The sequence below is a fragment of the Rhopilema esculentum genome, chromosome 21, assembly GCF_057945365.1.
Source record: "Rhopilema esculentum isolate cy_ngs chromosome 21, ASM5794536v1, whole genome shotgun sequence".
NCBI lineage: Eukaryota > Metazoa > Cnidaria > Scyphozoa > Rhizostomeae > Rhizostomatidae > Rhopilema > Rhopilema esculentum.
In genome coordinates this window covers 6,433,031-6,637,581 of record NC_142835.1, presented here as the reverse complement: position 1 = coordinate 6,637,581, position 204,551 = coordinate 6,433,031, and the positions used below count along the sequence as shown (strand labels likewise).

The 204,551-nt window shown below is 36.2% G+C and overlaps 15 protein-coding genes and 1 long non-coding RNA gene across 24 annotated transcripts; 7 read left to right on the top strand and 9 right to left on the bottom strand.

The window, feature by feature from the left end:
- The first annotated feature begins 3,737 nt into the window (after positions 1-3,737).
- LOC148957646 (uncharacterized) lies at positions 3,738-6,267 on the top strand. The gene is made up of 2 exons (XM_089115044.1): positions 3,738-3,787; positions 4,508-6,267. The coding sequence occupies exon 2, from the start codon at positions 4,516-4,518 to the stop codon at positions 5,104-5,106; it is 591 nt and encodes a 196-aa protein (XP_088971170.1). The 5' UTR covers positions 3,738-3,787; positions 4,508-4,515; the 3' UTR covers positions 5,107-6,267.
- A 10,231-nt stretch (positions 6,268-16,498) lies between these two features.
- LOC148957645 (acyl-CoA dehydrogenase family member 11-like) lies at positions 16,499-24,093 on the bottom strand. The gene is made up of 2 exons (XM_089114799.1): positions 23,981-24,093; positions 16,499-21,070 (listed from the first exon to the last, which is right to left on the bottom strand). The coding sequence occupies exon 2, from the start codon at positions 21,020-21,022 to the stop codon at positions 19,154-19,156; it is 1,869 nt and encodes a 622-aa protein (XP_088970925.1). The 5' UTR covers positions 21,023-21,070; positions 23,981-24,093; the 3' UTR covers positions 16,499-19,153.
- A 2,907-nt stretch (positions 24,094-27,000) lies between these two features.
- On the bottom strand, positions 27,001-31,476 carry LOC135684621 (putative sodium/potassium-transporting ATPase subunit beta-3). Its single transcript, XM_065200255.2, has 6 exons — positions 31,224-31,476; positions 30,964-31,110; positions 29,813-29,905; positions 28,686-28,837; positions 28,101-28,148; positions 27,001-27,599 (listed from the first exon to the last, which is right to left on the bottom strand). The coding sequence occupies exons 1-6, from the start codon at positions 31,351-31,353 to the stop codon at positions 27,381-27,383; spliced, it is 789 nt and encodes a 262-aa protein (XP_065056327.1). The 5' UTR covers positions 31,354-31,476; the 3' UTR covers positions 27,001-27,380.
- A 2,313-nt stretch (positions 31,477-33,789) lies between these two features.
- On the bottom strand, positions 33,790-48,105 carry LOC148957644 (activating signal cointegrator 1 complex subunit 1-like). Of its 2 annotated transcripts, none has more exons than XM_089114800.1 (8): positions 47,912-48,105; positions 46,391-46,600; positions 42,887-43,065; positions 40,737-40,826; positions 38,846-38,892; positions 38,139-38,258; positions 37,362-37,569; positions 33,790-35,070 (listed from the first exon to the last, which is right to left on the bottom strand). In XM_089114800.1, the coding sequence occupies exons 1-8, from the start codon at positions 48,027-48,029 to the stop codon at positions 34,957-34,959; spliced, it is 1,086 nt and encodes a 361-aa protein (XP_088970926.1). In that variant the 5' UTR covers positions 48,030-48,105; the 3' UTR covers positions 33,790-34,956. The 2 variants fall into 2 exon arrangements, with proteins under 2 accessions (XP_088970926.1, XP_088970927.1); XM_089114801.1 differs by having other exon boundaries at positions 47,908-48,094.
- A 3,043-nt stretch (positions 48,106-51,148) lies between these two features.
- On the top strand, positions 51,149-58,727 carry LOC148957643 (uncharacterized). The gene is made up of 5 exons (XM_089114802.1): positions 51,149-51,204; positions 51,346-51,407; positions 51,665-52,060; positions 56,949-57,269; positions 58,042-58,727. The coding sequence occupies exons 2-5, from the start codon at positions 51,365-51,367 to the stop codon at positions 58,197-58,199; spliced, it is 918 nt and encodes a 305-aa protein (XP_088970928.1). The 5' UTR covers positions 51,149-51,204; positions 51,346-51,364; the 3' UTR covers positions 58,200-58,727.
- A 1,138-nt stretch (positions 58,728-59,865) lies between these two features.
- LOC148957642 (uncharacterized) lies at positions 59,866-61,403 on the bottom strand. The gene is made up of 2 exons (XR_016145160.1): positions 61,092-61,403; positions 59,866-60,702 (listed from the first exon to the last, which is right to left on the bottom strand). It is a non-coding gene; the product is annotated as an uncharacterized LOC148957642 (long non-coding RNA).
- Positions 61,404-62,409: 1,006 nt separating this feature from the next.
- Positions 62,410-65,144, top strand: LOC135684614 (uncharacterized). Its single transcript, XM_065200248.2, has 4 exons — positions 62,410-62,483; positions 63,086-63,177; positions 63,689-63,871; positions 64,145-65,144. The coding sequence occupies exons 1-4, from the start codon at positions 62,425-62,427 to the stop codon at positions 64,426-64,428; spliced, it is 618 nt and encodes a 205-aa protein (XP_065056320.2). The 5' UTR covers positions 62,410-62,424; the 3' UTR covers positions 64,429-65,144.
- A 757-nt stretch (positions 65,145-65,901) lies between these two features.
- LOC148957641 (uncharacterized) lies at positions 65,902-92,440 on the top strand. The gene is made up of 37 exons (XM_089114815.1): positions 65,902-66,311; positions 66,949-66,991; positions 67,399-67,458; positions 67,871-67,934; positions 69,748-69,858; positions 72,969-73,100; positions 73,462-73,490; positions 74,566-74,659; positions 75,153-75,191; positions 75,962-75,987; positions 76,371-76,439; positions 77,029-77,110; positions 77,360-77,449; positions 77,596-77,681; positions 78,481-78,521; positions 79,001-79,080; positions 79,807-79,865; positions 80,736-80,781; positions 81,288-81,378; positions 81,833-81,874; positions 82,416-82,492; positions 82,868-82,917; positions 83,231-83,327; positions 83,755-83,850; positions 84,149-84,259; positions 84,808-84,907; positions 85,404-85,524; positions 86,376-86,439; positions 86,691-86,780; positions 87,482-87,601; positions 88,242-88,391; positions 88,860-88,921; positions 89,229-89,309; positions 90,126-90,203; positions 90,564-90,727; positions 91,310-91,426; positions 91,934-92,440. The coding sequence occupies exons 1-37, from the start codon at positions 66,179-66,181 to the stop codon at positions 92,083-92,085; spliced, it is 3,147 nt and encodes a 1,048-aa protein (XP_088970941.1). The 5' UTR covers positions 65,902-66,178; the 3' UTR covers positions 92,086-92,440.
- A 114-nt stretch (positions 92,441-92,554) lies between these two features.
- LOC148957640 (retinoblastoma-binding protein 5 homolog) lies at positions 92,555-116,027 on the top strand. Of its 2 annotated transcripts, XR_016145162.1 has the most exons (18): positions 92,555-93,061; positions 93,657-93,682; positions 93,810-93,982; positions 95,819-95,959; positions 96,215-96,302; positions 97,486-97,557; positions 98,648-98,677; positions 99,601-99,683; positions 99,959-100,078; positions 100,525-100,577; positions 105,496-105,596; positions 105,995-106,066; positions 106,294-106,377; positions 106,792-106,889; positions 108,299-108,365; positions 109,136-109,328; positions 112,029-112,330; positions 115,505-116,027. XR_016145162.1 is itself a non-coding variant. In XM_089114823.1 (17 exons), the coding sequence occupies exons 1-17, from the start codon at positions 93,040-93,042 to the stop codon at positions 112,271-112,273; spliced, it is 1,668 nt and encodes a 555-aa protein (XP_088970949.1). In that variant the 5' UTR covers positions 92,556-93,039; the 3' UTR covers positions 112,274-115,484. The 2 variants fall into 2 exon arrangements, 1 of the variants encoding a protein (XP_088970949.1); XM_089114823.1 differs by lacking the exon at positions 115,505-116,027 and having other exon boundaries at positions 92,556-93,061; positions 112,029-115,484.
- Positions 116,028-118,379: 2,352 nt separating this feature from the next.
- On the top strand, positions 118,380-136,429 carry LOC135684609 (neurexin-3b). 6 transcript variants are annotated; one of them, XM_089114818.1, is made up of 9 exons: positions 118,380-121,435; positions 129,085-129,670; positions 129,958-130,169; positions 131,168-131,368; positions 132,097-132,193; positions 132,748-132,895; positions 133,280-133,400; positions 134,045-134,154; positions 134,913-136,429. In XM_089114818.1, exons 2-9 carry the CDS (start codon positions 129,117-129,119, stop codon positions 135,192-135,194), a joined length of 1,725 nt encoding a protein of 574 aa, XP_088970944.1. In that variant the 5' UTR covers positions 118,380-121,435; positions 129,085-129,116; the 3' UTR covers positions 135,195-136,429. The 6 variants fall into 6 exon arrangements, with proteins under 6 accessions (XP_088970944.1, XP_088970947.1, XP_088970943.1 ...); XM_089114821.1 differs by lacking the exon at positions 118,380-121,435 and adding an exon at positions 121,846-122,581; XM_089114817.1 differs by lacking the exon at positions 118,380-121,435 and adding an exon at positions 126,886-128,336.
- A 1,890-nt stretch (positions 136,430-138,319) lies between these two features.
- On the bottom strand, positions 138,320-154,438 carry LOC135684296 (filamin-A). The gene is made up of 6 exons (XM_065199804.2): positions 153,768-154,438; positions 146,896-148,497; positions 145,784-146,635; positions 144,068-144,328; positions 142,592-142,912; positions 138,320-139,533 (listed from the first exon to the last, which is right to left on the bottom strand). The coding sequence occupies exons 1-6, from the start codon at positions 154,066-154,068 to the stop codon at positions 139,199-139,201; spliced, it is 3,672 nt and encodes a 1,223-aa protein (XP_065055876.2). The 5' UTR covers positions 154,069-154,438; the 3' UTR covers positions 138,320-139,198.
- A 3,096-nt stretch (positions 154,439-157,534) lies between these two features.
- Positions 157,535-174,084, bottom strand: LOC135684306 (F-box-like/WD repeat-containing protein TBL1X). The gene is made up of 13 exons (XM_065199825.2): positions 173,629-174,084; positions 172,722-172,867; positions 170,622-170,884; positions 169,328-169,463; positions 168,894-168,957; positions 168,225-168,322; positions 167,523-167,583; positions 166,764-166,885; positions 165,926-166,000; positions 165,093-165,199; positions 162,905-163,070; positions 159,010-159,111; positions 157,535-158,036 (listed from the first exon to the last, which is right to left on the bottom strand). Exons 1-13 carry the CDS (start codon positions 173,684-173,686, stop codon positions 157,995-157,997), a joined length of 1,440 nt encoding a protein of 479 aa, XP_065055897.2. The 5' UTR covers positions 173,687-174,084; the 3' UTR covers positions 157,535-157,994.
- Positions 174,085-174,173: 89 nt separating this feature from the next.
- Positions 174,174-176,411, top strand: LOC135684318 (large ribosomal subunit protein uL2). Its single transcript, XM_065199843.2, has 4 exons — positions 174,174-174,291; positions 174,728-175,017; positions 175,150-175,484; positions 176,192-176,411. The coding sequence occupies exons 2-4, from the start codon at positions 174,738-174,740 to the stop codon at positions 176,354-176,356; spliced, it is 780 nt and encodes a 259-aa protein (XP_065055915.1). The 5' UTR covers positions 174,174-174,291; positions 174,728-174,737; the 3' UTR covers positions 176,357-176,411.
- Positions 176,412-177,968: 1,557 nt separating this feature from the next.
- Positions 177,969-180,605, bottom strand: LOC135694270 (52 kDa repressor of the inhibitor of the protein kinase-like). The gene has a single exon (XM_065212951.2). It carries the CDS (start codon positions 180,603-180,605, stop codon positions 177,969-177,971), a length of 2,637 nt encoding a protein of 878 aa, XP_065069023.2.
- A 1,100-nt stretch (positions 180,606-181,705) lies between these two features.
- On the bottom strand, positions 181,706-191,502 carry LOC148957639 (uncharacterized). 2 transcript variants are annotated; one of them, XM_089114844.1, is made up of 8 exons: positions 190,946-190,966; positions 190,410-190,528; positions 189,136-189,448; positions 188,509-188,758; positions 187,937-187,986; positions 187,033-187,115; positions 186,819-186,918; positions 181,706-185,752 (listed from the first exon to the last, which is right to left on the bottom strand). In XM_089114844.1, exons 3-8 carry the CDS (start codon positions 189,395-189,397, stop codon positions 182,901-182,903), a joined length of 3,597 nt encoding a protein of 1,198 aa, XP_088970970.1. In that variant the 5' UTR covers positions 189,398-189,448; positions 190,410-190,528; positions 190,946-190,966; the 3' UTR covers positions 181,706-182,900. The 2 variants fall into 2 exon arrangements, with proteins under 2 accessions (XP_088970970.1, XP_088970969.1); XM_089114843.1 differs by lacking the exon at positions 190,410-190,528 and having other exon boundaries at positions 190,946-191,502.
- Positions 191,503-192,473: 971 nt separating this feature from the next.
- On the bottom strand, positions 192,474-203,114 carry LOC135684309 (ankyrin repeat domain-containing protein 16). Its single transcript, XM_065199828.2, has 4 exons — positions 202,018-203,114; positions 199,455-199,810; positions 194,966-195,370; positions 192,474-194,102 (listed from the first exon to the last, which is right to left on the bottom strand). Exons 1-4 carry the CDS (start codon positions 202,227-202,229, stop codon positions 193,924-193,926), a joined length of 1,152 nt encoding a protein of 383 aa, XP_065055900.2. The 5' UTR covers positions 202,230-203,114; the 3' UTR covers positions 192,474-193,923.
- Positions 203,115-204,551: the final 1,437 nt, after the last annotated feature.

Sequence of the window (204,551 nt, the reverse complement as noted above, 5' to 3'; positions counted from 1 at the left end):
ATTTCGTAAGAAATATTGCAAAGCAGAAATGTAACAAGAGCATCTTTGTCCCATCGGGAAATGTTTTGAAGGAGGGAATTCTGCACCAGTAGCCGGTAAAATCTCACAGTGCTAATAACCTACAAAGAGAACTTGCTTAAGGTAGCAGAGAGACTTCAAAAGTTTGTTTACGAACACCAGACATGCATTCATTTACATAAGAAACTTTTGCTTTGAAACTAAAAATATTGTAAGCATGCTGGATAGGATATATAACATTTTCTCGCTTTTTTCTCCTCTTTTCATATTGTGCTTTTGCTCGGTTTCTAAACGCTTTATACTTAATGATAATAACTATTCTTAATGGCATTCGATGTTTTCAGATGAGTGTGTAAAATTCAAGTGTAGGTACCCGTATTGAATATTTGCACTGAGCTGTCCTTGCATTGTCTTTCCTTATAAACCTAGTTTTTAAAATAATTGATAACATAGCACTCTTGCTTTGCAATATTTTTCATAGAATGCTGTTATGAAAAAATGGCAAAAAGCAACATTCCACTGCAGCAAAGACCGCAATACAACTTTTTGTTTCAGCCCTGATAAATAAGTGTAACAACAGCCATATTTTACAAATTAAAAGTATTCCACTTTATGTGCTACCTAAAGCTTTTGGGGGCTATGGACCCCCTGCCCGCCCTCCCCCTCCCCACGGTATCTCGGTCCTTGCACTGCAGCATAAGTTTCCCATGCTAATGCTCGTGTGTACAACGGGGAGCAAGCCCTTACTGAGGTTTCAAAATGTTGCCTTTTTGGCAAAATCCTGTTCAGCAGAAGTTTGCTTTTCTCTAAAAACAAAACAAATTTATTACATCCTCGTTTGTAGTGAAAAATTATGACAAGCTACTGCACAACAAACTCTTCAGCCTCACCCTCAGACTTGAACAGAGCCTAGTGCACAAACATATACTAGCCAAAGTTCGATTCTTTCCTACCCATGGTCGAAGTGACGTGCAAGAAATCAATAATCTTATTAAAGCGCTAAAAAAGTATTTTAATGAGCAGGCCTATCTTATAGGGATTACAAACCTGTCTCCGAGGTACAAATTTTGTTTCATGAAGATTTCATATCGTTAGTGATGTGGCCATAATAATATAAAACAGTTGCAGACAGATCTAAGTAGTGCCTTGTTATTTGAGTTTTTATTAGCTATAATCTTAATAGAAAGAGGTCCACAAGGTCTCCTTCGGCGAAGAGCCAGATGTGGGCGTGCAAACTTTGCCAGCCTCTTTACAGACCAGCGTGATTTCCCATTAAGCTGCAGACACTGGGTTTTCTGATGAAATTCGTCGTTTTCTACAACCATGTGTCATTTGATTGTTTCTTTTGTCTTTTGGCAAGTTTTATCACTGATAGATGCAGGTGGACGTACCAGTGAAGCAGTAAGATTCTCCTTTATATCAAACTACAAGTTTATTAATGGAATCGATACATAATCGCTAAAGACGAATCCTTTTCCGGTCTAGTTATTCAATGCAGGCTTTATTAATGTGCTATTTCTTATCTTTTTTTCAAATAGCAAAATCAGTTTATGTCTCTGAAAAATTTTACCACATCTTTTGAGAATTGTGACAAAAACATGTTTCTTCTCTTTTAAAAAAGGCTTTTTTGATTGCAGCACTGAATAGTTGAACGTGCTAAACATGTTATGTAAGGCTTAATTTTATTTTGAATTTCATACCTTATAAATCGTATATATTTCCAATATCTGTACCTCAGAAGGAACTGTACATTGCCTAAGAACATAAATACTCACGCAATGAAACAATAACAAGCTCAGATTATCTAGTATTTGACTTTTCCTTTGGAATAGCCAACGAGCAGAGTTATTGAAATAAAAGTTCATGGAGTCACGGTTCTGTAGTACAAAACTGGCTGTGATATAAAAGAAAAGAGGCAAAATCAATGAAAATTGATCCATACCAATGAGTTTATTGAATTTTACAGAATGCCACAAAAAATAGTCACAAAATTCTGTTTCATGATTTTTTCAAATATCAAGTCATCAATATACAATCTGATTCTTAAATTTGACTCACGCATATCAATGGTTTGAACTTGTTACATTATCAATCATAGTGCACTTTACGCTTCAATTATTTTTAAGTAATTTTCATTTTATCATTTTGATCTTTTCTGCCACTTTGATGAAACGAATCAGAAAAGAGAAAAAAGGTATCTGGAAGAGGTGATAATGACTAGAGAGATTCTTGCATCCATGAAACTGTTGAAACATATTCAAATACGGTTCTCCTGAGATAAAAGTAGATTTTAGATTTCATAAACAATAGAGGTGGCTTTCATGTCCTTATCTAGAACTTATAAGAACAAAATCTTTTGTTAACATTACTATCGGAGTCGATTGCCAGCTAAATCAAAACTTTTATGTGACATTGTTAGAATGGAAATGTTACTAGCAACACAACACATTGCTTGAATATTTGTGTCTTTTTTGAATGTTTACAAGAAGAAAAAGACTGTAGAAGAAATGTGACAAGAAACTATTGAATATTCAGCCAACGTTAAGAAGACGTCTCAATGGAACTGGATAGGTGAGATCTTGGCCCTGGCAAATATATTCCTTATATGCATCAAATGCAAGCCTTATTGCACCTTAAAATATTTGCTTTTAGTCATCATCATTACCTGTCTAGTGAAAGTCTTTAAGAAAGCACTGTATAAGAAAAGTCACATTCTTTGATTGCGAAGTAAATAATTCTTTCAACACTTGATGAGCCAATTAAAAGGAAGAAACACTATGATACAACTTATAAGAATCAGCACATTGATACCGAACAATGAGCCTAGAGTCAATTTGTTCAACACAGTATTCCTTCAAACTCAAAAATAGACTTCCTCATATCAGGTAATGCAGTGATAAATGTGAAAGAAAAGCATGCAGAGATATTTCTGCCTTTGAAAATGAGTGAACGCATGGAAAGCAACTTTGAGGAAGAAGATTATGTTTGCGTAGAGAATTTGAGCAGAATATTACGACATATGTTAAGAAATCGAGATATTGCGGAATTTACGCAAGAGGATTATTTCTTAAACCCTAAAGCATGGCAATGTCCAGATTGGAAACATATGCAGCCTTTTTCGTACCCAAAGCCCGATTTTTCTCAGAATTATGAATACATTAGACTCTCCTCCAGCCTTGTGCAAACCATCTGGTATTATCCTTACAAAATAGACAATGCTTGATTGGCTAGAATTACTGAGCGATTTAAGTGTCGTTTAATTGTATCTTAAAGGTAGTCATCAACAGATCATAGGTCTGTTTGGAAATAGAGCAACGTAATATCTTCATTTATCAATGCTAAGTTCTACTTGACGTGAAAAGCTTATGAGTATCTCGCACTCGTGTAAAATGAAAAATTCCTACACTAAAGATAGATGCTGTCTTGCTTTTGATCTCAAGCATTGTAAGCAAATTTTCGCTTCTATTCTAATTAATAGGTCTTTTGTTTTCTCTTTGTGAAAGCAATCAGTTAAAAGCACCATCGATCAACTGGTCGTGAACTAACAAAAGGGATTTGCATTCCTTTGTTTAGCAGTGTACATTGCATATGATCGTCACCTTTTCAAGAGGTGAGCATTTGTACGAAAAAATGAACAATCTTTTGTTACAGGCGATTTACTCGTTTGAATTTTCTCAGCTTTGCTGCCTATAAAAGGCTGCGCAGAGAGAGGGCTGGCAAAAGACGAGAGGCACTGCTCGAGAGTAGATAAGAGAAGAAAGTAATCAAGGTATGTCAGTCCGATCTAAATGCAATGATAAACAGCAACATTTGAATTAACACTATCTCTTTCATTTTTCTACTTTAATTGCTATTGTTGTTTTCAATTATAAATTTTGAATGATGAACCTGCTTTTGATACAGTTAAGATGTTTAATTGAATGTTGATTAGAAGATAACATTGTTTGTTTTTACAATGACGACTGCAATGAACAAGTTGCTAAGAGGAGCGAAACTGCATACAAGAAACTTTTGTTTCTGAAATATAGAATGATAATCAATTAACATATGTTTATTGTGTCTGGTAAATTCAGCAAAACATTTACTGTTAACCTTGTCAGTTAGAAGAAAGAGACAAAAAGTAACGCTATAGAAAAGGTCAAACACACAATTGTTTCTTCAACTTTGCTTTAACCTCCTTAGTTAGATACATGCCAGAAATTCACCGCCGCATTGATGTAATCGGACTTTAGGAGACATGATAGTTGAAAAATTTAAAGCTTTTTTCTTCATCTAAAACGCACCAAAGCATTTTGCTAAACCCTTGTGCATTTTAAATGTAGTGTTATGCCATTAACATTTCTTCTTTAAAGAAACAATAAGCTAGGAAAAATCACTCAAGAAGGAAGAAAAATTTTTGCTTAAATAGTTGTTTGCTGCATCAATGTTTCTTGGCAAATAAACTTACTTGATTTAACCTTGGATTTACCTAGAAATAATTCTTTTTCAGAGTTCAAGATGATGAACATGACCTATCAGAATACCTGGCTGCTAGACAACCAACACCAATCTGAACCAGTACAAGCGAGCTTTAACAATTTCGAGTTTTATCCAGCTCAAAGTAACTTCTTCTTAGATCCGAACCAGCACCAAACAAATCAGCTGCAATACCAAACCCAGTTTAATCTTCATCTTCAAGGATACAGTCAGCAGACATCCCAGGCTGGATTCTTTTCAGATTTTCCGCGACAAGTCCAGTTAACTACGTCAACTTCACGCAAAGGAAGATCAGCTGCATCAGAATCTTTAAAACGCCAGCGGCAGCTAAGAAGAAATGAGCGCGAGAGAGAGCGCCAAGCACGCCTCAATAGTGCTTTTGATGTACTGCGAAACTCTATTCCTTCTTTTCTAGCCCCTTATAAAGAAGAACAGAAGTTGACGCAAATCGAGACACTTCGACTCGCAAAGTATTACATAGGCTCTTTAAAAGATATGCTAGATAAATGTGAAGATGAGTACGAAGAAGATGCTGAAGATGATTGCGAGGTAATAAAAGGAAAGAAGGCCAGAACAGACTCTTCATCGAGTACAGATGGAAGCTTATGTTGATGTTTCCAAACACAGAGGCTACATCATTTCGGCACAGAAGCCATAAAGAGCAGTTGTTTGGATTTTTGATCCACAAATCAACTTGTCTAGGATCAAGAGACGCGCCCGTGAACCGTTTTGAAACAACATTGCATTCATGAAAAAGTCAAAGACATCTGAAGATCAAAAAAGCAATGATGATGCTATCATCTAAATGGCTTACAACAAACCAATGAAGCATGTCACCGAAACGAAGAATTGAGAGAAAGATAAAGAGCAAACCTACCCCCAGAATATTCATTGTCAATCAATATCTCAGAAAGAACAATCAAGGTCAAGAACAAATTGTATATATGTAAATAAACATTATCTAATTAAGAACCATTCAATTAGAGAGTATCATATATTTATTCAGAATAAAATCAAGAACAAATTTTATCTGAAAATAGTTCGCTGTAATTTTGCATATTTTATACTTTGTCTACTCATAGAGCGTGAAGGACATTGAGCAAAATTCAAGCAGAAACTAAATAAAAAATGCCACTCTTGAAGCAATAAAGATGAGATAATTTAATTCATGTGCAAAAAAGCAACGTAACCCATTTATACCATATTGAATGATGATAAGTTCGGAACGTAGTATCGAGATTTGGCAAAGATTCACAGTTTTATGACGCACGTTTCTAGACTGTTTGCTTCATCAAACTTAAAATTCTTTGATCAATGTGAAAGTATCTACATTCACACAGGCTCGTTTTTAGCCTTCAAACCAAACCAGTTCTCTAGCTGATTTTGTGTTCCTGAGATCTCATCCTTCATTCAAATGCAATAAACAAAAGAAAAATAGCGAGAAAAGGTCTTTTTTGCCATTAGTTCCATAGAGCACTGCAACTGTCTTTTATGATGTACAGAACTGCGTTACAAAAACGTTTATAACATTTTGAAAAGCAACAAAAATTTGTTTGCTAAACATTTCTCAGCAATTGCATCCAGAAAATGTAAATGCGCATTAAAATGTTTTATTGAAACATGAAGGTACTAAATCTGATAAAAAATTCCAAGAAAAAATATCAAAACACTATGTTAAGGGACTGTGCTCAGGAAAAGCATATTGATAACTAATAAATATTCCAAAACAATGCATTTTATGACATTTTTCATTCAAAGTTCATTGGAACGTAACATGCCGAATGTTTTATGTTATGTCAAAAAAACCTTATATAATACTGTTTTACAAGTTTATTTAATGCTTATAAGAAACATTTTCAATGGTTGCTACGAAAACAAGAGACTCCAGAATATGAATTAATTCACGTTTTTTATAATGTTCTCGTTCTGATGAAATATCAAATATAAAGATACCTTACTGAATAATGCAATTCTCAAAAAAAAATTTTCGAACTGCTAAAACTGAGATGTAGAAACTAAAACCTTTAAACCTAGATAAGTTGATAATTATCATTTTAATGAAAGAATTATACAAGGAGATATTTTTTACTGTCAAAGTATATTCTGAAATTAGCTTTAATTTATCACCTATTTTTTAACTATTTGCAAAAAATCATTAAAAAGCAGATTTTTAAATTAACTTTTAACTTTTCGAATAATTAAAAACATTTTTGATTTATGATTATCTCCTTATAAGATTCTTTTTTAAATTCTGTCATGAATAGCTCTTTTGCAAAGAATTCTGAGCAGGCTTCTTCAATTTATAACTAACTCGAATCCAACATCACACCTTCCAGTTTCTAATAGATATCATTAGCTGTGATTTTTCAAAGATAAATGACAAATGCCTCCAAGAAAGAACTCTTTTTTATGTACTGTTAAGATTCTGTTGGCCATATACCCGCCGGACTATAGTAAAATTAGCCAGAATGATGTGTGTTGAAAGAGGTATTAATCATAAAGCCTAAAACTTGGTCTACAAATAATATTGATTAAATCTCTAGTTTTCTGCGATTGAGATCCTGAGAGATCTTTAGAAAATATCCACAATGTTTGCCAACATTGTGGGTTAATTGCTGAAAAGTGAGAGTTTAACCCATATCCATAAGCTTCTAACCTCCTGACTGCATCTCTCTTTTTCGCTTTTTTGTACCCTGGGTGCCAGAGCCTCCATTATTTAGTCTCGCCACCGCAGCCGTCTACAATACTTTACACCAGATTCACGTGGGTCTGGTACCCAGGGTAGCTTTTGTGTAGACTTCTGCATGGGCTTTGGGATGTGATGGAATTCGGTTGACCTGCTTCATCGACCCCTTTTTTCTGTAAGCCCCTTTTGTTTTGATCACGGCCGCTGCTGTCATGCATAAACTATTTCTTGCAAATGAATATTAATGACACATTGATTCGCGATTAATCACTTAAAAGTTAAAACTTATTTTATAATTGAATACGAGAAGCTTCAACACAATCAGATAAGCAAATGAGTAAGCAGTGATTTGTTCGGATAACTGGGGTTAAAAGACCATGTTTTCTTTATGGAGGGCACCTGTGCCTCTTTAATTCCTCCATTAGGTTCGACATTCTCAGAGCACTTTCGTTTTCTCGTCCGAGAAAGACTTGCATTCCCTGAAAGCTGTTTTTAAGTAAAGGAGATAATTGCTACATGTCTCAGAATATGCCTCGAAATATTTTAGCGACATAATTTTGTTTTTGCATTGTGTATTCCTCGATAATAGGATATACAGTCGAACTTCATGGCTTATTGTTCTAAAAGAGGAAAGATCACGAGCGATTAATGGCATACAATTCTATTTAATGAGATGAGTTAGTTTAACTTTGGGAATAATTCAGACGAAAATTAATTTTACTGCTAATCTAGACTGTGGGAATTTCTGCTAAGGGGATTAAACTTTTCATGCCGTTCAGAAAACACACGGTTAGCCTGGGAAACACAAATCACAGAGGGCTTTCACACCCCTTGTCATTCTAGGCATTCACCAAATTAAGATGTTGAATTGATGGTAAGAGTTTTAGACATGCTACACTGAAAAGCGAAAAATGGCACATGCTCTTATTTTCAACGAGTTAAGTGCTCTGAGAAAATCTCGTTATTGGAAAGGGAAAAGTCCCAATGAATGCAAAAGGGAAACTCGAAGTGAAACTTAGTCGTGCATCCTACGTGTGTTTCAGAGTTCAGTGGCCTGAAATTACTTTTGATCCTCTAAAGCAAAGAGCCCACAAATCCTATTTTGTTGTAGGACTGTGCCCAAAAATTTATATTTCCTCGGCACAGTTCTCTCTTGACAATGGAGAGAACAACTACTACATCTGCAGGAGAGCGAGGAAGACTAGTCATAGGTGATAAGATCGTGGCGCAAATATTGTATTTTTCATATCTTTATCCTTCCAAATCAGCCAGATAACTGGGACTTTAGGCCCCGAACCCATTATTGATTTTAGTCTCTCATTCTAAAATATTTAGGTTTATGTGAAGTGAATGTTTTGTGTCGCGGGAGCCCTTAGGGTCAGACCCCATGTAGTTACAATTAAAGTCTCAACAAAACCATCGTCTTCCAGAAAAAACTTGAGGCAAGTAGAAATTTAAAGATTTCAGACGCTGTACTGATATATTTACAATTCAATATTTTCCTTAAAAGAGCTCAATTTTGACCAGATTAGTCTCAGCTTCCTTTGGAAGTCTACTTCGCTATGGAAGTGCTTCCCGGGCTATGCAACCCGTGATTATCTAATTTGGAACTGCAATATTGAATGGAAAGAGCCTTGAATTTGAATGGGAGTACCTCAAGGTTCTGTGCTAGCTCCTTTTTCCTTCTGGAGTAAATCAGCGTTTTTGTTGAAGATATAGTAAGATTGGCTTGATTGTTAGAAAAGCATGTACTGAATAGAGACTTGTAAAAAGTAAAGCAGTTAAATTGACTTAAAAAATGAATAAGAAAAAATATACTTTTCTATTATAGAGGTAGTGTTCAAGAGGTCATCAAGAAGTCTAAACATACAATCCAAATAGAACATACAATCTTAGGATAGTATTGAGCTTGGTGAATTATGCATATCGAATTCTGTTATACAAGATCAAGTCTTTCAATTCGATAACGTAGTCCAAGTATGTTTATTGTAAAGAGGAACTCGTAAGGGGCGCTGTATTTGTTGTCTAAATCTTGACAACATCTCTTATCGTCAAGCCCTTGCGGCACTGCATCAGTGAGAATCTGTCACCGCTCCCTTCCTTTCCCCATTCTCCGGAATCGGCAGGATGCAGGCTTTCCTTTGTAAGTTTACATGAACTAAAGATATTACATAATAACAAAATTTTAATGAAATAGCGCATATCTAAGAGGCCATTGTTAAAAGTGGGATCAGTTGAATACCTCATCAACATCAACATAACTGAAGGTTGGAAAAGACCCGGAGTACAGCAGCATAGTCGGTGACTAGTGCAATTATTGATCTCTTTTCTGGTACAGTACATCCTCGATTATTCGAACAGGTTGAACTCAATTTTTGCAGAGCTGTTCGGATACGCCAAAAATTCGGATAACCGAGGACGAAAATTTTAGCTACTAATCTTGCTATGAAGTTTATTGTTATCACTACGAATAGTCACGGGATGCTTAAACGGAATGCAAATTTAAAAGCTTTGGCAGAGGGAAAAACCGACGAAAAAACTAAAACTGTTTTTGATCATAAATGGCAATGGACAAATGTTAATGAACAAAATAGCAACGGAAAAATATTTTTTTCTGAAAAAATGAATCAATTTTGGTTTGCTTTCCGTTATTTTTTGCTTTTGAGCAGCAAGTTCGCGCAGCTGCAAAAGCATAGTTGTGTTAACAGCTGTTGCTTCTGACTGAAATCGGAGCCATGCATCCATGGCCATTTTATTAGTTACAGGACACTCTGTTTCATCCATTTCAATTCCATCAACATCTTTGTCCCTCTTTTCTGCATCATCTGGCCTAGAGACGTATCCAATGATGCTTTCATCGTTGAGATGCTAATATCCAGGGCCGTCATTCTCAAACCATGGACGTCCTTTTGTGAAGAGTCAACATTGAGCTCAATCAGAAGTTCTATTAGTTCTTCTGACGCATCAAGCACCCCTTCATTGACATCAGGGACAGGAAGAGGGATCAATATGCCCCAAGACTGGTGGTGTCTGATGCAACCTGGTCCCACGCAATGGAAATACGATTGATGACATCCAACATATTAATTTTTTTAAGGAATGGTATCATTTCGTTTGACTTTTTTGAAATAAGGTCACGAAGGAGGTTTTTGCGATACACTCGCTTCTTGCTCTCCAGAACACCTTGATCCATTGCCTGGATCAAAGCCGTTATATTTCCGAGAAAAAGGCGTGCTGTGAAATTCCCATCATTTGAAATAAAAACTTCGGCTTCTGGGTGGGCTGAGCAGTTGTCCAGAAATAAAATAGCTTTTTCTTCCAGTCCAATGTCTGCTCAATCGCCAAAGCCTTCCTTTTTTAATTTCTCTTCGAAAAGAAGCCATGTTTAGGCGTAATTACATTGACGAAATTTGAGACTAAAATGATCACATTCTCTCAAAATGCTAACTCAAAAACAGGGCGATCACAATTATAATAGTCAACACTCATGGATTTTGAAATTCCTGTTCGATTTCCAGTTTTGGTAATTGTAACCACGAATGTGAAAACTGATCTGTTATTTTGATGTTTCCGTTGGTTTTGACTTTAATATAGAGCAAAAATTTAAACAGACAACGATATTTTATCTGGTTAATCGAGAAGATATTGTAAAAACTTTCGGCGTTCGGATAATCGAGGTTCGGATAATCGAGGTTCGGATAATCAATGATGTACTGTTCTATCTGTCCAATCTTATCTGTGCATATCTAAACTTACGTTCAAAAAGTATTGGGACCAGGGCCGTAAATCTGTCATGTGAATTGGGGGGGGGGGGGGGGTCAGCAGAGCGAATGAATATAAAGTATACAGTGGGTCATGGCGCCACAAGGGATTTATGGTATGTGTTATGGAAACAGTTGAGGGGCAAATTACTTTAAAAGCAAAAGTCAATATTTTTGGATTTCTCAAGAATCAAGTTTACTGTCGTAGGAGGACCCACCATGGTTGGGTCCGACGCGGAAGAAAATTTTTGAAATTTTACCTTCTAGAAAGGCTAAAAAGCATCCTCCAGACTAAATTTAATAAAATACTAGAATCGCTCAGGATAGAAAGTTCGGCGTTTTTCAGAAGAACACAAATTATTGTTTATTGGGTGAAATTTTTGGAGGGGAAGAGTCATGCTTAAATCTTAGTGACAGACTCTAGGGAAATATGGGACGCTGTTGTATTGATTGGTAGAAATTTACTTTCTGAACAGAAATGTGCGTCTTCCTTATTTTGACTGATTTCAGTAGGCCATGTTTACATATAAAAAATGAATACATTTTAATGATACAAAAAGTGATTTACTAAATAAAAGCAAATAATAGACAAATAATAGAAATGTACGTAAATAAGTTAGTAAATAGGTCAAATAAAATGACAAATTGCTCTCTTTTTATTTCATACTCTGTTTTCAAAAATAAACTGTAGAAAACAGTAGAAAACGGTAAAAAACGGTAGAAAACGGTAAGTATTTATCTTGTAAAAATCATAAAAACCACTCTGCTTACAAAAATAACCTTAGTGGCTGAGGTTTGTTGCAATAACATAGAAAACGTAGTTTGGTTCTAACCCGGCTACCAGGGATTTCTTTCTTTCAAGGAAAATGATGGTAATTTCTCCAAAAAAATCGTTTTGCTCCAGATTTTTCAGCTCCAGTCCCCACCGCCCCCCCCCGGGATTTACGGCCCTGATTGGGACACACTTCGAAATTTCGAAGACATTTCATGCAACAAATTTGGATAGACTCTTTTAAAAGCTTTCTCATTAAATAAGTACAGCAGCTATTTCCATGAAACTTTCACAAGACATTGTTGATGTTTCGAAGCATTTTACGTACGCCAAAGAATTAAAAAAACGTCGACCATAAAATTTCTATAGGCCTTGAGACGAAAACATGGAGGCTCTTGAAATTCAAGAACTGAGTTAAGAGAAGCGCTTGCAAATTGCTTTCTACTAAAATAAAGGAAATGGATTTTATGAAATTGCATTTTATCAAATTGTCGGCTGCTCAATGAGTGCAGCTTTTCTGGTCTGTAAAAAGATTTTCCGTACAAAATCAGTAAAAAATTTACCAAGGGATGGCAGACCGAAGAAGTTTACGACGCCGTGGGACGAAAAGTCATTTCTGAGGAACTGCGAAGTAATAGGTTTGAATCCTTACTAGAAATTATTTTGTCATGTAAAAAGAAGCTAAATGTTGGAACATAAGTAGTTCTATATAGTATTAGCCAAATGTATTTAAAGTCATAAGGCCTTACGCTCCACACAGTGTGAACAACTTTGTATGCAAATAGAATATGTAGCATGTAAGTAGTAGCAAGAGGTACTTAAAGCTAATTTATTTACTTACAGTTTCGTATTTCTCCAAATGATTAAAAGATGCTTCCAGTCTTTCTCCTTCTAACTTTCCACAAGAAACAAATGCCAGTGCAGAATACGAAGCAACAATTATAATCCCTAGGGGTGCAAATGTACAATAAAAAAGCATGGCTTACTTTGCTGTATTGTCGCGGAGCTCGTAGGGGAATAGGCAAGACATGAAAAACTCTGTTTGCAATCTTCTCATCCAATTTTAGCTAGCTGGTTTAGTGATTGTAAGAAATGCCAAGCTCTTTGTTTTTAAACATGTTTTTGTTGACAATACAAAGGATAAGAAAAGGTTCAGTGCCTAATTCAAGGGACTTTTACAATACCACTAATTATGCCTAAAAATGTTTAGGCCCCTCTAGGGGGGCCCAGAAAATTTTTAAACTGAATGCCCTAGATTGGCTAAAAATATATTTCTGAGACATAAAAAGATTAGAATATGATGTGAAAAAACACCTCATGGAGAAATTAAATTTACATTTACTTTTAAGATTTTTAATAAACATAACGCTTAGCGAGACAATCCTCCCACTAATTCCTGATTTCAAGACCACAATTTGGATTTTCAAAACCACTATTAGTGTACAAGACCACACTAAATTAGGCACTGAAAAGGTAAGTTGCACCATTGAGTAGTTCATCAAGAATACATACGGAGAGTTAATCACGAATCTTGCTGCCCAAAGGTAGCTTGATGCATTTCCCAGTCTTGATTTTAGAAGCTTATATACAAGTATGCGTAATTTAGGAGCTTATATGAATCGTTTTTAATGGTTTTGTAGCCATTTTTCACATTAGGAGATTTTTCAAATTTCAAAGTTGGGGGCAATAAAAGAGCTGTAGGTTGGGGTGGTGTGCCAAATAAAATTCTAACTAAGACCAAAAATTCATTACAGTATTTTATCAAAATGTCCGATCCATAGCCTTTACACACCACAATTAGTGTAAGCTTTTAAAATATTGAACGTTTGAGTTAATGAAAAATTTTTGAAATGCAGTGCCAGTTTTTACTGTTCTTCACAAAAAACAACGAAAATGTTTATCAAAAGTTTTAAGTGTTTAAAATCGAATAAAAGGTCACTTATTTATATCATATATATTTATATCATATATATTTATACTATATATATTATATCATATATATTATAAATATACTAAAGATTGATAATGGGCTATGCTCGAAACGTCGTTTATTAATTTAATCAATTTTTTTTCCTGGTACAATCTAATTACATTCATCGTTATTATATTATATTAAATCTTGAAAAGCGGATAATCTAGTTGATAAATCTTCAGTTGTTTGATTCAGTTGTCAATAGGGGGTAATATTTTAAATATAGCTTTTCAAGCCCCGCCAAGAACTTAATGGTACAATACTGGTATGGAAACATAAGCTTCAAACCTATCAATGAGCGTAGATCTCATTTTAAACCAAAATGAAATTTGACTGTGAAGTTGTACAGGAAAGACACTTCTCTTGAATGTGACAAAACAATTATTCCAGTAGAATTGAAATAGGTACTGCTAAATATGTTAATACCGCAGAGCCACAACTACATAGCTAGTTTTATACACTTGAAAGGAATATTCAGTAAAATTAGTGGTTTAATAAGCAGACGAATGTCGTCTCTAACAAAGTCGTAGCCAAGGCTTAAAAATAAAGGGGAGGAGGGGGTGTGCCCAATAAAATACTACGGATTTTGCTTAATATGCTTGCTGTATAGAGCTGTACGAATGAGCCTGAAATGTGATAAATTTTGCCTGATTAGGATGGCTTCAGTGCTCTCAGTCCCTATGTCTCCTATGACTATGGTCTTTGCTACAAAATTATTCAACATTCAATTATTGAAGACATTAAAATTTTCGTCATTAAGAAAGTTAGAAATAGCATAAAATAGGTCTTAGGAAAACAGTAGTGGGTTCTAACGCAGGTTTGTGTTCAAAAGTGTAAAATGAGATGGGAAATTCGGAATCCAAAGAACCAGAGTATCACGTGATCTTTAGAATAGGATTCGCATGCTTCCCAAACAGTTTAGAAAAAGGAAGTCGTTTTTTCGTATTATCGAACAGTCATATTTTAAATCAACAGGTGTATTAGCTAGAAAGGCTAAACAGAACGTCACATTTGCAACAAGAAATGGAAATATTGATAAAATATCTTATTACTCAGTCTGAAATCATACGTAGGCGTCTGAGAAAGGTGGCAACACTGGAAACAAGAAATGTGCTGGAAAGCACTAGATGGAAGCGTGCGTTATATTTGGCTAGCTTCTATTGCCCTTGAGCAATGACATGAAATCGTTTAAAGACGTAGGGTAAAAATGACATTGGCTGCAGGCTCAGGTGCTCCAGATGTCTGAGGTGAACTCAGCCGTTTAATCGCGCCTTCACGTGGTCTTGATTTGACTGCCCTTCAACGCCTTTCCATCATTACCATTGGCTCCAGACTTTCTGCACGATCAAGACTTGCTACTTGCTAAACTTAACGTTGTTTCAAAATACTTAAAAAAAGGCGCAAGTTTTCCGTTCATACTAGTCCTACTGATGCTAATATCATTTATTCTCTTTTGTCATCATTTCACTTACATAGCAGTTATTAGTGCAAAAGCATATTGATAAACATAGATTTTCTGTTTGTTTATGTTCGACATTCAGTTTACGATAAAGAAATAAAAAACCTAAAGAAAAAAAGAGACATGCTACCTTCGACTGCGACGTAATGATCTTTGAGACATCTCTTATAGTGGACCTGATAGTAAACCTATAAAGTTTATCATTAGGTCCTAGCCAAAATGGCACTGTTTCGACATATGCGCAGATCCAAAATTGGCGCAAATCTGAAAATGGGACATTTCTGAAATTGACACAGCTCAAAATTTAGCGGAGACCGGAAACTGGCACAATCACGGAATAGGTGCCATTCTGAAAATGGTACAATTGAGAAATCGAGGTAGATAATGCGCTTTTCAAAAATCTAACGCGGTTTGATCAGAAATAGTTAGGCATGTTTATCTGGGACATGGTTGCGTATCTCAGATTGTTACCAGAGGTAGATAATTTCTTAATTGAACATAACATGAATACACATTCATCGTTCGATTTGATGATATAAAGTATTTATTAAAATATTGTCAAAATCGAGCCCTAGACAACGCCACAGCCTGTACCTCTAAGTTAAACAGAGGAGCAACGTTTGTCGCTACACGGCCTACGTAAGAATAAAAACTTGTACAGGACGAGCCTGTCTCCACGGCGCTGTTTCCAGATAAAGGCGACATCGAATCTTGTGACCATGGGATAACATTTTCTACTTAAATGCTTTGCAGTGTTTCAGGCGTAACAAAAAACGAAAGCTGTCATACATTATCTCGACCGTCCTCATCTGATGTAACTAATCTAAAACCTAGAAATTGTCAGATTTTGATTGGTCATCTGTCATTTCGAGGATTAGCTATCTCCAACAAAATTCGGCTTCCTCGAGGTTTGGGATAGCGGATGTCAACTGCATATCGAAAAAGAAACAATTAAATTCAATATAATTCATTCAATCAAACAACACGTGCTAGTAAGGTAACTGGATCTAAAGGTACGTTACAAATACAATTATTACAGATTGACACGGAGAAAAAGTTTGAAGCCGAAACTTGAAATCGTGGAAATCAGGTTTGGCAAAAAGGAATCAGGCCCCGTCCCAACGTATATCATGTCTCTAAATGTGTAAATTTATTTATTTGTAGACATGTATTCCCATTTAAGAGCGAGAATCTTCATTTCGCTCTCCAGAATAGAAACTTTTCAATATCCTACAAATCTGATAACGCGTTGCCGCTCGGATCCAGATATTATCTGATGACGTAACACTCACTTACGTCCTCGGTATGCAGGGGGTGCACCTAAGACAAAAATATTACAGAAAAATAAGAAAGATTTTACAGCAAAATTCGATGTCAATTATATATAGCAAATTGCATAAATTTACACGAAAATACCCAAATGTATTAAGATTTCAATATTCCACTATCTTATGTATTTTATCGTCCTACTTTAAATTCAATTTCGATTAAATATTCATTGATTAATATTTGGAATAGCAGTCAACCCTATATCTCAATTACCTTCTGTTTCAAACTTGTTTCTTTCTCGAAATGACATTCTTGTCGGTTGGACATTTACTGTGACCGCAACTTAATTTTTTCTCCGTATTCTTGAAGAAAGAAGAAAGCGGCCTTTGCGGCCAATACAACAGCAGCAGGAAGACATGCAAATTCTTAAATTGGAGAGGTTAAGCCATTATCACAGAATGAGCGAGCTCTTTAACACTAGCAGAGATGAAACTTTTTTTCAACTGTCTGAGCTGCTGGTTGTAACCATAACTAAAACCTGTTGTCATTAATCAACCATTTTTGCTGCAGGCCTGATTCGAGATAGTTAAGCTTTGACAGGCCCCGGTGCAAACTATACTGCATCTAACATTAGATATGTATACCTCCAACAATTGAAATAAATATTTCTAAAACACTAATTAGCCAACTCTTATTAGAGTGCCTTTCTAATTACTCGCCTCATGTTATTTTAAATTTGAGTGCAATACGGATTTTTCCGTTACCACCGGTAACATTAATCGCACTTACAAATACTTCAGATGAACAGTCAAAACAAAACATTAATACGGGTTTGCTGACTTCAGGATAAAAAGTTCATTGTCTTCAAAAAAAGTTCATCATAGCCCATGACGGCAGCGTCATCGCCAACTTCGAACTCTTTGGCAGCGACCACGCAAACGAGACGTCCAGTTGTTGCATAGCCTCGATATTTCTTCCTTTACACAGGATATTCTCAGACAATAAAGGACAGGGTTAAAACAGCTGCTTAGAAAAAATATTACCTCTGCCCATTTTAGAGCGACGTATGATACCTTCGAGTCATTATAAACGACAAATGCATCAAGCATAATCATTATCTTTGGAGAATAGCTAGCAACAAGCAAAAAAACTATTATTATAACTATTTTGGATTTGCGACTTTCCTTTACCACTGATGCTCTAGTGCTCAAGTTCAACTTGCGACGAAGTCCCTCCGAAGAGAATTTTAGCCCCGTGCATTTCTTCTTTGCTCCACTGTTATTTTCGTAACAAATAAATTTCAGAGAGTGTATTCTTCTTTCGTGATCTTTTGCTATCTTGTAAATCTTTACGTAACATAAAGAAGATATTATAGTTAACGATACCAGAAAAAAAGCGAATAACTGGTAGAAAATCTTTGGTGGAAAAGTCTCAGCTAAGCGAAGGCTAGTTAAAACAATTGAAACCATATAAGCAACCAAGACCATAATAATGCAGTTCCTGTAAGTGAATCTAGACTCGTATTTGAAAGGTACAGAAACCGCGTACCACCGTTCGATACTTATAAAGCACAGGGTAATAAACGAAATTCCACTAAAGAGATAGCCGAAGAACAGCCCGGCCTGTTTTACAGAGCACTTGTCAGTGTCATAGAGCTCAAGAAGCCGTGCCGAGAGAAATAAAGGTTCTGAAATGCAGCCAGTGAGAAAGTCTGCAATGCACATGTTAACGATAAGGATACTGGAAGGCGTCTGCAACTGCTTTAAGCGATAAAAGACGAATAGAACCAGGGCATTTAGTGTGACGGTGAAGATTGAAGCAAATAATGCAATTACAGCCACAGCAGTAGCTGTACTTCGCATTATGTCATTGTTCTCAACGAAAACAGGAGTTACACCAATGCAGTTCGACGAGTTGTATTGAAAGACTTTCATGCCTGTGACACTTCTGCTAAACGCTCTTCAAGGAGAAGTTTGAAAACAACTAGACTTCATGATTCTACCAGACAGCCCATACTCCACAAAAGTCTCTCTGCTCTACTTGAAAGTTTTATTGAAGCAATCTTTTCCTTCAAGTTATAAACATGTGCCTGATGTCCAATAAATGTGGCTTTGGAATATCTCTCATGTGTCCCAATGTCTCTCAGTGCAAATTTGAGACAACGTTTCATAAAGAAAGCTGTCTTGACAGCAAAGAACTCGGTCACATCAGCCACAGTCAACCTGTCACAAAGCTCCAGAAGCGAAAGCTTTGCTTTTATGCTACAAAGTATGTCAATATTTTCTTAATATTCTACAGCAATGGAGATTATTAGCCGCGCCCCGCAGATAAAATGATTAGCTTTGCAAGCGAGATATGTGACCAGGCTGACAGTTTTGCAAAACAGTTGTAAACTGGAGCTGTTATAGAGAAAATCCCTTGAAACGCAAACATTGATCAAAGAAAACTGCTGAAAAGTCATAGTCTACATCAACTTCAACTTAAATATTGAATATTGAGGTTCAATTTTTTTAATTGCGCAGATAAAAAGGCGACAGATTGTCATTAAGCAAGTTAGCATTTTATTTCTTGTGTAAATACGCACCATCAATCTCCATAACTTTAATTTATATTGTTATTTATTCTCGATTTCAGAAAATTTGGTAATTTAGAAGTAAACCACACCAAACAGAGAACGTGACGAAACAACAAAAATTGCAATAGAAATAGTTTGCAAAGCAAGAGAGATTGTTAATCCTTATCATCTTATAAATGTTGAAGCGATCAAATTTTCTTCATCATAGCCTTCATATACGAAAGCTTTCTGGGCGGAAATATCGACGTCATAGGACCCTTGTCTATTTTGAGTAACAACAGGAACAATGTCTCTCTGCATCCAACTCCTAACAGTAAAAACATCTATCTCGTCTCCACTTTTACAAGCATGTTCTACAAGCAGTGATGCAATATAAATATGTGCCAAACTATAGGCAAAATCTCGTGCTGCGATTTGTACCTTACTAGGTTCGCGTGCAACAAAGTCAAACAGACTGTGCGAGAAACTCTCTAATTGTGTGCAGCTGTCTCTCAATTTTGTATTTTGAGAAGCATTTTTAGTAACACGTGACACATAGCTTTGCAAGGCAACCAGCGCCTCACCATTTGTTTTATGAATGGCCCTTAGAACGTCTAGAGACATCACAGACGAAGTACCTTCCCATATAGGGAGAACTTGTGCATCTCTCAAAAACCCCGGAAGACCTGTATCCTCGATGTACCCTTGTCCACCAAAACACTCAAGACCCTCTGAAACCAATTCGACAGATCGTTTGGCGGTGTACATTTTTGCGACAGGCATCATCAAACGTAGTAAAAGTGCATCTTCATCTGGAATAGACCTACAGTCCTCAAGACCTAGCTTAAGTGCAAGATCTAGCATAAGAGCAGTACAGCCACGTGTCTCTGCCTCCATTTTCGCCAATGTCTTCAAATGCAAAGGATGGTTAGCTATGACCTGTCCAAAGGCTTCACGTCTTCGAGCATAATCGCGAGCAAGATTTATCAGTTTTCTCGGCCCCGCAACGCTCGATATTACATTATGCAGCCTGGTAATTTTCAGCATACTAGAGATGCAAGAAATGCCACGACCTGGGTCTGAAATTTTCTCAGCTAACGCCCCATCTATAAGCAACTCACCTGTGGGAAGTTGCCTTGTTCCAAGTTTATTCTTAAGCTTCATTACCTCAATACCATTTAGCTTCCCGTCGTCATTTCTCGTTTTTATCAGGAACATCGTGATGCCATCTGTGCCTGGTACTACGCTTCCCTTACTGTCAGCAACACGCCCCAACGTTAAGGCAATATCTGAATCTGTTGCCGACGAAAACCACTTGTAACCATATAAACTATACAAATTCTTGTCTCCAGAGACTGGAATAGCTATGGTCTCAGTCCCTTTAGCAACGTCAGATCCACCGCGTTTTTCTGTCATCCATTGCCCTGAAGTCCAAAATTTTTCAGGGTCCCTGGTAGTCAAGTGAGAGAACACATTCTGATATGACGGCAGTAAATCATTCGCTTCAAAAGTCTTCGCCGCTCCATCTGTCATTGCAAGGGGGCATGAATACAACCCAGAAGATGGCGAGTACATAAACAATTTTATCACCTGATAAAGCCGGCTAAATTCAAGGAACTCTCTCTCATAAGCAATAGCCACTAGCCCTTCTTCGGCTGAAATTCGTTTTTGCTGTTTCCATGCATTACAGGTAACAATTTCGTCAACCTTCTTTCCCCATGCCGATGTTTTATGTAAATATGGCTCATTTACAGCACACTCTTGTCCCAACTTCCATATGTCTGAGCTTACACGATTACCAAACCTAACCAAATCACTTTTTATGGCAGTGAAAATCTCAGTCGGCATCATACGTTGCATATTCCGTATAAGAAACTGGTCTGATAAAAATGCATTCTCGTGATGAGGACTGTCCTGTGTGAAGTCGCCAACCTTACTTTGCGAAAATTTTGATGTAGCTGTATAATTTGCTTTAGAGTAGTTTCTAAAGTTCCCAAATCGTAGGTTGCGACGCAAGCAGGTTAATGAAGAGGTTCTCAGTCTATAAAAATTCATTTCTGACAGTCGTTGGTTTGCAAAATCGTCTCAACTTTTATGTAAGTCCTGAAAAATAATCAACTTTTTAGCAGAAGGACTTTTGCAAGCGACTTTGGCTATTAAAGAAATAAACGTTTTGCAGAACTTGATAAATATTTCTTTTAATTGAATTGATTTAATTGAAATTAAATAGAAATATTGCAACAACAACTTTATCTTTGTACTATTAGACACCATTATTTCATGGTATCATATACACATATCATATAAAGATACCATATAAAAGTACTGTTTTCACCTAATTTAAGGGTATTTAAACTGGATCCTAGCAAATTAAATATCTTAGCCAAAATTGCCTTTGGCTGTCACAAAAGTGCATTTGGTCAGAGGCTATTAAGAGACTTGAAATGTTAATGAGCTTTGGAAATCAGTGGATCATACTCAAGAATTATAGCAACATGCTAAAATGTTCTGGGAAATTTGTGACCACCAACCAGTTCTCTGATACATAAAAACAAAAATAGGCCCTTCTTGCAGATTTTTGTATGAAAAGCACTGGGATGACCAACTAAATAACATTCAATTCAATTACAAAAAGTTGATAAGAAAGAGAGGTACAAAATTAGCTACATACGCTTGCATATCAAAATTAGGGTTGGTCATCAAAGGAAATGACTAGTATGCATTCACAAAAGGTGCTAAACTTTTTAAAGAAAAAAATATTAAGGTAATGATAATTTAGGGTAAAAATAATAGGGGTGTGGTGTGGCAAGAGAATCACCAGATAAATAATTGGTGACAGGTTTGAGATTTTGTCTGTGTAAAAAGAAAGAAGTCAGTTAAAAGGGGATGTTCCTTTGTGTTGTAGCAAATTTGCTTTTAGTTTTTCCAAAATTTTTAAAATGTGGGAAATTTAACATATTTCTGAAAAGGACACAACTTTTTTCTCCAAAGTATCATGAATTCTCTTTGTTCCTAACTTTTCAATTTTGATTCCAAAACAAAACTTTAGCTGACATAAATTTATTTTACATTGGAAGATTATTAGCAATTAGACAAGAGAAAATAATTAGTTTTATCAATTTCTCATTGCAAGTATCATCCTATGGTCACATGCAGTTGTACCATCCTACACCCAGTTACCTTATGAGATGCATACTTCATTCTCTAAGCTTCGTTAAAGTGAAAACCATAGAAAAGCTGCCCTTGCACATAGGCCACACACTTGATATGAGGAATGCAAAACTGAGAAAACACAACTAAACAAGAAATAATCAGAGCTTATTCTAAGGAAAATTTCCAGCTCCACAAATCTTAATATTATTAAATACTTCTTGGGGCTATTTAAAGCCAGGTTTCTATCAAAGCAAAAGCAACCCAATCCACTAAATATTTTATGACAGGTGTTGGTAGGGCTGCTAAGAAGTTTTGGAGGCAGCAGTACAAAAGGAAGCCCCTGTGAGTGAAGCAAGCAGAAATTTTTTGGAACCATGCCCTTTCAATTAGCTGGAAATCTATTCAGGATATTTCTTGCAGTCATGTTATTGTATTTGCTTAAAACTTTTTACCATTTTTGGGTATATTCATGTTACGTTTGATTACTTTATTCATTACTTTATGAGGTCCTTAGGATCTCAGGGCCCTGATGCAATTTGCCCCTCTGCCCCTCTCTACGGCCCTGGGTGTTGGTTAAACTTCTGTTGTAATCTGTCATATCCTAGATGTATTGCCTTTGTCCACCTTTGGCAAACCCCAGACACCTTTTTCGCATCAGTATAGTCAAAATTTCTTATTCCAACAAATGTTAAAAGGAAAATAATTAAAAAACAAAGCATTTCTATATTGTTTTGTTTAATATCCCAACTCCATTTAGAAACCTTCCAAATAAAAGCAGACAAGCGACATGGATTCCATAAGAAAAATATTAGTGTACCTCCCATATGTTGATGTTTGTAAAAAGTTGTCAAGAATCTGTCAATTCCAGAAGAAAGATGAACATTATATTATTTGACCTTCTAAGGCTTCTTGCAGTAAATTATTGCTAAAACTTTGTAGTTATGGTATTTGGGGAGAAATTATCCTGTGGATTTAAAGTTTTCTATAAGACCTAAAGAGATATAATAGATAGAGAAAAATCATATCCTTGTAATGTGCTCTCAGGTGTTCCTAGAGGATCTGCCCTTAGCCCTGCTCATAAAATGACATTTCCAATGACTATTAAATACATTTCTCCCCCATTTTCTACAAGCCCCCCCCCCCCCTCCACCACTTTATTGCAAAACAATAGAGCTCTTTTAAAATTATTTTATGAGTGATCAATTTTCCCTAATAAGGTTTTCATTTTTTGTTCAATCATTCCAGCCTGCCAGACAATTTGTGACACAGATAAATTTGAATTCTTTTTATAGTAAAAGTCGAAATAACCTCAGTAAATTTTGATGTTGTAGCTGACATTGCAGACATTGGTATCGATCCAAAAGGATTGTTAAATGTTTATTTCATGATAATGGTGATTATGATGATGACTGTACAGACATAACACTACATTAAGATTGTTCTTTGGTGAGTCAGAACTTTAAACTTCCAACTGCAGCCATAAAAAGGTGTACATGTTTAAGTTTTGATGTAATGCATCGAATTGAAACTAGCTTCACCAAAGAAATTATTGACAGGTATTGAATATCCAGTAAGCCCTTAGGTGAACTTTGATCAGGAAAGGAAATAAGAAAGTGTTATAAATGAGAATGTCATGACCCTGTGCAAAGGCTAAGTGATGTTGGGGCCGGGGTTCAATCTGAGGTTATATTGGGCACGGCCACACCACGGTCCAATCCTAGGGTTATATATTAGCACGTACCAAGTTCATCAAAAGATCGGTTTTAACACGACGCAATAGATAACGAGAAGCCATTTTATCGTGCTACTGTAGGTTTTGTAATGATAAAAAGAAACAATAGTGGCAAATAGACTACTTACTGTTTGATGCTTCCCTATCGACACAAAATTTATCATCAATGTTTTGCCCTTTGACTTTGAGAATTTGCTCATTGAGTTGCATTGTGTACAGTGCGATCAGTGAGTGCAACCCTAACGGAAATGGCGGGAAGTACCACTTTGGGGCGGGGAAATTTTGATTACCATTTTCGAATTCTTTATCAACTGGTGATACTGAATTGTGATGGTAAACGGGGATCTGCCGCTGTTTTGGGGGTAAAATGGGGGTTAAATCAAGAGAAGTTCCTGCTTATCCTCTGCGGAGGAAAAATGTCAGTTTTCGAAAAACCATGTCAGTCGGGCAAATTTTCAAAAATTATCCGCAAATAGTCGGGCAGAAATGACTTCAAATAACCCAAAGACTGAAAGCTACGAGTCAATATCGTTGCATTATCAAATCGACCAAAAGTGCCTTAAAAAATGACAAGATGGTTTTTGAAAATTACAAGAAGCAAAGCGCTTCTGAATCGTATGGTGAAAATGCAGCAATCAAGTACTGCCATTCCTGTATGAAACAACATCATTGCCAGCAACGATTCCAGCAACATCTTGCTCAGCTGAAAGATGACAACATCTTGCTCAGCAGAGTGGCCTTCGACGGCTGAAAACATATCTCAGATCAACCATGGACCAAGAACTGCTGAGAGATTCATATTGGCACTACTTAGCATCGAGAGGAAATTTTCAAACGAAGTTTTGAAAAGTGACATGAATGCGATGATTGATACATTTGGACATAGAAAGGGTCGGGACTCACCTTTTTTTACTGTAGTCGAATTCAAGAGTTAATAGTAGTATTTTAAGTGATATTACATAAAATATTGGAAAATATTATACATTGCTGCCCTTATCTATGAGAAAATTACATCAAACAGTAGACATTATAAAAGAATCGATAAGGATAGCATGTCCACCAAACATGTCTCGGATTGGTTTGCTCAACTAACTGTTTTTACTTTAGATATTTCGGTGAAAAAGAACTCGTAATGTAAATATTTTTCATGTCAAGCTCCTTATCACCAACAGGCTCATAAATATATGTATGCCTCTGTACTCGGGCAAAAATCCTACCGCCCCCCCTGTAAAAATTCCGCCGTACGCTTATGCTTACACAACAAGCAAGCCAGGTTGTTTGGTTTTGACATCATATCAGGGGAATCCATGCATTGTAGAAAATGTAAGAAGATTCTCGCAAGATGTACTGCTGTTTTCATCTTGTAATATTCAAATTGGAAATCTTTAGGGCCGTGGAGGTCTTACCTCACAACGATCCATTTCCACGAGGGCATGTGAAGAGGACTTAAATATCACAACAAAAATGTGAAAAGCTCATCACCTTTCTGCTTCATCCTAGAACGAAATGATCGTAGTTGTGCAGAATGAGATCGCAGTTGTGTCATGAATGAAATGATACTATGCATTCATAGTTGATGGAACACCCGAATCAGGTCACGTTGAGCAGTTGAGCAAACTACATCCATTATGGTGAAGGCTTCACCACCCAGTACTTGATAATGGAGCTGTGGTGGAAAGCTGTGAGGCTGCATATGGCTAGCGACCAATTTACAAGCAAGTTATTATTGTTCTTGTTAATTTTTTCCTTAAACGGCTGCTACTGATGTTGCCAAAACGTGAAGTAATAGTCGGGGAAATATTAGATTATACACCAAGGGGATTATGACAGAATTAACTACACCGAGTTGTTTTGGCTGTTGTGCATCTTAGTTGTTTCGCATCGTTAGTTACCTTTAGAGTGGAGATTAGTTGATAACATTGATAACATGAAATGTTTGAGTTAAATTCAGACTCCAAGGATCTTATGGTGATTGGTAAGATATTTAGAGTCAGCGCACAGGCTACGAAATGTTTGGGCATGAAATTCCCAACAGGAGCTTCAATAAACCATTGCTCAACATATGTTTTGAGTTTTAAAAAAATAACAAAAGATATCTCCGAGTTCATTCTTTATCAGCCGAATCGCAGGTTCATTTAATTATAGGGGACCTCAGATGTAATTATCTTCTGCATTTAAAATGAAATTAGAACAAAGTGTCAAATGTTTTTCCTTGACTTTTAAATACTGTTTGGTAATTATTCGATTCAACCTTTCAAACTTGTTACTGAGTTGAAATATCGATTAATCTACAACTGAATAACTTCATAGCTCTGCAAAGATATTAAACATCGTTGTTGTTAGATAAATTTCTGTTTTCGCGTTGAAGTTGCCAAAGAAGTTTAGGTGTCGTATCATGCGCGTGGCAGACTGGCCGATTCACTTACATATGGACTAAGACTGGCTGAGAGACGATGCAAAAAAGCTAAACCTTGGTGCCATCATTGATTCTTTTGCTGGGAAAAGAGCCCACGGGGCCATATTATTGCCTGCGGATATACACAATTTCTATAAGATTTTGTAATGATTTTAAAATTTGTGAAACTTAAGAATCAGCTAATAATAAGAGCCCGGCTAGGATTTCATTAACAGTTTAATTTTTGTTGATGCTTGTTTAGCAAACAAGAGAAACAAGAGTTATATATAAAGGTGCACTCATCCAAATTTTGTTTTGCAAGTTTGCTTCTTTATTTTTATTTGTCTAGACACTCACCAAACTTGCAGGTTTTGGTAATTGTGACATAATAAAAATTTTTTTTAAGAATACCAAGGCTCAGCAATTCTCTAAAGTAATTAAAGTATTCCTCTAAAAAGTTTGTTCCTAGTACTAGCTGGAAATGACAGGATTAACAGAGCTTCCCACCTTCTGATTGGGTGGTCTAGAAATTCCCCTTGACACCCTCCCCCTGCTTAGTAATAGAAAAGAAAATGCCAATCAAACAACTGGCCAAGCACTTTCAACCGATGATGAAACTTTCTTGAAATTACATCTTACGAAGTCTTTGAGAAAAAGATATTCTAAGGGCAGGAAATCGATTGACAAAATCTGCATTATAAGAAATTGTATGTGACAAAAACATGCAGTAGTATGCAGTAAAACGACTAAAAGTATGTTTGAAAAAGCAAGAGCATGCTAAAATACAAAGAAACATTTCACACCAATCTTTGAAAAAATGATAAAACAACACTGTAGTGATAAGAAAAACACTGTTAATGCTAGATAGTACTTGAACATATTAACAAAAATTGATGTATCATAGAAATCTTGTCAACAACAGTTACAACAAGAGTGACTATCAATCTCTCTGTCCTAATGCATCACTGAAACTGTATTACAACTGCTTGTTGCAAATCAAATATAAACAAAATTTCTTAATATCAGATCAAAACCATTCTCAACCATGGCGTGGCAGTTGCAGTGAAATTAGTTATAGCAAACTAGCCACACCTAAAGATAGCTAAAATGTGTCACTAACTGTTCCCTCAAAATCAAGGTACAATAGCAAATTCAATTTTGCCAAATGCTCTGTGGGCAATATAAACATCAGAAGTTTTGAATCCCTCTCCACGAATTTCACACTTGACAGTCAGTTTATTACCACTGCTCAAGTCCAGTTGAATTGCAACTGCTGGAGTTTGATAATCTTTTTGCCCTTCAAATGGAAATGCCTTGGCAAGGTATCCTGTTGTTGGTAAAACTTTTGCACCCTTTAATTAAAAAGAGAAAAAACACCAGGATTAGGAAACCATGAAATATCAGAAGGTAGCAGTCATCTAAACATTTTGAGGTACAAAAAACTTTATTTCAAAATAACTTTGTTATTCATTCCTTCTATAAAAGAAATTGACATACTTTAACATTATATATATATATATATATACAGGCCAGGCCATTTAAGGCGAGCCATAGCTCTTGCTCCTCTCCAGGCTCTCCTCAAATGCTGGAGGAGAGCTACAGATTGCTTTCCTAGATTGCTCTTAAAAGAAAATTGCTCTCCTTGAAATCAATTTTTCCTTTGTTTATATTCTTATGTGTCTAGAAATAGCTCACCTGAAAATTACTAGGAGAGCTGTCTACCGCTCCCCTGCTTAAAGTCTTATGGCCAGACCTGTATACATAAATCATAAAATAATGAAACTGAAAACATATGACAGGCATCCATACATGCATCTTATACAAGTAAAAAAAAATAATTTCACCATACATACCGAGTCACAACTTAATTTGATATTGCCTGATGGTTTCCAGCCATAAACCTAACAAAGCAAACAAATACTTATGCTTTAGGCATTTAAAATAATCCTTAGGTTTTATATTGAGTAGCCATTTGAAGCACAGTAAAATCATTTTTCAAATTTTAAAACTACTTTGGCATTTTGATTATTTCAGTTATATATATATATATATATTTATGTGGAAACATTGTAGTTTTTTAGACCATTCAAAACAATGAAAATCAAACTTTGCACACTTCTGCAGAGGTTTTTAATTAACACTTAAATGTATTATAGACATCTTGCTAATCTGGGGAGAAACGTGTTCACGGGTCTATTTCTTTAAGCAAAGAAAATATTATGCACTGAAAAGTTTAAAAGAACATCATTGATTATCACTGATAACAACCAGGTATTATACTTTGGTTTCAAGAAATGAAGGGCAATGATCCTGATGTCAAATTCCTCTAGTTTGAATAAAGAGAAAAAACAACATTTGGCAAAATATTATGTTAAAACTGGTCAATAACCATCAAGAAACCAACTGCTGTTAGAAGGATTGTATGGTTGCATGCACACCTTGTTTATCTTCATGAAGACACATGGGTAATTGCCATCATAGCCATAAGAACCAGTCGAGCAATTTCCAAGCTGGTTGATGTCAAATTTGCAAGGGGATTTAGAGCTTGGGTCGCTGCAGTTTCCGCCATTAACATCAGCCTTTGCAAAACCTATAAGGTAAATTTAGAAAATATATGTGCACAACATACAGCAATTATCAACACTTCCAAAAGAGGAAACTTTTTGAAAATGTGTTCCAATATGGATTTTTCAAAAACACTGTTAACACACTTACATGTCCAGTCCTGGTAACATAAGATTTGTTGGCATGCTGATAATTGCACGCCTTGAAAAGTTAATGCATGCAAAGGCATGCAATCCATAATGGAACACATTAAGATTTTTTCCTGATAGCCTTTGGATAGACATTTTTATACCAACTAATTTCATATTGACATTTGAGGATAAACAATGCAGACCAAATTAAAATTGCATTGACTGAGTCTCTGATATCCTGTTTCATTTCAATTGTGCAATTTAAATTATGTTTTGTTCTGTCAATGAGGTTGTTTAATTGATAAGATGTAAGGACATCTCTGGGAAAAAGGACATCCAGGGGTGGACATCTCTGGTCAAAAGTTGTCCCCCAGGTTGGAGACCAGCAGCTCTTTTATAGGTCTCCTGCATATAGCCAGTGGTCTCCCAAACAAACTCTGGCTACAGGGGTGGACATTTCAAGTAAAAGTTTGTTCGCCCAACAGTTACCCCACATAACAATAAGCAGTCTTCTGCAGATAAAAAAATGGTTGTTCCGGGTGCTGATTTTTTTCAATAGTCTTAACAAAGACACAACATTTTACCTCAATGCTAGGGGTGAGGCCAGATCAGGTGCTAGGTGGGACAATTTTGTATCAGTTTACAGTGTTTTAAAAAGTAGATGAGTGAGCAAGCTTTTTAGAATGAACTTAAGTATAAAAAATATTTGGAAAAAGTAAATGGGGACATGAAAAACAACAGAAAAGACAAATTTATGACACTAATGAGTGGAACATGAAACCACTTTATATTGTTCTGTTGCATTCATTCTCTGATTTGCAAAAAGCTATAATTTATCCCTGTAGCTCAATGAACAAACCACCACCTACCTTCCAAGTAATCCCTGATTGCATTGGTATTACGGGTCCTGTGTTTAGTTTTGTATCCTTCTAAGAAATTGATTGATGGCACTGTGTTTAACCCTAAAGGATAAAGTAAAATTTAACAATTAATACAAAAGGAATATGGATGAATTAGACACCATAGGTTATAACACACTAACAAAATGGCAAACATAATTTGACAAATTGCTGGTACAGGCCTGGCCATGGGATTTTAGACAAGGGAGTAGAAATAGCTTCCTCTTGTGAAGTTAAGATAAGCTATCTGTATCATTTTGGAAAGCTGAGAAAAGCCACTAATAGCTCCCCTCTAAACAAAGACTGTTGATTTTCATCAACATACTTTCTATTCATACTTGATGAACTGCATCAAACAACCTGACTGCATCAGGGACATATTTTGCTTCTCTGTAAACCAAACTGTTTATCACATGTCAATTCAAAGATCAAGTAGGTTGCCAAGCAAGAACTTCATATCTTGAGGGTCACCACAGAAACCGTACTGTTCATATATATCAAATTTCAACATTCATCATTCAATAATCAGAATACTGATAAAGAAATATCATAAACGTTCGACAATGTTCTATTAAAAGATTAATGTTGGCTAAATAACTATATATATATATATATATTCTTGCAAATTATTCTGTCGATGGTGAAGTGTACCAACGTTAGAAGAGTCCAACTCAATAAAAAGTACATATATTTTTCAACAATAAACGTTCTGATGCCTAAAATAATGGCGTTTCTATTTGTTTTTATTTTTTAGGTAGTTTATCCTTTTTTCGTTTCTGGTACTATTTGTCGGTAGGCCTAAAGTAGTGAGTATTTGAATCTAGTTTATTCTCTTACTTTTCAACATAAAAGTTGTTTTCCAATTGCAGCATAACTTTAGAAATGAAGTAACATAGTCACGAACAGAAAATATACCAAGACACGACATTTAAATGGGGAGGTGGTTTCTGCTTGCGGTAAAACAATGCCCTGATGCAGCAGTCGTTCAACAAAAATGTTTATGGGCAGATGGTGTACGACGCTCGAGGTTTGATTGAATTATGGCAAAATGACTGGTATATTCCCAACTTTTAAAGATCATGTCTGCGTCAACTGTAACATAAAATGTAAAGGACAGTTACCTGGAGCTGAATCGTCTCTTAAAAACTGTGTTGTTTTCGGGCCACCTTTGCCGGGTTCGTTTAGTGTCGAGAGAAACACTGCAAGGCAGGCCGAGAAGAAAGCCGCTAGAAAGCCGTAGTAGGCGAAGTAGAACAAACCAATCTTTGCTAAAAGATGGATAAGAAAAATAATCAAGGCCAGAACATTTTAAAGAACACTAAATTTACAAAAACACGGCATTACAAAGAATTCAATAACTTTATGGCGGCCTCTCACTAACCCCAGCTTTTGCCACTCCTTCCCATAACCTCCTTGGTTTGCTTATTGTACGCAAAGTTAGCAAAACTGCGACATTGCCTCTCTAATCGGCCACAAAAACCTAGCTTTTCCTTTCCCTTGCTCGAAGACATCTTGAAACCGTGTTTAAACAAATGGCTGCTTTGAGGCAATACACTAACAACGAAGCAACCCTTCAAAACTATCGCGTCCTCCACAAGGTGTCCGAAAGGTCGAAGAGAGCACACACTTTTTGAAATGCGCTTACACGCAACTAGGAGAAATGGGCACGAGAGATTACTGCTACTTCAATTCAATTCAATTCAATTCAACATTTTACTTCAAATCGCTGCAGGCAAAACGACTTGCCATTCAACTTGTGTTCAGGGTTGCCAACTGGCCCACTGGGAGGCCAAATTTGAGAAATCTGGCCTTTGTTAAGAATGTTTGGCTACGAAATTTTACCTTTGGCCTCCTGCCTCATTTGGGCTATTTTTTGGCCTTCTAAGAGAATGTTCGAAAAAGAGATTAAACCCCATAAAATCATAAAATGGTTAATCATGCATCATATGTCCATGAACCAGACAGACACTTGAGGTGGCATTGATTTAATCCAAATGGGTCAGATTGATTCAATCCAAATGGATCAGTCTCTGAATTTCTCATGTAACGACGTGAAGTCATTGCTTTTGCTTATTTTTTCAACATTTGATTGATTTACTTTTCGAGTATTTCCTTTGATAACTGGGCTTCCGACGAATGGGGGGCCGAGTGGCCATGCCCCCACTCTCCTCCAAAACAATAGATTTTTTTCAAAATCTTCTGTCATGGCTGTTAAAGTTTCCCTTAGCTCCCCCTCCTCCCCTTTTTCAACCTGTGTCGGTGCCCATGAATAATTTAGTTAAATAGAATTTGCAAACAATCTTTTGGTGGTACAAAATCGACCTATGTATGTTCTAACGTTTTATACTCTGAAGAGTGCTTGACTAGAAGCTTTAGTTTACTCAAAATGTTTGCTTTTTTCAAACCCATAGAATTGGCAATTTTTCAGCAATCAATAACACGCATAATCACAGAGATTGATCCACACAATTGTAAGAAGTTTCAATAAATAGTGAATAATGCTTTATTTTTCTCGAGTTTCTAATCTATACCGACCAAGGTAGATATTACAGTGCAAGGAAGTAAAAGAAGTCTTAGGAAGTGCAATATGTTTGGCTTACAGAGTCTGCTGATGGAAAGGGCAACGGATATTCTGCAAACTAAGCTTGTTTTTTTCTGCGCCTGCTCATTATGACGTCATTGTGTTATGGGTAAATTTGGCCTATTTTGACGTGATTTTGCCTACTTGCATAAACGGTTTGGCTACTTTGTACCCATACTACCTAGCAACCCTGCTTGTGTTTAGCGAGTGTGGCAAAACGTGACTAAATTTTTCACTAAACTTCACTGGATCTATACTCTTTATCTATAAGAGCGATTTTTATAAGAACACGAGCCTCAAAATTGGTCAAAAGTTAAAAACAAATTAAGGACAAGCTGAGGCTGAGCTACTTTGAAACAACGTTCTAATCTCAAAAATGAGGGTGTTTAGCTATGTGTGGGTCCTTTTTCAGTGAATATTCAAACTTGTCGGCAAATGAAGGTTGTCTCACTCAGTCTGCTGGCAAATGAGGCCTGAACACCTCCCTAAAACAAAAAAACCTAGTAATCGCACTGCTTACACCCTATCAATTTAAGAAAAAATTAAGAAGAATCCAGCCTCAGATTTTCGAAAAAATTAATTAAGAACAGTCTTATAAAAAAAAGTATGTAGGACACTCCGAGGGTGCAGGGAAACCAGGCGAAGAATTTCATCACTGTTTGTTTTGCATGTCTCCATGGCTGACGTGGATGTCTCACAAAGACGTTTCTAGAGATTTTGAAACATACAAAGACTGAAACGTTCTGATTTCCACAGCTACAGAGCAAGCACCAGCACAAGAAATGTTTAGTTGGTTGCAAAATGACTCTCATCAAAACATCAAACAGGAATAAACAGCTCTAAGTACGGTGTCAGAAAGTCTAAACCTTCTAATAAACATTCATTGAACAAAAGTTGAGTGAAATGTTTAGTGAAATGTTCAGTCGTTTTACCAGGGCTTAAATTTGAGACATGATGCAATGCGTGAATTTATTTCAGTCTAGTCTCGTCACTTCGGATCCCAAATAAAGCAGGCTGTAATATTTGAAAATTGAGGAAAACGTCGTGGAAAAATTTGCAGACAGAAAGCATCAACTTTAAAAAGGGTGGACAGGTACGCCTTTTTTAATAGTGGGCCTACAAATCTGATATTCAAGTGTTCTAGCCAGGAAGTGTGCTTGATCGTCGGTTTGTCATGCTATACAGTGGCAGCGTCAGCCGCCAGTGTGGGAGAAGTCGCTAAAAGTTGCTAAAAACATAGTTACAGCCCCTTATTCTTGTTCAAGGAAGGGTAATCTTTTAGTTCAGATCTTCCCCTTTAATCTTTCAGATCCTTCAAACCTTTTCTTCACGCAGACAAAGGATATCAGAAAAAACGATGACGATCTTCTTGCATAGACTAATCTGTGTATCGGCAAAACAATGAATGGTAGTAATTAAACTGGCTGTTTTAACTGTTCTGAAAAGAACTGACATAAAATATTTATCACTTTATGCATTAATACGAAACTATGCAGAGGAATAGGTCGATGTTGTACAATGGAATCTCTTATAAATCACTAGTAGTGTATTTCTGCAATGTTCTGTCAGGTGGAAATTCTCTTCCACAGCATTGCTTAACCCTGCCTTGATCCAACTGACGACGTTCTGAGGACATTTGACATTTGAAAGAGTAGCTAACCCATATTCAGCTCCTCTGTTCACGTACAGCTGGTAGAAGTAGAGCAAATAGACTTGTATGGGAAACTTTTTAAGATTATAATTGTTTTGCATATCTGTAGGACCGACTTGCAATGAAGGGTAAATGGAAATCGCTCCAATCTTCTCTAAACGGATTAGCAAATTACAGAAAATTCGTTTGATGCCCCCTGAAATAGCCGATCCCCCGTTAGGTAAACAATTTCGCTTCGGTTAGGATACTTCTTGCAATTTTGGTAGCTACTGGGTAAATGTATTCCTTTGCAAACTTGAAGTTACAAGTTTGACTGAAAAGTATTTTGGTTTTTATTAATCGGAAAATGGGAAATTTGCGGCATAAACTTTCGCGAAATTCGGACACAAATGCGTAAACACTGAAGTTCTCGCCAAAGGGTTCCTTCCCGAAAGTATTCATATAACTGATGATAACGTATTTAGTAAATTGTTCGTTTTGGATCATGTAAACAAGCAGCTTTTCCCTTAATTGCAGCCTTTTCATGCCACATTTGATGCCTCTGTCATCATTAATATATTTCAATTAAAGTACTTAAACATTTGTACAAAAACAAGTAATTAATGGCACAACTGGCCACTAGGGTGTGCTCAACAAAGTGATGAAATTGCGAGATCGATATGGCGATGCCAGTTAAGTATTTAAAGCAATTTTTGCACCTATTTTGCAAATTAAAGCTCTACAGTCTAGCCTTACAATAGCAGCCACATATCATCACAGAACGATAGAGCAACAACAAAGTGGAGTTTTGGTGGCCAATTCGTTCTAATTCGCATACTTCAAGCTTCCAACTGCACCAAGGACGACTCTGTACATACTTTATATCAATTCCAGTTAAAAGTTTTATATCTCAATTTGTGCTTCAGAGTGGTAAAACCCATCAGGTCCATACTGTCCTCGTTTTGACAAATGAAGGGACGTGACATCGACCATGCCAAAGTTGAAGTTGTCGCAAATCTGAAAAAGAAAATAATGAGGAAATTATAATGGATTATAAGGCGAAAAAACTAAACGGAATTGGGAACCTGTGATTTGTATGTTTTTTGCGCAGCTTGACAATCACCTTTAGACCAGCCTAAAATATTCGAGTTTTCCCGACAATGGGCTCGTAACTCTATGCGAGTATGGTCACTCACCTTCTGGTGAAGGCTGTGGCCAACGGGAATTAACTACACTCGCCAGAAACGATCGGATAACCAAATTGAAAACCTGCTTGTAAAGATGAGCAGAGGACAGAAATTCATGGCTGAGCAGGCTTGTGATTTTTACCAGTAAAAGTCTGTATTCTATCTTCCTGCAATAAGTCACATTAGCCGCCCAAGCTTCATCAACTTGACGAAGAGACAATTTATTTTATAGGAGCATGGGTCGTATATTGAACTTGTACGGTCTATTCATTGACCGTTGGCAAACCAATTTTGAAGTTCTTTTAATCAACAGTTTTTGAAAGATTGCCTTGATTTGAAGACAGTAACTGGAACATAACAAATTCATAACATCGTGGTAGTGAAACGAATCAACATTCAAAATCACTGGGAAATGTTTTTGCAGAAAACCACTATTTCTTGCATATCATTAGAATGCCTCATTTAAACTATTTGCCCGCGTCCATAAAAAACATTCATATAAATACATTTCTGACTATTTGCCTATTTGAGTATTGAATAAGATATGGACTGCACGAATAATAACTAGCCTATGATACTTGTTAGGGGAGGGCAGCAGTCCCACGGGTTCCAAGCGAACCTTTAAGACTAAAGGCTCTGACAAGGGAAGGAACACGTTTGAGTAATTTAGTCAGTAAATTATTATCGAAATACTCCTTTTTGAGGCCTAGTGATGTCTTTACGTCATTTGCAATACATGCAAGTAACAGCTTAGACAATCTGCATGACTGCTCAACCTCTGAGACTTTGCGGTGAAGAAGCACGAAAACATGACGTCATCATAAACTTCCATAAATCCGCGACATTTCGATAGGGAACAATTCGAATGTGAATTTCAAAATGCCTATCAAATGAAGTCAGACGGTTTTATAAAGAATAATGCATTATCAAAATTTATAAATGTTATCATGTCACTTTTAGAAATATCAAGTTGACAATCTGTGACGGTCAAAAAAGGTGGCCAGTGCAAAGCAAAATGTTCCTAGATTCGTTTGAATTTGATTCCTTTTAATTTAATTGATTCATTTGAATTGTTCTTTAATAAAAGAAAAATGATTATTATAAATAAAGCGTAACTTTCAGAGGCTTACACTTTATCTGGGTTTTACATAATCCAGGAACTCGATATGTTAAGTAAGCATATATTGCTGGTTAACCGATGTGACACTGTTAAGGAAGTATGCACCTCGAAAAGGCGCCTAATTCGTCATCTGGAAATTAGGATAAAGTGTAACATAAGCAGATTGGATTGATTTTCTTTGCCTGGCTTGATAGGATAGGATATCAATGCGCTTGCGGCGTACTGAGCGAAGCATACGTAACGTGTTGATCTTAGTGAGGCGTCGGGTTAACATTGCGTCAGGGTTGTAACAAGATACATTACTAATTTCATGTCTAATGAAAACATCAGCTATAAAACTTAATAGTGAAATGTATTTAAGTGGAGGTTACACAGGCTTGATGTCGTACCGTTTTAAACCCTGTTTTTCCTGAATAATTACCTCCATCCTACCCCTATTACTGTTGAAAAGTAGCATTGAGAACGGCAACAAGCGAAAATATATTGAGATAAGAATGGCACAACGTGCGTAACGGTTTCATTTGTAACTTCTCTGGTCCGTTTTCCAGCGATGAGATGTATGAGAAAGATGAGGTAACTTGAGAACGAATAAGAAAACGTCGAACGCAGTGAAGCAAAAGTGAAAAATCGCCCTGATTCCTGCACATTTTACGCCGGATGAAAACGCACAAATTCCAAGACGTAACCTAACCTGACATCGACAGTAACGGAAGAAAATCTTAACTGCACGTTGCTTTGAGAGTTAGCTGGGCTTACGAATCATAGGTAAATTTAACTACTCACTTAACTTACATTCCAACTCTCGGTGCTTCGTGAATCAAGGGTTAACCTCACATGCAAAATTAAAAAACCTCCCAATAAACATCCATCGGAAAAGGCCTGGCTTTTCAAGGCTGAGAGATTGAGCATGGCTATAATTAAGTAAACTTATGCATCCCAAATATAAACGTCTACTGGAATAAGCCATTGACAAAGTCGGCAACAAGATGTTAATTTCCAACCTGAAAAAGTTTTCTTGCATCGAAAAATTGAACCTTTCTTCTAGTTTTGCTCTGAGAACCATCAGTTTTGATATCATTAGTCTCCTTCTCAGCAGAAATGAAATTAGTGTTGATGACCGTCGCATGAAGTTTGACTTTATCGTACTCTTTTCGCATTAACCCAGCTGATGAGAAACGATCCACAATAAAGTCTGCTAATCTTTGCAACCTAACGAACAAATAGATAAAAAGACGAATTACAATACAATTGAAATTGTATAGTAATTTGTAATAATAATATTTACAAGTATGGCTGCGATGAGAATGTTGTAACAAATTTGGTGTTGGCGATGTAAACTTGTTTCTCTAAACCATTTCATTTTGTCAAATCAACGAACTTAACATTAAAATCATATGCGTTTGAAACTTGATTATCTGCTCTGATTGAACTGGTATCAACGTCAACACGTCTGCAGAAATTCTCAAATTTTTGAACATTTCGATTTGATTATTGAAAGAAAAAAAAGAATAGCAAGGAAACTTTTTAGTTCTTTGACTGTCAAATATTGCTTGAAGAAGAATAAGCTGCTACAGCAAAGTAGTCAAACCTGAGGGTTATAATTCCCCTGCTGTGTTTCCTGAACTAATGTTTCCAAAGAAATCTTGAGTCACCCCCGGAAAATCACAAAACAGCATTTATGTTAAGTACAACGATTTTTACTCACAATCAAAAGCAATTAAGGCGAACAAAAGTTTTTATAATGTAAATGTATTCACTGCAATTTCATATGCTTTTACCTGTCTGTCCCATCGTCTAATTTGACTTTGGCATATAACACGACCACTTGGGAAGGGTCGTCATTCATGCATTCTATTCCGTTAAGAACCACTCGCAGGGGTCTGCCATTGACAAATTCTCTGTTTTAAGATAAAATAAGGCAGTAAGTTAGTGGAAAGAGCTGTCATCTATAAATAAATTATTTCATAAAAAGAAGAAAAACATTACAGAGCAGTTTGATTTACAGATAATCATATATATATATATATATATATATATATATATATATATATATATATATATACATAGATAATTAAATAATAATAATTAAATCAAAATAATGATTTACAGATATTATTTTTACATTAATAGTGTTTAAGGATGTGATGGGCAAATGATTAATAACATGCCATCTTCTATACGATCTTAACTAGGAAAAAAATGAAATTCAAATACTCAAGTTAGTACCAACGAACTAGCATCATTAAAATTTGCTACCAGGCTAGGCAAGCTAGCTTCTTAAACTGACCCCTTTTATACTGACAAGCATGGCAAATTGACAACATAAAAATCTAGTGAATGAGGGAAAGTTTCTAATGCGTAAGTGAATGTTTTAAAATTTCATAAATCTGTTATTATATCTTTGAGGCTGTAATAAGATTCGGGAAAATATTTTATTCTGAATAAAAAAACAACCATCAAATGTCTTTTGAAGAAAAGTTCATACTTTTGAATGTCATCCTGAAGATCTTTTAATAAAACAGCTGCCTTACCCTAAAAAGAATAAGAATAAAGTGGATGTCCAAAAATCATATACCAAAAAGTCAATCTCTGGAATTCCATCCACAATAGCCTTATGTGCTTTATCGTACAGAGGAAGAAAATAAGCGGCAAAATTTGATTTGCTTGGCACAAAATTTAGCGCAAGGTCTACCTTTCAAATTTGCATACGGAAAGAATTTATATTTCTACAAAAGGTTGAAGGGAATGGCTGTAGATCGTCTATGATACCATAGTGTTGAGGTAATTACAGTGAAGAATATCAAATATTATGTTTTATGATAACAATTGGTTAACAATGTTTACATAAGAACTGTACAGACATTGTTGGACGTAGTGTTATACAGTGAGATAGCATACTACTTGTATTTCAAGCAAATAATAACCGTTCATTACACAAAATTGACTGTCTCCTTTTATACAATAGATGTTTACAGTTCATCTAGTTCCTTGGGGAGTTTCCCGTGTCGTATCTAAACTACTTGCGCAAGAAGGAACGCAAATTAATTAACAGAACACTTCCTTTTCTAACATGTTATGTTACAGAGCACCTCACTTGCTGTCCAAATTTGTCACGAGCTTTGTGATAAAGTTTTGATAAAACCTTCTTTGGTCGGCTCACAATGCTTACAGGTGGTACAACTCGTTTTTGAGAACTGCCACAGGACTCTCAGTTATTGATTGGGAGCCGAGGCAGCACTTGTCTGAAGGTCCGATAGCTTTTCAAATTTGACTAAGTGAATACTGAAAGTGTCATTAAACTTTGTTGTTTTCTAGCAACTTTCTTCTGTAGAACGAAATTCAGTCCGTTCTGACAAGGCGTTTTGTCTTATTTCAACTACAACTCTATCTCGAATTCCTACATCATGTAGTCTACTGGAATAGCAAAAATCAGCAAGTGTTTACAAATCAGTTTTTAAGTTATCAACAGACTTACCTTCCGTTTTCACACGCACATTGAAGCGAGCCAGCTTAAAAATACCATCTCATTTTACTATTATGAAGGACCTCTTTAACTCATTTTAACTTCACTATAACTATTTTGGTCAGCCTAAGTTATTCCAAATGATAGCAAAATTTCAGCCTGCTTCGTTTCTCATAGACACTTGACTCTCTTTATCACTCTTGAAGCTTTCAAATCTTTTGATTTACTTCGATCATTATTCGGGCTTGAATAAGAACCTCTCCTGGAGGTGATATCTGAAATGTTGTCAGGTTCGTTTTTCCTCATATTCAGGGCATTTCTGAGCCTTTGACCGTAGACTTACGACTGCTCTTTCCTCAATTTAGCTTTCCAAGTTAAAGAAATGCCGCACTCTGGACTCTGATACACCCAAGTTCAAGTTCAATTGAAAGTGCAATAAACAATCAAATAAGGTTTAAGGAGGGTTCATTTTCCGAACACCATAGACAGTGCACCCATTCTATCAATGACCAAAAACCGAAAACATTCATGTTTTCTATTTGTGAGAAACTGGTTTATGAGAAACTAGTACTGGGATGGCCAAAAATTTAAGAAACTTTAGTACTAGGCTAAAGAAAAACCAAAACACTGTAAAGTTTCCATTTTTAGAAAAGGATGCCAAAAGTTTTTCTTGTTTAGATTTGTTTTAAAAAGTTTTGACTTCCCTTTGGAAAAGATAGCAGCATTTGGATTTCGATCAACATGGGTTTCTATCGTGACGATCTGCGTTTATATCTTACCAAAAATGCTCAACTTCAAAACAATAAGGCAAGTTTAGTTCCCGAAAAAGATGGATGCCAAATTAAGAAACTTTTAGTATTTAGCCCTGATCTAAGTTTCTTATAAATTAAAAAAAGTGTATTTGGTTACTTACAATTTCCTGCTCACTCATAAGAGCCATCACACCCATAGTAATGTGAAGCTTCTCTGGAACCTGAATGATTTCTTCACTAAATCCTTTGCACTAGAGAAATAGCGATTTAAAAAGGATTTATAACATGCAACCTTGTAAAGACTAATCAACACATAATTAAGAAAAACATCAACTAAAATAACAAACAATATTTGAATAACAATGATATTTATTTTGATGAAAAAATGACTATTGTCCTTCCAAATGACAAATTCTGTTAACCACCGAGGTCACATTTATGACAAGATTGAAAAATATGAGATGCTCAATAAAACATCGCAAAATTATCTAGTCACATAAAATTGTACTCAAAATTACACTTTGAGTTAACCATTTCAATTAATAAGATGAAAATATACTTAAAAAGAGTTTTTCAACAGTAGCCTTCTTCCCTTAGTTCTCTATTTATGCAAATAAAAGATGAGTTGACTTATCACAATTGCGAATTTGATGGAAAAATTATTGTGGAATTTACACAGAAGATCAGAAATGGTGCAAAATTGAAAGTGTGAAGAAAACAATTTAATTGGTGTGACCAGGGAAAAATATATTTTTCCTAGGGCAAATTTGGCTCTCTCCCCCAAATCTTTCCATTTATTACATACAGGAAGTCACTCAATGCATGGAAGGCATTTCTGAAAAAGAACCGTTTAATTTAAAATACATTAGAACTTGTGCGTTTCCATTATGTGGGTGCAGACGATATATAAAATTAATATGTTTAAACTCTTATACATTAAGAGTCAGAAAGTGGCCTTACACCTTTCATTCTATACGACACCAATTTGCAGCTGCTTTGAAAAGAAAAAGCGATTGGTTTCTGTTCATCAGAACATGTAACACCTGGTACCATTTTGTTTGGCCTCTGCAAACTAATGAAGCTTTTTAAAGAGCTACTTCACTAAATTTCAGAATTTGTCAATGTTCAGACTTGGTGTTATTTCCTTGCATCAATTTCATTGTTCTGGGCCTAGGTGACCACAAGAGAAAAACCAAAGGGTTTGCATTGTGAAGCCAGATGGTTCTTGAAATTTCCCCCCAAAAATTGTTGCCAGTTACACTATAAAGGATTGCTATGAGAGCTGAGTGACTTTCATATCAGAAAGGGTTTGAGTTTTCTAACGCCACACCAATCTGTTGCACAAAGCTTTGATCAGCACAGTGAAAATTACTGAAATGAGGTAATACAAAAATCGCTCCAGAGTCACTTTGCAGCAGAGCACCATAGTGTAATCGCACAAATCTGATATACTTTGCTTTTAAAAAACAAATTCGCATTCTGTGAAAACAGCAGAAAATTCTGCTCTGAAGAAATCTCGACATTCATTTGCATTTGATAATTAGTGAACAATGGAAATTTTCTGAGATTTTTGGCTGGCTGCTGGATAATGCCCAATGAAAATTTTCCTAACAATGTTAGTAATATTTCATTATTTTGAGTTCACGCCCACCAAAACCATTCCATTGAAGCAATACTTGGACAGAGACTGTCAGCACAAAATTTTCAGGGTTGTTTTCTGCCATTTTATGTAGTACTAATTGACAACGAGTTAATAAATTAGCACACAGCTCAACCAGATAATCAAATAATTGAAGATGGTGCACTTTAAAATAATATTGCAAATGGCTGCTGCATTGTGGACTAGTAATTCAAAGAAATCCAGGCATGTGAGCAATCAGAGTGTCCTATTGTAACTGATACCCCAAATCTCTGGATTAAAAGTTATTCTGCTCTGTGCCATTCTGATAACAATCTGGTAAAGTGTAGCTCTAGCTAAAGGCTCAATCAGAATGCAAACAGGTCTGTAGTTTTGTAATCACCATAAACTTGCTAATGCCTTATTACTTAACTTTGAAAAATCTATCAAGTATGCGGAACTTTTGATTTGCAGAGGTTGAAAGCAGATGCTCAAAATTGCTCTTTTAAAAACATTTTTTCAAAGTTATCTTCCTAAAACTCCCCAAAAGGCCCTTGTGGTGATCCTGGTTTGGGTGCTTCTTTTGTGGTGATCCTTGTCTGGGTGTTTCTTTTGTCTAGACATTTCATATCAGATGAATTGAGCACATGACTTGGATGCTGACTTATGGAAATCTACAAATGAAAAACTAACATCTCTGCAGTCCTGGAGCACGGTTCTTTTGAAATCTTCAAAATTCTCTTTTGTAGCAGCACATGCAAGTGGTATTGAGATAAAATGGGTAGGTTTGGCCCTGCCTCTTGCAGATTCAACAATAAGGTTGACTCTTGATCTTGCTGACAAAACACCACTTCTCTCTGGACCAGTGATAACTACGAGAAAGAAAACAAATTTAAGAATGGAACATCAATTAAATAACCAAACTTCTGCTCAAACAACTTTGTGAATATCTGCCTAATTTTCTAATTTTAAATGCAAATAAATTACAATTAGAACTTTGAAAGGCTTCGAATACCTCAAAGTCATTCAAACACCAGGGGTTTTCCTTGAATATTTCTTGTTTCAAAGGGTGTATGAGTCCTAGGTGGCATTAAAAAGAAAGGCATTCTTTCATATTGATCAAGAAAAAATACAAATAACATAGATAAATTCTGCAATTGACTTTGGTTTATATTCTTAATGATATAGAAGAAAACCCTATATAGATGTGTAAAAATTCATTGAATATCAACTTCATTATCATATTTCACATTATCATTAAGAGTATGGGGCTGCTTCTTCTATAACTTACTCAGGTCAGATTTTTTGTTATAATAAGAAGAGGAGCAATAAGTTCTGAAGTCACATTCTAGCTTACTGTGACTTCTTTCCTTCTTTGAAACATAGAACTACCTTATATTCTGAGCCATTGACAGCAATCCAAAAGCGTCTTTTTAAGGTTATCAATTCAAGATTTTATACATTAATCTCTATCAGACTGCATTGTGGTATTATTATCTTCTATCAGACTGCATTGATAACAGAAATAATGTGTTATTTTGAAGTAGAATAAGGGTATATACAGTAAAAGGCTGGTTTGGGAAAATGCCCATATTTGGCAAACGCAGCAGGTACTCGCGGTTTACCAAAAATTTTCTCATTACCAGAGGGTAAGGGTAGCTAGATATCATTTCAGAAAAATAATATATTTTTGTGCTTTGTAAGACATCTCTGCATTGAACATTCAACTGTTTGCATTATATTTCATGCATCTCATCCTAGTGATAAATATACATGTGATGTTCTGCAGATCATCTTTTCATCCCTTTTTAAGAACTTTGCATCCTTTTTGTTGAAAATGGTATCCACTAAGTGATCTTTTTTGTTTATTTTATTTCTTCCATTCTGGAGACATTGCTTGCCCATTCACCACTTATGTTTGTCTGAGTGTTCTTGAATGGCAAACCATTTGGTTTGTGATCTTCAACTTCCATTTGCTCACTTGTTAAGGTATATGATATTAAACATTGTTTTTTCCATGCTTTTCTGAGACTCTGCCAATTGATGCCTGTGACCAGTTTTCACACCATATTATGTTATTGCTAGCAGTATGACTCCATCCATTACTCTTTTCTTCATATATAAAGCATTGATTTTTTTTCATGAATCGTCATATTGCCCAAATCTTTGCCCTCCTGCAGCTTTTCATCTGTCAAATTTCTTATTTGTTTCCTTTTCAGGTATTAGTAGATGACCTAAGTAACCATATTCATTGCTTCTCCTATGATCCTTCTCTCCATTTTGACCAATGAACAATATTCCTCCTGTGATACTCTATACAATCATGAACAAAAGGATCTTCAAACTACAGATACCAAATTTGTCAAAAATGCAATTGTGATATCTTCATGTGTCTTTAATCACTTTTACTCAAGCCTTGGTTGAGACAAGTATTGAAAGCCTAACCAATTTATTTGCTATATTGTTTAATCAAAAAATTGGCTATTTGTACTTAAATCTATTATAATCAGGCTTTCTTTGGAAAGGCGTGTGAAAGTGAAACGCACACGCACACCCTGACGCACGCCTACTGCTTTCAAGGAGTGCATGATATCAGATGCCTTCTTTTATTCTGAGAGCAAAATTCTCTATCAATGATTGGTTTTGTTGATTTTTGAGACGGTCTAAATGTAAATCTTTCCTTGGTACTATTGCTTCATGCCATTTCAAAAAGGCTTAACACCTTGTCAGGATTGCGGATTAAGTATAAGAATTTGAAATAATCATCGGACAAATTAACAGTGGAATCCTGATAATATGGCTATAACTAATTTTCTGGTATAACAAAAATATGTCTGGCCCTATGGAATCTGCCAAACCTCATACAAATACCCTCGGTATAATGAATCCTGTATATAACAAACTCTGATTTTTTTGAATCGAATTGTATGACAATTCATCAAGTTTTTCCTTGAAATGACAAACTTGTCTAAAAATTTTCACCGTTATTTTGGACTATTTTTCCCTGGTGTATATTTATCACTATTTCTCGAGGGACTAATTATTTTTCATCGGCAAAACAGAAATTGGCAAACATGCACTTTTTATGATGCAAAAAATGGAGAAGAGATTTGTGCAAAAGTTTACACCTTTTCAAGGCTTTATGGCATTTCAGTGAACAAATCAAGACACAGAAGACTATAGCAGACTTTTGCCTCCAAGTTTTATATGGAACATTAAGTGTTGTGAATAAGATTTTCATTTTCGATCACTAATTTAGCAAAAGTAGCAGATTTGCCAATTATGCGATAGAAATTTAGCAGATTTGCGGATTTTGCTACCCCCATATAGCCCCCTCTTCAGACTCTGCTTTGCTGTAAATACAGACGTTGGTGACATTTACATTAATGTAAATAGGCCCATCATTATCTTTTATGTATTATCTTTATGGATTATCGAGATCTGGCCAGTGAGGTACATAGAATAGCTGTCATGCTTGATAACCAAGGGCCCTCGAGGCACAGATTTACACGCAAAAACGGTCATTACAACCAGATGAACACCAAGCCCCCACTGACTCTGCTAAGGATATACTATCAAAGCTGATGAAAACTATGTTTAAACTTGCTCAAGTCTCCAGAAATCACATATTTTTTGTTAAGATGTAAGTAGTGATGCTAAGGATTCAGCAAAATAAATTTCATCAAAATTATTGGTGTCAGCATTTTCGTGTTGGCAATTTCTGCGTAGATCTATTATGATAACCATAAATTTTTCCGAGAAAATGTCACATGCCACCACACCCCAACACACCTCAACACAGGTCACCACATCCCAACACAGGTCACCACAGGTCACCACATGCCACCACATGCCACCACATGCCACCACACGCCACCGCACGCCACCACATGCCAACAAACGCCTGGATGTTTTCAGACGTGCCGTGGTTAGCACGCCTGCTATATTTTTCCCATGAAAGCCTGTATAATAATACTGATATTAATGAAAAATAATGCTACTGTTTGCTTGGGTAGGTACTTTAAACGATGCAGCTCAGATATTTTAGGAAGCGTAACAGCATGCCGTGTTAACCCTCAACTACGCCACTGTATATGCCTGGTCTATTGCTAGAAGAGTGCATGCATCCTTCACATAATCTTTTTATTGTTCCTTATAAGGGCCCAGCAACTTTAGGTGGGGTAAAGGAATACATACCTACATCTCCTTCTCTACCTGGCCGTGGAATGCTAACATGTGTTTTTGTCTCTTTTTCTATTCTGCTCTTGCTTTCATTCTTCCTGCCGCAGATGAACTTAAAATAATAGCTTGGGATATCAGTGCAATAGGCAATATAACCATCAGCAGTTTTTCGCACAGAAAGAAATTCTTCATCATCACATTGCTCATCTTCCCATTGAGCTTGCGCTATCCGTAAGGGAAATGAGAAGATAAGGTTTTATTACAGGGAATTGTATAATGCATTAGACAATTTAAAGGTCTGTAGTTTATAGGGAAAGAGCAAGAAAAAACCAGGTTGAAACAAAGCTGATCTGATTCTGCAAGTCAAGCTGCAAACATAGCCATATATGAATACCAGGAGTGGATTTTGTGCCACATCCTTTATATGACTGGAAACACATGAAAACGCCCATTTCTAAAACTCTCAGATCAAGAAGATAACAAGATAAATAAATCCTACTTTTTACTTCATTTTGTGGGACTATTGCAGTTTTGCACCTCTCAGCATGTAGTTCCATACATAAGGATAGGGTTTGGGTAAGGATCAGTGTCCAAGAGGTGCGAAACTACATTAGCGCCCATTTGGTTACTACTGACTAGTGAAAAATGCATCCTTACCGAATCAAAGCAAAATTTAGTGAAGAACACAAAAATAGGTGGGTTGGGGCAACCCCCACACCCACTGGTAAATCTGCTCCAGATGAATGCCCCTTTCTAAAAATGATTTTGGAAAAGAATCTTTTCACCATGGTTGGAGCTCGCGGTAGAATCATGGTGGTTATAATGTTGTAAATGCCTTTGGCTTATATTTTACATTTTACAGTTTGCTGCTATTAAAAAAATAACACTGTGAGGGTTCAAGGAAATCATTTATCAAGTCAAGGATCAATTTACAATTTAGAATCAATGCGATTGTCTGACAAAAAAGCAAATATTTTACAGTATACGGAAAGCTTTTTTGGCTTTCACTCGTCAACAAACTCAAGCTTGCAACACCACAAATCGGTAATAAAATCACGTTAGAATAATTGCAAGGTTGTGTCGATCTTGAGGAACTTAATTTTTCATTTGCCTTAAGCAAATACCTAGGACAAACCCAAGTCACGCCCAGATCTCAAAATGCCACACCCATTACCAGGTGTGCATGGACATTTAAGAAAAAATAATCTAGTGTGTGCACTTGCCCATACTCTGCAGTCTGCTGGTTCAGTTTCAAAAACTACACCCTTAGCAAAAAATGCTGAGACACTCGCAGAAAATTGAGCTAGTTTCAAATCATCCAGCCCCCGTCCCCCCAATTCAATGTTGTGATGAGAGTAATTCTGCTCGCGGTCATGCCCAGTTATACCGCAATCATAAAACCCAACATTGACATCGGGGGGAAGGGGGTGTGGGCTACCAGAGCATGTTATATAATAAAAAGACATGTGACTTCACTTTTTGAAAAAAAGTCTCAGCTATTTTTTGCCAAGATTGTAGTTGTCATTCAAAACTTACCACAAATTTCATTTAAAGGATTTTTAGAATAATTGGTACTGTTGTCATCGGTGGCAACGTACAGTTTTCTGTATCTTCTTCCTCCAACAGCAACGATCAGAGGGTTAACAATATCCATTTTCTCTCCTTCGTGGAACTTTTACCAATATTTCTTCAGTCGTCCATCTTCATTAAAAAAGTTGGTGCTGTTGCTGTTGTGTCCAGCCCAGCCCCCTCGCAGTGCTGAAGGGCCAAGAGTGCGGGAGGGGCAGTGGGGAGGGGTAGTTCTGGTCGACTTACAATAGGTTAGCCTGTGTTCCACACCCCTAACCTGAAAGTAGAGGGTCTTGGCACATGCTAACAGGAGGGATGCTCATAGTACTTTTTTTATTAAGAATGTGGAGAAGTGCTCTAGTTTCAGTCTAATATTTTCAATAGCTTTGAAAAAAGCAAACATTTAGTAAACTAAAGCTTTTCGTCTGACACTCTTCAGAGTTTAAAACGTCAGAACATAGATCGAAAACTCTACGCTAAGAAATATATATACCCAGTTGTGGATCGAAATAGGCCAATCAGAAACACGAGCACATGACTGTAAAGGTTGACCAATCAGTGCCGCTTGCCTATTAGAATGTTACCAATGGAGTCCTAAGGTGAAAACGAACTCCTTTTGTCTACACAGTAGCGGTTTTTTCGTGCTTATGTAGATAGATTCTAAAACTGCTAGGTGGAACGACGATCAGGCTTTACCAATAATCCGAAACATGTCGCCATTATAGTTTTTTGCACAAACTGGGTTTTCTAGCAAATGCTGCCCGATAGCAGAATCGCAGGTCTTATTAGTAATTTTGGATTTGCAAGACCGAGGTGGCTGTTTTCTTTGGGGATGTGTTTTGTTTCTAATATTAGATGGAACGTGTTGTTTTATCCTATCCTCCAATCTTTGGGTGGTGCGTCCTACGTAGCCAGAATCACACTGGCAGGGAATGGTGGGCTATTAAGCTCGCTCCGGTACAAAGCGTCGGCACATATTTTGATGGTCTCATTCAAAGGGACATTAGTGAAAAGACTGCTAATGTATACATATACTATTTTCAAAACAGAGGCTGAGTGTGATATTTTCCTAAAACGCCTTAATGGTCTTCACACAGCCCTACATTTTACATTTGAAAAGGAAGAAAATAACTCCTTGCCATTTCTTGATGTTTTGGTTGAAAAATCTGACACTGGATTTCTCACCAGTGTATACCGTAAACCCACATCTTCGGGGTTATACACTCGATGGAGTTCGTTTTGCCCAAAACAAAGAAAAATCAGCCTCATCAAAACGCTCACACATAGGGCACTGATGATTTGTTCCAAGTCTAAACTCGACTCGGAACTTGAAAAACTTACTAAGATTTTTCTGGAGAACGGCTATCCAGAACATGTTATTTCAGTTTACATTAAGGAGAAGATAGGAAATTTCTCGGCTGACGTAAAATTTGGTCCTCAAAAGTGCCCGGTCTATCTAAAACTACCTTGGATCGGTAACAGCTCCCTACGTTTTGAAAGCCAAATAAAACAGGCCATAACAAATTGTTTCTTCGCGGTTAACCCACGTGTTGTTTACAGTACAAAAAAGGCCCTTCCGTCCATTCAAAAGGACTGCGTTCCTGCCACAAAAAAAAGTTCTGTTGTGTATGAATTCACGTGCCAGTGTGATTCTGGCTACGTAGGACGCACCACCCAAAGATTGGAGGATAGGATAAAACAACACGTTCCATCTAATATTAGAAACAAAACACATCCCCAAAGAGAACAGCCACCTCGGTCTTGCAAATCCAAAATTACTAATAAGACCTGCGATTCTGCTATCGGGCAGCATTTGCTAGAAAACCCAGTTTGTGCAAAAAACTATAATGGCGACATGTTTCGGATTATTGGTAAAGCCCGATCGTCGTTCCACCTAGCAGTTTTAGAATCTATCTACATAAGCACGAAAAAACCGCTACTGTGTAGACAAAAGGAGTTCGTTTTCACCTTAGGACTCCATTGGTAACATTCTAATAGGCAAGCGGCACTGATTGGTCAACCTTTACAGTCATGTGCTCGTGTTTCTGATTGGCCTATTTCGATCCACAACTGGGTATATATATTTCTTAGCGTAGAGTTTTCGATCTATGTTCTGACATTTTAAACTCTGAAGAGTGTCAGACGAAAAGCTTTAGTTTACTAAATGTTTGCTTTTTTCAAAGCTATTTACAAGTTTTGTACCACCAAAAGATTGTTTGCATATCTAATATTTTCATCAGTAATCGGTCAATCCTAAATACAATTCCATACAATTAAGGCTGACTGTGAAGACCGTGGAAGCGGGGGGAAGGGGGCTGAGGAGACTCTAGACCCCCAAAAAAAATAAAAATATTTTTAGCCCCCCCCCCCTCACTCGAAAAGAAAATTGGACCCCTCAGTCCGTAATATGCTGCGCGGTCATTTTTGCGCATAAGAGAAGACTGAAAAATCTTTTCAAGACTGGCATTTGCCAGAGTACCTGCCTTCTTGATGTTTCTGTGGTTGTTCGCATTTCCAACTTGAATTCCACCAACTGTGTTTCCATAAATTCACTATGCATCTCTCCAAGGATGCTATTTATTTGTTCATTTAACAGAGTTTTCATCCGTGTAGGGTTATCTCAGGCTTCCCAATTCGGCATGCAAGCTCAGGACAGCGTTTCTTTCCAGAATAAAGTGGTATACATAAACATGAGTTGTACATAGCCCACTTTATGATGGTTTAGATTTTACCGGAGACGGAGATGATGCACCAAGAAATATGAATCCTATTCTGTATCTATATGTAAAGATCTATAATGTGAGGAAATAAATGCTAATTCAATTTATTCTTTTCCAAACAATCTAAATTACTATGACTGATACTTTCTTGTGTGCTCAGCAACAAGATTTTGCATTTTGATATTTTTGGGTCTTTTAGATTTTATTTGACTTTGTATAATTGCAGATTGTATATAAAAAAATCAAGTGACCCCTCTAGGCCTTCCATTGCTTTGTTTTTCTCATTGCGGTTTTCCTACCCAAACTCTGCTTCCAAGAAAACACTTTTATTAGATGACATCATCTCATATTTATATGCTGGACCAATCAAAACCGAACACATGTCAAGAGGGGGAATTCCCAGTTCTTGGTATAAATAGTAGTTTATTCTGGATACAGTAAGAGTTGCTTGGTGGACGCTACATGTAAGTACGAGTGTAAATCATTTATCAGTGAAAGTAGAGGTATTTTAGCTCTATTCAAATTAGTTGCATATAAACAGTAAGTTCAATTGTATTGTAAGACATAAAGACCAAGTGCTTCGAGAAATCGGGCCCTGTGCAATATCACTTTCTTAACTCCTTGCATCTATTTTACATGATGTATGCTCTTTTGTCTGATATTTTCTAACTTATATTGCAGGTTGGTAAAATCGGATACGATGGACTTAATGTGGGTCCTGTTCATAGTTCTTTCACCTTTTGGTACGTTTTAATCAAATATTTTGTTTGCCTTTAGCTGAATTGGTATCAAATTTTAGTCCTTCACTCCATAAATTGTTGTTTGATGGATCTAAACATCAGTATGTAATAAACCTTGAAGCTTAGAAGTTCTCCTTCAAAAAATCTTGATGGTTCTTAAATGTTATATTGTGAAAACCCAGCTTAAAATATCGGATCTTGATCTTCTATAACCTAGAAGGCAAACGCAAAGTTTATTGAGTTTTCAACTGTTTCTATAGGTGTCAATTTAGCATGTTGTGGGTCGGTGGAGGTGAAGTTGCAGCCACATTCGGTACGAGAAGGATCTAATATTACAATAACGGTGGTCAAATTTTCGCCAGACAGCAACAGTTCAGCCTTCGATCGCTTGGACTGTGGCTACAAAGAAAATGGTTCTGATTGGATGACGATCTTGGCGCAGTATGATAAACACACGAATACATTCCGAAAACCATCAGCTGGATTTTCACCAGACTTTGACAAGCGAATACACTACACAAGAAATGTTTCATTTGTTATAAAAGATGTCAAGGTACCAGATGAAAATTTGGGGTTTTTGTGCAAAGTCGACTACGAATATCAAGGCCGAACACATCACATTGAAAGCTCAAAACATTGGATAAGAACTGTTTACAGTGAGTTTTAACTCTTATGTTGTACCGTATTTCCTCTAATGAACATCCCTCTCTGATAAACGCCGCTCTCCTTTAAACGCCGCGCTCTCAGCCAACCATTCGTAACAAACGCCGCCCTTTTATTATTATTATTATTATTATTATTATTATTATTATAATTATAATTATAATTATTATATTATTATTATATTATTTCAGGGACCTTAGAGCATACTGCCATGATGGCTCAGGTCATAAACAAAGCTCGTATCAAGCAACGTTCACTAGTTGTCACTCTTCTCGATCTTAAAAATGCATTTGGAGAAGTACATCATAATTTGATACCCACTGTACTATCTTACCATCATATTCCTGACAACATACAACTTCTTATCTCTAGCCTTTACACCGATTTTAAAACCTCTATCATCACAAGCCACTATAATACTCCTGCTATTCCAGTCCGTCGCGGTGTTCTTCAAGGCGACTGCCTCAGTCCTCTACTATTTAATCTATGCTTCAACACATTCATACAGTACATAAAAGCTGAAAAATACAAACAGTTAGGTTTCTCCCCACATGATCAGAACGACCGTATGTTTCAACCAGTCCATTGGTTTCAATTCGCAGACGATGCTGCCGTTATCACCAGCAATGAGAAAGAAAACCAACTTCTACTGAATTGTTTCACTCGCTGGTGCCAATGGGCTAACATGATCATACGTGTCGATAAATGCATCACTTTTGGAATAAAGAAATTTTCCACACGTTCTCTTCAGTATCAACCTAATCTTTTCATAAACAACGAATCTATCCCACCTGTCTCGAATGGAAATTCTTTTAAGTACCTCGGTCGTCATTTTGACTTTGAAATGACAAACCAAGAACATAAATCTGATCTTTTATCATCACTGTCCAACATGCTCAAACAAATTGATTCCCAGCCTTTACATGCAAAAAATAAGTTGCTTCTTTATCACAACTTTGTTCTTTCTAAAATCTCTTGGAACCTTACTGTAGCAGATCTTTCAAAGACGTGGGTTGTCGAGAATCTTGACAACCTTGTATCCAAATACATCCGCCAGTGGCTCGACCTCCCAATAAGTGCTACCTTGAGTAGCATTATTCTTTCTAAAAACCAGTTTGGACTCAGCCTAACTTTACCATCCGCCAAATTCCTACAGTGTCAAACTATTTTACGCAACGCATTGAAATCTTCACCAAACGATAACATTCGCTCTTTATGGAAAAATACCAGCAGTAGCACAAATATACAATATGATATATATAGGAACACGAAAGAAGCATTAAAGGCTGTCCAGCAAGAGCATAAAGATCGTCTGCAAAACATTCTAACTTCCCAAGGATCTTTATTGTCACATCTTTTTAACCAGGATCTTCCACAAATAAACAAACTTTGGTCCAAGGTGCAAAGTAGCATGCCTCAGAATATTTTCAATTTCACCATAAGGTACCTGAACAATACCCTTGCTACACAGAAAAACTTGAAAAAGTGGAACTTGAGCCAGACTTCTGATTGTTCTTTCTGTTTTCTGCCAGAAACCCTCCTTCACGTTGTTGCTGGCTGCAAAACATACTTGGAACAAGGCCGATACACCTGGCGTCATAACTCTATCTTAAACTTTCTAGCTACGTCTCTTAAAGCTGTTAATGAATCTACCATCTACGCTGATATACCTGGCTATCTTTCACCATCAATCATAACTGGAGAAAACCTTCGCCCAGATCTTCTCTTGAAGACTAACAACAATTACCTATACATCTTAGAGCTTACTGTTGGTTTTGAATCCAATCTTGACACAAATGCAACAAGAAAACACAGCAAGTATGCTCCTCTCCTATCTGACTTACAGCGAAAGTTCAAATGTGTCTCTTTTGTGAATCTTTCTATGAGCTCTCTTGGCATCTTTGGCAATTCCTGCATCTCTTTCTTCAAAATGTGTGACTCTCTCTCCATCGATCAACAACAAAAACGGTATATCATCTCTAAACTTTCCAACATTGCCATTCGTACTACGTACTACATATTTTGTTGCAAAAATAAACCATGGACAAATCCGGAATTATATCCGTTTTAATTTTGGTTGTTTTATTTTTCTCAGTTTTTCCTTTTACCTTACGATTGTTATAGTTTTTTCTTGTAAAACCAGGCTAGCCAATTGCAAATTACCTTGTAATAGTGAGATTTGTAATTGTAGTTTAAGTTGAATTGAAAATGAAATGTTTCCATTATTATTATTATTATTATTGTGTACCTTGACCAAGGACGCTATACTTGGCGTCATAATTCTGCATTAAACTTTCTAGCCACTTCCTTCCAAGCAATAAATGGGTCTTCTCTCTACGCAGATTTACCAGGCTTTCTTTCCCCTTCTATCATAACTGGAGATCAACTATGCCCTGACTTACTTCTCAAAACTAAGGAAAACTGTCTGTACGTTTAAGAGCTAACCATAGGCTTTGAAACAAATCTCAACTGCAATGCTGTCAGAAAGTCAGGGAAATATGCCACCCTCGTATCTGACTTAAAACGTCAGTTTAAGTCAGTCTCGTTTGTCAATCTTTCCATCAGTTCACTTGGTATTTTTGGCGACTCCTGCAGCTCATTCATCGACATGTGTGACTCTTTGTCCATTGATCATCAACAGAAACGCTACCTCATCTCCAAACTTACAAGCATCTCCATTCGCACCACATACTATATATTCTGCTGTAGAAACAAAACTTGGACTAATCCAGAGCTACACCCCTTTTAACAATTCTTTTTTCTCATTACTACGATGTAATAGTTTTTATTTTGTAAACACAGGCTAGCCAGTTACAAATTACCTTGTAATAGTGAGATTTGTAATTGCAGTTTTAATAGGAATTCAAAATGAAAAGTTTCCATGACTCTCTCTCCATCGATCAGCAACAAAAACGGTATCTCATTTCTAAACTTTCCAACATTGCCATCCGTACTACGTACTACATATTTTTTTGCAAAAATAAGCCATGGACAAATCCGGAATTACATCCTTTTTAACTTAAGTTGTTTTATTTTTTTTTCTCAGTTTTTCCTTTTACCTTACGATTGTTATAGTTTTTTCTTGTAAAACCAGGCTAGCCAATTGCAAATTACCTTGTAATAGTGAGATTTGTAGTTGTAGTTTAAGTTGAATTGAAAATGAAATGTTTCCATTATTATTATTACTATTATTATTATTATTATTATTATTATTATATTATTATTTTTATTATCATTATTATTATTATTATATTATTATTATTATATTATTTACAGTAGGCGAAGCAAATTTTTTAGCTAATATAACAGCTAATGAAAGCCTACTATTTATACTAAATTTACAAATCTTAAATTAATTACAATGAATGGATAAAATAATATAGGGAATGTACAAAATTAAAAGGGAGGCCTCATTAGATAAAAATATACAATTATTCGATGACTATTTCAAGAATCCAATCTGCGCAACGTAAGGTTTGCATAGTCTGCAGTTGCATTTTGTATCTTTCCAAGTTTTAATCTTTTTCTTAAAACTCCTCTTTCAAACGCTGCATCGCCCTCTTTCAAACGCTGCATCTTGAAAAGCAGTGTTCTTTAGAAAACAGACCAAACAAGAAATAACGAATAGTTTATACGTTTACTATTCGAAAGCAATGAAAGTTTTCATGTCACAGACGAGAACTCTGACGAAGGCAGTGACTTTGGGAGCACTCAGGGGGAGGGGGAGTGGACCAAAAATCGTACGCTTGCGTACAAGGGGGAGGGATGTAATGGGTATTTAGTACGTACGCTTAAGAAATTTCTAAACGTGAAATTTGAGCCTTGCAAGCTTGCTCATTCATTGTTCATATGGCAGAGATTTTAATGGGAAGTTTGTTGCATATTTTCATCCAACCTAAAATCTGCTCTGTTTGATGAACTTCCGATAAAAACTATGTGAAAGGCTTTGCCTTTTAGAAAGCTAAATACAATAAGTTCAATGTTAAAGAATCTGCTTCGATGTGCTTCACATGGTTGCATAAATTAGACAACTGCATTAACATGTATTATAACAAGGAATGGTCAATATGGACAAATCCCTGAATTTCCCTGGAAACTCTCAATTATTTGCACTATACCTTGAAATGGGGGGGGGGGGGGGTTAAAAGATATAAGCATACGCAGTGTACGCAAAAGGGGGGGGGTACACGAAAAGCGTACATGTGCGTACAAGGGGGAGGAAGGGGTCAAAAAGTTGCTCTCAAACTGTGTACGTACTTTGTGGATGACCCCTTGGGGATCAATAATGGGCCCTTTACATGAGACCTGAGTATCCTGAGCACGAGCACATGGCATGAGTTTCATTTCGAATCTCATGTAAACGGCCTCTTATTGATTCCCAAACAGTGATGCTTGCTGATTATACAATAATCCTGTCACATGGGCCCTCTTACTGGGATAATTGTACCGCTACTTGGAAACAAATCCTAAATTTTCAATTCAGCTTAACTAAGTCTTAGGTTAGTCTCAACCTGTCCATTATTCTTAGCTATTATAAAAAAGTCACTTCGAAGTTCACATATCTTTATGGCAATCTACGAATCATACACAAGTAAAAGGTCAAAAGGGGCTTGTTAGGACTCAACGGCCCTCTTACCTATGAGGGGCAAATCCGTATAGGAAAAATGGTTTGAATTTTCCACCAAAACAAAAGGATTTCTACAGATTTTCATATAAAGCCATAGGATTTCAACTAGAGGTGTACGAGATTTACATAACATAGAGTGATTTGCCCCACGCCTACCTACTGTCCTGTTTTGCCAGTAGATTTAACAAGATTTAAAAGTAAAGTTTTAAAATCTTAAGGAACAGCTATCTATTTTTTCATATTTTACCTTATAGAACCTGTTTCGTTTGTGCCTGAATTAACGACGACAGAAACAGTTTTTCATATTAAATCTGGGGAAAGTGTCACAATTCTGTGTGCGGTCCAAAGCCGACCCGCTTCTGACGTGATATTTGACGTGAGCAGACAAGAAGTCAAATCACTCATTTCAAAGAGGAGCATAACACAAAATGTTTCATCTAAATCTGAAACAATCGTTTCAAGAACAATAATGTTGATTAATCTACAAAGAAGACAGAATCCAACGACAGTAATTTGCAGAGGAAAACCGAAACAAGGAAGAGAAGTGAAGAAAGTGTACACTGTCTATATTAGCGGTGGGTACTAATTCCTTTCTATTCTATATATGTATAAGGTAAACAATTTGATTGATTGATTGAATAACTTCAGTGCAAGATTTTGTTATTCAGCCTTTGAAACATTGTAAAAAGCCCCCATAAATATGATCTTAATTTCGAAAATGGCTTTGAAAAAAATTTACATTTTACAACATATTGGCTAAAAGCTTTTTCGCCTGACACTCCTCAGAGCATAAAACGTCAGAATAAGGGTCTGAAAGAACATGATGAAAACTATATACCCAGTTGTGGATCGAAATAGACCAATCAGAAAAACGCAAGCACAAAACCGGCATAAGTTGACCAATCAGTGCTGCGTGCCTAAAGAAGAATTAACACTGGAGTCCAAGCGAGAAAATGAACTCCTTCTGTCTACACAATGGCGGCTTTTAGATCGATTCCGAAACTGCTAGATGGAAAGACGACCCGGCTCTGCCAATTATCTGAAACATGTCGTCATTACAGAGTTTAGCAATGTGCTCTAAAGCAATCAATATTTTGTTACTGTTTCGGTGTTCTGCTGTGCGATTTGAGTTTGTAGTGCGATTTTTTTGGTCAGGTCTGTAGCATGCTGTAACTAGGCAAGCATTTTGCAAACGATTTTACCTTGCTTAGGCACTTCTCTATAAGTATACTTGAAAGGAAATCAGGGAATTTGAACATAAAGAAGAAAAAATAAGGAAAATTATCATTGGAAAGTGAAAGCATTGCATATTAATAGTGATAGTGTTTTTGCTTTCTTAATTTCTAGATCGGAAAGTTAAAGAGAATGATGTCAAGGATTGGAAGAGCATTGCGATCGGCCTTGCAGTTGGTCTCGGAATCCTCGGAGTCATAAATATTATTGTCATTGCCATAGCAGGAGTCCGCTTTGTTAGAAAAAAAAAGAAAAACGGTTGGGGTTTTTAAAATAGTAATACTAACAATAGCAATTGCAATTGTGATAGTAAAAGTTTTGTTAAGTACGGTTTTTATAAAGAGTGCTGTGTCCCTTGCTCCGACTCGAATGAAGTTTGAGTTTGCTGTTGGGTTTGCTGGTTTGACATTTTTTTAATTTCAAGAACGTCAGTATTTTGTTGATCATTATCGTAGGGTTATAATGTCACAAGTGTAATGATAATCATTAGTCACAATAGATTAAAAAACTGCATTTAATGCCTATTTTAAGCTTGCATATACCTTTGTTTAGAGCAAATCGATTATTTAATCATAGATTTTTGCTATTTCTAGGTTAAGAGGTGTTTATGTAAGTAGTAAAAGACACATTTTTACACATATAAAAACCAAACTCTTATTCATGAGAGTTCCAAAGGCACTGAGCAAGTTTTTTACTCTTGTTTCTCTTATTGTTTTATTATTATAGTATTGCAGTTAAGAATTTTTAAAACTTGTACTTATTGTAACTCATCTATCTTGATTTAGATCTATAGACTATTACCAACGTGTATTCTTTATTGAATTTCTCTGTTCAAGTTGATTTTTGTTTAAACCTGTCATGAAAATAAAAATCTTTAAAAATTTATTTCATGATAGGGAAAGACGGATATCCCTGTCCATATGGTCAGCTCTGCCCAATCAATCAATCAATCAATAATCAATCAATCAATCAATCAATCAATCAATCAACAATCAATCAATCAATCAATCAATCAATCAATCAATCAATCAATCAATCAATCAATCAATCAATCAATCAATCAAAAACTTTATTAATGTGTCAAAAAATATTTAGCTTACAAGCTGATTGGGAACACAGTCAGCGCAGTGGCAGACTGGCTTGCCGGGAACCAGGAGATTTCCCGGTGGGCCCCAATCAAAAGATGACTCTGTTGTGATCTTCTATCGAGTGGAAAAACGAGCAAACATCTACTATTTAAATTTTTATTTAAAAGCCAAGACAGAAATAATTAGCTTTGCTACAAATAAGGCTAAAGTTTTAAAATCATCATTAAAACATTGCAAAAATTTCTGAAACCCTTGGGTGAAATGTATTCAAAATTAAGGTACCCAATGGTGGTAGCAAGTAGCAGGTAGCACGAGGAATCTTTACTATAATAAAGGGTTGCCAACACAGAATTCGCCTAGTCCAACCTCGCCTGTTAGGCCCGCCCAAAATCTCTCTGAATTTTAACGAGGGGGCTGAGCCCTCCTGAGGTCCCCTCCACGGTACCACTGTGTGGTACCCAGTTGCAGGGTAAATGAAACGAGTTTCAGATTCTTACTATTATTATTATCATAATGGTCAAAGTTGCGGTCAGCATTTTATTGCTTTATTAATTATTTCAAAAAATAATCTTATCTTGTTGAAACAGCTTATGAAAGCTAAGTGGCAAGAAATCATCTAAAGTATTACCATGTGTGGACTTTTCAGATATTTTCAAAAAAATCATTCCCTTGTGGAATCGTATTCAAAAAACTCATTTATACTGACGGAACCTTAATATTATAAGGTTCTGTCCTTTCCTTTTTGAATTCTCGGCATTACCATTATGTAACATTATTCTCTAACGTAAATAGGTATTGGAAGGACGACGCAGAATGTCTGATTAATCTCAAATTTCACCACGCAACTACATTAAACATAATACATTTTCATTACTATATTTCATAACCAGATTACAGCATTAACTACAACTACAAACTCTGGAAAGAAGAGTTACTGAAGTTAGGAGAGGTAAATTCTGAAAAATAATTCACGAAACTCTCTGATAATTCGACTTTCTGCAGCTGTATTTCTTCAAATCTACGTTTCCTGGAAATCCTACACTCCTCAGATTAACTCAAATGCTTCACAGCCACAAAATAGAAGCAAGTTTTTCAATATTTCCAGTCTATGGGCGTGGTTGAATTTAACCAGGGTGAGGTCATCGTGTCCCTTTCAGCTTTTAGAGATTTTCTTATGTCGTAGCAACGAGAAACAATACCTTGCCAATAACCTTTGGAGCTGGAGCAAAGGGGATTCCAATTCGAGAAAGAATTCTGTTTTTGATCCCACATGATCTCTATTTAGATTTAGTTCATGAAAATCCTTTTGATTTCCTCCAATTCCCGCTCATGGCCGACGTTATCAATGAGGCTGACTTCCTTTGGATGGTTCAATGTTATGAACATGGCAACAGCTGAGCTGTACTGGCCAGTCCATAAACATTCCCGTATCCAAATCATCTCTTGCGAGAAATCACCTTGCCCAACCTTTCTCTTGTTGGCAAATAAATCAGGCTGTAAAAGGGGTCTGTTTTTAATGATTAGATACTTTATATAATTTTCAAGAACCTTCCAAAACCGCTCTTTCTCGCTGCTAGTCCAGAGCTGATCCCTAACGGATCTTAGACTGCTTCTTGTCTTTTTCCTTTTACAGTATTTCTCGATGTCGCTTTTATCGCTTTGACAGTCCCAACAGCAGCTCATTATTCTGGTACAGGAAGAGAAGCTTTAAGTTAGTTCACGGTAGAAGGTATCTAGTTGCATTTAGCAACTGCTGTATTTTCAAAGATTTCCTTTTCCCAACCTTCCATAGTCTAGCAGTGTTGGTATTGTCAAAAAGCAGGTAGTAAAAGGCTGTTTCAACAGAAGGATAACTGTATACAAGAATAACTTGTTTGGGGTGGTTATGAATTCTGCCGCTACCGCAACCAAGGCAGTACTTCGCGCCGTTCATTGGTTTATCTAAACAAAGAACAAAATTTCACACTGCCTTCAAGGACAATGTAATATTAACAATTAAGTAGACAATATACCAGAAAATGAGAAAAATTTAAAATGCCTAGTATTGCTCACGCTCCAACAATGTGTCTAACTTACATGCAATCCTTGCAATTTATTTTCCAGTGTTCCAAATGAATTTTGATACTTTATATAAACAGACGCTTATAAACATAGGGCCTACTAAATTATAGCTTCTTCAGTCAACGTGTCGTTTGGTAAACTGCGCGGTCACCTGCTTTTGTGTTTGTTGCTTTGTATTTTTTGTCATTGTTGTAACATCGCAAGCGAGACAAGTGACGACCACATTCTGAATATCGCCAAAAAGCGAGTGTTTATAGAATAGAAAGATTTTGTGGACAAAGCATTAAACCAGAGGCGTCTTTTAACTATCATCTTTACAAATTGTTATAATACAGTATTCTCTCCAATTAGCGGACACCGTCGAAGCCAGAGCAGGGTGTCCGCTAATTGGAAGTGTCCGCCTTTTGCAAAGTTGTGCACTATAAGTCCCAAAGTTGAAAATAGACTCTAGTTTTATATTTAAAAGGTGTAATCAGTGGTGGCGCACAGGGAGGGCTAGGGCGCTACAGCACCTCCGTCGGAAGCACCTAGCCCCCCCCCCCATCGGAGGAAATTTTAGGTTATTGTTGGAGCAAATTTGACATAATAACGTACGAAAACTGCATATTTTAGTCATTTTAGCCCCCCTGTCGGAAGCTCCAACCCCTCTGTCGGAAGATTTATGACGCCACCTCTGGGTGTAGTCTAGGTAATTAGAGGCTATCGGGTTGAACTTAGACACTTAGAAAAAGAAAGAAAAACCAAATTGAGCGTACCACAACACTTTCATGGACAAAAAAGTTAGTAAACTGGGTTGTAAAGAAGCTCGAAGCTGTAAAAAACCAACTAGATTGTCAAGTTTCAAAGTGTTTGAAATAAATATTTGTCTCATTCGTCTCATTTTTTTATTCGCTGGCTCCTAAATTTTTTGTACTGTCCACTAATTGGAAAGAGAAAAAAAGCCAAATTGACTATTTTGTGCAAAAAATATTTTCCGTTAATTAGAGTGTCCGCTCTTTTTAGAAAGTTTTTTATGAGACTTTGACCAGAAAACGATCGGGGAAAAAAATTTGTCCGCTAATCAGAGGTGTCCGTAGGATGTCTCTCTCTTTACACTGTAATATTGAGTTTAGAATCCTCATCGTATACATAATTCTGGATTGAGAGTAACTTGTTTATAATTTTACAAGCAAGTGCTGAATGCCAATAGGATGAATGCACTCTGTAATTCCGAGGCAGCCACCACCTTTTGTCATTCAGTTTGTATTGTAGTCCACTTGATATTTACTAATTGTGGGGTGGTTTTAGATAAGGAGTAGCGTGATGGGCCAGAGGAGGGCTTGCCAGGAAACTGCCATACAAATAGATCATGTTCATTCACTTTTTCAAGCACACTGCAAAAACGAAGCATTCTGCCAATCCATGTTGGTAACAAAAACATTGTTTCTTTCGTCTAATATATTATGTTGAATATTTGATTGATCATGGCTTAAATGATTATTGGAAAACATCTTCACAATTATTTATTTTTGAATAAAATTTCAATTAGTCGAATTTTTAATAAACTTTAAATCAATCAATTAAAGCTGACTTCTTCAGATGATAAACAATTTTGTCTTGCTACAACAAAGAAATTCAAAGATAATTTTGCGAACAGGAATTTAGGCCAAAATAAAATAAAATGAAATGATTTTGGCATAATTTCATTATCTTCACGAGTAATGTGCAAATTTTACTGTATTTGTGTTTACCTGAAGATTAATTATGGCAATAAACAATATCATCCTTGCACTGTGGCAGCAAAAAGGGTATGTTGTGCAATTAATGCGAAATTTTGATCATTTCCTATTCTTAATTTCATATCAGAACAAATAGAGCCAGGATAGTTAACGCCGTAAGGACTGATGAAGGCAGCTGGCCGCAGACCAGACACAGTTACACCCAAAGTAATTCAACAATAATTTTGATTTAATCTAAAACATGATTGACTTTTAATGCTATAAAAGAACACCATTCCCTCTGAGCCATAGTTGCTTGTTGGGTTGCTTTGAAGTGTCACAAGATTACATTGGAAATATGAAGACTGTCGTGGTACTCACAATCCTCATCATTGGCTGCAAAGGTTTGTGACCCTACACAAAATTTGTTCAAGGATCCAATAATTATTTCACTTAGCCTACGTTTTTAATAGAATCTTGCATGTAACGTGTAAGTATGTAAGATGGCATTATCAGTAATAGTTTATTTTTTGCATAGCATTAGAGCACAGTATGCAATTTTGGTTTCTTATAGAGGTCCTTAATCTATGCAAGGTAACAAAAACCAAATCTGATTTCGTATAATCATAGTCACTACGGCCTAGCAAGTTCTTCTATAAACGGACATAAACGAATTTGGTAAGGGTAGGTGGTTGTATTTTATAAATAGCAAATCTAGAATGTTTGTTCTCTAAACAATTTGAAAAGTGCACGTTTCTGCAGTATTAGAAGGTCCTGCATTCTATTGAATTTCTGCCTAACGCCACACTTATCAACCCCCACTCAACGGCAGTTGGTGTAGCCGGGGGGGGGGGTGTGACATTATAAAATGACACCTACAAATCCTTTCTGCAAGCAAGCTTCTTTTACTTGAAGGTCTGTCAGAGGCTTACCATTCAGAAGAAGAAGACGATGATTTAGCAAATTATCCATCAGATGCGTACCAACAAGGCAGTTCTTTCCACAAACCATCATACGGTTCACAAAGTGTCAGTGGGTCACAGGGACCACCAGGACCGCCAGGACCACCAGGACCCCCTGGAAGGCCAGGAACGGATGGTAAGTTTGTATATTCAAAGTTCAAGGCTGTTGAAAAACAAAGAAAGTAAAACGATTTCAAGGCTGTTGAAAAACAAAGAAAGTAAACAACAACGAATGCTAAACCTCTACACTTGAAATCATCCTGTTACCAAAGAATAGAAACATCATTTGGACCAAATTCATCTTAAACATTTTCTGCCCTTAAACATTTGTCTCTTGTGCCCCAGGTGTAGAATTTGTCTAGATTATTCGAAAAATCTAATTGTTTTTCGCTCCTTCTGCTCCACCCAGGAAAACCAGGACATCAAGGAAGACCGGGTAGTCCAGGAAGGCAGGGAGGCCCTGGTCGCCCAGGGAGAGATGGAAAACCGGGGCATCCAGGAAAGCAAGGAAGACCAGGTCACCCAGGCAAGCCAGGACGACCAGGTCCGGATGGTAGACCGGGTAGACCAGGAGAGCAAGGCAGACCAGGAGCACAAGGCAGACCAGGTGAACCGGGCAGACCAGGAGCCCCAGGATCTCCAGGCCAACAAGGTGGTTCAGGGCAACAAGGTTATTACAAACCAGCATACTAGTGGATGCCACTAAATGGACCAACAAACAAGCCTTTGATAGGCCTTTTGTACTTTTTAGTAGATTTATTGACAAGAATATAACAAAATAACATCTACATCAATCAACGTTTTGTTATGCTGCAAATCCTACTGACCTGACAAGGAGGGGCGGCGCTAGAAATATTTTTAGGGGGTGTCTAGTGCCAGGTTGCCGAATAGGGTTTTTCTAGTTCACATCAAATAAAAACACTCTCCGAGTTCACAACTGAAGGACCCCTCTCCTCGGTTAATTAATTTTTGAAAATCTGCCTTCGTTTCAATGAACGTCATTCAAGGTTCAATATTATTGTATTTGTGGTTCTTGGAAAAATTTGCGAATATTAGTGTGAATTACTGAAACCTCCATCCCAACTATATAATGTCGTATATTGTCTTGCGATTTTGTGGTACTAGCAGCAGTCTAAAGTGACTTCATTATAAACAAATTAGACATTAAGTTATATACTTTCGTTTGACATCATCATGAGCTCAGTAATGATAAAGTAAGGGTGTAGAGGAATGCAAGACCGTATGCAGAAAATCTCCAGAATGAAGCAATCGTCAAAATCGTCTTTAGAGGTAGGCTTTCCTTAAGATGCTGCCTCTGATAAAGCGCCCCTTAGACAAGAGCATCACAAATCTTTCCTCGTTTCATCATTAAAGAGAAAAGGTACCATATTCACTGAGATAGCATTAACCTTTGTAAAGGGCGCAGGTTTTTTCGACAGGAGCAAAAAACAAGCACACGCACACAGTATAGTTATTACCATGGTTTTAGAAGAGGGGAGCTCAGGGGGACTAGGCCCCTTTCTACTTTTCGAAGGGGGGCTGTGCCTCTCCTCTTTTTTATGGGTAATTCTAAAGTATCACGGCTAATTTCTGCCAGAATCAAATCTTTGATTGAACCGATATTAACCGATAAAACAAAGGGTCTTAATAATTTTTGGGGGAGCATGAGCTCACCCAAGTACAACAGTAACTACCGTCCTGACCAAGTTAAATCTCGTACGGACACACTGCCTCTATGGCTGAAAGACTATTAGTTCAATTAATTTGAAATTTTAGTTGAGCATCGTCAGCGGTTACACTGCAGGGAGAACAGAAAAGCTGCCTGTTCTTTTCTACCGCTGCAAATAGCAAATCCTTAAAGTAGTTGTTAAGGATCATCTGATGGATAATTTTCAAAATTTTGCTCGGGGCCCCCTAAATCCAAGATATTTCGGGGGCCCCTGGGCCCGGGCCATGGGTAATAAATGCGTAACTGATCAAACCTCTGTATTTTGGTCTCTGTTCATAACTTCATATGAACAGAGCCAAAATAGCAACGATTCGTTAACTCCAAATTTTTCATTGGCCATATCTCAATCGATTTTAGCATATTTGGCTAATTTTGCATATTTGAAAGTATTTCATGGTGGTTAAAATTAAAAAATTTCCACATCCACCTTAATATGCAGAGTCGCCTTAGAATTTGTTGGTGTTGTTGCTAGGCCAGAGTGATGAAAAGATCAAACGGACGAAATATAAAATGGAAAGACAATTATATATCTTAATTTATGGAAATTTTTAACCTGATGAGCACCAAAATCTGAAAAAAATAATTTTCACTTATTTCTTGGAAAGTTAATGAAGTTATTCTGTTGCATAATTTGAAGGAAACTCATCACTGGCGATTCTCGAAGCTCTCTCTCCAAGGCCTTGTTGTTTATATCTTGTTATTCTATTAAAGACAATGTCTTTAAGCACTAGAATAAATGGTTTTACAGCATGGATGAATCTTAGACTCAGTCATTCAACGGGACATCTTATGGAAAATGTTTTGGTTGATTTGCTCAAGGGATATAATATGAAGATGCTGCTTGAAAGTAAGCCATTGCATTTTCTTGTGCCTGGACTCTCGTTTTCGTCTTTATCCGCAAAGCAATGATATAAACGCTTCTTGTTTTCTTTAGGATGTTTGATGTCCAATAGATCTAGCTTTTGCCCCTCACTTTGGAGTTATTACTATTTACTAAACAATGAAGTACCAAGATTTGTTATTCTTTAATTCAAGGCTACGTGATGCTTCAAGAATGACGCATGAATTAAGATATCTAGCTTATAATTGAAAATGCAGGGACACCGGAAGGGGCAAGGGGGGCGGGCTTGAGTAAAAGGGTATTTGAAAAAATAATTTCCAGGTACAAACAATTCTTTCGTAACTGTCATTTTGTTTCGATCTTCTGCCAGTATCTCAAAAATCGGCTAAATTTTGGCATAAGAAATTCCTTCTCAAGTTTTAAGAAATGTCGTCATAAATTAGGCACTTCAGTCAGGATTTCATATGAATCTCATGGATTTTGTACAAAAAGCCAGCATAAAGAGCACTTCTATAAAAAGGGCACTTTAGCCCCCTTTGCCCCTCTTATCAAAAGCAGCAGGGGCAATTGACCCCCTGTGCCCCCTTCTCCGGCGCCCGTGGATTAATGTAATATTTTCAATGACACTAATTTTCACACATAGGCCTGACTGGAAAGCCTTTCAAAAAGATAAGAAGTTTTGATGGGTATGTCATTTAAATGTTTTCTCTTTGTATTTTTGGCATTTACTGTAATGTCATGTGAATTGTGATAAAATAGAAAATTATGAAGTGTAGGAACCAAAGTCATTCACCAGCATTTATTTGTACTTGCAGATGACCTGTTAGTCAGCAGAAAAGATCTCTAGTATCAACTGCCCCCAACTGTCATCTTCCATTCATGGTTTCTGTATCCTGGCTGTATCAGCCGTATCCTGCATCAACTTAACAGCAATTTGTTCCTTTTTCATTTTAATGTTACCCTTTTCAAGTAATTTAAACATGTTTACTTGGACTAACATGTTATTGTAAATTTGAATTACGCTATTTGGAATTTTTGAGAAATGAATTAAGATATTTAGTTTCTTTTGTAACAAAATAAATTTTTTCTATAGCCTGTCTTTGGTGCAGAAAGAAACAAGAGTAGAATGGATGGTTCAAGAACTCAAACACCAGTATATATAATTCTTACTTGCCAATTTGGATTTTAACCCTAAGTCCTGTAGTTGAATTTATCAAAATAGCCTTGCATGAGATGGAACTGATGCTGATAAAACTTGGGAATTACTGGGCAGATTAAAAAATTGACTTTAAATAATAGAAAACCAACTCTTCATCTGTCATTCCTCAAATTTTGATAATCTTTTGTTTGCCCCTACTTTCTTTATATGCAAGCCAACATTACTATTTCTGAACACACTCCTGTGTAAATGCTTAAAAATTGACATCTTTAAAGAATGAAATATATATATCCAAGAGGTGCTACTCTTTTTACTGTTAATAATGCAAGCAATATTGAAGAAAAAACTCATTTAATAAGCACTCTAAATCTTTTGTCAAATAATGATATGAGTTGTTTTTTTATAGTGAAATAATACCACAGAATTTCAAAATAGATGCAAGAATGTTTGCAATGAAAGACACTGATCAAGTAAGGTGTTATTTCTAAAGTCTGATGTAGTCCCGCTTAAGTTGTTCTAAAGAATATTATTGTATATCTTGCTTATGGTAAACAAGTCACTATATACAAATTAAAATGAAGTGTCAATGAAATTTGACAACCCTACTTGCTTTGACATTGAATTGGAAGGATGTAGAGAAAAAGCCAAATTAATGTTAAGAAATGATTTTAAAATTTATTTTTAATATTTTGTACCAAAAACTTATTGGTAACATTTTCAATTGGCAACAACACTGATTGGGCAGCCTCAACCAGGCCTTTTCGTTTTGCAAATGATTGCTCGCATCAGCTTTTGCGCAAACCCAACCACATGAGCGTTTGATCACTGGCGCAAAATGGTAAATTTTTAGGAATAAAAGTCTCATCAGTTAACACATTTCTAGTCATCGTTTGTGACCCAAGCAAGTGACATAGACAATAAAAAACTGATCTAACAAAACACAGGAAGTATAAATAAGCTGACATAACCACATTTCCACAAGAAAATGCATTTGAAAATCAATTCCACCGCGAATGTTTAGGAATACTATTGGCACTTTGAACTACAATAGCACTTTGAAAATTTTCTGGGCAGTAAAAGCGTTTTTAAAAAAGAAGAACAATTGTGCAATCATCCCGCAATAACATCTATATGAACCTTGTGATGTACATAAAGTTTATAAACAAAGCACATTTGTATTGGGTATTTAATCTTTTTTGGAATGCATTAAAGGTCATCGTAACAGTTCGTTTTCATTTGATATTACCTTTAACAAAAGGATCATACGATTTTTATAAACATGATGGACGCTTTTAGCATTGTTGAATATTATCATTTTTAGAGCGAACGCTTGTGCAATAGGAATCACGCAAGCGCTGGGCCACTCGTGTGGGCTATTTCTTACAGAAAGTCCTGCTCAACAGTCATGTGCTTGCTCCTCTAATTGGCATATTTTGATGCACAACTGGGTATATACATATTCCCTAGCTCAGTGTTTTGATCTATGTTCTGAATTTTTATACTCTGAAGAGTGTCAGACGAAAAGCTTTAGTGTCACTCAATATGTTTGCTTTTTTCAAAGCCAACTTCAAGAACTAATTTCTTACCAAAAAGCTTTTTACAATCAATAGTCTGCCCAAAAAAGTGTATATAAAAATAAATTTTGTGATGAAAGGCTTTCAAAATTTGCTGATAAATCCTGTTCTTCAGGGTAAGGAGAGGCTGCTGTGATTAAACCCCAATCCCCAATCCTGGAGCTTATTAATTTGAGATGTTTCTGGATGGGGTTTTGAAAAGTGCGTAAGTAAGGGATGCTTGGAAAAATTGTTTACAAGTTGCCTTAATAGCTCATTTTTAAGATCATTTTTAAGTCTGCTGAAAATAAAAGCACTCTGTAAATAATGGAAACAGACAAATATTTGATTTATTCTGGTATTAAAACAAGTGTAGGGGTTGGGGCTAATTCAAGATGGCCTTAAATGAAGAGGCCAAATTTAGGATTTTTAATGGACAGGAGGCCTTAGATTATCTCAGTTTGGTGTTAGAAGTTGTGACATATTGCTGCAACTGTTCTCTCAAGGCACACTCACCATCTTTTGGCAACTATAGGGTTTTCATACAGAAATTATATGTTGCTATTAAATTCAAATGTTGGATGACTGTTTAGCTACTTGTTTAATTATATTTATTGCCTTTCTGAAAGGTTTCAGAAGATTTGTATTATACATAAAGCTCATCAACAGGTTCATTGATTTAGATTGAATATTTAGATATTATGTTTTTGCTGAACTTCTGTTTTTATAGGTGTTCAACCTGTTGTGGTCCCTAGTATGCAATGATATTTGGTTTGTATGGGAAAGATCTGACTTCCTGCAACAGAAAGATGAGAACACGTTGTTATCCAAGCAGTTTACGGTGAGATAATATTTATATCATACGTCAGATGTTTTTTTCTAATTAACGATTTCATATTAACTTTTTTTGAATGCTTCTGGTTAGTTTCATTTGGCTTGCAAATAAGGTAAGGTGTCATGCACATTTTCTTTTTTTTGCAGGCCTAATGATTCAGAGATAAATTTATCTTGAAATCATTAGATTTCTTAACACAGGGAATGGTATATTATCTCTATATTTATCTTTGCAGCCTGGTTAATGCTTAATCTCTATTTGCTAAAGTCTTTTTCAGGAATATCCCCGTAAAGTAACTCACTTACTCCATGGCTAACGACAGTTCATTTATGCAACTGTGTTTTATCATTCGATCATCTACTTGTTGGCAGTTGGAAAACATCCTTTTGATCGACGCTTAGCTCTTTTCACTACTGTTAATTGTGTTATCGTGTTATTTTCTTCATATCGTTTCTGTGAATAAGAAGTTTCTTTTTTCTAAACCAATCTTAATTGATTGCCTATCACATTAGGCTATTATTCCAACGTCTCTTCTTTACAAGATTTTAATTTTTATCTTTGATGTCTTTCTTAACGGTTCATACGTTACAATATATTCGTGATGCACTATAAGTAGCTATGATTATTTCATCAAAGAATAATGAAAAAAATAATAAACACTTCTAAACGAATGTTTTTCGGTTATATAGATAATCTCTTTTGTGACATGTGAAAGTAATATTAATAAAAAACCTATTTGCTTGAATTTATTGTGAAAACTTGTCCCCTTTGTTATTACACTTCTACGTAAGCTCTTTTACTGTTCACTAACATTGTTTATTGATTCTGAAGCCACTTGCTAAAATCATACGCTCCATCTTTCAGTTTTTCTTCGGCCTTTTGAAGAAGAGTTTCTAAGCCCGGGCGCCCTTGCATTTGCACATGTAAGCATGATGTTAAAATCTTCTGAAGGTCTTTAGAGTATTCACTGTCCAGTGTTTCTGGCATTTTGCCCTCAACAATTTCATTAAGGGATGCAAATATATCAGTTCCGGTAACAGAGTATGCTGGCTTTTGCATTGCAACTTCATAGAGGACACATCCAACAATCCATATATCTGATTTAATGGTTGGTTGTTCACCTGAAATCACTTCTGGCGGGGTGTATATTGCTGAGGATCCGCTTTCAGATATTGCAAATGGGTCGTTGTTTGGATTTTCACTAATATACCGGATTGGATTGTACATGCAAACATCTCCAGTGCTTGTTATACATATTTTGCTCATGTCAAGTTCTTGGTACTGCAGTTTCTTCTCTTGGAGACCTTGAAGTATTTCTGTGACTCTTTTCATCAAATACCATATAGAAATCTCGTCCGGTCGCATATCTTTTCCTTTCATTATTCCAATGATATCTTTTATACCATGAAGCCCTCCTTCTAAAATAAAGATTTCTTTCTGTCCTTCTTGAAATGATACAAGGCAACGTTGTATTCCTTTAAGATCCTTTTTTCTCCAGGCTTGGATTTTTTCTCGGTTTTCCTCGGAGAGTATTCGATTAGGGATGCATTTTAGAAGAACATTCCTTTTGTCGAGCATGCATGTTGCTTTGTAGGTTTCTGTTGAAATGTCTTCGGCCGTTACATCTTCTTTGTTGATAAAGAAATCATCAGAACCAAACTGTTTTGTTAGAAAGTCGATCAGCGGTCCTGGTAAATTCAACTTTTTACGGAGATCTGCACTGTTCTCAATGCCGCTTGCGTCTAATATTACCGCGCGACATTTATCTTGTAGTGTTGGATTGGTCGCTTCTTTGTCTCCTGTCAGTCTATGAACGTCAAACCCTTCTGCCATGTCTAAAATTGTAGTGTATCCTCTTCCAGTTCTAGATGCTCTTTCTTTGAGATTGTTTGTGGATTTGTCACAAGATGCCGTGACATTGCCATAATAGCTATATCATCTGACGTCAGATGCAGTTTTGCCTCTTTTCCATATATTTATAATATTAAGCTTGATAATTAAATCTTGACTTGACTTCCAAAGCATTTCAAGATTGCTTGGAGCCTGTGTTTATTCTTAGACTCACTCTTGTTTTTCACCGATCATATTTAAATGTTTCTGGTATCGCACAATAGGAAATAATCATTTACTTTAGGGATTAGGATTTTCCTAGTATTTAAAGATAAGCTTCTTATCTTGATGTTATTAAAGAAATAAATTGTTTGAGCTAATGGCTCACTGAGGTTCTGTCAAGCATAGAGAAGCGACTGCCTTTTTCAAAGTAGTTTTTCCCCATAATTGCTACTAGATACCAGAACATAGTCTCCTGAACTAGGGACTAGAACACTGTATACTGCAGCTGCTCAAATATACTTTTTGATGATACTGTAACTGGTACGACTCGAGAGAAGAATTTTTATGGCTTGGGTCGTTTATTAAAAAGTATAACTGAAGTATTACAGTGATAACACCCATAAAACAAGAATTTGCAATATTTGTTTGTTGATTTTATAACAAGAACAGGCTAATTTACATATTACGTGTATGATTTTTTTCCTAAGCATTAATTTTCTGCGTGTTATGGTAAGATTTATTCCTTTTTTGCTGTTCTAGGCACTCCGTTAGAAAAGTTTTTTAAGTTTCTATTGGACGGTCTTCATTTTTATATTTGCAGCCCCTTCATTTTGACAAGCTTTTTCAGGGTGTGTAGTACCATGCCATTCTGTATGCGTGGCTATGTTTCTCTCACCACTAATAGATTTTCTTAGACATGTTTATTGAAAAGTCTTGTGAGAAGCTGGTCTTGATATAAACCTGACTCCCTACATTACCTTTTTTGTATTTGTTGAGCCATCTGTATCATGATGCCCCTGTCGGCTATCACCCCTGTGATGGAAACACGTTGCTTGAAACTAGGGAATCTCCAGTATGCCTCCCTGTGATGAACTAAAATATTATATTGTATTCTTATTTCTTTTCGTTAAGGACTTTTTCGTTGTTGCAAATGAGAGACAGTTTAATAGCCTCGATGACCAAGATCTGATCGGGTACCCCATCTTCTTTTCATTTGCCGTATATCTGCAACGTCCCGGCATTTGTTGAGAAATTTTATGTTCTCGATTTCCATGTTTTTCTAGTGGGCCCCTCCAGTGACACAGCAGAATACGCAAGCATATGAAGTTGACAAATCTTTGCTGTCCGGGTTTGGATCAAGGTCTGTTGTGCTAAAACCAACCACAGAGGAAGAAAAGAAACCATGTAAAAAGAAGGTACCTTTTCTATTTGCAAAGTAAACTTAGTATAAAATTTGACTTAGCTTATCATGTTGTTATTAATCTAGCCGGTTGTTTAGATAGATAGTTTCAACATTGCACACATCTGCGAAAAAATAGCGTTCTAACTCAGGGGACAGCAACTTTTCCCTTTACAGAGAAAATGCAGAAACAGCTTAACCTTGAAACTAAAACACAAATCTGCCTCTGTAGATCTTTTAACGTCTATTGTTGCCATTCTTTGCAAAACTCATGCCTCATGGTAGCAGTTTCTTTCAAAGTATTTTTGCTTTTTAACGTCTTAACTGTAGGATAAATTATGATTTTGAAATACCTAAATTCTCTTTTACCGTTTCAGTGGTCCTTGAAACAAGCAGTAGAAGAAAGGTATGAACAGGCATAATTTGCGTCATATGAGTTTTAATAAATAAGATTAGGCCCTCCTTACACACCTTTGGTCGGAAATTGTTTAGCCATAAATGCCAAACAGCCTAATTTACACGTTTAGGCTGCCTAATTTACATCCCAAACTCACGTTTTCTTGTTTCAAAACATAATTTCATTGTTTTCATTGAAATATTCCAGTTTTTACCCGTGATGAATAATCAAAGAATCGTTAGAGTATTTGTATGTTCAAAGTAGTGCTGCAAGAATTCCCCTGTTCATGTTCAGTAATGTTTCATTTGTTTCCTCTGACGTCACAGATTATTGCGAAGTATTCGTGACAGATTGACGACAAAAATTAGAAGTGAACACTGGAAATGGGAAGCATACTTAAAAACTCTACAAAAACCTGATCCTTGGCTCTCAAAAAGGAAAAGAAAATGAATTTAAATAAAAAATTATATCTATTCCTCAATCATCTCATTTCAAAGTTTTTTCAGTGTTCAAGCAGATTTTAGTTTTTACCAAACTGAATAATTAGGTAGCTTTATTTTAGCTATTAATTTTTGCTAGAATTTCAGAGGCTATTTCAGAGGTAATTTTTGCTAGATGAGTGATAAAAGCCAAAAGGTGTTCGGTTTCAATTGGTAGAATTTTCGAAACCTGTAGTATATCTAACCTACTTGACCTTGAAACTGGAAGTTGGCTCAATCTGGTCTGAGTTGTATGAAGGAATAAAATAAATGAAAGGAGATTTGGGACTGAAAATCAGCTCATATGAACGAATTTCAATCCCAAGTTTCGTCTCGGCTTGAGGTGAAAGACAACCCGGGTTGAAATTTGTCCTATGAAGTCGTCATTGTTATTGACGGAGTGCAGCTTGAATTCCATTACCCTTTTCTCTGGTTTGTTTTGTTCAATGATTTTAAGAGTATGTAGTATTCTAAAAGTATGTAGTGTCTAGTGACTGTGCCAAATCCCGGCTCTGTTGGTGACTTGAAGTTCATAATTTTGCTGTCTCATTTCACTACCCTAGTTGAAAATTTGTCTATCTGAAGTAGCGGGTTTCAAATTTTAGAGATGCAGAGATGATTAATCGGAAAAAAATAAAGCCAAATGACTACCCTGATCCCGACTATTGTATTTTGGATTTGATCAACGTTCATTTGAAGGTAGTTTTGTTTTATTGTTATTTTTCATAGAACTTCATGTGTAAAATCTATGTCAGCCGTTTTACCTGTCTTATTCAAATAAATTTTCTCAATTTTACTTCTTATTATCATCTGATCAAGGGATATCCTAATGTAAAATGAACTGGAAAGAGCAATTTAAAGAAAATCTAGGAACACGATCATATTTTGCAGTTATATTTAAATTATAAATATTTTTCCTTAGGTATGATAGATGTAAATGTGATTCATTTGAGTTTTATCAAGTAGTCGACTCTGATAGTGACTGAAACATCTTTGCTGTATTTAATGCGGCCAAAGTTTTTCAAACAATAGAATAGTACTGATTGACACAATGCAACATTGATAGCACGTATGGATAGCACATATGGTTGACAAATTTGCTTACATTGAAGGAATTACAATACTTAGAATTATAATTATAACACGATTATTATTCTAAAAGTTTGATATTTGATGGCTCAATCTCTCGTAGATGACGAAAGATGGCTCAAAGCTCAAAAGAGGTGTGCTGGTGAGTAAAAATTAATAACTAATGCTTATAGCTGGAAAAATATTTCGGGCTTTCAGAGTTTCGCTAGAAACATCCCAATGCCTTACAGAGAACAAGTTCAAAATAGATTCTATTACTTACTCACTCACTCCTACGCTTACTCTCTCGCTTACTCATTCACGCTTTCATTCGCTCACATGCTCACTTAGCTTTTGCACTCACGTTCAAGCTCACTCACGCACTCGCAAGATTCACTTTTTTTAAAAGAATCACCCTTTCAAAAGATCCTCCATACCAGAATAAGCAAAAGACAAAGTAGAATATTATTTGGAGATATGATATTTTTTACGAGGTTAGGAGGCTTTACTTCTTTCAGAATTGCTAAAAAATGTCTAAGGAGCACTGGATTTCTTTTATGGTACTCATAGCAAATATTTCTATACATAGAACTCATGAGCAAAAGTATCTACCTAATTGACATTACTAGATTTGGAGATGGTAAATAATAATTTCTAAAATGCAACAAGTAGTATGTCATCATTAAAAACTTTCGAATTGTTAATCCGATCTTCTTCTCCTGGAAAATTTATTTTCATTCTATTAAATATTGAAATACTTTCTGGAATGTTTATTTTTTCACGGAAAACAACTATGTAAGTTTTCTTCTAAGTTGCCAATTGATTTTGGCTACACGGTTCTTAAATAAAAATTTTTTGCCATTGAATTATCGCGATAGCCGATGTAATTGATGGAATTTGTTGTTTGAAATATGTTGCTTTTTGCAATTTTAGAGCCTGGATGATCTATCAGATAGCAGGTTTTTAGCTATTTATTACCAAGTACTTTAATTTCATCAACCACTTTTATATATATACCAGATGCTTCTTTAAAGAAAACTATGCCGTTTTCGTGACCTTTCCTGTATCTGTTAAAATCGTTCTTTTCTCTTGATATAACACTATAATTCAGATACTTATTTCAACTTTGATAACATTTTTGAATTGAACTACATTTCGTCCATCTGTGAAAAGTTTCTCCCTTATTTCTATTGATGTATTTTCTTTTCTTCAACTGATCGTTTTTCTTAAATCTCCAATCGCTAAAGTGTATACGCAAATACCGTCTCACCATAACTTTGATAACTAATAATCTAATTAAGATTAAGCATATAGAGTACATGCTTGTTTGATTCCTTTTCAGGGTTTTATCTGCATTAGTCAATTCATTTGTGCCAGAGACCTTTACAACCGAAGTACTTCTAAATGACAGGTATATTGGAAGGAAATTATCCACGTCTTACGATGCCATAAAGAAAATGCTTCGATGAGTTTTTTCAATTCAAAATCCAAACAGATTATCTAAGTCTTTTCTTAGAGGTCGACATTCCTGTTTGACTTGCATGTGAATTCGAGTACAACATTCTCTCAGGAGTTTGATTTGCAACCCCGGAAATTTTCCAATCGCGCAATTTGCTTGTTTCCCACAAAAATTAAAAACAACTTTGAATTGCAATATGTAAAGGGTCAAAATCTAAGCTATTGTCCTGGTCAGAGTTTAAAGACTACCTGTCTTCATAATTGATAATTCAATGCTAAGCTGTTAGTTGAAAAAGGATTATTATCATTCTGTGTTGTGAAACATTTATGAGACCTGCACTTAAGATATAATAAAGAATAGAATAGAAAAGCACCCCCAAATTAAACCCCGGCCAAAATGGAAAAACATAACTTCCTAAATGAAATAATACCCTTAAAAGCCCACAAAGCTAGTTAATACCTTTTATAATTATAATTATGACTCATTAAACACTTTTAATTGATTTGTTATTTTTGTACTAACTAATTCCATATTCGTAAAGGTGGACCGTGAATTTGGTTCTCTGGACAATTGCCAAAATGTTCAAGTGTTCAAATCCATTTGTTGCAGAAGATCTAGTAGAGGCTAGTATCACAAAGTCTATTTTCTTTTCCTGAGAATTTAAAAAGAATATCTTTAACAAATCTTGGCGCACAAGCTTGATTATCACTTTCTTATCAACCATTGAAAGATAATTCGTTTTATTGAGTGGTAATTTTCTAGCGTTACTATGCCTTTTATTTGCTAGGTGCACCATGTGATGGGGGTAAAGAGCAACTAAATGACCTAGAGCTGACAATGAGGCCTCATTATGCTTTCTATTGCATTTATAGGGCGACGTCATGTCAGAATGTGCCTACTTTGCATTTTTCTTCATGTGTGGCTACAGATTCAAGCAATCAAGTGCTGTTGTTGATAAAATGGTATGTTGAAAAATCTATATCTTGCCGTTTATGATGCCTAAAATATATTGCCTGATAACTCTTAAAAGTGATCAAAATTGCTTTTATGTCATCCTTCGAAGACTTTGAGCTGGAATTATAACCGACTTTGTCTGTTTCTGTTTCAGGAAAAGCTGAAGTCAAAAAACACAGCTGTGAGCGACGAGCTTCAAAAACTACAGGCCAATCTCACTACTTCTGCAAACCTAAAAAGGTGCCATTTAAGAACCGTTTTCAGTTGAAATTGTCGTGGTTAGATTTTATCCTTCAGTTATTGCTGTTCATCTCTTGATTTGTTTAAACTTGTGCAAACAGTCAGCGAGTTTCAGTTTTTGAAACCTGTGAGCAAGTCTTCTAAGCATCTGTAAATGTCTCACCCTGCATAATTAAACGCTCACTTTCTGTATTATCTTTATTAAGGTCGCGATTAAATTTCCATGTTTTGTCTTTAAAATATTGAGCAAAATTCAAATTAACGGAATTTCCGCACCTATCGCACGAGCCAAACAAACACCACACTCCCATACTATGTACTGCCTTGTTTATGTAGCTCGCACCAAAAAAACAATCTTTGTTTCAGTTCATGAAAAATTCACTTTTACTTAAATTAAGTGGCAACACATCAAGTGATGACATCACAATTTTGTTATGATTTTTAATTTTGATCACATAAAAATACAAAGCACTGGAATATTACTTAATATGAAAAATTAATTGAGTTTTTTACAGATTTCTTGAAATTTGGTAAATGAAAGACCCATGTTTTGTTAACGAATTACTATTGTATTGGCCTGATTCATAACTTTAAGAACCAATGGTTTGGTTATAGTGGTTTGATAGGTAACAAATTTTTTGAGACAGATCTGTAACAGATCAACTGATTCTGCAGTTTTCAAAAGTATTTCATCGTGTGCTTTCCGGTAATGTAGTCAAAATTAAAAGATTCTGGAAGTAGGGTTTGATGACATCATCATTACATCTCTCAATTCTATTTCTGTTTCTGATTTTTGCAGAAAAACCGAGCTGGAAAAGTCTCTTGAAGACATCGAATCAGGTTGGTTATTGCAGTATATGAATGAGTATTCTGATATGAACTTGTCAGTCTAGTGGGCTTATGGGTCAAAAAGCACACTTACCTACACACAATTTCTAGCAAAATAATTGCTTGCAGTACATTAAAATGATACCAAACTGGAGAAAAAATTCCTAAATCCCACCGTGATTTGACATGTCTATATCTCCTTTAAAGAAGTTAAATCACATTGCGTGCATTTTGAAATCAAAGTGGTGAGCCTTAAGACACCTGTTCAGAAAATTCATTCTTTTTACAGCAGAATGTTAAAATACTGTTCATTTTGCATAAAATATTTGCGGTTGCTGATCCTCAATTGCTCAGATATTTTTGAGGTAGCCCTCTTTTTCGCTACAATCCTCTTCTCCTTTTTAATTGGCTACACTCTCATTTGGTACTTTCCTCCTCTACTTGGTTTTGTTTTATATTTAACAAATAGTTTCTTAAAATACTTCTTTCAGAGACACGGGAGCTGGAGCAAACCTTCAACGTACCAGAATGCTATTCGTGGGTGAAGCATGTTTTTGATGTTCGTATTGAGGTAAAGACTTCTCTTCTCCTGATGTTTGAAATCAGTGTAATGGTAAAACTATTAGAGACACGAATGTTCTTGTCTCTATACACATGAGTGTAACATTTCAGATAGACAAAGCACAAATCTTGATTGGCAGAGAGTTTACCTTACATCACATTGCCTCTCTCGCCACTTAGCCAATCATATCCCCAAACATGTAAACAGGTTTAGACCAAGTCATGACTCATTTGCGAGAGTGGTCACATGACTTACTATAAGCTCTTGGCCAATCAATCTTTGAGCCCTATGCTGTCAGATGTTCTTTGTCCTGTTTATATATCGATGTGTAAATCATGGTTTGTTTTCCTCCAGTTAAGTAGACATATGTAAAGCCACATATAGTTGTTCCGATTTTTCTTCTAATCAAGTTTGAAAAGTAGCCAGCGTTTCGTAATTCCCGACGTGTGACGAAAGAATTTGAACATTGCCTGTTTAGTCTAGTGTAGGTTTCCGTTGTCCTAAAACATACACATGCTTGTTATCTGTTTCTATTTAGAGGATACTAAATAGAAACAGATAACAAGCATGAAAACGTGAGAACTGAATGCTTCCCTCGATCAACAGCAAAAACAATTTCTGGTTTCCTTCTCTTTTGAAGTGTTGCTCTCGTGCTTGATTTTCTAATTGTTTTTTTTAATTTTACCTGTTAAACAGTTTTCTTTTTTATGTATAGCTTTTTGTTTCTAATTGCAGATAAGATCTATAGTTGCACAGAAAATCAAGGAACGATATGAAGTTGTAATTGTGCCCAGGTTTTTGCCTTAAACTGCATTTTTCCTTAACTTGCATTTTTCTGCAATGCTTAAGTATAATATAAACAAAACATTATCACATTTTTTCATGTTTTGAGCATTTATGTGCCTTTTCGTTGAGAAAAATAACACAAAAATGGCACGGTGGTAGAAACCTGTTGCAAAAATTGAATCTTGAATCTCACAAGCTTTACTCTCCATCTCAAACGTTATTTAATTGCAATTATCTATTCCCTAATATTAATACTTGTGTTTTCTTTTTCATACTTTGTTGAGAAATGGAAGTTAAAAACTAAATAAATAAAATGTGTAGATGAAATTATAAATTCTAAAAGAAGATTAGGAAAAAGGAGAAAATGGCCTAGTCACTACCACCATGTTACAGTTTAAAATCTAGATAAGAAGTGGTTGTAGGTGTCCCTTGAAATTTGCAGAAGAAGTCAGCTGTAATAGGGCAGAAAGACATACGAGGGCATAGATAACAGCGACCCAACAACCAGAAACCCACGAGGGGCGCTATTCGGAATGTCAGTTTTTCATGAGTGTCCTTCACAATCCTTTGTCTAGGATCGCTGTTGCGAAATCATAAAAACTAAATAAAGATCACAATGATAGCAAACGTTCTATACGTACAATTAGCCTCCAAAAAGCGTACAATTAGCTTTGCATAAGATTCAAATCTTGGGCTCAACGCCTTGATAACCTTCAGAAAATGGACTCCCTATAGAAGACAGTCACTCTGGCCCTATAGGTTTTCTCCTTTCCCCCTATTTGAAATATATTTTATTCCAGCTAAGTATTCCCACCAATTCCCCTCGTTTTCTTTCTACAAAATTATATTCAGAAACCAGTTTTCATTTTCCCTTCCAGCAATTTGACAATCAATGAGCTGGTCACTAGTATGATGATCAACTTGGTATGTCTCCCACCATTGCTACGTTATCCTAAGCTTACGAAGTTCTGTTCACACTTTCTCTTCTTTTGTCAAATTGTCAATTGGAACAAAATCACGTCTGAGATTATTAGCCAATTTGCTCTGGGTTTTTGTGTTTTCTTTTTCCCAGAATATGGGAAGCTTGATATGGAAATTATCAAGAGTAGAATTTGCTGAAGAATGTTAAACCTTAACTCGTCACTGGAACTTTGACAGAAATATCACTCTATCGATGTATTCATCAAATCTGTAGCCTATCGACTGCTCAAATTGCTTGGAAACGGAAGAGAGCAGAGGGGCTGCTCTGATGTTTCAGTATGTTATCCAAGATTCTGAGCCACTTTTCCACTTCTGCCAGTTTATAATACGTCTATAAGAATTGCTAACAATCTGACTATATGATCGAAAATTGCCATTTTCACTTCAGAATATTCTCCGAGCTTAATTTTTGCCGAACTTTGCTGAACTGTCAATGGTTGTCATTTTAGAGCATCACTGGAGGAACAGGATTTTACAATGTGTCTGGGAAGGAAAGCATCACTAAAGACCGAAAAATTATTGTCAAAGATGTAGAGACGGGTGATTTTTCTATGCTTTCTTTTCTGCAATACGTAATTGGTTCCTGTCAGAAGATTGCAATTTTTTTGGGGTATTTTTATGCTAGCATCCATCTAAAGCTAATGGTGTGGTGTGACACTTGGACCATTAAAGTGGCTTAATTGCAGCATCCTATCTTCTCGTTTTTTATCATTGCACAAAATCCTTATTCTGTCTGTTTCTAAGTAAAAGTTTCAGATACTGACATATCTATTCACGCGAGCAAATAGTTGAAGATGAAAAGGCTTTTAGAAAGGCAATTTATTTACTATCTTATACAGTTATGAATGATCATTCCTTTAGAGGCCTTGTGAACTATAAATTCCTGTTAGTACAAAATTTTAGTCATCTTGATACAACTTGATAATAAAATTAGCCAGATCTTGCAATAATGCTACAACTGATGGGCCATTTTGATACAAAAATAATTTTGTAGGTGAATATTTTGACGATTTAAAGACAGATGATAAAAACAAAGGTACTTCTGGTCATAATTTATTCTTCTGTTAACAGTATTGGATACTTGTATATCTTACTTGTCGTCAGTGTTTATTTCGAAAAATGCTTAATATGGTCATAAATAAGATTTCAATGAAACGTAATATAGAGACATGCCTATGTAACATAGATTTTAAGGTTTCAAGCGTTTTTGTTAAAAATTAGTTCTGAAATTTTCTCGTTTTAAACATACAATTTTTTAATGTTTTTATTTTGTACTCTTTATCGTATATCAATAACATTTGAAGAAACGGAAAAAGACCTCTCTTTTGAAAATATTCCTTGTTTCATGCCAAGTCTAACTTTACTTAGCCTGAAAATTATCAAACTATTATTCTAAGATTCCCCCATGATGATTTGTTAGGATCGAAATTCGAGAATGGATGTCGAATTTTCCAAGATAAAAATTGTTGTAGCTTATTCATTTCTGGAAAGATATCCTTAGAACAAATTGCAAATAACCAGTGATCTTTTCCAATTCGCAATGTCTAATTCGCAAATATGACTATTGTGTTTCGTAGTTTCTGCTCGGGAAGTTCTTGGTATCAAGAAGCACGACGTTTTTGACTTACAACCGTCATCTTTCCCACAATATGAGGTAGGGTAGTGCAAATGCTTTTATAATGACGAAATTTATTAATGGGCACCCCCTTTGATTGGGCCCAATGAATGCCCCTACCCTATAAAGAGAGTACTGTGAAGATTGGTTATATTGATTAAGAAGAAATGGATGTTTTTTACGACCTTGATTAAAAAACAAACAATTTTCTTTCATTCTTAAATAAGATTAGATTGAACTGATCTTCCAACTACCTACCTTTCTTGTTGTTATTTAACGAAAAATAGCGAAAAATTGAGCACTGTCCTTTCGAATGAACGCCGGATTTAACATATAGAAAGATTAAATGATGCATGTTTATTGTATTAACTTTCTTTTTATGTTTTTATATTAAATTCAAGCAATATTTCTCAGATTTATCTTGACTGTGGGTCCAAAAACAAGGCATTGAAAAAAGGCACAAAGTAAGAAATTTTATTTTCTTGAGATATAATTTCATATCATTTTTTGCAATGATGAATTTTTTTGCATAACCTTGCTGGAAAATTTTTTATTTTCTTTTCTTACTTCTATAATTTCAGAAGTTTTTTATTTCATATCTTCCTTGTCTTAGAAGTACTCTATGTACATATCTTAGTTCTTGCTTATATATTCATTTTGTATAACAGTACAAGTGCTTCAATGCTTTTTACATCTGATAGTCGCATGAAACGTTGTAATTTCTTTTATAATTTCTTGTGAAATAGTCAATTTATACTCTATCAAACACCGTTTCAGATTTTTGTATCAAGTATTTCCTGGAAATAGCATGCAGTGCCAACGACTTCTTTATAAAGCTGCTAAGAATGGTGAACTTGAGTCTGTACAGAAATTGGTAAGACTAACTATGCAAGGACAATTTAAGGCTAACTATGTAGTCGTACTTTCATTTTCTGACTTTAACATATCTGTGTTGTGCTGCACTAGTTGTTTCCAAAAAAGATTTTAACAGCCAACTTTAAATAATATACCTTACAGAAAATCTATATCGATTTATTTTAATCTATATTATCTCGTCTAAGCAAGTTTGTCTTTTAAGTGTGCGACAAGCTTTATAGCAGTTTCCCCGTCATTTTCTCGATATATTTGCTTTAAGCAGTTTTAGTGTATGTAAGATGTTATTATTTAATTTCATCTTGTTAACTTCTTAATATTAAAAAAATACTTAGAGCTCCATGTCCAATTTTCATTCGTGTATTGATGCTCATTTTCTTCAATCATAATAGTCTTTAAACGCCTCATTTTGTTTTGCCTTCTTCTAGGTTGCATTCTTTGAGAAGAGCCACAATTTTGTTAATTCACGTGACAAAAAGTCTGGAAACACCGCAATGCATATTGCATGTAGAAATGGACAATTAGTAAGTTGTGTGATAATTCTCAGAGTGAAGATCTTTAGTCTTAAGGAGCATCGTTCTCTAGGTAATAAATCTAGAGTTTGGCATTGTCCTTACTTGAGATTTCATATAGAGCCTTCGAAATGAAGTATACTGCACTTTACAGTATTTTTACTGTTTACCTATCTCTCTCATACGTGAGAACTTCATCTCAACTGTATTCAAGGCCAAAATTCACTTGTATGAAGCTACTGCCCTAGCATATCCCTAGATCAACGGGATAATTTCTTCTCATATAAAAGCATAATATTCTTCATCTCAGGAAATTGTCGAATTTCTTCTCGAAAGTGGTGCAGACGTAGACTGTTTGAATATTTTTGGTGTAACACCATTCTTTCTGGCACTCGAAGGACTTCATAAAAGGGTTGGACAGGTACGATGCTTACACGTCCATCGAGGGCGTTGTATATTGTTTTTCTTACTAATGCAAATTTACCTAATTGTAGAAATGACAGATTTGGCTTAGAGAGTGTCAATTGTTAGCCTTTAGTGAATAAGAAAATGAACATGCTAATTGACACTCACTTGATAACGAGTGCATGCTCGAAACGTCGTGTTTTTAACAATCAAACCAAAAAATTTTAATTCTGGTACTAAATTTATTTGCCAACTATATTATCGTTATTCTGGATGAAGTACCACACGCAACGTACATATTTAAGAAAAAGAAGGATTATCAGCAATTTGGCGTAGAGTTGACCATTTTTGTTATCATTTGAGTTAGGTTTACTGGCTGAGATGGAATGAAATGATTTTTTTGGTGTTTGTATTATTGGTGTATTTTTATTATGTATTGCCTTTTTATCATTTTACGAAATAAAGATGTGAAACTCAAAAAGGGGGAAGTATGGGGTATCTATACAATGTTTTCCAATATTAATTATTACATTAATACAACTGATGATATTCTGTTGATTACAGCTTCTTATAGAATGGGGTGCTAATATTGAAAAGAAAAACAGAAGTGGCAAAACAGCTTTGGAATTACTGAGAAATTCTGAGCTGAAAGAATTCTACAAGGGTAAGTGGTTAGCTTTGGCAGTGATACTATTTTAGAAAAAAACACACATTTTTTCAAGGTTGGGCATTGAGGGACCCTAAAGCAACTGTTCTTGGGTAATTATTTTTGTTTGGCCTTGAAATATTTGTCTATTAATTTACTTAAATCTTTGTGTTACTGATATTAAAGCTATGCTTCGTTTGAAAACTTTCAGGAGGCTAGAGCAAGATGCTTACTAGTATGTGCATCAATTTTGAATGCTTGTGTCATTTGGTACTCAACTAATAGCAGCCGAGGGCTTTACGTTAAACGATCCATATTCCTTGCATAGAAGTTTTTCTTCAGTGTAGACAGCATTTGTATTTGGATCTCACCTTTATGTTTAAAGGTTTTATAGATATAATGCAACTAGATCAAATTTACCCCTCCGTAAAAGTTTATACTAGAACGATAATTCAACTCTGATGTTGTTGTAATCAGAAAGGAAAATTGTTTAACCGAAAAAGTTTTTCTTCAGCCAGAAGCAACGAATTAACCACAAAAGTACCTCTGATCATCGGTGGAGACAACAGCACTCTTTTGCACGTCCTCAAGGAACACCATCTTGGTATCAAAAAGTTTGCTAGTCTCAGAAGCAGGTTATTGTCCAGCTACACACTATCGCTTTTCTCTTTTCTTTGTAACAGGGTAACTTTAATTTCAAGATCGTTTTTCTTTTGAATCCACAGAGGAGATAAGAGGATAAGGTCGTTTTGTGTTTTCATATGCAAAGAATTCTTGCTTCACAGTTAGTTACACCCATTTGCACCATGGCCTAATTTATTATGTTACAGTATTGCTAAAGAAAATAGCTTGATACATGTATTTTTTGCACAGTTGCATTTTCTTTTCTGTGATTTTCAAGGACAAACATCTTAAGTACCCCCTGAACATTGATTTTTATATAGGTAAGATAAAAAATAGCAATGATGCTGCTTCTTGTTACATTTCTTTGGATTCGATAAAGAAATATCGATTAAATGATTGTAAAATTCTGCCATGCAAACTTAGCCTGCGTGCAGACCCAACTTTAGAGAGATAACAATTTTATTTTCTGTATTTTCTATGTTATGCTCAATATTTAGCCTGCATGCAGACCAACAACGTAGCTGTAAGTGTCGGCTAGGGAGGGCAAACTCGAGCAAGAACCATACCTGAGGGGGGCAGGCTTTAAAACAAGAAAACAGATATATAACAAACAGATATATTTGGACAAAATCAAGGTCATGGAATTCTAAATATGCCAAATTTTCAAAATATCATTTGGAAAAACTGTAGCCAGAGGGGCAAGCTGTTGTCAAAATTTTCATGTGCCCCTTTGCAGCTACGTGGCTGATGCAGACTCACCTTTAGGAAGAGTGAGGGTGCCGTGCAGATAACATTGTTATATTCAATTTTTTCCACTTTTTATGCAAGCATTAACAAGCTCAACCGCTTCTACTTCTTGTAGATGTCTAAATGGCAGTACGTTTCTTCATACAGCAGCCTATTTCGGAAATATCGGTGCTGTCAAGGCAAGTGTCTAACTGCATTTGGAGCTACCAACATCAAACGAACTTTAAGATTAAGCTTTTCATCTTTATCTAAAAAATATTTCTAAAATATATCTCCTTGAGATGGTTTTCATCGTTATGACTCATCGGAACATGATACATAGTGTATCACGATGATACTCAAATTATTATCATTTTCAAGGCAAATAATACTTTGGAAATGTATCTGATTAATGGCCGATAGCCTTTTTGAAATCTGCTCTCTTTTCTAGATTCTCTTAGCTGAGAGAGTCGATGTAAATTTGCTTGACTACAGAGGTGCGACACCTCTGCACCGTGTAAAAGACGCCATGACCATGGAGGTATTCTTCAGATACGAAGCATTATATTGTATCGTTTAATAGATCTTGTTTGTTGGCGTATTTTAAGAGCTATTTCAACTTGGCTTTGTGCATGTCTTGGTGAAATGATTCCCAAGTCAACCTACTTTTTTGGGCAGCTTGGAATAGCCAAAACCATGAGTAGGAATTATACTATAAATGAAAAGTTTCAGTGATATTTTTAGAAGCAATATGATTTCAGTTGATGAGTAGCTTGTCTTTCTTCGAGTTATTTTTTAGGAAAAGCATTGGAAAATATTAAACAAGATTCAAGCCATCAATCAATCTTATCCATTTCTGTGGAAACGTTATTCGTATAAGCTTATCGCATGCGTACAGATTGCTTGGCGCATCCCTTTTGTTACTTCATAGGTACAGTGTGCGTAGCTTATACTGACCAAAAATGTTAATTTCTTGTAAGGTCATAAGCATAACAGTCTACTTTTATTAGATATTGGATAGTTTTAGTGAACTTTTAAAGAAATATTAACTATATTTTTGGAATATTTAAACGAACAGCTTTATGTTAAAAACTATTCCAAACTTGTTTGCCTTATGTCAGAGTTATATACTCCATTTTCTAAGAAATTATTCTCTTCCTTTCTTTGTTTGTTTTTATCTGTCTATGTTATTGCTTTGGCTGTTTGTGCAAGATGCAAGATAAACTAACTGTCCTTTTTAAGCTATTGCTGGAATCTGGCGCTGACATTAATGTGTTAGATGAGGATAGAAACTCTCCATTGCATGTGAAATGTTACGGTGAAAATGGAGAATCAACTCAACTTGAGTGTATTAACAAACTGGTACGTATAAATCCAAAATAGACGTTTTTCGTTATCGTTCTAGCTCTAGGAATTATCATTTATTAGCCAAATATTAAAAAGATGCTTTTTGTTGTTGTCACATCGAAGTTGTTATCATTTTATATTAAATATCGAAGATAAATAAAGTTTCTCTCGATAAGCGGAAGTAGAAGCACAGGGAATGAGTATTGTTAAAATGCTGAAGTCAACTGCATTAGAAGAAACTGCCTAACAGAAAGCAATTTGCATGCTTTCAATTGGAGAGACTTATTTTCACTAGATCAGTTTGATGAAGTCATTACCACAGGCTTTAATGTAAACAAGACGACACCCATGTTTCAGAATTTTGTTTTCATCTTCCTATGCTGTGCCAAAGACAGTTGTTATTTTCAGCCTTTTTTGTTTCCGAATCGTCTTATATAGACCAAGTTTGTATCATATGCCATTTTTTGAAGATATCTCACCCCCTCCCCTGCTAGAATTTGAAGGGGGACCAAACGTTGCTTTTATGGTCAAGGTGTTTGTGAGTTGTATCTTTGGTTTCTTTTTCTTTCCATGAAGAAGTAAGATTGTGTGCAGCATCAAGCCGTATATAGAAGTATTGAGAATAAACCTACCATTCTTGTTCCTGGCTTTGTAGATCGAGAAACGAATTTCATTGGTAACAAGAAATCGCCGGGAATTGATGCCTATTCATTGCTGTGCAATGCAAGGAAGGATAGATGGTATTCAAGCACTGCTTGCTGCGGATTCAGATGGGGCAATCAGATTAGCACTGGAAGACGAAACGGTAACGGGAACTATTTTGATTGTCCGCACTGACCTTTAATGTACACAGGAATTTATTTTCATAATGCTTTTAGCAGGGTAGATTTTGTCACCCCAAATACCAAACATGAATTACCTAATCAGATAGATATCCAATCTTGAAATAAACTGTTTACCGGTCTGTATATACTTGCATGAGTGTACACGCTATTTGGTGTATAGAACAGGACGGTTATGAGTTGATACTCTGAGTTCCACACTTTATGTGATCATCAGACCACAGTTGCCTGTTCTTGTTTACTGATGACCTGTCAAGGCTATTTGTAGTTCTAATTGAGACTAGTACACAGGTGTATTATAATGCTTGCTAGATAACCAATAAAACAATCATCGATTTGTCATATACTAGGTACGATGTTGATCTATATGTTTTAGGCATGATATTGATTTTAGAATTTATTTTATAACTTTTGACTAACTCTATTTTTAGGAACTTCCTCCCAGTCTCGTCCATCTTGCCATTGCCAATGATCACTTGGATACAGCTTGCTGGTTTGTGAAATTCAAGTTCAATTCAATTTCAAATTGTAATGAGTTATGTTCGAAATTTTATACCAGTTGAACGTTTCAAGTTTCAAATTGATAGTCTTAAAATTAAGCATTTTTAAAAAATCAAGTCAGTTCAAAGTCAAATGGGATATGTTTAGAAATTCCTTTTTTTCCAATCGTCTTTTACATTAGTGGATTTGAATTGTCAGATTAAATAGAAGTGTAGTTCTTGTCCTGTCATTTTGCATCTAGAGAATATGGAAACTCGATGAGAAAGCTTTTTCAATTTACTCGGCTATACTTGTCGTAGGCTTCTTGGCAATTCATTCGATTTCAAAGACAGCGAACCCGACCTTTTACTCGAGAAGTTGCTCATGGACAAAATACCATGGTACGATTAAAAGTTTTATGGTACCCTTGTGAATATCTCCCTCTTTGTAATTGCTTCTTAATTTAAAATATAATTAGTCGATTTTCTGTCAATTTCTTTACCAAAGATGATTTGACAGAGAAAAAACATCTGCATTAATCAGAAAATTTCACAAAGAATAAAATTGTAATGAAGGTAGCCTATTTTCTATTGGTTTTGTTAAATGTATCAATGTATTTATGTATTTATGTATTTGCATAATACAACAACTGCAATCTAAAATATATAAATATTAATGTTTTAAAGACGAGAAAACAGGGCATATCTAGCTCGTGTCACACAAAATGGAAAATAAAACTTGTTATGAGAAGTTGAAGCTATGCTGAAAACAGTACTTATTTTGAAGAATCGCAATTTATAATTGAATGCAAGTTGGAAGGCGTAAAACTAAACACAATTTTGCAAAAGTATTGGATATTGTATAAATATATTATATGAAGCTTTTTATCCTATTCACCAATTCTTTTATGGAACCATTATGAAAATATTCCAGTTTGTGTATTTAAAAGCAATATTTTCATCTTCAGTTGTTATATTCTGAAATCACCTGAAAAATACTTCTTATTTAACAATATAGTTTGATTAAATGTTGCATTATTTTATACAAGCCCGGCTCTTAATACTTTATTATAGTAGCTAATCGAAAGGACCTCGTGATAAAACATAGAATCGATTAGTTCCTGCTTTTTGTGAATAAACTACTGGTATTTGCTTTCATTAGTATTTCGTCACTGGCATTTCTCCCTGTCTTAGATACCTTTTCTTGAAATCTTACAGCTCGAATTTTACTGCAACAATCGAACTTCTTCTTTCATCTGGTGCATCAACGTGTATTTTTTATTCGCAAGGGAATACGTAAGTCAACCATCTTATTTCGACAATCATGGACATAGTTTTTGATATTTTGCAGCCGCACCTCTTAGGTATAATGTTTATGTCTCCTACGTTACATTCACTCCTAACTTTGAACTGAGCTGGGGTTGTGGACGTACGATTGAAAGCGATCAAAGAATACACAGGTTTTTCTGTTAACAGCCAAAAGGGTTAACAAACAAGGTCTGACGGACAAGCACGTTCTTATGTTGTTATTCAATTTTCAAAAAGACTTTGTATTCATACCCAGAAATTGAAAGATTCATAACTATGCATGACTTCTTTGCACGTAACTTGATTATGTATGCAAAGTAACGGATAGAGAGAGTTTTGCTTTCACAGGCCGCTCCATCTAGCTGCATCCCAACGACATATGACTGATGTTCTGGAACTGCTCATTAATCGGGGATCCGATGTCAATGCGCTGAATGAAGATCGACACACACCACTGTTTTATGCCGCTAGAACTAATAACTTGAATGGTGCAAAGATTCTCTTGGAAAATGGTATGAGAGCTACATTTTTTGCCAATAACCTTCGACCATTTAACGGAGACGTTGAGCAAAAGTGACTTTGAGCAAAAGTCCACTTCAGCGGAATTTTAAAGAGACGTCTGATACATAAAACAAATGGTCTGTAGCACCCCCGTTCCACCCCCCCTCCCCCCATGAGGCATGGTCCATCAAACATATCTGTAATAATATAGAAAATGACTTTCAAAAAAGCAGACATTTCACAATATACTACTACAGTTCTGTACCGCCAAAAGATTGCTCAAAAAGACAGAAGTGTAACAAATTGCTTTTGTATCATAAACCCGTCTTTGAATGGTTTACCCTACTTGTTTTTAAGAATAATCTTTTTAAGAAGGATTGCTTTGTCTTTGCTCCTTTTGAACCTCTAATGTTTCTTTGAACAGCCTTTCAGATAACTTGATAGATGTTTAGAAATTCTGACACTATTTGTGACGTTATTTTGGCCTTGTTGGATTTGACCTTTGTTTCAAGTTAATGTTTTCAGGCGATGTTTGTTCATGTTAATTCGAATGATGAAAAATAATGACCTTTCTTCTCCTTGGCCTTTTGCAGGTGCTGACTTTCGTGTTCGAAATTATCAAGGACAGACAGCATTCGACTTAATACCGGACTATGATGAATGGATTGAAAGCCAGTACTTTTTAGGAGATATTTTAGCACGACTTAAAGGTGAATACGAATTTATCACAACTCCTGTTTCTCATAGCCAAAGCAAGTGCGCTATGAAAACAAGCATCATCAGATTTTACCTTTACAACTGTAGCTGATAAAACAGTTAAAGAAAATCAAATTTTTCAAAAGTACTTGAGTTTAAAGTATGTCTTCTATTTTAAAAGCTCACAAATCAGTTGCCACCTAGTCGTGTACTGCTCTATGAATATCGCAAAAGCAACCAATAGATTATTATATTGAGGATCGTCTTATTAATTATCTAAATTTGTTATAGAATATGTTAAATGTCTCATTTTTTATTATCATTAAAAATCATGGAAGCTAACTCACACGGGAAGTCAACTTAAAATATGTATTTAGGAGAATAGAAGAATAGTTTATTTTTCAAAGGGGCCTTATGAGGATCATGATTACATCAATATCTAGTTTTCTTTAGCGAGTATTGAAAGAATAGGGTTTTGTGACGCTTTCTTCGAAAAACTAATCTCGGGTTTTATTCTGTAGCCTACAGTCTGAAGCAAGCGAGAGATCTGGTTCGTGTCATATCCAAAAAGATTCAAAATGCTGAACGGCTGCCGGATGCTGGACTGTCTAGTAATCGCATGATTATGAAAACAAATAGACTACCCGCTCTTCTTCCGCCAATAAAGAAATGAAAACTCCTTTCATGCAATTTGCAGTTGATTGCGGTTAATCGTACTGGAGCTTTTCAATGGAGTAGGACTCATTGGTCGAGCTGTCATTCGAGCTAGGTCTCATGAAAACCGACCCTTCTATAATCAGATTAAGAGATGCATTACATCCCAAGTAATTTTACTATTCCTGACTGGGATTTATACGGAAATTGTCTCTCGGTGCAAGGCGGGAATCAAGCGACTTCAAGGACTGACATTTCCAAATGAAAGCCATTTATTACTGAACTGATATATAAATTTGTAAAACTTTTTCGGTGGTGTTATATTGTATATAATTCAATCTCTAGAAACGCATAATATATTGTCTATAATCAGATGATCGTCGTCATTGTTTTTTCTATGACTGATGTACCCTTGCTTAAAATGAAGTGCTCGCCAATGGTTTCGAAAGTTAATAACCGAATTGCCTATGCGCAAATAAAGGTGCAAAGAAGACTACTGTTTTGCCAAAATATCAAATATATACCCTTTCCCATAAATTAATTGGTATGTTTCACCACTGTTCATGCAGTTACAAAAGTACTAAGAAATCAAGAAAGATTTCTACTTCAATTTTTTTGCCTTAACAAATTTCCCAATATTTTTCTCGTAAAAAAGCCCTGGAATTTATTCTGCGTTTGCTAAAGCTATTCAAATTTTGGCTAGACAATAATATTGCAACAACACTGCCATTTTTCTTGTAACTCTGTCCTCTAGCTAGTTTCATACCTAGGTGTCCTATACCGAACCTGATCCATAACATAAGACATGTTTACAAGTTGGAATCCATTATGAAATGACCTCGTTATGGGAAGATGCCCGGCCAGGTGTGCAACAACTACAACAAAATCTTTAAAGGCTTAAATATAGAGTGAATTGTTTGTGTTTGGAAGGTGAATTCTGTTATTCTACTGTTAAGTTTTGAAGGTCAAGAAAATGACGGACCTTGAGCTCATACGTAAGTTATATTTGTTTTAGAAAGTAAAAGAATATTTAGCTTTTTTACAATTGGCGCCAAAATAGTAGGTATTGAGTATAAGCTGGTTGTGAGCAGTGCATATTTTTATTCCAAACTTTCAATGAAATCTCATACAAACCATACGTAAAGGTTTAGATACGAACCAGCTTCCAAGAGGTGCGAAACTGCACTATAACCTGCATTTTTCCATTTTACGATACCTTAAACTGTGGTTGTAACACTTCCATACAAAGAGTGTTGACAAATGAAGTAGGTGTGCTGGAAAATTATGTGGCCTCTAGAATGCGAACTTTTTAAAATGGAGCGTTCCATATTAGCCTGAATTCAACTACTTTTGTTTTAAAACTAGCTCAAATTAAATAAACAAAATTTAATTTCTGCTTGCCCATATGTTATCACATAAATCTGAGAGTGAATTTCATACCAGTATCACAGTTACTGGAAATGTTCTAATGTGCATAAAACAAGTTTCTTGCAGTTAAGATTATCTATGTCAGCTAAAGTAAGTGATCAAACTTCTTTATCATGTAACACATTTTTGTCGGTCTGATGGGTCTAAATTTTCATTTTGCAGAATCATTTGGTCAAAGTTATCCTGAGGTGAGTTTTTAATTAATGATATCCTTCTGTTTTTATTACCATATAAATTTCTGAATTTAGTTCTTTGTTTCTACAATTGTTTTTAATCTTCAATGAAAATGTTACCATATTGGCATCTTTATTACAGGAATTTGATGGTACCCTTGACTCAATAAGTGCTGCTTTAACTTGTGCTTTCAACAGAACTGGCTCTCTCTTGGCTGTTGGCTGCAATGATGGGCGCCTGGTTGTCTGGGACTTTTTAACTAGAGGAATTGCAAAAGTTTATAATGCACATGTGCATCCTGTATGCTCAGTGAGGTTTGTTTGTTTCTGCATTTGTTCAAGAAGTCATAAGATTTTTTAATAACAAATCTTGAATATTGTATTCAATTCCATCAGCAGCATAGATAGGAAGATTCAAAAGAAGGGGCTAGAAATTTAGATTTTCCAGCAAAAATATAATAAGCCAGTCTTTTTGTTTAGCCCGTGTGATCGCACCCACCTGCACACATGCAAATTAAATGTACTAACTGTGCTTTTCATCACACGGGCAAACAGGTGTTTTTGCAGTTTTCTGTTAACATCAATTTCCCATGGTCACATAATGGTTAATCTTTTCCCTTGTTATTTGATTAGCACTTTTGGCCACAATTTGATTTTTCCAAATTTTGGAAGTGATGTTTGGCTTTTGGCTATGTGCTTCTTTCAACTTAGCTTCTCCTCTTTCAGCTAAGTCGCCAATTAGCATATTAAGTGTAATAACTGATTTCCTGTCAAAACATAATTGTTCCCTGAAAGCAATATAATTCTGACATATTTTACAATTCTGACAATAGCTCGAGTATTTCTGACCAGGAACTGTAATCTGTTATGTATTGATTGAATTCAGTTTTGCTCTTGCACGTATTCTTGCCAGATCTGAATTTCAACAGGACATGAACGATTTCAGGTTTTCTTCCCCAATAAAGGCAGTTTTAAGTATTACTACTTTACCTTATTTTAAGGGATTGCCATTCTGATTCAAACAATGGAAGAAATCATTATATTCACCTTTAAAATTCTTTCCCACGTAGTACTTAGATGAAAAATGGTCAACCATTTATATTTTTGACAAGACCAGAAATTTTTTCTAATAAAGTACTCTTTAGCTTTACAGGGGGTGATCCCCCTTGGACCCCCTCTATCTATGTCTCAGACTGCCACCTATTAAATTCATATAAATCTTCTCACCTCCCTTAACCCTGATTTGTGCATGCATAGTTGTTTGAGGCTCCCAGCCACGCTTTTGATGCCTCTTTATGCACCAAAATTTTTTGAGTTGTGGAATTATTATTTGCTCAAACATTCTGTATCTGGGCTACCATCTGTATTTTATTTGCCAATGATTCAAAAATCAATTATTCAAGCAGTTTGACCTCAAGTATTAAGGGCTTTTAGCAATGATGCATGTGAAAGTGACAAATTAAAGAAGAGGAAGAAAATAAATATATTCAGTGTTAAGTAAAGAAAATCACAAAAACCTCAAACAGTCAGCTGTAAATTTTAGCCTAATTTATTCAGGCCTAGCAATTTGAGGAGAGCTCTGGCTCCCCCCCCCCCCCCCCTTCTATGCTTTTTTCAAATGCTACAGAGGAGGTACATATTGTTCTCCTAAATTGCTCTAAAAAACAAATTGCTCTTCTTGAAATCTATTTTTTCCTTTGTTTCTATTCATATTCACCTACAAATTGCCCTCCTGGAGATTACTAGTTGTTCCCCATGTAAAAGTCTTGTATATTACGAATGACCAGACCTGTATAATTTGAAAACAGCAGTTGAGATATATTTGCAAAAATTAAAACAAGTCCTGAAAATTTCAATAAAATGGAGTCAAATAGGAGGCATGAACTAGATGTCATAATGTGGTTTTCTGGTATTGGAAATTTTATGGAAATATGTTTAGATTATTAATTGTTTAAACTTGTATCCTTAATTAATCAAATGCTATATACTTGACATGTGATCTGTCTCCTGCTTACTATAATCAAATGAGAAAGTCTGCACATCATGTTTCTTGTGTCACCTTGTTTGATTATGCACTTGGTATTTCTATCACATTCCTTCTATGAATTTTCAATTATTTGGCTAAAAAATATGGTAAATGTTACATTGCAGTTGGAGTCGTAATGGAAAAAAATTACTGAGTGCTTCTACAGACTGGAATGTAGCTGTTTGGGATGTCCTCTCTGGTGATTGTGAACATAGATACAGATTTCCATCAGCAATCCACAAAGTTCAATTCCATCCCCGCAATAAGTAAGATTTGATTCTTCATTCTTTAACTGCAAAGTGGTACTGCAGACATTGAAGAAGCAATGTCAGTAAAGAGATGATCAATTTTTATATGTGACATAAGCAATTAATAAACTATGGTAAATTTTTAAGTTTGCATTGGGCTTAAGGGTAGCTTTGTAATTGTCTATTTTATAAAAAATTTCCTTTTTAAAAGTACCTTTTACATTTTTAACAACTTATTGGTCCACTATATCGTTTTTTCATGTTTCGTTTTAGTAAAAAATTCCTTGTTTGTCCAATGAAACATCAGCCTGTATTAGTTGAAATTGATGGAGAAAATCATGTACTTCCAGTTGGAGGAGAGGTATGTGATATGAATATGTACAACCTAATTTATAGATATAATAAGAAGCCTATATTGGTATTGGGTATTGTGTAATCAATTTGGTACTACTAATGTAACTTTATTAACTTTGTATGTAGAATTGAATTTCCTATCAAACTATTAAGTAAGCCATATCAAGGAGGTATAGTACCTTTGATGTTTTTATGTCAATGCAAACAAAACTAAATGATAAAGATTTCACTTTAAAATTATGTTCAAATAATCATTTTGGTGCTTGAAAGAATGAATGGTAGTTTTCTTTGTTGTTTGCTAGATTAATCATTTTTCTGGAAATGCTGATAACAGCAAGTTTTTCCTCAATATTCCAGAATACAAAAGTATTGTGCAGTCCCAACAAAACAAATACAGATAATATCTTTGATAACTCTTTAAAATCTTTGATAGCTAAAAACCCAATGCTAGTAATAAATTGAAATGTTTGATCAAGAACTTAGTTTTTTCATGCAAAGTGAACAGCAAAGAAGAGAATAAAAGTTGCAAAATTCTTTGCATGTGTTATTGGAAGAAAATTTGGTTAATATATTTCCAAAGCAGCAAGGAAATTTTAATTCTCACTACATGAACTCTACTGCCAAAATTATAAGTCCTGCAAGCATGGCTGAAAAGCTGCTTTACTTAGCAAGTTGAAAATCAGAAACTGAAGGTTCGAAAGTATTGTATCATACATACAATTTGTATGCATTGTGTCTGTCTAACAGTCTCAATGCATACAGAATTGTGTCATAAAAACTATCAAAAACGACTCGTTTTCTTTAAAAAGTGAGCTCAATGGTGAACCTTGTGGAACTTTAATGTTGCAAGATTGTGTGTTATCCATTTAAATGTTCATATTCTAACAAATTTTACTGCCAGAATCTTTCAGTAGGTAAATATTTATGATAATTTTACAAGTTTTCAATTTATCCGCATTTTCAATGTTGAATGCATGATTTTGAAGCAAAAATGATTTAACTACAAATCCAACATTGATTTGGGGTGAAAGTAGGGGATTCGAATTTACATGGGCAAAGTAAAGAGGAAAATTAAAAAAAATTCATTTTATCTCACCATTTTTGTCCGGGATTGTAGTTGGTCGATTGCTTAAATATTTCCATAGAAGTAAACAAACTAGATGTTGGTCTTAAACCATTTGTTTTTGCAGTGTGAACAAAACATAGTTGCTGCGTTTGACAGAAAAGGAGAGTATATATTCACAGGAAATGCAAAGGGAAAGGTTTGTTCTCTTTTGAATTTGATACTTTAGAATTGTTATTTTGGCTGTCTGCCAAATGTGATACAATATTAATTCATGAATGTGTTTCGGTATGCTTTTGAAATATTTATTTAGATTTGCTCCGTGAATTTTTAATTTTTCCCTGCACACTAATACTGTCTTGTGAAAAACCAAAAGAAATATGTTCCAGTGAAGAAATATCAATCTTCTCTACTGATTTTTGCATCTTTACCTCTGATCGCCACAAACACATTTTAAATCACGGTGGTCCCCTAAATATGGACGTTTCAATCTTTCAAATTTTTTCTACTTTGATCCAACTATACTTGTATCTGTAGTTACATTTTTTTGTGGGGAACATTTTCCTCTCAGTGGGTATTTGTTGTTTGGCAATAAAGTCTACTTTCTACTAATTACAGTGGACCCCGCCTTACGGCCACTTCGTTAATACGGCCACCTCGTTATTACGCCCACATTTGTTTAGCCCGGTAAAACGGCCACACATAGTCTCATAAAAAACCCGTTAATACGGCCTCCCGTTAATACGGCCAGCGGCCACATTTTGCGATCTCAAACAGCCGGATTCTTTATAATTCCACCCCGTTAATACGGCTATTTGTACCGTGAGGCAACATCTTGCCTTGAAGATGTATTATGTTTCCTCGAATCAAAAGGAAACAATGACACAGCAGACGCCCTTCTAGGTGTGATTGCTCGCAATAAAAATTATTGGCTGGAACGCAGACAGAACCAGTCAAAAGTCACCGATTTTTTTCCAAAATCATGAACATGATTTGTTGATTAAGGCCCAAGTACCTAGGACTTCCGTTTCGTTTTGTTTGTGGACTAGTTATTTAACATGTTTTATTATAACTTTATCTACATTTCCAGATGTAGATTTAAAAGAAAAGTTCGTTAGGATGCTATTATTAATTTCTACCCCTTAGACTCCAAAATTTAACCCTTCCTCGTTAATACGGCCACCCTGTTGATACGGCCAATTTTTGGTGGCCCGTCGGTGGCCGTATTAACGGGGTTCCGCTGTATATAGTTGGCTATTTTTAGCTTGCATGTTTTTGTTCTCTTACAGATATCAGTTGTAGATACTGCTACTCTTGAGGTATGTTGATATTAGTGACTGTGTAATCTTCAGGGGTGTGCCAAAGTTTGGGTTGCTGTTGGGTTGGGTTGGGTTGGGTTGGGTTGGGTTGGGTTGGGTTGGGTTGGGTTGGGTTGGGTTGGGTTGGGTTGGGTTGGGTTGGGTTGGGTTGGGTTGGGTTGGGTTGGGTTGGGTTGGGCTGGGACACCCTTATGCTGTGGAGAAGCCGTCGGTAGTTATTTGTTTGTCGTAAAAGTTGAATGCAAAATCTTGGTGATTGTGAAATAAGTATCTCTGCGTTAAAGTTGAATCATTAAGTACTAATAAACACCGAATTATGCAAAGGTTTCACTATAGAATCTTGTGCAATCTGTTTAAGCAATTTCCTTTACTACATGGTCCTGATAGCTGAAAAGCTAATTTCTGCCTCAAAGTTGTATCAATTTTTAATTTTATCAAGATTCTTACTTGAGATTTGACAACTAAGGATGCACGTAGCTCAAAAAGGCTTTTGAAGATGCCCAGTTTTTAGCTATATATTCCCCATTTACCAGCCCGTTCCAGAAATTACATACGCTCCCACCTTTTCTCAGAATAGTCACCGTAAGGTTCACAGAACTAGAACTAAGATTTCCTTTCAGTTTCATTGTTCGAGCAACCAGGCCTATTTTTCTTTCCGTGTGGAAATGGCGCCAAACATTAAAAATTTGTCACCAATCTGCGCTCCTTTTGCTGTTGTTGCATGCTATTGTCGCCCCAGCTAGAACCTATTGCTTTGGTGGCATCCCGGATTTTTATTGGGCTTGCTGTTCACGAATGTCTGCTTTTGATTGCTTTTAGGTTGTAGAGAATGGGAATGCTTTGTGTAACCTGTAAACTATTTGATTTCTACTTTTTTAAATGTCATTTTAAAGTTTTTAACGGCAATTGTGTGTTTATTCTAGGTAATAGCCTCATTTCGATGCAGTGCAAGTGCAACAAGTGCAAATACTGCCATTAAATCTATCGAATTTTCAAGGCGAGGAAGGTACCGTTCTATTTTCGTACATTATAGTACATAATTGTGCATTATTGTATATAATTGTTTGTACATAAGGATCTGTACTGTATAGTGCAGTGCAGTGCAGTGCAGTGCAATGCAGTGCAGTGCAGTGCAGTGCAGTGCAGTGCAGTGCAGTACAGTACAGTACAGTACAGTACAGTACAGTACAGTACAGTACATTCGAGCCTATGTTTTAGCTCAGTGTTATTTCGTTGATTTTACTTTTCCAAGATCTTTACTGCCGTTTCTGTTTATTGCAGCTCGTTTTTAGTGAATTCGCAAGACCGTGTGATACGTGTTTTCGATCGAGAGATGGTTTTGAAATGTAACGAGACAACAGAACCAGAGCCAATTCAAAAATTACAAGATTTGGTGAACAGGTCAGACAACCAAGTTATTGTTAACCTGTCGAGCCTATTCCATTATTGAGTCAATTTGACGAGTTCATTCCATTATTGAGTCAATTATGTTAATTCAGAAATGTTTTTTCACTAAATGTTTCCTGATTTCATTTTTCTCGATTGAGCAGAAAATCTTTTTTCTCGAAAAGATTTAGATATTTTGTAAAAGGAACGAATTGTATTAGTTTTGAATACTTCTCTTCTAGAAGTTCCTAGAAATTCCTTCTGTTTAGAGTCACTATGTTATAAAGTTCTAGACTTACTCTACGAGCCTCGTTTTCGTTACTGCCTCACTTTACGGGTGCTACAACTGAGCACTTCGAAACAAAGTTATTCCAAAAGCATACTTCCAACATAGCAAGATTGTGTCTCCTACGTATTTGAAATGTAACTCCATTCTTTCATTGCAATTTGTGCTTTTCCAGAACTCTTTGGAAGAAATGCTGTTTTTCTGGTGATGGTGATTATATAGTTGCAGGTAAAAGTGCATATAAATGTTCTGCTGGGGTTTTTTATAAATAACTGGCAAGCATTGGATTTTCGAGTTCATACCCCTTCTTCTGTGACTCTTAATAAAGTTAAAAAACTGAATTTGATGTTTCAAATCTTATAAATATTTTGATGGATGCATTCAAACCCGAACAATGCGACTGTCTTGTTTGTCAATTTTTTTTAAGGCTGTTATATTCTCTTAATTCCGTAGGCCAATTCATATAGAAGACACTTCGTTTACTTTCATATTCGAATCCCAAAACACAACTCTCTTAAATTCCATAACACCCTTATTAATATAACAAAGCATAACAAAACAATTGTTGCACAGGGCAACCAAAGCAAGGTTCAGCATATTACTCATAATAATAATAATAATGAAGGTTCACTTTATGACATCACTTCCCCTTTTTAAAAATCAGCGAATAAATCTTGATGGTATCGGATCACCATATCTCACCGGTTGACTCCTTACTCTTGTTGATTGACGGCGTGCGTTATTTCCAAGTCTGTGTTCGCGTTCTGCTTGATTTCCTTCTTTGTTCAACTCTTGTTCTATATCACTGTCGAACTCTTCATGCTGATCTACTCTAGCAGGGAATTTCTTGAAATGTGACACATTTCTTGTGATACGTCTTGTTTTGTTCTCTGCGGTAATCATCGTCCCTTTACGTTGGATAACTTTGTATGGGGCTTTATCAAATCTTGATGAGAACTTGTTCTTATACTGTTGTTTCACGAGTACCGTATCTCCTATTGCTATATCACTTTCTTTCGCGTGTCTCTTCTTGTCAATATACATCTTCTGATATTTCTGTGACTTCTCTTCATTTTCTCGAGCGATCTTGTGCTTGTTTATAATACTTTTCCGTTTCAGTATTGGGAACTTTCCACGAATTTGTCTGTTGAACAAAAGTTCGCACGGTGGAACTTTCGTAGTAGAGTGCGGTGTTGTGCGATATTGTAGAAGAAACCTTTGTAATTCTTGCTTCCACGGTTTTCCTTCCACGATCGCTGCTTGAATAACTTTGCCTAGCGGCTGGTTGAAACGTTCGACCTCTCCGTTTGCTTGTGGCCATTTTGGAGTACTTCGGTCATGTTTTATTCCCAATATGTGTAAATAACGCTTGAATTCATCTCCATTGAAAGGAGGGCCATTATCCGTCTGTATCTTGTCGGGAATTCCATGCACAGCAAAGATACGATCTAGTTTAGGTATAAGTGTTGAAGCTTTTGTAGAGGAAACAACTTCTACTTCTGGGAAACGCGAGTAACGATCAATAATGACTACCAGATAGTCACCTGTTGGCAGTGGTCCATAATAGTCTATGTGTAGTTTCTCCCATGGTTTTGTTGGTAATTCACTCAATTGCAATGGCTCTGGTCTGTTTTCTTTACCTGTTGCTTGACAAGCAAGGCAAGAATCAATCGTTGCTTTAACTAAGTCATCTATTTTTGGGAACCACACTTTCTCTCTGATCATAGCTTTTGTTTTGGACAGTCCCTGATGACTTTCATGCGCGATGTCAATTGCCTTTTGGCGTAAAGATAGAGGAATGACTATTCTTGAGCCTCTAAGAATAATATTCTGAGCACCGATCGAAAGTTCTTCTTTGATTGCTCGATATGACAAATCGACCGATTCCCACGCACCTGAGCGAATAGCGGCGCGAAGTTTCTGGAGTTCTTTGTCGCTATTGGTTTCTTTACCAATCTCATGCAGACTCATTGTCTTAGGAACTGCATTAGAAGTTACGAACTTTATGTATTCCTCAGTGAACTCTGTTTCTTTTGATGTTTTAGCAGATGGATGGCGAGATAGGTAGTCCGCAGCGTTCTCTTTGCCAGGTTTATATTTAATTGTAAACTGATATGGCTGCAAGCGTAAAACCCATCTTTCTATCCTGGCTGATGTCTTAGAGCTTGGCGATCCGTATATGATCTCTAGAGGCTTATGGTCTGTGACAAGTGTGAAAGGTTGACCATATAAAAACAAATGGAAATGTTCAATGCCCCATACTATGCTCAAAGCTTCCTTTTCCGTCTGGGAATAACGACTTTCCACATCTGTTAAGGACCTACTAGCATATGCAATTACTTGATGGTCCTTTTTTTCTTTTGAGCTTTGCGATAAGATGGCTGAAATGCCTACAGGACTGGCATCAACTGTCAGACTAGTAGATTTGTTTATATCAAAGTATCCCATAACTGGTGAAGAGGTAAGCGCTCGTTTTACCTGTTCAAACGCATTGTGATGTTCCTTTTTCCACGAAAAGATCGAGTTCTTCTTGATAAGATCTCTCAATGGAGCTGTAATTGTTGAATAATTTGGGATGTATTTGGAGCTATAATTAGCCATTCCCAACAAACTTCTCACTTCACTTGCATTTTTGGGAATTGAAGCGTTTTGCAAATCCTGAATTCTTTTTGGATCTGGGCGAGTCCCTTTTTCGGAGAATATCTGTCCAAAGAAGTCTAATGTGGGTTGCAAGAATTTGCATTTGTTCGCATTTAACGTGAATCCCTTTTCTTGTAGACGTCGCAAACATTTCTCAAGGGCGATGTCATGCTCTTCCTTGTTGACACCGAAAATAATTATGTCATCTGCTATGTTCTGCACACCCTTGATGCCCTGAAGATTTTGCTGAAGCGAGTGTTGGAAGATTTCAGCGCTAGCATTAATTCCATATGCTAATCTTTTGTAACGATATAAACCGCAATGTGTGGAAAATGTTGTGATATACCTCGATTCCTCTGCAAGAGGTAGTTGGTGATACGCTTGTGACAGGTCCAGCTTTGTGAAGTACTTCGAACCATTAAGCTCTAGGCTTATATCATTCACTGTGGGTATAGGATATCTAACCCTGTCTATGGCTTGGTTAGCCATCCTCATGTCCACACAAATTCGCACTGAACCATCTTTCTTCGGAACAGCAACGATGGGTGAGACCCATGGTGTTGGCTGATTTTCAGGTACTGGCTCTATGATATCCTGTCTTTGAAGCTCCTTCACAGCGTCCTGTACTTTCTGACGAATGTGAAATGGGATTCTCCTTGGGGGTTGAGCCTTTGGTATAACCTCTTGATTAATGTTGAGCTGCACTTCAGTGTCTCTGAGTTTTCCTAAACCTTTGAATACATCACGATATTTATCCAGCAAAGTTGAAAGTTTCTCATCTGTTACATCAACGGGCTTAATTGCACTTAGATTCAAGCTGATAAGTCCTAACTCCTGTGCGGTAGCCATGGATAGCAGACATCCTGAATCTTTGCTGCTCACAACGTAGAATGTTGAGACACAATATTTTTGCTTTGTTTCGACAAGAGCTTCAAATTTTCCTTTGAAACAGACGGGCTGTTTTGAACTGAAGGCAAATGCCTTGACCTTGGTTGGACGTAATTCAATTCCCTCTAATTGTTGAAAGGCTGTGTTGTCCAACACGTTGATGGAGGCGCCGGTATCAATCATTATTGATATTGGCTTTCCCGCAATAGAAATTGTTGTTGTAGGACACCCTGTGGATTTCTGTTGTATTGTGTAAACGTATTCATCGTCGCTAGACTGTGTCGAATAATTCAATGGCTTGACTGAGAAACGTTGAGGTTTGTTTGGCCTACCGGATTTCGGTCTCTTGTCCTGAGCTGCACTCCGACATACAGCTGCAAAATGATTCGATTTTGCACATTTATGGCATGTTTTGCCATACGCTGGGCATTGATCCTTTGGGTGTCGTGCACCACCACAGCTTCCACATTTCGGGGGTACAGTCAATTTTTGTTTACCTGCCTTGTTTGAAGCCGTAAACCGATGAGTGTATTGTTGCATGTCTTCTTTTGACTCAATTTCCTTCGCTTGGAATTCGCTCATTTCATCCCTTCTGCCATCAAGTAACATATCTTTTAGCGAATAGTCTGGGTCACGTAACGCTTTTCTTCTAATTTTGTTAGAAATGCCTCCAACAATTATTTGTTCCTCGATTTCGAAGTCGGTATCCGTAAAGGTACAATTGACAGAAAGATGTCGGAGCCGTGTGTGAAAATGATCTAAGGTCTCCCCTTGTTCCTGGCGAGTTTGGCGAAACTTGTACACTTCATACCGACGGTTTGTTTGAGGCTCGAAATATGCAGTGAGTTTATCACGAGCCAGTTCATAATCAGCGGCAGCGCCTGTATCAGGAATCTGGCTGAAAATTTCGCGAACTCGGGAACCTGCTTGATGAAGTAAAATGGCTCGTTTGCGTCCAAGATCTCTTATACCACTGGCAAGAATATATGTGTCGAAATCACGAAGCCATTGTCGCCATCTCGTAGAAAGACTAGCACCAACTTCAATATCTGGATCAAATTCAGGAAGTGGGTGTAGATTTAGACTGAAAGCCATCCTTCATAACATATGCTATGTTATTATGGTTTTATCCTCGTCGCCAATGTTATATTCTCTTAATTCCGTAGGCCAATTCATATAGAAGACACTTCGTTTACTTTCATATTCGAATCCCAAAACACAACTCTCTTAAATTCCATAACACCCTTATTAATATAACAAAGCATAACAAAACAATTGTTGCACAGGGCAACCAAAGCAAGGTTCAGCATATTACTCATAATAATAATAATAATGAAGGTTCACTTTATGACAAAGGCGGGCATTAAATTTTCCTTCATGATTAAACTAACTGAGGAATTTTGATAATTCAAACTTTCGACAAAAAAATTTCATGACATAAACTTATGAAAATTCGTACAAATTTAGTTTTTTTTTTACCATTTAAATTTTCAGAAACTTAAGATTTCTTTTATGTCTGGGGCATTGCTTTTTGAAGTGTAAAACTTCATCGTGGTCTTTAGAAATGTCATCAGCTCTCTTTTAATTTGGAATATTAACCAAAGATATTTTTATACAGGCTCATCTAGACAGCATTCTTTGTACATATGGGAAAGAAGCGCTGGCACGCTGGTCAAAATATTAAACGGGACGAAAGGAGAGCTGCTTTTGGATGTCGTGGTCAGTTTGGAGATTACATCTGAAGTCACTCTTGAATTTATTCATTTCATTTGTAGCTTTGTGGCCAGAGATATTATTTTTGACGCTTTTTGCTTATTTTTCTTCAGTCACACTAATGTCTCTGTTTTCACGCTGATATTTCTTCAGTTAGTTCTGGAGCCTAATTTCCCTCTTGACAGTGACCTTTCATGATGTTACGCTATTCTGCATATGATACTACGGACAAACATGTTGCTGACTAGTTGTGTTAGTTTCATCCTTCGCGGCTGCCAAAAATGAAGACTTCTTTTTATAACAAGGACACATTTTCCCTCATGATATTCCAGCCCTTTTTATCCTTTATCAAAATTTGCGTTCGCTAACCTGTAGATGCCATAATCTCTCTTTCTTTTTCACAGTGGCACCCTATACGCCCAATAATCTGCTCAGTGGCAAGTGGACTTGTATCCATTTGGTCTCAAACGCATGTGGTAAATAATTAAGATTTCATATTTTGCATCTTAGTTCTTCACTGAAATCAGAACATTTTCGTTTAAATAGAACACAGTTGGAATCATATCTTGCTTGCATGACCAATAAGTTCATTTTGCCTTAAAAATATGGTGGATTTTAGTCTTTTTCTTTTAAATACTAAAATGCCACTCAAAAATTGACGAACCAATGTGTCTTTTTATCTTGATTTTTCCTTTTTTTGTAGGAAAATTGGTCAGCTTTTGCTCCAGATTTCAAAGAGCTTGATGAAAACGTTGAATACGAAGAAAGAGAAAGTGAATTCGATATTGTAAGAGCCTCTTTGCTCTAAGTTTAAACTCGTTTACATAACAGACATTTTATTTGGAAGATTTGAATTATGGAAGGGCAAGTAGCCTTCGCATTTGAAATTTGCAACTGCTAAAATATATTAAACTAAAGAAAAATTGATGTGAAGAATACCCTCACACTCTACTCAATTTGAAATTATAATTGTATTTTTTTTACAATATAGAACTTTAAGCTTGTACTATTATTTTTAAACCAACTAAATATTGCAACGCATTTCAAGCCTTCAATTCGTTTGATTGTCCTACCATTAAGTTGATAAAATTGTAATCTGGGAGAAGTACGTTCCCTTCTTCATTTGAGCAATGCAGGCTTTTATTCTTAGTATTTGGACTATTATCAAGTTTATATGATGTTTCTTGATTGATTTTCAAAGGAAGATGAAGACAAAATCGAGAACATTACAGAAAGGCAGCTCATTGACGATGTTGATGTTGATGTTGTTACCGTTGAAAAGCCGTTTTACTGCAGCAGGTTTGACGTCATTTTCCACCTAGAATTGCATCTCTAATATAAGGGAACCTAGAAAACAATCACCTGGCAGAATTACTTTGCCCCAGAAATCCTTCTAGAAATAGCTGCAATTGGAACTTTTTCTGAAATATGACTTCTGATTCGAATTTAATTTTTTTTTCGTTGTTCTGTGCGAGTTTTTCATAGTTTAGTTACAACAACTTTTTCACAAGGCAAGATTTTTGCGCGCGATGAAGAAGCAAACATAATATTATGTGCTGCAAAAATCATCAACCACTTGCGCATGCGTCGCCTGCAGCTGTCAGCAATGATTAAAATGTGTCACATGCATCCCAAACTGTTGTGGTTGCGAGTTTGTACGCACTGTTGAAATCTGTTCGCTATTTCTAGTTCACAGCAATTAGATACTCTTACAGAAAGAATTTTCATAAATAATATTTTGCTTTAGCTTTTTGTATAGATAATATCTCTGCCAGTGTATATCAGATTAAAGAATATGTGGGCAGAAATTGAATTGAAATAAAGGCCAGGTTATGTGACACGGAAAGAGTTCTTATCTGAACGCAAAATTTACACCTAACCTAGGTTTGTTCCGTGATGTGGCTTTAGTGGAATGCCCTTGTAATGTAACTATCATGTTTTACATCTAATATAGTTCTTAACAACACATCTTGATTAAAAACTTCCTTTTGAACGCTTGTCGTGAATGAATAAAAGTTGAAGAAGGTTAGAAAAACGAAATCCATGCTGTATGCATGTACAGAACTATTGTTGCTTGCCACTTGTCGGCTATAGAATGACGCTGTGTCTGATTAGTCAGCGTTCTGTAGCCTCTTACGTCACTGAAGTCTCCATCGAAGAAAACAACTGCTTTCCGTCTTCAGATTTATCATAAATAATAATATTTCTTTAGACAAAATGCAACCTTTCAGCTACCCCAATACAATCTTAATTGAGTATGGATCCATTAGTTGAATTAAACAAAGTATAATTACAGTCTAAAATGCTGCTCTTCCAGAGGGTTGTATTTAGTATGACGAAGTTGTCAGCTCTTCAAGTACTTCTCTAGTTGTTTTTTAAAGCAATAAATAATCGGGAGTTCTTGATTTTACATAAACTGATCTCAGATCGGAATTGATCGACAGCCCTTTCTGAAGAATTCTAATGAATAATATTACCAATGTCTTGATTCTCGGTTTTTGGTCTTAACGTACCTGATTATATGTTAATTTCTCCTTGTGACAGTAGGAGAAACAGCCTAAAAATTATCGAACCTGTATGCTTAACGGATTATTGATGATTTTTTTAAATTTCAAAAGCAACGAAATTCAAAAATTGTTTTCTTCAAAAATGTGGATGTTTCTAAATCAAAAAGCCATTTCCAAATGTGGACAAAATTAACTTTTCAGCGATGAAGATGAAGAAGCGGATAACTTGTACTTTCTGCCAGTGGCACCAGAAATTGACGATCCAGAGGTAAGCACTACTTCGTTTAGGTAATATAGAAGGTTTATTTTCTTTAAGGTGAAAATCATCGCCATAAACTTAAATCAACCTAAATGGCTTTTTAATTTAAATTTTACAGATTTTAGTCAATGTTTTTTATCGGATGGCCTCTTGAAAATCAGCTGATAGTGTAGGGCAACGCTCTTTAAAAGATTCAAGTATGAAATATAAATTTTATATAAAAGATAAAAATAGCAGATAAGTTTAAACAAATCAAGAGAAATAGAGGCACTTTCTTAAAGTTGTCAGAACAGGAGGAATAATACCAGCGTTTTTATAAAAAAGTGTTAAACATGGAAATTGAATCTTCTCGATAATGTACTTTATAACAAGGTATGAACCTACAACTAGACAACGAGGAAATTATCTTTGCTGCATTCAGCAAAGTGTAACGACAAAAAGTCATTGAGTTCCCTTTGTAAATGGCACTTACAGTATTCATAACAGGCAAATATTATTACTTTAGCAAACAACAATAACTAAAAGCACAGAAAAAATGATATTGAATCAGGGCAAAATATTGAAAATTCACTACCCTGCTTAATTGCATAGAAAGTACCTGTACCATCAGAAATGCTGTCCTTAAATTTGCATTACACGTCAGAATTATCCGCAGAGAGAGGGACATTTTCTGCTCTAGATTTTTACAGATAGTGACACCTTGATTATCTCACTCCATGGACAATGCAATAAAGCATGGTTGTACTGACCCTTTTCAGGAGTTGTCAATTTTTTTACAGGGGGAGATTCCAGCGTTCGAAGCTGAACAGCAAAATTTACAAAAACCAATATCACCGAAGCAGGAAGAAGTATCCAAGGAATTAAAGAGGGAAAACAGCATGTATGAAGAAAACGGATATGAAAGCCAAGCAAGTAAACGACCTAAGGTTGTTGACGTCTGTATAAATGGTGATTCTTTCGAACAAAACTCGGGTATGAACTCTTTACTTACGTTTTTGTCATAGCAAAAAAATTTTGACCGTTTAAGTATTCTCGCTTTATGCAGATTCGATTTGACTGAGGGTGAAATGGATTGATATCAGCACACAAATATTAATTCACGAGACTCTCAACCTTCAATGACCTAACATGGAAGTCTCTCGTCACTATTTAGGAACTACTGAAGAATTATGACGAATAAGGTCATAAAAATTTTTACTCTGTAACGAGAAGTCTGCAACGAAATTATAGCATATATATATATATACCCAGTTTTGGATCGAGATAGGCCAATCAGAAACGTGAGCACATGACTATTGAGGTTGCTCAATCAATGACGCTTGCCTATTAAAATGTTACCAATGGAGTCCTAAGGTGAAAACGAACTCCTTTTGTCTACACAGTAGCGGTCTCTTCATGCTTATGTACATAGATTCCAGAACTGCTAGAATGGACGACGATCGGGCTTTACCAATAATCCGAGACATGTCGCCATTATAGTTTTTTGCACAGTCTGGGTTTTCCAGTAAATGCCACCCGATAGCAGAATCGCATGTTTTAGTTTTAGGTTTTCTATGTCAACGTCAGAAGTTGGAAGACCAAAAAATAAACAGGCTGCTCGTACTCCAAATTTCTAAGTAGAATGAAAGTGAAAGCCTAGTTTTTTAAATGCTATTTTCTTGTCAGAGAGTTGCATAGAAAAGATTATGTCTGCGGAGGGTGACTCATTGGCAATCAGAATTTATTTTGGAATGTTTGGGACATAAACTTTGACTATTTTTTTCATTTCAATGATACGCTTTGGCTTTTTACCATGATGAAGGGGATTAGGTGTGAGGCATGCTAAATTTTTTTATTTATCTCCAATGCCAAGAGACAAACGGAGGATGTCTATTTGGATTGATTGACTCCCAACCCTTATCGCATACCCACGCTTCAAATGCACGAAACCATTTCCGAAAATGTTTGTTAGTCTGTCATGAAGGGCTTGACGCCTTATAGGCCAAGCTGTATACGCTTTTGTGTATAAAACAGGACGGTTCTAAGTTGCAACTCTGCAACTTGAAGCCTTGATCTCACGCTACGTGTGATCTCCAGAAAGTATTTTAATTTTCGTACATGCTATTTACAATAAAGTTGAATGAAGCATGTATAAATAGTTGCGGGCCTATTGCCCATGCGAGCAGGCCAGCACAGATTCGATATGACTGACCAGGCCGTGCTTGATGTTCTTATGTTTTAGTCAAAACGTTCCGTAATGGCACCAAAGGATGTCTACCAGCTGATCGACTTAACGTTAAACGTGTTCATCAGCTAACAAAGAATTAAGACAAAAAGATTTCTATTGCTTTCCGATATTCATCATAAACCAGACACGTGTTTCCAAAACCCCAAATATAGACTTTTTGCCCAGGATTCAGAAGCTTAATCTTCTAGTTTCTCAAAGTAGGATTCTGCTAATCATGTTTTGTGTGAAGGATGATTGAAACTATTTGATGTTTCTATTTCTATTATGGTGATTGGTTTTTGACAATCATGAGAAACTGATCTAGGTCGACGTGTTTTCTCATGTTAGTAAACATTAGGCTTATAACTTAATCACACTGATAAATGATTCAGCAAAAGGTTATTATGAACACTACAAGTTATCTTCATTAGCCAGATTCAGATACGTCATCTTTAAGCCAATTTACAGTTCCTTATCTAGCCCTATCTCCCCGATAATTGATGTATCAAGACTCTAATAGGGGATAGATCTCTAAAGGAGCACAGGTCAGGTGAATGATACTGGATGTTTCACAACCCACCTCTGAAGGTCACGTAAATGATACTGGATGATTCACAGCGCATCTCCTAAGATCACGGATTGATACTGAATGTTTCACAACCCATCGCTAAAGGTCACATGAATGATCTCATGTGTTGTATTTAAGAGTGTCCATCTAGCATCTTAAAGCTTTCCCAATCAAATTTAATATTTCATTGATGAGCTCAAATACTTTTTGTACTTAGTTTCTTTTAATGGGAAGCTGACACAATATAGGAAATGTGTAGATTCTCTGTCTAGCCCTTTCTTTAGGGCTAATTCTCATTTGCAGATTTTGTCGTTCTATCGTGGAAAGATTTGATCCCATCCACCGCTTTCAATTTGTGTGAAATCCGCATACGGTTACAAAATTTCAAGCAATAAATGTTTGATTTATTTTTCATATTTTTAGTTTTAATATGTAGTGAGAATATTGCTTCAGAAGTTATGAGTTCCAAACAACGGTACACACAATCTGAAAAAAAAATATTCAAAAAATACTTGTTTTAAAACTTTATTTTGCCGCCAATTAGCTACATATTTCTCTCTATCATATCATTATAATTTGAAGTTTGTACTCGGTTTAACGGGGGGGAGCCTTTTTGTATTTAATTGGACTTTGATGTTTTCAGTAGAAATAACGTAGACTTCAAGGGCTCCACAAAACCGGAAAAAGCAGAGTGTCCCCCCACGTCTTTCTAAGTTTTGTATGGCGCTCTTTTAGGTTGTGTGGTCTTTAAAAATTCTAACCATACATTGTTATGATGTCATCATTTTTCCTCTTATTAGAAATACTATTCAACACTGCCTGGTGGTAGTTGTATGTGACTTCAGGTATTGCTTAATTAGGCATGCGTGATAATCATTGCCTTTCCTCTGATTCCCAGACAAATCTAACCACGAACGAAACAATAAACAAAAACGTGACAGTCAAAAACAGAAGAAGCCTGGGTCAAAGAAATCATCATCAAATCGATCGAAAAGATTTGACAACGACGACGATAACTCTCAGGAAGTCCCCGAAGCCATTCTGCGGTCAGATAGCCAATCAAAAGAAGAAGATATGAAGACCGAGGACAGATATGAAGCCAACAAAGGACAGGTTGTTCCAAACGAGGCATCTAACAGCTGATTTCGGAATACGATGTGATGGCTACAGTCAGGTTGATATAATTGCATAACTGCTTAGGTAATGGTAGCAGTGGATGCGAGTAGTCGCAGATTGTTTGTAAAATATTTTTATCGATTATGAGCTAATGTATAATATGTAATGATGCAATAGATTATTTGTGAGAGCATCAGGAAATTTTTCCTTAATTTCTCGCAACTATAGTATTTGAGTCTTGCGAAAACTTTTTTCTTATATTTTCTTGGTATTCAAAACAAAATATGATATATCTTCGGGTTGTATCATATTTTTGCAAAACTTGTTATGCAAAGTTTTTTCCAGTGAACAAACAGATGAAGGTTTGAGGTTGTGCAACTCAACTTTTCGACCAGATCTGAGAAAAACCGTCTATACTCATTCGATTGGTGTAGTCTAGAAAATCGAAATAATCGTGTTTGTGAATGGGGACGACTTCAGACACTGATGCCTTTAAAATTCGTGCGCGCTTAGATGTAGCTAAAAGATTAGGCGGTAAGTGCTTGCAAATCTTTGTAGAGTAGTTCTCTGACGTCTTCTGTGCTACTATTTCTCCCTCAAAATAACGATGGCTAAACTTTTTTCTACTAACCAAAGTGCTTTTTAAGTTAACCACGTTTCCTGAGGATACTAAGTTTCTTTAAGAATACTGCATTACTTTATGAATATTGCATTACTCTAAGGATCTTCCTTGAAGTAACCTGTTTTGAAAACAATGCCTTTCCTTTTTTAGTTTTTGCAGAAAATGTATTCTTGTTTACAGGGTGGAGCCTTGCTTAGGTAGCTAATCTAAATTTTCTAGTCCTGCGACTTGTTTTGTTGCTACTAATCTTTCATTGCATTCGTAATGAATTATAGCTCTGTTTTTTAATCTTGCATATTTTTTGCTTGAAGTTTCTTCCTGCGTGTTTGCCCAGGAGAGCTTTAAAAATGCTTATGCTTCCAATTTTTTCTATATATTGAATGCCTTTGTTGATATGGAACAAACAAAATTTCAAAATTCTGTTTACCTTGTTCGTTATTGACTCTTGAAGTTAACTATTTCAACCTTTTTTGTGAGAAAACTGATTGATAAAAATTTCCTACAAAATCATAATGAAGTTGGCGTTGAACAGTGTGTTTCTTTCCTATACGCTCAAGGCAAAACTCTATTATAATGAAATTAACTTGTAATTAAAGTAGTTTGTACTAAACAGATTCGAGATCAAATCAAAGTGTTCTAAACAAAATGTACTAAATGTACTTAGTAGTTTGTACTAAACACATCAAAATGACACGCTGTGTTACAATGGTAGAAGCACAGTTTCTAGGAGCTAGCAAAATTGGGATTTGGCTGTTGTTTTATTAGGTTTACCATAATTTCAACCAAATTTGAAGTGTTTACAAAAGTAAACTATGTAAAGAACGTTTGACCAGGTTGTTAAGAAAGTTTTCTGTACTGTGAATAAGGTTTACAGATGGAAAAGGAAGTGAAAATTTATTCTTCTGAATCTTTCCATGGTTCTTCTGAATCTGTTCCAAATTTCGGATTAGATAACAGATAAATATAAGGGGATGAAGGAGGGCTAATTGGGAAGATCACAGTAAATTGAGAACATAACATTCAATTTCCTCTCGATTTTTGCTTCTTTAGGTGCAGCTTCCTTTTACCAAACAAATCAATGCCTTCTTGCAACTGCTCTTGTGCGAAAGTCATTTTCTAAGACAGGGTGATCAAATAGTTCCTGCATCATCTAACAACATCCATCATTTTATATCAAAGTCAAACATCGCCCAGCATTGTCCAGCATCATCCAATATCAACAGAGTCCAATATGGGTGGCCAAAAGGCAACAGTTTATGTCCAACGTTGTTGGACATTGTTGGTCGAAATATTGCACTGGTTTGACGGCAAAGGTTTTTTTCGTGAAAGCTAATTGCGTATGAATATTGCATTAATACTTTTTTGGTCGGTCTGCTTACTCTAAGGATGGCATCAAATTCAAACGCTTTGAAAAAGAAAGACCCCGCTTTACACAACCTACAATTGTTTGATAACATAAAAGAACATTTCAATCAGTCAATTTGCAAAAGGCACTTTCTTAATTAATACTTAACTTCGTTTTTGGTGCATTTCACAGCCGAAAATCGAGCGTCATGCCTATGACTGATTCTATCGTCAATGCCGTTGATGTTCAGGGTGAAGTGAGTGCCATATCAGCACGGCCCGTAGTAAATTGTGACAACTCGCCAATAACCCAGGCCAGGAATACCATGGTTTATCTTTCTCTGAAAAAGTGATCAAATCTCAGCCCCTCTTCTAAATTGTGTCTATCTGGACATTTCATTGCATATTTGATTATTTGGATTTCAAAATCACTAACTAGAAACTATTTTTGCGCTAATTTTTATTCAGAAACCTGCCATCGCATGAGGTCTACGAAAATATACCTCCCTGTCTCGTGGTATCCTCATATTAACAATTTCTTGATTCTTTGCATCATTTCATACTACAGGTTATGTTTACAATTATACACCTCACCTTTTTATATTACAAGTTATGCTTACAATTATGCACCTTACCTTTTCATATTACAAGTTATGCTTACAATTATACACCTCACCTTTTTATATTACAAGTTATGCTTACAATTATACACCTCACCTTTTCATATTACAAGTTATGCTTACAATTATACACCTCACCTTTTTATATTACAAGTTATGCTTACAATTATACACCTCACCTTTTCATATCACAAGTTATGCTTACAATTATGCACCTCATTGTTATTAAGTAGCGTTCAACAGGCTTAGCTGTTAATTTACTACCTTAAACAGTAATTTTAAATCAAATTTCATGAAGCCTGGATTGGTGCATGGCTTGTTCCTTAGATACAACGTTCAAAAATGTCCTGAACGACGTTGCAAAATGTCCTAGCAAACGAGTAGCTCGTTTCCTGACCAACAGTACGTTCATTCCTTCCAAGTTGCTTCTACACATGCTTCTACATGTGTAGTAGGTTGCCAATCATTTCGGACCACATTTTTCTTTCCCTTCCAGTTCCTAGTGATTTGGGTCCAAGGAGGTAACCTTCAATAATGTTAGGTAGAAGTCTTGGTAAAAATAATGTTTTTGTAAGCGTGCCGTAATTTTAAGCCTGATTTTATTCTTTCTCCTTTCGTTTCCCTTTGGGCGCCTTAATCACCACGACAAAATCTCTGCCATTTCAATTTCAGGTGAGGCGAGTTTCAGCAGATGTCATTGATACAAGCTGATGTTACAGATAGCCGAAGACGTATTGACCAATCAGGAGGAGGCAGGTTACCAACGGTTCGTATCCAATTAGTAAATTTTAAACTATTCCTGACTGTTTTATGTTTGAAGAAGCCCAATTATCAAAGCATCATTTATGCCAATAAACAGACAAAATTGTTTGGAAAATGCATCAGTTTTCCTCCACTAATTCCTCCCTCTAAACACACAAGTCCATAATTTAGTAGTCTTTTGTTTCACATTTGGATTGAAAACGCATGATATTATAGGATTAACCAATGCGTTTAACAGCATACAGAACCACACCCAGCATATACTGTAGTCCATATATTGGTTTTTAACTCCAAAGAGGTTCCAGAGGCTTCTTACGACATATGGTGAATAACATAGAAAGAAAGAAATGAATATTAACCCGCCAATGAAGAGAAGATTCCTGTACTTTTCTGTCATCCTCCCTTGACCAAATCGTATTCCTTCTGCTTCAGTTTGTCGGCGGATGCGCCGTGCACGTAGAAGGATTTTAGAATAGCAAAATGATATGACAACTGAGCCAACAAGGCAAGTCACAAAACCTGTTCCAAATGCCACATACACATTGTCAGCGACAAAGTTTGTAGTTACAATAGCTATAGAAGCAAACCACATACAAATCACTAACTTAGCCAGCAGACGAGACGTGATGTTGGAATTGTAAAAAAACGGACTGAATACTTTGATGTGTCTCTCTATTGCTATTGCGGTTATAAGAAAGAATGATACTTGCCCGAGAGCAATAGAAGCTGTTACGGTTAATTTGGCGAAATCGCAAGGATCTTTCAAATTCGCAACATAGAGAGACTCGACGAATAGACTTGGCATTGAAAACAGCCCTGCAAGGAGATCGGTTAATGCTAAATTTGCGATCAAAATCTCGTATGGCTCCATCTCTCCGTGTAGCTTGACAACTGCCATAATAACAGAAAGGTTCATCAAAATGGTAGGAATTACCAGTGAAATATTTGAAGCAGCACAAGCATAACTGCTTGCCACGTACGATGACGCGTTTCTTACTGGCATGTTATTAAGTTTACAAGACACCATTATTCTCCTCGTGAACCTTTGCTCGCATAGAGGAACTTCTATACCACATGCAAATCTGTATTACGACGAATATATTTCATTATTCTCGGGTCGATGTTTGTAATCAGTTTAAACATTTTAACATATGAAAGACCCATGTTTACACTATCTTCTGAAAACTAATTACAGTACATAACAATTGCCTTATAAACGTAGATTTTCATATAAAATGCAAGCATTTAGTAATTTACGATATCCCCAATAACTTTTTAATGAAAAGCTTCATTTTCTTCCCTGTTTTGAAAACAAAATACCTAGAAGAACTCTCTAATAGCAAATATGCTTTCTCTGTAGGAAACTATTTGCTTTTGGAGTGATCTTTAGGTTGCAGTTTCATTTGAAATCGACATCCGTTGTTTAAGTCTGGCCATCAACAGGACTTGTTTTGATGGCAAACATGCAATTTGCAATGATAAGTGCAGAAATTAAAGTGCATAATTACAAGGTAGCGTGACAGTTGTCAGCGCGAGTTTCTACCGGATGTACCCCGTTTAATCCCTGATTAACTTATATTTTAGGCCTCATTTAGTCAAGCTAGAACAGAACTTCATTTCGCTACTATATTTTGCAAAATTTTCGCAGTCCTAGTCAAGTAATAAAGCTGCCACTGACACCTAGTAATTTGTCATAGTAATAGAAAAAATTTGTTTTGGAAAGCATTGCTTGCCCTTGATGCTCATATCAAACAAACCAAATCTGAAATCGTTAGGGGAGATAGTTTTATGGCTTCATTTTTCCAGGGTCTAAAGTTAGCCTATTGAATGAACATAATTTGATGATTTGATTTCTACTTTATATTCTTAAGCAAGTGTATTATTCGATCATCCTGTTAGATTTTGGCTGATCCAGGACTAGTCTTTTGTATGTTTACCACGTTTCGTTACTATATTTCATCATGTTTCGTTACTATATTTCAATACACTTTTAGATCATCTACTTGATCTACATAAACCAAGTACCGGCTGATACAGATCCTCGTAACCTCTAGATGTAAGGGCGAACATCTCTATTTTCTCTCTGAAGGAGAAAGCAACTTTGATGATTGAGAAACTCTGCTTATTTTCCTGCAAGACTGCACCATCTGTGACATTTTGCTTCCAGGTTTACCATCCATGTAACGATATATTGATCTCTTAAGAATTTTCCTCAAGTCGACTATCTCAGGGAAATTATCTTGTATAAGCCAGATAAAGCTCTAAGAAATATAACTTTTTGTCAGATGTACAAGAATCTAATATCTAAACTTGCGTGTAATACTTGCCTTATTAAAAACTGTCAGGTATTCTTTTATTCTATCAAACATTCATTTTGATCATGAAAGTGGGCAAATAAAGTAGCATCGGCGTCAAACGTTAGTTTTCTGTATTTTTGCTTGTCCTTAGTGGCATAATAACGGTAGAGTTTCAACGGTAGTGTAAACCAACTTTTCTTTGCTCGTATAGTTAGGAGCAAAGGAAAGCTGGTTTACGCCCAGTTGTTTTTTGCAAATTTTGTGTTGAATCTTGCTTGGCCAGCCATATGTTTTAGCATCTGCCTGCCTTTGTACGTGAATTTGCAAACGGTCTTTTAATCTGAAACATTTTTCAACAGGGACGTGCCATAATATAACATCGATTTTGTACGCAAAACTCTCAGCAATAATTCATACGAACGTCGTAAAAGTTCAGTAAAGGGTATGTAAATCAAATATATTTTCTCTGGCTTGTTAACAACATAGTAAAAATGGCTAATGATGGGTACACTCTCATTTATATAGTGTGACAACATTTTATCGTGCAACACATCTCGGTACTCAAAAGTGATCGAGTGCCCAAGGGCTGCTTTTTAAATTGATTGCTTTTTAGTTAGATCGCAGTTGCAAACTTTCGTGTATTAGCTATTTGCTTTAACGTCACCATTACGTCACAATCATAACCAATCACGCCAAACTTCCACTTTATTAAATTAAAAATTTTGCTGTGAGAACATCTGTCCGCTTAACAGTATGATTAATTTTAATAGCATTTCTATAATATAAACCTTAATTTCACGTTAAAATCAGACAACTTTCAAATTATAATAAAATAAATCAAGTGCTTTAGACCCTAGATAATTAAAATCAGGTATTTAATGAATGTTTGGTAAGAAATTGCGTATAATGAAATTCCAGTATGGTTTTGGCGGTAGGATTCTGCATTACCTCTTTCTTATGACAAGTCTATTACTTCTTTCAAAAACTCTCCTCAGCTGGCTTTGATCGCAGACCGTCATTGAACACCTCTTCTAAGATCATTAGCTCAATTCGCTTAAATTGCAAAATGGTTTCCAGTGTTCCGTTCTAAGCTTGTTTTTTAGCTAGCATCTCGTATTAGTTTGTATTAGAGACCGTAATTAGTACCGGGCAGGTCATTTCGTCTCTCTATGTTTGCTTCATCTTATTAAAAACTTAAAGTAAATCCATCTACATTTGCTAGCCCATAAACTGTTGCAATAAATAGATGTTTTCAAATCTAAAAACCTCACTCCAAAAATAGATAACCCCGATTAAAGGTAGTTTCAGCAAAATTTTTCATATCAAGATGTTATCTAGATGTTTAATCTTTGAAATCTAAGATATCTTTGACAATATATGATATGAGCTGAATGTTAGAATGTGGTTTGGTCTTTCTTGCGTCCCTGTGACACAGCTTCACTTTTATTTACCCATCGAGCTTAGCAAATGCTGTCTGTATGCATATGCACAAGCTGAGGTTACGTTAAAACCAAGCAATAATAATCTTTCAAAGTAAACATAGCATTTTTATTAACTGATAAAAATTTTGCAAGCAATTTCGATGTGCATGTTGACTGTTTCTCAGTTTTCATTTAAGTTCAGGGCTGCTACACCGCACTTGTCAGCGGAGGCTAGACTGAAGATACAAAGAGGCTAAATCTTTTAATCAATACGAGGCTGAATCGAAGTCTTTTGTAGACATATTCTTAAAAACCAATAATAGGCATTTTTTAAACATGAAATGTATTGTCCATAACAATATGTTTCAAAACATAGGCCGCACGAGGCCAAATGGCAACCCAGTTTAAATTTGCTGTCAAGTTAGCTACAAGATGAGGCCTGTTTGCATATTGATATTGTACCAACAGTGATAACAGTAATATGCATTAGCTTTTTACTTCCATATATAACAGTAAAAATCATTCTTTGTATGAAATACAGAATAGACAACTACTTGCCCTGAGAGCTCTCTGCAGTAAGCGAGTTGTCACACATTTCCATAAATAGGCCCTAAGTCTTTCATTCTCTTTTCTTTCTGTTTTCATAATCACCTTTTTAATGAATTGTCTGCAAATCTTAGCATGCTTTTCGCTTTGTTCAAATAATTCTGAAACAAATATATTCAAACCTGACAATTTGGATTGTATCAAATATATTATATGCACCCTTGCCAATGCGTTTTCATTTGTCACCATCAAAGAGATGACAAATCAGATTTGCTTCTCATTGAATGCTCTATCTCAAATTGAATGAAGTGTGAAGCATTAAGCACAAAACATAAGTGTTCTCTATGCTGCTCCAAATGTGATGAATCATCCAAAATTAATCCAGAATTGGGAAATGTCTGTGCATGAAAGCTGTCCAAGCTTCTTGATGCAAAGGTGAGTACAATGACATTGCAGTGTTTAGCATGGCTGGCAGGGTTTAGCAATAATGCGGGTGGGTGATAACGTGGGAATTGCTCAGTGGATAAGGTCACAGACCACATATCAAAGGGTCTTTGGCTCGAAACCCTGGCATGACCAGACGTTTACTTAAACTTGGTAGATTCGCCAGCTCTCTGTTACTCCAGGCGTAGGAATCAGGAGGTCTGGTCCAATCGAGCAGAAGAACCAGGACACTGCTTAATACAGGACCCTCGTTGTCAACAGCACTTGGTATAATGAAGAGGTTACCCTGTGCAAACATTATTATTATCATTATCATTAAGCATAGCTTCCCATTGTCCTAGAAACTACCCACGAATGCTAGGTAGCAACATATGCACAAACTAAATTATGAGCTCCTCCCTCCTTTTTTACGATTACCGAGAAAGTTGACAATAAAGATGAGCCCTTTTATTGCAATGTATGTATGGAAAGTACCGGTGTGGTTGAAGCAGTATGTTTACAGGCCTAGTGTTGCTGAATATGACCTTTTCTTAGTAATTCCCAGCCAAAAGAAGGTGCTTGTTAGACGATGTTTTCAATCTAAGTTTTCACAAGCAACCGAGAGCTCTAACTTCTCACTGTTGTCCATCGAGCACCTTGTCTTCAAATAAAAGTTTATAATGATTGTGGATAAATATTAAAAACATACTCCCATATTTATAAAGTGATATTATTAAGGCTATCAAACTGTAGTTTAAGCCAACAGAAGTCATGTATCTCTCCTTGAAGTGTTGCCTTGATTACGCTTTCAGTTAGTATACACACTATTAAACCTTTGGCTTAATCATCAATCTCTTTAACATTACCCTAAAACACCACAGTTTTAGATGCAAAGCACTAAGCTATGTGGTCATGCTCATCACTTGAATACCTCATCCATAATTCATCAATGTAATCGTAAACCTGGTCTTGACAAAGCCAATTTTTCTTAGCGTATATCAGCCTTTCACTCATTACCATGTGTTTTAGTTATTCATGCAGTATTGAATAAAACTGACAGTAGATTCACAAATGGATCGATCACAAAGGCCAGCAACAGAAAGAACCAGCGGAAATCGGAAACGCGATGCTTCTATGGTATTCACATCTTAAAGGTATTTGATATAACTTTTACCGATTAAATAATACATTCTAAACATTAACGAAGAGAAAGGGAGCTATCACTTTGAAACTTGAATTTAATATCTCAAATATATAAAAAGTCTCGAATCTCAATATTTAAAATCTAACAATATAATTTATGAAATAAGAATCCTTTGCAGTTATAGTTCGTTTAGGATGTGTTGTATTTACCCAAAAAACTTCCTCAAGCGTAGAGTGCCTTTACTCCTGTTAGCCTAATTATCATCAGCCACTGCTTGTCGATGTCCTCCAACTACTACCATTTGGGCTTCCTCGCCCTGCCTTATATCAAACCAGCAACATTGTTCAAGTCATCTCTTCATCTTATCTAATAGCTATTTAAAGACACAAAACACTTTTTCTAAGAATTAGCTCTCTAATGTTTTGCTCTTTGCCTTGCTATTAGAATAACCTTATATTGGAATATGTCCAGATATACAAGACGCTAATAATCACACAGATATACTTAGTCATAATAAAGAGGATCAGTTAAACCTGCCTCGTTGAAACTTCTCGGCTTCCTTTAGATTACACGGTAACTTATTTCTTGTGAAAGTGCCGTCAACATGTAAAGCTACAACTTCCTCATATCCTTCCTCATACCGACGTTTTTCAAAGCACAATGCAAATAAATAAAAACTTTTCTTGACTAAACAGAAACAGACTTTATAATCAACAACACAGGTTTCTTCTTACTTCCTTAAATCTTCATTTTCATCAAGCGAACAAGACATAAACTTCTGCTGCGAACGGAGAAATTGTGAAAAGAACAGAGTTGGCAGTGAGTTCTAGCTAAATATAAATAGAGCAATCAAGTACCTGTCTCTTTCCGATTAAAATTCATACCTAGTGCTTCAAGAAAAGATTGTTTGTAAACTTGGTTGTCTACGTCTTAGAGCATGTTTGAATATTATGCAAATCACGTGATCCACAAGGCTTTGATCAAGACAATTTGTGCTTCGGAAAAATGACTTTTAGAGAAAATTTTGGGCGAATCCATTATCTTGATGCAACGTACTTCCTGTCTTCTAAATATAGTGAAATGATGTTGAATCGCTGAGCGAGGTTTTGAGCAAAGGTTTAGTTGTTGTGTATATTGACGAGTTTCTATGGATGTTGTGAGTATCCTTGCATTATGATGCCAGCAAGGCAGTTGTTCCTCTCATTGAAGGAAAGCTCCAAATTCTGATCAAAACTAGACGAAAAAGTCTACTTGTATTCTTAGTGTAATCAGTGAATCGTTTTAAACTGGTTGCAAAATACTGTCGATGATTTTTTCTTGTCTAATTGTTTGGCAATTCCATACAGATGAAATTTATTTATCAAAAATTCTTGTTTACTGTTTATACATCAACAAATATTTAAGTTCGCAAAGAATTGGGAAGCCTCTATTCCTTTTTCGATGGAGGTTTTCAAAGCGTGACCTTAGTTGGTAAACATCTACTTAAAATAAATGAAAGAGATTATGAGTTGGCATGTCCTTAATTTACACGAAACGTTTAGCAAAACCCAATGCATGCGCTTCATGTTAATTGTGATAAACATACTGATTACAGTAGTACATTATTGTTGCATGGATAATGGTAAAAGACGATTTTCAATGGCCATGCTTACCTGGGGCTTACTGTAGAAGCCTGCAATCAACTCTTTAAGATCTCATTTGATAATAGCAAGCTAGTTAAATAAAGCCTTCTATTGGTACGTCAACACTATTATCATCTTGTTATAGTTTCTGAAACTATATCTGAATTCATCTCATAAACCTTTTGTTATCTTGTCATTTCTAACTAGACAAGATTCTTTGTCTAGAATATAAAATAATCAAGGTCATCTAGAAGCCGATCTTCTTTAAATTCATCTTGTTTGATCAATTTTAGCTCCTTGGCTTTCACATGTAAACACCATTTTCCTAAGAAGTATTTTTAGTCTACAGCTACAGATTTTCAAAGATTAAAAAGTGTGGTCATAATACTTAATGATACTGTTCGAAAAACCGGATGCCACGTGTAACACCCCTGCCCACTTTCTTGTTCCTGGTTTAAAGAGGCTTCATCCAGGCCCATCACAATAAGGGGCATGTGGAGTGACACCCCCTTGAAAAAAATTCCTCTGCAAAAAAGGAGAGTATTGTGCCATCTAGAGGTGCTTAGTCAGCAAACCTCCAAACTTGTCGGCAAATAAAGGATGTAAGTGAATATAGGAAAGGACATGATAGCAGGTTGCTCGACAAACTCCAATGGAATGCTTGCGGTAAATAATCGTTGAAATGTAGAAAATTAGAAACACTGCAACGTGCCGAGAACACAGACAAATCAATAGTAGCGAATATTTTGGCATACGGGGCTTCATCAGAGAAAAAGAAAATAAAGGATGGCTCCCCCACTTTGTCGGCAAATGGGACTTGAAATACCCCCTTGAGCTGAGCGCACTAGCTAGCGACGAGTCTGGCTTCAGCATAGCAACAAGCGATTCAATAAATCTACATAGCGAAACATGACTTATAAATTCCATGGTGAAAAAAGTAATTGCTATCTGAAATAGCATTGCCTTTGATAATAAAACCTTATTAGTGAAAACCTATCCGAATTGCAAGGTTGGAATTTTTTAGGCTTTTCAATGACTCAAATAAAAGATAGGGTGAAAAGATACATACTTAATCTACCATGTTTGCGGATTAGGTCCTCTTTTCTTGTTTCTTTGTAACAAAGACAAAGAAATACATTTGACATTTATTGAAAAGACACAATGGAGACCTTTGCGGTAGAAGGCAAAGGGGCAAAGGGACAAGGGGGCAAGGGGGCAAGGAGGCAAGGGGGCAAGGAGGCAAGGAGGCAAGGAGGCAAGGAAGCAGTTGCTTTTTGACTTGGTTTTATCGAAGGACCAGGACAAATTCTGAAAGGATCCTAGGTCAGTTTGAACTGCGATTTGAAAAGAGGAACTATATTTACTACTGTGGCATTAGCCTGTTTTCAGTCCCACACTCTTGACCTTTTCGAATTGAGGGGGTCATCTGCCATAATAAGGGGCCTGTTGTTCCTGAGCTGCCCAAGGACCCGTTGTGGCTCATAAAAAATGCCAACCCAATCTGGTCGGCAAAATTCTTCCCCAGCACCTACTCTAGAATCTTGGTTGCAAAGACCTAGACGATTATAAATGCAAAAGCTCCAATTCCTTAACTGAGAATGTAAGTTTGGTAGTTATACAGTTGACTAAAAAATTTGATCAAAACCGTTGATCGGTGATGCTTTAATCGTGTCTTGCACAATTGTTTTCTTAATCTAGTCAATCTTTGTGTAGTTATCTTTCAAAGTGCAATTCAATACAGTTCAAAATTTATAGACTAAAAACTTATAAAGTATGATTGTTGAAGCAGAAGATGATACACAAGATCTTCCTTTCTATAAATTGATGGTTTTCTGAAGAAAGTTTTAGGACCAGGCCTAAGCCTAGAATCCAGTCCTGTCAATAACACAGAATTGGAAATTTTGACTTTTGTTTATGCTTTCTATTGAACCAGCTACATGTGAAATTGACTCCCAACTGCCAAATGCTAACTTGTACAATAGTTACAAGATCCACCTGTTTTATGTTTTGTAAACACCCAAATTTTTAGGCCAAGATCTTCTTAAAATGCAGTCAAAATCGTATTTCGTTTAACAGTCTCATTGTATATTTCGCTTAAACATGTGACAGAAAATTAATATTTGATCTCCATTAATAATTTATTCAGAATTATACAATGTAACTTGAGATTGTTATGGCTTTTCGTAGGTCTTCAGCCCAATTTTTCATTTTATTCGCTTCTGTCATGCCGACAAAAAATCTGGAGAACTCTTACTGGACAGGTTCTTTGCTTTTTCATTGCAATCATTTCAAAACGTAAATGAAGTTTAGAATAATTATTCCATATGTTTAAGAAGTGGGCTTAATTCTGTGTTTAAATTTGACAGCTTTTCTGAAATCTTAAACAAACAATTTAGTTCAATTTGCTCCATGCAAGAAGATTTGAAGTCGTTTTTTCCTATGAAAAGCGCAACCCTAAGCATCGAAAAGGTGTATAATTTATCGTGATTATCTTTATAGACATGCGGCAAAATTAAGTACAGCGTAATCTCGATCTGCTCCACTATTAGAGTTAATATGTGACTCAAGCAAAGTAAGAGCATTCCTCCGCTTCTCCACTCTTATCTTCTACAGTATTTCCGCGCGCGAATTTATGTGTCTCTTACGGAGGGTATTTCTATCTAGCAAGTAGAGTCGATCACCCATTCATTTGTATCTTGGAACTGTTTAAGAAGCTTCTACTTTTATTTAATATCAAGACTTGTTTTCATGATACCTTGTCACGTTGTTACATAGGAAATGGGACACTCTTTACTTTTTATAAAAATACTGTTTATAAGAATATTCAGGCTTAGATTCGTCAAATTTTTAAGGATATAAGAAGAGTATTTTCCAGCCTCAGCTTATATTTTTGTGCCTCGCTTTTTTACAGTTGCCTGTTTCGGAATGTTCATAAAATAATCGCATGACTGACGTATCTCATTTGTTATCTCGTCGAAGTGTGGTTAAGGCTTGGTTGAAAAATAAGAGTCCTTTAAGAATATAAAACTTGCAAAAACGGTAATCTTACAAAAAAAAACTCAGTCTGAAAATTCATTTGTCACAATCCCAAATGTTCAAGTTTGCCCCAATATTCCCAAAATTGCAAATATCCGAAAACGCCAATATTTGACTGAAGTGATGGCATTTTCATCAAAATTTATTTCTATCAAAACGACAAAGTTTCACAAAGTGAATTATTTTAAGAGAAAAGTTTTATGTTCTATGGCACACCTTTTCAAACATGCTGGCTTTAATTAGTATGAGTATTTGAAGAATGATATATCCAATTCAAATGATTTTGTCTGTTTTTTAAGATTCACGTGGACGATTTTCTACCTGAGGTATGGCGGGCTATTTAACCCTCCCCCCTTTGCACTGCCAAATGTCTTATATACTTTATACACTTTGCATCTGGCTTTGCAAAAAAGATGATCGGTTGGGAAATGGGTCGTCATGCCAACAGGTATAAACTAGCAACGGCTTTAGGTCGAAGTGATTAATTGTTGATGAATATTTTAGAGCTATGAAGGGAAGCAGTGTTTTAAAGAGAACATCTGTGCGATTCCTGCTGCTTACTTGTTCCATCAAACCAGCGATCTATATAAAGATTTGCTGGCTGTACAGTATGACTTGCTTTAACATTGAATAAATTTAACACAGAGAAAAATCCTAAGTCTTTTGAGGCCCCTCGATACACTTTCATATGTTGTGATTGCTAGTGTGACACTGTATCCCATTGTCCCCTTGACTTCTCTGCCCCAGAAAAATTTTAAACAGGTATCATTAAAAATCAGTCAAATTTTTTACCACAAATGATTTGATGAAAAAACAAACGTGCCATATTTTACCATAATTAGTGTAAATTGATTAAACAGCTACTAGCCCAGAAACCCCGCTTTACAGGTACCCTACTTCCCTTGAATTGATAATAGAAACATTACCCTCGGAGAGAAAAGAATTACCTTCAATCTCAAGATGACGAGGTGCGCTCCCGGAGGGGATCATGAATTAAAAAGCATGTTTTGATCTATTTTGTTAAAATTTTTAACTCGCGCTACTGTGACTATAGCTAGTCAAGGGGTCATCCCAATGGAAAAAGAGGGTCGTGGCTTTAAGCCGAGGGAATGACGCGATGCATTTGTGCAAAGCGAATGACGCGAATGCGGCGGTGGTTGAACGGAATTCAACCGGTCGTATTCGTAGAGTCATGATTTTGGTTTGACTGCAATACGAATGGTCAAAAAATGAGGCTCCCGAAAGAAAGGCTAGGCTTCGTTAGATTAGTTCCATTCTTTTAAAGGGAATTCATTACTTTATGTGGCCCCTAGAACTGGGGGCCCGGGGGCAATTGGCTCCAGTGCCAGAGTCAAGAATGACGAAGCTGTGATTTTTATAAGAACCTTTCCTATGGCGTCTTCAACTTTGTAAAAAGCATGCGTCAAGCGGGTAGGCTTCATAACCATTACTATTTCTAGTATCCTTTCATTACCCAATTGTTGAAATTGTCAAGCTTCCTTCAAGATAACACGATGTCCTAAGATTCAGGATACGTCATACACTTCTGTTCCTACCTGGCAACCAGAAAAATTCTTCTATATTCCTCAAAACCCTTAATATGTTCGTTAACGACCGACCCTAATCATATTAGCCACGAGTTTTAAACAGGCCTCTTTTATCACCCATATCGTTTCGTTTGCACCTTCAGTGATGTCTTTCTGTCAATGATGTATTTTGCTCTCAATGACGGCCTTTTACTATAGTCGCAGCATATGAAAGACCAATGTCCAACAATTGGTCTATAGAATAAAGATTTTCTTGTGTTGGTCTGGCGATTTCGGATCAAATCGGAAACGTTTCCAGCTTTCGATGTGTTTTAAATGAAAGCGGTTAAAGAATCGTAGAAAATTCTCAATCCATTTAGTGGAAAAGACTCCTTGTCTTTTAGAAATGGTTTAAAGTCCAGAAAATCTTGTTTGTTTTGCATGCCAGCTTGTGTTAGACTGGTTCAAAGAACCTTGTAATAGAATCCGAGATATGATTCTTCAGTCTGATATATTGATTTTTGTGTATGAAACGACAATAACAGAGGGAACTGGCTACAAAGGCTCGGAGATACATGGATTTTCGATGAGTTGTATTTTGAATTGAGCCAGCGATTCTCTCCTATTGTTCTGAAGATGTTTATCTTACGCTCAGAACCGTCTATGGTGCAGCTTGCGCGTGACAAAGAATCATCAAAGAATCGCAATTCGTCTGATTTCACATAATGTGAGCTTTTAGAGACAGTGATATTCAACCAGTCGACTTATTTTCATTTCCAGGTTTCAATTTTGGCTACCTGCATAGCAAATAGCAAACATTTTTTTTAAGTATGATGTTTTTTAGGATTTTTTGGACAAATATGGGTTCATGATTCAAGTCAATGTCAACTATACATTTAAGACGCAATCTGATACAAAGAAATGGATAACCAAAAGATGAATACAAGAATTTTTATAAAACTCATACCTTACTGACCGAAATTAATTTGGCCTGGATAATATAATATAACCTTGGATTGTAGCGTTCCTGATAGTATGCTCAAACTGATAAAATGATTGAGGCACTGGATGCTCAAACGCACCAGCAACAAAAGATGACAAATTTTCAAATACGTCTTATTCTTCAATGCAATGAAACGTTTGTGTAATCTTGAAGCTAACGTAATCTTGGGGATATATGAGCCAATATTTGCTTATTTGACAAGTTTTGTTCATCAGGGTACGTCTAACATTTTCGCCTTTAAACATAATAGGCTATATGAACTCTACGCATTTTAGTAAGATATATTGTTAATAATTGGAAACTTGCCCTTTGCTTCTGTTTGATGTGCAAAAGTAGGTCCCGAACCTTCTTCATTTTGAGCTTCTTCATTCTTCTTCACAAAGCTTTTTTGCACGAGCAGACCTCACATTGACATATCTTTTGCAAAATTAAATTTATCCTTTGCATTAATGCTCTACTTTTCACAATTTAGATAACTTATCCCAAACATGATTCGTTGACACAATGAAGATATTCAATAAAATGTGGATCTGTTGGCCATTTCGATTTTTCATTGCATTCTATACAGCTTTTCAAGTAAAATATACAACTGGCATAACCCCAAGCCACTCGGTGACATTAATTGACAGAGACTACTCATATATAGAGTACGAGCATTGGAACTCAACGAGCATGGTACAGCTGTCGTTTCAATTCAAAACATACTGCTCTCCTTGTTTGCTTTTGTATATGGACAACAAGACAGGAAGGAAGGAAACTGATAATTATCTGCTACTTGCTCTGCTTGATGGACAGCTCAATGTGTATATCCACCGAAAAAGCAGCTCGAACTACTTGAAGAATACGTTTACCCTAGCCAAAGATCTTACAGATATTCACTGGCACAAAGTGGAAATCAAAATATCAGACTCGGGATCATTCATTGGTGTTGATAAGGAAAAAAGAACATTGGTTGACGATGCTCTACTGCTTTCGTCACCGATGTATTTTGGAGGAATAGAAGACGATGCGAATATATCTGGAGCCGTGGATAGAAAGAGAATCAACTACATGCAGAGGTATATATTTGTCTCCAAAACATACTTCTAATGCATTTTAGGTATTTATGGTCCGTTTCTCACGAAGGTCGATTTTAAGTTCTCTCTTTAGGCCGTATTTTTAGAAATGGTTGCAAAATTGCTTGAAATCATATCGAAGTTTTCTTCAATTTCAATATTTTGACAGTTGGAAATTGTTCTAATTGTTTGTTTAAATTCTGCATGCTTTTTCTCAAGGAAAGCGTATTTATTTGTAGATATGCACCTATTTGCTTAATTTCCATTGTTCCTTTTAAATTTGACACTAGGTTTGTCGGGTGCATTGGTTCAGTGACAATTGAGCTGAAGAACACGACACGAAAGCGAGGCTTGGCAATCAGAAGCAGCAAAACGCAGTCAGGCTGTCTCGATAAATGCAGGGAAGACTCTTGTGAAAACAATGGCAGATGCTTGAATTGGTTCACAGAGACAGCATGTGACTGCATCGGCACTGGATTTCAAGGCCCAAGATGCACAAGTGGTAAGCAGACCTTTGATGAATGTTCACAGTGGACATGTGAATATTACATGACTTGATTTACTTTCAGGAATTGGTTTACATAAATTTCACGTTTTTTTCAGGCACCACGGAGCGTCAAGTAAAGTTGGGGGTCTAAGAAAGTGGGGGGGGGGGGGCTGAAACCGAATAAAATAGGCTTTACTGGTAGTTCACTTCTTAGTATTTTAAATAATTTTCTTGAGAAAAAGCATGCAGAATTCAAAGAAACAATTAGAACAATTTCCAACTGTCAAAATATTGAAATTGAAGAAAACTTCGATATGATTTCAAGCAATTTTGCAACCACTTCTTATACGGCCTAAAGAGAGAACCTAAAATCGACCTTCGTGAGAAATTGTCTGCAAAAAGTTGGGTTGCTAAAGCCTCCCAGCCCCCCTGCTCATGGGTGCCTGATTTTAGAAAAAGAAGACTTTTCAAATTATTTTGGTCCATCCGTACGGAGAATTATTGCACTGCGAGGGAGAATCGCTCAAAATGCAAACTTTTTTGCCGTGTTAATCTAGCGAGAACAATACTTTAGGGAATGTATAGTCATAATGCTACAGCTTTTTTTGGATAGGTCCAACTTTGACATTATCAAAATCAATTACAAAAATGCTTGGAAGCACTTTTCAGCCTTTTTCGTCGTGCTATAATTTTTGACGAGGTCTCCTGGAACACGTCGATGTGTTCCAATCTGCTGGTTTTCATCATCTGTTTTTAATTCGTGAAATAATTTTCCATTACTTAATGTTTGATATCTCCTTTGCATCACCCCCCCCCCCCCCCCCATCACATCTCTTACTTTTGACTATATTCTTGCAAACAGGTTTTAGCAACATCAAAAGCTGTTTGGGAGTTATATTTCAATTATCTGTTCAGTGCATTTTTCATATAATTGCATAGCATTTGCAATTGTCGTCTATTTAGAAATTTAAACTAAATTAATTAGTTTTCTTTTCATGTTCTTCTTCCATTAGCAGCTACCGACGTTGTATTCTTAAACAAATCTGAATTCATAAATATCACTTTGAGCCAATGGCGATACCCCGTGACGTTTAGATTGAGATTTCGCACCACTCAGGCAGATGGCCTTCTTCTTGGCACAAGACAAGGCCCTGATGGCTTTCATATTTCAATCGAAGACGGCTATCTTAAGGTCCACTTACAGCCCGGACAAGGTATTTGATTTTAAAAACAGCAATTACTTTTTGCACTTCTATTGCTTTAGGGATCCTCAACTTTTAGGTTACATTGTTTCGTTACATAAATAAGCTGTGACCTAAGTCCGGCCTTGTGTTCAAGTAAAGCTTAACTTAATTTAGAGCCATGGAATATCTTGTGTCAACTTATTATCCTAAATGTAACAGTGATTTTAGCTTGTTGCTATAGAGTGAATCACTTTTTCGACATCCCCTGCAAAATGATGACAACGATTCGAGTTTTTAGAAGCAATTGCCTGTGTCTGTAAGTTAGAAGCTATTGACTGATGAAGATGTTAACAGTTATAGGATATATACAATTGAGAACAAGGCTAGAAATAATAAAAACCATGAATGGTTAGTGTTGTTAGAAAATTGAAAGTTTTTCTAACGGTCCGGCCAATTGAGACAACTTGACCATGTTGTCTGGAAAATACTAAACCAATAAGCAAAACATTGATAAGTAACTTTTCTAGAGAAATGATACATATACTTGAAAGATTGTCATCTCAGAAAATTATGTCATTGACCAACAAAGATGCAACTCACATGGCTGACGGATAAGGTATGGATTAGGGGAGGGGACCCATCTAAAAACCTTCACTTCTTACTGATCAACTTAGGTATGATTTTTTAATTTTTTTTATTATACCATATCAGCGATCATTTGACAATGTTATTATATATTATCTTATCGTTTTTTGCAGTTTTCTATCTTGGAAAAGGCCTTCTTCACGACGCCCAATGGCATTTCTTGACAATTAAGATATCAAAGGCAGTAGTTGACATCACCCTTGACAGAAGGTATGGCCGCACACAGTGGTTTTTGCCCCCGCCTTTTGCCGTAATCTTTTCTATTTTATTTTTAGTAAATTATTAAGATTTTATAGGGTAGGGCAAAGTTAGCTCATTAGCAAACAGCATGTCACATTATGTAGTTACAACTCTATGTTGATATGCTTTATTTCCCACAGTAAGAAATACAAGTAATTAGAAAATGAAGAATTGGAAGAGTACTGTGTAACTGCCTACACACTTACTCTCATAATAACACACTTCATCTTTGTACGAACAAAGAGGCTCAAGTTCTCAAAACTTAAGTACAGTATAAGCTTGAATAAAATGCAATCTGTTTTAGAAAATTTTCCTTCTTTATTCATAAAACAGAGCAGCTCATCTAATAAACTGTGTTTCTAAAAAAGCAGAACTTTTATTTAGTGGTCTTAGAAACAATTCACTGTATGTCGATAAAAAATCAATCCTTGGTAAAATTTACTTGGGTCTTACAAAAAATATTGCATTTAAATTAGATTTCTCAGTAGCTCTAGAGCTTTATCTACAAATTGTTTTTCTCAAAGATCGAGTGAGACATGGAATGGTGGCCAGCACCTGCAACTTATCAGCTTCCCCATTTACATAGGAAGCATTCCAGGGTATCAAGAACAGTCAACCTCTGCGAAAATCCATTCTTTTGTTGGATGCCTTCAAGATATCTATGTGGCTGAGGTATGAGCACAGTGACTTAAAACATCTTTTATATAATGATTAACATAACAATATAATATGATCCTTAATTCATATCTTTCAAATTTTAAAACATATTTGTAAATCATTAACCCCCACGAAACATTTCCCTTTTGTACATGCTTGCTTTGATAAAAATGTTTAAAGACAACTTATCATTATACATGTTTTTGCTAATTGAACAAATCTTGTAGCATAAGGAAAGTTTGCCTTCTTTAAGAAAGATCAAGATGATAAAAAAGACTGGACTGTAAGAAAAATGTGTGCATGTCACTTTCAAAACCATTCACATCCAATAGTGAAAAATAACAAAGCAGTTGTTTTTATTTAATTCTGTAACTGTACTTCCTCTTTTCATTTTTGTAGATAGATGTTATTTACAAAATGCTTTATACTGGAGATTCCACGTTATCTTATACAAAAGATATTCTAAAACATTGTCCAATGAAGCAAGAGAGCTTAGAAGAAGCTAGAAAGCGGATTTTTGGTAAGTTATGTTTAGTAAATTGAAAATAGAGACAATGATATGTTTTCATACACCTTTCTGAGTCCTTAAAATGTTAGCAGTTTGTTATGGAAATAGATAAACAAAATATTATCTTGAAGATTTCATTTTATAGTATTCTTGGGCTAGGAGTGGTACTTAAGAGTTACGCTGCTTTATAATGATAATATTAATATAAAAATTTATGTAATAATAGTAAATGTTTATTACGACACAACTAATTTTAAAATTTTATCAAATGATACTGAGGCTGTTTGTAAACGAGGTTGTATGAATTTTCTTGCTTTGGTTTATCATATAATAACGAGTGATGTTGTAATTTATCATTGTTATATTGGCTATCATTGAGCCTTAAAACAAGGCCGGATGATAAAACAAATAATCTAAGTAAGATAAAGCTGAAATAAAACTGAAACTAATTATCAATCCAAGACCAGTCATTTTTAAAGACAATCAAAGGTTTTAATGTAGAATCTAGCAGTTATCTGCTATGAATGATGGAGAAACAAATCAGATGTTGTATATATTTGTCAACCTTTCCTTTTAACTTCATCTTTATTTTTTCGATTTTTTTCATTAATTTTTGGCAGATTTTAGTCAAGTTATAGCTACTTGTTCCCTTTAAGCTGAGAAATTGCGAAAGCCGTCTACCAAGGCACCTTCAACGCAACATCAAAATGAAATGATAAGAAATGCGAAGCGAGCAGACGGCAAACCGACGAAGCAAGTCAGTCAGGTAATTTTAGAGCGTACAATTTGTTTTGTGCAAATTAATTTTTCCCTATGAAAATTGATTCTACCATTTGATGAGTAAAGGTAGCTCAAAAAGGGGATGAGTGGATATTTTTGTTTGGGAATTGAATTGCTATGAAGAGAGCTCATATTCAATATAATTTGAGGGTTTTACAAATGGGCTACTAAATGGCTCAATGAAGAGAAACACTGTCACTTGGTGGCACTTTGGGCTATTTTAAGTAATCGTTATCTCTTTGATAGTCCTTTTAATTGAAAGCTGAGTTGAGGTTGTGACTTATTTTCAAAAAATGAACAAGATTTCATATTTCCAAAATCAACGACAGCCAATGGGTAGCGAAGGAGATTTATGGAATTCACACAATACCGTCCAGGCTCCCTGAACAACAATGCCAGATGATTTGCATAGCCAAATATTGTAAGGACAATTGTAAGCAAAATGTGAATATCTGCTGTTTAAAGGCTTGTTTTGATATTGGCATGCTGTTATCAAATTTTTACAGAACTTTGTTGTTACTGAAAGCTATCAAATTGCATAATTTTGGGTTTATGCTATCAATTTGGGGTTCTAGTTAGAATATAATACTATTTGAGGGTAATTATTATCATCTTGGTTCAATGACAGGTGAGATTTCAAGCCGCAATGGCAGTACTCCCCTTGCACGCTTTTTTAATTACAAATATAAGATTTATTTTGGTTATATCAATTCACAAACCTTTATCTCGCAATTTTTTTAAAAGGAATCGAAAAGTCATGCAAAACTTGCAGCTGAAAATAACAAGGATCTGATCGCCTGGATTACAAGTGGGGTTGTCAGTGGTACAATCGTGCTCATGATAATGACAGCTTGTGCTATACACTACTTTAAATTCAAGTACGAAAACATTTTTGTAGCTAGAATGCATGAACAGGAAAACATGCAAGAACAACAGCAGAGTTTAAGTAGTATGCAAATGTTCCCGAAACAGCAGGCTGTCGTATTTTTACCTGAAAAGCAGGTCACTAAGGTTGTCAATCTTTGATCAAGCTCAATCTTTGATCAAGCAGTTACTGAGATTATGATGAAGCTATTAAATTGTTTGACTTGTTTCATTGATTGGTTACACTCAGAATAGCAAAACATTGAAGATATGCAATTTTGAAGTATTGAAAATTTTACCTTCATATTCGGTTTATCGTAAATTGTTGCATTTGCGAGATGAAAACTGAGTTTAATTCTCAATTAATTCGAACTGAATCTAATTCTATAAAGCCCTGAAAGACAAAATCACAAAAATGACTTTTCTAGTGTTTTGCAGATAATAAAAGCAGAATTGTTTCAAAGATAAGCTCAACGCTGTAGTTAAATGGAGTTTATATATTCAAGTTTGCTATTTCAAAAGTTTCTAAAAAAGCTTAACTTTTATCTTATTTCATGATCTCAGAGCTTATGATTGAATAAGCATGATGTTACATTTCCTGGGCCAAAAGCGTTTGATCGCTTCATTTTGTTTAGAAAAAACCTTCTGATACTTCATTTTGGGCAAAATGTACAGTTATCATCATAAAAATCTTTGAGGTTGTCAAAGTAAATTACTTCTAAATCATGAAAGAATCTGTTGTAATCGAAAATATGAGTGTAAAATATGCCAAAAAAGTGTACACAGCTTTTCTTTCTTCTAGATTATTATAATTAAATGGTCAAAAAAATATCCATGCATGTATGATGTTAATAAGATCTCTGTCTCAGGATTATATCGTTATTCTTGAACAGTTTGCAGATTTGAAATATTTCCTGACCAAAGCCCTTGATATTTCATGAAAATAATCTTCTCTAAATTCGAGTCACTTTCATGGTCTATAGCCTTTCAACTTTTCAATAAACTAGGCTCCTCAAGAAAGTCGTCATTTTCATAGCTAATAGATTTGGATATTTCAAGAACATAGTGGTCTAATTATCAAAACGTCTTGGAAGGGTCAACTTTTGATACAAAAATGTAAGGCTAAAAGATTGTAGACATCATATAATTTCTCTAAACGTTTTTTAAAAAATGGCGGTTCTAAATGATCAGAATAAACAAAATCGAGTAGAGTTCTGAGATAAAAGTCCTTGTATTTGAAAAATTAACTCTTTCTTGGAAGGATCAATTTTCGACCAAAAAAGAAAAAGCTAAAGTTCTATTAAATCAGTTAAAAATTTTACAAGAAAACTTTTTTTCAAAAGCCTTCTAAATCAGTTCTAAATGATAAAAAAAAAACAATGAGTGACTTTAGTTCATGAATAAAAGCCTTCGTTTTCGAAAAAGCAACTTCTAAGAAGGGTCGATTTTTGATAAAAAAGTAAGGCTATAGGCTTAGGAAAATTGTCGAAATTTTTCCATAAAGTTTTTCTTCATAAACAGGCCAACTCGGTTCTAAATGTTCAGAAAAAACAGTAATTTTATTTACTTCTTGAATAAAAGTCTTTGTTTTCGAAAAAGCAACTTCTAAGAAGGGTCGATTTTTGATAAAAAAGTAAGGCTATAGGCTTAGGAAATTTGGCGAAATTTTTCCATAAAATTTTTCTTCATAATTTGGCCAAATCGGCTCTAAATATTCAGAAACAACAGTAATTTTATTTATTTCTTGAATAAAAGTCTTTGTTTCCGAAAAAGCAACTTCTAAGAAGGGTCGATTTATGATAAAAAAGTAAGGCTATGGGCTTGGGAAATGGTTCCATAAAGTTTTTCTTCATAAACAGGCCAAATCGGTTCTAAATGTTCAGAAACAACAGTAATTTTATTTATTTCTTGAATAAAAGTCTTTGTTTCCGAAAAAGCAACTTCTAAGAAGGGTCGATTTATGATAAAAAAGTAAGGCTATAGGCTAAGGAAAATTGTCGAAATTTTTCCATAAAGTTTTTTTTCATAAACAGGCCAAGTCGGTCCTAAATGTTCAGAAAAAACAGTAATTTTATTTACTTCTTGATTAAAAGTCTTTGTTTTCGAAAAAGCATCTTCTAAGAAGGGTCGATTTTTGATAAAAAAGTAAGGCTATGGGCTTGGGAAATGGTTCCATAAAGTTTTTCTTCATAAACAGGCCAAATCGGTTCTAAATGTTCAGAAAAAACAGTAATTTTATTTACTTCTTGAATAAAAGTCTTTGTTTTCGAAAAAGCAACTTCTAAGAAGGGTCGATTTTTGATAAAAAAGTAAGGCTATAGGCTTGGGAAATTTGTCGAAATTTTTCCATAAAGTTTTTCTTCATAAACAGGCCAAGTCGGTCCTAAATGTTCAGAAAAAACAGTAAGTTTATTTACTTCTTGAATATTAGTCTTTGTTTTCGAAAAAGCAACTTTTAAGAGGGGTCGATTTTTGAGAAAAAAGTAAGGCTATAGGCTTAGGAAATTTGGCAAAATTTTTCCATAAAGTTTTTCTTCATAAACAGGCCAACTCGGTTCTAAATCTTCAGAAAAAACAGTAATTTTATTTACTTCTTGAATAAAATTCTTTGTTTTCGAAAAAGCAACTTCTAAGAAGGGTCGATTTATGATAAAAAAGTAAGGCTATAGGCTTAGGAAAATTGTCGAAATTTTTCCATAAAGTTTTTCTTCAAAAACAGGCCAAATCGGTGCTAAATGTTCAGAAAGAACAGTGATTTTATTTACTTCTTGAATAAAAGTCTTTGTTTTCGAAAAAGCAACTTCTAAGAAGGGTCGATTTTTGATAAAAAAGCAAGGCTATAGGCTTAGGAAATTTGTCGAAATTTTTCCATAAAGTTTTTCTTCATAGACAGGCCAAATCAGTTGTAAATGTTCAGAAAAAACAGTAATTTTATTTACTTCTTGAATAAAAGTCTTTGTTTTCGAAATAGCAACTTCTAAGAAGGGCCGATTTTTGATAAAAAATGTAAGGTTATTGGCATTGGATTTTTATAAATCTAGTCTTCTGGAAAAAATGGTCATTTTCATAGGATTTGTTGTGAAAACAGTCTCCTTCGAAAGGCCGTCATTCGGTTGTCAATAACCTTTGAATTTTCCTGAAAGTAACCTCATCGAATTACCAGAGTTTCATATCTCAGTCTACCAGAGCTCAAACTACAGGAGTTCAAACAAGCAGAGTTGAAAATGTCAAGATGTTGGCTGGATCCTGCAACAAAGTAAGACGCATAAAACATAGGAAAGAAATCATTTCAAAACAGCCACAGTCTTCATAAGCCATTTACGTCCAATATTCTTAAAAACAACAATACATGTGAAATTTTACCTTACTTATGTAATAAATTTCACTAACAATGCAGACAATGAACATAAATAAACATAGAAAGTGACCGAGAGTTAACGAAATTGTTCTTACATGATTTTCTACCAGCTGAATATAAGTTATTAAAAGTTATATTTCAAATGTGTTTATTTCCCTTTTAGTTTCAGAAACTCAGACACATTAGTATATGTTTATGTCTGAACATCTCAAAATGATTAATAAAACCAATACTGCAATATACAAACGCATGATGTTATCATAAATCAACGCAGAGGTAAACTGACTATTAAAACTTTGTGTTCTCTATTTTGCATTATTACAAATAAAATCAAAAGAAACATCAAAGAAATACTAATAATTTTGCTGGGAACCAAAGAATATGTTTCTCATTTTCTAGTAGGCAGTGGACCACTGATATGAAATCATTTAACATCACCAAATTGCCTTGCAATTTTATAATCGGTGTCAGTTGCTAAAGAACAATGTGGTCAATTGGATCTACCTTTAAATATTTCTAAATGCAAACCAAAACATAACAGATACACTTAACGATTCATCTAAAACAGGTGTAGATTTCGAGCATCCAAACTTCAAATTATTACTGAGAAGGAAAATAAAACATGAAGGCAAAACAAAACCAAAAACATTATCAAAATAGCCGAGTACTTTATTTAGCCCATAATATGTTTCAGATAGGGCATTGCTAATATGCATAACAAAGTAGTAGTTAGTTATCTAAAATATTATGTAAATCGTTTACAGTATCAAAAATTATTTTAGTGTATAATAATCGCAAAGCATTTCAATTAAACCCGTTTATCCTCGTACCCATTGACCTGTTGTCCATCTGTCCTCCCAAACAGACTAGCCCCGTTGTCATCCAGCATCTTAGCCAGCTGCTGCTTATTTTCTGCAACATAAACTTGATACGGACTTCCCTCGGCATGCTCATCCGACCACATTACATTGACCGTATACTGACCTGGTTCCGTAGGATGGTACATGACACCAATTGTACGATCTTTGGCACTTTCTCGGTACATTTGGACTTTGAATGCCCCCTTTGGTCCATGAATACGAACCTTTAGTGTGCCAGGTCCAGCTCCTCTCGTTTCGACGGTGAATTTTCCTTCGTATTCACCTGTCAAGACAATCACTATGATGCTACGAAGTCATACGCAGTTAACCCCCTGATAGCAGCTGGACAAAAGAGCTGCAGTTATGGAAGTATCTAAGTCATAATTTTGACAAAATGCGTTGTGTTACAAATACAAAAGCATCTGTATGAAATGCATAGGATAAAAAATTGAGGGAGACATTGCTGACAGGGATAGTAGTCAGGGCTGAAGAATATTCTGTGCTGAGAATATTGATATAAATTAATAGCCGGAAAAGGAGGGAATCTGGCAGGACCTTTTCAATGCATTTTCGCCCAAAAACTATCGCAAAAATTCCAATGCGGTTACAGTGTTTCGGTAAAAACCCAACAAATTATTCAAAAACATCAGTGCAAGTCTAAAAAGCTACGATGGTCTCTGGACACTCCCATAAAACAGCCAACACTATAGATGTCACGACTGCATTGAATTGACTGCACTGTCAGTTTAATTTAAAGTGCCACTGAATTGAAAAAATCAAAAAAATTTTTATTGATGTTCTAAGTCAAGTCAGTGCTCCTGAATCCGATGGTGAAGTTCATTTTTCGTAATTGTGAAGTGTTTTGAAGCTACAACGCTTCAAAGTTGCGATTTTCAAGACTTTTTGTGCGAAAATTTGTGCGCGGTCTGTGAGGAATTTCAGGAATGTGTGACGCATTAACGTTTATAAGTCGCGGAAGTGATGCGGGCTTCAGTACTGAAAGCTGTATTTCGAGTGCGATAAAAAACCCAAAAAAACGTGAAGTGGATGAAAATAGTGCGATACTTGTGCTCTAAATATCACTAGCTATCTAACTACAAGACATGTGCAAGGTATTTTCTTGCGAAAATTTCGAGCCGATACGAAATAAGCAAACTTTTTGCGTGCAGTTTTTACCAAGACTTCATCCCGATCATTTACCTTTTGTGAATAATTGAGCGTGTCGAATAAGAATGCTCTTACAAACAGCTTTACAAATTATGAATAAAAGTGAGCAAATTGATCAAGGGAAAAAGTTGTTCTATTAAAGAACCAAACAAATTGCACATTTTTCGGCGCTTTTCCCACTTTCCAACTTGCGTTGCCACTGTCAAAGCATCAGTTATCGCCAGGGCCGTCAAGATGGGATAAATTGCCCCGTGGTCAGGGGGCCTCAAAAAGTAGAGAAGTTCATTTTAAATGGAATTGATTAAAAGTAACAAAATTATGCCTTTAAAAGTAAAACTTTTTTAAACGTTTGCATGAAAAAGAATCAATTTAGGCTAATCTAGAATTCGTGGTTGCAAATATCGCCTATCCGTTTTGGCTTCCAGAATGTCTTGGCGTCCCTGGTTATAGCAGTAGTGTTAGAACACAGGGTTCCCATTCATTGCAGGACATCACATGACAATTGCATCATTGCGCTGCAATTGTCATGTGATGTCCTGCAATGAATGGGAACCCTGTGTTCTAACAGTAGCATCATTGTTAGCATCATTGTCATGGTATCGTGATCCAAAATGAAAATTATGAAAAAAACTTGCTTTATCTGGAACCTTGTTCTCCAGCCTATAAGTAGCACGGTGGGATTTTTCAGGGTCAATTCATATCCTATCTTTTTCAGCGTATCAAACTGCTTATCTCTACAAAGTTCCATGCCGATATCGCGATCTAAAAGTTAAATTATGACAATGACTGCTTAGAGGTCTAGGACCTGGTATCCCAGTCTATAAATAGCATAAGGGGTATTTTTCAGCCTCTATTCAGACCCTATCTTTTTCGGCGTATCAAACTGCCTATTACTGCCAAGTTCCTTGCTGGTATCACGATCTAATGGCTAAATTCTGTCAATTACTGCTTAGAGGTCTAGGACCTGGTACCCCAGTCTATAAATAGCACAAAGGATATTTTTCAGCGTCCATTCAGACCCTATCTTTTTCGGTGTATCAAACTGCCTATTACTACCAAGTTCCATGCTGGTATCGCGATCTAATGGCTAAATTATGTCAATTACTGCTTAGAGGTTTGGAACCTAGTACCCCACTCTATAAATAGCACAAGGGGGATTTTTTCAGGGTCAATTCATATCCTATCTTTTTCAGCGTATCAAACTGCCTATTACTACCAAGTTCCATGCTGGTATCGCGATCTAATGGCTAAATTATGTCAATTACTGCTTAGAGGTTTGGAACCTAGTACCCCACTCTATAAATAGCACAAGGGGGATTTTTCAGGGTCAATTCATATCCTATCTTTTTCAGCGTATCAAACTGCCTATTACTACCACGTTCCATGTTGGTTTCGCGATATAATGGCTAAATTATGTCAATTACTGCTTAGAGGTTTGGAACCTAGTACCCCAGTCTATAAATAGCACAAGGGTATATTTGTCAGCGTCTATTCACACCCTATCTTTTTCGGCGTATTAAACTGCCTATCTCTATCAAGTTTCATGCTTGTGTCATGTTTTACACAATTTGTATCGTTTTATCTTCTTACAGCCCTCACTATGGCTGAAATGACTATATAAATCTGAATGCGTCACTCGCCCCAGCCTCTTTTCGCACGACCTACTCGCAAAAGAACCCCAGAAACCCCTATTTGTGGGCCCCAAATTAAAAAACTAAACTTTTTTCCGAAATCAGCGATGATAGGTCTACCAGAATCAACAATAAAAAAAATTTCATTTTTTTCAGTTCAGTGGCACTTTAAGGGTGTGTCTTGGGACGTCGCTGGGTGGGGCTCGTATAATCCTCCCCAAAGTGAGCTGCATTCTCTCGCCACTTGCTGCCATCTAACGCGGATTTACAGGAGGTTGAGGAGATCCAAAACAGAGGAATTCATTTAGCTTCCAAGGAACGTTTTGACTGGATTGGCTCACTGCCCAGAGAAAGGATGAGCATTTTTCTGGATCTTGGCGATAGGGTATATGGGAATGATAAAGATGAAGTTTGATAGGAAAGGAGAAGTCTTACTTTTTGTTTGTGTAGTAATGACAACAATGTTAGCGCAACAATAATAATAATGTTGCTTGGACAATAGAAAAAGAGAACAATATTGATAAGAATTATTGAGAAACTTACTAAGAAGCCCGCTTTTCAGGCCAGGTCCATGAACTTTCACTTTGCCAACATCCGGTGCTTGCATTATTCGTACCATAAACGGACTTCCAGGCACTGGTTTGCCATCCCATTCTAAATGTACACTATGCACACCAGGCTCTTTAGCATTTAAATCGATAGTAAACGTCCCATCTTCATTGTCTGATATCAAAACGTGAGTATCTTTCCCGTTCGGAGATTTGCAGTTGCATGCAAGTTTTCCTTCGCCTGCCTTCCTGCTGTCTAGCGTAAACATTACTGGCTGGCCTGCAGTTCCTTCTTTCAGTCCAGCTCCAGAGAGAACTACGAATATATTTTCTAACTTAAGAAAAAGCGACGTCTCACGTCCTTAGCTGCATCGGATATTTTGCATATGGCAAAGAAACAAAAGAGTTCTTTCCGCATTGCAACGATTTAAAATGGGATGTACTTTGCTTATTCATGCTCTGGAAAAAGCTAACAAAGGCCGACGAATTCTGGCATTGTTACCTAAATCGTACTTAATTGGATTCACATACTTGCTGTGATATCCCCATTTAACCAAGCTTACAGAGGCCTTATCTATCAATACAAAATACAGATACAAGTAAAATCCATGCAATGTTGTTATTTAGGCCCTTTTTATGCGAAATGTATCACAAGGAAGTCACTTCCATTAAAGTGGCCTCGTTATCAATCGGTATCCAAATCGTGTTGGGTTTAGTCCTCTACATGGTATTGTTTCATTTTATATTGATTAGCATATTTATACAGGTCACGTCGAACCTGAATCGAAACGTTCATCAACACGATATGGAATGAAACAGAAGGATTTCAATGACTGAATCTGCCATGGTTTGAAAAGGAGGCCACTTAGGATACAAAAGGCAGTCTCATTTTAGATCTGCTATTTTAGATAGAAGAAAACAGTCAGCCAAGAAGGTTTAAAGTACTTTTAAAATAAGGTCAGAAACATCGGGTAGGGTTGTGAAAGATCTTCATATCGTAGTATTACGGTGGTGTTTTCACCTCAATTTTTTAAAAGTACGGATCTTACTGTTACAAAAGGATAGGTCCTAGACCCTCCCTTATATTGTCTCTAAATATTGTCTTTTAATAATATCGGCATGTTGCATTGATAAATAGACCAGTCATCGTGTTCTCTAGCCCCACCTGCCATGGGATAGTATTGTATGAAATATTTGTAAGCATATTTTATATGAAACAATTACAATACCAAGACTGTGAAGGCTTCAGAACAGCAACCTTATTTATCCACCCTTAAAGGCAATCGACAGATACTTGAGTGGCTTAAGCCATCCGTCAGTCAACAATTAACCAATGAGTGGCTAAGTTTGATTGACAGATGACTTAAGCCACTAAGTGATCAGTCTATTGCTTTTTAATCTGGTTTTAATCTGCATGTTTGTAGCTAGTTAGTTTGTAGCTATCATTAAATGAAAATGGAATACAACTTACCAACTTCTTCCGGGTGTGCTCGGTTGAATCCAGTTACCATAAAAGGACTCCCAGGAATATGTACGTCATCGTACTTAATGGCAAACTCATAGGAGCCTGTGCTCGGTACTGAGTACGTTACTTCATATGCGTTATCTCCAATGGACCTCACTGCTACAGGTGACAATACATTGGTCCCTTGACCAACAACAACAGCAGTTAGCTCGCCTTTCCCTGCTCGTGTACAATCAACAAGAACCTTTGAAATCTCGTTTACAGGAGCTAAGGAGAAAAAGAAACATTGTTGCCCATATGGAACAAATCACAAACAGAATACCTCTGCTCTAAAAGACAAATAATTCAAAATACGGGCACAGAACATTTAAAATAAGCGAAAATAAGGCCTAATGTCATATTCTAAGCTCCTCCTCTGTTTCTTTTAGAACTATATACCATGTATGGATATATAAAATTCAAAAATCGTAAGATCCAATAATTAAAAAGCGCCTTGTTTGATAAAGCTACAAGTCATCGTGAGCTATGATCAGACCCCGACATTAGAAGGAGAAAATATCTGCAAAGTTGATTGGGCAAAATATTTTTTTATTACGTGAAACAAAATAGCCACGATGCCGACGCAATGCCACATTATTCATAAAGAAGCTGTAGGCCCCGAAACTGGATTGCTAGAGAAACGGGCTGACATTTGTGGTAACACAATAGTTCAAACAAAAGTTAAAAGTTTGCTTCATATTTTAAAATAAGCCCGCAGTCAGACCTCTGTCCTTAACCTTATAACTCTTCCACTACCCGATTTTTAGCTTTCTCTCATCGTTACTTTTTAAACAACCATTGTTAATATTCGAACTATGATCCAGTCGATGTGTAAAGAAATTCTTCAACTAATCTGTGCTCCATCAACTGCGTGAAAATACAAGTTTAACTGGCTATGTAACTTTTGTACAAGACATGGCAGTGACATTTCACCACCTTCGCGACAAATGCTAGGAGACCGAGAACTCTATCGTTTGAAGAAAGTGATCTTTGAAAACATATTAAATAATTAAAAAAAGAGGTGGTTTCATTTAAGCATATAATTCAATAGAAAGAATAAAGTAACCTGCTCTGTACGATATTAAACTGGGATATTTACGAGGTAATAGTTCTCACACTGGCTGTTTACATTTCAGTTTACAACATAAAGCAGTTAACAGAAATTACCGACAAAAAGCAGCGTTCACTTGCGAACAATTCTTTTTATGACTTTTGTTTAAGCTGTTACGTCTAACTGATGAGGCGTAGATCTGAACTTTCGAAAAAACTCATTTTGTTACATTTTCATCAAGTAAGGGTCTGACATGAAATAAGAATATGCAGTTGTAAATATCAAAATGATTTTGTAATTTTAGTTTCGAAAGGACCAGTACATACTATTTCAATGGGCTTGCAATGCAAGCTTTTGCCAGATTTAGCATAATCTTGGAATTAGCATAATCTTTGAAAAATATCTCGATTTTAATAATTGTACGGTACATTCCTTTCTATTCTTTTAGAAATCTGTTCTCTTTAGCAAATAATAGCAAGGAAATAGTTCACTGCTTTTTTTACCCATTCTATATCTTTGAGAAATGACGCCTTTTAGCATTTAAGCTTGATCTAGCAATAGATGTTTTCTTAGTTAAGGTCGCTGGTTCAAAATTGAAAAGGAATGACTAGTAGATAAAATGCTTTGCCTACCTTGATGCAATCCATCTCCACTTGCAACGATTCTCGATGCATCACTGGCTTCAAGTACTTCTATCATGTATGGACATCCTTCTAGTGGGGCCCCTGCGAAGCACACATTTACCTCATGCATCCCAGGCTGCTTTGGGGTGAAATGTATTCGCTTGGCGCGTTGACCGTTGTCAATTATCATTACTGGTAGCTCTACACCACAAGGGCTTTTAACAGTGCATGCTACATCCCCATGCCCTGCTTCTTCGTCAAAGTCTATGCTCAATGAGTACTCTGAAGCTACTTTAATCGGCTTGATATCAACAGTGTGGAAACGACATTTTTTGGGATTTCCAACCTTGACTGTGAAGGGACTGCCTCGTACTGGAACTCCGTTGAAATCAAGGTAAACATCCAATGGTTCAAGGGTATCTGGATAATACTGCCCGCAATAGCTATTCTCATCTAATTTGTCTAGTTCAATGGGGATGGTCTCGTTTCCGCATTGGGCGTACCCGTGGACTTTACCTGGTCCTGCACCGATCGTGGTGACTTCAAAGCATGCGGCTTCGTTGAGTCGTGCCTGATACAATCCTTCTCCATGAGCCACGCATTTACCAGGGTCATTAACGAGCACAGTGAACGGACAACCATAGACTTTCCGGCCGTTCCACAAGATGTCCGTATGATACACGCCAACTGTAGGGGGTTCGAAAGTTATGCTAACAGAGCCATCGTCATTCTGTATAATTGTAGTTGGGGTGTCTGAATAATGAGGTCCGGACGTTGTTGCTGTGATTGTTCCTGGTCCGGAACGAGACACGTCTATCGTCATAAGCACTGGTTCATTCGGAGCGACACAAATCTCTTTCCCTGCAAATAGATTATCTTAAAAAACCTGTCCGTTTAACATCAAAACAGCCACATCAAAGAGGTTTGACCATCAGCTAGAATAAAAATGCTGTTTCTAGTACTTTTTGGGAAACCAGATACATCAATACTATATAAGGCTCTCTTTAATATGTTCCTAAAAATTAAAACGAACACGATTCCAAATATTTTGGGGCAATAAACCGAAGCTAACATGGGTTGCAAAGCAGTGTAAAAATTATCACTAATAAGTGGAAACTCACCATCCTTTTGTTGAGAAGAACTGACAACGACACTGCCAGCGTCGACAACTTTTGCCACGTAAGGACAACCAGGTAGATTTTCACCATTAATATTGATGAAAAGTCCATGAAGTCCTGTTGCTTTGGGTGTGTATCTTATCATATATATGCCTTCTCCTTGACTAATTACAGTGGCAGGAGACTCTTCCATTGTGGGAGAAACAGTATACGCATGGAGTTGAGCACTGTCAAGCCCAGTTTCAAGCTTTATCTCAGCCGGTTCATTGATAAACACTTCGCCAAGTCCGGAACCAGAAACAGTTACTCTTGTCAAATCTTGCACGATCTTTATGCTGATCGGACTACGATCGAGATGCTCTCCCTTGTATGTCAGGTCGATTGTGTACAAGCCAGGGGTGTCTAAAGGATATTTGCAGACAACAAGTCGACTGTTCATTTGTTCCTTATTCAATGGCATGATTCTGTCCTCTTCCCCCGCATTCAGACCTGGCCCAGTTACGATAACTTGAAGATCATTGTCATCAAAGTCCTCTTCACATCGGATATAAAACTCATTGTTCTCATCCATTTGGGGATCGGTAAGGCCAGTGCCAGATATTGAGAACATGTCTGCCGTCACAACTTTTTCTGGTTCTGGGGCAGTTTCAGTATCAGCTGCAGCCTCAACTCGAACCACCTCCTCAACTTGAACCATTTCCTCAACTTGAGCCACTTCTTCGACTTGAACCACTTCCTCAACTTGCACCTGTTCTTCCAAGTTTTTGAAGATATCTTCTTGATCAGGTGAGGTCTCCTCCTTAGCAATTTCTAAAATAACCATGGGTTCTTCCTCAGTCTCTTCGATTATACTCACAATGCGAGTGGTTTCCACCGGCTTTTCAACAGAAACGGCAACATCTCTGAATTGCATCAGATAGGCCATTACAGCTATCTCGGGAATTTCAGGTTTGATGAGATCTTCGGGCGTAAACAATTTCTTTACACCAAATTCTTCTTCGGCTTTACTCATTCCAAGCGTTGCATTTTCAAGGCTGTTATCTGGGTTCAGGTTTTTGTAGTTTGGTATTGTCCCTGGCTTGATACTCTCCACAAGGGTGCACAATTTGATGCCATCGTTCCAATCAGTGTTGAAATTACTGAACGTGATATCGTGTGACCATGATGCGACAAGCTCCTTCGCATACTCTTGCCCAATCGCGTCGTCCTGAATGAAATATGAAAGATATGCAATCATACTTTGTTCGTCGATGCTTGGGTCTGCCATTTGCTCTGCAGTCAATAGCATAGGTATTCCCAGCTTCTCTTTTGCCAAATTCAGCCCGAGTCCGCAATTCTCGACCTTATCCTGGGGCTGCAGACTGGGGTACTGGGGACACGTTCCAGGTTTCACTGACTCTATTAAGGCACAGAGCGCGATTCCAGTGTTCCAGTCTCTTGTGAGGTTGGTAATTGCTTGTGTGGGTATCACATTTTGTGCCCAAAGGAGAACCAGCTTCTTGACCGGAATCTTGATCGTCATAACTCCAATCTGGTAATGCAGAATCATGCGCCAAATCAAGCCAAGAATGAGCTTGAGGCTTCCATTCACGATATGTTCACTGTCTGCAAAGTTAAAGAAAAGGCTTTTTTAAAAGTTTAACACACACCGCACAATTGATAGCAAAGACCGTCTCTATACCAGGGGGTATCTGATGGTGTAACGTGGCTTACTCTGGGTAAAAGGGCCCAAATGGGTACTAAGGGGTATCTGATGGTGTAACTTGGCTTACTCTGGCTGAAAGGGGGTATCTAGTCACTCCTTAAATGTCACAAGTCAGCTTTCCTTATAAAAACTCGGATGCCTTTGATTTCATTTACTCTTCTAGCAGTAAGGAGAATGAAAGAAGAGCGAGACATGTGTTCATTTCACTCAACACTCTTTTAAAAAAGACAAAAAATGCTTGATTAAGTAAACTTTATATCTACTGACCAAAAAACGATGTTCGTAATGCACATTAAGATAACGGCAGAAACCAAAGAAACAAAGAACTTAAAAATAGCTAAGTGCTAAGGAATCTCTTTAAAAGTATCATGGCTTTGCTTCTTAAAACGAGAAGGGTGAAGCAATAGTAAACACGATGCTTTTCAAGGGCTACAAGAAGAATTAAAGATTCTCTATCTGCAGAAATTTTTGAACCTTAACAGCGGGGGTACTATACTTTTTTCCTATGATATAAAAAGCCCCACAAAGACAAGATTATATGTAAAGTTCGTTCTAAAAATTGTAACAGCTGTGAAATATTTCCTAAACGTGTGAAACCAGGCAGAGAAAATCCCCCGTGTACCTCAACATCTGCGTAGAATACAAAACATTGTATTTTCATTATGAATGGCAGAAGAAACACAACTCAAACCTAACCTGAACTAAACCCCAGTCTATCAACCTTGGAAGATGTCTGAATTTCTTGAGAGGTTATCACTTATGCAGTTATCCAGTGGCCTATGTATTCTCCTGGTGACTTCCCATCCTATTCCCACCCCCCTGTATAGTAACTTCAGATACAAATATCTTCAAACGATTGTGACGTTTCTGTCGTTGTCTTGTAGCAAGCTTGAGGTTTGTTGCATTAACAACAGTGAATAGATAGGTTGGATTTCGCATGATAACGTGAACCACAATTAACAAGTTTAAAATATCAGGTCGACCAGAGGTCTTTGTTGAATTAAAGCACTAGCACTGATTTGTTATTCATGACTCACTTTCCACAGGCAAGATTACTTCATCTTAAGGTGACTTGGAAATAGAGCGTTACCTAGATACAAACAGTGTTAGCGAAATGAGACAGGGTAATAAAAAGATAAATAAATCATATACATAGCATCGCCGAAGAAAACAGGGGGTAAATTGATTCTCAATACACTTCTATCCTTTTATCATATATTTTATATCGTGTCGTCTGCTATGTAGAAAAAATTTCAAAATTGCATCATAACTGAAAATTTGATGTTTTCTTATCGAGTAAATGTAATTTAAAGCCAAGACAAACAAATGGATGAAACACAACTCTTGGATGAATTTGAGTGACCATATTGTGACAAGGGTGGGGGAGGGGAAGAAAATTGCCCTTTTATGCCACCACTTAAACAAACTCGCTGAAAATCATTGATATGCCTTTAAAAACAACCTTGTGGCGTTTTTTTATTTCAACACTATGTCCTTATGACCAATGAAACACTTAACTTGCAACTTCAAGTAAAAGTTTAATATTTTGGTGTTAATTTTTCGAATTGATAGCAGTGGTGGCGCCAGGGGAGGGCTCGGAAGCATCTAGCCCCCCCCCCCCATCGGAGGAAATTTTAGGTTATTGTCGGAGCAAATTTTAGTCATTTTAGCCCCCCTGTCGAAAGCTCCAGCCCCTCTGTTGGAAGATTTCTGGCGCCACCTCTGATTGATAGTGGATTGCCATCATTCAAAAGCAACATAATAGAGTACTCTCCTCCACAGAAGCTATTGTGAAGCAAGAAAGGGAGTGAAAAAAGGTGGAGCTGCGGAGAATAGTACGGGGAAGACGGTCGAGAAGAGAAAAGGGAAAATCTGGCGCACTCTCCTCCTCCCTCTCCCTCGCAGCTCCTCCATTTTTCCTTTTCTTCCGCAGTTCCCTTTATCTATCATTTTTCCCTCCCCATCTCATTCTCAAATAGCCTCTATGGAGGAGAGTGATAATAGAGAAAAAGGATTGTTCACGCTTTACAAATAAAACAAAATCTAGAAACACAAAGGATATCACAGATAATTCATACTTATATCAAATTTTAACATACTTTTACTTAGAGAAAAGAGGCAAGCAGAAGTTGGCGCTTTGAATTAAACAATATGGGACATTCTGACTTATTGGTAAAATATAACAAGGTACTGCAAAAGAGCTTACGAAAAGAAAGAGAAGAAACTGCTCCTTTGAAATGTAAGAAAATTAAATTTTATAAAAACTTCTAATGGACATTAAAAAGAACATGGAAAAATTTCAAGTCTTCTCTTCAGTTACATATTCTTTCGAAATAACTCCTCTCCCCCGAAACCAGAAAAAAATTTGATAAAATGGACTTGAAATTATCTCGATTAGTGATGGTATTCTTGTCACTCAGTTGGAGATCGATTTATCTTCAATATCCTAACGGTAATGAGTCTTGCAATATTCTAAACAAAATAGTAGAGTAACAGCCTCCGTTTCATTAGAAAACGTATGCTTTTTGAGAGTTTAGTGAGGCTGTTTGACTAGAAAGCATCCCCCCCCTCCCCCTCATGATGTAATAGGACTGGAATCTAATCGCTTATTCATGCTAATTCATCATCATCAGGTACCATCTTCTATCAGAAGATTGGCTACCATGACCCTCCAACTATCCAAAAACCTGAGTTTTGGTTTGTTGTCATGGTCATAGATAAAACTAAGGGGCTAATAGTAGAGATGGGCCCCCAGAACCACCTCTACTATGCTTATCTATCATGCTAATTATGCTTATAATAACCTTCCTGTTTGTATATATTGTAATCGCTGTTGAGAATCATTAGTCAGCAGTTTTATTCAGTTCATTACATAGAAATAAACTATTGCTGTCGATATCTATCTACTCAAACCTCATTACAATGAAACATGCTTTGGAAAGGGTAAATCGATGACTGAAGATTTAACACACATGAAATAAATAATATCAAGGTTTATAAATGAAGCATAGCAATGTGGGTCTATGCATCCCTCTTTTCAATTGTATTTAATGGTACTCATTCTTCGTACATAAAAATTCTCAAAACATTTTCTGTGACGTCATAACTTAAGAACACTTTAAATGAGTCATTGAATTCGTGACAACAAACAGAACTGCTCTCCTTGGAAACAAGACAATTTACCGTGACAACCATTCATGTGGATGCCATTGGAGCCAAGGAATTCCTTTGTTTTATAATTCGATTCTGAGAAACAAAACTGTAGTGATAATAAGTCAAATTATATCCATGGAAAAGTGAGGACAACTACACAAAGAGCATTTATGCAACCTTGTGTACATTCACAGCATTTTTGTCCGTGCGTCGCCGAAAGCCGCTTTATAAATTGTATCTTTAAGTGGGCCTATTATAAGCAAGAGCGGCGTCAAAGGGAAGCTGGGGGCTTCAGCTCCCCACTTTTTTGCAAAAAAAAGATTTTTAGGAAGATTAGATGAGAATAAAGGGAAAGAAATAGAAGAAAAGAATAGCATAATAAATCCTTGTATTGCTTAATTTCAAAGGAATAATCCGAAGTCCATTGCAAGAAATTGACTGCAAGAAATTCAAATAAAATCATGGGCATAACATATCGTGAAGCATCTTAGTGCGTTTTTCAAAAATGTTTTTTAGTAAAATAATGCTATCAACTCAAGCCCCTTCCCCACTTTGAATACCCGCTTAAGCGTACCCTTATTTCTCCGGTATTCGTTAACTGTGAAAACTTGTCCCCAATATATGTAACAGCACCAATTTCGTTAATGGCTAACCGCACTATCCGCAAACTGCTCTCAAATTGACGACAAATCCGTATAACCGCGAATCTACAACGGGCCCACATTGAAGAGGGAGGTTGTGAAGTGGAGAGTTAAGGGGCGGGGGTGAAGAGGGGCGGGGTTTGGTGAAAGAGAGCAAAGAGCAACACACAGTCACAAATGGGTTAGCAGCATTTCTTTGTGTTATTCCTTCGATATAAAATAAAACCTAGTCATAACTTTGGGTTTGGATGATCTGGCTTGGGAAATGTTGGACATTGTTGCTTTTGTGTACCTTTTATACACTCGAGCAACTTTTCTAATCACGTAAATATTTGATAGTAAAGTTAGTGCTATCCTTAACAATTATTTGATGCTCAAATACTCTTTGCATCTAATCTCTTGAAACCCTTTGGGGATTTAGACCTCAAACCCCTTTGAATACAACCCTCAAACACTCGGGATCATATAACCTAACAACAACGTGGAATATAACCATAAAGCACCTCTGGGAAATATCTCTCCAACTCCCAGGCACATACCACCCATAAAGTATACCGCTAGTGCGTCACCCCCTTTGGAGATTAATAGATTAATTATATTTCCGTGAGGATTTACTTGAATCACACGAAACATCTAGCAGTAATATCTATAATCCCTCACGTAGAATTTCAGAAAGATGCCTTGTTCCTTTTACGATGCAGAGTGGTGTCAAGAAAAGTCGTCTCAAAATGCGTTCCGAGTTTTCAACTTCGCTGAAAAGATATGCTTGCAAAGAGGTCCAGTGGGAAATAAGAACTCTTCCCATAAATTTTACAAGAGGAAAAGAGTAGCCCCCGGATCCAAAACACTCCCCCATGTGCTGGAGGCAAATTTACGATGGAAAATATTTTTATAGACAGCGGAAGATAAGACCTTAGACACCAAAATTATGTCAGAGCGGAACATGGGAACAGAATGCAAGCAAGAACACACAGAAACAGGAGAAGCTAAAACCCTTAACCCTAAAAACTCGTATTTGCCTGGGTAATTGCCCCCCCCCCATGCATTATTAAGCACAGGTGTTAAAAACAAGTAAGCTTTGAGATTGGCATAAGCATTAGAGGGCCGCTGTGGCTTGAAATTAAATATTGATTTCAAAGACCTAAAGATTTTTATTACCCGGGACTAAAAGCAGTCAGAAGATGGGGATACATTCATAGATATTTTCGATGTCTTTGAGATGGGTGCGGTCATATGTCAACACCACAACTCAGTTATAAATCCGCAAAATTTATAAAGAAATGACAAATATTTACCCATGTGATTCACGAGAAGTCAGACTGCAAAACCTGTCATTAAATTAAGCAAACAGTTTACTATTAGGTAATAAAACATACCAATGCTAAGCAGATTAATGCCATCTTTTTCCATCGCCTTCAAAGCCAGTGTTACATTTTCGATCATTTGAGTCGGCAGCTTTGGTTTCTTGGTGTAACGACCGATCTGCTTCTTCGAAACAACCTCATAGAGATTGATCAATTTTATGCCGTCAGAAAACCCTGTTTCAAACTCAGCTATTTCCATGTCGCGTAGAGATAAATTTTGATTTACCCAGTTCTTGAACACAGCAGATTGCGTTTCAATCCAGTTGTTTTCATCTCCTTTCACCGAAACGTGTCTCCTCGTTGAAGCTGGCATGATTTTCGCTTTTCTGAAGAAACAAGCTCGACGTAATTCCCTCCCAAATTAGCTGTATTGCAAGAACAAACGCCGATCTTTCTCCTTTCTGAAGTTTAAAGTTCACTGTTGTTCAGGTCAGTTCCGCGTGAGCACCAAAACAAACGGGAGATCAGGACAATCTCGGAACTGCAGTTATTCCTTTCGCTGGAAAGTTCGATCTAGATCTAGTTTGCATCCAGTCGATATATTACTGTGAAATATTTCAAGCATGATTGAATGCACACGATCTTCGGGTTGCCATGTTGTTTCACGCTCCGCATTGTTTTGTCAAGAATGAAATAGTTTCCGTATTGTCCTGCATTGTCAAACCAACACGCCTCCAATTGCAAGAAATAGAGATTCAGATCAACAATCTAATCCTTAGTAATTATTCATAAGATGACGCAAGTGCCTTGGAAACGAGGTCAAATTCAGATTATTTCCTTGCAACGGAATAAGATTATTGTATTCTTAAACATTACTTACAGTCCAAGTAGAGTAGTGTATTTTATGTGGATTCTAGTTTCAGCTTCTTGGGATGATTAAAGATAGACTAGGGGTCGAAGGATAGCTAGACAGAGAAAGGAAACATAAACATGTATCACTAACAATCTATCGTAAACAAAAAAATCAGGATAAAATGTTTGCATATATTTTTTAGGGTAGATCTTGAATCAAATTTTTTAGGGTAGACTTTTCTACAGTGCACAAAGTTTCTACGTCAAGTTCTAAACTTGAGTTGGCACAACTTAATGTAATTCCTTAATTCAAGGTCGTAAAATTTATAAGAAAAGTCCCCCCTCCCCCCACTAAAAAGCAACTTGAAAACGATATCAACTCCTTTTTCATAATAATATCATCATAAAAAACCGAGGGGCACTCTAAGAAAATCTCGTACACCTTTTGTGAAAATCCTATTGTTTTATCTGAAAATCTCCAGAAATCCTTTTGTTTTAGGCAAAATCTCGTACGCTATTTGCAAGAGCGAATCGCCCCTCGCCCCTTAGAAAATTGAAAGATCGTGCCCTCGAAGTTACTTTAAGGGATGGGTTTTCTGGATAATTCGATATGAGGATAACTTCAATGCGTTTTTGACATACAGTATGAATGACATAAAGTCAATTCAGTTTGGGGAAGAAGTATTCAAAGAACATGGTTAAAAGTAAACCCCTTAATGACTATTGTGGCACATGTTAAATAAAAACACCAGCAATGAGTTTTGATTCAGTTTATTTTTGCTAACTTAGTCATGGTTTTGTTTGAAAAGGTCTAAAAAAGATAGTGCAAATCGCCATTGGCTTCATGGGAACATTGCCCGCTCTTGAATAAAAAACCATGCTTTTGTAAAACGAGAAATGTCGGTTCTGAGTGCTAAAAAATGAGACACAAATATGCGAGCTGAACCTCAGTAATATTTATATTATATTTTTTGGTGATTCTGAGGTTGAATATTCTTACGAACAACATTCTTAAAGAGTCTATAGTGTCTTAAATAGCTACTTCGTTTAAGGTTAGCCTACGACGTTAGCCTTCATTTAACAATGACAGTTTTGGCTACAAAATGAAAAGAATGTTAAACCGACAACCTCCAAAGCTGTCTTCCATATTTCATCTACAAATTCCAGCGCCATGAGTATGTGGATTGGTAAAAAGTTTCCAAGGACACCGGACGCGACAATATATTATTTGCAAAGCTTAATATCTGTAGTCTCTTGTGTTGGATTCAATTGCAGATAATCTTACCGCGAAATGGTCTTTAAAAACTTTGCGAATCTTTGATGGCATAAAAAAACCTACAATTTCAGTAAGTTACCTTAAGAAAATACCAGAACAGTTTTTATAGAAGGACCAGATAAATTTTGCTCGATGGCTCGATGTTATAATCTTTAGATCATGTGTTCTTAATGTTGCTCTTGTCTTAACATTGGTTTGTTTGCATTAACATACAATAAATTTTTCCGAGACCACGAAATAACAGATTCTCATGCCACTTTTAGAAACATGTTTGACAAGCTGATCAAATATCCTCCGATTAATAAACATGAGAAAAAATTAAAAAAGCTCCCATCCAAGGACTGCTCATAGTTCTCAACTTTTCGGTCCGCAGTGTCCTTATAAATTGTGATCTCATATAAAACAATGGAACAAGAAATGTCTTATACCGTACTCCAACAGTCTTTAAATCATTGCTGTCAAGTTGCTGTCCAAGTGTGCAATCCGGGTGCAGTGGAAGTAAAACATCTGAATTCGCAAACTAGAATCACCCAACGCATGCCTAGGTAATCAAGATATACTACGTCTGCGATTAACGATCCAAAACCCCAATAAATCCGATCTCGGACACTATCTTGTGACATTGCTAAAGACCTTTTTCCTTACGTGTAATGGCCTTAGGGTAGTTGCAGGCTTTTGCTCCCCGGGGTATCGTCTCTAGTAGTAGTGTGTAGCAGTTTATTGTAAATAGTGTATTCTGCATAATTAAGTTGTAACTTCTAGGTGAAATATGTTTATATAAGAGAAACTTAAACGGTTTTCAAATGATAGTTTGTATCCGTTATATCGACGTGATTTGAGAAATATATTGTGATAGATGACAACATAGTTTCATTGATATTTATTTATTAAAACCAAGGTTCAAAAATAGTTTACATCTTAAAATATCGTGATTATTATTCAAAAATGTAATTCAGTGCTTAAGTATTATTGTGCAGGTAAAAGTATCGAGGGAGTTGGTGTTAATCAGCCAGAAGGGTTGGTTACCCTCTGACGTCACTAGCGATCAGTCGGAAAGGGATTGGCTTAGGACGAAAATATCCACATACGTCGAGGATATCAACGTATACTTGGATGCTGAAGTAACAAATCGAAGACTTTCGCTTCATAATCACGCGGATGAATGATCACTTGAATTGAAACTACTTTGAAACCCTATGGTAGCCATGGACCGTCCTAATCTGTACTGTAGTTTAAATACAGCCACGTGCAAGCATGGCTCATATTTATTGTTTCAAAGCGTAACCCACCTTCAAATTTTGTCTTTGCCCTTTCAAAAATTTCCAAATGTTTCTACACACTTTTTACATATAAGAATACTTCATTTTTTGCTGTGTCTCGAAATTCTTAAATTTATTTTGGTTCTGAGCCAAAAATGATTCAAAATCATTCTAAATCGACAGTGTGTAAATTTGGTAAAAATCGAGAAAGAACATATCATTATTTCTTTACCATTAAAATACTTCAGAAAATTAAACCTACAAGCAGAAATAAATTCAGTGCCTCAATATTCCTATAAGATTTATTCTTAAAAACGTGTGTAATGCTTGGAAGATTTAGAAAAAATCGAGGATTACCCCCACGTTTCACATAGAATGAAAGGAGAAGAATACTGTTGAAATTCTTTTAACTACATACGACAAAAGCTTGGAAATGACAAAAAACGGACGGGTTGGTAGGAAGAATACCGGAATAAAGGAAATACGGAAGCAAATACATGACAAATACAAATAAAATTACAAAATTATAATTTGAAGCTCCAACGCAAAATTGATTTGACGAAGCAACTCAGTGATGACTGTTCTTATGTCCTAGAATAAATTTATAATAGCATACGAAAAAAATTGAAATTATAGGATCCGCCTCCGTAGCTTGCTGTTAATTCATCCCGCACAAAGATAGAGGAACATGTTCCGGCCCTGTTAGTAATCGGTCTCAGCAGCAATAGTCTATTTATTGACCAGCCGGTCATGGCAGATAAATAGGACTTTATCTCAGAGATAAAGTTTCTCACTGATTTTTAAACCGCCTGCGAACAGATCACAGCGAAATCGTCAAAATTGACCGAATGCTGGAATAAGAGCTTTCTGGTTTCTGCTATCATTGAAGCATCTGTACCCATCGTCTCTGTATCATGAAGTACCTGTCAGCTTCAAAGCGTCTAAAACCTTCACCTACAAAAAACAGAATGTCACCCAAACTAGAATTTACAGAGCTAGCTCGTTGTGTATGGGAGAGGTAGTACCCAATTGATGACGTCACAAAAATCCATTTTTAGAAATTTCAATTTGACTATATAACCAAAATGGAATTATGAAATACCTCTAAATATGCAAAATTAGTTGAATGTGTTACAAATTGGCTGAGATATGGCCACGTAAGCACACGCGTCTTCCCCATCAATGCTCTGTAATTTGGTCTTGGTTCATAACTCTATGAACCAGGCCAGAATAACAGTAATCCTTTAGCAAACTTAAAATCTTTCATTGGCCGTATCTCGCCCATTTTTGAACACATCTAACTGATTTTGCACATTGAGAGGTATTTCATGCAGTTCTTTCAGATTTTGTGGCCAAATTTAAGAAATTCTAAAAATATATTTTTGATGCCGCCACACTTCGGTACTCTACTGTTGATAGATAATTACGGCTGCGTGATTAGCGCACAATTCCTCAGAAGCAGCAGTTTTAGCATAACCACAGCTTCTATTGAATTGTCTTACCAAATATAGGTATTTGTCGTTATCTAATTGGATTGCCGATAAAGTAACGTAATGCACCTGACCAAATTGAAAATTAAAATCTTTGCAAAGACGTGTAATATCATCATCAATCATTATCAAGGTTAAAACTAGGCATTGCACGATCTTTTGGCAAATCTGTCCCCATCCAGCTTAAATCGATATAATGCAATTTTCTGCGTCGAAATTGGAATGTAAGCGACTGCCGTCATTTTTAAATGAAAATCTTAGGATTAGTACCTACTTGAAATGATTGATGTTGATCTTATTACTTGGAAGCTTCTGATTGGTCTAACAAACCATCGTTTTGAAAACGAGACTCGCAACATATGGCAACCTTAAAATTGTAGAAGACAGAGAGGTTAACAACTACTTCAAAAAATTAAACCTGGCTGAAGCGTAAATACCTGTTTGTCAGATTGCGAAACGGCAAGTTTAGTGCCATCGGGGCTCCATTTTACTTGAAACAACCCACTTGAGCTTCGATGTGTGTGCACAAAATCACCACTCTGCAACGAAAATAAAATTTTTCAACAATTGAATGAGAGCTTTTGTCTCCAGGTGGACTTCATAGAAAAAACGGTTTCTGCGTTAAAGCGTTACAAGAAGATTCTGAAGTCGGGGCATCAGTCAACAAATACAAACATGTGATGGTCTTTTATTTAAAAGTGAACAATTTCTTAGGTTATTTCTTTTCTCATATGTCATGTTTTGCCATTGGAATTCATCGAAACTTATTAGACTTTGAAGAAAACAAAAACCGTAAAGGATTTGGAACAAAGGACAGCAAAACCGAATTTTTTCCTGGGGTAAATCACCACAAAATTTCAAACGTATATTTAACAATTCATGAAAATTCAGAACGCATTAACAGGTACCGGGCTAATTTGTTTTATACGCAATTTTAAGAGTCTTGAAATCTTTTATTTGGATGCTTAATAATTAACAGCGTTACCTGTCATAGCAATTGAAAAATCTTTGCAAACCCGATAAAAATAAGCTTCATGCAGACAGCCTCGTCTCGCAATTACATAACAGAAAAGGAAACTGGTGGAAAAGCTAACTGCGTTTGTAACGCACTAAGTAGTGCTGAGAAAAACATCCACGCTTTTAAGAACAACAACAAGCGTTTCTTCACTGCTAAATACATAGCTGATGAGAAATGACGCCTTGTTAATGCGAGTGAAAACAAAGTCTTGGAAAGTCTTCTCTGACAGGGCGGTCGAGAATAAACAACAAAAGCTCAGTTTTTAGTGGATCTCTTTGTACCAAAGTAGAGAAATGACATTTTTAACTGAATAAAATTAAATCATGGTGAATATATGCTGTAAGAAAAGTACTGTATTGCAGGAGTCGAGTTTAGCTTCCCACTAGATTGAGTACTACCACAGAATGAGGAAGGGTACTGGACCCCGCATAAGAATAAGAAGAACCCGATGCTACAGTGCTACAATGCACCAAATTGAATCATGGTGAATATACGCAAAAGGTATTCACGAGAGTATGTCTCAGGGTAAAGTGCAATGTCAAATCACAGAAACAAGGCCAATTTGTAAAAGCTATTTCCTAACAGTGAGCAATAAGATATATCCTTCAAAATGAACATCAGAAATGAAATAACAAAGAGATAATGAACATGTGATCCCGTTTGAAACACTTCTACATAGCAACGTAATCGAAATTTGATAAAAAGAATCTACAGATTGAGACAGTCTTTGAAAGATGTTATCTATTCAAGTACGAGAAAGTCCTGACTCCATTTCTAAGACGATGATTGTCAAAACCCGCCTGCTTTGGGTTATCCTTCTAGCCAACTACAGGCAAAACAACTTAAAATGAGACTAAGCTAAAGATAAAAGTATTGTTTATTCTCTAAACATCTGATATCACTGTTTCAAAGGTTGAATAACAAAGAGATACAGCCAGTGTTAAGAGGTTATGACTATCATTAATTATGAAAGTTGTTTTTGAATTCACTTCTATAGATAGATTGGGGCTGCTGATCGCTCTGATTAAAGCAGCAAGTATCAAGTTTACATCTTGCCTTTTCAAATTCGTTGTCACACTTACAATACTCCAATCCACCATCATTCTATTAATACAATGCTACTATGGAAAAGAAACTTTCTGCAGAGTTGACCCCCTTTTTTAACAGTACATAAACTTTGATATCATTAATCGTTACCAACAGTTACCAAAAGTTACCCATTACGCCGAATGCCTTGTGAAAAGCCTGTGAACTAAATTAATCTGAAACGATTATCTGAAATTTGAAAACTAGTCGCCCTCCACTTATGGATTTCATCTTTTGCACCCATTCTATATTGCAGCCTGGGTTTGCATCAGGTTTGACTATCTTAATGGCGTCTGATCTTAACACACGAGTAACTTTTGTGTACATTTGAGGGTTTTCTGTCATTTGCTCTAACAAACAGAGTAAAGATACACTCTGGCATGAAGTGATAATGGCGCAAATTTCATGATAAAGTGACACTGTGTCTGGTTGTAATAATAAATTGCAGATACCAGTGAACACTGCTGGAACTGAGACAGCTTGAGAGCGTTTAAAAGAAGACAATAGCTTCTTTTGACGATGCAATTGTAAGCAGATTGTCAAAAGATTGCAAGAAGCATAGCTTATTTTCACGACATGCCATGTAATAGGTGGTCTTGTTGCATGGTAATATAGTTGCACGTAGACGAAGAAAAAGACCAAGTTGTATGAAAAGATTGGTGTTAGCGACATAGAGATGAGAGGCTAAAAAATTTTCAAGAGGTGCATGGAAGCGAACAGTAGAGCAGGATTTTTGTTTTACTTCAGTGCGCATCAGGGTGCGCATGTATATATTGCTGAAGAAAAGCATAGTAAAGAGCGTGCCAATATTGTAGCGGTTTAGGGGTGAAGAGCGTACGGAATCCCAACAGTAGTTTGCTCGAGGAAACCAGCACCGATAACTCAACTAATTGATAAACGGCAAGTGCCATTAAAACATGATAAAAGATCCTAAAAGATAAAACACAAATACCCGATGGATGTTATGTTAGTTAGCTATTTGAAGGCGAATGGTAATAAAGCTACCAAAGAAAAAGGCAAATATCAAATTAGAATCACTCCTGTGAATGACAGTTAGATACGGAAGTTGATGGAATTGGCAAAAAACCAAAAGTGCAAATGGCAGGGCAAAAAGTCTTGGGAACAGAGTGAGGAAACAACTGAAAAAAGCTTGGATTGATTGGAAAACTAAAAGATTGGAAAATAGAGCAAACTGAGCCAGATACAGGGGATTATGGCGTCCGAAGTACATTTAAAAAGCGAACAGGCAAAGAAATAAAACGGGCCCTTTCAGGAGCTCATCAGAAGAAAAATAGTGAAAAAATAGCAGAATGCTTCAACTGATGTTTTGCATATGTGTGAGAATAATTAGCAAAAAGATTGCAGAAAACAACCTAGATAATGTCTAGCATATATGAAAAGAAATTCCAATTATCAGAGCAGAAATTACTGTAGAAAATTCAAAGAAAGATTGAAGTTCGCAAATTTTACAGTTTACCTTCCTGCAGAAGTTGGCAAAAACATACATAGAATAAGAACAAAAATCCCGCCCAGGGCACAAAACTGATTATAAGATTAAAATGAAAGCACTACTGCTCCTCAACATATAGAATAGTTGATAATGAAAATATAAATAATAATCAATTTCTTACACGGGGAAAAAACATTAAATAGCTCTATCATAAGACATTGCCACACCCCTCATCCATATGGGCTATATTCCCTCATTTTAGGAAGAGACGATTGGCCGTCGATGTGTTTCGGTACAAATCGCTCCACCTAACCAATATAAACACTAAACCTTAAATATAACTTAATCAAATTACATAGCAACACAAAAATTTGCTTTGTCCCCATCCGCTGCACAGGTCTGTGAGAGGGGATGAGAAACGAGAGGTATGAGTGGGGAAGAAAAACATGAATTACTTAAAGAGCGGAGTCTATCATGAATAAAAAAACATACTGTGAAAAGAATCCTGCGATATTAAAGAGGCTTAACCTCTAAAATTTTAGTTGGACAGAAATACGATCTTTGACCCTAATTTTTTGGAGATTTCAGATTTGATAATCTCTAGCGATGACGCAACGAGGCGAGATTATTCTCACGGGGATAAGGGCCCTTGCACAATTGGAGCAAATCTTCAGAAAAATGTTTGAAGAAAGCAAAATGACGCGTTGTTTCCATGGCAATTTGGATGGTCATATTTAGGATCACTTTTTTTAAAAAAAATAGACGAAAAAAGGCTTACCTGTATGGACCAAATGTTTAATATTCCATCTAACGTTGCTGAAGCTAAATATTTACCATCTGGACTAAAAGATATCGAGTCTACTGGTTCTAGATGTCTCGTTAATGTGTGTAAACACGTGTCCTGTTCAATGTTCCATAACCGTATCGATGCATCATAGCTTGCACTAAAAATGAAAAAAAAACACGGTAATATAGAACGACACAACACTATAGTGCGGGTATGGGTGACAGAAAAGACAACGGAACATTTAACTTAATTATGTGTTTGGGAATAGAGAGAGAGAGAGAGAGATGAGAAGTAGATAAAAGTGGGTGTAGGGCAAGGTTGGAGATCATAGGAGTAAGGATAACATTAAAAATACTCCTGTCATGTGATTATTTTAAAGGATCAAAGGCTTGGAAAGGAAGGAAAACGAGTGTCGCAACAGCAAATGACAAGGCGCTTCTTAAACACAATGATTCATTTCTAACATAATTAAAATATTTCGCGGATTTGTGGGAATTTCCGTCATATTAAAAGGACTTAAACCACAAAATTTAAAACGTGGTATTGAGCATGCATGAAGATATAAGTCTTTTGTCTTGGAAGTTTCAGAATACATCATGCCTAAACGCATAACGCCTCGCGAAGTAACCAACTATTGTTCTATTGAAACAATACAATAAAAACTATCTGCAAAATCGGTTTCTCTATGAAAAGTCATTGATGAGTTGATTTCTTTACAGTTACTATTACAAACCAATGGTCTACATCTAGAAGTAAGAAGATTAGGCTTTACAACTGGTAAGAGACTGTCATTCGCTGTCTTGAGAACAGGCTTGTATCAAACTAATGGAAGCATAAATATTTTTATAGGAAAAAAATCGAGAATTATAAAAAACTCTGTGTAATCGAAATGCTTGCAGAAAAATGTTCTTTGAGTATCAATCATGTTAATAGATGTTTGAGGAATGGCATCTACAAGTTAACAAAATCCAGCATCTACTTCAGCTCAAAATTATTGTATACAAGCAATTTCTGGAGACAAAAAACTAAAAACTAGACGGTATAAAATTCCTTCTGAAAACCTACAGATCTCTTTACTTTTTGCGGTTGGTTACGAGCCATTAAATGGCATAGCTGTGGACCCCTTCCGTCGACAATCGTAGTTAGAATCGAGGAAGTAAATGCGGTAAGTTCCAACAGACCTAGGCAGACCTCTTCCAGCTGCTTCATCATTGGTTTCGATAAGTTTAACATTACCAATAAACCTTTTACCACTGTTCCGCAACTAATGGCGCAACCTTCAAGCCTATCTAGATTATGATTAAAACTCGTAAACGGTAACCAAGAATCGTGGGATTTGGTAAGTCTCTTAGATTAATTGGTTTCAGGTTTTTCTCAGTCTATTTATAACTTAAGTATTTCTCACGAGGATAACACCTGGAAAGCAGGCATAAAAATTAAATCGAATTAACAGATAAAGGTTCCTATGTTTTTACAGAAAGGCTACTATTTTTTGCATTAATCATTATCATTAAATAAAATTTCAATTAGCATTTGGAACTTAAATTCGACAGCTTTTGTGAGTTCTCAAATTTCGTTCTAGCCCTGTTCAACCTTAAAAGGCACACACATATCAAGGCATGTGTGTGACCCCCTATGGGTTATTGTCTTGAGCCGTAAAAAGGTTGGGTCAGTTTTATTTCGTAAAGATATTTACGGTTTCAGTTTTAAAATGGTTCATAACTTGCTTTGTAGCATCATAAAAGATGGTAATTATTTTTCCGACTTGCACAATCCATGATTAAACATAAAACTATCCTCTGAAGATGACAGCATTCGCCATGGAAGGACATGCTTTGGTCTAGCAGACCATTTACCACTTCCTTCGCAAGAAAAATTACCGGGTCTGCACCTTTGTCTCTGTACATTAAAACATCCAATATTTTGTTATATGTCTATCTTCTCTTTTCTGAGTTTTCTAAAATTTCAAATTCAGGTTTAGTCTGACTGCATTATTGTATCTCGACCTGGCAGTGCTCTACGTGGGGTTTCAGGTATAGTTTCCTGAGCCCTAACACCGCCCTTTCAATTTCACTGGCTTTGACAGAATTTAAAAAGAATGGACCAATCAATTTCTGTTTTCTGAAAGACATATTCAATAATGAACATTGAATTATAACACAATAAATGATAAAGATACCTTGCTAAGATATTTGTTGAGTGAATCGGACACCATTCAACAAGTGTAACCTCCCGAGTATGCCCCGTCAGATCGTGAATATGATTATCTTGTTTCAAATTCCAAATCTAAAAATTCCAAAAGGCAAGATTATTATAACTAGCACATTTTACAGTTATAAACTTCAGATACAAAAGTATCAATTTGACTTAACAACATATAAATATAAGACCATGGATATAATGTCTGTGATATGAACTAGATAAAGGTATGTGGAATCCTTTAACAGTCTTCATCAAAATGCCAAACCCAGCATGCAAGAATAAGTTAACTAAGCACTTTGATACACAGGCATACTTATAATAAACAAAGAGTTATGTTACCAGTTTCTTGTTTTGTGTTTAATGTCGTAAACAAAGCTGTAGTCACTTGGGTGTGTAGAACAGAATAAGTTGCCTATCATCATATCATATTAAGCGTAAAGTTCAAAATAGCTTCATAGAACTTCCTATATTGAACAGCCATGTTCATGTGATAAATCAAGCATATCTGATATGCAAATCAAAAGCTGGGGGAAATGTTTCCACGAAAGTCACTGTATAATGAGTCTAAAAAGCAGTTCAACAACGTAAAGGTCACAGTTATAGAGATACAAGCTTAGAATGAATTGTGTTCGATTAAAAACGGTTTTTGGGGCTTTCCAAAATAGAATCTGAAGAAAGACTTATCAATATGATCTTTTTAGAGAAGAAAAAGGTTAATCGGTATTTTTTGGAACAGGCGAAGCTAAAATGGTAAATAATATGCTATGTGGCTCTAATAATTTAGTAGAAGATTATTGTGAATTATGTTACCTTTACAGTTCTATCATCAGAACACGAAGCCAATAAATTACCAGATGGATCCCATCTAACACAATTCACCTCTTCCTAAAAATAAAAGTAAGTGAAAACTTTTAACTACAAGCTGAAGCTGACATAGCTTATAGGAAAGCTGCAAACATGACTTGAGCCTCAAACCTCAATTTTGAATTATGTTTCTTGCATTTATAGAAATCTCAAATAAATATCAAGTTTGCTCTGCCATCAAATCCAATGAACCTTTAAAAGCCAACTGTTTTCAACAAGATGTAATATATATTTAGGGAATATCATAAAAACTTCAGTCTGTAACTATTTGTCCTTTCTTCGCTAGAACATTTGATAAAAAGATCAACATTCTCATCCTGTTTGGGTAAGATTTTAGGTACAATGAATTATTGAATAAAGCTGCCGAAAATTGGTCTTCAAAATCTGGTAAAATATTGTGTCAAGGAGCAATCAATTCGTATTTTCAGGAAAATTAAAAATTGTCGCTATTCCTTTTAAAAGTGTAGCCCTACAAAGCTCTTTCTCATTTGAATAAGCCACAACGCCGTAGTTTCAAAATATTACGGGTAACGCATAGCTTAAAGTTTACTTCATTCGAACAGGATCCAATCAATATTAAGGGGAACTGGGCTCTAACTAACACATCATTGAAGCAAATCCATCACAAAAAGAAGAGAAGACAAGAAATATTCTATTATCATATATAAAGAAATACTATTCTTGCTTGCTCCTTGAGGAATAGCAAACAAAGAGATATACTTTGCCACAAATCCAAAAACCTGTTCCTTGGGAATTTAAACAAAGTTTGCCATAGAAACCTTACCGTGTGACCAGAAAAGGTCTTAACTGGTTTATCTAGCCCAATTCGGCAGACTGTCACTGTCGTATCTGTTGAGCACGTCGCAAAAGTGGTGTTGTTCTGCCAGTCGATATCTAGCACGGGACCTGAGAAAGATATGTCATTGATTAACACTTCTGATACCTTCATGGTTTGACAATCATTGATTTTTCTTCATAAATTTACGCAAGGAGAAAACTTGAACCAACTATCCAGCACACATTGGCAAACGTAGGAACAATGGTTGAGACGAACAGGGTTTAAAAATTTTGCCAAAAGGACGATTTAAAGCAGCAAAGATAAATAGACTTGTAGTTAAGGCAATCTTTTGAAAAAGACATTTCTGATGAAAGACACTGGACCTCCTCCTAAAAAGCCATTTTAGTTGAAGGGTAAATGTCTTAACTTCTTCGCAGGATTTAATTGGATAACGCCGAATCCCCAAGAATCATACAAAGAGAACATTGTCTGAATGGGGAGAAATAGTACCAATTTTGACTGTTTGCAGACATTTTAACATATGCGGGAAATCTCAAGGCAAATCAAAACAATTGAAAGGGGTTCTATCAGAAGGTAATCGAGAACACCCAAGCTCCGATTTGAAATAGCAATCTTTACGATGAAAAATAAAATAACAAAACGGTAATAACAGGGGAGATGATAACCGAAAATCGAATGTCTACTTTTGAGAAAAAAAGCAAACAGAGACTGAAATTATTGCTTTATTAAATATTGTATACTAGCCTTGATGATGCTCAAATGCTTGCTTCAGCTCCCAAGATGATGTATCCCATACTAGGCATCTCTGTGTAAAAAAAGATACCATTTGGCATCATAAATATCTTACGTAATAAACAAATATTCAACAGTATAATCAGACGAGGCCAAGTATTCAATTTGATTGGTCAAAATGAAGTCAATAAGGCGCACACCCATTTTTGCTGTCTAAACAAGCACCTGTTTAAAAAATTAGTCAACCTATCATTACCATAGTTTCAAAGTTTAGCAGTGTTTCAAATTTCAGTCGGTTGTAGATGACAAAGTTATCAAGATTTATGCAAGTCCTCTCGATTTCCTTAAGGCATTCACTAAATTGTGTTAGTATTGAAAGAGGATTTACTTTAGAAGGAATGAAACTTGGGAGATTGAAAAAAACCTTTGAAAATTGTAACCGAAAACGATTATTCCTTTTTCTAGTTATGAGTTATGAGAACTGATTATTCCTTTTTCTAGAATTAAATTTCGAGAATCAAAAAAACTTTTACATTCCTTGAGCTGATAATTGATGATGCTATATGAAGTGTAAGAAATACTTACAGAGAAACTGAGCCCTTAGCCATTGACAGGTTACAATCCAAAACCTTATTTTTACTTATTTAGAACTATAGCTCATTGACTGACTTTAAATTCCATGATATACAACATCAAAGTAGCAGTGTATCAAACCTTATCCTGACTTGCACTTGATATGTATGAGCCTTTTTTGTTCCATTTAATTGCAAATATCAGCCCCTTGTGACCAACAAGAGTTATTGTCTGTTGTCCTAAAGTGAAAGAATAAAAATCAGGGGCTTAACATCCTAAGGCCCACCCATTGAGAAGATATAATTTTTTAACACTGCCAACAAAAACCAACAAGAAAACCAAAGCGTCACTTCAAGCAATAGTAAGCAGCAATGTGGAAGTTACTACAAACAAGCAAAATAATGGTAAAACACAGAGATCAGGAAACAGAGAGGAAGGAAGGGGAAAAGGAAAGTTGAAAAGGTGATACACATACAAGAAAGAAATGGAAAAAGAAACCGAGAAAAGCTAACATAAAGGAACATTGCTTTATCTTAAGAATGGTATCAAGGAATTGCGGTAATGGCAATTGGGGAAAGGGGTAAATCTATCTGGTATATATAAAACAAGCTCAAAAAACATAAAAATTGTAAGATATTTTAGGAGCATTTTAGGAAAAAGTTAATTTGAAATCAAGAGTGCATCTAGAAAAAAAAATAACAGCAAAAACCAACTATGCTTTGCTACTCTCTAAATTTTTAACAAGCAATATGCAAGTTCAATTTTCAAAGCAACAAGTTTCAAGAAAACATTCTTAACAAATTAACTTACCCTCAAGGCTCCATATTCGAATGATACAATCAATGGCAGCACTTGCAAGTGAATTGCCAGTAGGCTTGATGAAAAGGAAATAAATGATAAAAAAACAATGCAACTTAGGTAGAGAGTGCAAGCCTTCATATTTCAATCAGAAACCTTCTCAGTAATTTGCAATAAGTTAGAAAATCTTGATATTGTATAATCAGACAAACTACATCAAACATTTAGATTTTCCGAAGATATTTCATTATTTGTAATCCTATGAATCAAAATCTACAAGGAAATCCTAAAAAACATTGTCATCATGTGAATGAATCTAGTCTAGGCTATTCCATATGTAATTTTTCCCCTTATTTCTCTACAAAATAAGCCTGGGGTAAAGTAAGAGATAGCAATTCTATGATAGAAATTTTATACAAGATGTCATGAAAATCTACAAAGCTTACATTCCATTCCATTGCTGTCACATCTTTTGTCATAGATTTGAGGTTTGAAAGCTGATGATCTAACTGGACAGATTTTACATTTTTACCATCAGTCTCATCTCCAACATACCATAACCTAGCCATACCATCAGAAGACCTAGGATTGCAAACAAACATATACAACCAAGGACTTGAGCCCTCTTCACTTCAACATAGTTCAGATGCAATCATTTTCTTTTCTGGCATGATAAAAGTTAAAAGAAAACAATTGTCCAAAATTGTCCAAGGCGTGCAAATAATCACACGCCCAAAACAAAGAATTTACCATAAAATTTCTTAAAAAAGCAGCAGTTAAAGTAGCCAAATTCAAAGGCAGTTCTGTTGTTTTCCATAGTGTTGTTAAAGTATTCCCATACAGGATTTAACAATGGCATCACAAAGTAGTTACAACAAGATCACTTAACATAACAGTTATTTAACCAAGGGGGTGCCAAGGGGGAGTAATCTGCAATCAACACCTGGTGCTTTAATAACTTTCAAAACTCTATGATTTAAAGTTTCGATCCAAGAGTTGTCTTCACTGTTCACCTGATAATTCTGTTCTTCGGTGATCGTGGCGAAAGGAAACAAAGTGGAGCTGGCGACATTTATTGGTTGGGGAAAGAACGGAATTATCGGAAGACTACAAATGCCATACAGTGTTGTGGGGATGCGACTTCGAATTGCAACCAATGATAATATATGAAAGTTAAAATATCTTGAAAAGGGCAGCAATGCTTCATCTTTTAAAGAGCAGAAAACGAAAGATCGTAGAAAGCTGAGCTAGAGAATGAGGAGGAAACTTAAGAAAGTTCTGAGAAAGAAGAGACAATGACTGTACTGTTTTTAATTATTCCAAACTGTTATCAAACGATTTTCAAGATTAAGAGCTGTAAAAACTTGTTTTTGAGTTCAAAGAAAATGTGTTTATTTCAACCTTAGTGTCATTTCTGTACCCATTCCTTCTCATTCGGTTGTGAAAGGAACACCAATCAAATGGTAAGATGTTTTTAAGAATATCCGCTCTGATATTAGCTATGTTAATGATGAAACTGAAGTCAGGGATAAAAAAGCAGTGCACATCACATGAGCAAAGTCATGTGCAACGCCACACACTGCCTATTTTCATATTACAAAGACTGTGATAGTGGTTGAAGGCTTGCTTGAAGCAGAGTTCAATGCTCCAACTGGTAAACAGAATAATGTATTAGAATTGTTTGTAGAGCTTCTAGGGTTTCTTTATAATAATAAAAGATTTCAAATGAGTCAAACATACCCAGTGGCTAGAACCCTAGATGCACAATTCCATGTGCAGAAAAACACTTCACTCTCGTGTCCATTCAAAACTAAATGATTTTCAATATGTGCATCAACATCCATAGCTTCAATATTCTCAATTGTGAGATCTTTTACTGGGTCTGAACTCTGGACTGCAGACTGTAAAATATTTGCAGCTCTTGCAGCAAGGGCCTCTGGGATGACAGCATCTATTAGTGGTATTGGCTCCAAATTTTCAAGATCATCAATTAGTGTTCCATCCTGAAAGAAAAAAGTCCGAAATATCTTTTAGTTATCATATCTTTTCAGAAGTTCAATGGTAACTTTTGAAACTCTATGTTAGAGTTTAAAGCCCAGATACAGCCTCAAGTATATAACATATTTATTGTTCATATACATACAAACATACATATAGGTATTTGAATGTATGCATTTCACAAATGAATCTTTATACACTCTAGTACATATACATACAATTAACAACAACCAATAAATCACTTTTTTATATACCGTATTTCTTCGAAAGTGCACCTGGGGCACTCATTTAAAAGTCCGCTTTTAAGGGGAGGCGCTCTTTCGAGGAGGACACTCTTTCGAGGGGGGTGCTCTTTCGAGGGGGGTGCTCATTTACAAATCTGCCTTTTTTGGGGGTGCTCATTTCAGTTCGTGGACATACAAACCCAATCTTTCCCTATAGTTGAAAGTAGACACAAAAATGCAACATTAAGAGATAGGAAATACAAGAAAAAGGGAATCAGTCAAAAAACCATATGAAAATAAAAAGGCTACAATGCAATATAAAGGCAAGTAACAATGTCAATTTTGTCCTCTTCATCGTTGTCTATAAGCTTGAATTCTGGTGTAGCATCGACAATATCTTTTTCTGAAACCAGCCTTTCAACGGATTGAAGTCTGGTTCATTTAAAGTTGATAATTGTTGCTGAACTTTGAAGGGTTCTAGATTATTTTCTCAAGTAACAAGAGGACAACTTCATCAACACCCAAGTCAGTGGTAAATGAAAGCACAAAGTTGGCTTGGTTTTTCCTACTGGATATACAGCACACACAAAGGAAAAAATTGCCCCTTAATATTACAAGCAGAGTTGAAGAAAAAGAAGGAACTTTCTAGCCATTTAGATTTCTTTGTAGAAAATATGTCTGTAGCCAGATTTCCAACACATTTTTTAATGGTTTAATTGATATAACATGTTTTATTTGAGTGGTTTGGTTTGAATGAAACGAAAACATGGTATGTCTGTCATGTCTTGTCTGTCTGTCAAACGAAAACATGTCTGTACAAAATGAAAACATGGTATGTCTGTCAAATGTGAGCTCAAGACAAAAAGCCAATTACCAAGGTCTTCTTATACCTCAGCCTCATCATGAAGCAAAATTAATTATAAATTTCACCTCTAAATTAAATTTTTTGTGAGCATCCCGGCGAAGAGTGTTAAATAAAAAAACCAGTGGGAGAACCAAAAAGCATCAGATTAGGAATTGATTAACAATAATTCTACAAATATTTTTCTAAAAGTGTTATGAATGTTTTTATAAGTCCTTGTTGCTTTAAGAAATGTTTCAGCATCAATATTCTGGTTTCATAAAGGCTTTGAAAGTATTTAAGTTTTTGCTTTGATGGGGGCCAGGGGACTCTTGATAACTTACTTAAGGGGCTACTCCTTACAATTATGTTAAGTAATTTATATTTTATTTTTAGTCAGTATCATTAAATTTTAGTTTGTAATGTTGCTGTGTATTTAGTTGTAGCATGCATTTATTGAAAATTGTATTTAGGATTGGCTAATGAGGAATGAAATCTAACAAAATGTAGCCTCCTTGTTGATCTTTGCTCAAAGTGTAAACCAGTTTACATGCTTTTGTTTTCATTTCATACCGTCTCTGAGTTACATTATGAATCAGGGGTGTAGCTATATAAGGAAGCTCTCATGCAAAATATTACAGATAGAATACCTTATTTTGTATTGAACATATTCATTTTGTCACTTTAAGCAAGATAGGATTTCAATAACACCCATTTCCAAACATAAATACATATAAATATATATATATACAAATTTTGAATACTTAAAATTCTTACATCATGAATACATAGCTCTGCTTCAATATATTGAACTCCTTTTTGAATAATGTTGATAAGAGCACCTGGTGGAACCAAATTCCCATTAATATTTGAATCAGCAACATGGCTCTCTTTCCCAAAAGTAAAGGCTGAGTGCTTGTATCCTTAAAAACAATGATTCATATATATAAATAATTTATAAGATATAAATAAGTTAAAAATAATATTCATATATATCTGATAAAAAAGTGAATAAAATTACTGTTTAAAAATCTGTCAATAAACTGCTATACTTTCTGGGGAATAGGCAGAGCTGTAAACGCTTTTGTTGTATGGAACAGGGACAAAAGGGTATAATATAATGTAAGGGTGAGTATCTCACTATTCCTAGATTATTTCAAAATTCTTAGGAAAAATAAGCATGATCAACATTACAACTTTCTTGTGTTGTAATTTTAGGCAGGCAGTCTCAATTTTCAAATTGTCTGGCAAGAAACAAAGTGTCCAATCAGGGATAACTGCTTAAGGAACAATGTCTATCTGTTACCATTCAATTTCATAAACCACAAGATAAATTCCACTACATGACTGCATTCACCAGGGTGTTCAGACAATGATTATGACTGGAATCACCTTAGGTGACATGTCGGCATGCCCTTGTATTTTCAACAGAGAAAATCTGAGAATTTATAATTGTCAGCATTGGTGAGCTGACTGTATTAACAACATGTTATGTGTCAGAAATCTAATATTCAGGCACCATTCTTTCAGTACCAGATGGCATGCCATTTTACCTGCATACAGCCTTTGACTCAATGCATTCCACAAACGCAAATCTTTTCATGGATCCCCAAATTTCCCTGGATGTGCCAAGTTATGAACAATGTTTTACAACAACGAGGAAATAGAAATCAAACAATCTTACCTGACTCTTGAAGATACCTATAGACCAGAAAATTGACCTCATCGCTTAAGATACTCATGGCTTACTGCTTTTGCCAGCATTCAAATTACTGAGCACAACTTAAACCGCGAGAATGGATGATTTTTCTCGGCAAATATTGTCAAAAATTCATATCGGCATTGAACTGTTATAGTTCAATTTCCATTCTTTTGTCAAGGTAGCAGAGGCAACAAAATCCTTTTGACGTGATCTACAAACTGCTCTTATTCTTCTGGGCCTAAGTACAGGTCGACTTGTATTCCAGGTGAAACAGCGTTTGAATGCAAAATATCCCAGCAAATGGTCTACAACCTGCTCTTCAGTATGGATCGAAAACATTAAAGTTGAAATATACACAGGGCCCTGGAAATAAGACCAATTATTGGCGTCTAAATTTCTCCAGTATACAAATCGATCAATTACTCTTTTCGGTGAATGGACAAATAGCGGCGGCAAAATCAGTAATCCGTTTGCTCATGCGCGAAGAAATTCGATCATATTTCGCGATGTTGAAACTGAATGCGATTCGCAAAACGTGACAGTATAATTCGCGATATCGAGACGAGGCTCAATTCCTTCCCAGGCTTTTTTGATAGCACGTCCTTCCAATCGGTCTTTCTAAAGCTGCCATCGGTAGAAACCCAGGTACATCTAAGAGTATTGAAAATTCCACTCTAATCATTAATAATTTGCAGTTACGAATAATTTCGACTATTTCATATGACTTAAGATGCCTTTTTATGAGATAAAAAGAGTATAGTTTTAGTCTGCTGATGAAATAGCGTTGTTTATGAACATTGTTATATTTAGGCCCAGGTCCTGTCTGCCTGGTAGCAAATGATAGAAGTTTGTCCTGAAATATCTAAAGTCGTCTCTTGAATCATAATTTATGATTACCAGGTCTTACGAGTGTTTGAAAGAATGATTTTACTAGGGCGATAAGTTTTGAGAGAATATATAGATTCATAAGATGCCATATAAATTAACGGATAAGTTCACGTTAGAGTTGGAGAGATTTTAACAATTTGGTGTCTCAAACTATGTGTTTTGTGATATTATATTTGACGTGTTGTCATTTTAGACCAATAAAAATGGGCAGGGTAATCAGAGGTCAGAGGAAAGGTGCTGGAAGCATCTTCAAATCACATACCAAACACAGAAAAGGAGCAGCCAAACTAAGAGCTCTTGACTACTCAGAGAGACATGGGTACTTGAAAGGTGTCGTAAAGGATATCATTCATGACCCAGGACGTGGTGCACCTCTTGCAGTTGTTGTCTTCAGAGACCCATACAAGTATAAACTAAGGAAGGAACTGTTTATTGCAACGGAAGGAATGCATACTGGACAGTTTGTGTATTGTGGAAAAAAAGGTAAGTTCTTTGCCCTTATTTACTTCATCGTATTTTGGACAGGAGAAATGCAAGTCATGCTTTGGTTTATCAATATTCATGCCATTAAAGTTATATTCAAGACAATATAATTTGTTGTCATTAATCTTTCAGCTACACTGTCCATTGGTAATTGTCTACCATTAAGTGCTTTGCCAGAGGGTACAATTATCTGTAATGTAGAAGAAAAGAGTGGAGACAGAGGAAAAATTGCCCGTGCATCAGGAGGATATGCCACCGTTGTAGCTCACAACCCAGATGCAAGAATCACTAGAATCAAGCTTCCATCAGGAATTAAAAAGTCAGTTCCATCATTTAACAGGGCCATGATTGGTATTGTTGCTGGTGGTGGTCGTGTTGACAAACCAATAATGAAGGCAGGACGGGCTTACCACAAATACAAGGCTAAGCGAAACTGTTGGCCTAGAGTTCGTGGTGTTGCTATGAATGTAAGTTATTCTTTGATTCCTACTCATGGTCCAACATTCAGTTTTGCAAATAATTCACATGTTAAAAATTTACTTAATATATAAACAATTGCCACAACCTTTGTTTTTGCAACTTGGAAAGGCAACTTAATCACAAGTCCCAAAATGATGGAAGTCATAATGAAAGAGAGTGGGTGGAAAATTTCCCACATGACAATAAATTGGTGAATAGCTTTAAGTTGGTACCTGCCTTTTGAACTGAAAACAGAAGGAGTATAGTCACAACACTAGTTACTTAAAAAATAAATTCACATTCTTACTGTTGCTATGACAGTTAAATGAAAATATTCTTCTCTAAATAATTTTTCACTGAATTCTGTTCTTTATGTGCTACCTTATGATGCAACAAGCTTAGTGGTATACACCTTGCTGTCTCTTAAAATAAACAAGGCTCAAATATAAGAAACTGAGGGGTCCAGAACATGGATGTCATTGATGATTTTTCAGGCTCAAAGGTAGCCATTAGTGAGAACTTAACCACCAGCTTGAGTTACATGTTAGTAGCATAGATGATTTCTGCTGTTTATAGGTTGATAAATTGTTGGTAATCATTCTTCTTCTAATCATATATGATGTAATCATTTGTTGATGGTTCCCCAAGACTATTGATTATTTATCTAGGGAAAGTGTTTATTCTTTTATCCGTATTTTACATCCGTATTTTACAGCCTGTGGAGCATCCTCATGGTGGTGGTAACCATCAGCATATTGGTTTCCCATCAACTGTAAGGAGAGACACACCTGCAGGTCGCAAAGTTGGTCTCATTGCTGCAAGACGTACTGGTCGTATACGTGGTGCTCAAATTACCCAAAAACAGAAGGAATCAGAATAGACTTGAATGAGACATCTGATAAATATTTTGAATATTATAAAACTCCTCATCCAAACAGTGGTGTTTTCTTATTGTTTCTCTCAATGCATACACATCTGGAATATGATTTTATGTTTAGAGTGCATTGTTGTACACAAAAACAAATAAATTGATAAAAGACTGTCCAAAGGAAATTTTGGGATAGCAGGAGAGACAATATATGTTTTTCTCAGTTTTGAAATGAAATCTTCATATTCCAGCTATACCAAGTATTTGAAAATAAATATGCAAGTCTGGTAAAAACTAAAGTTTGAAAATAATTTTTTAATGTATTGACAAAAAAGGGCAGTTGCAGGTCTGGTCTTAAGACTTTTAACAGGGGAGCAGTAAACAACTCTCCTAGAAGTATTCAGGTGAGCTTTAAGAACAAAAACAAAGGAAAAATTGATTTCAAGAAGAGCAAATTTGCTTTTTAGTACAATTTAGGAGAGCAATCTCTAGCTCCCCTCCAGCATTTGAGGAGAGCCTGGAGGGGAGCAAGAGCTATGGCTCTCCTCAAATGGCAAGGCCTGGGCAGTTGCCTAGACTGGATATGCTCAAAATACTTTTTTTTCACAATAAGATTTATATTGACTAGTCCTAGACCAATTGGATGTCTTTCCAAAAGTCCATTTCAAACATTAATGGAAAAGAGTTATTTTTCTGATTTTTCAAAACTATGCAAAAACGAAATGTATGATTATGCAAGATACTATGAATATTCATTGTAATAGTAAACTTGCCTGCAGTTTGTCTTGGTAGGAAGATAGGCTTTCCTAGAGCCAAAAAAAGTTGTTTAGTAATGGCATGTGTGATTATGGGGAGAAGTTTTAGATGAATCTGATGGGAAAGCAAGGTCTTCAAAAACAATGCCCTGGAAGCATACAACAGCTAGTGAAATAATGCCGGTGGTATCAAAACGTAATTGGCCATTCTTACCAAAACCGCTGCCAGTTACCCTGAAAGAAAATAAATTTCCGCAAGATACCTTTCCTCTAAATTTTAAAGAACTTGTTTTTCTAGAAGGTTTTAGGAAAATGCTCAGTTAAGTGTATCCCAGTTTAAACCAATATTGCCAGTTTATAACAAATATTAAAAATGCTCTTCAAACGCGATACATTTATTACACACAACTCTCTAACTCCCATTGGCGGATCTACAGGGGGGGCCGGGGGGGCCATGGCCCCCCCCAAACGATTCGACAACGAGAAACTTTGAATGAAAAGACAGTAAATACATTAACTAAACATGTAAATTGATAAGGTAAAAGTTTTTGCATAACAAGAAACTAGTTGTTTATATAACTAACAAACCAAAATTACTTATTACATTACATGAGAACACTAACTGCGAGCATAGAAACATGAGAGCTTTGATTGAGTAATTTTGTGGAAATCAGTGATCCCAACTGATGTCAATATATTCAGAAAAGAATTTGAAAAGGAAGTAGCTATATCGTAGCAAAAACGTTATCGGAGATTTTGCCTTTGAAACGAAAAGCTACATGCGAGCTCATTTTGCGCGAGAAGTGGTGTGTTTCAATGTTGAGTATTGCGATATAATAGCAACGTCATTTTGTCCATCTTTTAACTACTTACAGCTTTAATGGGATTCGTCTTGATTTTAATGCTGCGAATGAGTCAATGAGTTTATCGCTCGTTGGTGTTCTGTCACGGTGAACTTGCAGAAGAAGTAGGGATTCTAATCTCTCCTCAGACATTGTTGACCGAATTGCTGTCAGGGTACTATTCAGTTTAGAAAATAGTCGTTCGGGTTCTGCTGTTGTCACCGGTAGCACAGTGAGAATGTTGAGTAATGTATGCAAATTAGGAAATACATCACCTTGGCAGTCGCCTAAAGCGCCGATAGCGGTATTTGCTACTGTACTTGTTCCACGTGACAGCCATTGCTGCTTCCAAATTTCATACTCTCCTTCAACAATGGACAAGGGGTCTAAAAAGACTCCGTATTTTAGTGCTGCAGGCAAAATATCTTGCCAAGTTGATTCTTTGACGAAACAAGGCAGAATTCTTGTAAGCGTCGCAATCTTCTGCTGATGGGGACCAAATCTTGCTTTCATATCTCCAGCCACTTCATCAAGAAGAGGTAAAAACACATTGATACGATAATAATCAATGGCTTTTTGATTGGCTTCACCTGCATTTGATCTGAACCTGGATTGACTGACTGCTCGAGGAATTGCGTGCATCTCTTCTCTGGTCACTCCAATATTTTCGCCAAGAAGCATTGCCTCTTCAAACATCGAAGCAAACTCATTTTCTTCACCTTTACGCCACGTGTAAAGCTTTGACTGTGTCGCAGAAATCGTCGACATTGCTTTCACAAGATCGCTACCAATTTGTTGCAAAGAACGGGACACTGGGCGAAGTACAGCAGACACTTTCTCGGCCAATACTAGCGCTACAAGGAACTGAGGGTCTTGCAAACTTTTTAACAATCTCCTGGCATCTTTTCTTGTATCTAATGAGTCCCAAGCGAGCATTTCCTCCAAGCACACAACGATGTAAGGCAAAAGCTGTCGTGCAACCAAAACTGATTCATGTCTTTCGACAAATCTTGTTTCACAGAGGGTCACCAACTGCCGTCGCTGAAGCTCTTCAATTGATTCTCGTGCTATGACTGCTTGCAAATAGCTGTTTCTTTTCGCATGCTTGAAGAAATTGTTGATATCTTTGATGTCATCCATGCAATGTCTGATTGCTGGTATCTTTGCGGCTCGAGAACAACTTAGATTTAGCGCGTGCATGCAGCAGTGGAAGTAGTCAGCGAGTGGCGCAGCAGATTTGATAAAGGAGCAAACACCAACTCGCTCACTGGACATCGATGCAGCACCATCATATCCTTGACCAACGAGGTACTGCAAATCCAACCCAAGCTCACTTATATGGCGGAGTAGAGTCTCCCCTATTGCCTTGCCACATAGCTTAATTTCATTGTGCTCTGTTTCATCTGATTGGTCACTGCTTTTTATGTCTGCAATCAGGTCTAAAATTGCGACCGGTTCTTCTTTGATAATTTTTGGCACATTTTTTGTGTCAACGTAACGAATTGCAATGACCAACTGTTCTCGTTTCGCACAATCTTGGGTTTCGTCGGCCATTATTGTCCAGAATTTTGCATTTTTTACATCTCTTACTATGTCCTCTTTGACAATATTTCCTGCACAGGCAATTAGCTCGTTTTGTATCGTTTTGCTTACCAAAGAAGCATTGCGTTTGCAAGATTTCAAGTGATCTTTCAAGTTTGTATCTCCTCCCCGTACTCTCAATCGCAGCAATGCCCTGAAGTTTCCATCATTGTGCTTGGGTTCCATCCCAGTTGAATCTACTGGTCCATCATCACGATGGCCTCTAAGCGCAATATTTTGCCTGGCGCATGTTAGAAGGGTGTCGATGATGGGAACCAGCGCAGTCCTGTTTCTTTCAATCTCTTTCTGCCTTTCAATGTTCATTATTGATCGAACGTCCTTCTCACTCCCAGGTGTTGCACGGCTCAAGAACTCCGTGTACTTTATGGCACATGTCTTATGAAAAGATGTTTCTTGGTGACTTGTGAGGGCTCCATTTTTCCCTGTCAAGTCTGAAAAGTTTACAAGAGGCTTGTTAACAAGTTTGCCCATTGACTGGCCTGCTCCACCTCCGTATTGTGCACCTCTTCCACCTCCACTCTCGCACGTCTTGAATAAAACGCAATAAACACACCAAGCACCGCAACATTTTGGCTCTCTGCTGACAGCTAGCCAGGGGAAGGTTTTCAAGTGATTTTCACCCAGAAAACGCTTCGTTGTCGAGGACATACCAACCATGAGCTGATTCTTTGGTTTTTTCTTTTCAGAAAATGGATATTCATCCCTTCTCTGCGGCACCCACCTCTTCGATAAATATGCTTCCCTTTCGTTATCTGTCAGCTGTTCTCCTCGTTTTGTTTTCATTATAGCTCTACCAATGTCATATCTATCAGATATTGCAACATTTACTTGTGTCGCCATACAACAGAGGTCTGGGTGTGTTTCCTCTTCAGGACAATCCTGGACTACCGCAACTTGGCTTTGTGTGTCGAATTCTTCACCAGTAGATTTTGATTCAAATTCTTGGCAAGTGGTAGTTTCACATGTTTTAGAGATTTCAGGGTTATCTCCAACTGAACTGGTGCGGCTACTTTTTGAGAAGAATGATTCAAGAGTTCTTGATTTCTTTGGCGGACCAGACATTTTAATCAAACCTCCAGTCGGCTTTATTCTCTCGCTTTCAGTGAGGCAATAAGTTGCAAGTGGATGTGTAACACAAGAATTATGATAAGCCTAAAACAATAGTTCAATGCAAAATTAGATGTGACCGGATCTCGCGGCTCATATGGACTATGGTTTAACACAAATCATGACTGCGATCATGAATGAATGACGTCTGCAAACGTTAATGGTTGAGAAAGTTATGGCTAAAATGGGTTACAGTTCAAACATTGTTCATCGTGTTATTGCGATTGTGATACCCAAAAAGCGTCACTATTTCCAACAAAAGCAAAACAGTACCTATAACTACTCAGCTTTGCCTGTTATGCTGCGATGAATTTTTGGTGACTACCCATTTTGAAAATTTACCATTCAAATTATACGCGCCAAATACGTGGGGACTTTTGCTCATTTTCTAAATCTTTTTTTCATCTTAAGGGTACGTGTCTTATGCCGGCTTCTTGAACACAGGAATTATAATGTCATTCACGAACTCTGATGCGTCATAGTTCCCCTCCCAAGTCAAGCGCGAAAGCTGCTGACCAAATATTCAATATGAATATTTGTAAAGGCTGAAATACACGATCAGTTTTTTATGTCAGTTTTCCCCAAAGTTATTTCTATATCCGTTTTTCATCAGTTTAACTAAAGAAGCGCGTGTTTACACGATTAGCCAAAGTTCATCAATTTTTCATCATGTATTTTAGCCTTTACTTCGCTTGGAAGTTTCTCGCAGCAATGAAGTTTCTTAATTTTCAGTGTTCTGAGAGTGTACCTTCTTATGAAATTTTTTGATAGAAAGGGGCGTTTCCCGCGTTCGGTGAGACTTTGAAGGGCGTGTCTGTGAAATTTTCGCAGGCCTCCTCTTCTTTCATAAATGGCCCTCCCCAAACGCAGACGCTGGATCCGCCCCTGCTAACTCCACTAGCCATCTAAAACAAAATTCAAATATAAATTTACATGCATAAAACACTGAAAACAACATGCTTTATGCTCAATCAATTTTGCCCATGCAGAGTGTTATGATTCATTTTGGACACGTGGTTCGTTTCTATTTCACACTTGACTAATTCACAGTCATTTGCTTTTGACTGTCAAAGCATTTCAGCAAAATCACATATTCCCCTTACGGTCAAAGGACATAGTGAGCTTTTATCGAACTCAATGGGCACGCTCAGTGACTGTAAGCAGGGAGCTGCCTTCCTTACGTACGCTAAGGGGCAGCCTCTCATCATTAAGGCGTTAAATTATTTGCCTCTCTTACAATCCAAAACTTGCGAGCCCAAAAAACAGAAATGGGAGCGTTAATCTAAGCATACGTCATCGTGGACAAGTATTTAAGGCTTTGCTTTTGTAATTTCAAGGAAAGATATCACTCAGAAGGGGATAAGGAGCCATAATTAAGTACGGTACACTAACTTAACTATTCCCTTTATTGTTTACAATACAATAAATAACACACTTTGATAAACTAGAGAGTTGAAAATTCTGAACTGTAAAGGATTACTGTGAACTGATGCCTCTAAAACCAAGTAAATTTAATAAAAAGGTTCAATCTACATTATATCAATAAAACAATTTGAATAAATGCATTTGTACACTGTAAATAAATTGTTATGCAAATCGAAATATCTTAAAATATATCACCGTTTGCCCATGCTTCAAATTCGCTTTACGGTAGTCTCTCACCTCCCAGGGAATGAATAGCTATTTCGCTAGAAAAACCATTATACCGGGTTTCAACTTTAAATCTTAATTTATTTTCATCAAAATTTTCAATTTTAAGGAATGGAATCATGCCTATATTCTAGAATTTGGTAAGGGACTATTAAAAACCATGCATTCTGGAAACAGATATTGGATGTATATCTTACACACATGACAAATACCAGCAAATGCAACCGGGCGCCTACCGGAGGCTGCTACCACAAAAAGCTAAAAATTCTCCTCTATTCTTGGTACCCAGGGGAGGCACACACTACTTGCAGAGTGGGAGGGGTTATGGGTGAAGGCCATGAGAAATTCTTTAGACCCCCAACTTTCAACATCATTTCAGTGCTATATACCAGAAGTTATTTTCCCCAATTCTAATTCGTTTTTTAGAAGAAACATGTGCATCATATCTTGACAAGAGTTGGAAGTAATCAGCCCTAATAGCAGTCTTGGCGCCACCACTAATGGTGCCCCGATATAACCTTACGAACAACCTTGCGAATCTAAAGAAAAAATTCTGCTAAAGACGGTCTGGCTGAAACGAAACGTCAACAAGTTAAGGAATCAAGATACTGAATCTACCAGAAGAAAATCCCCAAAACTTGGGCCTCTTTTATTACTTGACTGGCTCTTGGACACTTTATTTCTTTGACCATCTTTAGCCTGTGTACCACGTGCTGTTTTTTGGGGTGTCGTCATGATATTTTGGCTCCAAGGGCCTGCAACAGGTATTGATGAAGGCATGTTATTGTAGATTTGATCATCATTTCTCAATACGTCTGGTCGCCATTTTATCGGTGTGCTGAAGTTTGCAGCTTGTCCGGAGGCTGGATACCCTTGGGGGCCGTTCGGTGTATCCAAGAAACTAAAACCGGGGTTAAAATTGCCCCTTATTGGGCTACTATCGATAAACGCGCCAGTCTGAAGCCAGCTTGGGCTTATGCATGAGCTGGAGGTTACTACGTCATTACGACTCATGATATTATCAATACCGTATGAGAGACTCGATTCCGTCCCGGCAAGCAAAGCATCAGTTGAGAAATCAGTGAATAGATTCTGCTGTTCTTGTTGAACGAGGGTACCGTCGTTGGGATTAACAACGGAATTCACAGACTGGTTTTCAATAGTACCGCCAATAAGGGTTTCGGCTGAAAAGTTCGAGAAGGTTGATTGGATAGTAGGCAAGTTGGAATTATTTGTCAAGTGTTGTGGATTTGTTGAATTTGACAATGGTAATTGTGTTACCATATTTCCTACAGAAGCCGGGGAAAAGATGTTGAGAATAGTAGGCAAATTGCCATCTTGTTCGGTATCACCTGAAAACACTTGTGTATTTGAAGGATTGTTGCTACGTAGTAAGGATTCAGCAGAGAAGTGGCCTAGGTTACTATTGTTGTTTATGTTACTCTCTCCCCTCGGATCTCTTTTTGCCAAAGAAACGAAATTATGTGCTTTTGGTAAGCCACTTCTGCTTTGAATAGATTTGGAAGCATTGTCATTGATTTTACCAGTCTGTCGTCTGGTTGGAGGCGATTCTTCAACCCTTACCATATTCAAAGAAGCTTTGGTATTAAAAATGGTTGCAGAAGACTGCACTGTAGAGCTGACGATGTCGAAGTCGACTTCATTTCTGCCTTGATTTTGGTTTGTGCTCTTTCTTAGTCTTTTGGCAGGCGGTTTCGCCAAAGAAAAGGTATTGTGTAAACCAGCGCTTCGTATGGACGACACTGACGACTGCGTTGTTAATTGTCTAGTCTGCGACTTCGACGAAGAGAGTCGCTTACGACTAGTCGTTTCAGCTTTTGAAATTGCCGAGGACGAAGGTGGCTGGCCTTTTGGCTCCACTTGTTTTACACGCTTGTTGTTTTGTGTGTGTTGGGACAATATTTTTTGCTGTATCTTTGGCCTATCGGCTAGTATGGCTTCAATAGACAGAGCCGAATTCTCAGTTGGTGATGTCACAACATTGCCTAACAAGCTTGTTACAGTATGACAAGTCTGGGTGCCTGTTACTCCGACCTGCTGACTAGCAGCAGGACCATCTTGCTGACAGGAAACAGGAATGCTGATACTTTTGTCACCTTCAGAGACACAATGTACAGTTTGTGATCTTTGGCTCTTATTCACCACCTGCGTTACGACATTGCCTACAGCGGAAACTATTTGTGGACCCACGTTCTTCGTTACGACATTAGTGTGACTTGACCTTGCTAAATATAGCTGCTGGGATGAAATAGCTGAAGCATTCTCAATTCGAACAAAAGAGCTAGTTATTGCACTAATTCCGTTTATATCCGATTGCAACAGACGCTCGCCGGAGCCTGCAATGACAGGCATACTAACAATACTACGATTGCTGGACAAAGCAGATGTATCGCAATGAGTACGGGGTAAATAAACGTTTTTGCTTGTTGCTGCACTTACCGATGAATCTTCATTATTTTCGAGGACAGGCATAGGCCCTGATGTAATAAATGACAAAGCATTGCCATTAAGCACTGCTTTAGTCTTCGGCTGCACAAGATTCTTAATAACAAACATTTGGCTTTCCATCGAAGGTGCTTTTGAAATTGTGTCTTTGTTTGTGCGCTTATTTTCGGCGTTACATGAAGTAGCTGTCATGCAGTCTGGCATGGTTTGCTTCGAGATATTTCCGGCATTGTTACTGTTCACGTGTATAGCGCTATCAACCGCAACGGAATAATCATTTGATAGGCTAGAGCCTTTTTCGGTCATGTGTTCGGCCAAGGTAGATTTATCAATACATCTTGTTCTTGTAACTGAGCTGGCATTTAAAAGAGGTAAATCAGCAGGCAAAATGAGTCGAGAGTGGCTTACCATTGCAACTTGACCATTCTGGTCTACCGCTATTGGTTGATCTGTGGAGAAAACTGAACCTAAGGTTGCGGCTACAGCTTCTCTTCCGCTGATAATTGGCTTTTTAGTTACACTCATATAGGTCTCTGCAACAGGAAAACTTGCCTGAGTACTTGAAGCTGACGCTAAATTCAAGGACTCACTGACAACCGTTAGTGTTTCTTGCTCTTCGTTAGGGACATGTGTTTGAATTGACAGGGTCGCATTGCTGTTCGATTCCATGTGGGGCTCGTTCAACTCAATGATCATCTGATCACTTGGAAAGCTAGAATTTCCTGTGGAACAAGGAATCAGGTGCTGTTGATCGCTTGCTGAGCTGCTATATTTGTTCAACAAAATCCCGTTTTCGTCTACTTGGCCAACAGATACAGTACCAGGGTTAAGGAAATCGAACTTTGCTTTTACGTAGGTCGAGTTAAATAAAGATGATGGAGCAGGTATTTTATATTTTCGCATTACTTTCAAAAGGACATCAACTAGATTTTCAAGATCAGCTATTTTGCAAACAAGCTCTTGCACTGTACTCTCCTGTCTTGCATCTAGGAAACAAAACATGGTGTAATTACGACAAAGCAAGTAGGTAATTACTTTGATTTTGAATGAAATTCCTGATTAAATTCAGCCATTCTATCATTAATGGAAGGGAAAACCAAGAAGTTTGTCTTTTTAACACCAAGAGATATCACATTGGCATCAAGCCACTTCATAACATGCCTGGGTTAAATTTATAGTTTTTATTATCGACAATCGTTTTCATAAAAGAACATAAGCTTTTTACAGTCGTCTGCCATGTATTTAACATAAGGCAAAAAGAGAAGAGGACCTAGTACAGACCCCTGCGGCACCCCACAATAGTCTTGCTATACATGGTCCACGCTGTAATGGTTTCATCATAGTCATGGTTTCATTCAGCATCGAACTTTGGAACTTCGAACTTACGATTATAATCAAATCATTCCCATTGCCATTGCCATATGTTTTTGTATGTTTTTGGCCTCACAAGGCAAGCCTCGCTTCAACGCTAGATTAAGCCACGTTTTCAATCATTACCACGAAGTTCCGTTCCTGTGACCGGTTACACAAGACAAAACATGAATGATGCGGGAACAGACCCAAAGAGTTTCGCTTTCTAGCAAATCCAAAGAAGAACGGCAAGGTTTATCGAAAACAAGGAGTTAATTTTTTCTGTAGTGTAAATGAGGTCAAAGTTTGACTAGCTAAAGATTTTACGAGGAGAAGAGAGCTCACTGTTTCAACTTATTTGCTAGTAATTTTCCAATATTTTGGTGCCCACAGGATGATTGATAACACGATGAATGACTCAAAGGCCGCATAATAAACTAATGCGCATTCGTGTTAATGCTTTTGTAGCGTCGTAGTGCCCTAACTGTAATGTTTTGTAGCCTTTTTCCAAGAAGACGCGGCGGGGGATCACGGTGGTTGATTATGTTGAAAATTTGCGACAAGTAATTCTAAACAGCCTTCTAACAGAAAGGAAGGCGTGCAGGAAGGAAGACGAACAAATGCTTTTAGTTATACTCAAGCGGTAATCTTTTTCAAGTCGTATAAAGGAATAAGTGAACATGGACTGAAAACATATCTTACCAGATTGGGTATATGCATCCTGCCTTTCTTTTTCCTCTTGATGCAGCTGTGTTTTCTCCGCAATGAAATCATATGCCTTTTCGAGTATATAAATCTTGTGCTGCCATAGAAAAAGGATATGGTATTGTTAAAGAAATGACTGAGAGAACTTTTGAACAACAAAAGTTTGTTAGCAAAGGTTTAAATGAGAATTTAAATAGAATGCAGCACTTACCTGCTTCTCTGGATAGTACTTGAAAAGAACACTTGCGATTTTCGAAATCCATCCATTTATTCTTTCTTTTCGTTTCTTCTCCGCTGAAAAGGGAAATGTATTTAGAAATTTTTTGAAAGCAATTGTAAATAAAGATTGACATTAAAAACCAAAGGACGAATACGCAAAACTAGAGATAAACACTACATACAGTGCAAGACATTGAAAGGCGTCATTCCACGTCAAATTGTCCATAAAAGTCATGAATGGTCACCCACCCTCTCACATTTTGATGAACATTACAGTATTTATTCATTCTCAGGTGGGAACATCACACCCAAAAGTTTAGCAAAATCAAGGCGTTCCTGAGATATGGCGAGTCAAAACTGGGTTATTAAGAGTGTGTTCCACCAAAAAATTTGTGCCAGCATTGAATAACTACATTTAAAATCCAGTAAATGATTATTTTGGTTGTAATTTTTACATCAAATTATCAACATAGTGAAATTAGATAGTGCAGATTTCAAATGTGAAAATCCAAATATCACCAAAGAACAAAGCTAGTTACTCAAATAGTTGGTTAAATGTTTAAAGAAGACTTTCTACATTTTGTGACTAGCCAGTTTCAATACCTGCACTTTTCACAGTATGCCAGATTGAAGAATTGTATTGGGGATAACTGCCAGAACACACTCACCATAACAGTTTCAGTTTTACTATTCATGTATTCAAAATTCTGACACACTAACATGCTTATAGTCTGGTGTTGCTGTATTATTAAGGGTTTTCTGGTCTTAAACCATTCCTTATCAATTTCTCATGATTCTGTCTTTACTTTACAAAGCAAATTAGGCTGAATATGTGACAAGTTAACAAAAAAAACAAATATAAACTCATAAGCAATGTGAACTATGACACAACACACCTGCATTATGAACAAGTCTCTTCCGATTACCCCGTTGCAAGCCTCCACTTCTTAAAATAAAGAAACAAGTCTTTGCATTAAGATAACTTCATAAACAGAGAAGTACCACTGGTTGCAGGGGTACATAATTTAGATGCAATTTACCAGAAAAACTCCTGTTCCATATTTCGAACAACATTTTTATCTAATATACAAAATGGGCCAATTGTGTAGATAGCTAAAATGTTCTTAAATTTAAATGGATCCTGTATATTCAAATTACATGCTTTCACCCCAATTCAGCTGCCTTGGATCTTGAATATAATTCCCTTTCCTGTGACTAAAACAATAAAATAATATTGTTTTTGATTTCTGTAGCACTGAATCTTTTTCTTCCTGGCAATGGTGAATATACATATTCGTAAATGAATTGAAATGATAAATAATTCAAAAATTAAAATCTGATGTGCGAATGGTTATACCAGGATGGCAAAAATACAACTAGGGATTCTAGCCCACAAACAAATTTTCTTATGATTTTTTTTGCTTAATATATCATCTTATTTTGAACAATTAAAATTTTTTTGAGCTACCTCATGACAAAGCCTCCTGATTCAAATTGTTGTCCTCTGTTTTCTGCAAAAATGCTGCCATGGTGTGTCCCCTCATCTTGTACTTTTCTTCCTCCAATTTCTTGCACCTTAGCCCCTTGTGCCCTGTCTAGTGACAATGTTTTTGCAATTTGAACTCCACTAGCTCCAGTAACGTGATAACTGACAGGGGTAACAACATTCTTTGCTGTGTTTGGAAAGGCATTTGTTTTCACAATTGTAGTAACAGGTGCTACAAAATATAATAAAAAATTTTGGACTCAGTGACTATGACTAAAAAGCACATGGACATCACTAAGATACTTTTGTTGAGAATGGTTGACAAATGACTAAGAAATCAAGTTGACAAATGAAGAAAAGGTCGCAATTATAGGTTGTGGGCAATAAAGAGTTTTCTGGTTTTGCTGTGGGACACAAACCAGATGCTGCATTGTAATCAGTTGTAAAAATAAGTTTCAGCAAGCATTTGCTAGTTGTGATAACATAATGTAATTAGCAACACAATGTGACATTAATAATAATGTAAATTAAAGTTACAAGAAATAAGTATATTTAATGGAAATTACATCAAAGATCACTCAAAAATCTTTAGAAATGTATTTGCCTTACCAATTACACTCGACTGTGGAGATATTTGAATGGCAAAAACTTTTGGTAAAATTGGCTTTTGTGAAACCTTCAATGGGAGCTTCTTCTTTCTTCCTCTTTTGGTTGATGGTTTAACACCTTTTTTAACATCAATAACTGGAGGCTTTGGCACTGAAGATATACTTGATGTTAACACTTGCAAAGAGGCTAAACAGTCTGCAGGTTCATTAGCTTTTGGCTGCTCAGATTGTTGATAATCATGTATTGTAGAAACCGCATCCATTTTTTCTCTAATCAAAGATGACTCACATGATAATTTGATCTTAATCCCACTCTAAAGAGAAATTTTAAAAGCTTATATCAAATTCAAATCACGTAATATCTAAACTCAGATTATCTTTTTTATGCAGTTCAATCAAAATATAAAACATTGTTGAAGGGCAGTCACCAATTGGAAATAATTATGCAAAGACACTGTATAAAAACTTAATAATCTAGCCATCAAATAATCACTAATTTTCAAATGATTCAGATTGGACGAAATAATTTTCAGATGATTCAGATTTTTAAATGTTAAACAGGCAAGTTCTGTTAGAAAAAATCTATTTTTTTACCATATATTCAATTAAGTAAAAAAGGTTCCCTTGAAGAAAATAGGTGCAGGCTTGATTTTGCCTCAAAATATATATAGACAATATGGATTGATTTTGTCTCAAAATTTCCTCAAAACAAAGAGACCTTTTTCCTTTATTGATTTGTTTAAATTTTAAAATTGTATCCTTAACTTTTTGAAACGAAAATTGAGCATAAGATTATGTTTAGGTAGTGGCATTGCTTTTAAAATCCATTAAACTAACTGCTCAACCTGTATAAAAGTGTAGCTTTTAAAATATATACTGCAAACAAATAATGAAAAGTTATATCTAGGCATCTTGCTAATAGAGTATTTAAAGCTAGAAATCTTTACTTAAGAATCTGGCATTCCCTATCAAGAATCTTGATCAACTTTTCATATATCATAAGATCATAGCATATATCATTCTTTTGATGCATATATACCAGACCATTCGTTTTGAATGTTTATATTTTGCAGACCATTTACTTTTATCACAAAAATTATACAATTTACCAAGAAGATTAAAAACATGATATATTTGAAAATATTTTAGATCCCTGACCATTATGAACAGAATATGAACTGATGATGAATGAAAGTGTAAAATGAATACAATAAATACAATGAATGCAGGCTAAATAGTATTCACTTTAATAAAAAAAATAAAAAAGTTCCTTGCCTAGTCAGAAAAGTGGCAGCTAAGCAATGTCTTGACCCTAGGCAATGCTTGGACCTTGTTTTTTTCAATAATGATTATTCATTTGAACTTTCCGAACAGTATTATCGTTACAGCATAACCTAAACAAATTGGAAATTATTGCATGAAAAGAGAGATATGGTCAACTCCTTAACATGGCTGATTTTCGGAGGGTGTACATGTACAAAACAAGAATCGGGTGGCTTGTTCTGGTTACATAAATGCGTAAAACAGTTCAAACATCTAACCAACAGCATTCTATATAGAGTTCTATGGCATTCAATACAGATTTGCATATTCATATCAGCATAAGACCTTTTTGCTAAGACTCCTGCCTTGGGATAGGCCTAGAAAATCAAACTTGCTCTCGAAAAGGGTCGCGTCTTCTGAGAGTCCGTTGAGTTTTTATTACAGCATGATCACCATTCCAACAGTTATTTCTAGTTCTAGGCTTTTATGACCAAGCAATAATAAGATTTAACTTTACATCCTTGAAATCACATGGTCAGTTATCTTACCTTTTTTTCGGCCAATGTTTTTCTTTTCTGGATTAAACTACAACGCCATCTTTTTATGATAGAGAACTGCATCAAAACGAGGTTACCAGTCTCGGTCGATATTCCAACTTCGGTACATTTGGTTCTTTGCCATAAAGAAAGTATTATAATAATTCAACTTTAATGCTAGGACTTCGACCTAGTGCCCCGCTCCCAAAATAGCATTTAGGAGAAATTTTTAGATGAGATCCTTCGTTAACAGTAGTTTCATGGAGACAAGGTGTATGAACTGTGGAAAAGGACTGGAGCCGAGTACAACGTTCGTGGTGGTTTCTTAATCCTGTCTTTTTCAGCAGCTGATATCATAAAATACACGATGGGATGAAAATTGCCCACTAAGAAACCAGACTTTGGTTATAGAGAGCTTGGATCATGTTTTTAGCTGGTTTTAAGAGGAGAATCACAACCTAAAACCACCAAAACAAAAATTTGTAACATGCAAACCTTATACGGTACATTTTTTATTTACCCGCCTAGAGCAAGAACTGACGAGAGATTTACGAGCCCTTAGATACCTTAGCCAGCAAATTAAGAATCCAAATGGGGGTTCTAAGAAATTGTAAATGTATCGAGCACACCCTTAAACAGACCTTAAAATTCCCATCCAGAAAATATCTTATCTAGCAGATCTCTTCGATTTCGTTTGATTTCCTATTCAACAATGTAATTATCAAAAGGAAAGCAATTACAATGATGCTTTTTTTGATGTAAGGGTATTCAACCTATTCGCACCGTCGTACAGAAACCAAAAACTAGACAACAATTTTGCAGGGAATGAAAGAGAGAAGAAACGCGCGTACAGTCAAAGGGTTTTACTAGTTGAGCATGGTTCTTTTACGCCATTGATTTTCGCTCACAGTGGTGGTTCAAGTAGAGAAACTGAAAAGTTTAGTTCCGTTTTATCTATGAAGATATCAGAGAAATGTGATCTAGCAATTTCACTGGTGACTAATTGGATTCGCACCAAGCTGTCATTTGTACTTCTTCGTAGTGCCATACTATGCATACGTGGTTCCAGAAATAGGCGAACAAAAGTTGAAGTGGACACAGCCAACATAGAAATTGTAGAAACAATATCCCGGATTGATTAGTTAAAATTGTTGGAAAAAATAAAATAAAATTCAAGCTTTTCAAGTTTTATTCTAAACATATGTGAACCGGCGGCCTTTCGGTATAAAAACAGCACCAAATGTTGTATCATTGATGAGAAAAAAAATTACAATGATGCATGTATTGCAGCTGTCATGATGCATGTATATTTGTCAATGAATCTTTGCATTTCTTTTATTCTAGGGGGCAATAGAAATCCTTTCCCTTCCACAGGAAAGCCAAGTAATGCCAAGAACGCCAAAGTAAGAAAGCCAAGTAAGAGCCAAGTAATTTGATAAGAAGTAATGCCAAGAACGGCAGCGATTTCAGCGAATTTTACAAAGAACAGTGATTTTTGGACTTCTCTCCCCAATAAACTTGCATTTGAATATCGCTAACAGTATCAGGAACACAAGACTACAATCTCAAGTATTTATGTAGTTTGGCATATTTACATAGCACAAGCAAGGGAAGTGAGCAAGGGAATTGAGAACATAAGACATGCCAGTAATGCATCCTGTTCACATTTCACTTGTTTCAACTTTCTCGTTTAGATCTGTGCTGTGCTCCCCCTTTTCAGTATCAAATTTGCTTGAACAAAATTGATTGAATGGAATTTTGCATTGAAGAGTACCATAATTTTTAAACTGTATTATTAAATCCGGATTGGCATGCAAAATACAACAGTAAGATTTAAAAAAGTCACTTTTAAATTGCATTGTAAGCTTAACATAGTCAGGATAACCATAACAGACTTATTAGAAGATTGTTTACCTTTTATATGTGGGTTCCATAGCTAAACTTGATTTGGTGGATGGTTGACCGATATTGTTGTTGTAAGAATTAGTTAACGCTAATAAAATTCTAGAACAGTTTTTAACATCAGAGAAGAAGGAATCTGCACAGTGAACGAGATCGAAATGGCTGCTATCATTGTAACAAGTACTTTTACTACAATATTATAACAGTCTCGCTAACCTACAATATTATAACAGTCTCGCCAAATTGATTGTCTTTATCATATCATACACATTAGCAAATGGTTTTATTATCAGTGAAATGCCAATTGAAACCTTAATCACTTAATGGAAGGAGACAATTCACTATTTTGTTGATGTATATTTTTAAAGCTCAAGAAATATTCAAAGGATTGAGCTCAAAAATTGAAGGCTCTTTGTAAATGGGGAGGTTATGAAACAGTTAGAAGTCAAACAGTAACAACACAAACTAATATCAAAATGATACAATATACATATGGAATGCTGCCCAATACGAGAAAATAACCTTATATTTCACCCCACAAGAGACAGCCCGCCACAAGCAGCAGTCCATTGATATGTAATGTTTAGAGTCTCAAAATCTCGCAAAATTTGAAGTCTCTTTGTTGCGGTTCCGTAAAATGGTAAAACTGAGACCTAGTATTTGGGGCTCTGTCAAAATTCAAGACATTAACCTCTCGTATATAAATTTATGGAATTGATTTCAACCCGGCATGTTGGGCTTAATTAAAATGACTGCTGCAAGTAAAATGATTTGGGTGGTAGCTGATTGGTGGATGTGCATGCATCGCAGAGGATTGAAGACTTATGGTAAAGAAGAACCGGGTGTTATGTGAAAAAATGAAACAAATATTGAAGAGGTTTAGACGAGTTAATGCCAGGCACCGCGCGGTGAATGGGCTAGCGTGGTTATAGCCTCCCCCCCTACATTTTGCAATAACTCTTTGTTTGTGTCTACCTGTGACAATTAATTTTGAAGACCCTGTTCTAATGCTATGTTTAAAAAACAGACACAGTAACGCTCTTTAAAATCCCTCCCATATCAAACAGAAAAATCTAAACAACCATTTCCTAGCTTTTTGCATGCTTAATTAACAGATCCCTTATGCTTCCTCTAAGTTGCAATTGAAGAACAGTTTTACCATTTTTGTTTTGAGCCAGCAGACTTGGATTGCCTTGCAGCAAACTCTTTAGCACCGGTATATCACCAATAACGACAGCTAGGTGAAGTGCAGTTTCATCGAGAGGTCCTTAGAAAAAGAGCATTTCGTTTAAAAAGTTTGTAGAAGTCAGGGCATTTTGCTAAAACAGTATGTAGGTATGTATATTTGCATGCATATATATATATTTCATATTGTTCAGGCTATGTATAACTTATGTTATTAGCCGATGTGGGCCTATTGAACAGTTGGTGAGTAACAAAGACATTTAAGGAATTTCTAATGGTAGGGATGCTATGCAAGCCAAAGAGCACCTTTTAGTGGGGAATCATGAGGTAAACTTGTGCTAAATTACTGGGGACTTTAGGGAATCTTTCTAATAGTTTACATGCATAAATAAAATGTCCAATAATAATAACGTCAAAGCCTGCCAGGACAATCTCTATCAGGCAAGAAGATTATGAAACTTTGTAACATTAAGAATTAGCCTTAATAACTTTAATCGAATTTATTTTATTTCCTTTGTAACTTTACTTTCGATTAAAGTGGGTTTTTGAAAGTTTTGCGTAGTTCTTGAAAATGTTTCAAGAGTGCGTTTCATCTATGAATTATCCAGAAACCAAAAAGACATTATAATTTCAGAAGCTCTCCTCAGTTTTTCTGTCTGGGAATAAATGTCACTAGAATGAGCGTAAGAAGGAATGCTGAAAAGTTTTATTTGCTTTTTCCTATAGATTGACATTTTTGGGGAGAAAATTCATACCTTTACTCGACTAGAAAACTAATAGCACACCATTGACGGCTATTTTTTAAAAGAATTATAACTGAGAAATAGCAACTCTTAGTTAATAATCTATAATTTATTCTTAGTAAAATTTTACCCAAATTCCTAGCCATTCGCTATTACATTGTACGGCACGCAAGCTAGTATATTTAAACGTTGTCGATATTACCTCCCTTCGAATCGATGCAGGCGCCCATTTCAATAAGTGTCGTGACTGCATCCTCTTGGCACTGCCTTACAGCAACATGCAAAGGAGTCCATCGCTCATCCGTGAGAGACTCAGTATTTGCACCGCTTTGTATGAGTTCAACTATGCTTTCGACTTGTCCATACCTTGCTGCGTTGTGCAATGCAGTTACATTGTTCTTGCCACATATGTTTGGGTTTACCCCATAATCAATTAATGCTCCTAGAAAGTGGGTATGGCCATGCTGTGCAGCTGTTAGTAAAGCAATAGTGGCCATTTCTTCTGTCAGTTCAAAACCTGCTGTCTGTAAAATGCGACTAAGAAATTCTGTTTGTCCGCCAACAGCAGAATTATGAATCCAAGAAGGAAGCATGTCAGCTGGAATATCTGGATAAAAACAATATACAGAATACAGCAATTTCAAATCTCTAATTGGAACTTTATTATTAAGAATTGAAGTTATTTTCTACTTTGACCTGCTGCACAGAAGAACTACAAGCAACTAAACAGTACTCAACTAAACAGTATGGATAGGCGTGCTAAGGCAAGGGACCAAACCATCAACCCAACAATTTTTAGCGTAAAAATTGGCTCAAAATTATACTTTTTCTACTCCCTGCAAAAGAACGTTTGCAATGGTTTTTCTTCTATTTCATTACATTTTTCTAATATTCAATACCCAAAGAACAAGTCAGAATTTCATAAATCCAGAAATGTAATGATAACATGTAACTGACCCAAAAAACAACTTTTGCTCAAATTCTAGGCCCAAAAAGTAACCTGAGCAACCCTATCATAAACATATATGGGCAGCCCCCGAGCTGGACGAGGTGATTGTAAACAGCTTAAATGTACTATAAAGTTTGGAGGAATCTTGATGCTGTAACATCATGACAATAGATCCAAATGAACGGTATAGATTGGTATCTAAAGGAACGCATTCTTGGCTTTAGGAGATTTTAAGGAATTCTTATACAGGGATTTCTTGGGTTCCTGACTGCAAGAAGTTAAACAGTAATTAAAAATTGATTTTTTGTTTAATATGTCCTATTGTTGTTGTGACAATAACGATATCTGATTACAGACCAAAGGTTTTTCTAACATTGCTTTGTCATCGAGTTTTGTTCTGTCGTTCGGGTTTCTCTTCACCAACAGAGGACCTTGTTCACTTTGATACCAGTTTCTATGATTGAATTTCAGGGGTTTGGTGCTAGTACGCGAGTTTTAAGCCAAAATCTACTGGTTAAAAAATAGATTAAGAAAATTCTGACATAGCTACGTTAGCCAGTTCAAATACGAAAATCTCAAGATCGCGTCATATAATCCATTCCCAAACAGCATAGTGAAACTTGGGGCATAAAACAATGCAAAAGGCTCTAATAAAAGATCTAATATTAATTCCATGTTTATTTGAATTTGATGGTGATGTAGTGATTGAGTGCAAACTGCTCTATTCATGTGCTGGCAGAAAAAACATTGTGTGGTACATTTGCAATTTTGTATCAAATAAACCATGTTTCTGAGTAGCAAATATATAATTTACACTCGAGATTAAAGACCCCGTTTACACGAGACCTGGACTAGATTGGATCCACAAGTATCCGGATAATTTTGGACCGATCCCTGAAAAGGCAATGCGTTTACACGGGATCCGATCCAGAACCATTTACGTTTACACGGGAACGGATCCAGATGAATTCAATTGGTTACGCGCATGCGCGTTTCGAAAATTGGCGCCCATATGACGTTTTCAGAACTTCGTGCGTGATCAAAACAGAGTTCAACCTGAACATAGAGGGAGGTAACGCTAAAAAGGGTCAATTTTCATGGACTGAAGATGAAACTGCGCTACTTTTAAAAGTAGTATTGGACTACAAACTGCAAAGCTTGCAGGTGGATAGGATTGGGAAAATATGAGGACAAAGTACGACGACATATCGTCAAAGTTTCGTAATAATTCTTCAACATGGTAGTCTGTCAACTTGATGTTCGGTTTTCTGGCGCCAAAAAGCCACGGAGTACATATTCAAACTACCTTGAACTGAAAAATATTCTGTCTTACTTTCGACAAATAACGTAGACGGATCCGATCTGGACCAGATCCACCTGTTTACACGGGATTTTTCAGAGAGAGGCAATGACTACACTCTTTGACATCCAAATGAGAATAATACAAATCAGCTAAAAATAAATATTCCTAGTGAGGTCAAATTCTACAACGTCCCTCGTGAAATTAACCCTGATAGAATTTTACTTGATCAGCATTTTTCAAAGCATCTATTGCCTAACAAACGCAAGAAGTTCACAAAACTGCAAGAGCAAAGTTTTCAGTGCAAGCTGTCCATACTTATCTAATAGGTGCATATTCATACAGAATTTAATTTCAGCTTTCATTCATTTTCACCCTTGTCTTCATCCCCATTTTCCTTTGTTCCCGGCCTTAGCCACTTACTTTCGTCCTCGACCTTTTTTGTTCTAGCCCTCATCCTCGTCTTCGTCTTCGTCTTTGTATTCGTCTTCGTCTTCGTCTTTGTATTCGTCTTTATTTTCGCCCTCATCCTCTTCTTCGTCTTCGTCTTCATCTTCGTCCTCGTCTTTGTTTTCGTCTTTGTATTCGTCTCCGTCTTCTTTTCCATCTTCGTCTTCGTCCTCGTCCAAGTGTCTTGAGTCCTCGCTCTTGTTCTCATCCTTGCATTCCTCCTCGTCTCAATACTAATAAAGTCTTCGTCTTCTTCTTTGTTGTCCGTTTCTACCTAGTCTATTTTTTGTTTTCGCCTTCGTCTCTGTCCTCTTCGTCGTCGCGATCGTCATTGTAGCTGCCGACACCATCAATGGATTTTTATGGGCGGGTTTTTCTTTGTCCAGATAATCTGGAGCAAGGCAATTTTATCTGAGAAATTATTGTCATTTTCTTTTGAAGAAATGAAATCCATGGGTCAGATCTAAACGAAGTTTGTCTGTGTTTTTGCAACAAACTTCAGCCACACTATCATGGTGTCAAGCACACGTCGCCCATTGTTGATGGTCGTAATTTAATTTACTTAATTCTAACTGTATATTTAGTGCCATGAAAAAAGCATAGCGGTAAGAAAGACAAGATTTACGTGTTTTTCTTTCTATTGAAGCTAGAAAAGAAGGCTAAAAGATAAAGAGAGTAAGAAAGAAAATTAAGTTGCATAAAAGTAAAATGTCAATCAAGAAGTGCCGTTGCATAAAGAGAGGAAATGACTGGACTCTTTATATAAGAATGCTATAGATTCTGTCTAGTCTCCATATTCTTAAAATTGGATATTTTCTAAATATAATCTTATTTTTTCAAATCTGATATGATTTCAAGAGAAAATCGCTCGCTCGCGAATAGAAAACACGAGTTTTAAAAAGGAAAGAAATGTCAGTATTGCGATTTTGAAAATTGCAAAACAAGTAAAGATATGACAGAAAAAGGCGATTTGTATCTGAGCAATATTCTCGTGATATTCTTTAGAACTGAATGATTCTGATCCTGAATATTCTGATAAACAATATTCTTATAAAATGATAAATTATAAACAGAGACAGCAAAGCCGGAAACTGCTCAAGACCTGATTGATGCATAGCACACTTCATGCGAGTTTTGACTGCACAATTGAATAGAACTGGCGTTCTATATCTCGATTATTTATAAAGTCGATCCTAATTAATGAAAAAGTGTTATCCATCCAATTATAAAGTCATTAAAAGTACTAAGGAATATTTGTAAATAACTTCTAAAGAGCTGAAAAAGTACTAGTAATTAAAAATATAAATTATTGTTTTTTGAGTCATTTGCACCTCAACTGTGTCCATAACACCTATCATAAATTGGTTGGTGGTGCCATTACCCACTGCACACTTCAATTATTTTGCTCTGTTGCCCCCCACCCTGAATGACATGACAGATTTATGGCTCTTACAAATACAAGAAAGTACAAAAAGTAGCCAGGAGCGCCACGGAAAGGAATCAGGGGCTAAATTCCCTTGTATAAATCCAGGAAGATTTTTGGGGGCTCAGTTCCCTCTCAACAAGCGAGCACATATTTAGATAGACTAGTTCTGTGTTGGCAACCCTTTATATAATGCTGTAGATGTTTAGTGAATGAGAAAAATCCCATCAGTCTTTTAGAGTCGTTGAATAGTTTGAATGATCAAAAATACGCAATAGAGAATCTTCAACACAAATGCAAGTATATAAGGTGTGGCTATGGGTGTGGTCTTGGCTATAACTTATAGTAGTTGACGATAGTAGAGCCCCTCTCCTAACGTTTTAATACGGCACCTCTGGAAACAACATAAGAATACGTTTGTGAAGACCATTCATAATTGGCAACGTCCACATACCAGATACTTCTTCTATATTTAATAACAGTTTAAGGCCTAACTGACGTCATTGAATATCAATTAAAGGCCTGGCCGTCGACGATGTCACACTATCCTGTCCTGTGATATCACTCACCTGTTGCTGATAAGTATTGCAATACTTTAGCATTTCCTCTCTTCGATGCCGTATCCCAGAGCATCGCATCATCTAAACCAAATTTTTTTGAAAGTCGCTTCAGACAGTCGATATGATTATGACGCGCTGCATACAGCATCGGTGTTAGGTGACCAAGACCATCTTTTGGAATACCGTCTGCAGTCGCTCCGTGATGCAACAGTAGCTGCAATACATCCAAGTTTCCTTGGAGACACGCATCATGTACAGGCTTGAATCCAAAGTTGTCTTCTATGTTTACATCAGCCCCACGTGCAAGAAGCAGCTTTACACAATTCATATGGTTGTGTCTTACGGCCAAATGCAAGGCACTCAGACTGCAGGAAAAGCCAAACTCGTGTCAAGCTCACTCAATAACAAGAGTTGCAAAAACAATAATGAATGGGATAATAAAATTGAATCAGTTACTGTTAGCCTAATCATAACAGTTTCAACATAACGATGATTACCATCTCTCTACAATCCGCAAAGCAAGCAGCATTTTGTGAACGATGATCTTCCATTCTTCCTATAGCTAAAGTCGGAAAAGACGGATTTTTCAGACCAGGCAACATGGTCCGACTTATGCGGAGTACGGCAACACGAATGAAAAACTGAAATGAATCACCACAGAGCGAAAGCTGAAATCTCACATTGAAAAGCTGCATCAAGCACCAAAGAGCAAAGAATTAAGGATAGAGAGAACAAATATGCCATCACGTCAATAGCGCTAATAATAGCATTAATGACTGTGCTGTTCGAAAAAAGTGACAGATCTGTTTCTCAAGACGACCACTGACATTAAAATATGTAGCAATACCTTGTCTTACAGTAAAAGCCCGACATATGTGATGCTATTTTAATACGGGACTTAAAAAACAATCCGACTAACGCAATGAAAATTGATATCATCTATACCGAATGGACTGGGACCACGCATTTTCCTCAGAGGTATGAAACGTCCGACTTATGCATTTCAGACGCGTGTTCGATTAATGCAAGTTTGACTGTGCTACGATTTTAAGGGAGTTTGTCCAAATACATTTCCCCTGCATTCACAACCGTTGAAGCTGCGGATCAAAGGCTGACCTGAAATCAGCTATTATGTGTTATGTGTTCAGACCGCGTTACATCCTTCTCTAAGCAAGCTATTTTAAGGAACCCTTGTTTTCAACGAAGGAACCGCTTAATTTGATGTGATTTGAAACTAGGGGTGGAAAAAATCTTACATTAGACATAAAATTGAATTATCATCATATTAATGGAAGGCTGTGTTTTAGATAATAATCTTTTCAAATGCAAGGCTTTCAACTCTCTTTTTGCGCTGTTAATTGTTATCAATTATTTATCATGACGTCATCAAAGACCGCGTTGCGATGTCGAGGTAATGCGACAGCTGATTATATGGTAGCCTTTCCAGCGTGTCCACTCTCATTCAATGGCAGTGGCGTCTCCAGCCTGGGATAAGTGGGGGGACACAAGGTGTGACAGAAATCACGCCCTTTGGACCACGCCTTTCTTTCCCTGTTTGAAATATTTTCTTCCGGAGGAATTACCTCTTGTCTTCCAAGAAATGTCATTTAAATGTGACGATCTAGAGAACGTAGATAACCCCCTACCCGAAGTTTTCTCGTCAGATTTGCAAAAATCTCAAGGACCAACTTTCTTAAAAAATGGTTGGAGACTAGACTAGCCCCCCCCCCCCCCATTCCTCCCGTGGCCCCGCCACCAAATGGTGTACCCAAGCTCATCCAAAAGATCCTAAGATAGCCCCGTTCCTCTGACTTATGTGTGAACTTTTTATACCCTTTTCACTGAGATATAATACTAAATAATAAAAACAATAAAACTTGTTCAAATTGACAAAGTAAACAGGAGTTCCTGCTTTGCTACACTATGTTTCTGTGAAACTATTTTGGCTAAATCTGCACTTATTGTAAAAGACTGAAGTTCAAGTTATATGATTCTTATTTTGATAGGTTTATAGGTTTGTCTAGAATGGTGATAAGTGAAAAAGGGAACACATTGTGAAACAAAACTGCCAATACTTCTAGTATAAGTTGCAAATGACCTTATACATTAAGTCTTTTCTTCCAAATGTTGTATTGAACCAAAAGGTAACCAACCCTTTTTCTAAGTGTCACAGTCCTAGGTTTGAGAAAAAAGCCACCCCTTTCTCAGAGGTTCTCTGGATGAGCTTGGGTAAACCTCCAAATGAGATTGGACACACCGGGGTAGCCTTTACCTTTTCTTTCTTCCCACCACCTAAATAGCCAGCGAGTCTTTCCGCTTTGGAAAAATTTGAGAGACTTTGTGAAGCTGAGTCATCGTATTTTGATTAGACAAAGGTGCATAAACCGGAAGAAACATGACAGCCATAGGTTTATTATGCAATATAGAAATATAACAGATTGTATCGACGTTTTCTTTATATAGGGTTGTTCAAAGATGTGAGTCCTAGAGTAAGCATATTTGTTCTAACTTGGTGTCATTGAAATGATTAAAATATCACGAACTCAAATTGACTGTAGATTGTTCAACTCACCCTTGAGATGCTGCCTCCTTCTCTGGAATCACGTTTACATTAAGTTCTTTGTTTGATAAAAGTGCTTTCATTTCGTTGTAACTGCCATTTTTGGCACATTCGTGTAACGCCATATCTGTTGATAGATGCATTGGAGCAACGTCGTCTTCATCCAACTTGCTCACATCATTTTCTATACTAGACTTACTCGCTGATTTGGGCAGGCGGTCCATAACACTTTCTGTTTTCTAGCTTGTAGAAAAATCGATTGAATGTCGCATCGTCAAGAATTGACTAAGTATAAATTCACAGCCTGAAGTTTTATAAAGCTGAGAAATCTCCATTGACGATTGAAAAAATGTCTTAAATGTTAAACACGAGATTGGTTGCCGAATCTTTGTTTTGCTTCTTGGACCTTGGAATTCAGGAACTGGTTGGCTGATGTCGATCAAGGAGTCGAAGATACAGCATTGAAAACACCATGAATAATTTTACAGGAGCACTGGCAAAACAAACTAGAAATTAATTCACAGAAGTTTTCTCTGGCGACCAGACTTGCATTGTAGTACGTAATCAAAGTGTACATCACACGCAGCTTGGTAGTCATAACAACAGAGCTGAATTCATTCACACGATCGTTTACTTAAGAAGCCATGTTTCCAGGAGGATTAAGCTGCACATAATCCAAGTGCACTGTGATGTGTTTGCTAATGAGGCTCTGTGGTCTGCTTCTAAGGTATTATTTGATCAGTGCCTTTTAACATTCACTGAAACAGAGTGAGTTTGTTAAATCATTAGACTTACACCGTTAGCCATCTACAATTTAAGATATTTATTAGGTTGATTGTTATTAATCAAAAGGAAAGTGCAAGCATATCAGCGTGCATTTGCGAAAGGCATTAAATCTCAATATGGATTATCCAATAGAGGCGCAGTATTCAGGTCACGAGAACAAAATGTATGTGATCACTTGATGAAAAGGTTGAGACAGGTTTGGCTGTCAATTCAAAGTTCCACAATAAACGTGAAACTTTCATGTGATCACATTTAAACCTTGCATAAAGGGCATGCCTCAACGGCTTGTTATTTCTAAACCGCTTATCTTACTTTTTCTCGTCTGTGCTCCAGACTCCTCTTCATTGAGGTTAGAGGTCGTGAACACAGAAAGGAACACTTCATCGATGTCGCACCTTTTACAAACTAATTTCACAATCGGCCTAACGGAGGTGTTTAGGGCTCTGATAAAAAAAACTGGGACAGTGTCCCTATTTACTTACAGCAAGAAAGGTGTAGAGCATGTCAAACACAAAAGCAAGATGTAAAAAAGATAACTTTTATTGCTGGCTAGAGGAGGGGAGGGTGGGGGGGGGGCAACTGTTAAGATTTTTGAAAATATGATTAACTTAAGCTATTCTTAAAATATGAACATATTTAATTCGGGGGCCCCTTTTGATCGAGCGGCCTTTGGCATCGAACTAAGGAGATATGAACTGCAATTAGCTACTTAAAAGTTCAACACAGAATATCATATATGTTATATGTCACTTATAACATTATATTTAAACATCATCTGTCTTTTGGTTAAAAAATAAGAGTTTATTACTAATATAAAAAACAGTTTTGTTACCAATCTTTCCTAGTACTCAGGTAAAATGGATGACAGTCCTAATCTGTCATAGCATCTTAGAGACATCAACAGAAAATGCAGTAACTATCAAGATATGTTTTATTAATGGTTTATTTGAAGTATTGTATATTGGCTTCTGGCAGTTAGAAAATTAGGTGATAAAAATTTCTGAGAAAAGTTCCTGCTGCAGCTGGCAGAACTTTGATCGCAGTATTCAACCAAAATATCTTGCGAATTGCGATTATAACTACATCTCAATATCAAGCGCAAAAGTTTGATCTGGCAATATGTTTTACGAGCATAACAAAATTTGCTTACAGTGATTCCATAGTTAACAGAATACGGTGACGATTAAATGATTTTTTGTTTCAAATTTTGCTTCAGACTATAAAAAGTGAAAATCGTCTCATCTTGAAGCGTTAGACACAGTCAGAAATAAACAGTAAAAAAATACGATCTTTAGCAAACTTCAGCAGTAACTGCGCGAGTTCAGGAGCTTTAATTATTTTCTAAGTCTGTTTTCAAGATCAATCATTTTTCAAAGTACGAGAACTCCCAGCTGCTTTTGCAGTTATGAATGCTTTTGCAGTTAAAATGAACACTTCAAGTGGTACTCTTAATCACAGTGGACTTTAAGCATTTCTGCATGAAATTATCTGGGCAATACATGGCTCATTTTCATTTTCTAATCGCGTCTTTTAAAGAGAAATAATAAAATTCTTAGGAGGAATATAATTTCGGTTGTCAACTTTGGTAGGGATCCTTCGATGTAAATTTTCCTTTTTGGGTTGGTGGCTGGCTGTGCCACATCAAACAGTTGATTTTGTTCTTTACTGATTTTTGTGCATCTCAAGCAATGGGTTACTGCGAATTGGGTGTAAGGTGAGGAAAGAATCGCGTCAAAATCCACGTTCCATCTCTTGATGAA

Coding starts and splice junctions, on each gene's coding strand:
- LOC135684309 (XM_065199828.2), bottom strand. CDS start 202,229: ATGGACCGCCTGCCCAAATCAGCGAGTAAGTCTAGTATAGAAAATGAT. Junction 199,811..202,017: donor AAGGAGGCAGCATCTCAAGG/GTGAGTTGAACA, acceptor CTTTTCCTGCAG/TCTGAGTGCCTTGCATTTGG. Junction 195,371..199,454: donor GCAATACTTATCAGCAACAG/GTGAGTGATATC, acceptor GTTTTTATCCAG/ATATTCCAGCTGACATGCTT.
- LOC135684609 (XM_089114818.1), top strand. CDS start 129,117: ATGAAGATATTCAATAAAATGTGGATCTGTTGGCCATTTCGATTTTTC. Junction 130,170..131,167: donor AGGCCCAAGATGCACAAGTG/GTAAGCAGACCT, acceptor TTCTTCCATTAG/CAGCTACCGACGTTGTATTC. Junction 132,896..133,279: donor AAGATATCTATGTGGCTGAG/GTATGAGCACAG, acceptor TCATTTTTGTAG/ATAGATGTTATTTACAAAAT.
- LOC135684318 (XM_065199843.2), top strand. CDS start 174,738: ATGGGCAGGGTAATCAGAGGTCAGAGGAAAGGTGCTGGAAGCATCTTC. Junction 175,018..175,149: donor TGTGTATTGTGGAAAAAAAG/GTAAGTTCTTTG, acceptor TTAATCTTTCAG/CTACACTGTCCATTGGTAAT. Junction 175,485..176,191: donor TTCGTGGTGTTGCTATGAAT/GTAAGTTATTCT, acceptor CGTATTTTACAG/CCTGTGGAGCATCCTCATGG.
- LOC148957643 (XM_089114802.1), top strand. CDS start 51,365: ATGGACTTAATGTGGGTCCTGTTCATAGTTCTTTCACCTTTTG. Junction 52,061..56,948: donor TTGGATAAGAACTGTTTACA/GTGAGTTTTAAC, acceptor TTTACCTTATAG/AACCTGTTTCGTTTGTGCCT. Junction 57,270..58,041: donor GTACACTGTCTATATTAGCG/GTGGGTACTAAT, acceptor CTTAATTTCTAG/ATCGGAAAGTTAAAGAGAAT.
- LOC148957641 (XM_089114815.1), top strand. CDS start 66,179: ATGTCTTTAAGCACTAGAATAAATGGTTTTACAGCATGGATGAATCTT. Junction 69,859..72,968: donor TGTTATCCAAGCAGTTTACG/GTGAGATAATAT, acceptor ATGTTTTTCTAG/TGGGCCCCTCCAGTGACACA. Junction 84,908..85,403: donor GCTGAAAGAATTCTACAAGG/GTAAGTGGTTAG, acceptor GTTTTTCTTCAG/CCAGAAGCAACGAATTAACC.
- LOC135684614 (XM_065200248.2), top strand. CDS start 62,425: ATGTTCATTCACTTTTTCAAGCACACTGCAAAAACGAAGCATTCTGCC. Junction 63,178..63,688: donor CCTCATCATTGGCTGCAAAG/GTTTGTGACCCT, acceptor TTTTACTTGAAG/GTCTGTCAGAGGCTTACCAT. Junction 63,872..64,144: donor TGGAAGGCCAGGAACGGATG/GTAAGTTTGTAT, acceptor TGCTCCACCCAG/GAAAACCAGGACATCAAGGA.
- LOC148957640 (XM_089114823.1), top strand. CDS start 93,040: ATGACGGACCTTGAGCTCATAC. Junction 97,558..98,647: donor CAGGAAATGCAAAGGGAAAG/GTTTGTTCTCTT, acceptor GTTCTCTTACAG/ATATCAGTTGTAGATACTGC. Junction 100,578..105,495: donor TGGTGATTATATAGTTGCAG/GTAAAAGTGCAT, acceptor ATTTTTATACAG/GCTCATCTAGACAGCATTCT.
- LOC148957639 (XM_089114843.1), bottom strand. CDS start 191,017: ATGCAGTTCTCTATCATAAAAAGATGGCGTTGTAGTTTAATCCAGAAA. Junction 189,449..190,945: donor AAACATTGGCCGAAAAAAAG/GTAAGATAACTG, acceptor ATTTCTCTTTAG/AGTGGGATTAAGATCAAATT. Junction 185,753..186,818: donor GGATGCATATACCCAATCTG/GTAAGATATGTT, acceptor TTTGTTTCCTAG/ATGCAAGACAGGAGAGTACA.
- LOC135684306 (XM_065199825.2), bottom strand. CDS start 173,686: ATGAGTATCTTAAGCGATGAGGTCAATTTTCTGGTCTATAGGTATCTT. Junction 165,200..165,925: donor CTGATGATAGAACTGTAAAG/GTAACATAATTC, acceptor TGGAATTTTTAG/ATTTGGAATTTGAAACAAGA. Junction 158,037..159,009: donor TTTCGCAATCTGACAAACAG/GTATTTACGCTT, acceptor TGTTTTTTGTAG/GTGAAGGTTTTAGACGCTTT.
- LOC135694270 (XM_065212951.2), bottom strand. CDS start 180,605: ATGTCTGGTCCGCCAAAGAAATCAAGAACTCTTGAATCATTCTTCTCA.
- LOC135684296 (XM_065199804.2), bottom strand. CDS start 154,068: ATGCCAGCTTCAACGAGGAGACACGTTTCGGTGAAAGGAGATGAAAAC. Junction 144,329..145,783: donor TGGAGATGGATTGCATCAAG/GTAGGCAAAGCA, acceptor TTTTCTCCTTAG/CTCCTGTAAACGAGATTTCA. Junction 139,534..142,591: donor CCTGAAAAGCGGGCTTCTTA/GTAAGTTTCTCA, acceptor TTGTCTTGACAG/GTGAATACGAAGGAAAATTC.
- LOC135684621 (XM_065200255.2), bottom strand. CDS start 31,353: ATGTCTTCGAGCAAGGGAAAGGAAAAGCTAGGTTTTTGTGGCCGATTA. Junction 29,906..30,963: donor AAGAGACGATTCAGCTCCAG/GTAACTGTCCTT, acceptor TTTATCCTTTAG/GGTTAAACACAGTGCCATCA. Junction 28,149..28,685: donor TCTTCATGAAGATAAACAAG/GTGTGCATGCAA, acceptor TTGCTTTGTTAG/GTTTATGGCTGGAAACCATC.
- LOC148957644 (XM_089114800.1), bottom strand. CDS start 48,029: ATGGATATTGTTAACCCTCTGATCGTTGCTGTTGGAGGAAGAAGATAC. Junction 40,827..42,886: donor TGCTCCAGGACTGCAGAGAT/GTTAGTTTTTCA, acceptor CTATTTCTCTAG/TGCAAAGGATTTAGTGAAGA. Junction 37,570..38,138: donor TTAGACGATGGGACAGACAG/GTAAAAGCATAT, acceptor TTTGTTCGTTAG/GTTGCAAAGATTAGCAGACT.
- LOC148957646 (XM_089115044.1), top strand. CDS start 4,516: ATGATGAACATGACCTATCAGAATACCTGGCTGCTAGACAACCAACAC.
- LOC148957645 (XM_089114799.1), bottom strand. CDS start 21,022: ATGAATTTTTATAGACTGAGAACCTCTTCATTAACCTGCTTGCGTCGC.